Source organism: Melanostigma gelatinosum (genome assembly GCF_949748355.1).
Source record: "Melanostigma gelatinosum genome assembly, chromosome: 4".
NCBI classification, from domain to species: Eukaryota; Metazoa; Chordata; class Actinopteri; order Perciformes; family Zoarcidae; genus Melanostigma; species Melanostigma gelatinosum.
The window spans coordinates 11583182-11833292 of NC_136637.1; the positions used below are offsets into that span (position 1 = coordinate 11583182).

The 250111-nt window shown below is 40.6% G+C and overlaps 12 protein-coding genes across 15 annotated transcripts; 6 read left to right on the plus strand and 6 right to left on the minus strand.

The window, feature by feature from the left end:
• Positions 1–37984: 37984 nt before the first annotated feature.
• On the minus strand, positions 37985–42577 carry cist1 (colon, intestine and stomach enriched 1). Its single transcript, XM_079267912.1, has 4 exons — positions 42457–42577; positions 41097–41417; positions 39892–40043; positions 37985–38282 (listed from the first exon to the last, which is right to left on the minus strand). The coding sequence occupies exons 1-4, from the start codon at positions 42515–42517 to the stop codon at positions 38238–38240; spliced, it is 579 nt and encodes a 192-aa protein (XP_079124038.1). The 5' UTR covers positions 42518–42577; the 3' UTR covers positions 37985–38237.
• A 1220-nt stretch (positions 42578–43797) lies between these two features.
• On the minus strand, positions 43798–48274 carry mpv17l2 (MPV17 mitochondrial inner membrane protein like 2). Of its 2 annotated transcripts, XM_079267553.1 has the most exons (6): positions 48187–48274; positions 46640–46858; positions 46305–46466; positions 45279–45355; positions 44590–44718; positions 43798–44262 (listed from the first exon to the last, which is right to left on the minus strand). In XM_079267553.1, exons 2-6 carry the CDS (start codon positions 46827–46829, stop codon positions 44164–44166), a joined length of 657 nt encoding a protein of 218 aa, XP_079123679.1. In that variant the 5' UTR covers positions 46830–46858; positions 48187–48274; the 3' UTR covers positions 43798–44163. The 2 variants fall into 2 exon arrangements, with proteins under 2 accessions (XP_079123679.1, XP_079123680.1); XM_079267554.1 differs by lacking the exon at positions 48187–48274 and having other exon boundaries at positions 46640–47515.
• A 1797-nt stretch (positions 48275–50071) lies between these two features.
• On the plus strand, positions 50072–64354 carry rab3ab (RAB3A, member RAS oncogene family, b). The gene is made up of 5 exons (XM_079267728.1): positions 50072–50141; positions 58923–59147; positions 62291–62409; positions 63065–63189; positions 63429–64354. The coding sequence occupies exons 2-5, from the start codon at positions 58923–58925 to the stop codon at positions 63617–63619; spliced, it is 660 nt and encodes a 219-aa protein (XP_079123854.1). The 5' UTR covers positions 50072–50141; the 3' UTR covers positions 63620–64354.
• Positions 64355–68049: 3695 nt separating this feature from the next.
• LOC306776733 (transcription factor JunD-like) lies at positions 68050–70065 on the minus strand. Its single transcript, XM_079267542.1, has one exon. It carries the CDS (start codon positions 69913–69915, stop codon positions 69094–69096), a length of 822 nt encoding a protein of 273 aa, XP_079123668.1. The 5' UTR covers positions 69916–70065; the 3' UTR covers positions 68050–69093.
• A 16859-nt stretch (positions 70066–86924) lies between these two features.
• On the plus strand, positions 86925–130412 carry LOC306776043 (E3 ubiquitin-protein ligase rnf213-alpha-like). Its single transcript, XM_079266628.1, has 58 exons — positions 86925–87023; positions 87277–87482; positions 88496–88767; positions 88922–89178; positions 91214–91420; positions 91846–92035; positions 94023–94145; positions 94459–94648; positions 94906–95079; positions 96298–96450; positions 97155–97774; positions 98185–98344; positions 98430–98647; positions 99087–99224; positions 99456–99611; positions 99764–101045; positions 102335–102519; positions 102663–102818; positions 103167–106730; positions 107221–107351; positions 107583–107678; positions 107777–107898; positions 108170–108283; positions 108373–108422; positions 109315–109465; positions 109560–109695; positions 109922–110107; positions 110271–110389; positions 110501–110661; positions 111353–111556; positions 112003–112190; positions 112765–112885; positions 113093–113193; positions 113302–113481; positions 114042–114187; positions 115001–115103; positions 115344–115458; positions 116854–117061; positions 117152–117342; positions 117515–117637; positions 118274–118384; positions 119934–120176; positions 120435–120522; positions 120783–120817; positions 120932–121035; positions 121455–121599; positions 121841–122015; positions 122567–122655; positions 122971–123222; positions 123860–123989; positions 124202–124279; positions 124628–124808; positions 125418–125622; positions 126065–126142; positions 127098–127295; positions 127944–128033; positions 128308–128486; positions 129216–130412. Exons 1-58 carry the CDS (start codon positions 87010–87012, stop codon positions 129370–129372), a joined length of 13749 nt encoding a protein of 4582 aa, XP_079122754.1. The 5' UTR covers positions 86925–87009; the 3' UTR covers positions 129373–130412.
• A 599-nt stretch (positions 130413–131011) lies between these two features.
• On the minus strand, positions 131012–133834 carry lsm4 (LSM4 homolog, U6 small nuclear RNA and mRNA degradation associated). Its single transcript, XM_079267711.1, has 5 exons — positions 133726–133834; positions 133249–133290; positions 132801–132899; positions 132119–132344; positions 131012–131830 (listed from the first exon to the last, which is right to left on the minus strand). Exons 1-5 carry the CDS (start codon positions 133726–133728, stop codon positions 131709–131711), a joined length of 492 nt encoding a protein of 163 aa, XP_079123837.1. The 5' UTR covers positions 133729–133834; the 3' UTR covers positions 131012–131708.
• Positions 133835–134500: 666 nt separating this feature from the next.
• On the plus strand, positions 134501–141705 carry LOC306775976 (pyroglutamyl-peptidase 1-like). 2 transcript variants are annotated; one of them, XM_079266567.1, is made up of 5 exons: positions 134501–134625; positions 136229–136281; positions 137841–137957; positions 138359–138591; positions 139380–141705. In XM_079266567.1, the coding sequence occupies exons 1-5, from the start codon at positions 134592–134594 to the stop codon at positions 139573–139575; spliced, it is 633 nt and encodes a 210-aa protein (XP_079122693.1). In that variant the 5' UTR covers positions 134501–134591; the 3' UTR covers positions 139576–141705. The 2 variants fall into 2 exon arrangements, with proteins under 2 accessions (XP_079122693.1, XP_079122694.1); XM_079266568.1 differs by having other exon boundaries at positions 139465–141705.
• Positions 141706–143349: 1644 nt separating this feature from the next.
• Positions 143350–160284, plus strand: LOC306776894 (regulator of nonsense transcripts 1). 2 transcript variants are annotated; one of them, XM_079267783.1, is made up of 24 exons: positions 143350–143697; positions 144100–144239; positions 146370–146459; positions 146874–147041; positions 147902–148082; positions 148324–148485; positions 148878–148965; positions 149234–149332; positions 149712–149820; positions 150086–150245; positions 150480–150598; positions 150721–150885; positions 151457–151571; positions 151970–152113; positions 152785–152998; positions 153116–153233; positions 153840–153996; positions 154169–154311; positions 154545–154719; positions 154914–154995; positions 155155–155319; positions 156987–157207; positions 157332–157454; positions 157752–160284. In XM_079267783.1, exons 1-23 carry the CDS (start codon positions 143527–143529, stop codon positions 157449–157451), a joined length of 3306 nt encoding a protein of 1101 aa, XP_079123909.1. In that variant the 5' UTR covers positions 143350–143526; the 3' UTR covers positions 157452–157454; positions 157752–160284. The 2 variants fall into 2 exon arrangements, with proteins under 2 accessions (XP_079123909.1, XP_079123910.1); XM_079267784.1 differs by having other exon boundaries at positions 157864–160284.
• Positions 160285–160430: 146 nt separating this feature from the next.
• Positions 160431–165668, minus strand: ddx49 (DEAD (Asp-Glu-Ala-Asp) box polypeptide 49). The gene is made up of 13 exons (XM_079267785.1): positions 165447–165668; positions 165073–165196; positions 164698–164783; positions 164422–164543; positions 163852–164039; positions 162951–163091; positions 162585–162660; positions 162133–162209; positions 161881–161978; positions 161684–161758; positions 161047–161135; positions 160809–160880; positions 160431–160724 (listed from the first exon to the last, which is right to left on the minus strand). The coding sequence occupies exons 1-13, from the start codon at positions 165559–165561 to the stop codon at positions 160554–160556; spliced, it is 1434 nt and encodes a 477-aa protein (XP_079123911.1). The 5' UTR covers positions 165562–165668; the 3' UTR covers positions 160431–160553.
• A 3824-nt stretch (positions 165669–169492) lies between these two features.
• LOC306776805 (homer protein homolog 3-like) lies at positions 169493–206161 on the plus strand. Its single transcript, XM_079267652.1, has 9 exons — positions 169493–169512; positions 179877–180033; positions 180279–180410; positions 181070–181177; positions 187976–188112; positions 192004–192160; positions 198913–199023; positions 200345–200425; positions 202130–206161. The coding sequence occupies exons 1-9, from the start codon at positions 169508–169510 to the stop codon at positions 202313–202315; spliced, it is 1074 nt and encodes a 357-aa protein (XP_079123778.1). The 5' UTR covers positions 169493–169507; the 3' UTR covers positions 202316–206161.
• Positions 206162–206297: 136 nt separating this feature from the next.
• Positions 206298–208886, minus strand: uba52 (ubiquitin A-52 residue ribosomal protein fusion product 1). Its single transcript, XM_079267651.1, has 5 exons — positions 208842–208886; positions 208278–208389; positions 207147–207233; positions 206859–206961; positions 206298–206450 (listed from the first exon to the last, which is right to left on the minus strand). The coding sequence occupies exons 2-5, from the start codon at positions 208378–208380 to the stop codon at positions 206357–206359; spliced, it is 387 nt and encodes a 128-aa protein (XP_079123777.1). The 5' UTR covers positions 208381–208389; positions 208842–208886; the 3' UTR covers positions 206298–206356.
• Positions 208887–222129: 13243 nt separating this feature from the next.
• arrdc2 (arrestin domain containing 2) lies at positions 222130–227389 on the plus strand. Its single transcript, XM_079267996.1, has 7 exons — positions 222130–222520; positions 223929–224146; positions 224251–224353; positions 224454–224710; positions 224836–224998; positions 225536–225696; positions 225945–227389. Exons 1-7 carry the CDS (start codon positions 222247–222249, stop codon positions 225996–225998), a joined length of 1230 nt encoding a protein of 409 aa, XP_079124122.1. The 5' UTR covers positions 222130–222246; the 3' UTR covers positions 225999–227389.
• The last annotated feature ends 22722 nt before the right edge of the window (positions 227390–250111 follow it).

Genomic DNA, 250111 nt, shown 5'->3' on the forward strand with positions numbered 1-250111 from the left:
CAGCGTCGAGCAATTGCTTTCGTAAATAAATGTCAACATCAAATTCAGTCTTTCCATTGTGAAGATTTATCCAAAGTATTACCTTATAATGTTTCCTTAAAAGCAATTTCATTACTGGTGGCATTTTAAAAAATCTGAACATTATTGAGCATTTTCGTGAAATGGAGGGACTCGCGCAAACATTTTGAGAAACTCAATTTGAGTAAAGGGTGCCCCTTAAAGTTGGAACACTACATTATATAAACTAGTGCACATCAATACACACACACACACACACACACACACACACACACACACACACACACACACAAACTCCTCTCTTTCATACAAGTACAAGAAAGCATGCAGTGGTGCACGCATACACTTGTTCCTTATAACGGAACCTGGCTGAAAATTTGATGAGAAGATGTACAGTGTACCAAAATACTTCTTACATAACTACATAGAATAGCAATGTCCACTTACAGTGCTAATCAGGGGTGTAACGGTACATCAACCTGTATTAATGTATAGATTTAATCATAAATGACGGCCTGTTGCTACTCTAAAAAGATGTCCTCCAGCTCCCGCCGGCAGGGTTTTCTTATGCTCTTCAGAAGTCACAGCAAACAATATGCAACACCCAATATGAGGTTTCATTAACATTAACCTAGGGTGACAACAATTATCGTATTACAGTCATGAGGTTCAGGATATCTACTGTAATCCAATGTGATGAAATCAGTATGAAAAAAAGAAATTACTTTCCGGCTTCCCAACCTTGTCTGTGGCTGTCAACCACAAGCCCACGTGTCTCTACTTAAGATGTAAATCTTTAAAAACAGATATAAGATAAAAACAAATATATCATTACATTTTTTTGTTCATCTTTTAAAGGCTGCACGAATAAAAAAAAGATTGACACTGAAGTAAATAGTGCTTTGTTGGGGACTACTGTGAGCCACAATTTTGCAGTGGTTCATTTAGGTAGCACAGGTTACAGAGTGAAGAGAGATGTAGAGCAAAGATAAACAAGTCCAGATGGAATAACTGAGCCCCAGCCAGCTCCAGGGAGAAGAAGGGCCAGGAACATGAAGAGGCTCATTCTGGACTACTTCCTCTGGAAAAGGTCGAGAGCTGGGATCAAAGCCAGCATCCGATCCTGTAGAGGCTCTCAGCAGGCTCTCAGCACATTCCTGCTGAATACATGACTAATACAGATGATATCGCCCCATTGATATCAGTCTGTGTCTATGTTCAAATATGTCATCTTTGCATTAATGGCTGGTTGTGGAGCACCAATTAAGCCTCGTTTTGGTAACTGACATACGTCTTGTGCTGAAGAAATTTAAATGAAGGATTTGTCAATGATAAATTAGGACAATTGCTGCTTAAGATTGACGTCATGACTCATTCATCATATTTTGCCGTCGACGTTCAGTGTTGAGCGGCAAATGATGATGCTAAAGATAATAAAATGCCAACAAAAAAGTGAATATGTCAGAAAACCGTCAGTACAGCAGTGATCTACACAAAACCTCTCAATCGCCTTGCAATATTTCCTAATGAAGGTTGAGTGTGCTCTGAGGACAAACAAACAAACAAACATGGTCACATTATACTATTCGGGCTGTCGCCTCATTGAAAATAATTTTAAAAAGAAAAAACGTAAGCACAGCGGTTGTGGCCTGCCAGCTTGTATTGCGATAGTCCTATACTATACTATGATACTACCATGAGTAATCCATAGGTCGTCTAACAGCACTTTTACATGTGAGTTTGTAAAGCAACATGAGACTCAGACCCAGAGGACAAAATGGACAAGAGGACAAATTATCTACAGCGTATGCCCAAACCGAAAGTGCACGTGGAAAGGTTTTATGATGAGGGGAAGAGTTCATGTCACTTATGATAATATACACAAAATACAGACATCGTGCATGGAAAAAAGGCACCATGATCCAAAGTCAAGACTTGCTGCTGCAATTGACTGTTCCATCATTTAAAAAAAAAGCTCCAACTGTTGCCGAAGAAAGCCTAAACCTGCTCCATCAGCAACACCAACCCCAACAAATAAGGCGGCAAAGAAAGTTGCCGCCTCTAGAATTGAAAAATATAAAACAGGCTGGCTTGTTGGTGAAGAGGTGAATAAGACAACCTCCCTCTGTGAAGCATGCAGAGCTGCCCAACCCCAACATGGCTAAAAGGACAGCTAAAAGCTAATCACGACTTTGGAAGGAAGCGAACAGGTGAAACAGCATTCAGCTCACAGTAACCAAACAGTTAGCAAGCCAACATTGATGTTACAGCCTACATGTGGGTCATGCCGCCTGGATGGAACGATCAGTGCGGTGACCAACGATCAGGTCCCAAATCTAGAGAAGAGCTGAAACACAATTAGTCGACTAATCGGTATGTTGATTGACAGAAAATTTAGAAAATCAATTAATCATTTAAGTGATTTTAAAGCTAAAATCACAGAAAAGGCTGTTTTCAGCCTCTCGAATATGGAAAAATTTGCCGACTGTCAACTAGAAAAAGACTCAACCATCAAATGTTTCATCACGCAGCATCAGTTCCAAGTGTCTGTGAGGATCTACTGCATCTCCTAGGCAACTGGGAGCTCCTCAGCAAACAGTATGTAATTCAAACAGGACGTCTGCTGAGGCTGTCAAGACTCGGCGACCTTGCATGCTCCAGGTGCTGCAGCCACAATTAAACACTGCAGAAGATAATAAACCAAGTGAAAAAGAAAGTTATGAAGGGAAAGAAATGTAAAATGTTAATATTGTTAATGTAGAAATCATGTCATTGATTATATAATTATCCGCAAATACAACCACTACATATACGACATTTTGTCTTGTCCGATACAATGAAATGCTACAAGATGGCAAATGGACTTGGACATGACATACAGCACCCTTCTTGTCTTCCGACCACTCAGAGCGCTTTCACTACTTGTAGAAATTCACCCATTCACGAACACATACACCGATGGAAGAGGCTGCTATGCAAGGCCCCAACCTGCCCAGCAGGATCTAATCTAAATGCTCATTCACTCACGCAAACACACTGATGGTACAGCCTTGAGGACTATGTTGCTCAAGGACTGGAGGAGCCATGGTCAACCTAAGATCTTCCTGTGAGTGGAAGATTCGCTCCACCCTCAGAGCCGCCCACCAGCCTATAGTTCTGTTGCTGTCAATAAGACTGTGATCTGTGTCAGCCTGCCTTTTCTAAAAAGGTGTTGTATTGCTGCTCCTCTGTTTTTCATGATCAATCTAGATATCCATCTGTGAATTGCTGATAGCAGATCATCTTCCCACCACGACCTTTTTAGTTCCACTCAGCTGACCAGCAGCACGGGGCTCCACAAAAACACATCTCCTGGTGAGCAAAGAAAGGCAGGCCTGCACTGACAAAACCTCTTAATCAATAATGTTCTGAACAGGGATCCAGTGGCACAGCAGGCATAGTTTAATATTTGTGTGGGCATTTGTGAAGATTTCAAATATATATATTTATAGTATAATTGATTGGTGTTGTTGTCTAGCCTCCTGTCCTGTCATCAATCAATACATAATAAAATTGAAATTGAAAATAAAGAATTTCAAAGTAAGATGAGTTATGGGCCTTTTAATGTTTGTTCATTTTAACTGTCAGATATTATCAATGTTTGTTAAACCGTCATTTTGCAAAAGTGGCCCCCGTGCAAAGCAAGTTGAGTATCCCCGGCCTACAGCTTGTAACAAAGTCAAATGTTAAGCATGAACTGGGCTTTGTTAAGATAAAGCCACTTTTAGTCAATATTTCTTCCAACTTCAATTGAAAAGAGTGAGCACGTTTGATTTGCTGTACTTGTATCAGCATTGAGAGCACTTTGGGGAATTAGCTTTATTTAGAAACTGCATATGTTCCTGACTGCTGGGAGGTGGAATGTTTCACCACCGGATAGTGAGGAAAGTAGCAGCAAAATGTGTTACTAAAGCTGAGGAGCGTACACATGTCCAATCTGCTTCGGTTAGCATCCCAGGACACTGCACTTCATTTACACTTCGTGTTTGCCTGACAGGTGGTCATCCTTCAAGTTATCTGGGAAAGTTTTCAAGGGATCGCATCATGGCACATGTAGAAATCTAACATGTAGAGTAGGCAGGACAAAATATCAGAAGAAATATATGTTTGACAAACTTATAGTATATCTGAGCTTCTTCAATCCTCATGAAGTAGTTGTGAAGATGAGAGAACAGCAGGGCGGGTCGGTCTAAATCCGAGGTAAGTCCAAGTGAACACAAAAACAAGATATGTAACATTGGAGCTGCCGATATCCATCAACAAAGGAAATCAAAATAATGCCGAGTAAATGACTGAGGCAGCATCCTTTGAGCGCGCTGTGCTGGTGTCTTGTCTGTCTAACTCATTGTCTCAGTCATGTGAGATGTTTTCGATCGATCAAATTTCACCTTTCATTATATTTTCAGTGTCAACACTCTATTCACTGAACAATGTAATGTGCTATCTGTATTATTTACAGCAAATGGACTCCAGTAAAGCGTAAGCATCCATTCACAAGACGCCGCAGAGGAACAAAGGGGAACACATGGAAGAGAATAACTTTTGACAGTGATGTTGACAATGTTTCGAACATCTTTTTCCCCATTCTGTAAAAAGACCCTGAGTGAGACAATAAGGCTTACTGTCACTAAAAGATTAGAACATTAGGGGCTTCTCAGCCTTCCGGGAAATTAATTTGTACTCCATTAGCAATTTATCTCCCAAGAAACACCATGAAATGTGGTGGCTATTTTTCTTCACTTGACATCTGTAACATTAACAGGAAATCTATATCAATCTCATTAGTTGATTGGTATAAAACGAGTTCATGAGCGTTGTCAAACCATTACAGAGGCACTGGAAACATTGCAGGGAAGATTGTGCATTAGTAGAAAGACTTTCCTTCATCTTACTTGGCTACCAAACTTGACTACACTTTGCTTCTGAGAGGGAAGTCGATATATTCAGTTGACTAAGTTTTCATTTTAAGTATCTTTTTTTTTACAAAACTTTAATTTAGCATGAAGTTAAAGTTGCTTTAATTGCCAAAATCTTAAGTCAAATTCGTCCAGTTCATGAAACATATTGTAATCACAAAACCTCTGTTCAGAAAACAAACCAACTGTGTTTGTGTTGCTTTGATACTTTGATAATAAAACGTAAGTGAGATTGACCCAGCTGGTTTTCAGCACATCTAATCCAACAGCATTGATATTTGCATATTAACAAGAATCATATGAATGTCATTTTCATTCTTCACTTGCTATAAATTTAAACGTTTCATGTTGAAATTCCAGCCAATCGGACACGTCTACTGTAATAGCTTTTGCATTGTTCATCACTGGGATGAACAGATGATAAAATTGATGAGGAACATTTATAATGTTAAAACAGTCTAATAAGTATTCACCAATAAAATGTCAAGTTAACTTACAAATCCATGTTACTGCAGCGAATACCAGACCTGATATTTAACATTTCCAGCACTCTCCAGTACAACTCATCGTTAACAAGGAGCAGAACCACAGCTTGTGCCACAACACCTGCTACTGTTTGCTCATCATGTGATAGATATTCAGCCATGGATTCAACATACCAGCTGTTGGCACTCCAGTTAACCATTTCCCAGGCCGTTGCCGCTACTTAACATGCTGCATGCTGACATGGCTAGATGGAAAGCATCCAGTGTTTTTCAGGCTTTGGGGTTTGAACAAATGTCAGGAGTTCACCGAAAGGAGGATTCTGGAGTTAAGTCTAGTCCCATGTAGTTCAGTGTTAAAAAAAAAAAAATTCTGTCAGCTTGATGTGGTGTTCCCGGATCCACTGAATGTCGGAGTGTTTCATGCGGATTTCAGCTGCTGCTGGGTTTAAGGACAAAGAAGAGCGGGAAAGATGTGGTTAGTAAGATCATTGGAAATTTGTCTGAAATCAAATATTTTAAAATGATTGTAAGATTTAAAGTTCTTGATTGGTGTGGAATATCTTCCTCATAAACCTAACATTCATATCCGATGAGCACATTTTAAATATACAACTTTAAATCAGACGCTACTCGTGTTTAGAGTTGCTATCCAAGTATGAGCTGACAAGAAATTAGGGATTGGACGTAACATGATTGCTAGCATACGTAACAGCAAAATAAGCTCACTAATGCAAAAGAAAGATTAGATTAGTTCTCACCTAAATCATAAGAACTAAACACTGTCACAACCTCAGCCATCTTCGGTGACTCCAGCTTTCTCCGATTAGCTGGTAAGACAAGTTGCAGTAATTTATGTTGCACTTCATGCCTGCTATGCTGTTTGTACTTCATACTAAGCGCAGCGTTAGTCAGATCTGAAACTGTATTATGCTCTTGAGTTTCACAGTCTTCTTCTCTGTGTATAGGAGGATTCCCAGTGGTCTCCATATGTCAGACCAGATTTTCTTGCCCAATGCAACTTTAATTCTGTTAGGAATAAATGAAAACACAAATTATTACTTTAATCAATTATAACAATATCTTGAGGCAAAGAGTGTCCGTTTGATGGCTGTTAGTGCAAAGCCAACATCACAGGCCTACTGTGTTCTGTACCACCTAACACATACTGCAACATAGACCTTAGTTGTGCTACATTAAGCATTTTAAAACAAATAATTGAGTCCAGCCAGTTATAATCAGAGGCATTAATACATTGATCTTAAAATGGCAGTCTGGTTGAACGTGCCCTGTTTGGTCATCCATCAGCAATCTATTACTTTAACCACTTAGCCTTGCCAGACTATCGCAGGGCCAACATATAGAGAAGCTCACTTTCACACCTATGGGCGATTTAGAGTCATCAATAAATCTAAGATCTGTCTGGAGAAAATAAACAAGGGAAAACGGATGTGCACATTAAGATAATACAAACCTCAGTGAACATCATGTAATGTGATTCTTTGTTTGTTTCGTTGAACCATTTTACCCCCGGAAGTGCTCCTTGAGAAGCACTCATGGCTCGTTGACTCCAGGATGGAAAGAAGATTTTGGTTGTAACGATAGTGCATCCAGCAGCAACAGTGAACCGCAGTCAATGAGCTACGGCCTGTAGAGGCCCGCTGCACACATGTTCGAATCAGTGAGCGCTATTGCCTCTTTATATGATATAGGTTTAAATGTTGAACATGTTCGTTTGACACATATGCAACGCTGATTACCGTAATATGCGTGGTATTTGTTATGACATCATCATCAGCTTGTGCCAGCAAATCATCTGGAAAACGAGGAGGCAGAGCACCGTATAGTCAAAATTCATACTGTCGGGCAAATTCATACCAGTGTACTTTCTATACCTTTTATATTTTCCACCCACAGATGAAAGCCATTTATCGTCTCCACCACGACCTCTTTTGTGTCTGAAAATGTAACTGAAGGAGACAACTGTTTCCCTGCAAGATGGCCAGGCCTTCCTGCTTGAACAGGAAAATGAATACCATTCTCTGCTTGTGTCAGAGTAATCTGCACAGAGATGCCCCTCGACTCAACACGCCAACAGATCTGCATCGATGTGATGAATCACAGCCGTTATGCCTTCTGCCGCCTGCTTGCTCTTGGAATGGATCTGTTTTCCTGGCGTCTCATGTTAAGAGTCAAACTAAAGCAATCACACATTCATTGTTTCTGTGTGAGGCGGAGAGAAGGGGGTAAAGGTGAAGATGAGCAAGCTGTTGCCAACAAGCAGGTGAAGTGGAGAAAATAGCTGCATTTGAATAAATTGCAGATGTGGCTCACAGTACCAGATGTTGCGGTCAGTGTACAGAATGTTGTTCTTTTTGCGCATTGTATGGTCTTCTTTCTGTATGCTCTGTACACTGTAGACCAGGCATGGGCAAACTACGGCCCGCGGGCCGGATACGGCCCGTTGGGCCTTTTAATCCGGCCCGTCAGATATTGGTACAAAATTGCCCAAACTACAATAAAGACTAGGGCTGGGCAGTATACCGGCTTTTTTATTTCCGGTATGATATGAATTCTTCACACACCATTATAGCGGTGTATAGCCGAAACAACTGCTGTCTGCTTTCAACAGGCAGCTAAATGTATTCTTTGCCGCTGTCAGCGCTAGTTGTCTTATATGTATTGAGAGGGAACTCTAGTCATGGTCATAACTTTATAACACAACAATTAACAACCCACAACTAACGCTCTTTAACAGAGAAACACCACAGCACACAACAGTCTGTGACACATAAACAATTTGTAACACTAATAATTGTACATTTATAAAATTTCACCGCCGAACTGCATGCTGGGTACAGCTCGCTCGCGAGCCTGCTTGCTTGCTAGCACAACAGTCTGCTAACAGCTGTGAGAGGCTCCGTCGCTCCAGTAACGTTACATTAAAGAACAGAACAGAGCGATGCAGGATGAACAAAGACAGACCGGAGATGCACCGATAGAGTTTGACACATATGCAACGCTGATTACTGTAATATGCGTGGTATTTGTTATAAATGTACGCTGGTGCAAAGAGGGTGATAACAAGCTGTACATAACAAGCTGTACAGGGAGGGGACCCAGGGTAATGTAGGCGCAGGAAACGGGAAGAGACGGAAGACACGCCACACAAACAGCTGTTCACCGCTCGTCACGATCCTGCAGACCAGTGATTCTCAACTGGTGGTTCGTCGCGGACCCGTTTTCAGTGGCCTTTGCTTTATGCAGCGGAGTTATTCACGCTCCTTTCCAGCATTTACGGCACTTGTTCAGCTGTGCAGGAATAACACAGACCAATGCGTTGTAAATCACGTCACGTGATGCAGTTTAACCAATAAAATAAGGGTATTCTGATACGTTCCCTGACTCCAGTGAGATGCACCCACACCGTGACACAGGGGGGAGAGACAAGGAAAGACATCACAGAGCAGTGCTCTGACAATGTTAGATGTGATACTCAAATATTTGTATGATCCTTCAAAGAATCAAACTGCTAAAAATACCACAGTCATTAACCTGTACACTAAACACTCTGTGTCAAAAATGACTGCTTAAGTAAGTGCATGATAAAATATGCATTTGTGCAACAAAAAAAAATACCGTGTAAGATCCCAGTTCACTGATGAACACCTCAGATCTGTTCTGAGAATTGCCACAACCAAACTGACACCAAACGTTGACGCACTGGTTAAAAAGGGTGACCAACAGCACTGTTCCCACTGAAATTAAATGCAAGTTACTTTTTAGGTCATGGCTTTCACTTGTAATTTATATTAGTTCACACAAACACTCCATTCATCTGCTACTGGCCCGGCCCGTCTGTCAAATTTTAAAACTCAATGTGGCCCCCGAGCCAAAAAGTTTGCCCACCCCTGCTGTAGACTGTATAGAGTTGACTGTTTGTAGGCACCCAACAAATGTTTTATTATTCATCTTTTTGTCATTATGTAAATGCTTTGTCACTAACATAACCATGAGTCAAATGTTCAATGTCTATATACTGCCCAGTTTATAGGGGTATAGATATGCAGCAGACGTCTTCCTGGGTCTACCCAGTTCCTTGTAACTGAGGAGGTTGATAAAAATCCTAATTATCTAATCAGGTCAGATTAGATCACTATCTGTTGTAGCAGCTCTCTGTGTGGGTATCCAAGCTTTTTGAAGTGAGAAAGAGAGAAATATGAGGTGTGGCAAAAATGAAAGGTAAAGCTACTCATATTGAGCAAGGCTGCCTGGTGATGTATGTACTGTATATATGGGAGGCATAGCTAATGGTGCTAGAAAATGACGTGATCACGGTCTGCGTGTCGTGTGTGATTTGTGTAACTTGGCAGGTGCGGCGAGAGCGTGATCAAAGCTCGATTGTCACATGTCTAGGGATTATACAAAAGGGCCAATTTGTTTTTAGATGTCTTAGGAACAGGAGGTCTTAAAAAGCTACATTTGAGTACATTCTTTGCAGCCAAATTAAATTGTTTCCAAGACATTCAATCTTCAGTTCATTATAATGCATTCAATCCTTGACTTACAGGGCTTGTATAAAGGAAATTAAGTAGACCATGAATATAAGATATGGGTTTACGGTTATTACAATTCCTCCACATTGTGGAAGTTGGTTTATGCCGTTTTGCCGGTAACTCTCGTCGTCCTTTTGGTTGTTCACAGTATATTTTGTTTGTAAGCCCTCTGGCGTTTTGGAGAAGAATGCAACAAACAGCGCTTCGAGCACAAACATCCTTGTGCATGCTCGGAGCTCGCGAGCCATCTGCGGAGGCTCAATTTGTTATTTTGGTGGCTCTGACTTCAGGAACTGCTGGGTTTTTGCACAGGTGTGTGTCATCTGAGAGCTCCCTCTAGGTCGACAAGACAAACACATTAACAAGGGCAAAGTGTAATTTCCTTCTATCCTACCACTTAAAGGAGCAGTAAAACAAATGAAACAGGACTCTGTATTTTAGCCTCTGACAAGAGTAAGGTCACTGCAAGGAGAGAGACACCAATCTATTATATTCACTGAGCATTGTTTGGTAATTCATCAAGGTTTACCGAGAGCAACGGAGTTCATTCTTTTCTGATCTGTTGTACCTTCACTAAATCAGTAGACATTGGATATACTTGGACAAGAAGTGCTTTACTCATCTCTTGTAGTGCTCCATCACCAAGCTAAGTGTTGCTGCCAGATGGATCAGAAACCCTATTTGCTGTTGTGATTGTTTGCCACTCAGAAATACATGGCACGTCACACCACAACCCACAACACTGCAGATAAGGGGGGGAGGGGGGAATATCCATTGTCTTTTTCCAAATAATAACAATGAACTCGGTTAAGATTAGATCATCCTGTGTCCATTACACAAGAGAAAGTCCTTTCCATTTCTACAAACTACAGTTTAGGTTTGATTAGCCAACATGTACTTATTAATCCCCTATAATAACCTTAGACCCATCCTTTTGATTTAGAAGCAGCGGATGCCACAGTACAGCACCAAGGACCAGCTCCAGTGTAAAGGAAATAACAGGAATATTTCTAAAACCCAACACGTGTGTCTTTTGTTATGAAATGACAGGGATAGCATGCAGTCATCACAGTGACTAAGATTGAACCGCCTGCTTGTGCCATTTGGATACCGTTCACTTTCTCTCTTGTAAGTGGGATGCCACTGGAGAGATAACACATTAATAAGATAAGACATTAGTGACATTACAGATGGTGTCTCATTCTTTTTGTTTTTCATTTCCTGTTTATTTGGCATTAAAGGCATTCATAATTAATTGTCACAGGCTGTCGAGGACAAATTCCACTGTCAAGATTTCTTTAAGGGTCAAGAATGAATCTCCATGCTTAAGTCCCACGACAGCCAATCGAAAACAAAATAACAATTTGTTATGTTATCCATTGGCATACAGTCTGAAACATCTAAAACTGATTCCTATGACCCAGCTCAGACAAATATGAATTCAAACCCGCCCGACCTCTAGGTCGACAAATGATAATGCTAACTTTGCTAACCATTAGCTAACTACAACCCATTTGTTAACGATATCCTTCTCATCTGGTTATTAGTAAAAGTAGTAAGAAAAATAAAAAAAGGTACTGATCTGTAAATTTACTTCACAGCAAAATAACTTTTAGGCTGAGTACAGGTGACTCACTTTTTGCAAACTCTTCAAGCACTCTGATGCTTGACCGGGCCCTTAGTATGTATTTGATCAGATTGTCCATACAATATCAAATACAGTTGCCTCTCTTTGCTTCAAAAGTAATCATTAAGAGGGAGAGTCTGCACACAGCATTTGTGGGTTAATAATATAAGAGTCATGTTTCTACTTAGCGTGGGTTTTCTCCGGCTTCCTCCCACAGCCCAAAGGCATGCGGTGACTAATTAACGACTCTAAATTGCCAATAAGTGTGAATGTGAGCGTATATGGTTGTATGTCTCTACGTGTCTCTGCGATATAGTCTGGTGACCTGCTCAGGGTGCCCAATTTCAGCTGGGATCGACTCCAGCCTCAGAATGGGATAAGCGTTTATGGATAATGGATGGATGGATGTTTCTAATGACATTTACAATGTACAGCTATAATTTCGTTTTCAATTTTAACTTGTGTTGATGGTTTATATCAGAGCTACACCCATGTTTAGGTCGATGAGTGTCAGTGACAAATGTATTACATTAAAGTGTAACGGCTTTAGAGCCCATTAAACATCGCATCCTGAGTGAAATCAACAAACAAGTTTATCGATGCGGGCAACAACAGCAGTTTCCAAGAAACGCCTGACCTGTTTCTGCCACGGGCATCTTGTCTGCCTGGGAAATGAGTAAACAGTGTCACTTCTGCACAAGTCTGACTACCAGCCAGAGGCAAATGCACAGACAGCAAGAAGACAACAGGCATTTATTAAATGAATGTGCCTTTACTGCACAGCTGTGTGTCTCGTTTCAAACACGTTTATTATGTTTGTCAGGCTGAAAGTTCTCCTAAATAAATAAATCATAGAAGGCTCAGTGCAAGATGCAGTGTTTGTAAAAAAAAATGTAGAGAAGGAAATGCACATTCATCATTTGTCACATTACATAAACTATGAACTCATGTTGAGAGGGTCCAAACTAAATGTCTGATCATCAAACGAAAACGTTGGTGTTTACTTCACTACTTGACCAATGGCTTCAACAACTGAAAGCAGTGATCCAGGGTTCTCATTGAAATGTGAATGGAGGAAACTTATAAGGCTTTTTTTAAAGAAATAGTTCAACATTCAAAAAAGATGCTGATTGGCATTCTTTTCAAAAGTTAAATGAGAAGATTGATACCAGTTTTCTCGATGACGGTTATCCATCTGCCCAGTGCTTCTGTGCAGTCAGTGATCTGTTCTTTATGCAATCTACTGATTCTAAATGGGCCCTTGGATATTAGTTCAGTCACCACCTCGGCCAAAGCCAGCTGAGCAGAGACAAACTGAACACATGTTTTTGGGACGTCTATGCCTCAAAAAGCTGAAAGACAGAAACTATTGTGGGCGCAGTGTCCACTGTTTAAGGATTTCATCTCATCTGTGTCTTTCTTATCATACTCTTAGATGCCAGCAAACCAACAACCCAGCAGGAAGGAGAAACAAAGTCTCTGCTGAGCTCTGTTCTCAAGAGGATGAATTACATTTACGCCGCATCATGAGTCTGTTTAAAGGAACAAAATGGCCATTACATTTCATTTGGGCTGCAACTAATGACTACTTTGATAATTATTCTCTTGATTATTACTTTATCATTTATTAATCGGATAAGAAGCTATATATCATATAAATATATTGTATATATATATATATATATATCAGTTCTTATTTTCGCTTAAACCTCTATATTCTGACTTAGCATGAATATTATAAAAGCTACTTGCGACAACAATATGACCCCTTTCCAAAAAGAAGTAATGGTGAACAGTTTTTCAGCTTGTTTTCAACCTGTCATTTGTTTGAAAGCGGTCTCCACAGCGTCTCCATAGACCACTCTGATCATCTTTGGCTGACAGCGTGGACGACGGGTACAGGCTGCTTTGTCAACTTTCTTTTTAAAAAAACATAATGACAACAAATCAATGTCCAGGCCAGTGGACACTCAGTCATCTTTTACAATCACGCCTCTGTTTTAGACCGACTGTATGTACCCGACTGCTTGGATACTCAACAAAAGCATCGTCAGGGCAGGGTGAAGTGCGATAACTGTGATGACACTGGCTGTTCTAAGAGACTAAAGGAAAGTAAACATATAATCTAGCAATGTAGACAGGACGGGAAAACTGCATAATCATAGCTCCAACACAATCTTTATATTTTTAGATCAAAAAAGCCCTCTGTACTGATTATTAAACCAGGGATTTGATTAGACATATAAAAATAGTCTGAAACTTTGTTCATAATGTTGACATTCAAATTCTAAAGTAACATTTGAATGCTGCTCGCCTTGTTTTTTTCCTTTTTGTTTAAACATGGTATTTATGCACAGTTGCAGATAAAATTAGGCCACATCATATTATTATTGGGCTATTATACTATTTGTAGAATTAGATCTCAGTGGTGGCTGCGTAGGAGTGATACACATGTCGAATCGCGGGTTGGGCACTTTCGGATTTGTGTTCGGGTAAGTTTACTGGAAAATGATGGGAGGCGAATGAAGCAGCATTCCGAGTAAGTTATTTATAACTTACAGAACGTCTGTGTAAATGTGACCGGCACTTCATTTTAGGTTGCAACTTCACGAACTTACAAAAGGAAGGTCTAAAAAGAGAACTGACTTTTCTTTTACCCATTCTGTGACAAACCTTAGTTGTGAGGTCCAGGGACAGTACATACAATTAGGTTGGGCTAATCCACCCTTACTTATGGAATATTTCTTTCTGGGGCGCTTATTTTTCCACACAAATTTAGAAATGAATCCGTGAATTGATTTAAATAGCTTCAGGGGAATACAGGTAGCTGTTTTGGATACAATAATCCAGGAAAGACTCATTTTAATAATTGTGATCTGGCCTGATGAAGACACTGGTTAATTTAATGTTCTCTGAAAGTCTAATCTGGTTCGGTAACTATGGGTAAAAAAAAATGTAATTTAGTTAAATCAGTGAGCTCAGACTGACAGAAAATGCCACGATATTTAAATCCATTATTAACCATCTTAAAAGACAAATATTCAGAAACATGCATCCTGCGGCTCTTTGTGGTAAAGCTAGGAACACATCAAACACACAAAATACATCAATAATCTTGATCACAGCTGGTATAGATCTGGATGGATCATTCATAAATAAAAGCAAGTCATCTGCGTATATTGACATGTTATGTTTGTTTGAATGCGTGTTGTTCTATAACCAGAGCTAAAAGTAAACAGGGGACAGACCTCCTCTGTGCCATTAACAGATACGGCACCATGTGAAAAACAATCAATAAAAATATCACCAGAGTAAAATTGATTTAGTGTTCTGAATAAGTACTTCCATTTCCTCTGTCATATGCTTTTCTGCATCCAATGTAATTACTACCGCACTGTTCTTGTTATACCCTACATACTGCATGATGCCCAACAATCTTCATTTATTTGAATGAGACTGGCTGTTTCAAACAAAACCAGCTTGATCAGTGGCTTCTAACTTGGGCAGCACTGCATAAAGCGTTTTGCCAAAATATTGGCTTAAATCTGCACTTAGAATTGATGAGAAAGGCCTCCAGAATAACTTTACAAACGTTCTCGGTTGGTCACACTAGCACATCATTGAATAAAATATTTTTTCCCTGTGGTGTCATAAACTCATATATCTATTTTTGCTTTGCCCAGACTTTAAATTGTGATTCAAGTGGGAAAAAAAACATGTTCATAACTACTAGACCAAAATCATTTTCAAAAAACTAAAATATTCAAATGATATACTTTCTTTTTCATGAAACCATTCTCGTTCCACGAAAAAATAAATAACAGAAGACTGAGCCATCACAAATGGCAATTGTCTGAGGGTTACACACACATGGGAACTAAATTGGCAGAATCCATCAGCGGCCTTCAATTTCACTCGACAATCTCATCACAGCAGTCCCAGTGGCGTTAAATGGTCTCTATTAAGTATTACAACTCGATAAAAGCAACATGCACACTGCACAACTGACATCTACAGGGCAACTCATGCAGCTAAATGCATTAAACACATACCGCATTACCTTTCATTAATCCTCCCTCAGTGATCTGCTAATACGACATGCCTTTGTGTGTTTTGTTGTTATGAAATTGGTTAGATAGCATTCAGTTTTTCTGTCTCGATAGCTGCCTTACCTCCCCCCACTCTGATAACATGGGGAAGCCTTTATGTAATTATCCCTGGAAAACAGATGGGCTCCATAGCGACTGGTGTATTTCTTTCACCATCCAGGCGTAAGAAGGGCTTTCAAAGCAGGCCGTTCCTGTTTCAAGTTGACCATTAGTCCAGATGACACTTTACTTTCTCACTACTCGCGGCCTGGGAGAGCAGCCACTTGGATTTCATGACCACACTGCAGACGTAACAACGGGAGCATGTCGCGTAGCTGAAAGACCACCAGGTCATTCCCTTTAAGAGCCGACATGGCTCCATCACCAGTAGCGTGTTGTATACTTGAGCAAGACAAAGCATCGCTATCTGATAATTCATTGTGATTCAGCCAGGAGAGGAGCCTCAGCCTACACCAATGCCTGAGAGGCAATTCCCTTTGTAGTGTGCATCTGCCCTGTCGGTTTTGCTGGCTCAATGTGTGACATTTATGAACCGGCAGTGTTCCCCAGGTGCACATGTAACATACAGAAATGGAAGTAAAAATTATGAAAATCTGCTGAGGTATACAAAGACAGGTTGTTTAACATATTTCTTAACATAGTGTCAAAAGAACTAGCTGCTGCTTGAAAACTGAACTCCCTAAATCTATTATATGAGTTCCATTGGGTAGATAAAATAAATAGAACTTCCTTGTTCTCTTTGCTTGAATTGCACAACTAGCTTCATTTCCAACAGCGAAAAATGGCACCCCAAAGGATATTATAGACACTTACAGTGATTTGGCTGACTCAGATATGCAGCCATATTTATTTAAGCAAGAGTATACAAAGAAAAGCAGCGGAGAGAGGACGAGGCGGCTGCTGCACTATAGCAAAGTCTAAGTTTCTTTAGATTTTATCCCTCAAAACCAGTTCTCGCTTCATAGTTTATGGCTTGTTGCATCGCGGAGTCCACTGAACTTCAAAGTTCACTGAGCAACTTAAAGATACCATTTAATTTGAAAAAGAACACACAGATTGACAATTAGTGATTAGACCATATTTCATTAAAAATAAATCTGAACTGTTGTTGTTGTATTATATTCCCATTAGAGTCGTGGCAGTGTTATTGCACAGCTAACTTGGATCTTTATCCTCAAACGGTGACAAAACACACACATACTGCAGCTTCTCACTGCCAGACTCTCACTCTCTCTGTAAGTGCTTGTATATTCGTCTATTTATTATGATTTAATGATTTGATTTAATACATGAAATCTGAGGTCTGATACATATCAAATCGATGGGGCTGCATTGAAAACTGTCAAAATAGATTTTCAGTGAAAATGACTGCTCCAATTCACAGTTTTAAACAGATCTGATTTATCTCAACTGCGAGAGGCAAAAGCAAGTGTCATATCCTGTGTGAGAAAAACGAAACATTTATCTGATCTGATTCTAAATATTCTCATTGCAGTCAAAACTAGCAATTAAGACCATAAACTTGTGTTTATAATGTTTAGTGAGGTAATGAATCAAGTGAGAAAGAGGACTTCCATACAATCGGAATTCTTCCGCATTGGCTTCACTTTTTAGAACCGGAGATTACCGCCTGTACAAAACAAATGTGAATGCTTATACCAATGTACACCATATTGTAGAATATTGACCCGTGTCAAGACAAAAAAAAAAACTCTTAATTTCACAATCGGTACAAGAAAGCTTAAAGTGAAAATGTGTGAAAGGCTTCTAAGGTAAGACGAGCCGCCGCATTGCTTGTTAACAGTAAAGTGTGTCTGGACGCTGGTCTGAACTATCGATGGTTATCATGCCTGCTCAACTCAGCCAATCTTGATTCATTTTCTTTTGAATTCAAGCGGTTCTCCTTCTATCTCATAGGAACAACAGACATTGTTCAAATGTGGAGGGTCAGTGTTTGCCACGAACACGCTGTACTGTTGAACACATAAACATGATGATGCAATGTGAGGCTAGGCTGCATGTGTTTCCTTAAAATCTTGGAAATAAACCAATTCAAAACTACCATGGCAATAAACCTCCAAGATTTATGTCACTGTAATAAAATATTCATTGTATTGTTTTCTCATTTTCTTTCTATTTTCTGTTTTTCGAAATCCTCAATCCCAAAAGCAAGGCCGCTTTGTCAAATTAATAACTGTAAAATAATACAAACGCAACGGGAGGCACAAACACCAGCAAACAACTCCATCATCCCTTAAAGTGCATGGAGTCCCTCTGCAGGAGAGACTCACCAAGTCACGATGTGTTATTTCATGGGCTTTTAATCTGAAAACACCTGCCAGAGCCATGACTTAACAACCTTGGTATGGCCTTCTTTATTTGTTTTATCTGATTAATTCAATTAAAATAACTAATATTCTTTTATTGCATGCTTTCTGAACTTTGCAATAACAGGTGCTTTCATAATTTCATCCCCAAGGACACAGGTTATTGGGTGCAATTCATTCATCAACAGCCACCACAATGTCCGCTGAAAGGGCGATTTGGAGCGTGAGCAAACTGACTGAGTGGACAGGCTCCAAGACGTCACTGGAAATCAGTGTTTCTTCAATATCACAGAGACCTTTACAGGTCCGTCAATGGAAACTCTACTGTGCAGACGTGCAATATGCATAAACATTGATCTCCGTTACAAATTTTAGTAAACATCCTAAAGTTTCATCAGACACCAAATTGGGTAATCCATAGAAGATTTAAAAAAAGATTTAAAAAAATGCATCTATAAATTACTGGTGGATTAGTTCAGTTATAAAATAATATTGATTTCATTAAGACATTCAACATAACGTGACAAGCAGAAGCTCAGACAGACACAGAATATAGCCTATGATGTCAACAGGTTTGTTCTTTGACTTGTGGAAGCTATACATTTAAGGAAAATATTAACAACAGATACTGGTTGAGAAAAAAAGATTGCTGACAGTCAAAGATTTATATCAATTTATAGTGTGTATACTGAAAGAGAGAAACTCTAATGATCTAATTTGTTGCGTTTCCAGAGTCAACACAGAAAAACAGGGCAGAAAAAAAATCTATTTATTGATTTAATATCTTCTAGAAATGACTTTTGTGAAGCACTCAGAAACCTGATTCGTTCATGACTGTGTTACAGCCCCGCAGCTATTTTAACAATCAGAGCTTCACTAACCCCCTGACATTCATCTGTTTATGTCAGCAGGGTTAATACAAGGTGTTTGTGGAGAGCTACACAGAGGAGGCAGAGGCTTTCTGCATCGCAACAGCCAGCAGAGCCTGATGGCCCATGGCTCCATCTATTGACTATGAATACCAATAACATTAATCACAGCACTATAGACATATGTGTCATCTCAGGAGGGAAAGTAGATTGGAAATGTTTGGTGGTAATTTATACAGTTTTCTCTGTGGGGATTAGTACAAATGAAGTACAAATCCTGAATAACTTTTGAAACCATGAATTTAAAAAAACAGCTTAATTGCTTCTGTGGGTTATCAAGCAGACTTAAGAAATAGCTATTTGTCATTCTTATGACACTTTGACATAACCTTGGTTTAACGTTATGTTTTAATCTAAATTATCAAATGAATGCAGCCTTCTTTCAGACTCAATATGTCACGATATGAAATTAAAATGGGAGCAGTGAGCTTCACTAACATTAGATAACGTCAATTCAGCAAATTGAAACGTTACGGAGTTACAAATGTCAGTCACCAATCATTGCGCAGTTGATCCGTTAACGTTAGTCCGTTCGAAGTTTTGGGACTTTTTCTCCATATGTCTATGTTAGGCATAAAGTCACATATGTATCTCCAGAAAGCGGACTTAAAGCGAACAATTAAGCCAATTTAAAATGTGACAAGCAGACTCTTCAGAGGGGAAATTGGTTACCGTTTCTGAGGGGAGGGCCAGGACATGCGGGGTTTCCTCAGCCCGGGTCGCAGCTTCTCCAGGGTCCGGTTGCGACACAGGTAGCGCTCGGTGTCCGAGTTGAAGCGCTGTTTGATCCGTATGTGAGTCCTGGGTTGCCTCCACAGATGTTTGGGCGGCTTGGCGAGCCCTGCTCCCTCTCTGCTCAGCGTGGTAACATTACACTCCATTTTTCTACTTTCGTTTGTTTTCCTTTTCTTTTCTTTTAAACGAGTCTTTGAATGGAGTTCGGAGAATGGTGAAAGGCGTAGAGAAACGGGCTGTCTGCGAGTTTGAGCGGGGAAACCCTGCGCTTCACACCGTTAAAGGACAGAGAGCTGCGCGCGGCATGGTGCTGCGCTGCTGTCCACGACCCGGAGTGCTGAAACCACTCTCAGCCACTCAGTCAATATTCTCTCATTCGCTCTCTCTCTCTCTCTCTCGCTCCCTCGCTCTCTCTCACTCCCTCTCTCGCTCTCTTTATCTTTCCTTTTATAGTCCGATCTATTGCTCACCATCTTTATCTTTCAGTCAGTTTTTTTATCCTGCTCTTTCAATCCGTTTCTCTGTAACTGTTAAACTGATAATCGTCAGTATTCAGCAAATCACAGGAACATGTATATACAGTATTTCCTCTGCAACCCGTTTGTATTGTACTTCTTCTGGTAGAGCAACACTTTGTGGTGAAACATTGATCAATCAGTCTGCTGATATAAAATTGACGGACAAACATTTTGGTAATCGACTTATCTTTCAAGTTATGAATAATACAGAGTTCTAGTTTCCTAACTATTTGCTGCTTCTCTTTGGTTTCTGCTCTGGGCGAGTCAATTCAATATACATTTCTTCATCACAATAACCCACTTGGATCAATACAGTCCAGAGTAAATCAACTGAAAACAAACAGTTTGACAATCAATACTAGTGTCCAGATAAAATTTTATTATCAAAAAACTGTAGTTGTGTTTGTTGCTTTCTAAACCTAATAAAAATAGATTTCAGATATGACAGCTTTTCTCAACCACTGGGCCAGGACCCACTGGTGGGCTGCTGATTTACTGCCAAATGGTTGGATTCAATTTAAAAAACAATTTTGGTAATCGGAACAAATATTTTTTATATCTAAATGTGCTCAAGAATTTCCATCAAGTATAACAAAACATAGCAATTCAAACAAAGCACTTCAATGACAAGTTTGAACATCACCTCGCCATGTTAACTTTCGCAGACCATGATAGCTACATTTTTTATTGGGAAGGAACTATGAGATGCAAATTAGTTATTGTAGTATTTATTGATTTAGGGCATTTTTGATTTAAGATTTTGTTAACATTTGGTCATCATTAGATTTAGTTTATTGTCCAGTACTGCTTGTTTAATTGGCTGAAGTATTTTTTATGTGATGGGTAGCCTACAGTACTTCCAATACTTGCTGGAAGCTCTGGCTTCATGCCATGACTTAAAAAATATTCATATTTATTGGCATGACAGAAAAAGCAACATAGGTCGTCACCAAGCTTTGTGTTCATTAGCCCGAAGGACAAATATGGGCTACATAGCAAATGAGCTGTTTAGTCAAAATAGGTTTTCACTCTCACAAAAAAAACATTATGTTCCCCCCTCGATCAAACCTGTATCTGTGAGAGCACACAGATACATGGGGTTTCTAAATGTTAAGCATAAAGATTGTAAACTTTCAAATAAAAGAAAAGACGAATGCAGAGATAGGGAAAGACACACACACACACACACACACACACACACACATATATATAGACAACCTTTCACCGACAGACCTCTTCCTGTTGCTGCAATTACCAGGTATTTTGAAAAGGGTAGAGCAATTTCATTATCCCCTGAAACCACATCTAACCCATCTTTGTGTGCGTCACTGTCACTCTTCAGTTGTCCAGACAGAAACCTTGCTGTTTCCACAGTATCCACCTGGACTGAAACCAAACACTGAGATACAAAAAAGGGAAACAGAGCTAATGAGCAGAGGCAACTCTGCCCGCTTACTTTAGAGAGAGAAAGAGAGAAAGGACAAAGAAAGAAAGTATGAAAGAAAGAGGGCCTCTAGTCAGAAAAAAAAGAGTAATTACTGGATTTTTCATGGCTTTTGAAAAAGCATCAAGCAAATGTCCTGTCCTGGTCACTGTTGAGCTGGATGCCTATCATTTGCCATGGTGACGCAGGCCAACAGATGTTCCAAATCAAAATAGAACACACCAGAACAACAACTCCTGAGATGAAGAACCAAAACAACCAAGCGCCCATCTTTGTCATAAAAAATACTCCATGAACATCAACAGGCAGCATTTTTAAATCTCTCAAAACATGTTGGATTGGCACCAATCACCAGTATTACAAAAACACAAGAACCAACAGCAAGAGCACTTCCATATGTGCGGTATGTACAGCCCTCCAACCTGCACAATGAAAGAAAACTCATAAAAACACAGCAATGCAAAGCCGGAGGAGCAGCTTTCATTCTTTTTAATAGAAAGAAAGAAGCGTGTGTGTGTGTGTGTGTGTGTACCACCGACATTTGCTCATCTCTGACCAGTGCTCGTCTGTACAGCACTTCCAGCCGGTCCAGAGGCAGACCGAGTGTTGCAGACGGCCGCCGGTGGTCATACGGGTGCTCCTGGCAGGAGTGTCTCCTCCACAGAGGAGGCAGCTGCAGGGGCCCAGAGAAATGCCGCCGCACCGCCTGGTGCACTGCAGGCAGAGACTCCTGACGACCCTGCACCCCGAGAGGAAGGAAGAGACAACACGAGTGTAAAAAACATCAGTGACATCGACGCAAAAGACAGCGAGACATTTTGATTTCATAACATCCTGTACAGTATGAATATAGTAGAAACTACTTTGACAGTTTCCGAACTAAAACAAATGGTTATGACACAAAAATGCAATAAATCCTGCAAATGGCATACATCAAGCTCTGATGAACTGTCTGAAAAAGCAGGAACTGGACATTAGGCACATTCTGAGTTGATGCAGCAGATAATGCCACTGTGAGCTTTGGGAAACACCACCCTGTTCACCACTTATTGAGCAGCGCCAACAATCTCATTCTGGAAGCTAATTGCACACCTGCAAGCACGCCTGCGACCAGCTGTCAGTGGATATTGAGTCTGTTGTTGTAGAGAGCTACATCATGTCATGTAAGGAAAAGACCGCTTGAATCAGTCAAAAGCAGCAAAAACATATCCATGGAATAATAGCAGTGGTGAGTTACGAGGCCTCTCTCGTCCTCTTTTGCTTTTGTTGTTGTTTTTTTGCTCTAAAAGGTCCAAAGAGTAATTTCTTTGATCATTTATTGAGAGGTTTATTCACATAAACGTACACAATACGTAAATAATGATAAAGCTACATACTAATGGCATATACACATTTGCCTTTCCAATTTAGTCATAAATGAATATACACTGCATATTTTCACGACATCATACCACACTGCCTTGACACCATGCACCTCCCCCCCAGTTATATTTTACAACATACTGCACAGTATATCATTATAGATGTGTTTGATACAATATAGACGCACAATGTACCCACCAAGTATGCTGTGCACTTCAAGGAAACAAATGACTCAGTATTCATGAATAAAACATCAGAGTTGAGACAACAGAGTTGAGACTTTAATGTCTCAGTGAAATTATGAAATATCATCTAATTAGTTACAATTACCATATGTTTGCAAAGAATCGCTGTTGATGAACAAATATATTATGTACGACTTCTAGTTCAAATGAGAATCAGAAGAGTCCTGCCATAACAAACTAAATGCTGGAATAATTTAGCTGTCTCAATTTTAAACAGTTTTAACAAATAACTCAACAATGAACGTGTACATGTATTAGTCCAGAGATGTGTGGCCAAACCGGCCCTGTGGGTATTGCAGGCGTAGCACAAACACTTTTCACATCTGACACGAAGCAAGTAGTTTGTTTGTCTCCTTCCCTGGTCATTAAATTGGCTGTTTTTGCATGTTCCCCTGCAAATCCATTTAATGTCCTTCGATGCACCCTAACTGCAGATTGCAGTGGTGAAAGACAGCAACTGGAGAGACAGCAACTTTGTCCGGTTGACAAACATCACCATGGCAAATCCAGTGTGAGTGTGTGTGTGCGTGCGTGTATGTATGTATGTATGTATGTATGTATGTATGTATGTACGTGTGTGTGTATGTATGTATGTGTGTGTGAGTGTGTGTGTGTGTATGTATGTATGTATGTATGTATGTATGTATGTATGTGTGTGTATGTATGTATGTATGTATGTATGTATGTATGTATGTATGTATGTATGTATGTGTGTGTGTATGTATGTATGTATGTATGTATGTATGTATGTATGTATGTATGTATGTATGTATGTGTGTATGTATGTATGTATGTATGTATGTATGTATGTATGTATGTATGTATGTATGTATGTGTGTATGTATGTATGTATGTATGTATGTGTGTATGTATGTATGTATGTATGTATGTGTGTGTAAACAGTACATCACCAAGATTACTTCTCATTAAAAAGTGTCAAATGAGATTAAGGTGGCCCCAAAAAGCCATGTTTATTTTGGCCCCAGCAGCTCAAAGCCTTTGTTTTTATGTCAGTAGTGCTTCACTAGAGTGCGCAGGGCTGTTATCTGGTGAGAGGTGTTCAGAGAGAGGTGATAAATATTGATCTGCCATCAAGGAGCTGCAACCTCTAGTCTAATATCCCTGCTCGGTGCCGTCAGGCACCAAAAAACAAAACATCTGACAGGCCTGCCTCCACCTCAAGCTACAATACACACAGGTCATCTCAGACAGTCTTTGTCTCCGTTGCTATTGGATATCAATACAACTTGGTCCTGTGGATAGAAAGATTTTGAAAGATCTGGTTGTCTCTTTGGTTATTTTGTTCTCGTCAGTATAAACTAAGGATTTTAGCCTGTGTAATTAAAGCTACACAAACTTGGAGCTGAAGCATCTAAAGGTTGTGTGCTTGAAATGAAGTAGTTCGTGCTACCTGTTCTCTGATATTGTTGGCAATTAAAAGGGTTTACATCCGTATAATATTGTTTAGATATGGGAATAACGGCACACATTTGTAAACAGTCTCTCCTGGAAAACATTCATAGTGTTGCGCTTAGTTGTTCACATGAAAAGTGATTGAAAAAGTTGTGTAAAGAATGTAAAAAATCTGAACAAGAAAGAGAAGAACAAACCCTGCTTACTTTCCCACGTCCACACAGCTAGCCAATTTCGGCGTGAAGTGGGTGTAAATGTCAAATTCTCAACTTTGACATATAAATTGTCTGACAGATGTGACCTCAGTCTGGCAGGGTTTTTTAGGGGTCCTTGAGTTAGGATTGTTTTGTCAGGAGCTGTTTCAAAAGCGAAGCTCATCTTTTAAGCCCACGTGGACAACAAAGCACTCACAATAATGGACAGTTTGAACAGCCACACTTTCATGTGCTTCCATGTGATACGAGCAAAAGCTCCAGAATAAAAATGGACCTTGAGTTGTGGCCAAGAATGAACGAGCTTCATCAGCAAGTTGAACAGAGGCTCAAAAGTCCTTCTCAGCAACAGTGTTGCTTTCTTTACTCTCTTTCTGCTGCTATACTTCAAAGTAATTTTATTTAATCTAATATAAACTTCAATTGGGAAATGTTCGCAAAAAATAGTGTTGGTGTCCAAAGAATCAACTCGCACTCGGAGAATTCCCTTCTTACACTGCAGTGCGCTCACATGCAGTCAGGAAACACAGTTACTAAGTGAACTCAAGTCATGCAAACCATCGTAAAACATGCAACCAGTCAGAAATGAAACTTCTCTCTTACAACACAACCTTATTTTGGGATTATTACTTCCTTTTTTTGTGTGCTGGTGTCTGAGAGCTGAACACAGTTCTTCGTGTGGCTGAATTAACCAGTCAAATGTTCAGCAGTGGAAATGCACGTATTTATCGAGAGCGTTTATCTGCTTTGTGTTAGTTTCAGTGTTAGTATGACTTCAGATGGAGTTATATGAATACGGGGATGTTTCGATGCATGTTCACCATCTTCTTTTTCATTCAGTCAGCTATAATCTCCCTGTCTGAAGTCTTTGGTTTTTTTACAACTTTACAAGTCGAAAATCAGGTCTCTCTAATCCTCTACAGCAGAGGTCTTCAACAGGGGGTCCGTGAAATCTTTGGTTAATTAGACAATTAAAAAAAATAATAATAATGATAATTCTCCAAACATGAATCTGTCCATTATTTTAACAGTTCAGTATTGTATGAAAGATAACAGGTATCTTTATGCATGGCAGTGGTACTAATAGGCCATCACTCATTTTTCATGAAAAGAGAGTGGTGGTGTTTAAAAAACCAAAGTGCCCGCAACCAGGTTACGGTCTGATATTTTTAAACACCACCACTGTCTTTTCTACTAAACTTGTTGTGATAAAGAAAGATCTTTCATTCTGGTTTTTATTTTCCGACTCACTAACTTTATATTTTTGTCAGAACAAGGTCACCACCAGGATACCATCACCACCGGATCAACATTAGTTTTCTCTGTATTGCAGCGCACTGCTGTCTCGCAAACACCTTGACATTTAGCAGGTTTGACATTTTCACCCAACAACAACACAATATGTATTCCTATTTGCTTCAACATGTTGTTTTTGGTTGTTTCTTATCTGAGCGTTAAATTCCTCCAGCCAATCAGCAGCAGAGAGGAAACAGCTGGTTGTCTTATCACCTGGCTGATCTCCTGGCATGCCACACACAGGAAGTGAGAATGAGATGGAGGTAGTGACGCTGGTGTGTGATCACAAGGGACAGCAGGTGTCCTGCCACTAAAGAAACGAGCTGATGGGACTTGTCCTTCGCCACACTTCTCCATTATTCAAGAGTGTTTCAACGCTTATGACTCACACTCTCTCCCAAAGTGCCTGTCGTATATTTTGGATAGTGTGGCAGGAGACAGTTGGAATCAAACCCCAAACCTCAACTGCATTAGTGTTCAAGTCACGGACTAGTGGCTCATCGCAGCTCAGATGTTTCACATGCCAATAACATCAACACAACAAGAAAGCAACTACGGTACTAAAACCTTAAACTGAGATGGGGACAATTGTAGAAATGAAACCTGCTTAGCATAAATGTTTTAGCATTGTCATTGTGAGCATGCTAGCATGCTGACATTAAGAAGTAGCCTCACAATGCTGCTAGCATGGCTATTGTTAATATACTGTATGCACAACTGAACTAATATATTAAATACATCTGATAATTCCTGGTGTGCGATGGACTTTCTCTATTTATAATGAAAATACTGTCCGCTGCTTCACAACTTAGTCACCAAGCTTAACAACTGACTACTAGTTTTAGATTTGGACATTTTTCAGCGCTAATTGGCAGATCTGTTTTAAATAGCTATGGAGGCCTTTTCCATTGCTAGGAAAGAATAGTAAAGGAAGATAAAGATATCACTGTTGTACGGATACAACCTGGAGTACACTTCCACATCACTGCTGGAAGTCAAAAAAACAAGACGTGCACTAAGTAACTTTAAGGTATTAAGAAACATGAGATCAAGGTAATTACCTCCGTTCAATGCACTGTTCAATGCATCGTCATGTGGAAACACAGTGCTGTCATTATCTCATCACAGGTCCTACAGTATGCACAGATATCAAATGTATTTTTTTTTATAAATATGAAGCTAGCATACCAAGAGCCTCCGCTTGTAAGTAACATTTTCTGTCTGAGCTTGGACGGTTTGTTGTTTTTCTTCTACTATTTCTATTATGCTCTTTGTAATCCAAGTCCAACAGTAGAAGGTCTACATTCTGCTGCAGAAAATATCGTTTTAGTTCAGTGGTAGCTTCTCTAGCAATAAATAAAATGTCTCTCCATTACGATCGTTTGTTTTATTTTTCATCTTGGATTTATGATCTGATGAAGCTTGCTCTCTGCTGATTCTGTCTCTCAGGCTTTTAATCAATTTTTTGTGAATGCGTTGATTAGCCTGTTGTGTAAATGTCTCAATTGCCCTCAACTGCAATTAATTAAAGATCCTTGTGATTTGCCAGTAGCTGAAGCCTGCCTGCTCCCTACACGGTAGTTTTTCTCCTAGAATCAGACGACTTTATCAACATAAAAAAGGAAAGCTAGCACTGTGGAGGTTTAAAGTCCTCCGTAGTTATTAGTGTGTATGATGAGGGCTAACGGTGTAGCTCCGACATCTTTACCAACATGAAACCAAAACATATCCAAAGTTTAACGCCACAAGGATCCCACAATCACCTGCGCTCCTATCTGCCCTGCACAGCATATACACCCATATATTCCCATGCATAAAACACAGGTATACTACGCTTACAGATAAAGACAATGCATATTGAGTGTTAACACCGTGAGGATATAATCAAAGAGCCTTTCATGGACATCCTAAAAACCAATCAAAGCCACTGCTGTTTTCTTAATTGGAAAAATTAATATGAATTCATCCTAATGGGGAGAGGAGCGTCGCTAGATATGCCTTCCCAATGAGCGAGTGATGCGTGATGTGTGAGCATAACAGCACACAACCAGAAGAAGTCTGTTCCTCTGGTACAGAACCGAAAACATTCACCTGTATGTACAATGACACCCGGGGTGCAAAGAGTATGATTAGCGTCGCTCTATAAATAGAGCCAGTCAACCTCTCTCTGTAGGCGTGCGTGTGCATGATTAACTCTGCGGGCAGACAGAAGCAGAATGTTTCATGGAAGATGGAAGTTCTGCACTCAAAAACGTGTCTTCTAGAGCAGCCATGGGTAAAGCTGTGGGGGTTTAAGGTTACATGTGTCAGTTCACTTTCCTAACCTTGTCTGTGATAGTAAATATAAAAGGCTGAGACAGAGTAACGTTGCTGCATCCAACCAGAAAACACCAGTCGGAAACAAGAAAAATAAAGCCCAATGGTTACTTTCTGCTAAGCATTTTATTATCCTTCCAACCTTAATTATATGATTGTATGATCAAGATTTAGATATTTTGTGGTCAATGTTCATCACATTTTTGATACACTTCAGAGCTTCGTTGATATAATAAGTCACAGATTCAGAATGGTCTTGACCAGTAGTTCTCTAACAAAGGAAAACATCTTCTTGAAGACATGAGTGGTTGCATTTGCTCTGCAGCTCAGACAACAAGGCACTGACACTGAGGCCATGTCCACAGAGAGGGAATTAGTTTAGCTTTCTTATTATTATATAAGAATAGATATTATATATTCTTATTTAAGCTATGAGGTTTACAGCCAACGCGTGAAACACAAACTTTATAACAGCCTCCATTCAATAATTCAATTATCGAATAATTCTTGACCATTGATTTTGATGGAAACTCCTGTTGGTAATTTAACAGGAATTCAAACATACTACTATAATATTTGGTACTTCTATGGTAAAAGTTATTTAAGATTCAGATTACATTCATCATTACCAATATGCCCTTGAAAATGCATTTACCAATAAAATATTTTAAGCTTTATTCCGTGAAAGAAAATAATTAAAAGCCATTTTAAAATGCCTCTAACTTTTAAACAACTGACGAGGCTCTGACTATAGGTCATGATCAGACACGCCTCGTGAGTGTGCATGTGTAGGTTTGTCCATGAGTCTTTATTAACTGCACAGAAAGCCCTGAAGTAAAGATAAAACTTTTATGGCCGTGAGGTAATCAAAGTCCAAAGCCAGTCATCATTAGACAGAGAGACACGATGTGACGCACAGCGCCAGAGTCAGACTGAGGTTCAAATCTTACGTAGGACTTTTCACAAGGCGGGTAGGAGGGGAGTGTGTGTGTGTGTGTGTGTGTGTGTAAGAGGGCAAGCCATGAGCCTTATTTACCTCAAGCCAAGACATGGATGCTTGTTGTTTGTTGCAGCTGAAACAAAGAAAAAAAGAGGTGGTTTCATAATGACATTCATTACTCTTTGTAATCTAGTTTTGTCAGAGGACATTACTACAAGTGGATCACCACAAAGTATTCTCATAAAACAATGACAAATCAATCGACTATTACTTCACCATTTGTAGAGATTTCTGGCATTCAAAAGTAATTTTCCTGCCCAAACCATAATCACTTTAAACCTTTACTTTGGTTTCATGAATCAAATGAATAACAAGACAAATAGAAAACAAGTAGCATTAGAAGTAAGAATGAAGGTCTCCAATACATATGAAGAAGAAAAACTGAACATCAATGAGATTCCCATCTATAAAGTATTCATGTGACTCATCAACACCACCTGATACCATGTGCTCAGTGATGGCGGATGGATCTATGGGTAGCCACGGGCATCACGAAGGCTAATGAGCCTTTCTCTCCAGCCATAAAAAAAACATGATAAAGCACTTTTATTACATTGATGAGCTGATTTGTTTATTTTCAAGTCACGCACACACAATGCTCAGCCCACAAGATGCAGTGGCAAAACAAAGTTTAACACAATAAACAGAAATCATTACAATAACTCGAGAGCAGGGACCGAACATGGTGTCTTGGAGTTCAACGCCAAATTAAAAAAAGGAGGATACTCATAAGCGCTTCATATGAGGGACAATACATCATAAAATGGTAAATTGACAGCACTGGTATCGTGCTTTTGGTCTGGGATCAGTGCAAAGTGGTTTAAAATAGCTTATATATTAAGGTCTGTCAACCATTAAGGTCTCTGAGGAACCTGGTGAGTTTACAATTCATTTTATAAATTTAATTTAATGTGTGTATGTGTGTGTGTGTGTGTATATATATATATATATATATATATATATATATATAAATATGTATTTATTTACAAACAATATAATAATGGAACCAAATAAATAACATACATCATTTTTGGTGTCAACTTTTTCTGGCAAAAGAAAGACTTGACCTCAGTTCTTCTAATCCTAGCTATGGCCCTACTCATGTTCTCACACACGCACGCACACACACACACACACACACACACACTTCACTCATCAAAAGGGCTCTCATTACACAATTCCACTCTGGAGTCCAAATTTGACTTTATTGCCATTAGTAACCTACAGTAGCTCCAGGGGAACACGATGTGAGGAGTTGAAACACAGATTTGTCCGTTTCATCAGTTTTATGTCCTGCCGTTAAGTCAATGAAAGTCATGAATTATTAAACTTCCCTTTGGGCCATAATAGTCCATTCACTTTTTATTTTTGTACAAATATAAAACATAAGATGGAATCCTTCCACTACACTTAGAATCCCAAACTGTCAACTTTATCAAGTTATCAGACATTCATTGTAAAAGAGAAGCTTCTCCAAATTTGCACTACACTTCTTTCCAATGTCTTTTAATGTGTATACCAATAAATTGACATTTGCATAATTTCTCATCAGGCTGTATTGTGTTGCTAAATTTGGAGGACTTGTTGGATAAATCACACTTTCATTAAAATAATTATGATCAGTTTTGGTCAAAACTGTTTTTAAGAGATGTTGATTCAACTTCATAGTCTTTTTGGAGACTGTAATTATGGTGGTTTTAGACTGAAATGTGTGTCTAATGTTTTGTCTGCGCCCATTTACATCAATGAGGACTGTTTTCATTTAATTGAGCTCTACTGAGACGAGCCTGTAGACTAAAAACCTGCTAATTAATAGGTGTGAACTGTGAAAATAGAAAACAGGCTTGTGTACCTGTGCACAATATATCTTATTCTACATTACCTTTGTCAGATTTATAAAACAGACCCATACATACATTCAACTTTGGGATTAAGAGGGCATATTTCTGCCTTTCTGTGCCTGACTTCCGGTCTCAGGTTTTGTCGTTCCTAAACAGAAATAGTATTGAGTTTCCTTTTTGCGATCTGTGACCTTACTTCCATCGGCAGCTGCTAAAGCCTTCCGTCTCAGAGTGTATTGGCAGGTTTATTAGTTTTTATCAAAGGCGGTGTCACATTGTTGTTATTTCCTTGACAAACATAGATGCCTTTGCTACTCATCACTCTCCTGCTGCTTTAAGAAAACATGCATGTCTCTATGGAAAAGCCAACAGTATACAGGAGCTGCTGTTTACATTCTGGAGGCAGATCCCAGCCTGCACATTCAAGGTTTTTCATATTTGAAATGTGGAATTACCCATTTAATGTAAAAAAAGGATGTTTACATGCACAATCTTATTAAAGTGACAGGAAAGTACAGAGGCAGTATGTGACAGACAAACTGCTTTCGGGCCACAACAACATCATAGAGACTCCTCTATCACATCTACACAGTTTCAAGTTATAGTATATCCAAGATTCATACGCTTCAGAGCTTCACTGTCTTATAAGCACAATTTTACCTCCACCAAGGACATTTTGTGTTCATTTACAGATTGCAATTAAGCCCAGTATGACATTCTTATTACAGATATAAACGCAGATCCAGGTTTTTGGTCAATTTTTGGGAAATATTTTGCTATTTTGTCAAACACATGTTTCTCATTTTTGTCTATCCCTCCATTTATCATAAAATCTATCCATCTATCTATCTATCTATAAATAATAAAATCAATGATGACTGAATTCCACTTAACTGCTTTTTAGTTCCCAGTATTGGGCATGCTGACTCACTGTCATGGTTTACTGGGACACTTGATTAGAAAAGAGCCATTGTTACTGGTGTTAAAAGAAAAACTGAGCTTCTCCTACTTTGGAGTGTTTTTTTCCGTGTTGTATTCCCAATTCAAAATTAACTTTTAACGATATGTTACAATCACATAGGTTTATGTTATGTCCACTCGTTTTAAATTATTCCCATTTTGCTTCTGACGAGTCATGTTTTGACGGTCAGTTTGGCGGACGGGTCTGAATGTTGTGAGTCTCGGTCACTGTTGCGATGGAAAAGAGGCCAGTCAGAGGCGCGAATCAGTGCGGTAGCACATTTAAAGCACTTCATTGTCCAACTTGTGCACAGAACAGGTGCCGTAGTCGCAGAATAAATCCAAAATGAAATGTATTTAAGCTGCAGATTGTGTTTTCAGTTTTCTGAACACGGTTATCTTTGGCTTCTGCATCCCAATAGCAGCGCACGAAACAGTAGTTTAAGCTCTGTGATGGAATTTCTTGCCAAAATGAGTGATAGTTAAATTCAAAGTCTACCATCAACTTCTTATAAACGAACCACACATTTTAGTTGTTAATCTTTTGGACCGATGATTCAACCCGGATAGTTTCATGCCGATACGAGTCAAAGAAATACTCCAACTGTGAGTCACGTAACTGTGTGTATGGGACAAATGAATGGGACTTTTACTTCAAAGAATCGCACCGCCCACTTTGCAACTCTATGACAAGTCAAAATGCCTGCTGTGAAAAAGGCCGACTATTTCTAACATGAATCCTTCCTCGTGTTTAAGTCTTTTGAAACCAGCTGTATTTCTTTGTAAATGTATTTTGCCTCCTTTGCTTTCAGGCTCTAGTGGACCAGGAAACCCTCCGGCCCCTTTAATCTCCACTGCAGACCTTTTTTGATGGTTTCCCCAGTGTCAAGATGCCTTTTGGCAGCGTCAGCTACAGTGCAGCTATATTTTTGATACATTATGGTCAGTTTCTTTGTCAGGCGACCTTTCACTTCTCAGAGTAATGACAGCCAGCGAGCCTCCTCTTTGTCCTGAGGATGAAGAGGATGCTTTCGAGTACTCCACCAAGGAGCCATCATCAATGTAGTCAGGGATTTCTCTGCAATGACAACTTATAACATCTATTTCAGGGCCTAATTGGTAAGCTTTTAGATACTAAAGAGTCTCCTAATTAGTGCTTCATTGAAGGCAGGCGCATTAGGAAGGTCAACCAATTCAGTCTTGATGATAAAACATGCAAACAGAATCCAGTTGAAAGGGAAATATACAAGATGTTGTCTGCTATAGCTGTTTACAGTCACACAAATCTGGCTTATTTTCTGGGTTTTGATTCAAAAGCATTTCTCTGCTCACTAAGGTGTGTTCAGTACTAATATGTCACATGATAGAGCAGGGACTCTAAAAGTGAAAATGCTTGTGATTTAACCATTTTTAAAACAATGACTGGCAGCATGATATATTACACAGAGGATAACCTCCTGGCACAGCAGAGTCTGTAATGATTAACCATCTCAACAGTGGTGTCCTTGTCTTAAATTCTACAATCAACCATCATAAAGTTAACACCCAAGGCGTCTTGTGATGCCGTCGTTGTTGTGGTGACGCACGATAGATGTAAGCTGATACAGACCGCTAATAGTCTGAGCAACGTTCAAGAGCGTCACTACGAAACCAGATATCTACAGAGGAAACATGTGATTCACAACGTTCACCTCATCCCACACACGACTATGGATTATTATTGTATTTTATTCATATTCATTTGATCAATTACCATCATTATTATAGATATTCACCTCTTCAGTACCTTTTTAATCCCTTGAGACTAGATAGTGTCTTTCAGAGTCCGTACAGCTGCCTCAGTTTTGAAGCTAGAGTTTAGATATTATCTCACGCTAGCTTGACGGGAAGAGGGCTAGAGCATTGTCTCGAGTGGTAAAGTATTGTTAAATTTAGCACCAAATGTGTGTAACAGACGGGAAATGGTATCAACAGCGAAATTGAGCCTTATGAGACAAAATACAGCATGGGGATGGCCATCATATTCTTCCATAATATTTTTTTATCCCCTTTTACACTGTCACAATTGAATATAATTAATTCATTAATTTGTCATTTGTATTTCTGATTTATAACAACTTCACATACACTACTGAACTGCATTTCAAATGAATCTCCAGGTTCCCAGCTTTCAGATGATAGATACATCCACCATGTGGCCTATACTGTTGACCTGCTATCTTCCCCTAAAGATCCCATGTCCCCCCCTAAAAAAGACAAAACAGGTCTAAGGTTTCTCAGCGTTAATAGGACATGAAAGAAATAATTCAACATTTTCTTGCCGAATACTTAGAAAAAAAACTGCTTCCTGCCAACAAATATTCCACATAAAACCACAACTTGATCTTTTTACACTTCAATTTTTGAAAGGACATATAACGTGTACCAATGGGTGTGTGTGTGTGTGTATATATATATATATATATATATATATATATATATATATATATATATATATATATATATATATATAGACTACAGAGAGAGATGTCTGACCTCCACTGTAGCTAAATATCTTTGTACTTCACGCCCTCATTACACAGGAGGAGCTTAGCTAAACCCACATGTTGGTTTCCAGCTCAGAGTGACTCAGCCCAACATTTAAAAATAGTAATTTTACTCAACAGAAAAAATACTGCTGCTGTGACAAACTTCAAAACTGACAAACGAAGTATTTTTAGTCACCTATCAATAAAAGCCCAGGGTTTGTCTTTTGCTTCTCACCAGTGATTTCTGAGGAAGCAAAAAAGACAAATGCTCTTTTGCTCTCAAATAACCAGTGAGTCATGCAGACAGACAAAAGAAGATTTGGGCATGGGCTCTGCACATGTTTGCAGATAAAACAGCCTCAGATGGTGATGGATGATAAGAGCAGGAGGAGGCGGCTCAGCACGACATCTAATGGGCACAAACAGTACAGTCATGCCTGGTTTTCTGTGTTTATTGTTGAATTGATGACACTGAAGAATTCCCAAAGGTTCCTACGTCACAGAAACAGGTCTGACAGAATGGTTTTAAACTCTGTGCAAAATTACACAACTGCTCTGTAAGTGTGAAGAAAGCAGGTGCAGTGAAAAACAGTCAGTCTTAGTCACTGCATAACTTTCAGGCTGAAACTGGTCTGACAATAACGCCTCAAACATCTGACAGGGAACGCCAAAAACGGCAGACATTTAAAAAAGAGATGAGCAATTTAAAAAAAGATTATAAATTGAATTTAAGAAAAGTTCAAGCAAACAGAAATCAAACTTTCCTCTCCTCTTATTTTTCCTCATGTGGCTGGTTTGAATCCACAGGCTGATTTGAGCAAAGCACTAAACAAATGGACCATACAGTACTTTGATAGCAGTTTAAAAAAAACAAGTATGTGCAATATTTAGATTAAATCAATAAAACGTGACAAATAAAGAAGGTTAAAATGAATGTATCCCAACCAGAGGATGAATAAGAATAAACACAAGTGAAGAGACAAAGAGTATTCTTGTGACCTTCCCGTTCTGTAAATGTGTGTGAGAGATATAATTAAAAAAAAAAATGATGTACAACTTTCAAACAGCAAGAGAGACTCTGTATAAGTGTGTGTGTGTGTGTGTGTGTGTGTGTGTGTGTGTGTGTGTGTGTGTGTGTGTGTGTGTGTGTGTGTGTGTGTGTGTGTGTGTGTGTGTTATAGAGGCAGAATGAAGGAAGCAGATATGGAGGAAGGAAGGAGATAAAGACAGGAGGAGGGATGCATAAATATTTTGGGGAAATGCATTCCATGTTGGTTTTGCTCATGAAGCTGAATTATTCCAACCGTTCGACAGACACAGTCCATGCTTACAGAACATTACAATACAACCCAACACAACTGTGACTGGGAACTACGAGGCCTACCACTGAATATATGCTCCACAGATCTCATTATCACACTATAGAGGCACATAAATAGACAAACGCACAAAGAAATAGTTCATGTTTTTGCAGGAATATCATTGGAATATTAAAGAAATAGACTGTATAGCAATACAAACACACTATTAAATATAATGAATGTATTATAATACATAGGGATGAGATAATGAGATAATACATTCATTAAGATCATATAAGTGTATAATCACTCAAAGGTTCAACAGACACGCCTTATGTCCCTATAGGGATACTCCAAGATAAGATACAAGACTCACAGGGAAATCCGTCATTTTTCAGAATCTTCGTTTCCGAAGTACAAACTGTAAATCATTCAACTACTTTTTCATTGACAACAAGTGTATATTGAAGTATCCGCTGCCTCTCTGACCGATTCTACCATCATATCACAGTTTTGAAGTTTAATGTTGAAGATGAATATCCACTCACCGCACTCACCGGCCGTGTTTTCTCGCGGGCGTTTTGCTTGCAGGTGAATGCCAATGGCCCTGAGGTGTCGGTCAGGTTATGCTGCAGCGGTCATCCCTCTTTTCCATTTTTATTGCAGCAGTTTAGTGAGTTAGACTTCAAACTCTGCAACATGCAGCGCTGCGTGCTCTGCCGTGACTGTGACGTCGACGCCCTGGATCACATGACAGGAAGTGCAGCAGCCGAACGTAAACAACTTTACTAGACTAGCCACGAGGTCTGCTGTGGTGGCTTTCTAACCATTTTACTGGCATCAAAATGCAGAATGAGCGGATATAATTGGGAGAGGAACATTTTAATGTTTCTAATTAAGTTATATGTTAAATATGCATTTAACCAGAAGTCTATTTATTTACATCATCTCTTTTTACAGGAGGGATGGCAACATTGGCAGATTAAAGATATAGATAGACTTTACAATTGAAAGTGGGTAATAAAAGAAATATATATATTTTTAAATAGAACAATTAAAAAAAGATGTTTCTGCCATTGTCAGTCTTCAGGTCTTATGTGAAATAATGTCCAGTCCGTCCAGTAGGCTATGCATCTAATCTCTGCTTTTGTGTCTAATTTAATCAAATGGACTCTGAAGCTCCCTCACACTCACAGATGTTACTCAGATGTCTGTTCATCAGATTAAAGATATCAGGCAAAAAAGCGTTGGGCCAGTATAAATCAGACGTCGTCTACTTCTACTTTCTCTTTTTTTTGTGGAGAAGTGTCTCAGCAGTTTTACTTACAGACGATATCACTTTCCGACGACCTTTATCTGTGGAGTCTGTATCATCTCTCGAGAGAGAGAAACTTGAATTGATGTTGAAATGTGGTTGAAAAGACGAATGGCAGGGTGCTATGTGGTTCTGAGTCAGGGATTACAACAGCCAGTGATATTGAAAAGCAAAAAACTGTAATGTGTTTTTGGAATATTGCTTTTATTTCATTGAAAAAAAATCCAGACTATGTGCTTTACATCTGTCTGGCAGCAAGTGTGTGTAATGCACATGGAAGAGGCAGGGTTATATCATCATGATCCAATTTCAAATACTCTTTTCACATTGGAAATAGATTTTCCTGTGCACTGTTCAAGATACGAATCCCTAAATCATCATGGAGACTTAAAATGTAGTTGCTGTATTCGTATAATGTAATTTGTTACATGTAAGAGTGCAATTATGAATCGAAGGTGCTTACGAAGATATACATCCGCAGAAATGAAGGAGGAGTTGTTGCAATGGTTGACTCAGCTTCAATCACCAGAATAAAAAGCAGCAACCAAGAAGGTCAGAGGTCAAAGATGAGGCATAAATACTCCCCTGTCATTGACAAAAGTGCTTTGTAAAGTCATAAGAGCCTGAGAGAAAATCATAAACATGTTTTTTTCTTGTGTGGACAAGTCTTTTTTTCTATCCAGAATCATCAGAGTTGTACAGCAGACGGACTCCTCCTGCATTTCAGCATCCGATGAAGTGTCCTCTGTCATTTTGAGTGCTTGGCGAACGGAGAAGCCTCGTTCATGTTGCTCTAGCGAGATGAAAGGAAACAGCAGGAGTTAAAAGGAGCTAAACTATTTATTACAACCTGCAACCAGAGGAGTTAGAATGCCTTTATTGGATATCTGGTGTTGCAAACCTTCTTTACAAACTGAGCAATACGGCTCAAGGAATCTGCATCGCTGTGTGCTGCTTTACATAAAGATGTATCTTATTTTATTTTGAGCTGTTTTTTTGTTGGACCCATACGTTGTCCTGTACGTGCTGCTGTGTATCTTCACATGCGGTACACATTGTTCTACTCCGACGTCATGAAAGCGATAGCCTACAGCGGCTTTGCTCAAGTGCAAATAAAGATTTAGAGATAGCTGGCGACAGTAGTTTTACCCTAAAGTGTTTTTCTATCCGTTTTTCACACGGTGGAGACCTGATGCTTTGGTCACACTTTCACCTGATATGACACCCGAAGACTGCAGGAGAAGAAGAAGATGAAGACACATGGAGGGTGAATAGGTTTTTTAATGACAGCTCTTACACACTGCCAGAGTTCACAGGTCAATTCCCTGTGGCGCAAGACATTGTACTGCCACCAGTGACACTTTGTTCATGTTCATGTTTTAATCATATAAACAATCTCATGCGAGTATTTCCCCCTGCTGGTGGAAAGACCAGAATCTCAATCTTTGTCTCAAACTATTTATTTCTTAGCTTCCATCTTCGCTTGGAGTTGAATTGTGCATGTCTCATCTAAATGTGGTTACAATTGCACAAAATGCGTTAATATAAAAGAAGACTCTGAGCCGACAGGCATTCTGGCCGCTCTGTGAAGCTGTTCACAATGACAGTGCTAAAAGTGCTGATGTTTAGCCGGTGCAACATTTACCATGTTTACCATCTTGTAGTGGTGTGGTAGCTTGCTAACATCTTACTAAAATTAGAGGCGCCTGTCTTTGTGTGTATGTGTATGTCCCTCGAGTTTCTCAACAACCGTTCATCCGATCGACTTCACTGAGCAGGTTGCTGAAGACCAAATGAAGTGCAGTGTGGAGTACAAGCTCTTGAGATCTACGGGACATATTTATTAGTAGTGCGTTATGTACACATTGTGTGGTGCATGGAGAGGGGACCCCTATCAATTGTTCCACCGCCAAACGGCATGCTGGGTATAGATTGCTCGATGTTCGTGTCAGCTTTTGCAACCAAATGACACGTGTATTCTAGCATTGCTGGGAGATGCAACTATGTCACGTATTGCTCAGGACTCAAGTAAGCACCGTTTGCATTTAACACACACGTGTGTTTTGAGGTCTTTGGCCATTAATCACAGAATTGGACAGATTTAAGTTTTTCTAATCGTCCAATGGTGGCTATAGATGAAAAGTGAAGGCACTACCAAAGACATGATAATGAATCCTCTGGAAACTATGAAGTACATTACAAAATTGAATTCAATAGGTGTTGAAATATGTCAGTCCGGACCAACCAACCAACCAACCATACCGATACGCTGCTGAGCATGACAAAAAAACAAATAAATAGCTTCTTTTAATCTCATCCAAATGTGATTACATTGAAGTAATTAAAAGCAGTTTTACAAGTAAAATCAGTTGAAACATCAGGTTCCTTTGCTTCTAACTCACCATCGGCACATCTTCAAGCCTCTCAAAGTTGTTCTCCGATGATCTACATTTCATGATGGTAAACAACAGCAGAGTGACAAAGGCGAAACTGAAGACGCAAATGATGGCCACGAGGGCAGGATCTGTGGTCACGACCAACTCCTCTGGAAGACCTGAAGGTGAAACAAGCCACAAACCTACTGTATTAACTACTCAACACACTGGATACACTTGTCTGTCTCAGTCAGAAAAGAAACTGTTGAAAAGGACTCAACTCTTAATTTGCCAGCAGAAAGCCCTCAAAGTGAAAAATGTATGAGTCAACAGTGAATTTACAAAAATAATTCATTCAAAAATGACATTTACCTTTTGTCAGATCTGTGATCAGACAAATATTTAATCTTCTTCATAAGTATCTTTTATTTTATTCCCTAATACCCCGGCATGTCTGAAGGCCATGTCCTCTATCCGCTGTAGTGAATGACTTAGTCGAATTAAGTGTCCTGGAATCAGTCTACTGCTAACCAAACCAGCCACTACTAGCTGTGTGATGCTAATGTGTTGCCATTACAACATTCTTAGTGGATGTTTATTGGGTTTTGGGCTAACTGTTATGTATTTTACTGTTTTTAATTTTACTGTTGCTTTCTTATAGGGACTTCATTTGTATCTTTGACTACTTGTTTCTTCTTTGCATGAGTGAAAATGAGTGAAAATGTAGCTTAACTAGTTTGACAGTATACAACTGATATGTTGTTGTTGTTGGTTGTCACACTGAATGACATCATTTTTCTTTGCAGCCCAACTGGTATGGTGTACAGCACTTGTTGTAATCTCTGTTACTTTTCTTGTTACTGCACTCATTCATTTTTACATTACCTTGGGTACAACTAACTTTTGTTTTGTTTTTTAATTTTACTGATTTGTAATCACTATCATTTCATTTATTGAAGATCTTCTGTCCCCTAGTGGCCATACATGTATCAATGCAGCTTTAAAGTAAATTAAGTCATTTGCGGCCTGTTATTATACCGCTGAATAGAACTCCACGAGCTTGAGAACTGATGTCTTCCTCAGCAAAAGGACCATGTCTGAATGAATGAAAAAGTTGCAGTTTTTTTATGTTTGATCATGTGTAGAGGTGTAGATTTAGAGGTGTAATCATTGATCTCTGATTCATAATACAGAATAAACCATGAAACATTCAGCTCTAATTGTAGTCTGACCTGTGCTGGTTATGTCCACAGTGGTGGTTGCAGTGATGGTTGCAGTGATGGTTGCAGTGATGGTTGCAGTGATGGTTGTTGATTCTGATGCTGATGGGAGTGTCGATTCATGGGAAACTGTGTCTTTGGATGACTGGTTGGTCCTTGTAATCTGAGGAGAAGTGACACTCAAATGTGTTTCCTCTGTCCTGTTGGGTGTTTGTGGTGAAGACGAGGGCGGTGGGGATGATGACACATTGTTGTTCTTTGCAGCCAAACCGGTGTGGTGTGCAGCACTTGTGGTTATCTCTGTTACCTGTTTGGCTTTAATATAAGTGGTGCCTGCAAAGGAACAAACATCTCTGTGATGATGCACAACATTTGCACCTGATGTCATAGGCCAGTCTGTTGGCTTTTTCATGGTTGATAAACAAACTGATATTTTGAACTTCAAGCAGAGGTGTAGTTGAAAAGTATCTGCCCTATGCACAGGAGGGGACTACCTGCTCTCTGGATTACTTTCATTGGATGACACAGCATGCATAAACACAGTACTGCACTTGGACTCACCCAAGTTTTCTCCCACGTGCACTGCACCCTCCCACACAATTTATTGACCCACCTGTGACCCACAAACAGACATTTCAAAGTCACCAGGATTGTTGATGCAGTTCCAACCACAGGAACAGGCGTAATACCGATGGTAATATCGATGGCATTGTGTTCACACACCCTTGAAATCAAGACTATGTTTGCTCCACAAAAAAGTCAAGACACTCAGGACAGGTCGCCAGACTATGACAAACCTTCACGCTCACCTTCACACCTACAGGCAATTTAGAAACCTCAATCGACCTGAAGATCCTGATATTTTCATTTGAATTATACATGTGGAAGTCAAGCGTTTCTGCTTCAAGCGCCACTGAACCTCCAACCATGAGGCATATGCTTGCAGCCAATAGCAAAATTCAATTGCAATAGCCAGGTTACAACCAGGAGGGGGAAGTCACTATGCAAATTTGTTCCACAATATGTAGAATTCAAATTCTCTAATGATGTCAAATTTGGACCTGAACCCATCAACAACACTGACCCATATTGATGTTCAGCAGAAAAAAAGGTTTGGGGATTTAGTTACTCTTTAAATGTATTTCTGTATATCTAGTAGCACAACTAATTAGTAAGCCATGCTAAGTACAATGTTAGTACAATAATCATAGATATACAAAATTATTTACAAAACGAATACAACCTGCTTCTCGCCCCAGGAAGTTTCCTGATTGCATCACTTTGCATCTTTACACGATTTCAAGATAATTTTAATTATTCAACATCTCAAACATCAATTTAATAACAGGTCGAATGTGAGATGTCGACTTACCTTCAGAAACAGCCACTGCAAACAGGGACACCAGCACAGTGAGGTGCATGGCTGCAGGCATGTTAAGAAATAAAGATAAAGGCCGAGGGTTACGGCATACTAACACAGACACACACCTATACACACAGTTTACATCCTTGACAGCAGGATGTCGGCTCCCTGAGGAGTGCTTTCAACGCTGGGTTGGGGCATATCAACTCCCTCAGGTTGGTGAATCAATGTTTGAACAATGATCTGTATTTATAGTGACGTATACCTACTGTTGACGCTCTAATCTATGGACAGAGCAGGCACCTTCTGAAGAAATAGTGGTGTGAATGCTGGATGTTGAAAATCTGATGCTAAACTCGACCGATGGCTTTAAAGGTGCAACGTGCTGTATGGTCCGTGTAGGTTCCGATAGCTTGTTTATTGGATTAAATAATCTCAAACCATTCTCTAAAAATGTAGCTGTCCTTTTGTATTAATAGTTATTTAATGACATTTCACCCTGACATTACTTGTGTTTATTTCTCGAATGTAGGCTACATTCAAATCAACTACTATGATCCCGACATGGTTACATGTTTAAAATCGTCATGTAATATGGTTTTTTTCCTTTAATTCTCTCGTGTGAAATGTGAAAACTATCCAGGGAGAAAAGTTTATACTTTGTGTACCGTCACCGCTGTAGAATATTGTGAAATTATTTTAAACGATACTAAATGTTTTTTTGCAACATCGGATTGACAGAAATACTTCGTGGAACTATTCAATAACACACAAACTCTAAGTTACAATGAATGTCAGTGTTCAGATTTTTCCTGTTTATTAATGTAAAGAATATCAAAGAGGAATAAAAGTTATTAATTTAAATATAAATGTATGAATCAGAATAAACTTGACATTGACAGCAAGAAGTGAGAAGAACTGAACCTCCTCCATATGTAAAAGAAAAAAAACAGTTTGGAAGGCTTCAGTTTTTAGACAGCATTTTTTATATTTAGATATTAATGAATAAAATAGCAGCTGGAGACATACAGGTGGTATATCAGGTCACATATAAAACAAAAGTATAAAACTTCTGCCGTTTAAAAATAAAAGTAATTTCTTCAGTCTGTCTTCAATCAAGTAGCTGATGATTTAGTTTGATTCAAAAAATAAAACATGTGATATTAAATAATTATACCGTAATAGATGTTCTTTAAGCACATAATCATAATCATGCATTTCTTTCATAAATACCTCAAAGGGATAAACTGAAGACAATCTTATTTGGCATCAAAACAGAACGGATCTACACATTAAGGCAAAGTTTATACAAGTTAATGTTAGAGATAAAAACATAGCAGCTGTTTCACATCAATTCAGATTTTTTTTATTTTATACCAGAAACAGCAAAAAAATGAAAGGAATGCCACTCTGTGGATATTGGACAGTTTAAATTGTGTAGTTTCACACTAAAAAGTGCACTAACTAACTTACGGTACATTTAAATGCTTTGGGGAAGGTTGTGTTAAAGGCAGCAGTTAGTGATGCAGATGTGATAAAGAGAAAAGCGCTATCATCAGAGATATACGCATGAGAGCCAGTGAAACAACTTCTCATCCCTGAATGTTCCTCCACGAGTGCACGTTTCAGATACAAATATACAGACGCACTATAAAAACAGCAAAATGTTCTTCTGCCGCCAATGAACGACTTCACACTTGAGCATGAACTCCGTGTCTAAGCTTCCTCCTCCAGAGGTTTGGTCGATGGGAGAGCTTCCTGCTGAACATCCACAGCACTGCTGTCTGAAAGCTGCTCAGTGGGTTGGCTGTCATCCTGTCACACACAAACCAACACACACATCAATGTTATCAATATCACTTCAAATTACTGAGCAAGTAGAAAACTCGGACAGACACAATGAACAATACGAGCAGAGAAATGGAGGAGATGAGTTTTGATATATACTGTGTGTTTATTGTTCTTTACTAACTGTTCTTTATTCGTGGCAACTTTTACCGTAGTATTCATTAAGACAAAAACATAAAAACTAAAGATGTAAAATGGTAATTTTATAAGTAAAAAAACCTCTTAATCAAGAACTGTGAAAACTAGCCAGAATTTAGCAGAATTTCCATTGAATCTCCTGTGTGGCCGACTTACTCTGTGTTTGAGGTAGGAAAGGTAGACATCCCACCCTACGGTGACAAAGTTCATGTACACAACACGGAATTTGGGTGAGAGGAAGTAAAAGTTGATCATCTGAGCGGGAGGCCAAACACAACAGTCCGCCTGCAGGCAAGAACACAGATGAGCATTAACAAAACTGGACTGATTACACAAAGTAAACACGGTAAAAACGTGTCTTTCAGCAGGCAACCAAGATATCTGCTTTCACAAACCAGACAGAGGAAACCGTCAGTGAGCTTCCTCAAAGAAAATATTAAACATTGAGAAAAAAGAAGTCTCATAAGCCATTAATAAAGTTAGCAATGTGGTGATCACAAAGGATTGCTACATGTCAACAATACTGATGACATTTCAATGAGTCAGTAGTAACACAAAGAACAAGACCAGGAAGAATAAGACACCTCGTATACGACTGGACCGTCTATGGTCAATGTGCTAAATCGTGGTCAAATAGGCCCTTTTCACAGCAGCTATTTCAACATGTCATGCTGCTGGGTGTTCATGATTTGTGCGTAGGCTGAAGCAGTTCCAAATGTGTTTGCCGAGTACAAATAATTTCGGTAAGAAAACATTGACGATCCCAATTTGCCTATTGTGAGAAAATGATCATTGATCGGCTGCTCCAGATCTACAGGTGAGACCCTGACTCAAGGTGTACTTGCCTTATAAAATTCCCAGAACTTGCTCGTGAAATCGTTCCATCCTTCGGATAACGTGTGTCCCTCCATGAGACCCATACCTGCAATAAACAGAGTCGTCTGTCAGGGCCCTGTTTCAGAAAGCAGGTTTAGTGAAGACTGAGTAAGTCAACACCGAGATGAGGGAAACTCTGGGTTTTCAGTTTCAGAAAGACGGGAGACTTTAACTCTGGGTCTGTCTCGCTAGCAGGTTCTCTTTAACAAACCCTGAGTTTCTCTCGGTCTCCTCCCTCTTTAATGTTAATCCTGGTCAGATATTGTTTCTTTGGCCCTCACGTTCAAATATTACACAGAGTAGAGTTACCTTCGGCTCAAAATCGGAAGTGTTTTTGTACATATAAAAATAGAACGCTGTGACTTTGAACAGTGTCAGTGATGGAGGCTGCCTGTCGTTTACCTGTCGCCACGGTAAATCGTGGAATCGGAGCTCCATTAATGTTGGCCTTTTTCATTCGCAGGGCACAAGCTTAACTCAGAGTGACCAAACACAGAGTTAATTGAACAAACTCTAACCGGCTGTTCTGGAACCGAAAACTTCCCATCTCAGGGTTAGTCAAGTCAGAGCTCAGGGGTAGGCTCAGAGTTTGTTAAACCTGCTTTCTGAAACGGGGCCCAGATGTGTAAAATCTAACTTCAGATCAGGTCAGAGCCTGAAGGAACTCTTATAGAACATTCATGGTTGAAATCCAAACTGCTTATCACAGAAGACCTTTAAACTCCATCCACCTCCGATATTGTCTTTTGTCTTAACTCATCCAAATCTGTAAGTAAACTCTCACGCACGTACATAAACGCATTTAGCCCATGAAGAACAATGGGCAGGGAGTGTCTTGCTTAATCCATACAGACAGTAAAAGTGTCTTTTGTCATACCGCCTCCCTGTCTTTAAGAACGACCTTTGACTCTGTACACTCTTTCATGTGTGTATGTTCACTAAGGAAAGAAGGAGACGGGCTGCGTTGTGCGAACAAACTATGAAATCCTTCTCACCTATAAAATACCACATCCCCAAAAACGGAGAGGCGACCACCTGGTCCACCAGAACCTTCTTGCACACGGTTTTCAGAGCTTTTCCCACGAACACTCCATCCAGCCAGATGTACCAGTATTGCAGCACAGGACCTAAGGAGCAGCCCACCGTAAACATGCAACCTTTCAGGGGGAGAGAGTCAAGAGAAAATGAGAGCATTAATGGCCATGAGTTAGTCATTCAAAATATAACACATTGCACAGATGTTCTCCAAAATACGACATTTGATTCTTTATTAATAGATGGAGATTTGAGTATACTGGCTGAGAGAGCTCCTCTTTTCTCTGTATCTCACCTGTTCTCCTCCAGTCTCGTACTCTGCCCGGCTTTTTCAAGTTCTCCCGGGTCTGCTGCACGATGTCTCCCAGTGCCAACAGTACTCCTCCGCTCAGGGTGTTTGTGAGCAGCAGGGTTCGGCCCTGGAACAGCGGCCGCCAGTTGAACTGCATCCGGACGAGAAACTGTTTGCCCATCCGAGGAAGCATGACGGCGGAGAAATTCACGTTACTGTCATCTGTGGGAGAAAGAGGACAATGATGGCCAAACTCCTATCAGGATGCTGCACCTCCAACACAGACGGCGAAAAACAAAAGCACAAAACAGATTAACAGTGATGTTACGTGCTCTGCCGAGATTTAAGAGCGCGCGTCGAGTAATTAAGTAATCGAGCGCGTTTTCAGTGAGGTTTGTATCGCTTTGAAGAAATGCGTTTAGGAATTATAATTCATGAATAAAAACAAATAAAGGCTCGCCCAACATCACTTTCCCAGTTACTGGCCTCTGCCCAGGGACAGTGTGTACATTATAGTGGCATCTCATGGTTTGTTGCAGATTCCTGTCCCCCTGTCATGCTGCCATGGTGTCATGCTGTCCACTTTGTCTCAGCCAGCAGAAAAGTTTACCAAAACAAATCTTTTGGCTGATCGTGTGCTTGTGTTAACATAGCGGAGGTGGACAAATGAATTAGGTTTTACTTTCGTTAACATGTCCATGGTTGTAGCACAGCAGCCTATACAACACAACACATTACATGGTTGAGAAATCTGTAATAGATCTGCCTTGTTTCACTCTTCGGCCACCAGGCAGTTTTGTGTTGCACACGAAGCCTCGAGAAATGAACCATTTTGCGAACAAATTGGCTGAAATGCTTCATGAAGCTTTAACTCGACATCACAACAAGAAGAAGACACCTCACAGTCATATTATATCATCACAACAATGCGTTTCTGTATGAAGTAAATCTCACCATCTCTGAGTCCCACATAGACTTGATCAATAACGTTACAGATGAACTAACGCGAATGAATGAAACATGTCTTTCTACTGGTTGTTTTAGGTCTCCTACTGTGTTCAGTGACCCTGTCTTTTAGTACATATAACGTTACTTTGTTGCATGGACTGTTTATCGGGTTAGTCAACTTATCTGTATTACACGGGATGAGAGTATTTATATTTACGCTTATAGTATTATCTGCAGATTACATAGACGGAAACTTTTGAGACAGTTGAGAGGTTCAAAGGTCACTGAAACTAGCTTAACTGTTAGCTAGCAGCTCATTCTACCCCGGATTAAACACTCAGCTGTCATAACTATGTAACGTTAGTCGTACACAACCGTTTAACGTTACCTGACTGTACAACACCAGCGCTGACATTGACTCTAAATGTGCAAACTCCAATGTCACAATGATCTCTCTGCTCCTCGTTGAACGCCAAATGAAACGGTCTAACATGTGAGAGTCGGTGTTGCGTCGAAGTCTATCTCCCTTCTTACGAATTTCCCCATTAACGTTAACCTGACCATAGCCACTTAAATGTGCAAACACGTCAACACATCCTCACCTGAACCCGAACCGCGGAACTCTCTTCATACACCCAGGTGAGAAACACTAGTGCAAGTGCAACAACCCCCTGGCACGTGAGCTGTTCATGTTGTAGCCGTAGAACTGGACACTTCTCATGTTAGAGCGCCACCTGCTGGTTTGGAGGACCAATTAATCACAACAGAACGCCATAACGTATACAGATCACTGTTTCACTCACTATGACCAATGTTTTCTCTTCCTTTACAACACAAGATACAATATTCTGTCAGATGTTCACGGTTTGCTATTGCTATTTTTACCATATATATGTACACAAATAAATATGTATAAACAACCGTAAGGGTGGTACTCTGGAAGACATGATCAGGTTATTATAATGATATAATGATAATCATGATCTATATTATAAACACGTATAGTATGAAACTGACAATGTCGAAGCACATTGCATTTATTTAAATCTTTATCTGCATATTATTTAAATAAGAATCAAGGCTGTAAACATGTAATAAGTCAAAGATTGATTTACACACATTTGTTGCACTCACAAGACAATTAGCCCACTATCGCAAAATACAGCAGCCTATATCACAAATTACTGTAGTATATCTGCCTGTTTACACTCTTTGGCTACTACAGTAGTACTAGACCAAACTTATGACATTTTTGAAATTTTCATGACCAAAAACAAATTCCATTTTTTTGATAGAAGTATAATACTTCTTCAGAATAAGCCAATCAACTTCTTGTTTTGTTTCGGCGGACAACACATTGCTGGGAAATATGGATAAAAGCTATCACCATTTATATCTTTGAGATGTGTAATTATTGTTTACATTACAATTGTTTGTATCTTATTTCAGGCCTTCCAATTCATTATGCTTTCTCCCCAATGTATTATGATTGATCATAGCAAACAAATTGATGTTAACCTTGTCTCAGAGGAATCTTTAGCAGACTAACATCACAAAAAACAACAATTACTATAAGTATCCTATTCTTAATAAATGTGCTTACGACTGAGACAACTGTGTATTTATTATATTTGTCATGTTGCTTTACAGATGAACTTTATAGTGGTCATATTCATCTTTATAGATAGTTTGTAGGACGTTATGAGTTAAGCATAAGAGTATGGTATTCCTTATCATATTATGTTTCTGCAGTGGTATTTGTTACAATGACCATCATGAACATTGTCTGATAATAGGTGGACATGGCAGCAGTGGTTACCTCCTAATCAATAATTCAGTCTCTCCAGCAGAGCTCATCAATAATAAATGACAGGTGGGCCATATTTGAATGTTTCAGGACAGTTGTTACGCCGCGGCTCTGGATTCCTCAGACAGACTGTCAATCTTAATCGTGGTCCCGCCCACCTGTCATTCATTTTACCGTTGTTTCTGGCTGAGAAAAGATTGCGGAGTTACAGAAAGACCGGAAATAATTGTTTCTTTCAAAGTAATTTCGAGTTTTATAGTTGGATTTCTCGCGTTCAGGTAGAGAACACAAGCTCATTACACTCGGGAGGACACAGGAGTCCGGGTCTGTGTGGTCTGAAGAATACAAAGTAAACACCTGGTGGTGTGGCGTTAGAGATAATTGTCAGCATCTCTGCTTGAGGCTGACGTTTGCAGCGAGAAGCAACTTTCGCCACTACTAACGTTAGCTAGCAAAACACATCCGCTGACGTTGACGTTATACCTATGAAGTAAAACTGCCAATTGAAATAATACATTTGAAAAGATGTATTGGGATTTTCCTTTTGTTTTATTTTGTTAAAGCATCTACTTTTCATCATAATTGTCGCATTTATTTTCAGCAATTAAATGGGCAGTTTTTGTTTTTTACGGCCTTTATTCTGGAATCTGTAGCCGGATGTTGTGTTGCACAGACTTTCTGACTTGACAGTGGTGGTGTTTCTGCGGGTCCTGGACGAGGTGGATAGCAGCCGGATATAAATCTATAAAGGTGAGATTTCTGTCTCTATTAATGTATTGCATTGACAAACATGTACTATTTAAATCTAAAGTATCCTTCATGTATTGTTCATGAGCGTTTATGTTCGAATATCTGTGAAATTATTTCAGATTAAAGAACCTTTGACATATACGATGCTCGCTTTAGAGCAGCTGTTTTCATTGTGAAAACCATAAACCCGTCGTAGATGCATGTAATGCATATTTATTCGTGTAATCTGTTGGGATGGATCTGAAGGGTGCTATTTGCTTAGTGGATCTCTGGTGTGCCCAGGGGCCTGTCCTGCAGGAAAAGGCGTTCCACACCGTCCAATGGTTTAAATCCGGAAAATGTCTTAATGTGGAGGAACAATATTTGTATTCGATCACCTCCAGTTTATTGATTAATAGCGCAAACAAGGAGAGAGTCATCATATATAATTTATGTCCTGCAATTATCTGTAATTTTTCGAATAATATTTCAGCGATTATTATCATGAGATAATACTCACCATTAGTCCGAATATGAGGGTTACCTAATATTATTTGAGTTTTATAAATTAAACGTTGAGCCTTATGGAGGACTGTTGTGTGTCTGTGGTAGGGTGAAACATTTTGTCCTAAACCAATCAGATCTCGGCTAGTGCCAAAATATGGTGTGTGTGTGTGTGTGTGTGTGTGTGTGTGTGTGTGTGTGTGTGTGTGTGTGTGTGTGTGTGTGTGTGTGTGTGTGTGTGTGTGTGTGTGTGTGTGTGTGTGTGCTCCTCACACTGCAACAGCTCATTTCATTACAGAAGGAATGAAAACCGAGAATCCGGCTATAATTTGCCTCCCATATTCAAACTAAACATCTTAACTGCATTGGGTGCATGCCTACATAGTTGTATTCCTACTGCACATATACAGAAGGAAAATATACAACATGTAAAGGCTCCCAGTTCCTTGGGCTGCATGAACGGATATTGACAGCATGTACAGAAACATTTGTTTTTGAGTCTATAGATGAAAGTATGTGTGTGTGTGTTAAGGACAGAGACAGACAGAATATGTACATATTGGCCTTCATCCACTAAAATAAGACTACAATAAACCTCCATACTCCATAACAGTGCTTCTCATATACCGTCCTCCGAAACCAAACCCATCTTTTCTACCTGAGATAAGTGATCTGCTTACCTCACTCTGCACTATGTCAACTAACATTGTCATTGTTGGTGATTTAAATATCCATGTCGACAACCCCTCCTGTCAAATTGCAGCAGATTTTCTGAGTATGCTTGAGTGTCTTGGCCTGCAGCAGCATGTTGAGGTTCCCACTCACACCAAGGGACATACTCTGGATCTGGTTATCACTGACTCTGCTTCCATCAGTAACCTGCAGGTTTATGATCTCGGTGTGTCCGACCACAAGGTGGTCTCAATGGCCTTGACTTTTGTGCTGCCTACTATTAGACCTAAACGTCAAATGTCTTTCCGGAACTGGAAAAACATTGACTCAGCCACAATGACCACGGATCTCCAGCTCATCACCTGCCCAGCCTCTGCATCTATGGATGAATTAGTGGAACACTATAATACATCCCTGAGCAGTGTTTTTGATCTCCATGCCCCTGTCAAGTCACGTGAGGTAATTTTCTCACGCTCCGCTCCATGGTTCACACATGAGCTGCGGAAAATAAAAACAGCTGGGCGTGTTCTGGAACGACGCTGCAGACACTCTGGGCTCACTGTCCACAAACAGGCTTTCCGTGAGCATCAAAGGGCCTACTCCAAATCCCTTAAAGATGCTCACAGTACTATTCCAGCTTAATCAATAAAAACCCTGGCAACTCTAAACAGCTTTTTTCAACCATAAACCATCTCCTGAAACCACAACCATCCTCTTCAACTGAGGCTACAGAGGCGCAATGCAACAGCTTCATTGACTCTTTCAGATCCAAGGTAAACAACATTCGCTCTCTGATGTCCAGCTCTCCATCTTTGCTTCCCTCTGATACCAACACCTTATCTGCGAGTGTGCTGTCTCCTCTACATCTTGCTGAGGTTCAGGAGAGCCATGTTGAGGAAATCCTCAGAAAAATGAAACCCTGTACCTGTACCCTGGACCCCATTCCTACTGCTCTGCTCAAATCACAAATCCCCACTCTCAGTCCGTTGATCACCAAAGTTGTTAACCTTTCCCTTCAGTCTGGCTGTGTCCCACCTGCACTCAAGGTTGCTGTCATCCGTCCCCTTCTCAAGAAGCCCACCCTGGACCCAGAGGTTCTAGCCAACTACAGGCCTATCTCCAACCTCGCCTTCCTGTCCAAAGTGTTAGAGAAGGTAGTTGCTTCTCAACTTCAGGACCACCTCAAACACAACAACTTGTCTGAAAAATTTCAGTCAGGATTTCGTTCAGCCCACAGCACTGAAACAGCTTTGCTCAGAGTGACGAATGACCTGCTGATGACAGCCGATGCAGGATCACCCTCACTCCTCATCCTCCTGGACCTGACTGCTGCATTTGACACAGTGGATCACACTATCCTCCTACAGCGCCTCCATACCACCATTGGACTATCAGACTCTGCACTCAAGTGGTTTCAGTCCTACCTTTCAGGCAGAACTGAATATGTGTCACTGGGAAGATACAAGTCCAGACTGCTCCCTGTCTCCTGTGGTGTTCCGCAAGGGTCGGTCCTCGGCCCCATCCTCTTCATTATTTACATGCTCCCCCTCGGTCGTGTCATCAGCAGACATAGGATGTCTTTCCACTGTTATGCTGATGATACACAGCTCTACATCAAAACTGCCCCAAGCCCCTCTGCAGCCATGTCATGTCTCACCTCCTGTCTTGGGGAGATGAAGGCGTGGATGAGCAACAACTTTCTCCTGTTAAACAGTAGCAAAACCGAAGCCCTCCTTGTTGGCACTCCACACCAGGTTCAGTCATCCTCCATAACTCATCTCACCTTCGACGGTCAGGTCATCCCCCTCGCCTCCACAGTCACTAATCTGGGAGTTAGGTTTGACCCTCACCTGTCCTTTAATGACCATATAAAACACCTGTGCAAAACCTCGTTTTATCATCTCAAAACATCTCCAAACTCCGCCCCACTTTAACCCTGTCAGATGCAGAGAAGCTCGTCCACGCCTTTATATCCTCAAGACTGGACTACTGCAACGCACTATTCACTGGGATCACTGCCAAGAACATCCAGAAGCTGCAATACATCCAAAACAGCGCTGCCAGGATCCTGATGAGAGTCCGGAAGTATGAGCACATAACACCCATTCTGCACTCCCTACACTGGCTCCCTGTCTCATTCCGGATTGACTACAAAGTCCTACTACTCACACATAAATGCATAAATGGACATGCACCTCCCTACCTACAAGATCTCATCACTCCCCAAATCTCCACCCGCACCCTCAGATCATCAAACAGCTCGCTCCTCCGGGTCCCCAGCACCAAGCTCCGCACCATGGGCGACCGGGCCTTTGGCTCGGCAGCTCCACGCCGATGGAACAGTCTCCCTGACCACCGAAGGGCAACACAGACACTGGTCTCTTTTAAGACTGGCCTAAAAACCTTTTTATTCAGGAAAGCCTTTCTGACCTAAGTCACTGTCAGTTATTTCTTTTGTGTTTCTGTTCATTCACTGGTTTTTATTTTTTTATTATTGTTTTTTTTATGTTTTAACTATGCTTTTACTTTGTTTTTACTATGTACTGGCTCTGTGGCACTCTGAGATTTAAAAAAAAAAAATGAAAAGTGCATTACAAATAAAATACATTATTATTGTTATTATTACAACTCTTCCGTCAGTTTTAATTTAACCTCCAAGGATCCCAAAGTTTCACGTGTTTGAAATAGTCTGAATGTGAGCCGACAGTCTGCAGTTCACATCTGCACTTCCTCTGCTGACAGTAAAGTTACCGGCGGTGAGGGTCTTGTGAAACACACATCCATGTTGCCTGTAACAAACACTGCTACAGTACCAACCGCAATCAGATTCATATGTTGGGTCCATATCTTTTATGACATTTTTAGATATGAGTCAGTCTGTCAGAGACATGAATCTCGTCTGACCACTGCTGCAGAAAAACAGACTAAATCTTCAGAGTTGTTAAATTAAGATGTTTCTTACCTTGAAGAACGGTTACCACTGAACTAATTGGTTTCAGTGGAGAATTTCACAGTCAGATCAGATGATAGTCTAAGCTTCAAAAGGTTTAGAAGAAGTGTTTATTCTAAACTGACTGATCAGACCTTGGCTTGGATGTCTATTTCAAAGTTGACTTTTTGACTAATGTGCTAAAACTGCAACATCGCTGACTCAGCTAAAAAAACAAACATGTCAATGGAAAGCACATGGGCTGAAATATCTGCTGAGCTGACTAGACACTTTGGTGCAACCGTAACATGAGCGGATACATTTTTAATAAGGCCGGCCAAAGAGGAAATCGAACACCAAAGCCCGACTGTGATCAAGTGTGATCTCACTTCCAGTAGGTTTGTTTTAGTCAGAGCCAGAGAAAACGTCTTTGTCACATTTTAAGATGTAACTTGTTTTTGGTTCAAAGTGACAAATGGACCTCTTGTGTATTTTAGTCAAGTGTTAACGTTCTGTATTGTTTTATTTTTGTAAAATCTTTCTCGGTAGCATTTTGACCAGATGTGTCGAAAGGTGTGCAATGGAAACAGACTTTTAGTGAATAAATCGTGACATACAAATATGGCTTATGTGTCGCTGAGGCTTCAGCTGAAGAGATGGAAAATGGCAGCAGATGAAAACACCTGAGTTCAGCGATGAGGAGACACATTAACACATGAAAGAAACAAAAATACCACATTTCCATAGAATTGTTTCATATTGTTTTTGTTCTTTTGAGATTTGATTGGAACTTTTGCAATGGTTCAATGGCACCTGCCTCGTGAATTAGCACGACCAACTGTTTATCTAGATGCCCTCAACTCCTGATACTAGTGTAAAGGTAGGGGATGGAAACACAAATGTGTGTGTGTGTGCGTGTGTGTGTCTTCATGGTCCTGGAAACACCAACGGTAGCGGTAGACGACCACAAGCTTTCGAGTACCTTGCCGGGTTTGTATATGTCTGTGGATACAACGCAAACCGTGCTAGATGCAGTCATGAAACTCTACAGGTGTGTAGTTGAGATCAAAATGAAGGCAGAGTTTGAAGATGGGTGTGGTCCGAGCAAGGGCGCTGTAATTAAGGGGGTAGGAGGTGAGGAAGATGCCACTGGCCCCCACACTTAGCACCCCTGGTCCGATTGCTGATCATGTGACGTTAGTCTGTCCGTGTGTCGTCCTTTGAGCACTGTGGGATCAATGACGTGCGTGATGGCAGTCTATCCATGTGGATCAGTTCATCCAGTGCAAACCCTACGTCTCCTTCAGCTTTTGTGTTTGTTCACATTTCCATTATGCTCGGTGAGTCACACTGCAGTTGGCTTCACTGCAGCGCACCGAGACTCTCATTTTCCGTCGACTTGATTGGAGGACAATCAAGTTCAGCGGAGTTGAAACGCTGAGTCACAGCTAATTTGAAGTTGTTCACAGATACCGTCGTAAGAACTGTGGCTTGCTGTATATTTCTGAGATGGAGACACATTTAGATGAATATAAACAAAGGCTGTCTAATAATATGAATGCATTGTGCTGAACATGGTCATCAAACTGTGCCAATTATTTCTGATGGTGTTGTACTGAGACACACTGCTCATCATTTCAAGCACTTTTGGACTTAATTCTATGTAGTATGCATCGTGGAGGGTTTTTAGAATGACACTGACGTACAAATATGCAACTTTAGAATAAAGCATTTCTTCTCACAGTCTCTCTCCTCCAGTAGCTTGGCAGTCTATGGGTTATTTGAAAAAATAAATACTGTGTTGTTTTGTTTGCAGAAAACACAGAAGCTAAACGCATGTGTTTTTTTCACTGATAAATCAGTGCAGCTATTCATTAAAATTCAAGCACTAACACATCTGGCAACTTGCACTTTTAGTACTCGTATTAGTACAAATAATTGATTAAAGTTTATTTCAGGCCCATTTTGTCGGATGAGTTCTCTTATTTGGTATTCTGGATTGAAACTCCTACTCAAATCTATGCAGTAGGAATTATTGACGTCACAATCGAAGCTGAACTTGTCATCAACCAGATAGAAATCGACACCTTCGCTGCTGCTGCTGCGTTTTTTAGATGGTCTCAATTATTTGCACAAATTAGACCAGAAATGATTGAAACATGTTTTGTGTGATTTCTGGTTTCTTTATTCTTTTTGACTTAGAGTTGTGTTGCGTGTAGCAGGTTCGGTAATGGCTTTAAACTGACATCTCTAACCTCTTTGCATAAAAAAATCAGGTATGTTGAGGGAGGGTCGGTGCTTCTTCATTATTTAACAAGGATCTCTGTGTTCCTTCATGTAAACCGATCGGCCGGATCTCTGAGGAGGGTGCAGTTGTTTTGTTTGTGCTTTATTCCCCGTGAGTTCTCGTGTTCCACTGGGGCCGAGTGGAGATAACAGTCTAAATATAGAGCAGGGTGCCACGACTTTGAGGCCTGTGGGCTCGACTCATTGTGCTCTCAAGAGTCGACGAGGTTTCCTGAATCCTTGTAGCCCACTGGTAGCTATAGCGTGGTTGCATCCCAGCAAATGTTGCAAGTCTCAGTCATAGTATGCCTCTCTTGATGGGGTTGTGTTGCCTGATCCTGTTGTCTGCTACTGCCCGATGCTTGTGTGCTCGTCGGTATGTCTTCATGTAATGCTTGTTGTGACTGTATGCCAGTCGTGGTTGTGTTGGAAATGTTTGGATGTGTTTTGCTGTCGTTATAACTTTTGGATTAACTTCATTTAGCCCCAATCCCCCTTCACTCAAGAAGCTTTGCCAGGCCGCCATTGTAAATAAAGTCTTGTTCTTATGACTAGCCTGGTTAAATAAAGGTTTTAACTCCCAGGTTGTATGTTAACATCATTGGTGTAGATATCAGGCTATACTTCTCAAGTCTGTAACTTCAGCTGTAAGCATTCGACTCCTGCCATGAAGGAGCCATCAACGTTTGTCAGACCTGACCCTAAAATAGTCCTCTTATTATCACAGTAATGGATGCTGTAGACACAGAGCTGTTGAAGTCCAGCTCTGTCTACAAACTGACTTCATCTTGCTGCTGCTTGTGCAATGAATTATTCCTTCCACATCTCCAGCTGATTGTGACGAATCGAGCCAATCGCCTCCAACCTTTCTGCAAAATTAAGAAAAGTCAGATGGGCCTTCTGTTTCCCCCTGCCATCGCAATGTGCTGCTTTGATTAATTACCATGAAGAAAATGTTTCATCCTGACTAGTTAATCACAGTTGCACTGAGTCTAGCAGATGCTGACAGAACCTCGTCTTTTGTCTGAACTCTCTGTGAGCTTTTCTGTGTGACAAATCACCTCTGCTGCTTTTTTAAGGGTTTCTTGGGTTTCATTTTAAAGTGTGTCTTTGCCAATGACTTTAAAGGAGACGGTCATTCATTCAGATATGGCCGATTACTAAACTATGCAATCAATAACAACTAACGCATCTGCATCCAAATCAGCAACAGTCCTGCATCATCTTGCCGATTACTTTCTCAATTAAAAGATTCATTGTTTTGTTTATTCAAATATGTTGTTTTACCAACAGTTCAAAACCCAAATATATTTAGTTGACTGTCATTAATGGCACAGAGAAGCAGCACATCTGCTGAAAGCTGAAACTTTCAAACATTTTGACTTTTTCTTTGCTTAAAGAATCATTGAAACGACTAATCAATGATCAAACTTGTTGACTAATCGACTTATCGTTGCACCTCTACTCTGCATTTTCTCATTATCTTCATCATGGATGAAGTTTTCCTTTCAGCTTCATCAGGTCAGCTAACTCGCCTTTCTATCTAAACATTCGTACTGCATGCTGGAATTTTCATTCACACCTCCCTACAACCCACAGCATAGATTTAGTCTTATGGTGCCATCAAGTCTTTTACTCTGAAACTTGTATTATCGCTCTTGAAAGAGTGTTTTAGGAGTGGCTCAAACACAATATTTGAATTTGTTCATTCAGAATAGGTCACTCTCATCTATTTTTGAAAGTACTGGGTGCAAACTTGTCATGGGAGGTCCTGATCATCACTTACATGCACAAAGTACAACATACATACTGTACCCTTTCTGTTAAGTTAAATTCGTTAAATTAGTAGTTAAGATAAATTGTGCTTCGCAACTTTGTAGAAAGGTATTTGTATATAAGTGTTTTACAAGGACATTACAAACATCATAATCATGTATCAGCATGTGTGCTCCTCTTTGACTTGCTGATGAGGTCTAAAACATCATCATCCTTACCTTAAACGACATTATGCACCATTTTCGCTGCAATGCATTCAAACTTTTCAACGGCATTACACAGAAGTATTTACAATCTTTACAAGCCTTTTAGAACTATGATAAATCCTTAATATTGTGCAATTGAAATCAACGAGATGGATTACCTGTGTAATTCATCACGGCCTCCTCAATGTTTAAATAGCCCGTTATACCTGTGGCCCTCCGCCCAGGAAGGAATAATCTTACAGAGGACTTGTTCATGTGACTAATATATTCACTGCACAGACAGGAAAGTTAGCTTCAAGGTATGCTGGGTTAAAGAAAAGAAAACCTGCATTGTGTGGCCCTGTGCGGTACTTGCACCAATTGCTATGACCCATGTAGCGGCGGCCATTTGATTAAAGCTTTGTGTTTCTCCTTCCTCTCTGTCCACAGATGGCCTCAGCAACAGCGACCTACGGGCAGAAGGAGTCTTCGGACCAAAACTTTGACTATATGTTCAAGATCCTCATCATTGGCAACAGCAGTGTGGGCAAAACCTCCTTCTTGTTCCGCTACGCCGATGACTCCTACACACCGGCCTTTGTCAGTACGGTGGGCATTGACTTCAAGGTGAAGACCATCTACAGGAATGACAAGAGGATCAAATTACAGATCTGGGTAAGACTTCTGGAGACGTGTTGAGTTTCCTGGACGGGGAGTAAATGAAACTGAGATCTATAATTAACATGTCCATGAATTTGAGGCTGAAGCTGAATAAGTAAGTCCTATTGATTTTCTTCACTTTCCACCATTAAACCGTCACCTGCAGTTGGTCAACAGTGACCCAAGACCAGCTTCATTTTCACATTATGACCTTTGAGCCTCATAGTCTCAACTTATTTTCTTGTCTTTCTACATTTTAAGTGCTTTTGTCTTTTCTTTTCTTGCGTATTGCTAAGATGAATCAGTTTAATCGGAGTTTGAAGTTTTCGGAGGTCATACAGACACAGGTTATACAGACAGAAAGTGACCTCTTAAGTCCCCAGGCGTCAGTAAGCCTTAACCGCAGTGCATGTTAGATGGTTGAATGTCTGCAAACCCCTCTCTCTCTCTCACACCTTTACAGTGCTACACCCTGAATGATGTTCATGAAGGATTGTCCTTCAGTGCGCGCCGTTATTCTCATACAGTATTTAAACAATTTTGTCATTTTGTCCCTGTCAATGGCGGCAGGATTTTCACCCAGTTCAGAGTAGTTTGTTTGGAGCACAGCGGCACCAGCTCTACATCTGAAGGCAGATTCAAAAAGCAGGATTAGAAGGTGAGCTAGACAGTTGTGAGAAAGATGAGGCTTTTTCCTTGGGCTACTCCCTTGAACCTCTGAAACAATAACATAAATATTAGTCATGGTTTTTTAATAATGTCTAATAACTCTGTGAAACACTGGCCTGTGGTGCAGTTTTATTCAGCCAACTCCTCAGATCGCAGTAAACATACACAAGTCTGCATAACAACAGCATCCTCTCTGCAACCTGCTCATCCAGCTGACCCGTGGATGAGTAGAATCCTATGGAATTCAATGGAAGTAACAACCGAAACACTCAGGTAACATTGATGTGCCTTCAGGAACAAACAGGGCGGTGTTTGTTGCATCATAAATGTGTTGTTTCCGGAGGACTCAGCAGTAAACACAATCATAGAGCAGCGCACTGTTCCAGCATCACGTTGTAGACAGCATCGGCCAATCGGCCCCACTACTACACATCTCACCCGAGTAGTTATCCACCCCCCCCCCCTCCTTCCCTACACACATGTAAAATCCCGACCCCCACCTCTCAGCTATAGACTCCAGTCGAGTAAAAATGAAAATGGTCAATATACAGTATTCTGCATATAGATTTATTTCACAGTGTGCAGTTAATCCCATTTATATAGATTTATGCAGACACATGATGTGTACTTATATAGTTTGTCATCCACATTATCTCACTTGAAGCCTTATATATTTTCATTCATGCCACTATATTGCCGTACTGTCGATCCTACTGAAGACCCTTTCTTTTTTCATTGCACTGGAAGCTCTATGGCTACATGCATACTGTCAGTGTTCATAACTGTAGACAGATGTTGGGCTATAACTAACAATTTTATCATATCATATCAAATAAATGTTCAGTCTTTTCTTCAAAGGGTCTTGTTTTGTCCAACCAACAGTGTAAAACCCAAAGATAATGCGATTTATAATCATATAAAACAGAGAAAATCAGCACATTTTCACATTTAATAAGCTGAATAGAACAATTATTTGGCATTTTTGCTTGATAAATGACTAAAGTTTTTATTCATGTGAATTCTTGAGCATATTTAGATTTAAAAATAACTTGCTTTGTAATTTATTGATTTATATGTCCTACAGCCCAAATATTTATTTAAAAAAACTCTTGATTTTCCCTTTAAATCCTTTGATTAAAATGAAAGCATGAAAAAGGAGACTTCTTCATTTTATAAGCTGGTCGCTAAAATCTCAAATGTTCACCGCTTTATATTTGAATCAGGGCTCATGGCGAAGGGAACGATGAGTACTCCAATGCGTTCGTTATGTCACAGCACACAGTGCTGCCGACACTGACAAGCTGAGTGTCCGACAGCACATTGAGTGGAGGAGCAGGACGTAAACTGCTGCTGCAGAACATTACAACCAACAGTGTGGAAATGTCAGAGCTATACACTTCTCCGGGAAATAGATGTCATATAATATCATTCTGACCTGAGAATGGTTGTGTGTGACTGAGTAATTATGCCAATGAATACAAGAAAATACACAACAAGCTAAGAAGTGTATGTTTACAGTGTGTTTTGTTTTTGTGTGTATTTGTGCACACATCTATGGAATCTGTCAGAGGCTGCACTTTGTAGTCCATGTTGCTGTATGTGTGTGCAATTTAGATGCCCTAGAAAGTTTAATCACGGGTAGAAACTTGGTATGTATTTGCTGTATGAGTGGTGTGATGTGTCTATAATAATAATAGTAAAGACAGCAAACGCCTATTTAGCATTCTTAAGCAGTATACACACATTTGATGAATGGTTTATGACACAATAAAATGTAAGAGGTGTGAATTCTCATGAATGTGGAGGTAAACCAGTGTAGCTGGTTACTTTGCAGTACATGTCAGTCGCAGTCTTTTGCTCTGCTGATCTCTAAACTGACACCGACAGCCGAGTGATGCTGTTGGACCAGAAGCTGCTCGGTTGGGTGTCAGAAACACACCAGGCTTTAATTCCCTGAGCAATCATTAGGACTTAGCACTGACATTCAATCTCACCTGGGATTGTGGGGCAGGGTCATTGTTTAGCGAAGCTTTCAGCGAAAACAGAGACAAGAGGAGTTCTTGATGAAGATTTTAAAAACCACAAGAGGCCTTTTAATATGCTGGCTGTACTGAAGCACATGGGAACAATCTGTCAGCGTGACAGTTTGAATGTTTAGACTTTCTTTAGGCTCAAGTATTGTCATGTTTTGTTTTTGTTTTGTTGTTGTTTGTGCACTTAAAGTTTCATCCGGATAATAAATCTTTAATGCAGGACACAAGATTGGTGTTCACGACTCTAGCTAAGGATTAGCACGCTGTAAACCGATCAAGGATTGTGTCTTGAAACACAAGACCAGATAGTATTAAAAGGGTTAGTCAACTCTTGAATCTAGCTTGTGTGGATTACCTGCCAAAGTGGCTTTAGTCAAACCTGTCAGAGGTCACTGTGAAATGGATTCTGTGAGATTTAATAAAAGCTAACTGCTGCTGTTTCCCCCCCCCCCCCAGGACACGGCGGGGCAGGAGCGTTACCGCACTATCACCACGGCCTACTACAGAGGAGCCATGGGCTTCATCCTCATGTACGACATCACTAACGAGGAGTCCTTCAACGCTGTCCAGGACTGGTACGTGATTGGCTAAGAAAGGGGTGTCGCATGAAAAGAGTGTAAAGTGATACCATGCAGCTTTACCTGTGAGAGGGAGTGCTGCGTTGAGGATGGATCAAGTGGTATAGCCAGTCTGGAAGTACATAAAGAGATACGATAGATTGATGGACAGAGACATGATCCGTTTCAAGTCTTAGTTTTGTCTCCTCCCAGGACCTTGCCTGTGTGTCTTTTAATTTGAAGGAAAGCTTTATCTTGATTTCATTTTGACCCACTCTATTACAGTATGTAAAAAACTAGGTTTCATTTTCACTGCTTAATGCTAATAATGAAACCTGTATTCATATAGCACCTTGTGAAAACAATGTTACAACGTGCTTTACAATAAAAACATGTGTTATCAAGATACAAGCAAAATAAAAAAATTCAGGATCAGATTTTGCAACTATGTTCAATCACCGTGATCTAGAACTTTGTTTAAAGACGCCATGTTTGTTCTTCACTGTACACACACACACACACACACACACACACACACACACACACACACACACACACACACACACACACACACACACACACTGATGAGAAAACATCAGGACACATTCAGCCTGCAGTGTGGTCACAGGCTCTGAGTTTCCGCTCTGATTGCTGAAGGTGTGTTTGTTCCCAGGTCGACTCAGATTAAGACGTACTCGTGGGACAACGCCCAGGTGCTGCTGGTCGGGAACAAGTGCGACATGGAGGACGAGCGGGTGGTGGGCGGAGACAGAGGCCGGCAGCTGTCTGAACACCTCGGTGAGTTCATGGTGTACGCACACAAATACACACTTCTCTGCGACTCATTGTGAGGTAAACAAACCTAAAGTGACTCAATGGACAGGCGGAAAGGTTTGCCTGCTCGTGTTACTAGATGAAAAGTCAGGAGATCACCAGAGTCAACCATAAATTAAAAACATCTCTGCGCTACATCTCGAAGACGACCACATCCTCTATAAACCCCTCTGACCCTCTACCACACCCTGTTTCCTCTCCAGGTTTTCAGTTCTTCGAGGCCAGCGCCAAGGACAACATCAACGTGAAGCAGACCTTTGAGCGCCTGGTCGACATCATCTGTGAAAAGATGTCGGAGAGCCTGGACGCCGGAGATCCTGCTGTCACAGGGGCCAAACAGGGGCCCCAGCTGACAGAGCAGCCCGTTCCTCCTCACCAGGACTGTGCATGTTAAAGCTGACTACTTCACCCCCCAACCCTTTTTCTCCCTGTTGCTCTTTGTCCTCCTTCAGCTGGACCCCGGGGCCTCGGGTCAAATACTCCCATCGCCCTTTTCACTCACTTTCCTGCTTCTTTCTGTAACCTAGTAAGGATGATTGGCTGAGGGACACAGGAGCCAGGTTGAAAAGTGTCTGAAATGCTCTGAGATGGACCAGTGCTGAGCCGTGTTTGCGTCCGGTTTCTCCTCATTAAAGAGCTTAAAGATGTTTATTTTGATCAGTGCTGGTGTTGGTCTGATGCCAAACCAAGTTCAATCAAACCAGAGTGTTTCAGACCTGAAGGTTCCCGACCCGTCATTTGTTGTCTCCTTGTTCCTCAGTGTGGTTTTACAAGAAGGATTTGACGGCGTGCGTCCTCAGAGTGCCATTTGAATCCTTCCGATGTTTACAGTGCTTTGTTTCCTGTCAGTCAAATACCTTGATAAGATGTCAGCCTCGGATACGGTGACCAAGAAGGCCACAGAGGAGGTAATGTGGCAGGACTGATCCAGCTGAAATCTGCTCCAAACTAATGTGCTACGTTTCTTTTCGGGTTTAGGATAGGACAGAATCAAACATGCATGGATCTGTGTTTCACATGTTGTCTCACCTGGTATCTAAACATGGATATTACAGGTGTTAGCAAGTGTTTTGTTTTCATTATTCATCTGAGCCTTTTCATTTGGCCTTTTTATGTTTTTTTTAATTCTGGTGCCCCTTGTTTCAACACCGGGTGTGGAAAATATGAACAAGATAGAGCTGCTTAAAAGTAGCAAAACATTCAGAGACAGCTTTTATTTAATTATATTTATTTCAAATGTACATATAAATGTTGTGCAATATATATATATATGTGTATATATATATATATATATATATATATATATATATATATATATATATATATATATATATATATATATATATATATATATATATATGTGTGTATATATATATAAAATATATCTACAGGTATGCATTTCTTGAAATTAATTTAGAAAGGTATGAAGTTCTATGAGGATAGTATCAAATATAAGAGGTCTATGTTGTTGGGTTTGTTTGGATGATGTGTGGAATTTTTTTGTTTGAACCCTCGCAAGCTCCTCCGTGAGTCGTTTCATTTCCCTGTTGGTTTAGTCTCATGCTGACCTCCAGAGATGTCACAAAGTCCCCGCTGAGAAAATATCGTAAATTAAGTCTGAATTACAAGTTAGAAAATTACAGATATGTTTTTCATCCTCCAAATCCACTCAGTGGGATTTCCAGCCAATGTAAGGGTATCTGAAAGGCATTTTGGCAACAAAGTTGTGCAGTTGCGCTAGCGAACAATGCTGCATGTTGATGTTACAATATTTGACATCGGGCCGAGAAAATCTTGCAGGTGATGCTAAAGAAGTTGAAATGATGTGATCTTAACAGCAGACAATTGCTACATTATGGAATATAAACGTTTCCTGTAAAATTTCATCATTCTCTAAAACATGATGGAATGGGTTAGGAAGATGCAAACATGTTGGTCTGTTTGATGTATCAGGAGAGAATAGGATAACGTGTGACATACCACCAACACGCAGCCATTTAATGTTTCCTTGCTTAGCGACAAACAGCCCAACAGTAAGCAACTTCCTCAGAATCAGTATTGGAGTCTATTTTTCTGTGTGTAATGTACGGACAGCACTGTTTAACAAGCGTCAAACAGCTGGAGGCTGAAATGTTCACAGACCAGGTAGCTGAGTTTCTAACATTAGTTTCAAGTCAATGCAGGAATTGAATATTTTGTTCTGAGGTGTTCTTGGTTGCAACGGCATATTTCCACTAACAGCTGTTTAGTCTGCATTGCATCACATTGCTCCCCCTCCACCAAAAGCTGAACTTGTTTCAATACAGTTTCCAAAGTTAGAACTAGTCTGCTGTGTTCTCCTTCTTTTCACTTCACCAAAGATTGCTGTCGAACAAGCTCACTGTTTTTGTAGGACGCCACAATGAGCAGTGTGACAAAGTTTAAAACTGTAAAGAAAGGAGTGACGAGAGAGAGGATAGGTTGAGAGAGCAAAGCGCTGTAACAAAATCATTATGGCGGTCCAAAGCATCGACTTCATAAAGTCAGAGACTCAGACTGTGTGATCAAAGCAAATCTGATTCAGAAAGTATTTATCTTGAGAGTATACAAACGGCAAACAAATCTGAAATCACAGATGAGCCTCTGACTGTTACAGTCAGTATTGCTTATTATAAGAAGAGGAGTGATGATGACAAACCTGCGAGCTGGTTTTGATCCTGGCTGTATTTGACTTCTTATTGGTTGTGACTGTTTCTTTTCCGGTTAAAATCCAAACTGTTAAACTGTTCTCCTTTCTAATATCTTCCTCTCTATATAAACCAGTTCTGTAAATACTGTTTTTTTGAGTCAAATTTGTGGATTGTGTTGTATCGACTCAGGCTTGCAACAAAGAAAAAAAAAAAGACAGTTAAAACTTGAAGCCCCCCAAAAGAGCCATGTTGTACTGTATCTGCATTCATTACTATAGGCCTGCTTGTGAATGAATGTGTCACTCTGTTACAAAAGCAATACACACTACAGTATCGACACAAAAAGAGAAATGCCATCAAGCTTGGTAGAAGTTGCCGACTTTAGATCTTCTACCAGCACGCAGGAACATGTACTTTATTTGGCCTCGTGTCACTGCCTCTTCACACGCTCCTCGGTTTGGGCCATTAAGGTCAGAGAATATGCTGTGGATGTTTTTATCTGTACTTTGTGGTAAAACAATAAAAAGTTACTAACAAGCAGTTGATTCTCGAAAGATTTTGTTCCTTTACGGGTGAGATACTGTTACCTGCTCGTTCGAATGAAGTTAAAATCTCAAAATGAGGCGATGTCGATATCGATGCAAACTAACTGAAATCCGCATGAATGTTGTTTAACCCAAAACAGTAAAGTGGAGATCCAGATTTATTCGAAGTAATCAAATTACTTTGGTTTCGAGTCATCTAGGTTTAGCAGTAACATTCTCCTGTTGATGGCAAATGTTTGGATGCTTCTTGTCCCAATAGAGCCTCAAGATGTCACTGTTTCACTCTCTGTTGGCAGAAGATGCAGAAGGATATTGTGCAGCAAGAAGCAACCCGTCACAGTTGATGCTTGAAGGGAAAATGCAGACAGAAATGTACTCAAGTAAGTGTAAGTAAGTGTAAGTAAGTGATCCTAATGTTGCCGTTGACATCCTGGAGCTATTCAAGGTTCTTCAGGATATCACAAACATCACCAAGATGTCATTTAACCCATTCGTGCGGTCAACATCATTTGCAATTTCACATTTAACCAGCAGAGGGAGAAAGACACCAGGGTGACGATGTGATGTTGATTTCTACACACACACACACACACACACACACACACACACACACACACACACACACACACACACACACACACACACACACACACACACACACACACACACACACACACACACACACTTCCTAAATCCTGGTTATTATACAACACTGACTTCTCTAATTCATTCTCCATCAGAGGAGCAACTATAAATCAACTTCTAATCAAGATAATTTAAGTTGATCCAGGAAAAATGTATTGTACTGACTTTAAGTTGTCAATTATAGTGTCTGTCTTGTGTGGGCACTGCCATATAACCCACAATATCATTTATTATTGTTTCATTTAATATACTGTAACTAGGGGTGTAACGGTTCACACAATTCACGGTTCGGTACGTTTCGGTACAGTAGAAAACTATAAATGCCAGAGAAATGTACTTTATTTTAAAATATATGTATTCATTACAACCAACATCATAAAGTTATTCTTTGACTTTGAACAATGATGGAACTATACCTGAGTGACTCATCTTCTGGGGTGTCTTCTTAGCAACACAAGCATAAAAAACAAAAACTGCTCCTGAATGTTATAGTATTGTTACATCTTGTATTGTTACTTACATCTTGCTTACATCTTGTATTGTTACTTACATCTTGCAAAAGAGATTTTTAATCTCAATGGGACTACCTGGGGGACTACCTGGTTAAATAAAGGTTTTAAAAAAAAGAAAAGAGTACCGAACTGTGAGCCTCGTACCGAAAGGTTCAATACGAATACGCGTAATGTTCCACCCCTAACTGTAACATATAAGAAGGATTTCCATGTTATTCTCAAGAATAACGTGCAATGAAATACAAAACTGATTCTTCAGTCAATCCAGTAGTTGAATACCTTTATGAAACTCAACATAATCTTAAAATTAATGGTTACAGTATGTCTGTATTTGACAGCCTTGGACCTGAAGGCCTTTACTATCAACTTAAGTCAGTATGTTGCACATACTGACTTAGACTTATGATTTTACCAACATGCATGCAGAGTTTCGCCAACATGTAGGACACGGTGTTTATTGCCGAGCAGCATTTATTTCAGAACACAGTGGCAGAAATCCAAACAGCTGTAGGCTAGAGGTGACAGCAATAGTCAGTGCAACTAAAAGGTTACAACTATTCACATTAAAACAAGAACACATTGACATATTGACACATTGACACAGTAGAGTAAAAAAAAGATAAATACATGTGTTTGTAAAGAGTAAAGATTATAAACACTGAATAATTGCACCCTTTGACACCCAGCTGTGCAACATTCGAGTATGTAAACAACATGCAAATTGTTCCCCATAGAAATAAATGGTAAATGGACTATATGTAGACTATCTTTTACATATCAAATGTGGGTGTATGTGCATGTCCTCTTACAGTCACCTCCTCATATATTAAGTATATCTGTGTCATAAATAGGTATTATATTAATGTGCATGTAGAAATATTGTAAATATGTTTGGCCCATGGTTTGAGACACAGCTAGTCTGTAAACGTTTTTACATGGAAATAAATAGAATTACGTGCTTTCTGTCCATAAAGTTGAGCATTTCTCTCATCAGGAAAGCCCCAAATCCCATTGAACACAACACTGCAGTTCAATGCTGCCTTGTTCACCAGTACACATGTGGACGAGGTAGAACAGGATTTCATCAGACATAGTGAAAGGAAAACGCTCTTCATTTCGTCATAAATGCAATGAATCAATTAGCAATTATTTTTAAAATTCCATGATTAACTTTGATTGGAGGCGCCTGTGGAGCAATGTGGATCCTGGAAATTGCTTCACAAATTAAAATGTCGACATAATATGTCTGGTCGATCATATCATCACTCTATTGTCTTCAATTTTGCTCTTCCAGGTATTTTTTGTCTTTTGCCGATGCTCAAAATCATTTGAACACTCGCTCAATTCATGTACAATTAGGCCTGGCCTGGCGTGCATCCACTCCACTGGGAACAGCGCACATCTGGGCTCCGCTAAATACAGAAAAGCCCAACATCAACAAAGTCCATGAAGCTTATATGCTGGTCAGCAGCCCCAACTTCAGGTCTGCTTCTCCGACTAGTGCACTTGGACCTCGTGTGGCAGCACCTGACAGCCGCTGTTCACGTGGGTGAGGACTTTCTGTTTCAGCTGGGCCACTTGATCCCTCAGCAGGCCAGCCGTCGAGGCCAGGTCGGTGTTGTGGCTTTTCAGCGATTTGACCTTGTCCTCCAGCCTGGAGATCCGCTCCAGTTTGCGCATCCGACACTTGGAAGCTGCGATCCGGTTCCTGAGCCTCTTTCTCTCGGCTTTCACGCTGTCGTGGCAGTCAATGTCGATGGGAGACAGCGGAGGGCTCTCCCCGAAGCTCTGAACGTCGGGGACCGTCTGCGGCTCCTCCTTCAGCGGTTGGACCCGAGACAGCTCTGGCTGCGCCGGGGCTGCCCCTAAATGATGCGACAGAGGCGGCGGGAAGGGGACCGTGTCCGTGGAGTAGTTGACAGTGGTTTCCAGTGTCCCGCTACCGTAGCTGTTCAAGTTGGTGTACACCGGTAGATCCGGCTGTACGGAGACCGGGGCGATATTGACGCACAGCTCCAGGCTGCCGTTCGTCTGCCCGGCTCCGTTCAGCTGATTCTGCTTGTGTAAATCCTCCAACGCCTTCACGAAGCCCTCCGCAAACTCCTGCTCGTCCGTCACCGCCTTCGGGTAGAGGAACCGGGGGCTTGTCGGTGTCGTTGTGACCATCCCGTTGGACTGGGTGATCAGCCTCTCCAGCTCCGGGGAGGCCAGTTTGAGCAGCCCCAGGTCCGGGGAGCTGAGGATGCTCTCGGCGTCGCAGAGATGCGGCTTGAGGTTTGCGTCGTCCGCCAGGCTCAAGTTAATATCCTTCTTCATCATTATTTCCGTGAATAAAACCAATATGTCGCTCACAACGGCGCCTTACCCATAACGTCACAGGGAAAAACAGCAGTGGAAAAAATGACCTGTTTAATTAGAATATCTGATACTTTACTGAGCCCGTTATCGGTCCTCTCTTCTCGAGCAGGATCTGAGTGAACTGCACGCCTGCGCGCACCGCCTCGAGCTTTTTCTAGGCTGGCACGTTCCATTATGTCACATCAGCGCGCGCGCATTGGGGCAGAAATTACGTTCGCCAGACTTTTTATTTAAATAATGGGACAAACCGAGAAGAGAGGAGGAGACGTAGAGCAGTCTCACTCTTCTCTGCATTCTGGTACGGACAAACAGGAGACAGTGCCCATATAGGTATATTAATGTGTGGTATACACTACTGCATTACTCCTGATAAATCACTGTTATTAGCTTTATGAAAATATGATGGTTGGACATTACACTATGTCCATTCATAAGTTACAGGTTTTAGATTTCTACGACTGGAGTTTCTATTAATTTATTTGTTCATTTGTATATAGACCCTATATACAGTATACGAGTGTGTGTGTATATATATATTTATGAGTGTTAGGTTATCAAAGACTGCAGCTCCCACACTTAAAAAAACAACGAAAAACATCACAACAGACCTCTTTGGATTCCATTACAGAGTCTTTTTATTACAGAGAGGTACAATTGCATTTTGGTGAATCCAAAAAAGGAACTTTTCACCTTATTGTTATAGTCACGCCTGATTATTTTAGGAGCATCCATTTGAGGGGATATTATCTGCATTTGTAGTTGTAACTTCAGAAATGCAAAATAGTCAGTAAAATTATAGAGTCACTATATTATCATATAGACCTCTGCTCAGGCTGAAGTTGGTCGATGGTCATTAAGGTGTAAGCTGTCCCTGCCTTCGAGGTCCAACAGAGCAAAGGGAGTGAAGGAGACCTCAATCAATGAGTCTGTATGGTCAAACAGTCAAAGGCAACATAAGTGAAAACACCTGTGGGTATGTAGTGTGTAGGGGCTTTAAAACAAACAGTGGGTTATGGAATCCATGGTGTTGTTTTTCAGGAAGTCCATGAATGACCATTCAACAACTTTTCACAGTCCTTGGGTTTTTCCTATGTTGCACGTTATTGTTTTCCATTGAAATTAAGCTTGATTCTCCTTTTAACCACAAGCTGAGAGATTGTTTTTGTGTTTCCCCCAAAACACATCATTTGACATGGCGGTAACAAAATCTGACAACCTTTTATTTTTACCTTAAAAAACAACTGTTATGAAGTGTTCTATGACTCTCAATGTGTTAAAGTCACTGACAAACGACACATTGTGATGTTTAACTCAGGATTCAATCATGCTCAGTTATTTCTCCACAAAAACTGAGCATCTGCTGAGCAAGAGCATGAGACGTGCTTGAAAGGTCTGTGAAAAAATAACAATGGACCTTGTGTTAAGATTTCTTTTAACTGCATGAGTCATTCATTTTCTCAGTTGATGATCTTTGGTACCTGTTAGAGGAGAAATAAACTGTAAAATATTGTCAAACTAATATAATAAAGTCTGAAATGTTTAGCATTGGGATTCATGTCAAGAGGATGTCAAATGTGTACATATTGTAAAGCCCTCTGAGGCAAATTTGTAATTTGTGATTTTGGGCTATACAAAAATGAATTGAATTGAATTGAATGTTTTCATTATTTATTTATTTTGAAATTGCAGTTAGGCTAATTGCCTAACTGCATAATGGAAATATCAGCTTGCACAAGACATGAACAGATGTTGATGTCTCGCTAGAAAAGGCTTACTTCTGTTTTATTCCCTCAGCCAACACATCTGTTGTATTTCTGCACAACATAATTTAGAGAAGTTGAATCTGAAACTCCTCTGATTTCAACACTTTCTCCGGTCTCACACAACACATCCATCCTACGAAAAAGTCACATGATCATTTCAGTTTCCATTTGTGCGTTGTGATTTTCTATAATTTCCCTTTTTAAAATGTAATGTCCCAAGAGGTTCAATAATATTACCACTGTTTGTTTTCAGTGGATTTCTTCCATGGTGAACACTTCTCATAGTGGAAGCTCTGTTTGTCCAAGGTTGATACATTTGGTCATAGTTATCCAGACTATCCACTAATACACAGATTTCTCACTCCATATAAACATACCATACTTTTATTCACTGTATTGTGTACAAACACACTTCAAGTCCCAGTAAATGAATTGAATAGTTCCTTTAATATGCCATGTCTGTTTGGTTCCCTCCCTTTACATTTTCTTTAGTTTTTTTCTGAAAAAAACAGAGATGGGACCAAATAGTTGCCTTCATTACCAAACAGTGTTCTGTCAGCTCGTAAAGGGTTACACAGAGGAGGTATGTGCGTCACAGGTAGGCCCCATCGCTGCAAAGCTTTGTGTGGGTGGATCACATGGTGGACCCTGTGATGTCAGAGCTCTGAACATTGTAGCGGAAATGGAGGGGGGGGGGGGGGTAAACCAACAGAGGAGAGATATTTTTGTCTAAAAGCTGAGTATCAGTGTAGAGAGAGTGGGGGTGCTGAGCCTGCAGTCAAGGAAAGAAAAGGGCAGGCGGTAGCTGGAAAAGCATGTAACAGACAAACTCACACACACACACACACACACACACACACACACACACACACACACACACACTCACACACACACACACACACACACACACACACACACACACACACACACTGTCATTTCCCTTTCCCTTTAATCACCAGCACACAATGTGAGGAAAATACATTTACAAAGAGTTAAACACGACACATATTGTGTTTCTGGCCACTGAATTTCCAAGTGATTTGTTATTGTGTTGTGATGTAGTATTACATGTTGTTAATGCCAGATCAAATTATTTCCTCTCAATTAATTAAAATGTTATCGTCTGTCTTGTTATCAATGAGTAAAATCAAGGCACGGAAGCAGTGTATCTAGCCTTACTTTGGTTAAATCATGAAAATTTATTTTTAACCATAAAAAATCACGGTTGATCACAAACCGAATGTAATGAGCTGCTGTTGTTCATGAAGAATAAAACGAAACACTGTTACAGCTACTTTTCAAACGTATGGAAAGTGAGAGTTTGATACCTAAAAACAGAGTATCACTTCAAAGGTTATCGTAGAGTTGCAAGAGAAAGAGTTGAATTCCTCCACACTGTCAGCACTGACTTTATTAGATATGCAATGTTTTTCGGTCATGGACCTTTGTTATGTAAGCCAACAACATCTTTTTACTTGAATCAAAGACAGCAAAGACGAATCAATAGTTAATTAGTTGACAACACAGTGAAGAATTTCAGAGAGAGAAAAATGTGTTTCTTTTGAGTGTGCATGATATATGAAAAAATCAACTTCAACATGTAAAAATCCAATTTTGATTTCATTGGTGAGAATGCGTATACTCTAAAATATGTTACTACCAAAATTAAAAAGGGCATTACATGTAACCTGGTCTTTCATTTTCAAACTGGCAGACAATAACTGGAGCCGATCCCAGCTGACATTGGGCGAAGGCGGGCTACACCTGAACAGATTCAAAGACTATCGCAGGGCTGACATAGAAATTAGAAATAGAGACAGACAGACAACCATTCACGCTCACATCCACACCTACGGGCAATTTAGAGTCCTAAATTAACCTACGCTGCATGTCTTTAGACTGTGGGAGGAAGCCGGAGAGAACCCACGCTGACACAGGGAGAACATCCAAACTCCACTCATGCACATACTGCAAATTAAAAAAGAGAAGAAGAAAAAAACAACTCTTATTTTTAAATAGTCAATGTGCTAAAATATTAAAAGATACCTGTATGGTGCTGCATGGTCCTACAGAAGAAACTGTTCCCTCTCAATTCATTTAGGATTCCTGACATGATAAAGAGTTCCAGATGTAAACATTGGCCTTTTACATGATTTATAGTGTGTCATATGACAAGCTAAATGTTCTAAATTCTTCAAACACAGGTCAACATGAGCTGTATAGTACATTCAGGCCTCCAGCAATATTTGTCATCAGTGACTGTTGGTTAATGCTGCAAGTCAAGACAGAAAGTGATGAGCTGTCACTGTCAGGAATGCTTGGCATCGGTTGAGAACGTTTTGTGCTGTATTGAGCAACATGTGTTGAATTTCTATGAATTTCTTGTGACACTCCCAAAATAATTGTCACCGTTAATTAATGAATGTGTTAACGCGATAATAACGCGTTAACTTGCCCAGCACTAAAATATACATATCATCTTTATAATAATAAAGATGATGTATGTATTCTTAAAACAAGACAAAGCCTTAATGGCTTTAACATGCTACTACCCAACCTTCAAGTGTGGCTGGTCACAACATCAGAAAACACAAAGCAGCCTTAAAGAGACAGTTTACCCCAAAATCTAAATTACATATTTTTTCTCTTACCTGCATTGCTACTTAAGGTTGTTTTGATGTGAGTTGCATAGTTTCGGAGATATTGGCCATAGAGATGTTTGCCTTCTCTGCAACAGGACTATATGGCACTCGGCCTGTGGCGCTCAAGGCATCAAAAAATACATTTGAAAAACTCTTTTTCAAGAAAGACCCAACTGTCACTTTAATTAACATTCAGTCACCAAACGTGAATGGCTACATTTAAATTAAATTAAAGATCAGATTGTGTAATACCTCAAAAGTGTTCTGTGGGTCAATATATTGGCCTACATTTGGAGGGTGGGGTTAAACATATTTTCAGGATTCAATTTTCTGAGGGATACTTTTTTTTTCAGCACGCTTCAACAGTAAATAACGTAAATAAAAAGTATAGGTAGGCTACACATGTAATTGTCCTACTAACCTGCTCCACTGGGCCTGATGACGTAGTTTCTAAGTAGTTCCACGTTCATGGTTCACATAGCAACCCACAGAGAGAGAGAGAGAGAGTGTGTCTGCGTACTATTGGTTTGTTTAAAACACACTTGTGCCCACACACAAACACACACTGACAGTTTCACACACTTAACCACAAAACCTCACTAGGCCTACACCTCATGGTTAAACATGAGCTGTTGTAGAGAAACAGACAAAAGCATCAGAGATAGCCGATTTCATTCATATTTTTTTCCAGAACATGTCACACATGGAACAAACTGGATCATCATAGTGGAACATCACACACTAATGTTGCCCCATATTCACATATTTAAAGTCTTCACACTTTATCCGCTTCCTTACTGACTTACAATTCTGTATTTTGACTTAAGCTTGTTACTGAGAGTGTATACAATGCTTTAACAGCCTGCTTATCTAGCATACTTCTTTTTATTTTCTATATTTATTTGTTTTGTGATATGTAATATTTATGTGTTTAATCATATTCTGCAGCTCTAATAGTCAATCAATAATATTTCCCAGTAGAAAATGAGTGTGATAGTAAAAACAGAAGTGTTGACAAATGTGCTTCATCATCAATTGGAGGTTTCCATCCATTTTCCACCCTGACTGTGAAACATAAAAATGTAAATCACATTTAGTGGAAAGATTTTAGTGTCTCATGCCATTTTAATATCACCTTTGAGGCTGATTGTTTGGTTTTTAATGTTAAATGTTACCATAAAGACATTTCTCTGTAGTGAATTTGGGAGGACAACAGGTTGATCTGCCACATCCGAACAGAAACTCTGCTGCTGCTGGGAGGTAAGGTGGCTTAGTGGTTGATGCTAACACCCAACAGCAAGAGACACATTTTTTGTCTGTGTGTGTGGGTTTCCCCTGAATGCAGAGGTTTCCTCCCACAGTCCAAAGACATGCAAGTCACATGATTTGGTACGAGGTACAAGCTTAAGGGATCACCTAGTTTGCTGCTGTAGGCCTATATAATGTGCCAAAGTGATTGATCCTCAGACTACTATTACTCTAGGTTCATGTGAATTGTCTAGGTCAAGATTTACAAGATTGTATCTTCATGCTCTGTACCCATTAAGATATGTTATATATATATACATATATATATATCAACACATTTTAAGTTACATGTAGTTTTCTGTAGACTTAAAATCAAGTTATTGATATTTTTCTTAGAGATGGTCAGTCTGTGCTTCCTGATGTCATAGGGGTGAATACACTACGTTCATACAACATACTACTGACCTATGCAGTCGGTACTGTATTCTGCCTTAGTCAGTAGTATGCAGTTATTTTGCAGCATGCTATAGGCCAGGCTTTAACCTTTAAAGCACTGGACAAAAAAAAGACTGTAGATTGACTGTAAATGTAAAACATGACTCAGCAAAAGTTTCTCAAACTGCTTTTTTTAGTTAAAGCAACAAAACAGTGAAATGCTATCCCTACAAATATTAGTGTGGTAGTTTTAGTCCGTTTAAAACTAATATTAAAAAGGGTCATGCTGTCCTATAAGTATCTATCTTCCCTGTCAGAGTCTACTCTTTCCCTAACATCTTCTCTTGCCACTGCCTGCTGCTCTGTAGCTAGTCTGTGAGCGGAACTGGCCGTGAAACCTCAACTCCATATTGCATACTACATTTTGGTTAAATCAGTACAAACTGTATACTATACACTGTATAGTATACAGTTTTGAATACAGCCATAGACTGAACCAACCAGGAAAGAACCCAAAGACAGACAAAAGCAGGCAGACAGAATCAGTTAATTTATTTAATTAAGGAAAATATGGTCTGACAGGTAAAGAAGGCAGAAGCCATCCAAAGGCAGGGGAACCGGCAGGTAGCAATTTAAAGAATCCAAAGTCTCAGGTCACAGACAACAGGTTCAACGCGCTAGAAAGCTCATGGAAAAAAGGCACATGGCAACTTTGACAAACTGACAAGGAGTGTGTGGAAAAGGGCAGTTATAAACTGCAGGACTGATGAGGGAAAGTGGGAACAGGTGGTCGGGTATGTCAGGGGACCAGGGATGCGTTCAAAAAGTCATTTTTGCTTCGGAAGGTTCCTAACTGAGTAAAATGACCTGGAAGTACCGTATCTAAGTGGCCGCCATCATAAGAGCTGTTCGAAATCTTTAAATGCTAAGGAAAGGTGCTTCAATGCTTTCTTTCTGAGCTCCTTTAGCATAGGAAACACTAATCTTTCCTTTTACAAAGGAAAGAAGATAATGCTGCCCCACAATTCCTTGCAACATTTAAAGTGATGCACCATTCAGCCATCCGTGAAAACAAACAATATGCTTATCTCACACAGGTTTAACAATTATTTTCATACAGTCATAAACTAAAGGAATTCATGTTGATGAATGTGAATTGACAGCGACAATCTTTTCTTTTTCTTTTATATGTATTTATTTACTTCGAACATGTAACAAATACGTAAATTAGATTTCATGTGGTCATATTTTAGTTGTGCTTTTTGTAGTCCTTCTTTGTTGTAGTTTCGCCATGGCAGACCTACGTCATTGTCTCCAAGCTCCACGATTGTCTTTTCCTAACTTCTTATGAATTCTCCTTCACATCTTTCCTTGACCCCATGATGTTTTCCATAGAGCTCAAGGAAAAGTGGCTAGGAATAGACGTTAGGGGGTAATTTTTGGACTTTTCGACCGCAGGCCATGACTGACAAGAGAGTCTGAGGGCATCTAGTGGATGGTTTGAGGATGCCAGGTCTGGGAAGTGAGAGGAGAGACCATGGCCTGGGGCGAGTCTGCTGGGCGTGGAGAAAGGGTCAGAGAGCCAGAAAGTCCTCATGACACCTGTTCAGAAGCTCCAGATAATAGGGAACAAATGTGTCTGCCAGGTGTCTGTCACAGGTGCTATCACTAGCTAGCTAGCCATAGGAACCTCATAAGTACAATGACATTTTGGGGAATTTTAATCTCCCCATGTATGATCTCCTAGCACCACCCGCTCATTTCCAATTTCTGTTCACAAAAGCTTGATATGGTGGCTTGGGCCTGGGTTTTCCTGGCGTTCAATTCCACCTGCCTTTGTTTTACTATATTCAAAACAACTACGCACCAACAACTGATCACTAGCCAGTAGTTCTCAACGTTAGTTCGGTCATAGAATCTGCCTCTAACAGCTGTCTTTGCAGAAAACTACTCATCAAGACCACAATGTAACTGTTATTGGGAGAGTAAAGTGAAGTGTGATATGATATGATATTGCAGGGGATCAAGCTAAGCTCCAGCTTCATGAAAGTTGTTTTGGTAGTTCCAGTGCAAACACGCCCAGAGAGCTTTGCAGCTGAGTGCAGTTTGCCCTTTTGTGCATCTGATAGCAGTTATCTATGTGGCAAAGTATAAATGCACTTAAAGCATTTTGTGTTGGTTGCACAGGAGCACCAAGAAGCTATTTGCTTCTTGCTTCTTTGGTGCAAAGTTACAGCTGCATTTCACCGTTTGTGGGTCCTTCGAGACTTAAATGGTTCTTTTAATCTTATTTGTGCAGGTTTAGTGGCTGCAAAAGCTGCGCAGTCCTTTTGTGAATTTGTCTCTGAATCTTTGCTCCTTTGGTGACTGTGTTACCTCCATGTAAAGGATGAATACGTGTGTGTAATCTCCCTTTCATAATAATTACAGTATCACAGATTAAACAGCGCAAATATTAAAGATTTTTTAAAACCTTTACGAGAGCTACCATCTCAACTCAAGGGATAAAATGATGCCTTTGAAGGAAGAGAATTTCTGTGAGATGAATGGAGAGGGAGAGAGAAATGCTCAGCGTTGGGGAGAGATGTTTCTCCAGGCAGGCTGGGATTAGCTGCGGTTCCATAAATATGTTGGGCAGCGTGGTATACTCTGTGCCCAGTGGTAAAAATAGGCCTTCTTCCTGAGGGAAATGATGACGTGTGCAGCCTGCCTGCATCATCAGCCCCAAGTCGGCTTCATCTTCATACTGAAAGAGGCAGAGAGACAGAGTGTGGGTGGAGCATCAGTGATCACCATGGCAACACATGCAGAGTGACGCAGGTAAAGGGAATAGAGAGGAGGAGAGGTAGTGATTGGCTGCCGGCTGCAGTGGTTTGTGCCTGTGTGTGTGGAAGAGATGTTTGGGTGGTAAAGAAGAGGAGGAGGACTCAATAGCCCACTGAGATCAGCTCCCACACTCCCAACGCAGATACACACAAACACACACACACACACACACACACAGTCAAAGCCTGTTAGCACGGTGTTCAATTCAGCCTAGCAATAAGATGATATGATTTAGCACGTTCCTTTAGCACTGACTTCAGAGGCAGTGGAAAACAGTGATATTTTCCTCCCTCACAAATGCCATCTTGGATATTATGCATGCATTTTGGAAGAAAAATATTCCTTGCATTCCCCGCACATGAACTCAATGCATCCTGCTCTTTCAGTTCAGTGCCATTAAAATAGACCTTTTGGCAATTCAGCTGCTTTGGCAAAGCCTTCGTGAAGCCTCCTGAATTGAATTAAATTCCAAAGGTTGCTCTGTCCTATCGTCTTTTTCTTTGCTGCAGTTACTTCCAGTTGTCTGTTGTATCTCTCCAAGTCACCTTTTACAACCCGTCCTTTTTTGTTTTATTTTAAAGAATGATGGATGCTACTGCACATTCATACAGATTGGGTGAAGTTGTTTCATCTTGTCTTACAATGAAAATGTCATCCTGCAATCTAGTATTGTAAATACAAATCCATTACAGAAATGATAACGTTGATGGCATATCTTGGAGTGGTAAAACGCTTCCTATCAACATTTATTCCTTTCTACGGTGACTTTTGTAGCAAAAGCTGGTCGTAGAGCATGAGATACAAACGGGGACCCAATCATAAATGGAAACGACGGAAAGTGTTTTCATTCATGATAAAGTTGCAGTTTTACAACATTTCACTGCATGGATGAAAGTAAACAACATGGATTTGTCACGATTAGGCTTTGCCTTCTGTGTTCTTTGTGTCTGTGTGTAGCTCCACACCCTCCTCACTCTCATCAGCCACTCCCTCATCATCAGCCTACTCCCTTCACCTGTTCACTCACCTGCCTCTGATCAAGACACTACATAGACTCCTGCCTCTCAGACACACATTGCCAGATCAATTGTCATGTCAACCTGCCCGTTTGGCTCATCCTGCTCCTGGTTTTCCAGTCTCCCTGCCCTGCCGGATCTTTCGCCTCGTCCTTGGATTCCTTGCCTTGTCCCTATAAGATTCCTGTCGTGTTGTTGGCTCATTAAAACCAGTTTCACTCTGCTTCTGGTTATGTCTGCATTTAAGTCCTCCACCACACCCGTGACAGGATTTCAGTTATAAAACAACAGTAATTAAATTACTTGACCCATTGACCCATTATTATGGGTCAATAAAAAAAGAGGAAAGGGAAATACCATAACTACCACTATTACTTTTCTTACTCAACTATTGTGTTTTAGATAAATGAATATTGCCACCTAGTGGTTACCAAGGAGGATGTCTGTGTGTGTTAGTGCTGGAGGTTGCTGAACATGTCACTGAACATGGTTAGCAAGCAATATAGTGATATGATAGTATTGATTACGTTTCCATATGTTTCCATACTTACAGATAATTTGCTGTGAAGATATGATCATAGTTCATCGAAGGATCTTTAATCACTGTAGTTCAGGATAACTGATCTTACAGTCTGCTGTAAAAAGATGATTTATATATAATGTGTGCATGAATTATATTAAAGGTATATATAGGGCTGCAACAATTAGTTGATCAAAAGAAAATAGATCCGCAATTATTTTGATGATCAATTAATAGTTTTAGGAATAGAGAGCTATAACTATTCACTAGTTCCAGCTTCTTAAAAGTGAAGCTGGTTTTCTGTGTCATATGAGAGTAAATGAAATATCTATTGTAGTTGGACAAAACAAGCAATTTAAAGGTTTCACTTTGGATTCTCGGAAATGGTGATGATTTTAGCCATGAGTTTGGCAGAAAAAAGCGGAAGCAGCCACACCTCTTACTGTAAATCAAAAGAGAAAGTAAATGCATTTTATATAACATCAGTTATCAGCTCAGATGTTCAGATTCAACCATGGAAGGAAGAAGAGCAACAAGGTAGGTTATCTGAACAAGTTCATCCATTGTGCTAACCTAACAATAATCCATTAAATTATGATGACTAGAATATTCAAGTACTGGGTCTGTAATAATAACTATGAGGTTAGTTATACTGACAGCTATTTTGTAATAACTTTGCTTTGTATTACTTACTGTGCTATAATACGTTTTCTTTATTCATTTATTATAGAATTAGGCTCGACTGTTTGCTTCCTGTTGAATTTTAAGATGCTTTCTCAGATCATAGTGTTCTAGTTGAATGACAAAAGACAGACAGAGCAGAAGAAGGAAATGAGAGAAAAGCTGTTACGTATCAAGGACACTACACAGAAAGACCTGAATTTTATATATGGTATTTTATTATATTAACATACCTTTAAGCAACCTGTTACATTGGTCTCCATACAGTCTCTAATTGACTTTTATTTCGGGAAATAATTTAAATCAGTGGGTATCGACTTTTCTGAAAGAATTATACTTCTAATGCTCAACAACTGTCGAAAACGACTGTTTGTGGTGTAACGGATCACTGGTCGATCCGGTTCGGATTCTCTTTTTCTTTACAGTTTAATCATCATAGTGTGTAATACAGTTTTGCTGCTGCTGTTCCTTTTCAAGTAACACGTCCCCGAATATCAATGCAGAGTTGCAGCGAACAGATATAAAGCAGTAGTGTGTTCACGTGAACGGAGCTGTTAAAAGTATTTAATGGTGAAAGTCAAGGCAAGCGGAGCGGAGGAACTTGAGAAGCCCCCCGACGTCATTTATGTGGCAAGTTTGGGAGCATTTTGTCTTCCCTATAACGTATAATGACGGGATAAGGGCGGTGGACAAACCCGTTACGGTATAGGCGTTATTTAAAGATCGGGCATGTCCACACATAGAAGAGCCACCATCTCAGTCTGTGGGGACACTCCGGTGTGGAAAACAAAGGATTTCGAAATCTGGTTAAAATGCTTGAGCCAAACTACGAAATCCCCTCACGCACCCACTTCAGTATGGAGATCGTTCCAGGCCTCTATGAAAAGGAAAATACTGTGTCAGCTCACTCATCAACGCGGAGTGGAGATTCATAGTCGGTGCTGCAGACACGCCCCCTCTGTGAGAGTCACACTGACACATCTGGTGCTACCCTTTCCCCACACAATATTCTCATCTTTATGAAAATAAATATCTTAAATATTGTGGGTTTCATGTAAAAAGTAATTTGCTTTCAGTGTTCTTGAAGTTCTTTAATTAATAAATGGAAAGCAAAGGTATATTTGTCTCCTCCCCTTTTCTTTGCTGATCCGAAAAATGATCTGAACTGTGACTCAATAACCTTGATCCGAACCGAACCATGAGGTTTGTGATCCGTTGCACCCCTATTTGCTTCCTATTGCATTTTAAGATGCTTTCTCCGATCATTTAGTGTAGTTGAATGACATAAGACAGACAGAGTGGAAGAAGGAAGTGAGAGAACATGTAACAAGGACACACAGAAAGACCTGAATCCGATAGTAGTTTTATATATGGTATTTTATATTTTATTATATTGACATACCTTTAAGCAACCTGTGACATTGGTCTCTATACATTCTCTAATTAACTTTTATTTTGGGAAATAATTTAAATCATTGGGTGTAGACTTTTCTGAAAGAATGCTTCTAATGCTCAACAACTATCGAAATGTTTCCCCCAATTTTCTTGTCTTTCTGAACAGGTAAATCATGTTTTGCCCTGAATGTGGAAATCAAGTGGAAAGCTCATATAAATTCTGTCCTCACTGTGGCTTCAAATTATTTGTCTTGACTCAAAACAGGACCCAAGGTAAGTTTCCCACCTTACAATGTTTTTCTTATGACTTGAAGTTACTTGGTGAAATATATATTCATGCAGGATTGTTAATTGCATAATTTTGCTTGCATTAACATATCCATCGAATGTTTTTATTAGATAACTGTTAAGCTGTATCATTGTTAAATCACTTCTTGATGTCACACAATTAGTTTTCTTGTGGTTAATAAAAAACGTTTCTATTGTGAAAGCTGTAGGTTGACTTAACCAGAACGAAAAATAAATAATGGGTCGCTACACTCAGTAGTCTGCTTCAACAAGTATTGTGTTTTTCACAGCAAAAAACTATGTTTTTGTGCTGTACTTAGAATATAATGAAGTATGATTATCTGGTAGCTGAAATTCCAAGTTGAAGTACGTAATTTATTGTACTGTTACCGTAAAACACTAAAACTTACATATTAACTTTGGTTAGCTACGTATATCTAACTAATATTTCACCTGACATTGATTGTTACCCAGATGTGGCCTCGTCAGCACATCAACCCTCAGACGCTGCTGAGGAGGAGAACCAAAAGGAAGGTCAAGACCAGGTTCCAAAAGATGTTAAAGAAGGACAAGAAAACCTTGCCCAGATAAAGGTGAAAAAGCCAAGAACACAGTGATATAATATTCATGATCATTGTACGTGTATTAATCCATGTATTTAACCAACAACAGAAAAAAAGAAAGAAATCAAAACAGAAAAAGAATCCTTGCAGTGCTCTTTCAAATTCACAAGCAACCTTTACTCCCTCTTGTTTAAGCTGAAACTAGTCTGCTAGTTTACAGCGACATTATCAAGAGCAAACAGGGTCTTAACAACCTGAACAGATTTTTGGTATGGCAGCAATGTGTTTACAATCCAATGGAAAATGACTTTCAAGATAATGCAATCTAGTATAACAACACCACCAGCAGCAACAATCTCATAAAGTCATAAACTTATATTTGAACTAGAACTAAATCATACGTTTTGTCAAGGTGCAAAATCCAAACGCAAAAAACACAGCGCCAGTAAAGCGTTCAGTTATGTAACTCTGTGACAAATACATTGCATTTCCAATAGCTCCTTGGTAATAAAGCCTTCACCTAGTTCCATGTTGGTAGGCTTTTAGTGTGAAGCAGCAGCCGTTGGAGGTATGTTTTGTCAGCATTAAAAAGTAAAAATGAATTTGGCTATCACCTGAAACGAACAAGAATGAAAGTAAACTTTACTGAGAGATGAACAAACAGGCTTTTAATACCGGTGTTTTCTCTATAGTCACCAACACAGCTACAGTCAGTCAGTTATACACAAGATGCCCCTTTGGCTTTATGGAGGCCCGGTGTGGCTCCGCTACAGCTGGTGAACCCCTGCTGTGAAGCTGCAGTGGAAATGCATGTGTTCATAGCTTAGCGCCGTATGGCACAATTAAAGTTGGCAATACCGGGATGCTAAGCTAACTATTTTGACTCTTCTCAGGGGCAGCCGGCTAGTGATGACCAAGAGGCAGCCAGAGATGGCGCTACACCACAGGACCCATCAGACAACGCTGCCAGTCCAGCCGCACTGGAAAGAGCCTCATCCCCCAACCTCACTACCAGGAAGACACAAGTCTCAGAGACTTGTAAGGAGGAAGGGAGGCCTTCTGCTACAGCTCCTGAAAGTAACTCGCAACCATGCAGTGAGGTGGCACCTGAAACAAACCTGTGTGATTACACGACACCACCCTCCTCTACACCTGCCAGTGATAATCTGACAGAGCAACAAACAGAGGCCCCACCAGACAGTAGTACAGAGGACAGACAAATACCTGTGCAAATACCTGCTGACAAGCTAAGTGACATTCATTCTGGGCCGTTGTCCAACTCGGTGTCATCTCTAACATCGCCTAAAGAAACCGGCTCCACTGCACCTGAATCCTCTGAGCAAACACCTCAAGACTGTGATATGGTGGCACAGCAGTCCGTCTCTGAACAAGATAAAGAGAAGACAATCTTTCATGAGACACAAAATGTCTCTGGGAGGCCAAATGAAAAGGTAAATCACACCAACAGAGAGCAGCATACATTCACTAAACAAACTGACAGGAAAGAAGACCAAGCAGCCCGAGATGAGACATGTTGTTACACAGATGACCCAAATACCGAAAAAAACTGAGTATTCTGCTGATCCATGTTCAGTAACAAAGGAAACTTTCCAAAACACTGAGGTAGTTATCAGTCAGAGTTTTAACCCTCAAACTGACTCATACCCTGAATCTTTGGCTTGTAACAAATGACAAATAACTTTCAATATAATGCAATCTAGTACAACAACACCAGCAGCAGCGTCAATCTCAGTCATAAACTTATAGTTGAATTAATCAAAAACTGATCATACGTTTTGTCAAGGTAGAATTGAGCTGTGGTGTTGGGTTGGCTGCAGTGGAAATGCATGTGTTCATAGCTTAACGCCGTATGGCACAATTAAACTGGTTAATACCGGGATGCTAAGCTAACTATTTTGACTCTTCTCAGGAGCAGCCGGCTAGCAATGACCAAGAGGCAGCCAGAGATGGCGCTACACCACAGGACCCATCAGACAACGCTGCCAGTCCAGCCGCACTGGAAAAAAGAGCCTCATCCCCCAACCAGACACTCTCAGTGCACATACCTGCTGAAAAGACAAGTGACATTCATTCTGGGCCGTTGTCCAACTCTGTGTCATCTCTATCATCGCCTAAAGAAACCGGCTCCACTGCACCTGAATCCTCTGAGCAAACACCTCAAGACTGGGTTATGGTGGCAAAGCAGTCCGTCTCTGAACAAGATAAAGAGAAGACAATCTTTCATGAGACACAAAATCTCTCTGGGAGGCCAAATGAAAAGGTAAATCACACCAACACAGAGCAGCATACATTCACTAAACAAACTGGCAGGAAAGAAGACCAAGCAGCCCGAGATGAGACATGTTGTTACACAGATGACCCAAATACCGAAAAAAACTGAGTACTCTGCTGATCCATGTTCAGTAACAAAGGAAACTTTTCCAGTAAAGTGTTCACTTGTGTAACTCTGTGACAAATACGTTGCATTTCCAATAGCTCCTTGGTAATAAAGCCTTCACCTAGTTGCCTGTTGGTAGGCTTTTAATGTGAAGCAGTAGCAGCTGGAGGTATGTTTTGTCGGCATTAAAAAGTTAACGCCTGAATGAAATTAAACTTTACTGAAAAATGAACAAAGAGGCTTTTAATACCGGTGTTTTCTCTGATAATCACCAACACAGCTACACACTCGTTGATCCAGTCAATTAAACACAAGATGCCCCTCAGTCAAACTGACTCATACCCTGAATCTTTGGCTTATGACAAAAGACCTGTTTCTCCTTTCCTTCAATTTTTACACAAATATTAAATGGTTGTAATAACATTTTAGAATTTAGTATTGACAGTTGTGCAATGATTTCTATTAGCCTGACATTAAAACCATGACGTTTTGGATATAATCATACATATGTGTTAAAACAAATTTACCGATGTTTTCCAGAATTGAAGTGGGTAATATTTCTATGTCCAAGTCTTTATTTAATTGTAAAGACAATAAGATTTGACTTTCACATGTAAAATGTGTGAATTGACAGGTATATTATACAGTTGATTCTTGGCAATCGGATTATCTGGTAATTAGATTCCCATAGCACATCAGGAACTTTATGTTTTATCTGTATATATTGTACAATATATGTGGTAATGGTAGAATCATCTGATCAGGGAGTTGTTTACTCTTCAACGTTCTATTTTTCTCACAGGCTGTTGACACCAAATCAAAAGAGAAAACAAACACACGCCTGGCAGCGATACAGGAACAGCAGCCAGGCAACAGAGATGTAGATGTCTCCAGTTCACCAAAACATTCCAGCCCTCTCATTCAGTATATCTCTGAAACATCCACTCAAGTTCAAGCACAACAAACGTAAGTTTAAAAGACATTTTAGATTTTTCTACTGTAATCTACTGTATATTTGAAGTATGTAATGTTCTCAGCAAAGCATCTTATCTGCTATCTGTTACAACATATTTTATATTGTTATTATTGATTTAACAAAGAAAACAAGAAGTTAACTTTTATCTACTTGATATTTCTTTTTTAGTTTTCCAAGCAGTGAAGATATGCCTGTGTACTTCCATGCTGTCACTTCCAAAGATTTTCATTTGGACCCAGAAAAGGATCAGGTTTTCTTAAGGTCTGAAAGAATATTCGGACATTGGGATGCACCGGGCCTGAAAATGTCCTTCTCTAGGTATGACTTCTTTTAAAAACATGTTCTTCACAATTATACCAGAACAGCTGTTTTGTCAATTCTCCACTAAAAACCAAGGAAACAATAAAATCAGATTGTGATTGTTTCTTGTAATGTATTTTTAGTTAGTTTTAGCTTTCTTCACCAACTCGCAGCATAGTGGTTATTATCCGCCTGATTGTTTGCTTTGGAATTATGGATTTGTCACATCTTTGCCGGTCCCATCACTAATTATAATTGCTGTGTTTCACAGGTCTCTAGGGGACAAGAGTTACCTTGTTGACGGGCAAGTTATGATTCACAGGAACGTAATCCATGAGAGTATACCCTACAAATACGTCATTTTCAAGCACATTGAAAATGACTTCAAGGGCATGTATGAGACGATCTACCAGAAAGATGGAAATCAATTTGTCAACAGGTGCCTGAAAATCAAAGAGGACTTTTTAACACATGAAGGTAATCTAGATTCACTTCTTTTGATAAATCAGCCGGCTAGATCTTGGCAATTTTTAGCTTGTTATAGACATATTGGTATTGGCATACATTTTTACCGATTATTAGCAAGAAATTGCAGTACATGAAAACCTCAAAAGATACACTTTAGGTCATTTATAAATAGTTTCAGATTGTCCATCGCAGAACACTGACCAGTGTATTGTAGGTCAGCCAGGTGGGTGGACGCTAAGATCTAGGACAGCTGCTTACCTACGAACAGCAAAGACACACGTGCGTGTAATGCTAGAAAGAAGGATATCGATTGTCAGATGGGCTGTTCGGGTACGGAGTAACCTATATTTGTCTGTCTCTCTGTATCCAATCAGCTGTAGAGTAGTTTGTCTGCTATAATGTATTGTATGTCAATTATTTTTCTGAGTAAGATCCGCATCTGATTTTTATTCAAGGTCAGACGTCCAGAGCAGTTGGCTATAACAAAATAACGTCATATTGTATTGTATTGATAACACAAGTAAAGATGGGTAGAATTTTATGTTATGTTGCACGCTGTTGAATGCAAAGGGAAACGCTCAAAATGTATTTCTGTTAGAGACAGCTATGTCAAGGAATTGACCATTCATTGTCATACAGTTTGATTTGGTTAAGGCTCTGTTTATTGAGGGAGCTCTCACAGAATTTAAGCAGCAATTAGTATTCTGCAGGGAGAAATAATCCCCTCTTTTATAAACACGTGCACATTAACATTAGATGTTAGTATAATCAACAATACCAAAAGGTTATCACATGAACTGCCTGAACAAATGCAATGCTTCATTTCTACACATGGTTTGGCATGTCTAGATATGCACACAGTTCTCTGGGAAGAAGACTGATCACAGAGTCCAAATGTGTGTTGGTTGTAAATTGTCCAAGAAACTCAACTATAGAGGTTAAGGGAAATCATCCAAAACGAAACACACAAAGTAACATTTCAATTTCCCTAATATTTCATGTTGCTCTCTTGGACGTTCAAGGGGAGTGGCACCAGTATGATGATGTGATCCAACCAGAGCTGAAGAAGAAATTCGGGTCTTGGAATTCTTCAATTGAAAACATTGTTTTGAAAAGGAGAGACCAAGCTGGCAGGGTGATGCTGAGTATCATCTTTGACCTTCCTACAACTTGGAATAAACCAAATTTGGACAACTTCTTTTTACTGCTACAACAGTTCTTTTATACGTACAGCAATCCTGTACTTCATGATGGCACAGAAAGGCCGTGGGGATTACCATACAATCGTGAACAGGTAAAGCTCAAGGGTTTTATTTTTGAATAGCACTGGGTCCCATAAAAACGGAGACAAAGTGAATTCACAGAATTGTTTTCAGCAAGAATTAACATCAGTGTAAGTAAGTATAAGACGTTGGTTGATTGATACCTTCTTCCTTTACCTTATCTAGGTGAAGAACCTGCTTAAACGTTTTCTGGAGGAAAACATCATTCACAACCCCAGAAAGCAGAAAGGAACAACGAAATCCATTGTATCACCTTTGCGTGCAGGAGTTGTCAGTTTGCTGATTTACAACCAGTATCTGAAAGACGACATGACAGATCAACTATCCAGTCTATGTGATCTTCTTCGCCTGCCTAAGAAACCACAACACCATTTCCTTGATTTCTGGAAAGACTTTGCAAGCCCTTTGTCAGATAAAAAGAGGTAACTGATATTTGATTTAAGTTAGCATAAAACAAAAAACAATTGTGACTTATACATCATTATCACAATGATAGTAAAGGTTATAGAATAAATAATAACCAACATACAAAAGCAAACAGGAAATAATAAAAAGTAAATGCTACCAAAACACCCTCAAATTTAAGTTTAAATAGAAGACAATCGTAACTGTCAGCATGAGCACTTAATAGGGCTGTATTCATTTGCCTGGAAATAGTCAGAGGACCCTGCCAGTTGATCTCATACAAGATCAAAGATTTAACAGCTTCAAGTTTATTGATTCATTTATTTATGAAGAGTTTGTCACAAACAGGACTTAACAGAAAATAACTAAAACAACAGGAATAGAAAGAAAAAATGAACTAGTCACTATAATTCACTATAAAGAGTGACAATGGTCACACTAACCCACATTATGCACAAATAACTTTTTTTTCTTCTTCTTTCCCCTATCAGTTGACACTCCTCTGTGTTTTGTCCCCCATGAATGGAGCTTATTGGTCTCCACAGTGAACACATTTAAACATGTGTCTTGCATTGTAGTGTGAATGGAGATGATGCGACGTTTCACAAAAACTGGCTTGTGTAAACACATCCAATGCACCGAGTCATTGGATGGCCTTCTGTGTGAATGTATGGCCTTCTGTGTGAACTTACAAAAGCCATACATTTCATGTATTTTCAATAATTATTTTGGCATCTCCCATCAAAGAAGCATTGTTTGGTCAATATAGCCAAATGCGAGCTGTAACTCCTTTACTTTTACCATTCTTGCACCCTGAGAACCATGTAAAGTATGTCATTGGACTTCGAAAAGAGTTGAAAGAGTCTATCACACAGACTATTCCGCAGTCCACAAACCCAAAAGTCATCTTAGTTTTTGCAACCAGTAAGCCGAAGTGACCATATTTGGACTGCAGAGGAGTGATGTAGTGACGTCGTATACGGCTTAAGTAGCGGTAGCGACGTACCTATCACAAGGTTGCCCAGCCCTAAAGTATACCCTGTTATATCGTCTATTTTACTCTAAATGGGATCATAATTCACTAAATGGACATCATGATGTATTGAAGAAGACTTGAAACTAGCGATTGAGACAATAAACTCATGTCTACCATGTTTACTCAGGTAATAAATCAGGTGAGAAGTAGGGTCATTTTCTCATAGACAGCCATAGAGTCAGACTTCTTTTTGCAATCAGAGGAGCCTCCTGATGGCCAGTAGAGAGAAAGCAAGTTGAAGACACTTCAGCATTGGCTTCACTTTTCAGAACAGGAGGTTGCTGCCTGGTCTATCTATCCTGCAACACTCTTTAATAGGTGATGGCAGTAATGTATCGTTTCACTGCTTTCCAAGAGCAGTCATTAAATCAAAAGTATAGGAAGAAGAGAAGATGTTTTGCTATTGTTTTGGCTCTTCAGTGTAGATGTTCAACTTTTAGAAAACAATTTAAAATCTGTCAAAATAGGTTAACTCCTCAAACTGTGGACTCCATTATTTTTCATAACAGTGCAGCCAAACACAAAGCCTGTGTGGATTGGCTCTCATAACGGGTCAGGTGGGTGTGGGTGTTAAAAAGCCTTTTCTTGCCCGTTGCGAACTGTGGATAAATATATTATTCAGTGCCTTTTTACTAGGCATCAACCTCGCGTGTACACACGTAGTGTCAGAAAAAGAGACTTGATTAAAAGCTTCAGTTTAGGTCACGAGACAAGGCAGAGAAGGAGCTGTGCAGATGCACAGATTAAAATGAGGATGTTTTGGTGGATGTGGCCCCCTACTTCCGGTGCTCATGTCTAAAATGCAGATCTTAAAACAGTTGTCCATATCTAACATAGTACAGAGAAGAAACAAAACCTAAGGATGGCTATAATTATATCCTGAGTAATTATATATTTTATTATTATTATTTTTTTTTTTCATTTGAATTTTTAAAATTATAGTCTGCTTTCCAAATATTACTTCTTTCCCCACTGTTAACATAACGATACTAAACACTGACTTCTCGACTCTACAGTGTTGCAGATGCTGTTGAGATACTTTGCAACAAGGCCAGGCAACACCAAATTGAGAAGTGGGTCTTGGTCATTCCTCTGATTCACCTACTGAGAGGAGACAGCAAGCCATTTGAACCAGTTCCACCTGTCTCAAATCCACAGTTTGACTCCTGCTCAGGCTTGATGGGGAGCAAAGGAACATATTTCAACAGGGACAATTATGCAAGGTATGTAAGTGTTTTTCTCCTGTAAAGACTTGAGCACATGCACACAATATTTTTGAAAACCATTTGACAAGTCTTCAAACAAAAACTCCTCAAAAACAATTAAGCATATCAGTGGAACGAAATAACAGTAAAAGGGTGTTACAGTATTTTACATTTAATTCCCAGGTTTTCCAAACCAGTGGTTGATGTTTTATCCTAGTAGTGCATTACTTTGTAATGTGAGGTTGCAAGGCAACCAGTAGAGACCCAAGAAAGTTCAGGAATGTGCAAAAATCTGGTAATAGTTGTATTTTTGATGACAATGTTGAAATTGAGTTAACTGCATTGTTTGTTGGTTTCCACCTCACTCCTGGGATATCTTGCATTTTCATTTATTTTTTTACCTCACCTCCTCATCACCATAATCAACTCTGACTTTAACTTAGGGGTGTCTGGATCATGAAAGAACATGCATACCTGACGGACATTGATCGTCTTCTTGTGCACTCTTGGATGTCTCTGGTGCCTGTGGATTATCTAACAAGCTTCATGTCCACTGTGAAAGTGGAGCTTCTAGACATTCTTCATTACATGCAGTTCAGTATCAAATCTGGATTAACTCACTCCAACTACAAGGTATGTATCCTTAAAGTAGCTAAAATATAATATTGTTATCACAATATATCAGAAGACTGTGGAAACAACGTGACAATGTGACCTAAAGAGTATTATTACCTGAGTATGCAGCTCCTCTTCCCTTTATGGAACAAGTTTCAGCTCATTGTATAGCTGCCCGATATGCAACTGTACTGTTTGGTTCACTCTCACCGCTCACATAGACATAGTGTTGTTCTCAGCCGGAGCAGGCAGTTGTTTACAGTCAAAAATCTCTAAGAACTCACTGTACAAGACCTGCTCATTACCAAACAGCAGATAGACACAGTTAGCGACTAGCAGGTGAACACAGATGAGCATTTAGAAGCTAAAGAGACAGATATTTCCCTTAGGAGTTGGTAGACTCCAACAACAGATCTAAATGAGAGTGAATACTGGACCTATATTCATCAAGTGGCCAGAGATACAACTCCAAATAAATGATCAAGTTGCTCATAACTGCTGGATGAGTACAAAAGAAAATATTTGCTAACAAGTTCACCACATCACTTTACAAGGTGATAATCTGCCAGTGTTATGTTCACAACCCTTATACAGTCTATGTTCACAACTTGTTTCTGCTGCCTCCAAGGGGCCCAATCTGTTATTGCAGGTTTAAACCAATTGCTTGAATGACTTCATCACTATTTCAAACTGCATATGACGATGTACTGTTATTCGGTTTATAGGCTTTGGAAGAATTGGCATGTTATCTCATCGACAGAGAAAGCCATCGCAGTAAAAGGTAAAATAAAACCTGTACCTCAATATCATATACAGTATCTCTACAGTCATTTCAGTATCTATATTGTTAGCAAACGTAATGCAAACACAACAATAATCAAATGTTTTTTTCCCATAGCTTTGATGACAAATATAAAGAGTGTTGCCTGAAAACTGCAGTAAGGCTTCTTGGCTCTATTTGCCATCACACAACAGATCCAGGCCTCTCTGATGTTCCTGTTTGCTTCCTTGATTTGGTGTGTCTGATTGCCAATGCATGCAATCGCACTGATTCCCAGGTGAGACTCACCTGTCAGACTTTTGGACAGGCCACACTCTTAAGTCTCCATAACAAGCCACAGTCTAGAATTGAAATGCCTCGAGCAGTTTACCACAACCGCTTTATTTTTTCTTGTTTTGTCTACGTATAGAGGGGGAAAAAAATCAACTCAATGTAGATGACTAAATATGGTTATTGAGTTAATTGTTCTTTTTCCTCTACCAAACATTTGTCAAGTTTTGGAATATGTATCAACACTTGTTTCACTTGTTGTGTTATTTGTGATGTTTTTCATTAAACGCAAGGTACACAGCAAAATAAAAATACAGAAAAGCTAAGACTTAATGTTTAATGCAAGCAGTGCAATTCTAGATAAAAAGTGGACTGTGTTAAATTGTATTTTTTTTACTGAAAGAAGAGAAGTTTTCAATGTAAAAGTAATTTAGAAAAATAGAGATATCTAAAGTAACTTAATAACTGCTATTACAGTCAAGAGACAGAAGTCAAGAGTCAATCTTGGAAACATTGGAAACAATGAGAAAATGGCGGAGAAATACCTTCAGCAACAAACTGCTTAATGATTGTGATCGTACGCAGTTTTCTGTTCTCCATGAAATCAAGGTAAGCAGAAACGAATGGCAGTAATGTATGTGTTGTTCTCTGTTATGGGTTTACATTCAAATTGTAATTTCTTTCTAATGTGATGGATTAAAGTTGTCTGTAGTATTTCAGCTGAGCTGATCTATCAAAATACATGACCTTCTTTCTAGGTATGGAACAAGTTAGTCTCAGTATCCTTCAATCACCAGGAACATACCTCACAATGGAGAGCCTCCTTCCTGCAGGATTTTGAAGGAAAATTGAAACAAGTAAGCCTGGATTTGTGAAATTTGTGATTTCTGGTATTTACATGTTTTTACATGTGCATTTGAGAAACTAAACTGAAGATGCTTGCTTGTGTGCTAGGAACTTCCAGAGGATCAAATTGGAATGTACTCTAACAAGATGGAAGAACTGAGCAGGACAAGTCCATTGTTGTGCAACACAATGGAGAAATGTGCAGTGGAGGCGATTGCAGCTATTTGTCAGGTTTGATCTGTGTTGATTTGTGTTATTCAAGTATTGAATAAGCAGTTAATAAATGCTTTGTAATATAATATAATGTAAATGTCATTGCTTATGAAATTATTTTTTAGTTTTTATTCATAAACAATTGTACTCGTATGAAGCAGAGAACAATGGTAAATCATTGAAGGTGTTAAAACAATTATTTAGCAACTTATAATTATTGTTACAAGGCTTTGATTATGAATACCTGTAATTAAAGACTCCCACAGACACTTAACATTGTAGAGGTTAAAAAAAGATTCTCCCGCACTGAATGTACATTTTTTCTGCTTAGAATAAATCTGGCAGAGCTGCTTCAGCTCTACTTGAGAAACATGATATCACAAAGTTTGGGAAGCTGATGTCTGCTCTTGTGCTGAACACATGGCCCACTGATGCGAGTGGAGCTTACATTGAAGGCGAGGACTTCATATTTGAGTTCCTCTTAAATTCACCCATGGCCAAAACCTTTTTCCAAATGACAGGTAAATACTTAATTGTTCCTGATAATGCTATGAGAATGACTGGGAATCTGCGCTTCATTTATTTCTAAAGATTACTCTTTTAAAAAGTGTGTGAAAGTAATGCCTTAAGAAAGAAAGGGAAGGCTGGCTGTCATTGGGTTATTTTTGGCTCATTTCACATCAGTATATTAAATTATTGTTTAATTGTCAAATGTTTTTTGTTTACATAATCCACAGTAAAATGTGTTGTAGTTTATGTTTGCACGCTTGTTTTCCAGGTGCAAGAGGAAGACTGATTGACAAATTGTCAGATGAAGTGCAAATCAGGATGACTTTGGCCAGTTCGGCATTCAAATCTGTGTCAGAGAAGTTCTTCAGTGGAGAGATCCAGATGAAAACTTTAAACCAAATCCTCCAGGAAGAACGTGAATTTGTTGACTTGCTGAAGATTGGTGAGTTGGAATATCTTTTTATTTCTGCTACTCTTTCTTCTCAACTTCTTCTTCCTCTGACTTCTCTTGCTTCCCCTTTTTTAACTTCTTTTTCTACTTCCTCTTTCTCTAGATTGTGTATGTATAAACCGTGCTGTGTGGACATAATAAAATAATGCTGCCCAAATTACAACAAAGCACATTTTCCCACCTACTCTTGGTATCTTATAATGCTCAGTGGAGCATATTAAAATCTGTTTCAACAAAACGATCATGACTACATACCCAATGGTGTGTTTGGATGATCTTGGTTTTTAGTAGATTTTAACTGATACTTTTAAGTAGTGGTTTCCAAGCTGTTTGACCAAAAAAAACAGCGAGATTGAAGAAAAGTCAGAAAAATCAATGCAACTCAGTGCAGCATAACTTTTCTCTCTCTTTCCATACTCCATCCCTGATCTCACAAATCCTCAGATTTATCTTAGCTTTAAAGCGGTAAAAAAAACACACACAAAAAAACAGGGTGAACAGGCTGTTGCTGCTGTGGGTTTACTAAAAGACAATACCCAACCCAGCAACAGCCTGTTTACCCGGCTGCCGTCTGGCAAGCGGTACAGCAGTCCGCTGCAGGACCACCACCCTACAGAGCACAGGCTGCATGATAGATAATAGTTTTTGTTTTGTTTTTTCTTGTGTAGCATATTTGGTCTACAACTCACATTTCAATGTGAAGCCATGTGTTGTAGAATGACAACAAGGCAAAACGTATAACATTATATAGCATCCCTGTCATGTTATGGGTGGGCATTATGACCTAAAATTTATATTACAGTTTTTATGTTTTTTTGGGGTCAGAGTATTATATCATGGCAGACAAATAAAAGGGATACTCCACTCAAGACATGATTCTTAAAATTTTGACAATTATTTGCAATGTAATGCCGTGTTCACACCAAACGCTCGTGTCATTCGCGCCGCCGGTCTCGCCGGGGACTATTTGTGTTAATTTGCGTGAATCGCGCTGGACGCGCAGGAGAGGGGGCGCGGATTATCGCCCTGAAAGCCGTTCAACTGTCCACAGTGTTGCCAATTTGGCGACTTTCTCTCGGCGTATTCTCTGCAGTTATTGCATGTATAGGTATTGAGCTATTTCTGCTTACTACGTGTTGTGGAAGTGAGCTTCACAGTTGAGAGTCTACTTTTGTGTTTGTGTTCATCTATATGTTTATGTTCCTCTAGATGCCCTCTGTGATGATGGTCGTTGTAAAGATGACAAAAACATGAGAGAATTTCTGAGACGAAGAAGAGAGGAAGCAGAAGCTGTCCATAGTGAGAAGGAGCTGGTCATGGGTCTTCTACAAATCTGTGAGGATCTTCCACAACATGTCAAAGGTAGGCAGGGCTGGCCCACTGAGATGAGGGATGAGGCTAAGCTGTTCATAGTGACAGGTAGTATATTCTGTGTAGAAAGTCACCTGGTCTAGTATCAAATCAAAATATGCCAGCTATACGCTGTGGAACCAGCACCCACAATGGGAGTGGGAGTGAAAAGTTTTCTGGTTGTCCATAGTGAACTTTGTATTGAAACACAAGGTGTGTTTACTTTCCAGAAGTAAATTGTTCTGTTTCTTTCTCGTTTCATAAATACAGACAATTGTTAGCAGTTCATTATTTGTCAGCTGTACCCTTTACGACGTAAACATGTGAGGCGACATGATGTGATGCGGTCAATTTTGTCAGCGCTTGCTCGTTGAGGTCGGCAAAAGAATTCTGTAGTCTTTCTCAGTAGTTCTGTGAAACAATGAACAAGGCTACCAATAGACTCACCTAACTTGACAGTAAGGAAGTTGTTTGAACCAGGTGCTGCTTTTTATATAATCATTCCTTTGCAGGGGCTTCTAGCCCTCAGTGCAACAAAGCGAGGAGTTCAGTTGATCTGACAGAGCTTTAGAATCAAGTCGCTGCTCCTTTACATTGAAAGGGACCTGTGAAGTGGTTCCAATCTTGGATTATGATATTGTTGGAGTAAGGTCTGAGAGGACAATTGAAGGACCCGTTCATCTCTACATTCTTAATAATACATTTTTATTCCACAGTTGACTTCAAGGGGTTGGACAAAAAACTTGATCAGAACACTGAGATGATGAAATTGAATGAATTCATGAAGGTTCACACTCTTGAAGGACAGACCGCTCCTACAATTGGGCAGGTCACTTATTTCAACCTTTGTGATGTCACCCGTCAAATGGCTTCAGAATTGCATGCCATTAAGGACAGTGCAATTTTCAAAATGTGCTGGAAGAACCAAGTGGAAGAGCTGTCAGGAGACCAGCCTGATACAGATGAGACTGAACATTTTGATGGAGATGAAGAAATCTACACTCTCGACCTGGTTTACAGCAAAGTATTCCAGAGCTGCTACAGCCGGTATAGAGGACTTTATGATGGTCTGAAGAGTGGGGAGGTGTTACTTGAAGAAATAGACAACATCTTTAAGGACTACAAAGGAAAGTACAAAGACTTGCAGAAAGATTTAGACATCATGTGCAGAACAAATCCATCGGATAACAGAAAATGGATCACAGGAAGGATTAGGCAGATTCAACTGTACCATGATCTTCATCTTGCAATGGAATCTGCAAAAATCATCATGAGTATCAGGAACACAATATGCCCGGAAGGAGACTTTAGAGTACTGGAGAAATTGCTGCAAATGGTATGTTTCCGAACTATTTCAAGTTGAGAAGAGCACATCTTTCCTTAAAAAATGTCTTTTAAAAAAGCACCAGTCCTTACCTGTAAGATATTAACAGCAGACCTACTAACATGGCATTATTCATGAGGGAAAATATCTTCTGAATCTAGATGCACATCATTATAGTCACATCAGAGTATACTACTGTTAATATGTAACTCACCATTCCACTTTCTACATTTATTGTTCTGTAGATTGAAATTTTAAATGGAAATTGAAATAGTACCCATACAGTAGCCTTCCTGTAGAAATAAACATCTTTGTCAAATTGTGTTTCATTGAGCCATCTTCACTGGAATCATGAATCATACACTCGACGAATTCACAAGATACATTTTTTATTACATTTATGTAAAATATATTTTTTTCAGAATCAACCTGACTTCAAGAACAACAGCCTGAATTGCATAGATAATACCATCATGACGACCAAAAAGATACTGATGGACATTACGAATGAGCGCAGTGAATGTCTTCAGATACTCAGTTGCAGCCAAACATTTGTCCTGTGGGTTAAAGAAGCACTTAAAGGTACTGTAAATACAATTTTTGTTACAATGTGTAACACAAAAAACACAACATTTGTTTCTCATCTTAAGGAAATTTGTAATTGCAGATATCAATGAGCTGAAAGTTTTTGTTGACCTGGCATCAATCTCTGCTGGAGAAAATGACCTGGATGTGGATCGAGTGGCCTGTTTCCATGATGCTGTTCTTGGCTACTCATCCATTTTGTATGGACTGAAGCCGGACTCTGATTTTGAAGCCTTCAAAGACTCATTGTCAAAATTGTGGAAGGCACTTGAAAATGACAGGAATATCCCCAAAAAGCTGGTGAGACTCCACCCTTTATGTTGCCACCATACAGTAGCTAAACTGCCTCTGCTATCTAACAACAAGCAATAAAAAAACCTAAGTTCACATATTGTCTAAACCAAAGTATTTGAAAGTGAAAACTAAGATCTATTTATCATCAAATTTAAGTAATGAAATAACCGCCATGTTATAAGATAAACTAAAAACATCTTTGTTTTGTTGTTTTTTGTCCAGCTTTACATTTGACATTTTACACAAATCTTTGGGGAAAATGTCTATTCTCTGAGGGAAGCAGGCTACCTAGTTTGCTATGCATGCCATGTCCTTTCATATCCAAGTTCATAAAATAAATAAATGATTACTATTATACTAGCCATTTATAGACAACAAAAAAATTAGTATTTTTGTTTACTTCAGAAATACATTCCGATTATTTTGGTTTGGTGTCTGATTTCAGCGGGATACAGCACGCCACCTGGATTGGTTGAAGACTGTTAAGGAAAGTCATGGATCTGTTGAATTATCATCCCTGTCCCTGGCTACATCCATCAATGAGAAAGGGATGTACACCATCAAGGCCCAAAACCAGAAAAAGGTACACTAAATGGACTACCGGTACCTAAATTCTACACAATAATTTTACAAAATAACATGACAACATTGATGTAATGATCAGATCATTACATTTTTAGTATAATTTTGGACAGAGACGTAATCATTTTTAGCAGTAGTAATGTTTATATATATCAAAACAAAATTAAATTGTGCAAGTGATGTGAAATAAACACTAATGTAGTCAATATCATATTGATGTTTCCTATTATAGCTCTCTTTAGAGACTTCTCTTATGCTGCAAATTTCGGAGGGACCTGAGCAAAACGTGACATGCACATATGAGGACCTGAAAGAGTTGCAAAATAAGCTCATGCTCATGTCAGGACGAGGGGAACAAAATCAGAGTGAAGTGGAACACTTTGCTGAGGTATTGTATATCAATTGTATATTTTTGTAACTTTTAATAAGAGATTTGTAATTTAACTCTGCTTTCCTGTCAATTAATGGAATGTTTAAAATAATGAATGCATGTTCTTTTTTACATTGCCTCTAATCTCACTTTATCTTCTTCATATGTAGGTGTTTGACAATGTCCAAAGACTTGCCAAAGCATTTGTAGACCTTTATGCTGCAGGGAACCCACTCTTCAGGTGTTGGGATGCTAAGATTTATTGCAAAAGTCAGAGTGACCCATGTATCATTATGGATATCAACTTTTGCAAGACCCTGCATCGCATCCAAGTATGTGGAAGTCTAGTTGAACAACTAACAGCACTATCCAAGAAGATGGAGTTGTTTCTTGATGACTGGCGAAACTTCATGGACAAACAGAGATCTGATCACTACTACTTAAACTACTTCACAGCAGAACAAATATTCTACCTGTGCAGTGTTGTGACTCCAAAAAACGTAAATGTAGAAATAGAGGACAAAGCTTTGATGATGCTCTCTTTCATCAAACCAAGCTGCACAACATCCGATGTCTGGAGCACATGGGGAAGGTTTCACAACCAATTTGAGCCTGGCAAAAGGATTCGTGAAGGTACTCACTTTCAAAGTCACTTTCTTCACCAGGAAGACAACGATATGTCTTCAGTCAATGTAAGTCATTTTACAGCGAATGAGCCTGCAGACACGGCAGACCAGACTGTTGGTTTGAAAGAACTGGAAGAGTTGTGGAATGGCTACATGAAGAATGAGGGAATATTTTTCCATGACCTTTTGGACATAAGGAGTTTAGGGGGTCTGTTGAAAATGATGACTTTCACAGAAAACCAAAGCAAAGACGAATGGGAAGAACCGGTGCTCTCTGAGACAAAAGACGATTCATTCAGAAGACAACTCCCAAAAGGCCTCAAACCAGACCAACCGAATCTCATAATCTGCCCACATGATGAGGTCCTGACTTCAAGTATCTGCTTGTACATGACCAGCGACTACGAGCCACTGCCGAGTTATGATGAGGTTCTCTTGTGTACCCCTGCCACATCTTATGAGCAAGTAGAGCTTTTCTTGAGGAGAGTTCTAACACCAGGGGACATTGGCCAGAAGATTTACACAATGCTTTGGGCAGACCAATTAACCTATGACGTAAGCTGTGCAATGGAGAAGTGTTTTCAGAAACTGCGTTCGCTATTTAAACAAGATTGCAGGCTAGTGATCTTTTGCAGCTCTGACAGGGAGCACACTTACATTCCTACGGCTTTCAGCCAGTTCAAAAGAGACTTTGTGCCACAAGAGTCATTGGAAAGGATCCAGAAGTACTTGTCCATGCATTACACCGTCCCCTCCGATTCCAAGAATGCTTTGTTCAAAGGCGGCCATTCTGTTGGCATTGTTGCTTCCCGACGTGCAGGAGTAGGTGAGTACTACTTGTACAGGGGGTTTACTTCTTATAATACTAATTTACTCTTTGTGCCAGTATTATGTAAGGGAATTATTAAGATTGATCAAACAAAACCAACTTAAGATATAATAGCAATTTCTATGGTAATGCATTATACAGTACATATTGAGAATCTGAACTTGATCTGAACTATACAGGCATGTAAACTTGTCACCTTTCAGCAAAATTCACTGCATTGAAAACTGCGGTTTGTCAACGTTGCTTCACCGTTGTAGGGTATTTGATTTTGATTTATTTGATTATCCAGATGTGTCGATTACTGAGATGAGGAAAAACAGACTGGAACCAAATCCTTATCCCCGCCACTATTAAGCAGTCTTTAGATCCAAAAGGGCCCTCAAGTCCCATCTGTTCGCCAAGGCTTTCGGCCCCTAGTTTACTTGTTCTGTTTTTCTGACTGTTTGTCTAAACTGTTTTTGTCTAAACTGTTACTCTTGTAAAGCGGCCTTGGGTCCCCTGAAAGGCGCTATATAAATTAAAGTTATTATTATTATTATTATTAAAAGCAGAATGGGTTGAAACAATTCCAGAAGTAATAGTCATTTACATTTGCACATAGCCACGGTCAAACTAACTTTAGTGAAACTCCTGTGTACTCCTAGTACACACTTTCATTTTTTTAATTATTTTATGCATTTAAGTATTTTCAATTTCATAGCAAAAGAGATACTTTTCAGTTTTATAACTTATTGTGACTCATTAACTTTTGAGAAATATTGGTGCATTGTGATACACAATTTTCCTTGTTTTTCTAATGAAAATTGTTGACCAAAGTTGACAGTGCAAAGAATTTTAACTTTAACCCTCTCGTGGGTTTGCATCTTTGTCACATTTTTCCCCCCTGAAGAGTTTGCATACCTGACAATGAGTAACGTCAAAATCTTTGCGTCTATATGCAGTCCCATTGCTGCCTATATATTAATATATTATGCTTCAATTCCACAAGTCTTAATTTATGCATTTGGCAAAGTTGTCTGCTGGATATCACTATAATTCACAGTTCTTTTGTCACATTTTGGGTTTGGTGATCATGGAGACATTAAAAATGGATGTTATATGAGCAATCTTACAGTTCATTGTTGGAGCAGTTCTCATATTGAACAATGCATTATTTTAGATTATGCATTTGTTTACAATGTCATTGAGACATGCAGCACAATTAGTTAAACTGTGTCACTGTATTCTCAATCATTACTGATGCAATAATGTCAGGCAATTGATGTATGGTTATTCCACCATTTTAGGCAAGTCATTGTATGTCCGAAGATTGTATGAAAAGCTGGAGGGAAGTGTTGAACAAGGAACTGCATTTAAGAAGTGCATCCGACTAACTGAACATGAGGTTGATGACCACAAGATTCTCCAGTCTTTGTATGACACACCAAAACAAAAAGATCTCATGGTGTTTCACTTTGACGTCACATCATCAGTAAGCAATGTTTGACTGTATAACCATTATAATGAAAGTTCGTTGTTTTTTTAAATGTTTTTCTCAGAGAATCTGCAAGTCAAAAATGTATTTATGTAAAACCATTCAGCTTTTTTTCTAATAATGCATATTATAATACCCAGGTGCAGAAAGGCTTGAATGAATTCCTTTACAAGCTTTTATTTTTGCGCTACCTGATGGATTCAGATGGGCGGATGTGGCACAGCAGCCAGAAACACTTGTACATCATCGAGTTACTGGAATCCACAAATCATCAGCCGAGATATGATCCCGGATCTGTAAGTTGAGATTTACTATTTGTGCGTTGTTCATCTTATGAAATCATACTACACCATTTTATGGGTGTCCTTTCATTGATAACAGATTCTCAAATAACTAAATTTGCATGCGTTCTATGCAATGTAGATACATAAAACCACATCCTCGAAAGATTTTCTTTTGCAGGCAGGACAATGATAATTGTCTAAATATGGTATGGCGGTAATGGCATCTACTGCAATTAGTAGCTAGTAGGCGAGTAAGGCATAACTTTTTCGTGAAATAATTGTTCTCAATATCTTTGAATGAGGGGATAGGCTTGCTTTATTGATTGATTATAAACTTCATGTTTATTTGTTTATTTTCAGGGACGAAAGGAAAACTTTGCATTTTCGGACGTTTTCCCAAAGGTGTTTTGTCGTCCACCGAAGGAGGTTATGGCTTTGAAAATGAGGGGAGAGATAAATACTGAGATGGAGAGTGATGACCCCCTCATGGATGATGAATGTTTCAGGAGTGAAGCTTATCAAAGACCATACCAGTACCTTACACGTTTTTACAACAATGACTGTCTTGACAACTTCACTTACCAGCGCATTGAAGGGACTCATGCAGAGTGTCTTCAGATATTCTTGATCCACTGTGGCATAATAGATCCATCATGGGCAGAGCTACGTAACTTTGTCTGGTTCCTTAATCTTCAGTTGCAAGACTGTGAGAATTCAGACTTCTGCAAATGTGAGTTTGTTGGAGACACTCTTCGTGGGTTCAAAAACTTTGTGGTTGAGTTCATGATCTTGATGTCCAAAGACTTTGCAACCCCGTCACTATGCATCACTGACCAGAGCCCAGGGGGGCAACAAATTGACATCAGTGGGGTTAACGAAAGAGACTTAGCCCCATTCCTCATTAGAAAAAGGTGGGAATCAGAGCCACATCCATACATCTTTTTTAATGATGACCACATCTCCATGACATTCATTGGGTTTCACCTGGAGCTCAATAACCAGAGAGGGGTTGATGCAATAAATCCCTTGACACGAGAAGTGATAAAGAAAAACATCATGACTCGAGAGCTGTACGCTGGCTTAAGACAACAGAGAGTCCCTTTTGATCAAGACTTTGATCAACTTCCTCGAGCTGACAAGATTGAGCTTCTGTGCAGTGTGCTTGGCATCAAGTGGCCAACAGATCCTGATGAAACATATGAACTGACCACCGATAATATTCTCAAAATTATGGCAATCCATATGCGATTTAGGTGTGGCATCCCAGTCATCATAATGGGTGAAACAGGATGCGGTAAGACGAGGCTCATCAAGTTTATGTGTGAACTGAGAAGGTGTGGAGCAGTGGCCGAAAACATGAAACTTGTCAAAGTTCATGGAGGGACTACATCAGAAATGATATATGAGAAAGTGAAGCAAGCAGAACATCTTTCAAGGACCAATACAGAGAATCATGGATTCGACTCAGTTCTTTTCTTTGATGAGGCAAACACCACAGAAGCCATCAGCAGCATCAAGGAGATCATTTGTGATAACTCTGTGCAGGGACAACAACTTGGCTCGCAAACAGGACTACAGATTGTTGCTGCATGCAACCCCTACAGGAAGCATACAGACAACATGATTGAAAGGCTAGAGGCATCTGGATTGGGCTACCGGGTCAGGGCTGAGGAGACTGAAGACAGACTTGGCTCCATCCCTCTCCGCCAGCTTGTGTATCGTGTTCATCTGCTACCGCCCAGCATGATTCCTCTTGTTTGGGACTTTGGCCAGCTAAATGACTCAACAGAGCAAATGTACATTGAACAAATAGTGCAAAGACAGGCAAAGGACAACTCGATTGAGAAGCGTTATATTCCAACTATAACTCAGGTGTTGACGTCTTCACAAAAGTTCATGAGGGAGAGGAAAGATGAATGCAGCTTTGTCAGTTTAAGGGATGTTGAACGTTGCATGCACCTGTTTGTGTGGTTCCACAAAAATCACCCCATGTTTGCTGTGGAACTGAGAGCATTCCTTCAAGAGCAATGTCAGAGGAAAAAAAACACAAAGAAGTTTTCACCTGCCCAAGACAGAGTAATCTGGTCACTCTTGATGGCCACTGGAGTGTGCTATCAGTCCTGCTTGGAGGACAAAAAGCAATATCAGAGAACTATCACACAGCTGCTTCCTTATGAATACAACAGAGAAATCCAACTCATGCAGGACCTCCTACTCAACGGTGTACCCATGGGTGAGACAATAGCCAGAAATGAAGCTCTGAAAGAAAACTTCTTCATGATGGTGATCTGTGTTGAGCTAAGAATTCCCTTGTTTATTGTTGGGAAACCAGGGAGCTCCAAATCACTGTCCAGAACCCTAATTGCAGATGCGATGCAGGGCCCTGCATCACATTCTGAACTCTACAAGAGGCTGAAGCAGATACATCTGGTATCCTTCCAGTGCAGCCCTCATTCAACTCCTGAAGGAATCATCACCACATTCAAACAGTGTGCTCGCTTTCAGGAAAGCAAAAACTTGGATGAATACATCTCAGTAGTCGTTCTTGACGAGATTGGATTGGCTGAAGATTCCCCAAAAATGCCACTCAAAACATTGCACCCATTACTGGAAGAGGGCTGTGTCGATGATGAGCCACAACCTCATAAAAGGGTTGGGTTCATTGGAATTTCCAACTGGGCACTGGACCCTGCCAAGATGAATCGCGGAATATTTGTGTCGCGTGGAGATCCAAACAAGCAAGAGCTCATCAAAAGTGCTAAAGGGATATGCTCATCTGAAGAAAAGGTTCTTGAAAAGATCAAACACCTCTTTGGTCCTTTTGCAAAAGCATATATGACAGTATGCGAAGAAGGCAGGGGGTTTTTTGGTCTGCGGGATTTCTACAGTCTGATAAAGATGATATTTTCATTCACTAAAATCAGTAATAAGAGTCCCACCGCAGATGAAATCACTGAAGCAGTCCTGAGAAACTTCAGTGGAAAAGATGATGTGGATGTGACGAGCATATTCAACAAAGAACTCAGAGATACCTTTGTCAATGCCAGCATCACCACCATTAAGTTGGTCGAGCAAAGTATCTCCCCAGCTCGCCAAATGGATGAAAGTCGTTACCTTTTAATCCTCACCAAAAACTATGCAGCTCTTCAGATTCTACAACAGATATTCTTCCGTCAACAAATCCATCCAGTGATCATCTTTGGGTCTAGTTTCCCAAAGGATCAGGAGTACACGCAGATTTGTAGGAACATCAATCGTGTCAAGGTTTGCATGGAGACCGGACAGACAGTTGTGCTTCTGAACCTCCAGAATCTGTATGAAAGTCTGTATGATGCTCTCAACCAATACTATGTGACCCTCGGGGGTCAAAAGTATGTTGATCTTGGATTAGGAACACATCGTGTGAAATGCAGAGTCCACGAAAACTTCAGGCTCATTGTCATTGAAGAGAAAGAGGTGGTCTACAAGCAGTTTCCAATCCCACTGATCAACAGATTGGAGAAACACTACCTTGACATCAACACTGTTCTCATAAATGAGAAGAAGGACATTGCGAGACAACTACAGAAATGGGTTGATGATTTTGTCTCCTTAAGTGGTCAGCCCACCATGAAAAAGCAATATGTTCCAAGTGATGTCTTCATCGGCTACCACTCAGACACATGCTCCTCTGTGGTCCTGCAAGTAACAGAGAATCAAAGTGATGAAACAGATGCTCAGACCATCCTGAACAAAGCCAAAGACATTCTGCTCAACTGTGCCACTCCAGACTCGGTTGTTCGTTTGGACAAATCCAGACTGCCTGATGATGAAAGAGAACATCTAATGAAACAATATGTTAAAGAAGAGATGCACAGTTCATTGGGAGACTACATTGTCTATCACACACAGCAGTTGGAACAGTCCCACTTCTTCTTCACTGAGGTATTATTTTACTAATCTATCACATGTGATTGGACAAATTCCCCCCTAAAACATTGTAGCACTTTTAACTGCAATTGGAAATATGTCATTTCTCAGTTTAAAAGTCTTGTATAATTATCATGCCATCGCTATCCAAACTTAAACTTTTGTTAAGTTAGCTTTAGATCGTTTCCATGTTTGAATATCTCATGTGAGGTAAAAATAGCAGATTAAAATTTATTTCAGGTTTTACATTTAGTGCCAGTTCCTGTTTCATATTGGTAGTTGTTGAAATTTGAAGGTGTATTACATTGATACATGAAAAACTATCTAAAATACAAAAAAGGTTGTAAACAATATTATTAACTTGTGGCACGCATGATAAATCACTGATGACACATAACAATGTAACAGTACTAGGGGTGTAACTTAGGCCTCTTCCGTTAGCAATAGCCAATGAGAAATTGGTTGCATAATATTTTGTAAATCTTAGTTGTTGTTTTTTTTAAAGGTCACAACATTCTCCAGGCTGCTGACTGCAGCAGACACTCAACAACTGCAGATTGTGATCAAGCTTGATGATATCAAACTGCTATCACTGCAACAGTTTGACACAGAATACTCCTTTCTCAAAAAAATCAGGTGTGTAAATACAGTGTAAAGATCATGTCACGTCTGCTTAGATGTTCATTTGAATATAACTAAATGATAGCCTTTTTCCACACCCTTGCGCTTATTGGTTTATGACTCTTTTTCTTTAATTATAAAACTGAAATGCTTTCCATTATACTGAGTAGATATATGGGCCTGGATACAACTAACAAGTGATCACTGTCTATTCAAACGTAATTCATACCTATGTTCTGGTACTAGGGAATTTCTTGGATCAACACCTGCAGACAAAGTGCTCATTATCCAAACAGACTATGATGAAGACTCCCGAAGGAGGAATATTCTTTCCTCAGCCAAGTGAGTCTGAAGATCAGCACGTATTGCTTTCTTTTACATTGTTTTCTAACATTATCACTAAAGCTCACGTACTTATGCTTAATGCATTGATTTCTCAGGTATTCCTGCATCAATGAAATAAACAAGGGGGCCACTACTGGCAACACAAAGACATTTGTGTACTTTGTCACCAAACTTCCTCGAATCGAGGGTGGGACCTCCTATGTTGGGTTTCAAGGCGGTTAGTCCTGCTGTTACACGCACACACAACATGAGTTGCAAATTGGTCTGTTTCATGTCAGCGACTCTGTCACAATATGCAACAACAACAACAAAAGTAATTCATATGAATTCATAGCACCTGATACATAAAAATGTAGTCCAAAGTGTTACACATTAAGAGTAACAACAATGAACAAATTCAACAATCGAGCAGATCATTTAAATAACTGTTAAAACTTACATATTGTGTTTGCATTATGATGATTTTTTTTAATTTAAAAACATTTCAGGTCCTTGGAGGTCTGTTCACATTGATGACCTCAGAAGATCAAAAGAGTTTGTGTCTGATGTTCACTCCCTGAAAAATCTGCGCATAAGTGAACTTTTTGAAGATCCACCTGAGGGTAATTCATCAAAAATCGTATTCCTCTTAAGGATATTATATATTTTAAATAAGTGAATAAATTAACCTAGAATTGTCTTTCTTTTCAAGCCATGCAGACAGAAGACCACACCGGTGTGACACAGAAAGAGGACTCCACTGTAAGTGTAATTTACCACCCATAATCACAAACCTGGAAGAAGGTCCTCCATAAGCAAATACAATTTACTTATCTCTGATGCATGGTTAAGTACAAACTAACTGTTGAAGTTTGCCATCACATTTCTTTTACTTTTGTTATCTACTTGCATTATGTTTAACTGGTGAGGCATGACATAACCAGCATAACAAGTAATGCAACAGACGTCGGAATCAAACACAAAGGGCCAATGACTGATGTAGAAGATATTATACAGTTCAGGGATTCTATTCCAGTGACAGTGCGACCCTCGGGTGATACAACATTAACAGCACTTGTTATTATCTCCCGTTCCGTGGCTTAAGCAGGTCCCTTAATTCCTCTATTGAAGCTGTTAAAAAGTAAAGATTTTCCTTTATTGTTCTCTGAAAAGCAGGACTAAAATCCCAAATCTTGTAAAGTTCTTTTTTTTAATTCTTTGGTGCCTTGTTCATGAATGAACACTTCCGGACATATGGGGCAGGACGCGTGGCCTTATATGGTACAATTGGGGTAATAGATTTGCTAATTTACAATTGTTACATACAGGTAGCATTTGTCATGTTTACTCTGGTCATTTAAACAGTTAATTGAAGTTGGGAGCGTTTGTTAAATCTGACGTGGCGCACTCCTACGAGCTGACCAAACATAGAAAAGTAAGAGAAAGTCAAGATGAGAATACAAAGATGTTCTTGTGTGAAGGCTTGTTGTGAGGAGACACACTGACTCAGACATGAAAATGGGAAGCATCTATCCACAGCCAAGTCGATTTGGCATGGAAATCGTGTCTTCACCATGATTTCATGACTCAGTCACTTTTTTCAGATGTTGGGCTGCTGTTGTTAATTATTTTATTTTTTTAATGTTTTTTGGAGGTTTCGAGAGATTTGTTTGACATATCAGAACTGATAAGGAGCTGTGTGCAGAGTGCAGTGAGCATGCTCAGAGATGCAGCAGACAGTGGAGAACTCAGCACTAAGAGAGTTGAGAGCCTGCTCACACTCCTGGATGAAAGTCAGACACAAGGTTAGAAAATGCTGGCTTATTTTTTTCTATCAGGCCTTTGTTCTACACATCTACTGTACAGTGAAAATGCATCTTACTGACTTTTGTTTTCAAGGTGTGTTTGCAAACATTGTGAGGAAGCGTCTCTACTCGCTCTTAGAGGACTATGAGGCTAACATCCACAATCCAAAAAGCTGGGTTCTTACAGAAGCATCAAATGTCAATGCTCTTCAAGAGGGGGGAACGTTCCTGTAGGTCTCTCCTTTACATCCCTCTCCATAGCACTCTATGTGACCTTTTTCTTTGCTGTATTTGCATACAGTAATTTATTCATAACTTATTGAAATCCGTGTAAAATGTAAAATTTTCAGCTTAGCAAGCGTTGTAGCTATTTGTAAGCATTGTAACTACAATTTGTAATACAAACGCAGATGTCCAGTTGACTTTAAAAGAAAATCATGTCAATATTTCTTACAGACACACACTGTGGAGGAAAATACAAGCAGTTGTCACTCCACATCTAGCTAACTTGGTTTCAGTCATTGACCGAGATTGCAATGTGGACCTTCTGCTGAATGAGTGTGCTGACATCAGGAACCTATGGCTTGAGATATTTGGGAGCAAAGAGATGCTCCATGTACCTTATGTGAGGGTGGAAAGCGAGTGAGTATCTCTTGGCTGTATGTTCATAATATCTATTCAGCACAAATACGTCCATTTGAGATGGATTTAGATGTTATTCTGGCTCGAACATCAATAATGTGATTCCTCTGTCTTGCAAAATCACATTCATAATATTTGCCTGTGGCCTCTCCTCCAGCTCCAGTGTCTTGATGGTACAAAGCCATAGCACAGGTGGCAACACCATGCATTGCCGCATGCCCTTCAGCTGGTGGATCAAAGACTTCCTGGATGGGCTCATGATGCACACATCCAGACATGAAAGTAAATATCTTACCACATAGGTGACATATCCAAATGCCTTCTGTCCTTCAGTTGCTGTACTTTGAAAGTGCTACTTTAACCCTGACTTATCAATGGCATTCTTCTTTGCAGCACATTCACCTCATCATTTCCAAGAGTTGTTCTTGAACACTCCACTTGGCAGTTACTTGGATAAAAATGTGGATAAAAAAATGAGGAAAGAATTTTTCGAAAGGTACCTGCAGGATTTTGTTTCCATGACAATGAAAGTGTCTTCAGATGAAGAATTGCAGGTGAGGGTACATACATTGTGTGTCCACAGTGACTTTGTCAATAAGCTGCCATACCACTAATCTCCCTTCCTCAATGTCATGGAAAATGTAGCATAGATTAAATAAAACCATTTTTGACAAAGAGTCAGCTAAAACAGAACATTATAAGCTCTAGAAAGACGGTATTTGTATTAATCAGGGGGAAAACAATCAAGGAAACTAAGGTATACATTAACAAGGAATTTATTGAGAAATTAAACTCTCGAACACTTTGTACAAACAACAACTGAACATTGAATTAGAAATACTACGTCAAACACTAAACTCACATACAAAGACATTCTCTCTCCAAGAAGGAGTAACTTTGCAGAAAGTAGCATAATGCTAGTAACACGCAGGCCAAAGCCTGCCACTGCATCGTCTGTGGCTCTCTCCAGCTCCTTTATATAGAGCAGATAGAAAACACACGTCACCATGGCACGCAAACAGACGGTTAAATTCAAGTTTGATTAAAGAAATTAAGAAAATACCGTCCACTATTTGTTTGCATTACAACGATCAGATATTTACGGGCATTAATGATGGCCTACTTACTGCATTTTTTATTAAGGTTGTCAACTTACCTCAATGGGATTCCTCATTAATATTGCTGGAGTTCAAAACAAATGCTGAGTTATTAATTAATTAATCTACTTGTACATTTACTCCTTAGCTCTTGTGTCACTCACTGGCCAGCTGTATCGATGAAGTACAAAGACGGAAAAGAGATGAAGATGAGCTTTCTCTTCCTCACATCCACATCGCCTACCATTTCTACCAAAGTCGTCTTCAGAACCTCTCACGGATGATGTCTCTTCAGCCTAATGTTGTTTCTCTTTTGGGAAGAAACAAGCACATTATAAATTGTCCAGAGATGGTAAATGCATTTCTAAATTTCAGTCTTCTCAGACTGCAAATTATTACCCAACCTGCAAACTTGAGGCCTGTACTCCTACATTCTGAACATGGATGTTGTCTACCCCTAAACAAAGTCAATCATGCAAAGTGTTATGATGTCACAGAGAGGCTTAGAGTTTAAAAATAAAAATGTCAATGATCGTCTGATAGGGTGTTGTGCAGGGTACACCATACATATATGGTGGAAAGTAGACTACCTTTCAAAATTCACTAGAGTTGTAACAATACATTGAAACTGCATTAACAAAAATACAAACAGAGAAAACCCAATATTGACCCCTACAATTCTGTAATCTTTAAGATTCTTTTATTTGGATATTTTCTATATTATTAGGCACTATTCATATATTTTTTACATTTTTCAAAAATACTGAATCACTTCCAAACTATTGTTCTGTCCTGTAGATTTTGGATGTCCATGCAGCCAAGGCATGTGTTGAATGCCTGGAGTCTGCTCATTTGGATACTGATGCTCTATGCCAGTCCTGGTTGAAGCAGGTGAAGAGGCTGCAAGCCTCTTTGGAGTTGATTTGCTCTCAACATAATGCCAAACACTATGGAGAGCGATGCAAAGAAAGACTCAACGATGTCAGGTAAGATGCTGATGCACTGGATTCTGTCTGGATGCTCTGGTTTCCTCCTACGGTCACAAGCAGGTTATTGGACTTGAACCCCAAATTGCCCAAAAGTGTGACTTTTTTTTTGTCTCCCATATGTCCCTTTGATAGACTGGTGCAAATACCCAGGCCCATAATGCAGAGTTTGCTAGAATAAGCTCTACTCTCTCATCTCCATGAGCTGTTTAGAAACTGGATGGATGCATGTCTTACATAGTGATAAAATACGAAAGTCAAATTGTTTGTTTAATTTGTGACAGCTTTTATAATGAGAGCGACCCACTATGACAGAAATAATGAGTGCTCATGCTAAAGTCACAAGAATTTATGAACGTTTTATTAAATTCAATATGAAACTTATTAAGCTGCAGGGATATCGGACAGTGGTAGTGTCTCACATTGCAAAGGCCATGCTTTTAATCAAGTGCTTACCATCTCTGCTAACCAATTTCCTGGGGAAGCCGTGCACCGATGTAAAATACTGTTATGGAGGATGGTGAATCTGTATATCAACAAATTAACTGTGACTTTGGTCTGTAATACTTTAAAGTAATGGCTGGAAGCGCATCTACATCCTCTCATTGTTTGTGGAACACATGCTGTTGGGTTTCCATAATGACGAGAATCAGCTCAGAACACTGGTGCTGAACCACATTCAAACCTTAAGCAAGGTGAGTACATTTGTATTGACTAATAAATTCTAAAAAATATAAGCGTGGCCTGCATCCAATGTGATAGGGGCTCTTTTTTGTAACCCAACTACCTTTAGGTGAGTTTTGTTGTATTTTGATGTATTTTAAAACACTTTCAGCCAACTGAAAAATCACCATTATGTCCATTAACTTCTTTATGTCCAATGTTTTTCACCTATTTCTAAGGTTCTAGAGGAAAATGCTGATGTAAAATCAATGAAGGCTTTTCAAGCAGTGATTAAAGTACTAAAGTCCTGTAAGCAGGGGGCAAGTGAACAGATGTTCAGGTAAGTGCTTATTCATTTGACGGTTAAGTTATTTGTAATGACAGAATGACGAAGTTATTTCGCTACCCTCTTGTGTATCTGATTGCTATTAGTTTCATTTTCATAAAGGTTTGGACTTCAGTGTGCGGTGTGCATGAGGGAGCCCCAGGACCCTGTACTGCTCCCATGCCATCACATCTACTGCTCAACATGCATCAGGGCAAGCCTTGATGCAGGACAGATGTCCTGCCCACATTGCAGACAACCGTTACCAAATGATTTTCAGCCACATGTCTCTGAAGATATCATGTGAGATTTTTTTTTGACATGTCATGTACCATTTAACATGTGTACAAATCCAAAAGTGAAACTGTCTTCTCATGATCCAGAATCATTTCCAGAATAGCCATTGCAGAGCACATAGGGTTGGACTGTTAACGTGATGTAAGCTATTATGAACTTGATTCTTGGCCTTTACTTACTGCACCTGAAAATAAAATGCTACAAAAAGGATATCTGGGAAATGAACGGCAACAGGGTGTCCTGTAAGAACTTCACCAGAGATGTCTGACTTAACTATCCAGTAACGTGTGTTGAGATATCAGCTGAATGACAAGCTGAATATGAAGTTGAGCCGTCTGCCATAAAAGATGTGCACACTCATTCACTGAGTAGTGTGACAGATCAGATTTTCGTATCGTGCATACACTTATCCCGTATGTTTATATGAACAGTGGAATACAAACTCAGGCAGGAAAAGTGACCTGGCAGAGTAATATTTGGGGAGTTGGCCAAGTGAAAAACTTCTGATAAACACTGATAACAATTAATTCTTTTTTATGTTGCATTTGATTTTTGTGAATTTGCAGGATTTCTATTCAGAAAAATGCAGAATTCAGGCGGCGTTGCAATGGTTTCTTCATTGATCTGCTCTCCACTGTGTGCTTCAAGGACAACACGCCACCAGAAACACATGTCATCACCCACCTGTTGTCCTACCTGATGGTTGAGACAGGTACCACAACTTCAAACAAATGATCAGTTTCCTCTCTGTTTTCTTCAACTTCTTTTCTCATGAACCTGGATTTGTTTGACACTGTATGTGAAAGCTTTTATCATTTTGTACGTAATTTACGATTATTGGGCACCATTAAAGCTATAGTAAACAATTTATTTTAGAAGCATTTATATTTGTTGACATTTTTATGAGCGAACTAATATCACAGGTTCAGGCAAGCGGATCAACAATCGTCAAAGCAGCGGTCAGAGTAAATAACTAATCTTGCAGAGACATGCTTGCGATAGTCCACCCTCTCTTTCCCTCTCTCTGTCTCTCTCTTTCTCAAACACACACACATCACAAGCCCTGACTCTCGAGTCCGCTCATTTCTGTGCTAGTCTCAGACCTCAGTCCTGACAGTTACTATGTACATTATGCTGTAATGCTTAATTTGGGTTTGGGTGGTTGATAAACACAGACGGGTAGGGTGGTGCGGATTGGCTATGGGTCGGAGAGTTGCGGGTATTAAAGAACACCGACCCATGCATCACTAAAAAGTAGAGAAAAATGTCCTAACACGAACATGCTCAGCCTGAAAGCTGAGAGTACCAACAATAGCCACGTTTGTTGTTTGTTTGTTTATTCTGATATTGTTAGGTTATATTGTCTTACATGTGAATGAGCCATACGGTAGTTTGATATAGTTAGCAAGGACAGCGATGTATATTTGACAAAAAACTAATTTATCTTTTTTTTCATTTCCTTTATCCCCACTTTTTTATATGTTGTTAGTTACTAATATTTACTTTAAATCATCTTTCAAACCAGAACATGAACAGATTCACACCAAAGATCTGTCGCCATTTGACGAGTCCCCAGATAGGAACCCAGTCGTGCGATCTGTGATCCTCAAGCTGCTTCTGAAGTTCAGGTAGGCAAACTAAATGTGTCACTGTAATGTTAAACTTCAATATCCACATTGATATGATGAGCTATCATAGTAGATGTAAATGTCAGCTCTGTCAATAACACTGCAGAGGTGTTTGACAGCATTGCTGCTGTAACTATATGGAAGGATTTGGTTGAGAGAAAATATTTAAGCTCCTCTGCTTCACCTTGCAAAGCTTTTCTGCATTATACCAATTTGATGATGAACTCAACTGTGTTTCAGTTTTGATGAAGTCCAGGAATATTTGCAGCAACATTTGTCATCTATTGAAGAAAGCAGATTTGTGGCTGAGGGGGACAAAGCCGAGCTGTACGCCTTGTTCATAAACTGCTTGGAGGTAAAACATATTTTAAACAAATATATAACAGTCCTGTGTAATCATGTTTAATAAAGTAAAAATGTACCAATAAAAGATGGAAAGAAGATTTCACTGAAGATTATATATAATACAATGAGATAGTTATGAAGCAGCCCAAAAACGGTTTTGCTGCGAGAGTCTATAAATGTAAGCTCCCAAAGCCAATTCTTTTTTTCTAGTAGCTAAAGAGCTGTTAGAAAGAAAGTGTAATGTGTAAAATGTAATGTGTAATGTCTTGCTTGCTTTTCTAGCAGGACATTTGTTATTATGACACAGTGTTTAGGTGCCAGATGGGCCAACTGTTTGTGTGGTAATAAAACGACGAGTGAGGTCAGATGTTGGAACCTAATGTGATTTCAATCAGGAGAGACTTGTTTTATAATTTAACAATGATTTATTATACAAGCTTCAAATATGCAAAGTGCAAAGTCTTTGGCGATTGGACTCCATCCTGAAGTACTATCACCGAGGGTAGGGATACAGAGGTCCAATAGGCCTCATCCCCCCTGGAGTCCAGACACTGGTGGTGGTGATGACAGGAGTTGTTGCCACCTGATGATGAATCAGGAGCCTGACTGTGATGCTGACTGGAGGCGACTGGGGTGGAGGCGGGTCGCATCTGCTTAACGCTGAAATGACAACTGACAGCAGCAGAGAGGAGAACACTTTAAAGTTTGACAGCAACGATCTGATTGGCTTAAGCAACCTGTGTGCCGAATCTGGTTGGTTGCTTAACAGTGCACGCCCCCAATCAGCTGATAGAGTAATTACAAGGAGAGGAGAGACAGCGATCACAAGCGAATGACTTCCTGACTGAACTTGCGCATGAGCTACATTTCTGTCTGTGCAGGTTTATGTGCAGTGTCAGGGTAGTGTAAGTCTACAGGAGGTGCTTTATTTAGGCTCATTGTTTACAGCAGGACAGTTACCTTCCAGCAGAGGTCAGCAATTAGCGTTGACCATGGGCCATTTTCTTCAGCATTGTGGTACAGGTGTTGTGGAAATTTAGGTCTGCATGTCTCCAATGTTTTGTTGTTTTAAAAAATAATAATTTAAGAATAAATATGTATTGATATATCGATTGAGCTCCACATGAGGCTGCTGTTTTAGAATTGACATGATAATCTTAAAAAACATGCAAAAGATTTGATGTGAGCTGTGAAAATGAGATATTCTGCTCTGTCAGGGGGGCAGATACTTTTGGGCTGGATTTGGACCATGGGGCGCTATTTGGCTACCACTGCCCTACAGGACAGAAAGGGTTATGGAGGAGTTTGGATGGCAGCTGTACCACAAACTTGTGTCTCAGTTTCTGTTTATTGCTGATACAAGTCAATTGGAGTGACAGTAAGCTTTAACATCCTTTCTTTGCAGGACTCCATGTGGGAGAAAATACCTCAGGAAAGCGACCCAGCAAAAGAGCTCAAGCTATTTTACAATGATGAAACACAATTCCTGCGCTGCATTTTGGCTGGAGTCCCTTCTGTTCAAGCAACAGTATCTATTCAACATCTGCAGCAGATCGCACGGTTGCGTCTGTCCCTCACCATGGCTGCCCAGCTTATCAGTGATAATCTGTCTGGTAAGAGATAACGTCACCAATGTTAACAGTTTGCATTGGTTAGCAATTCTTTAAAAAATTGGAATATATTGAAATATGTTGCTGTTGCAGACAACAATGTCCCAGATGGAGCAGAAGAATTCCTGAACATGGTGATTAAGTTCTGTGAGGACAGTGGGAATGATTGGTACCGCGTTTACCTGATCCGCAAGCTCAGCGAATGGCAGGGTGTTGAGTCCGTCCAGACGCTGGTGAAACAACCAAAGTTCCGCTGGCTTTTTCCAACAGAGATCCATCAGCAGGTACACCACCATTCATAAGTAAATCTACTGTTAAAAAATAAACCATGGAGTCAAATGTATTCCAGTTATTGGACTATCTCTGAACCAGGAAGCCAACTGGACATCTCAAATCCATCTAACATTTGGATTATTATTATTTTTGTTCCTCTAATTCCTTTCGTGATGTGACCAGAATGAAGATGGAGGCCAGATGGACCAGTATCTTGTGTGTGGAGAAGAATACAAGGCGGTGAGGGATGCAGTTGCCAGGGCAGTTGTGGGCGGTGATGTCGAGCAGATAGAAGACGTCTGCGAGGTATTTCAATTTAAATAACAAACTCTTTTATTTTCAACCTTCAAACTGTAGGGGTCGTTTATTTGAAATATGTATCTTTTAATCTATAAGATGCATATAATGCATGGCATGATTTTTGAATTATTTAGCCTTTTTACTATTAAATCAAATATACTTTACATCACAGGTAATCATTTCCATCAATCAAACACTGCTGCTGTGTATAAGGAGAGTTTCTTTACTCTGTTTTTACCATTCAAGACATTCACGTTTTTTGGGCAATACACTAGCAGAGTCCTGGAGTTTGGTCCAGTTGTGTAATGAACTGCTCTTAAAATGCATTACCATGCAACGATGTTATGTTGACCAAAAAACAAGTTGAGTGACTTGATGTTCACTGTGATGGACTGCACAAATGTTCACACTGTACGATAAAGATTGGAAATCAATGGCTGCCTGGAATGGAGCAAATATAGATCTACAAGTCGAAACAAAATAGTTAAAGAGCTAAAACTTGCAAACACATTGGTTTGTTCCTTGAGAACTGTTTTCTTACCATAGTTGGTACTGGAACCAAATGCCCATTCAGTCTGAATCGAAGCTGCTCACTATTTACTATCACTATTCACTATCTTTGTTTGTTTTCCATTGATTTAGAAATGCACCGCGCCACCAAGGAAACGAACACTGTTCCTCCTGCTGGCGCTTTTCCGAGAGGTTACTACTCTGTACAGATCTGAAAATACAGGTCTTCATCCGACTCCTGAGGTATGAAGAGTTATAAGATACACCTGATGTAGAAACGGAACAATATATTACACATCTTAGACCGTAGGACACAGCCAAGAGTTGAACCGCTTTCCTCATTCAGGAAAACATGGCACAGATTTTGATTGTTTACTGGATTAGATTCTTTATTTACAAATTGAATATGTGACTACGAGTAAAGACCAATCAGGGATCGAGTAATCCCTAATGAAAGGTACTGCTTCATTTAAAAGCATGTCGATCATGGAAAGTCAAGAATTCAAGGATCATTTATTGTCATTATGTAACACAGGGTTGCACAACGAAATGAAGTCTAGTCAATGAATGCTACACAAGAAAAGCATGACAGAACAAAAAAACTAGACAAGTGCATTTTTTTATTTGCGTGAGGAGGAATGTAAACAGCAGCAACAAAAACACTATTCTCTGGGCAGATAATATGGCCGGCATCTTAACATAAAAAAATTCAACATCAGTGAAAACTTGTCCATCAACGTTGACCATGTTAGAGCACCAATCATCATTGATGTAAACTAAATACACAGTCCACCTCCTCTCATCCCTCCGGAGTTCTGCTCTCTGTCCGCCCATCAAGCTAGCACAGCTTGATCCGCAATGGAGCAGCCACGATGGAGCCAGGTCTTTGTGAAGATACAGTGACAGATTTCCTGTTGCTAGTCTAATGTCATCCATTTTATTTCCCTGTGACCGGATATTAGCCAGGAGCAGTCTGGGTAGTGAAATAGCCTTAGATCCAAGCTAGGCTAGCTTAGCGTCCATCTCGGCTCCCCTCTCTCTCCTCCTGGAGTGGTCGACTCCATTTTCTGTGGCATTTGGCCCAGCTGGTTTGGCTGGGGTGTCGGAGGATGTGAGCAGTGATCTTCTCAAGGTCCGCTGCACTTCATCCAATCCCCACGCTTGCTTCTCTGATGATGATGAGTGTATCTCTGACATAATGCAAAATGTGCTCCAGTAATAAAGACAAAAAGACAACAAATTTAAACTAAAATGTTTGTGGGAGCTACTGGCTGTGCTAGTAAATCTAAAATAATCTAATCTAAGCCACAGCAAACTCATTTAACTTGAACAGCCTGCCTGCACATCGGGGGAATTTGTCAGTTAAAAATATGACGCAGTTAGAAAAATGAACTTTTTTTTTTAAAAACAAATGATTTATACCCATGAGCATCCCTGATGAACAGCATTATTGTTGCCAGACATTTAAACTCCAGGGCCGCATCAGACAAACAACAGTTTTCACAAGCTGAGGAGTACCTCGCTGATTTTAATGTGGACTTCCCCTTTAACAACAAAACTATCAAGATGTCACAAAAATGTAAATAATATACGAATCTGGAAGTAAAACAATGAAATAACTGTTCATTGAAAACATCTGCTCCATGATGCACAAATGTACATTGTTTTGACCAATTTTTTATCTCAACTTTGCAGAGTACTTCATCTGATCTTTTGTTATCAAATGTTTTATAATGGTGGTATTAACGTCTTGCTTATTAACTCTGTATGGCTTCTAATATCTCCCCGCTAGCGATGTCAAGCATTTGGAGAGCTCATCCAGGGCTCAAGGTATTTACATCAAAGAAAAGTAAGGGATTTTGCCTCAGCCTTGGTTCACAACAAGTTGGGAGCCCTGGCCGCGACCCCCGATCATACCATTGTGGACAACAATATCATCGAGCTAGCCATCCATCTGGCAGCTGTGGTGCTCACTGGGACTCACCTCCTGGTGATGCCGCTCAAGCACCTTGGTCTGTCTCCTGAAAATATGCAGGTAAACATGTGGCTGCATTTCTAGATCCTTGCAACAACTCTTCCTAGTGTCAAATGACAGAAGGCTGTCAATTTTACTCCTTTAAGGTGCCTTACACATCGTCTAGTGTTGGGAGTGTTTCTGAACTTGAGTGGATGGGGATTTTTATTCCAAGACCAATTGTTGTAACAGAACAGTTCAAAGGAAACACCCTTTAAATCACTCATAGCTTCAATAACAACTGATTATTACTTTCATGTCATTCTTTTAATCTAACAGGCGGCATTTATACCCACAATGCCTGATGACATGCTAGCTGTTGCCCAGGCAGCCATACAACAAGATTATGGGACGCTCACTTGGTATAGTAAGTACTAATCATTCATACACAAACCACAATTTTTATTTAATTTTTGCAGCTTGGTGTTCTCAAATAATTTCTTGAATAAATAATTCTATAATAGATGTCAGAAAGTCTTCGGATATTCTGTGTTGCTCTGGGTTTGCATCATCATACTGAAGGCTAAAGTAGTCACATAAACCGTATATTATTTAGTTTAGTTTATCTTCTGTCTCAATAATTCTGGTAATTTAAGTGTGTTTTAATTGTTTGATTGTTTTTCACAGTGTGTTCAAATAATCATCCATGCTTTGTTGATGAGGTAAGCTATTTTAATGCAGTTCCCATTCATTTATTGCACAGTGATTACAGACATGAAATGATAAAATCGTACAGTAGATAAAAACATTATCTGATCTGCTATGTTCCTCTGCAGTGTGGCCTGCCCATGCAGAGAGGCCGATGTCTGGAGTGTGGCCAGGAGGTTGGAGGAGACAATCATGCAGCCGTGTCTGGATTCAGACGAATTCAGCTGCAGCAGTGAGTGTCAAACAGGATTTTTGTCATTTAAAAGAAACATGGCCTCAAAGACAAACTTTCAGTTTTGTTGTATAGTTGTTAAAGTACTGGCAAAGTACATGCAAATCCTAAAATGTAACGTTTTTAAATTCAAATGGAATGTTTTGGCGAACACAAGATACATAACTACCCCACAAAAAATAAGTATCAATCAGTATTTTGATATTGATGATTTTTAAGTTGACAAAATATCTAGAATTTCCCCAGCTGCCAACATTTCCAGTGTTGTGTTATTACTCCAGACTACAACAATACTTCTTACATTGATTTCCTTTATTTAACCATTTTTGAATGTAGTTGCAATACCAAATCATGTCCAGTTAGATTTAAACAACTCCCACGGACTACTAACTGACTGATGCTGTAATCTGTTGTTTTAGGGATTGCACAAAGCCTGGCCACATCCTAGGAGACCCTGCGCAGAGAAACAACCCAGACACCAAAAACATGTCTCTGTGTCCCTTCACTCTGGTCAGGCTGGTCACACATTTGGCCATGTTGCTGGGAGCCTCCGAGAAGTCCGAGGTGAGCAGATGAAGATGTACTCTCAAACTGAGAGGTCACTCTGCAAATGTGCATCAGCAGTCCCTGTGTAGTAGCACTTTATGAGCTTTAGGTAACTTTGTTGGATTGTAATTGCCAACATTATTGACATTGTGTGTACCGGTATCTGAGATAATGATCTATCTGCAAAATAGATATAAAAACTTTGCCTGATCATTTTTTATCTGACAAAGACGTAACGCCCAACTTTCTGTTCCTTCAGTTTGTCCAACACATCATCCAGCCGCCTGTGGAGGATGTTCATTTGTTTCTCAGACTGCACATAAAACAAGATCTGGATCAGCTGTCACAGGCACTGGGAAGAGGAGCTGACGACACCGTTACAACGGTCCACTTGGTGCTCAGATCCCTGCAAGAGCTGGTGCAGGCCAGTCCATGTAAGCCCTCCACCAGTCACTCACTGGAATTGTTTGTCAGCTTCTATTACCACATCTCGTGTCTAAATTATGAAAAGATGAGTCGCACCCAACACCGTGTGCTTGACGACTTAAGACACACAGTTCTTAATGTTCCTATCTGTTTCAACAGAGTTCTATAAACTCTTAACGATAAAGCAATAGTGCTGTTTGAACATTTTCTCAGTCATATAATAAGTCTCTTATTCATCTTACCAATTCACCATCTGAGGCATTCTTGCTTGTTCAGTAACTCCAGGATTTTTGTCAGTCCTCCAAAATATGTACATATTTTGTTAAACAGGTTATGGAGGACACAAGAACACATTCAGAAATACTGATACTGTCTCCTGAACAAACCGACACAAATCTTTGAATTTTGAAAATATGTAGGATGTGCATAGAAAACTGTATTTGTATGAAAGGATTGTAATATTTCTGAAAGTTTCTGTTCATGTTTACATATTTTAAGGGGTTGATAATAGAGCAGTATGTAATCTATTTTACAAAATTTCTTGTTTAACTTCGACTAGCTGGGATTGATCCTTACCTAACAACCAAAGCGTCCAGAAACACCTGGGAAACTACTGTGGCTGCAGATATTATGACGCCTCAGTTGAGGGTATGACTTTTTACCATTTTATATTGTCCTTTTCCTCATATGGTGACGATGAAGCTTGTATATTTGAAAATGGGCAGTTTGACTCGTACATATGATGTATGGCCATGTATCTACTCAGTCACCAATGTCAATATGAGAATAATTTTATTCTAAGCTCATTTTATTATAATTATCTAATTATTATGTTTAATATTAATAAACTGCTTCTCTTCATATTCTCATATGTATCGTATAATGTTTGTTTTTTGCTCAATACACATTTTTCCATTGCTGCATTAAACTCTCCTTCAACTACAACCAATATTGTGTGTCTAGGATCTTGATCAACTCCTGCAAGAAGCAAAGGGCAGCATCAGGACCGACTCCCGCGTATCCTCCAACTTCATCATGAGGGCGGCCTTGGGTGACGATTGTACCTTCCTGACGTCGCTGCCGCAGGGCTCTCAGGTCCACAGCTCGGAGGTGTGGAGCTGCAGGGAGAGGTTATCGTTGCTCAGCCTCACACACATTGTAGAGCAGTATGACCAAAAGGAGGAGCTGCCTCTTCTCTGGAGGTTCCTGCAGAAGGTGAATGTCTGTGAGACGTAAAGCCTTGTGACAAAATTGAATTGAATTGAAAATGGATTTGAATTCACCTTTCTATCCAACAGTTTGGTCCAGAGCAAGAAATCTTAACAACTACTTGCCAGATTGTTGTGAAATTTGTTATAGATACCGGTACTCATTTCCAAAGGATGATTCGTAATTTCATTTTTGACCTCCTGGCCTTTGATTTAGGGCCACCAGTAATTCAAAGTTTCCACTTCAACACAACGTTAAAATCGAATTAGTGGATTCATTTTAGTAACTTCATCAGATGATGAACTTGATACACTCTTCTTATTACCACGTCCCATCCTATGCTCTTCCACCACCATCGGGATACATTTGACATTTTTATCCCCATTACTCAATTTGTTCCCCAAAAAAGTAATGAACAATACATGTATCTATTTTATCATCTGTTTGGAGCGGAGAATTGTCCTTATTTTCCCAGTTATGTTTCAAAGCAAAGAAAATCTAAATCTAAAATAAAAAATGACTCTTTCATCTCAACAACAAAAATGGACCAGAGATGTATTATAGTCATTTATCTTAAAACTTCTGCATATGCAGCATATGGTTATGAGGCGTGATTATCATCAGTTTCATTTGTGTTCTCCAGGAGAGAGACTTTCGGCAGATTAAACTCCTTCCAGACATCTTAATCCTGCAGAAACGCTTGGTGAGAAAGTTCCAGAACGCAACGGACCAGATAGTGGGCTCCATTGGAGAGTTCATTGAGAAGCAAACAGGTACAGTTTCAATATCTCTTAGCGATGACTACACTTAAGCCTCCTTTGTTCTCAAAATGTTAACATTCAATTGATCGAAGACTATACTGGACCTTAAGGCATGGGCTACGGGACAGGAAACGGATGACATTTTAACATTTATTTTCTCTTTTCCTCGTTCCATTTGTAGTCATACAAACTGTGTAATTATTTTTAAACAATTCTTGTTTCAGATATGAGGATGTGGTATGAGAAACACATTGACACCTTCCTGAAAACATGGAATCTGCTCAGAGTGTCCGTAACCAGCAGTAAGTAAAGCACTTTTTGTCTCCTTAAAGATTTACAGATGGGGGCTGTCACAGGAGTGCATTTACATCTTTCCTTGTACTCTCCTTTATTTTGTTATATTTTCTGTTTCACGTGTCTAGTAAACATTTAAGCAGAGTTGTGTTGTTTGCATTTACACTGTAATTATTGTAACTCCATTGTCAGAGCTTTGATACTCATCAATTAGTAAAATGCATCGAGTCAATAGTTGGCTCACTTTCCGTGTTGTGATTTTGCCCACACACCACGAACTTCACTGGTTTCAAAGTGATATCTTTGGAAAATAGCCATAAATAAGGAATCATTTATATGTCCTTTACAACTTACAGATGAGTTGAAGATCCCAGATGAATTTTGCAGTGAGGATTTGAACTTGAACAGCGACCTGCAGTACCTCCTGCCCCGGCGGCAGGGTCCAGGCCTGTGTTCCACAGGGCTGGTCAGCTACTTGGTGGCGCTACAAAACGAGCTGGTGAACGCTGTGGACAGGCACACCGGAGACAACAGCAGGTACAAAACGGCTAGAAAAGAGAAGAAGATAATGTTTCAGTTTGATGCTAAATGCTGTTTTAACAACTCTGTAATAATTGCAGCAAGCAAAACCTCTTTCAGTGCTATGGACATCGATGTTTTGCACGGGGTAGTTGTGCTTCCTGTTCATATTTGCCATTAAAAGGTCCCTTTTTATTGTACTTTCAATGCAAGTGATGAAATCCACAACCTAGTTATGTGTAAAAGCATGTTCCAAAGAGAGTTTGACAGATCTTCGGCCTATCTTTGAAAAGCTTGTCCTTGAAAAGGCCTAATGTGAATTTGATAACAGCACTACAAACTCAACACCAAAATGCACATGCAGACTTTTCAAATGACTGTAGTGAACAAACTAAACATGCACAGCATAATGACCGTCTATCTTTGTTGACTGATAAATGTATGATTTTTTTTTTAGTAGCACCAAGAAAAATATATTACGAACAAGCAATTTAAACATGTTTGCTGAAAACAAAACTTGTTTTCTGTATTCCAGAAGTCTAGAACAACTTTTAAACATAAATAGTTTGGAAAAATAAATGTCACTCCAGTACAAAAAAGTTCATATTTACGTTGTGATGTCTGCAGCAGTTACAAGGTGACTGTGGCAGAGCTAACGGAGCAGCATGTCATACGCTATGAGCTGGAGAAGGACCTGCTTCCTCTGGTTTTATCCAACTGCCAGTACAGTTTGGAACGTGGCCATGAGACGATATCACAATATGACTTGCCCAGGATCCAGCAGCAGATCCTCACCCGCTTCCTGCAGGGAAAACCACTCATCACCCGCACAGTGAGTCCACACAGTCTGGATGGGTTCAAGAAAATGACAAGAACCATAAATGGACACACACAAGCATTACCAGCCATTTACAGTCTATTGTTGCCTGGATTGTGCACCACCTTGGCGAGGAACAGACTCCATCATGCCTTATGCTACACAGAGTGATGCATATACTCCTGGAATAGTGATATTATGTCAGGCTACAACAACCCAAAACAAGAGAGAACAGACATATGTTTGTTTGACTTGGTTTGTTCTTAGTTGTCATATCATTTTTTACTTGTAAGCAAACCTAGATGGTGTTTTTGTGTTGTTATTTTATCAACCAAGACATTTTCACCAAGCAAATTGCAACTGTATTGTCATTGTATCTGCTCTGTGTTGCATTACTTGTGTTAATGTGTTATCTCTCTGCTTTACTGTACTCACCTTATTTTATGCTTTGTTTTAGGGAATTCCTACTCTGGTCAACACACAAGAGAGAGACTATGAAACCATTTTCAAAGCTGTTAAAGGAAAAGTGCATCAGGTAAATTATTGACGACATATAACATTATACCATGGGATTTTCCTTAAATGTACTTCATCTTACCTAGTCAAACACACAAATATATAATACATGTTTAAGAAAAGACATCTACTAGGGCTGAAATTTAAGACAATTTAGATTAACAATTAAGCTATTTGGTTATTTTGTGTCAATAAAGCATCAGAAAATAGTAAAATTGTCAGACGTTACCATCGGGGTATTCTGATCAGTAATTGGGGGAATTCTGTTGTGAGGGGGGGGAACCCCGAGGACACAAAATCAAATCATTGCGCTCCACACACTATAGGAACAAAACTGTTAGATTTCTCATTCAAAGTTGCTATGTGTAGCATCTGCTAAGATCTGAAAAATCTTTTAGTGAGGGACCTGCCTTTGAAGAAACAGAACAAAGAAATAGTTCAACTACAAAAAGAAACTACCACTGTGGTAGATATACTGTGGAGTTGAAGAGTCGATGGGAGGCAGCTGTGCAGACTGGACAAGTGAGGGGAATGAGCCGTAATCAGGAGGAAGCCGCGAGAGTGCCAGGAAGGAAACAACGCCGACAACACATACAAACAGAAACGGAAAGAGGGAAACACAGTGAAAAACAGAAAATATAAGGGCAGCAAATCCTCTCATGTGACAAGCTGAAACCAGAGACTCGTTGAATCTGTATGAGGTTACAGTTACATGCTGGATGTTTATTTTTGACATCAACATTAAAACAATCACTCTTTCAAAGTGCTGCTTGGTTGTAATTGAACTGGTAAAAAAAACACCCAAATGCTATGAATCATTTTATTACATTGTGGATGAACATTTCGTTAAATGTTATCTCATATAGTTCATATATAGATAGTTAAACATTCAGTTAATTTGTTCGATGAAACTTGACAGTGGTGATGTACATAATATGGCTTCAGGCTTCATTCATACTTTGTTGTTCCTTCAGGACTCTCTGTCCTCCCTGACCCGGAACGCCTTGTCCAGAGAGCTGGACTGCTTCAACGATGTGTGTGAGGCGCTCAAGATCACGGAGCTGCTCCTGGGTTTCCTCTCAATGACTGGCGGTGATCCCATGATGTCGTTGATCACTTACCTCCAGGACATCCTGAAGATGGCCAACCACATCGATCGTCACATATTGCAGGTCAATACATATTTAGCATCTTTGTCAGGAGTGATTGTTAAGGTTTCCTAAAGCTGAAGGGCAGTTATTTTATGTCAGTGTAAACTGGCCCCATCACTGACACTGTGAGCACATTAGGGAGGGATCTCTCATTGGCCAATAGAAACAGGAGGACTGTCGACAGCAAGCAAAACCCAAAAAAAAAAGACTGATGAAAAATTGTGAAGCTATCCTTTGATGCATCATAGCTAGTTTTGGGTTGTAAGTAAAGTAATTAATAACCAACAGTACAGTTGGACAAAAGAGCTCTAAAAACAAACGTAATACATCATTTCACTCTTACTTGCAATGTAAGTCCACGAACCTAAACAATTACAAACACTAGAGGCAATGGGCACCATGTCATGTAGTTCCCATCTACAAAAAAATAAAGACATTTTAAATGATATATTAATTGCCGTTAATTAAATAATATCAATTGTGCAAATAAACAAAATGAATCTACCATATAAAGCTTCCCAAAAATAAATCTCATCTTAATTATATCCTCAAAACCTGAAACCTAAAAAAGATACATTTTAGGCGTAAGTTTATTTTTTTGAATCCCAGTTGTTGTTGCTTTCAGACTGCATGTAACAGACTCTTTGCTCTGCTGCGTTGTCTCCTCAGGCTCTGGGCAGATGCAACCTCAGACACTGTGTTTCTCTGTGGCAACTCCTCTCCTCCCTCAAATCTGAAAGCATGCTGCGTCTCAAGAGGGTAAGTGTTGCTTTTGCAGCATTTTTGGAGCTGGTTAAATGTAAAACACGAGCACTGAATAGAAAGTCACTGAAATAAAGTTGTGCTATTATGTCCCATCAAAATATGTCAGTGCACTACACCTGTTTGTCTAAGTAATATGTTCAGTTATTTATTTATTCATTCTTTCTTTTGGCTTATTTCACTGTATACTTCAAAACAAAACATTTCACTTGGACTATGCACTGTGATTTAACATAAATATAAAATACCTTGTCCGTGTTTCTATAAAAAGGAGCCCTTTTCTGGGTATCCAGCCGAGTACCTGATACCGCTGACGGAGGAGGAAAAGACTGAGCTGAAAGGCTTCGTGTCGAGGGGAAACGTGGACCAATGGCTGCTTGGGATGCACGAGTTCCTCCTGTTGAGTCTGGGCCGCCTCAGGGCCGCCGACGACTACAAGCCATCCTGGAGGTAAACCTGTTGAACAAAGTATTTTCTTGTTAATGCAATTGTTTCCCCCAAAAGCCCTGAAAATAGATGTGGATTAAAAAGTGTGGCACTTTAAGTGAGCACACTTTGTGAAACGTCCACCCACCCCGGGCATATTGCCAGAGATAGCATCCTGTGAAACATGCATTCATAAATTAAAGAGACAAGGGCCTCAAAGGTGGTCATCACTTACTCATTAAAGCCAGTTGAACATGTAATTAAGTTATTGGGGACTTATAGACTTCCAATAATCATTTTAACTCGAGGGGGAATGGTGTTTTAATCATTCTCATTATTTTTGTTCATTTAATGTTGATAAACTTGGACTGCTTTGTCATGAAGCTATAAAACAGAGAAAACCTTTGAATTTTGTGTAATGTGTTTTCTGTGGTTGGCGCCTGTCAATCACAACCAGTCAACAGCAAATGTACAGCAATCAAAAACTTAAAGGAATGCAGGTCAATTAAAAAAATGATCCTGAATAAATGCTGGACTGGGAGGTTTTAAGGACGGATTGTTACGGTTAAGGATGTCCGATTGGTCATGGGATAGGAAGCACATGCGTCAAGTGTCACTCTGGGCCATCCACTCTAGCTTCAGCCATCACACTGGTGCTGAACTTTAATGTTGACATGCAATTGCTCTAATTTTCTGTTTTTATCTTTCCTGTATGCAAACATGGTGCTTATCATCCACACTTCTTTTTCTCAGTGTAAAAGAGACGGTGTGTGCCTACATGGACCGTAAAGAAGCGGAGGTGCCTTCTTACGTGGAAGACAAGTTTCCTGAACATCTGCTACTGTCCAAGATTGTGGAGACCTGGAAATGTGCTGTCACAGCCAAACAGGACTGGATGATGGAGGGATGAACCGGACAACTTCAGAGTGATTTCATTTGATCAGGTTAATTGCTGATCTCAAAGCGAAAGATTTCGATTCGATTTTACTTCTTTACTTGTTACTGTTTTTACAATTTTTTCTGTGACAATAATATATAAAAGATTTTTAAAAAATGACCTTAAGGCTTTTGAAAACAATGAAGCATACCAGCACTGATTGCTGTGTGTTAACATGATCCAGCTGCTCATTTACTGCCTTTTGTCCCTATATTAGCAATCATTTGAAGAATTACTGTCTGAGTCTCATGGTAAATAAATGTCAGGACCGACTCAGGAAAATGTTGTAAGACTTTGACAAGCACATAATGTGCAACTGTTTTATATTATCAGTTTCAGAATTACTCTTTACATTTTACTATTGACCACCAGAATATGAAAATTAGGGCAGGGAATCTGTATGGTGTACAATAAACTAGTACAGAAAAAATTAAACTCCACATTTTATATATATTTTTTTCCTACCCATTTAAACATATATAGCTGATGGTTTGTGTGTAATTGATTGGAGAGTGTTTGATGATTTATCTGGTTTATGTTTGCTTGCTTAGTCGCCTCATGTTTGTGGTTATAGACTCTAGAAAATCATGATCGTAGTGTGTGTGATGTCACCCATGAGTGACGACAGGGATGTTTGGAAGCCTGCATATGGATGCACTCTTCACTGATATTATCCAGTTTCAAAAAAATCGAAATCAGGAAATGGGATTCAAACATCTCCGAGCTCTTTAAGTCTTTAAAATTGTGTTAACGAAACAACTTATTTGCTTTATTCTGAAATGTCAAGTAATATATGTGTTATAAGGTTACAGATCCCACAGTGACGTCCAAAATCATCTTACATACTGGCCGACGGCCATGAACCCAGAAGTATCTGATTTTATGTAAAACTGTGAAAAGCAAGTCACTTTTTGAAATTGTAAATCTGAAAGCAGTAAATGTTCATACTTTTCAAATGATTATTTAATTTGTAAATTATTTCATGTTACCAATCAATAAATCAATATACACGTGTCGCGTGAGACATCACACTTTTGTTTTGAGAGTAAACATGTTTTTTTGGCATATATTTTGATCACTAATTTAAATGAATGCTGCTTTTAATTCTGATCTGATCCAAGTAAGAAACATTTGATCTGTGGGTGCAGTCTTAACATAATCGTCTATTGTGTAATCAATGAGATTAGGATTTGTAAGTAGTGCACTAGTAATGTAACATTTTAGTGTTTTTCAAAACTTTCAAGAAATTGACTATGCTACAAAAAAAGTTAAATGAGCTTGGTCTTGGTCCCATTCAAGATATGAACTCTTTTGTAACAAAGAACAGCAGGGACTTCACATTTGCTGTCAATTGAGGGGCAACATTTGGAACTTTTCCATGAGATTTCAACTTTAGTCCTTATTATACAGCCTCGTGTCAATGTAAACAATTACACATTCCAGTTCTACTGTCTTATTCACTGAAAACACAATTAGCTAATCCTGGCTTTAAATCAAGAATTATAATCTTGATATTAATTTAAAGGACACACTTGTCCAAGGGAAGTGAATGAGTGAAGCAGCATTCAGATTGTTTTGACTAACAGAACAAATAGACAAGAACACTTCTAAATAAATATGACCGCTTTAACAAAAGTTGTTTTATTCTCATGTAAATAATTTACATCACATCTTTTTTTTGCAAAAATAAAATGAAACCGAACCAACAAGACACACATTTGACTTTTTCCATTTCCTAACGAATGCTTTAACAAAAGTGTTCATTTTCAGGGACTGAATTCCCGTTCCCCCCAACTGCCATCCTACTGGTCCACCTGCCATGATCGGACCAAACGGCACAGCAGACAAACTACAGAACGTCGCGAACAACACAAAAATAAAGAGCAAGTTAAAAAAATATCGGCGCAACAGAAATTGGGGCTGGGCAAATTTCTTTACCGTGAAATCTACACCCAAGGAGACAAGTTGACCAAAAATGAAAACCTCATTCCAGTGTACCAACTGTTTCTTACGATACAAAATGTTCTTGCAAAGTTGTAATAACACACTATCAATGGATACTAAAGACGGACTCTGTCAGCTGTGACTGACACACTGGTGTATGGTCATACTAAAAAAAGGTTGATACCAACTTACAGATGCTAAAAAAACAAAATTCAGTGCAAAAGCACAGCTTCTCTTAACATCTCCCGTTGTGATTTCTGCGATGGTCAGACAGGACAAGCATCACAGCAGAAGGAGAGTTAATTGTATCTTCCATGTACTGAAGGAGAAATCGCTCTGTGTTGTTGAAGGTGTAATGTTGTCCATCAGTGCTGATTTTTCATTCCCTGTGGTTTGCCCGGTTTCTTATCCTGCTGCTGCAGCTGCAGCTGCTGCTGCTGGCCCCGACTGGGACCGGTCATTCCTCTGCCGCGACCGCCAAACAGACCTGCAGAGAGAAATGTAAAGAGAAACGTAAATTTTTGTCAACTGAGAGAATTATTGTTCGACCAATTCAGGAACAGAGATAGTAGCACACTAAAGACACAAAATGTAATTCTTGAGCTATCTTACAGCAGTTTTGAGTAAAACCCATGATGCTCCTGAGAGAGTGTGGACTTTATAATAGCAGAGAAATTTGGAAACAACCAAAAACAGTCATGCCAATACTCCTATTAAGACAGAAGGTATAAATAAAAACGCATCTGCAGCAGCTTGTCCAATTGTTTCCATTTACCTCGGCCGGCTCCTCCTCCTCCTCTTCCTCCTCCTCCTCCTCCTCCTCCTCCTCCTCCTCCTCCTCCTTTGCCCTGCTGTTTGTTCTGCTGGGGGCCTCCACGTCCACGGCCCTTGGACACCACCTCCTCCTTCACCATGTCGATGATCTCATCGGGGATTCGCAGGTACTTGATGGTGCTTCCTCTGATGTAGCACTCGGGCATCCTCCAGAACTTATCTCCATCCTGTTAAGAGTGGAGTGGGGGTGTCAGTGCAATCATGTCGTCGCTTTTTGACAACAAATAAGTTGCGTTTGGTAAAAAGGGCAGGGACAGCAAGCTTCAGCATACACCTTTTTGGCCTGTGGAAGATCTATGCTAGGTTGTATTGTTTTCCAATGTACTATTTTGATGGGAGTGATTGCCATTTTTTGTTGTCTTTCTTATTTACTTACAGGCCAAAAAAACTTTAACGTGTACTTTGGAGCAACTGTTAAAGGCCTCTGATTATTGGCCACAAACACTTGGTTTCATGCCTGTTACATTTTCAGAGGGATGCACCTCATCGACGGCAGACTCAGCAGACAACACTGACACCTACAGCGAACTCTACATGTAAACACTAGAGTGTACTTTTCCTTCCCTACAGAAAGTGACAGTGACTAGTGACAGCACAGAAGTGAGACCAGAGCTCAGCTTTACCCTTGAGGTGCAAATGACTTCTCTCAGGTTGATGTTCATCCAGTTGTCACAGCTCACCAGGTGGCCGTTGTACGTCTCTCCGTTCTTCAGCTCCACCAGCTGAGGAGAAAAAGGACACACAAAAACAGCCAGCTGCTTTAGAGCCTTGACGACACAATACAGGAGTTCAGGGAACAAATTCAGGTTAGGTTATAAAAAAAAAATCTGAAATCCCTTAGTGCACCATTAAACCCATTATTACAAAATGGAAAGAATATGGCACCACAACAAACCTGCCAAGAGAGGAACAATGCTTGTGAAAAAGCAAGGAAGCCATTAGTCAAGATGGGCAATAAAGAGACCAAAAGTAACCCTGAAGGAGCTGCAACGACTAAAGTAAATATGACAAGTTGCTGCTCCATCTACAATGCTAACATCAACTCCTTGAAAGAGTTCAGTGTCTCCTCACCATAGGGTGGTTCTGGGCAGTCTTCAGCAGAGATAGTGGAAGCTGCAAAATGACAGAAAAACAGGTCACACTCATGAATCCACCTGCCATGAACAGTATTTAGTTACCTGAGTAAACAACATATCGGGACTCACGTTAGTTTCCCCCCCTTCATACATTCCTACTATAAGTTGTACGATACATTGGACAACCCATTGTTCACCCCGGCGTGCTTTTAACGAAAGGGCAGCTGTTACTAGCAGCTTCTAGTGGTATGTGTTTTCAGAAAACGTTTCTCTTACAGTATGTAACGTTATTCATAGCGTCAGGCTAACATACGTTTACTACAGTAACGTTAGCTACTTTAACTTAGCTTCATGTAGCTAGCCCAGCGCCACAGTGCTGCTAACACAGTTAGCTTTAGCTACGTAGCAAGCGCGCTACTGGACATATATTAACTATAATCGTTTCATCTGAACACCGCAGTTAAATACGTACCATTGTGAAAGTATATATTTCGGATTTTGTGTCTCGCTCGCTGTCTTGGCCTTCTCTGACACGATTTGGATTTTAGCTTCTATTCTTCTTCGTCTTCTGCTAATGAGCTTCCGGCTCTGCGGTGTGTCATCATGGCTGTAATATACGACGCTGCCCTCCACAGGCACGAAGCAGTCAGTGCGACATGTTGCCATTAGCTTATATTTAGGTAGACCCTTCAAAATACAGTATTTGTTTATTTTTATTATCATGACATAAAAGCTAAAGTTATTAACTGACACTTCATTTTGTGCTCCAGAAATAATAAACACCCGAGCAAGCATAAATGAGGGATATTTTTACCCAATACTGTGGACTCAAAATACTAGGGTAGTGATTCAGGGAGGGATTTTTTTTTATTTACAGTTAAACTATTTTCATTTTCTGACGAATTAAAAAAAATATATGTGGAAATCCTGTAAGAGTGGTAAAACACATGCTTTGAAGCTTCAACTGAGTTGTTGTTAAAAATTTCTGTTGTTGTCTTTCTGTAATTTTCTCAGACTATATAACATATTATTTATTTCTAAATAATTGTATAATTTCGTCTACATGTCATTCAGTGTGTAGTTCGTTGGATTTAGTGGTTTATTTGTTTATTTTGCATTCACTGCACACCTTGTATATTTGTTCATTTCGTCACCTCGGCGTCCCATCGCTAACGTGATGACGTCACGTATCACGCAGCGAGCAGGGCCGCTTGTTATTTGTGTGTGGCAGACGGAGCCTTCAGCTGTGGAGGGTACTGGCTCTCTTTACGGTCCTGGCTAAAAAATAAAGACCGGAAAAAAAGAAAAGGCGACGAAACCTCTGCAACAGGACGGGATATGGATAACAGTAAACGGACTGTGGTCGTTACAGGTTGGTCTTCTTTTTTTGTTTTGTTTTTGCCGCCATTTGTTGTGTCGTCTTTGTCGGTAAACTGAACATTAACGTTAGGTGTGAAGTGGAGGAAAAGTTGTGCAGATGACAGCTGCTAACGTTAATGGCGTCAGGCTCTCACTGCTTCACTCCGCTGGATGTGTACACAGTTGAAACGTGTTGCTTACAGTTTTAACAATCGCGTAGTATCAGTGGTATTCAAGTATGTTTCTATATTTACATTATAACCGCTACTGACGAGCATGGGGAAATGATATTTGTGTTGTTTACTGTCTTTCTTCAAAGGCCTCATCAAACAAAAATAAGCTCGACATGTTCAACTAAGCGTGAATACATAACGTTATACACCAACATCATCCAGCAGACGTGTAATGCTGGTAGAATCTCTATTGTGTAAATCTTTGTGAAACGCGTTAATGATAGAAATGTGTCCGTGATTCATAGAGACAATAGTCAAATCAAAGTTCTCTCAAACAGTTTATGGTTCATATCAGCACGATATCAAAGATATAACTATCACGTTGATATTTGTAATCGACAGACATGAGCAATCATACAACTATTACCTTTTACTCTAATATTTAGTATTTAGTAGGATTCATGAGTATCTCAGGGAGGTATTTTGTTGTGATCGTGTTTCCCTTTTCAACGTTTCTGACAAAGAGTGTCTGAGTGTTTCTTCTGCATGGCTTTGTATTATGACACGAAGGTCTGTCATGGAAGCTGCCTTGAATGTTTCATTTTAGGAAAAAACACTTTGCGTCCCTATTTAATTAATTAAATAAATAAAATAAAAACAAGATTGATTGTAACTTCACTTCCAGCCACTTAAAACTAGTATTCTCTAATCGAACAAACTACAGTGTTGAACACTGGATCTGGGGAGGATAACAGAAGCAGTGACTTTTCAGACACAAAGGGGTGCAGGAGCATGCAGTCCCGGCTGATAGGAGCTGTGTCGATTGCCTGGGAACAGCGCCTTCACAATAGCGAGCTGGCTGGCAGCTGCCGGCCCCTCGCTCTGCTCCTTTTCAGCAGCCTGTCAGACAGACTGATCCCCCTCCACCCAACCCCCAGGGACCCACTGACCCTTGTGAGGGTGGTGGAAGGGGATCAGGTATAGATCCCTACATAAACAAGCCTGAGTGAATATCCATAGGCTGCTGCTGTGATTTTATAGGTCGTATAGAGTGATGCATGGAGCGACTTTTAGTGATGGGGAGTGATTTTAATTTGGTAAGTCAAGGACAGCAGCATGCTGCACTACTGTATGGTGTTTGTTTTTCTGAAAATCTAGTATTTTGAAAGTTTCAGTTCTGTGTACTGTTAATGGTTTACATTCAGTATCTGTTTTTCCAGAATTAAATGTATTACTTTGTTATTTTTACGAGTAAATATGTCAAAGGGATCCCACCAGAAATACAGTTTCACTTATATATTTGTTGAAAGAACAAACGTGGTTCATTTCTGTTTGTGGAAATGCATATTCATGTCCTCATGTGTAGAAGCCAAACGGACTGCATATGTCGTTAACATAATGTAAATGCGGGACAGCAACCAAAATAATGAACATGTTTTTCAGGTTTTGGGCCATTTGGTGAGCACACGGTCAACGCCAGCTGGGTAGCAGTACAGGTGTGTTTTCCCCGCTGTTTTAATGCACATGTATTTATTATATCTGTGGTGTTAGCATGAGCAGGATCGTCGATTTAAAACTATTGTAACTCCCTATTTAGCCTTTCTCAATGTAGTAAAACAAGGCTAAACAAGTCCATAAGCTTTTCCAAAATGCTTTATATTTATTCTGGACAAAAAAAACATCACTGTTGATCACCTCTTAAATATGGCACACTGATAAACGCTTACCATGTTTTTAGCCACGACTTAAATAGTCTTCATGTTAAATGTTAGTAAATGCAATAAAATAAGAGCAAGAGTGACTTTTTCTAATTTAACTTCTCACGTTGAGCCTGTTTTTGTGGCGTTAACATGATGCTCTGATAGTTACCGGCCGGCTTCACGCGGGGCTGCAGTGTGTCGGACGCTCTCTCTGTGTCCTGCTGGGGAAGCTGCATGTGGGGGGATGACGGTGGTTGTCAGGGTGTCTAGACGGACTTGATAAGGATATTAAAAGGCAAACAAAAGGCCGCTTTGTGGCGGGGTCACAGACGTGGTCAAACAAGCCTCTTTTCAATACAAGTGGGGGTCAGTGTCCGGGGCTCCTTGTCCTGCAGGGGACTGGGGGAGGTGTCTGTCCGCTGGCTGTGAATTTGACAATTTATGATACTATTAATATTTACGATTGCATTTTTTTGTTTCTTGCTTTTCTCATAGAATTTATGACGATTGTTTAGTTTTGGAGTTCCGTTTTTTTTATAAGATAAGTGTGAAATAATGCTATTTGGAAAGGACAACAAAAATTAAAGACACCTTTCCTCTAAGAAAACGCCTACCTAAATCGCCTAAATCGACCTGCTTGAAGTTAAACAACGTTTCACAGAAACATTTGGCCAATGATCATTAGCATTGGTTCTGGTTTTTTACGAATCAGAATTTGCCTTAGTGCTTATGTGCATAGCGAAAAACAAGTACTGCTAAAGTCAAGAACTATGAATTTAAAATAGAAATTTATAATGAAATAAATTGTGTAAAATATATCTGTTTTTAAAATAAAAAGAGCTGTACTGTGTGAAAACTGTAACGGGTCAGGTTTAAAGCGAAGGCTTAACGTTAATGCAGCGTGGGGCGGGATAAGAGTCTGTCTGTGAGGGCCTTGTTTAATTTAAGGCCAGCTGCAGTCTGGAAGAAATACGCACATTCTCACTGGATTTCTCTGAATTTTGATCATTTTTTTGTGATTAAAAGTATTGTTTTAAACTTAAGATAATACATCTTTTGCTGGAGACTCTTAAGCTGACAACAGGCACATCTATGGACGGAATAGGCAAAGGGAGCAATGAGCAGCGTTTATTTATTAAATTAATAGAGTTGCAGACGTGAAAAGGATTAAATAAAAGTTGCTATTCTACCAAAAAGGATTACCGGTACATTTTGTTCATCAAGGTTATCTTCAGTTTCATAACTTGCGTGTTATCTAAGCTCAAGGGTCCACCTTCTAGCTTTACTCATAGTCACCATCTATTTTAAGATGCAGGAAAGTATTTTAGGTTTTATGTTTTCGTTTGTCCCGACAGGAACTGAAGAAGCTCGGACTGGGCGGTGAAGTGAACTTGCATGTATCCGAGGTTCCTGTAGAGTACCAGACAGTCCAGAGTTTGGTTCCTTCATTATGGAAGAAGTATCATCCACTGGTAAGAAGAAAACGTGCTGTGACCGCTCCACTTTATTCCACTTTTAAGGGTGGAATACAGGAACTCTTGTCTGCCTCAGTTCCAGGTTATGATTCTATTTACAGGCTTCCGGTCTTGTGTAAAGGGAAATGTAAGTTATAATTGGATCTGCTCGGCCTTGAGAACAATCAGATGACAACAATACATGCGATACATTACTAGCTTCAGTGTGGCTCTGATGCTAGCTTATTAAAAAATGTGAACACTGCTACTTAAATCTGTGTTTTGTGTCAAATCAAAGTGCAATTTTAATCTTTTTTCAGACACTTATGGTTCAAACAAATGGAGAGCTGCCAGAGATGTGTCATAATATTGATATTAAATCTGACTTGTGTTTTTATTGATTCCTTTGTTTGTACCAGTTGGTAGTTCATGTTGGAGTCTCGGGTATGGCCACCACCGTCACGTTGGAGAAGTGTGGCAGAAATCACGGCTACAAGGGCCTCGACAACAGCAGCTTCTGTCCTGATTCACAGTGTTGCATTGTGGGAGGCCCGGACTGTATCAACTCAGTTATTGACATGGAATCAGTCTGTAAGAGAGTGACGGCCTCGGGGCTGGGAGTAACTGTGTCGGTCTCCAAAGACGCTGGAAGGTAACTATTAACTTCACTTTTTACATTTAGAACCAGCCTTTTTGTTTTGTCTCCCACCTCTTGATCACATGCTTTACCTGCTGAGGGACAGAGACATGATGACGCAGTCACCTCACAAATCAGCCGTACGTGATATTTACTATCTGCATAATTAGGTATAGTTAGTTTGACAGTCAATGTGAAACTGTGTGCAACAAAGTCTGGAGTAAAGGTAGGAAGGTAGTAACAAAACAACTATAAATCAAAACTTAACTTTCTAACTTTCATGAAGGGAGGGTTTGAGCTAGGTGTACCTTTGACAATCTGGCAACTGAGTGTGACTTTGGCATTTCTATACTAGGTTTTCTTGTAACTTCAAGACAACTTGGAAGTCAAAGATTTCCAACCTCCTCGTAGAAAAAGTACAATAGAACGCCCTCGAGTTCCTACTTGTAACATCAGGGCAAATACATCTACTCCGACTCCACAAAGAAGTAGTAGTATGACGCCACACAACAATGGAAGTGCACATTATAGTAAACCATCAACTAAAGGGCGACATAGCGTACATTTGCATCAATGTAATTAAAGTAATACATTTAGTCGTACATAGTAAGCCTGTTCTGCTTGTAACTTGATGTCAAAATAGTACGCCAACGTGCTAGCTGGTTATGGTAAACAGTCTCTGAAAGTTATCTTCTCTGCATACTGCTATATGGCCTTCGTGTGCGTTCATGTGTGCAGCCGATCTATGTTGATGGTATGCAGAGACTTGCAGTCATTTGATGCTGTGCTTTCTTGCCTAACAGGTATTTATGTGATTTCACGTACTACACGTCTCTGTACCTGAGCCGTGGTCGCTCTGCCTTCGTTCATGTGCCTCCTCTTGAAAAGCCTTATAGCGGGGAAGACCTGGGCCGTGCGCTGCAGGCCATCATCCAGCAGATGCTTCAGCTTCTGGACCAGGCTGAAGAGAAAATCCACTGCCAGCAGCACTTCCACTAAGTGACCTCCAGATGCCAACCAGCCTCTCCAGCCCTCAACACACAAGAGAAATTGCACTTAACCACCAGTAGCCAAACTTTCTTTCCTTTTTTATTGTTGTCCTCATTTGGACAAAATGAAAACTTCAGAGTATCACATGTCTCAAGCGTTTGTTTCTCTTTGTTTTAGGTTTTTTGCTTCATGTTTTTGTAGCCCTGACTCAGTTATGTTTTAACGTCTCCCGATGGCGAGAAGATAAAATGGGAGTCTCAAGCCTAACTGTGCTGTTTCACACTTGATGTTGAATTGTTTCTTGAGTCCTTTTTCTTTATAAGAAGTTGTAATTTTGCCTTCTTTTACAAAGGTTATTTAAATCAGGGAACGGGTTGGTTCCAGCTCATATTTCCCCCAATTTTGTCGGCCCAATTCTGACAAAAACAACACAAATCCACCCACTGAGGTCTGGCCCCCAGGCTGTGAAATGTTATTTTACAGATCTCAAGTTCAGTCCTTTAGATGTAGGGAATTGTATTATGGATCATTATTTGAGAAAATATCACAGAAATCTTAATACTGAATAAAACTGTTTCCTCTGAGTGAGCTGTGTTTTGAAGTTGTGTACTACACAGAATATAGTAGTACATATTTTCTCTCTTGTTCATTTTATATACGAGTTACTCTTTAGAATACCTGCAATTTAATCAAACTTTTTAAAAGGTTTGCATCATTTAAGGATTAAACTTGCAAAATCCCAAGTTTTTCTTTTTTTGTGCAGGTTCTTTGTGTGTTTTAAATTCATTGATAAAAACAAAACTTTCTGTTGTTCCCTTCATTGAATCACATATATGTGCCTAATTTTATCTGAGGATTTGATTTGATGAAGTTGGACTGTCTGTTCAGTCAGAGTTGGGCCTGGAATTTTATTTCTGTAGCACTTTCTTCATTTTGTTTTTGAATTTTTACTTAATCTGGAGTATAAACAGCAATTGTAGCCATGTGAATGCTTCCATTAAATATTTTTATTTTAGTCACTTTAAATATGTAGCTTTTCAGACACACATTCATTTTTAAAAAATCTTTTTTGCCCCACACAAATGATAGTGATGCATGTGAGGTATCCTGCTTCATAGGTGAGTTTTGCTTTGTTTTCCTGAGCTTGGGTTTGTTCTGACCTCTTAAACAAGCTCCAGCAGATTCAAACAATGTGTTTGTAATGGTGCTTCTCCCAGTTGTAAATGTTCTGTTTTATGACGTTTTTATTGGATTGTCCTTGGTTTGTCTTTGGCTGCTGAGTCGTCACAACAGCCCATGTCACCCGACAGCGCTTCAGTCCGTCGTAATTTAAATTTTAGCTTTGAATGGCGTGCATTCTGCTTCAGCATCCCGTGTTTACCCAGAAAAAGTAGTTGTCGTAAACTGTCTTGGATATTCTTAGGTAACTAACACTGGTGTCATGGCCTTTCATTGAGTTTTTAATCAGTTAAGCAATTTGCTAGTGAGTTTGAGTAAATTGGTATTATTCTTTAGCAGTGTGTGTCTTTTTAATTACTATTCAGTCCCATGGTTTGTACCACAAAGTAGCACCCTGGAGCACTGAACTGAACTGCTTCTCAGACCAAATTTGTTTTGTCTTTTGTGATTCAACTTAAGTCTTGGGTTTAAAAACCTCTAACGCACCTGTTGAAATGTCAGGCAGGTTTTAGTTCTGCGTTTACCGGTGCTGATATTTTATTGTGGGTGCTGAGAAGTGAACGGGATGTGGAGGAGCTGCCCCTAAAATGTCTACTCGCAAAAGTGAAAGCCTCAACTTTACACATGAGGTGACCTCTGACCCTGTGCCTTGATGTTGTTTATGCGTGTTTATGAAAAGGCCTTAAAAATACTCAGCGGGTCTGTTCAAAGATATATTACTGATGCGGTCCAGTCAGATGTGTGGCTACCTCAAAAATATTGAATATTGTTTTCCTTTTATCTCGGTTTGTGCTCTGTTGTACAATAATATTATGGCTCTGTGATTTATCGTGAGTTTCTCTGTTTCGGGAGAATCCTCTGAAAGGTGTCTTCTGCTTCTGACATTAACAAAGCACTGTTACAGTATAAGTAACATTGGCTTTTAAAAGGAACAGCTTTGAAATAAAGAGAGTTAAAGCATTACAAGTAACATCTTTGTCTTTATTATTACAACTCCTTTTGCCACTCCTTAGTTAAACTTGTTAAAAGCATTAAGTTAGTAGAGTTGGCACAAAAGGCCTATCACAGACGTGACTTTGAAGCACCGCTGTGTCAATAGTTGGCCTGACATCGACTGTCGTAGATATGAAGTATTGCCTGTACATCAATACTGTGCTGTTTTAGCACTTGTGCAAAAGTGAACATACTGTAACTGTTCAGGAGTAAGAGAAAACAATAAAGCTGTCAGCTCCCAGTTATAGCACATCACAGGGGCTTTAACAACAGCTTGTTTACACTATTCAATGCTCTTTTTTCAATTCCACACATAATTTAGAGATTTTGGTATTGATGCCATTGTAAAGTTCTGTTTACTTTGCTATTGTTGCGGTGTAATAATGACTGGCTGGATCATCCTGCTCGCTTAGTAATTCAGCCTTCTGGTGAATACATACTGAAAACATGGTTAGATTTTGACACACATATGGGCTTAGCAATATTATTCTTCACAGTGAATACTGTAGAAACATTTCTAAAATACCAATAAAAGTGGTGCATCTAGTAGGCTATAGATCACGTTTTGTGTGGGGTTTAACATATGTTGAGGCTGTGGGTGATTTTGTCGCAATAAATATCTATTTTCAAAGAGGGGATACTTAGAACAGTTGTATGTCAGTATCCAATAGGTATTTCTCAGTGTTGGAAGCAGTACTCAGATATGTTACTCAAGTAAGAGTAGCAATACAACAGCATAGAAATACTCAAAGTAATAAAGTCATGCATTCAAAATACAAAACACAAGTATTCCTATCCAAGGGCAGACGGCGTTGAATGCTGTGCAAACTGTAAAGCCCCCTGAGGCATATTTGGGATTTATAAATTTATAATAAAAATATACTGAGAGTATCAGTAGTGAAAGTACTCATTATGGCACATTTCAGAATAATACATGTTGATGCACTCTAATGTTGCAGCTGGTAAAGGTGGGGGTTAATCTTAACAGATGCATATACTGCCTGGTTACTTAATCTATAGCAATACATCGTCATTTATTTGTTGATTATATTTTGTGTCAATAATCTGAACCTGCAAAGTAACAACAGCTTTCAGATAAATGTAGTGGCGTTAAGAGTAAACAAATATTTGCCTCCAAAATGTAGCTAGTGGAGTAGAAATAGATAGACAGATAGATACTTTATTAAATGTGTTCGCTACAGCAGCTTTATGATACAGGTAAGCAATCCAAGTAACAGAGTAAAAAAAAAATATATACAATATATACAATGAAAATAGAATAATATTAAATTAACGAACTAAACAGTAGTGCAACGATTTTCTTTAACCAACAACAAACAACAGTGTAACGGTATAAAGTAGCATAACAGAGAAATACTCAAAATAAAGTACAGGTACCTCAGATGTCTACTGTAGTAGAGTAGTTGAGTAAATTGGACTTAGTTACTTCCATAGACTGTATAATGTATTTCCACATTTGCCCAATAGAGGTGCACGCTTGTGTTTTGATACCCGTGAATCAGGTCGGAGTGAGAGCTCTGTCCCCATTGATGATCTCATGGTAGCCTGGCCTACAGTGAACGTCACACGTTGAGCGGCGTAGCCAAGTTCGTCACCGTCGCTGTTGGACCTGCTGAAGCTTTCGAGGTTCGGATCGGTTCCATTTTTGTTTTGGTTGAAATCCACAGTCCGAGCGTCAGCCTGTAAACCAGTTTTCGATAAACAAGCACCGCGGGGATTTTGTTCATCTTCAGACGAACACCGGAAACCGCTCAGTAAAGCCTCGAGATGAGTGTGGAGGCGTACGGGCCGAGCTCCCAGACCCTCACCTTCCTAGACACCGAGGAAACGGAGTTGCTCGGAGCGGACACCCAGGGCTCTGAGTACGACTTCACCGACTTCACCCTTCCCAGCCAGACGCAGACTCAAGGCCAGACCCAGAGCCAGCTGGACAGCCAGGTCTGAGGCTTTCACTTTTACAGGAAGGCACATTAAAGCGCAGTTTACCGACGTTAGCTGCGGTTAGCTAGGTTAGCTCATGCTGCATGCTAGCCCGTCACTATTGGATCTAGCGTCAGCTTCATGTTAGCTAGCTGGAACCGCCAACTCGCTGCTAGCTAGCAAGTCCGTTTGTTAAACTCCTAAAGTAATGTTAGGTGTCGCAGCACGTTTGTTTTTTTACTGCTCGATGCAAACCAGACACGCATGCGTCACTTTAACGACCAAAGATAAGCGTTAAGAGCATTGACAGTCTGTCAACGTATAACTAGTTAGCTGTCTTTTTCCGCGCTGCGTCTCCTAGCCGCTAGCTGCTAGTCGTTAGCATTCAGTTTGTTTGGTAACGCTTCTGTTGTGCTACAGGTAAACGGTCCTGATGAGGGTCTTCTCAATGGGGGAGTTGAGGACTCGGCCAAAACCAGCCAGCTGTTGGCCGAGCTCAACTTTGAGGAGGATGAAGAAGACACGTACTACACCAAAGACCTGCCTCTGCACGCATGCAGGTACACAGACAGGAACCATGCCTTGATGTCGGTAGATCACAGAGGAAATGATTATAGTATATTCGTGTTTTCTTGTTGATTGATCCGTACTGTATTCATTGTGTAGTCCCTGATCTTGCACACTACATGCAGGGCATACAGAACCCAACATTCATTATTCTCACCAACAGGTACAACACAGTATACTGTCAAACTTTACGAGTACCGGCAGTACTCATTTAAGACTTTTCACATATCACTAATAAAACACACCAGCCAGCTATGGAGTGGTCTCACCGACGTCACGATCTCCTTAGTTACGAGGTCGGTCGGCCATGTTGGAGTACATACAGATCCTACATGGCGGCGCGTAAACAAGGAACTGCGGCGAAAATACCATACTTTGAATCACTGGATAGTGCATCAAAGGTTCGCTACCTGGCCAAATTGAAGGTTATTGGTAACTTGGATCCCTATACGATGAGTGCAGATCGTTTCAGTGCCGATCCTACTTATCTTCCATCGGTAAACTACACCAACATCTACACGTATCTCGTGAACACCCCCAGTGCATACACAAAAGACGAGCTGGAGTGCTACAAAGGGCTCGACGCTTATAATCAGTTTGTCAGTGGATGGGTCCGAGACGTCAAAGCAACGGTCGTCGGGAATTCTCATCTCGTCATTGGGAGGGTAAATATATACAGATCTGGTCAAATATTTAGCAATATTCAATGTTTACTCAGCGCAAACAGACACGTGTGTTTGTTTACATTGTACATGCACGTCATTGTGTGCGTGTGTGTAGGAATTCACTTTCAACTAACTCCTAACTTCATCCCCCCCCCACACATATATATATATATATACATACATATATATATGATCCGACGTTAAACTCATATCAAGCAATGCTGAGGCTGCATCTCTGTGTTTCGCCTGTTGTACGCGCTCGACACGTCTCTGGCACCGACTGCTGTCACGGGCCGATGAAGCTTCGGTAACCTTCTCATGTAAAAGTTTAATTTATATTTCCTTTATTAAATACTGTTCACAAACGAATTTGTAAATAAAATCACTGACCACTTATAAAGTGATCCGCACATACTCTAGTGTACGCCAAATTCCATTCCTTTATATCTCGAGAGATGCGTGACAGCCATTTCTCGCGACGTCGCTTGGATAGCTCCTTCGTGTCATTTCCTTGATGTGTAATGACCGCTGGCAAACGAAAGAATGATTTCTTGTCTCTATCAGCTCTGCTGCCACAACCAAAGACAGCACAAAAGTTCACCACCGATAGGTTATGCGACTCAGCCGTGCATGCCAGTGGCTTTGTGTGTACTCCAACATGGCCGACAGCTAAACTGTGACGTCACACGAGACCACTCCATAGTGACGTTTTTTCTAATTGTTATTATAATTACAATGCTGCTGCCCATTCTATTTAACTTAACTGACAATTATACACAACTTCCATAATTTACGTTCCTGTAAGCATTAAAAAAGTAGACTAAATATACAGTTGCATGTGGAAAATGGTTTCACTGTATATGTCATTGAGAAATGATCTTAAGAAAAAGGAGGGTAGAATTATATTATTGTGGTTATAATTTGATTGTGTGTGTCGGATGAAGTTCCTGAACAGATCTAGGTTAGGAGCGTTTGTCTCAGGAAAGCTGGAGTTTCCAGGCACAAATATGTTTTTAAGATAACGCATACATCATTTGTTGTTGACAAACGATTGACTTTTAGAAATTCCAATTGGCAATCCTTAAGATTTCATTCCTACTCGAATGAAAAATATTAAATTGTGTTCAGAGGTTTCATAATTGTGTCCTTAGTTCCATTTGTTGTGTATACAATGTAAATTAAAATGTCAAGATTACCATTTTAACTGTTTTTAAGAGTCCTGTGTGTCGAGAGAATTTCCTGTCTAAACATTTTATTGAAAAATATTTATTTTTTTTAAACTCATATTACATGTTAGATACAACATGCTAACTCCTCTGACACTGTTATTTAAATAATTCCTCCTTTTGTAAAGTTAGCATGGCCTTTCTTTTGGCGAGGCATGATGTGTACTCGTGCCTTTTTGACTAAACACTGATGTCACTCAGATGTGGTTTTGATACATTGTTGTTTTTGCAGCTACTGCGGTATTCACGATCCAGCATGTGTGGTGTACTGCAATACCAGCAAGAAGTGGTTCTGTAATGGACGTGGCAACACATCTGGCAGGTGTGTATCCTCCTCATTTTCACCTGATTACCTCAAGTATAAGCACCAGAACATGAAGCTACTTAAATGTAAACACTCACAACGCTGCAATAAATGTGGGTTATTCTACTATTCTCACCATTGCAATCATCTAGACTTTTGCCACACAGATGATGCTGAATGTGTGTAAAGAGAGTTCTGTATAATGTAGTGACTGTCAGCGGTTGACCTAATCAAGCAGGCAACGCAATAAGGAGCATAACATTGTTTGGTTGAAACCGAAGTAGTCTATTATGTCTGTCCGGATTTTGTGCTGTGGGTCAATATGTGTTGTTATGCAAACTATCAATATATTTCTGCAGCAATGCTACCAGGACAAGTGTCACAGATCAACGTGTTTCTGATCATTTAACTCTCTCTCTCTCTGAAATCCAGTCACATTGTGAACCACTTGGTGAGAGCCAAATGCAAGGAAGTGACGCTGCATAAAGATGGGCCGCTGGGCGAGACGGTGCTGGAGTGTTACAACTGTGGCTGTCGCAACGTCTTCCTCCTGGGCTTCATCCCGGCGAAGGCCGATTCCGTGGTGGTGCTGCTCTGCAGGTAAGTGCGTGCTGGGTGGCGGCTTTAAACAGACACACCGTCTTGTAAGCAGTGTTCCTACTGGACAAATCCAGTCAAGAGTGTCCTTCAGGAAAGCATTGACAGTTATTTTACGCTGCGCTGCAGCGCAAGCTAGCTATATATGCAAATCCTTTCTTTGAAACTGGAAGTTTGTTCAGGTTTCAGCTGTTGTGTTGTCATCGGGTTGTCAGGCATCCTGATGCCCAGGAAACAGATGCAGAGTCTCTGAAATGCCTGAATAGTCAGCCAGGTGATAAAAATAACTAAATCATTAGGGATAGACTATTAAAAACTTAAATATGCCTATGAAGTCAAGAACATAATCTAAATAAATGTTTTTATTTAGACATAAAGCTAGCCCTGCTCCAAAACAGCTGTTGAGTAAATTATCTCCATTAAGATAAAACTAATAATAATTTAAAAACACTTTTCTTTTATGTTTTCATCGGTACAAACTATGTAATGGTGACACTGTTTCTACCTCAAACATATCTTTGGCATCTTGCTTGCACTGAATAATATCACAACTATTCAACAACCTGTTAGATTCCCCCAAAATGTGACTTGACTGTCAGAAGTGAGAGATCAGCTATTTAGTCTGCAGCTGTTGTTTGGGGAACTCCCTGCTGATCTCCATAGACCTTCATCTAGTGCCTCCTGCTCTGTGGAAGCTACTTAACCTTCTCTGTGGTCATGCAGATAGAAGTACTTTGAGGAATCAACTTAAGGCAGGAAAACAAATAGCATCTTATTTTTTTCATCCTTTGCAACAGTTAAATTACTGTCAAATTCCACACACGCTAAGTTTCTCTCTGTATGAACCTTGTATGTCCATGCAGGCAACCCTGTGCCAGCCAGAGTAGCCTGAAGGACATCAACTGGGATAGCTCGCAGTGGCAACCACTGATCCAGGACCGCTGCTTCCTCTCCTGGCTGGTGAAGATCCCATCTGAGCAGGAGCAGCTTCGGGCCCGTCAGATTACCGCCCAGCAGATCAACAAGTTGGAGGAGCTCTGGAAGGTATAAAGCTGACGGGCTGGGGATGCTTTGTTCAGAGCGATGCTGACCGGATGGTTGTAAACTTTAAGTTCTTCAGCACAGGCTAAAGGTTTGTAAGTGACAGATGCTTACAGGGGCTGGTATCCACCTTTGGCATAGCAGTTTTGAAAGGGATCTGCCACTATACAGTGGAATAAGACTTGGTGATAGGATGTTGGATGTACTTTGGATTGGCGGTTGCCTTGACTTTGCTTCCCCTCAGGACAACCCCACTGCCACCCTGGAAGACCTGGAGAAACCTGGAGTGGACGAGGAGCCCCAGCATGTGCTGCTACGCTATGAGGATGCCTACCAGTACCAAAACATCTTTGGCCCTTTGGTCAAACTGGAGGCTGACTACGACAAGAAGCTTAAGGAGTCCCAGGTACCCGAACTGTACTTCTGAGAAGGAAACTTTGTAACTCGGTGACTGGTGTTCTTCTTCCTTGAATGTCCATGGTGGTTTATATGTCGTACAGTTCAGGTGACAAAAAAACCCAGTCTTCAATTATATAGTTTCAAGTATACTTTTAGGGTTTTATTCTTATTCTGCGATCGCACTGGACGCCTAAATATGAAGCACATCATGATGCTTTTCCTCTTCTGCAGCTATGATTCAGACCACATGGAGTCTTTGGTATGAGGCATCTTGCTGCAGCTCTGTTTTTTAAGCAGTGGTCTCTGGTGTTGCAGAAATAATGCCAGGGTGATGTAACCTTATGCCTTTTAACCTGTTTAATACATTTTATATTTATGTTTTGTTTTTTCCTTCTGCAGACTCAAGACAATATAACAGTCAGGTGGGACCTGGGGCTGAATAAAAAGCGGATTGCGTATTTCACTCTGCCCAAGACGGACTCAGGTGGTAATTTGCTGCGTTTGACTTCCTCCCAGTGGTTCTGTGGTACAGATAGAGCCCCTCCCCATCAGTCCTGAGAATTGCACGCAGTCTCCCCAAACCTTGCATCGTTTGGTGGCATGTGTGCTTGGTTTTGTTTTTGCAATGTTTTTTTTGTGTGCGTGCACGGTACTGTATCATTTGGTTTATGAACATAGCCCATCCTCCACAGTTTATTCGTAGGGCATTTTGAGCATAGCAGTGTGTCTAACTTGTGTCCTTGTATCAATCCCAGATATGCGGCTGATGCAAGGTGATGAGATCTGCTTGCGGTACAAGGGAGACCTGGCCCCTCTGTGGAAAGGCATCGGTCACGTCATCAAAGTCCCTGACAGTATCCTTCACACTGTTGGCAGTTGCACATGTATCCATTTGTCATTATATTGTCTCCTTCAAGAGTCTTCAGTCATAGAATACACACTGGTCTCTCCTCATCTTCCACCGCATTCAGTGTGAACCCAAAACCAAGATAGGCTCATTATACAGGCACAGAGTCCACGTGGCAATGTATAGATTTAAAGGGATAGTTCTGGTGTTTTTTAGTGGGGTTGTGTTCGATACTTATCCATCGTCGGTGTGTTACTGAAACAGTGAAACTTCAGTTTCCTGTTGAAAAATGTTCTAATTATAGCGCACACAAATCTGTTTTAACTATAAAACTAGACTGGTAGAGACAACATAATGTTTACTTCCTTAACAGCCTGTGTTTAAAGACTATGGGGATGAAATTGCCATCGAGCTGCGTAGCAGTGTTGGAGCACCTGTGGAAATCCCCCACAACTTCCAGGTTGATTTTGTGTGGAAGTCCACGTCCTTTGACAGGTAGGCCCAAATTTATACCAACAAATCCCTAATTGTTGTTCATCACAGCTCATTGTATTGCTCCACATTATAGTATGTTGTTTTCCCCTCCCATAAACAGTGCACAGAACTAAGTTGTTTGCACTGTTTACAGGAGATACTTTTGTGTAAATACGCCTTGTCGATCATTTCTAAAGTAGAGATGTCTGTCCTTACCAAGGGGGTGAATTTGGTCAGAGGTTCAAAGATGAAGAAGTGACGATGACTCACATTTGTATTGATGCAGGATGCAGAGCGCCCTGAAGACTTTTGCGGTGGACGAGACCTCCGTGTCTGGTTATATTTACCACAAACTGCTGGGCCACGAGGTAGAGGATGTCACCATTAAGTGCCAGCTGCCAAAGCGCTTCACTGCCCAGGGCCTGCCCGACCTCAATCACTCACAGGTCAGACCTCACTGTGGCGCATCTTCTTATTTTGTCATTTATTTTCTCCAAGATTTAACAGCGGGGGAAAACGAGTTGAGTTGTCCAGTTTACTGTGATTTATCACATACATCAGTGTATCAATACATCTCAGCTATTTTTAATAGGTTTGAAAAACAAAGAAAGCATGTGACTTCGTAGGACAAGCATTCTTTCAAGTGGGCAAGAAACCCCTCTATTTTGTTACTTGTTCAGGTGTACGCTGTGAAGACGGTGCTGCAGAGGCCTCTGAGTCTGATCCAAGGACCTCCGGGCACCGGGAAGACTGTCACCTCTGCCACCATCGTCTACCACTTGTCCCGACAAGGCAACGGGTAAAAATATTTAGTTTTTTTCATAAATACTTACAGAAATCTGTTATGTTATTATTTTTGTTATTCCACCAACTGTATTTCACATAGTTTTAACTCTCTATGTTGTGCGTGTCTGGTTGCAGACCAGTTCTGGTGTGTGCCCCCAGTAACATTGCCGTGGATCAGTTGACGGAGAAGATTGACAAGACTGGACTAAAGGTAGTCAGGCTTTGTGCTAAGAGTCGGGAGGCCATCGAGTCACCGGTGTCCTTCCTGGCTCTGCACAACCAGATCAGCAACATGGACAGGTCAGTGGCTCGCAGGGAACTTGACTCTGGACTGAAAAGTTATTGATACTTGAATTCTGCTTTGTACAAACACTAGTCACACCAGAGGCTCTCCATAGTCACGTTTACCTCAAACTTCACCAAGTTCTCTTACTCTCTAGTCCAGATTCCTGCTACTTTTGTTGTGTATTGTCTCATTGACACATGAGGTCTGTATCAGGAAGCGAGTTCAACATACCCAGGTTATCTTTTGGTTATCTGGCTTAACTCACCGTAACAACCGAGATCACGCTGAACGGTCCCACGAAGCGTTTCTCAATCTGGTTTTGAGCGTGTTCACATAAAGGGGTCGTGTTTGCAGCATATGCACAAGTCTGCTGTCAGCAGAGGAGCGCATTTTTACAAATAACGAGAAAATTATAATATCGGACAAATACGTGAAAGTTTAACACGTAATTCGGGATGAAAGTAACACGATTTAAACTCTCAAATTACTTTTAAGACTCGTGCCCTAGTTCACAGATTAGTTTAGTCGTGTACAACTCTAGAGTGTGTTTTCTGTAGTAATCCTGATGTGTCTTGGTCTCCCTAGTATGCCGGAGCTTCAGAAACTACAGCAGCTGAAGGATGAGACCGGTGAGCTGTCATCTGCTGATGAGAAGCGCTACAGGGCTCTGAAACGCACAGCTGAGAGGGAGCTGCTCATGGTGAGCAGCTTTAAAGTGTTGAACCGAAATAGCTCAAAGTTGAAACTTGGCTTACAAAAAAGCCCCGTTACAAGTTTTGAGGCACTTCTGATGCAACAAGTACTTTCTGCCAAGCATTTTCAAACTGATTATTATTCTGTATTTACAATATTCTGTGTAGTCGCAGATGCTAAATGTCACTGCATGCTGTGGTATGTGCAATGTGTGACAATAAAAGTAGATTTATCTTTCCACCAAATGGTCCAATAAGAATACACTTACAGTTCCACACTTATATCTCCATATAGAAACAATTCCATCTGACAGAAGGACATGTTGTCGTCATAACAACAGTGGAAGACTCTCTCCTGGCTCACTCTTCTGTTTGGTGGTTCTAAATTGTCATCTTTGTTGTCCAGAATGCTGACGTTATCTGTTGTACCTGCGTCGGGGCTGGAGATCCTCGTCTGGCCAAGATGCAGTTCCGCTCCATCCTGATTGATGAAAGCACCCAGGCCACTGAGCCGGAGTGTATGGTGCCTGTGGTGCTTGGAGCCAAGCAGGTAGGCCAGCATGCACACAGCTTAACACCAACTAATCTCCACCTACTACAGCAGGATAACTCTAGAAGTCCGTAAAACCTAATGTGACCCAGCAATTATCTCTTTGCTAAGTCCCGCCTCTTGAATGCAGACCGGCCAATCGTAGCGTAGCTTCAGCCAGCTCTGACGAGGGTAGGAAAAGTATCCGCCTCTGCCCCGTAGGCTCTCGTGCAATTGTTTTCAGTTTGACATCATGGATATATCTTTCAAATGCATATTGTAGACTCTTCTGACTGCTTCTTTCAGAGATTACTCTTTGTTTTACCAATAATAAGATAATATTTCTTCAAGGAGGGCAGTTGGTGATAATGTGGGCTTCATGGTAGCCCTGACAGTTTGATAGAGTAGCACTGGGAACTTGAAGGTTTTCTGTTGAAATTAGGGGATTCAAGCAGAAAGATAAAGTTGGGAATAATAATGAAAAGTAAGAAATAGAGAAGTGTCATAAAAACAGCATTTAGTGTCATTTTTAATCAATATCTCAACTTAATTCAATTTATGGCTAACAGTATGAATTAAATCTTGTCGGGTTAAGCAAAAGTATTTTCCCTGGACATCCAGGAACAAAAACGTCTCGCGTCATGCTGTTATATTAACTGTCAAACTTGTGTGACTCATCTTCCTCCTCCCAGCTCATTCTGGTGGGCGATCACTGCCAGCTGGGTCCTGTGGTGATGTGTAAGAAAGCAGCCAAGGCAGGTCTGTCCCAGTCCCTGTTTGAACGCTTGGTGGTTCTGGGGATCCGGCCAATCCGCCTGCAGGTCCAGTACCGCATGCACCCGGCTCTCAGTGCCTTCCCCTCCAACATCTTCTACGAGGGCTCCCTGCAGAATGGTGTCACTGCAGGTTTGTCAAGATTCAGCAGTTCATTATGTTGTTTGATGGAGGAGCAAAAAAACAACATTTACACTTTGGCTGCTACATTAGCAGGCTAAAAAAATGTAATTTTCATTTTCTCCTCAGCTGACCGCATCAAGAAAGGCTTTGACTTCCAGTGGCCGCAACCAGACAAGCCCATGTTCTTCTACGTGACTCAGGGTCAGGAGGAGATTGCCAGCTCTGGAACCTCCTACCTTAACAGGTAACGTTGCACATTTTCTTTGCCGAATTTACCTCAAAGCTCTAAATAATTCATAATATATGAAGTGCATTGACGACATTGGCTGGGAAAGTGTGATCTGAAGCCAAACACTGGGGGGTGCTCTCCTACAGCCGTCGCATCAAAACCAGGGTGGCTTAAATAGTTGCAATAACTTAATCGTGGAGAAAGCCCTCCGCTTGTCAGTCACGATCAACAGGAACGCTGAGCTCAACTCCACAGAACACAGACAAGAGATTTCCTTTAATCAGGATCACAATTTTTGTGAAATAATCTTCGATAATTCGTAAATGAACCTAGTTGAAGGGAGGCTGGAATTCCAAGGAAGCAAGACTAAACTGGTGCAGTTATGTGTTTAGCTCAGTATTTTATTCAATTTAATTAGTGCCTGAAAGTTGCATCAAACTCACCCAAACAAATATATGTTCATTTTATCTTTTACAACCTTTAGCAAGTAAAATAAGTGTGAAAGTTGAGGCACCATAGAAATGTTTGATTAAGCTACCATTAGTCTGCTCCCATTAACTTCAGATGCAACTTTCAGAAGACTGAGCAGCACCGTATTTATGTGATGCTGATGTTTTTAAGGACTGAGGCTGCAAACGTGGAGAAGATCACCACCAGGCTGCTGAAGGCTGGAGCCAAACCCGACCAGATCGGCATCATCACCCCGTATGAGGGTCAGCGGTCCTATCTGGTCCAGTACATGCAGTTCAGCGGCTCCCTGCACACCAAGCTCTATCAGGTAGCACACGCATCTGAGACACGCTCCTCATTAGAGCTGTGTCAAATTCAACTCCATTTCTACACTTTAACTGTCGTTGGTGAATTCTCTCTGTGGTGTTGAAGAACGTCCGTTCATCTGTGCGTACGACGCTATCTCCCCCTCATCCGGCTCTTGTTCCGTCCCATTGTAGCAAGTGGAAATTGCCAGCGTGGACGCCTTTCAGGGCAGAGAGAAGGACTTCATCATCCTTTCTTGTGTTCGTGCCAATGAGCACCAGGGAATCGGCTTTCTGAATGACCCACGTCGTCTCAACGTGGCGCTGACCAGAGCCAAGTAAAAACCTTCTTGATGATAACTATGGCACAGCACATCAGATATTGGGGAAAAAAAACATTTTATTTTATAGTCACTTGTTGCGATGTGAATACACATAGTACACAGCCTGTAATACTCTTGACAGTTAGATTAGACTTGTGTGTGTAAACAGAATACTTTAAAGAGTGTCGTTCAATACAAAATGTCCACCCCGTCCCTGAACAGCAGTCTTGTGTGTGCTCTGAATGAAGGTACGGTGTGATCATTGTGGGAAACCCCAAGGCCCTCTCCAAGCAGCCGCTGTGGAACAACCTGCTGAACAACTACAAGGAGCAGAAGGTCCTCGTGGAGGGTCCCCTGAACAACCTGAGGGAGAGCCTCATGCAGTTCAGCAAGCCCCGCAAACTGGTCAACACCATCAACCCTGTGAGTGGCGCAAACTGCTGTATGTGCACCCACACCATGCTGTGGGGCAAACATAATCACGAGCCAAGAGTCCATTTGAAGACATTTACTTGGACTCTTTTTAAAATATACATATATAATCTAAATAATTGTTCCTTGAAGCTCTAAATCTGTGAATTATGCAGCTGTATGAAATGGTGATCTGTTTTTTCCAGGGGGGACGTTTTATGAGCACTGCGATGTACGATGCCCGTGAGGCCCTCATCCCCGGCTCTGCTTACGACCGCAGCAATGCTGGTATTCATTTAATATGTATTTAGTATCTTATGGTTTGACTCAAGATAATAACAAGCTGCATTACAGTCCAGCAAAACAAGGCCTGCCTGGTCTTGTTTTCTTCGTTAAAAAAAACCCAACAACCTGATGTTGAGTGTTGTTGTGCACGCTCTCTTTCAGCCGGACGTCCGTCCAACATGTACTTTCAAACCCACGACCAGATCGGGATGATTGGGGCAGGCCCCAGTCATATGGCCGCTATGAATATTCCCATTCCCTTCAACCTGGTGATGCCACCAATGCCTCCGCCCAGCTACCTGGGTCAGACCAACGGCCCTGCTGCAGGTACAGTACAGCACTGAGATGGTCCACTGAGCCGTCACATAAAGTGAAAATAAGAACACTTTGGTCCAGTTCGTTGGAGTGAAAAAGTAATCGAGTCTCACTACAGTAGAATACCCCGTTATGCAAGGTTGATCAGGCTGTGGAGGGAAATGTGGACACCTTTTAATGTTTGAAAATAAGATTATCATGAAATGAACTGAGGTAAACTACAGGGTGGACTGATGTTACTTCTTCATGTGGTGCTATATGCTATGAACTTGATCAAAAGTAGACAATCCACAAGTAACGGGGACCAAATCACTTTCACTCCCTGTCTTTAATGTCCACCAGCAATAATCCCCAATATATCCCAAGCTTTACCTCCTCTTCCATCTAGTGCAGCGTTTCCCAAACTTTTTAGGCCGCGCACCCCCTTCTACATCCCGACCGGGTTCGCGCACCCCCCCCCCCCTTAATAAAAAAAAAAAAAAAGAAGCAACAGAGCCTTTTAAGCCTTCATAGCCGCATAAGAATCGGACCAATGAGTGAACAGTTTGCTCGCGCGTGGCATTTGTTTACAAGATTTAGTCCGCTGTTAAATGTTGCAGTGTGAACACAAACCGAACAAAGGAGCAACTGCAACAAAGCAAACGAACTGAAGGTGTGAAAACGCCCTGAAACACTGCAACAAAGTTTCAATATCTTTCAGTGACACAAGGCGTCACTTTTAAAGAGCAATACGGATGGCGAGCACACACGCACAGGCTCAGAGGCAGATTATCACATTTAATTTACAATTAATGAGCGACTAATGTAGCCAGGATGTCTTCGGACAAAGCATCGATGCGGCGCGACACAGTGTTGTTGGACACCGGGATCATGTCCAACTTTTTTGCTTCTTTCCCCCCAATCATACATTCCACCATCTCTCTGGCAGCTGGCAAGCTCACGTCTTCGGCGATTGTGTGCGGTAGCCCCTTTCTCGCTATTCTGTAACCAGATATGAAGCCCGTAGTGCGTCATTTATAGACCAACACATGAATGAGACTCCAGTTGTTTTTGGCTGTTTTGTAACTCCTCGAATTTCGATATTAAAATATGTAAGGGGCTTTTGACTTGCACTGGCATGCTTGGTGTTCAGGTGGCGACGTAAATAAGAGCTTCAGACTGTTAGCCAGAACCTCACTGCACACCACGCACTGTGGCTTTGGGCAATCTGCGTTGCCAATCTAAGTGAAGCCCAGACACAGATACTTTTCATCATATTTCCTCTTTTTTTCCCAGTCTGCGCCGTCTCATCTTCCTCTGACTCTGGCTCGATTTCTTCTCCCGGTCTCTCCCCAATAACGCACCTCTCCGTTCCCCTCGCCTCCGATTCCTCTCTCTCTCTCTCTGTCCCGCTCCTCTTTTACGACTGATAGCTTCAGATGTCCCACCTGACAGTTTTTAAATTAAAATTACATTTTTTTTTAATATTTAATATTATTACACCATCAGTCCGCCATTACACTTTTCCTCTCGCGCACCCCCTAGAGGCAGCTCGCGCACCCCCAGGGGTGCGCGCACCCCACTTTGGGAATCCCTGATCTAGTGTAAATACCATGTTATGACCTTAAAATTAAGCTTATTACAATGTTGCGTTTTTTACTCCGGTGCTGATCTTTTTTTGTTTTTCTTTACCCATCGAGGTCGTGGAGCTATGAAGGGTAAGCCTGGGCGTAGCGGGCGGCAGAGGGTCCGAGGATCGGCACACCAGGGAGCCAGTCAGGGCAACGGACCAAACAGCCAGGCCAGCCAGGACGGGGCCTCCCAGCCCTTCTCCCAGGGGCCGCTGACACAGGGCTACATCTCCATGAGCCAGCCCTCCCAGATGAGCCAGCCTGGCCTCTCCCAGCCGGAGCTGTCCCAGGTATCACGTCACTGCCACATATGATTGTGTGATTTTCAATGCCAACGACTGCCGCATATGATTAATTCTGAAGTTTGACTTCAAAATGTGTCTGCAATGATGTTTCTGTCCTCCTGGTCTCCAGGACAGCTACCTGGGCGATGAGTTCAAGTCCCAAATCGACGTGGCTTTGTCCCAGGACTCAACTTACCAGGGTGAACGTGCGTACCAGCATGGTGGGGTGACTGGACTGTCACAGTATTAAAGTGTAAGTACATAAAACGTGTCGTGACGCATATTTTTACTGAATCTAGGCCAATGACAATCGGGAGTAAAACCTTTTTTCCACTGTTAAACTGTAATTAATCAGCGGTTCACATGACTCACTTGTATTGTTCTATATCCAAAGTGCTCCCACGCTGCCGAATTAAGGCATTGAATTCCTTATTTCCTTCCACTGGAAGAGCTCAGGTCTCCGCTGACGGCAGTATTGCTCGTTTCTTTTGAGCCAAATCTAAAGTTCACGTTGTAGACAAAAGGTTATAAACCTGTTTGTGTCTTGCAGGTCACTTAAAGAAGGGATCTAGGCTTGACCTGAGCTTAGTTCATCAGCTTTTTAATCTGGGAAATAATAAAAACATAAAATGGATACCTGTTTTCCTCTGCTACAACCGAAGCACCACCGAGTGAAAGCGACGGGATAGCGAAACCAAACCAATGACCAGCGAGAGAAATGAGAGGGTAGGAGACGAGGAGGGCACGAGCAGACGGGCATGGCGATGGCGAGAGAGGCCGAGTGAACAAGCGAGAGGCAGGGACCGATGCCCGGGCAGAGTGAAGGAAGGGAGTCGAGAAGATGGCGGCGTGTGGTCGAGCTGCTGAGGGAAACGTAGGGGAGATCTCAACGGTCTCTCGAGGGAGTCCAAATGAGGAACAACTCCCAACAAAATAATTCAGCCAACCCCTTCAACCCACCGCCTCCAGGAAAGGAAGGATCTCATCTTCAGATGGAGGTCGAAGCTTTCTAGCTGAATTTGAAGAACTTGTTCTCCAAAACTTGCAGGGGGGACGATGACAGAACGCCATCGAACAGGAAACACAAAATCCTCATGCTAAAAGTCGGTTGGTTTCTTAACCTGTATCTCTTGAATTTGGTTTATCACGGGAGGAGAGCGGCCCAAAAAAACCCTCGGCAGCCTCCTGAAGGAAGCAGCAGTCGACACACCTTCTCGGAGAGGAAATAAAAACACGGTTTCTGTGCTTGAGTCTGAGATTAAAGAGCCTTGAATTGAACCTTTCATTTGCCTTGAGAACCACTGGCTCATTCACGAGGTCTTTAACGGGGTGGTTTCGACCACACGTCAGTGGCTGAGGGGCACCGGGATTTCAGACTGTTTTCCGAGGCATGACGCGCAAATCCCACCGATATCGTGACCGTCATGGGACAGTTTGTTCTTCTCTGAAGTACCTTTCTTATTACAGAGCACAAAGTTGCAAATAAGTCATTGAAACTATCAAAAACGACCAGCATTGAATATTCAACTCGATGTCATTTGATGTTTCAGCGGAGGCTTATCTTTATTTTAATCTTTTGGAAGCAGGGGTCATTGATGTCCTGCTGTGTACGCTTAGATTGGCAAACGCTTGAATGCTTTGCAGTGATTGATTATTCAGGGGATTGTGGACTCATCACACAACTCCCTGCTCGAGGTGAAAGAAACCAAACGAGAAGAGGATGGCGGTCGAGGCTTACAGGCGGTAGTGGCAATCAATCCACCAGAGGTGAGGAGTAGAAAAAGGAAGGTGGCTGAGGAAGAGAAGGATAGGAGAGTTTCCACGTCTGGAAAATGTCGAGGGAAACATGTGGCTTTAGGACTGTGAAGTCCCAATACGTGGCCACAAATTAGATGTTAACCCAGTGTCATTTCACACAGCATTTTGATTTTATGAATAATGTTCACGACACGCAATATAGCCACGCTGATGGCCGTGTTGTCCAGCCGCTCAACTCTCGAGACAATCAGGGTTTTGAAGAATTAAGGCTTTTACAAATGAGAAAAATATAGAATCTCAACATGACCAATGTGATCTGAAAGATCTTTGGTTCCTGTGGATGAAACTTCACTGAACCCCACTTAAACACAGTGAATATACCATCAGTACTGATTACATGATGGCCAGCAGATAAATGAAAAGTGAATGAGAAACCTGAATCAGTGCCTCTAACCAATCACCTTCAGATAAACAGCTGCAGCACAAGCATGAATGTAGTTAAAAATCAAACTACCAGCATAAACACACCTTCCAGACACCAGAGGGCTCAAGCAAACCCACAGAAAAGGACTTGATGTATTTTATTTTTTATATATAATATCGGGCCGAGTAGAGATGAGGTCAGTGAGTTTGCAGCTGGGCGGATGAAAAGACAACAGCAAAGCCACCTTCCTTCGATGTGGAGTAAAACGAAAGCTGGTAGAATTTATTTCTCCTTCTGTGGACTTTTGATTTGTGCTAAGCTGTTCTGCCTGCATTTATTCCTTGTAGATTTATGTGGATCCTAAACCCTTTCCCTGAAGAACTGTGTGAACCTGAACCTTCAGTTTGATCCAAACTTTGCTTTTGTCTGAGGATTCGCCGCTTTGTGTCACATTTTGTCCTGATCGGTGTTATTTAGCTATTTTGTGTAGTTTTACTAAAAAAAATCTGTTATTGTAGCAACTTGCTGACGTCAGGAAAGAGGCGGACGCCGTTTCCTGTCTTCACGAGTTTTGTATCGTCTCCTCGACCTCCGAGGGATTGTAGTTTTTTTAACTCTTCCAGGAAAGACGCTTTCTGAACACAGAATGTACTCCACTGTTTCTCATTTCAGCAGACATGTGACAATCATTTGTAAGTAGACGTTTCCATGTTTAATTGACTTGGTAATAGTTTGGTTTTGTTGACATTGTGCGAATCACTCTTTAGTGCGATGAATTAGTTTCCCATATAAACCCGTTCCACTGAAATCCTAACATGTTGTAGCTTTAAGGACCTGCTGCCGTAATATTATTGCTTTGGTGTTTTCTTTTACAACTTCTGAGCCACAATGAAATGCAACATCTGCAGTGATCATTGAAGATGTGATTCAGTTGTAAAGTGGTTGTTAAACATTTGCATCCACACCCTTCATTCTGTCAACATGCAGGGATCGAGCGCTTTCGTCACGTGATGGTGGCTCCTTGTTAAACTGAATCAATAAAGGCTGTCAATTTGAGAAGTTTTCATGGTGTGAAATTCAGATTCTAATTTAGTTGCAGATGCTCACACAAACAAAAACAAGGTGTTGTACAGTAATAACACTTAGTATATACATGGGTTACAGCGTGTTTCAGGCTGTTTTCTGTGCTGCCTTTTTCTTCTGTCTTCTCTGGGCCCGTTTGTTCTTCAGCTGTCCATGTTTCTGTTTCTCAACGCTCTCCTGGATTCTCTGTTTAAACATTTTCTTCTGGCTCCGGATCTTCTCCAGCTCGGCCTTCCTCTTAGCCTCCAGGTCTGGATCCTGAGGAAACGGCATGATCACAAATCAGCAGGCTACAAATCAGATCCTTGGACCGTTTTAGTTTGTACTCAGAATTTAACTTACCTTCCCCTCCAAGATCAGCTGTTTCCTCTTGTTGATTTCCTTTTTCTCATCAAAATCTGTTGCCTCGAGTTTCTACGACACAAAAACATGTTCGTGAGAAGATCTGGTACAAATAGTGTCCCGTCTGAAAACTGCATGACTGAGGACTTCAAGTCAAAGACAGGTCAATGTTGAACGATTCAACGAACACAAACTGTGGTGCACTAAACTACCAAGAGGCGACTGAATATGTCCGTACTATTTCACACTCCCGTCTGGTCACATTGACCTGGGTGAGGATCTTCAGGACTTCTTTCTCCACCACAGGATATTCCTTCAGCTTCGTCTCTGTGGGAACACAACAGACCAGATGACATTGAGACACATCACACTTTAACACACACTGGGATCCGGTACTTTCCGCTTCTTGGGGTTCCTGGTAGCTGGTTACAGCCAAGTAATTGTGTTGTGATCTGGTCCAGGACCTTAACACACTGTCTCAAAGGCTTCCTGTCACTTTCAGTTTTGTAATATAAGACAACTATAAATAATTAAACATTTACGTATGAGGAGCTACTTGCCATATTGATGATTTGGAAGTGAACGTGTTAACACGATTAGAAGAGCTGGATAAATAAAGAAGAACATGGGTATAAAAAGTCAGCAAGCTGTAAAATGCTGGTGATCTTTCACTAACCAACTATCTCCCCGTTAGGATCTTTTGTGAATGAACACTGGATTTTCTCCAAGCTTTATTTCCAGTAGAACAGATGTTCTCACTGCAGCCACAACTAAAAACGAGCTGGCAGTTATCTCTCGAGCTCTGAAATCACTTGTTCACTGCTCTTGTCCTGTTGACCACATTTTAATTCAGTCTTTACAAGCAGGCGACTTACTAATCTGTCCTTCGATGGAGTGGACCAGGTGGATGTCGTACTGCGTCACCAGAGTGATGGACACTCCATTCCTCCCTGCAGGGGAAGAAAACCTCGTCACGTATCGGCGGCATGTTTTAGACGTGAAATGGATGATGTTGGACGTTTCTGATTTGATCACAGTTAAGATTTACTAGGAAGTTGATTAAAAAGGTTACCTGCTCTCGCTGTTCGCCCGACTCTGTGGATGTAGATCTTGGGGAGGCCGGGGGTGTTGTGGTTGATGACGACCTGGACGGTTGGAATATCCAAACCCCTGTGAGTCAGAAAGAACAGGAGGGATGTCAAAACAAGTTGACTGTCTACATCTGAAACTGTGCGATAACTTGAGGAAGAGTTGACGGATATTGAACTTTTTAAAAGGTGTGAAAATGAAGACTGCCGTCGTCCCCGTCAGCGGAGCTGCTTACCTGGAAGCCACGTCTGTCGCAATCAGGATTTTGAAGACGCTGGCCTTGAACATGGCGAGGTTTGCAAATCGTTGTTTCTGGTGAAGATAGAGTTCATGCTTTAATCCCTTTACTATCACACAGGCTTTGTGCTCGCTGAACGTTTGTGTCCCTTTAATGAGACAAATGATTTTTACATCCAACACAAGCTTGTCAAGGAGCTCTGAGGATGGGCAATAATGAACACGTGACCAAGTTGAAGGAAATCTGTGCTCCCATCGTTCTCTCACACAAAGCAAAGTCAAATTCTTCGTCTGTGCAAATTGGGATACAGCCTCTCTGCTACTCGGTCAGTGATGAATCTAAAAACTACCGTCAGCAGGCCGCCGATACTAAAACTCACTCTTTCTCTGCGACCAGGCAGCTGCCAGCGTCACAGGATTAATGAAGTTAGGAAGTTGCACTAGTCTCACCTGTTTCATCATGGAGTGCAGGCAGATGGTTGGGAAGTTAAATTCCCGCAGCATCATGGTGAGGATTTGGCAGTTTCTGTGCAAGAGACAGCCAATTATTTCATGTCATGAACATGTGAACCGGACCAAATCTACAACAACATTTACATGCACAGAGAGGTTTCAATGACATAGAAAAATATAGTTTCGTCTTGTAAGCTGAATTTCTATCCACCTGCATGCTATAGGTAACGTACCAATCAGTCAAAAACTGCCGCCTCAGCAATCATCGTATAGTACGAGTTGAATCAACAGTATACTCTCTTTAGGGTAAGACTGTCTGGGCTTGCACTATAGAAGGTATTTCAATTATTCTGGGCTTCTTACTTGCACGTGTTGGTGAAGATCATGATGGACCAGTCGTCATGCTGGTCAGTAAACATCTGCATCAGGTGGACCAGGTAGGCGTCCTTCACCTTCTCTGGAGTGAGGATGTACCTCTGGTCCAGCTCCTCCACTGTTTTTGTCCTGTGAACAATAATATTTCAATGTTCCCTATAGATAGACTTTCTGTTGCCAGAGAGGTCAGAGGTCATAGTACAGAACAGAAACCCTGAAGCTGGTATTGATTCAGGGGAGGGGATTATAATATAACTTTGACGAGTGTAATGAGCCAATCAGAATGCCTTCATATCCATGAGCAGGGAACAAGTGGGAATCTGCTCCACAGCACTCAAAAGCCTTTGTTCATCAAAAGGTGAGAACAATGAAATCAAGCAGCGATATTGTTTTGTTCTGCACCCACTTTTATTACATTATCTGTTCACACTGGATACACTTGCATGAGTTCGTCGCTGCTTTCTGCACGTCTGAGCCCCGCAGAGGGTCTGAGCGTTGGTAAACCCAGCAGAACGCTCATTCAACCGCACTTAATTCCCATTATTTGCACGACTCTGCCTCACATCCAAAGGCATTTGTGCGAGAGACACATTTCAGTGATTAGTTGCACCTCAGATCAGATGACAGGCAAACTGATTTTCCGGGCCGGTGCTCCCGTTTTATAAATATCACGCAAGATTTCTCACAAAGAATGCGTCTGAAACGAGGCACCAAAACATCCACCGTTTTTAAGGAAAGGACCTGAAATACGTAGTTCTATACCAACAAATACACTGAATACACTTCTGCAAACAAAGATGAAAACATAGGTCAAAGTGAGACCCGTAACGCTCCGTGAATTTGCTAAATACTTCTAATAACAGCTGTTGAATGGCAGCAGGTTACTCACTCCGACGTGCTCTCCCAGAAGAAAGGTTTGTTCATGGCGATGTTCTTCAGCTCGTGCAGGGTGTCAGTGAGCGTGGCGCTGAACAGCAGCGTCTGCCGTTTAGCCGGTAAAATCCCCATGATCACCTCCAGGTCTTTGGTGAAGTCAGTACAGCCCTGCTCCAACAGCCGGTCCGCCTCATCCAAGATCTGACAAACACAAAAACCATGTTACAAACCATATGAAAAAGTATATACAAATCAATTTAAAGTGCTGACTTCAGCACAGGATTGAGTTGTAAACTTAAAAATACCTGTTAACTGAGCAATATTATGTTCATTAGCTGTTTAAAAGACAGCAATAAATGATATGTATGATAATCTGGGGTTCCATAGGGTCTAAAAATAAAAAAGCTCAGTATCTTATGAAGTGTATGAGGAAAAAGAAGCATTATCTTGCATACACAGACTTCTCTTTTGCATAATAATGTATTTATATCCGGGTATTCCTAACATAACCTAACAGATGTTAACTGTTTGAGAGCTGTAGCAGAGACAAGGCGTTGAAACCGACGGTCCTTCCTGAACTCACCAGAAACTGGATCTTGCTCATGCTGAAGGTGTTGGAGCTGCGGATGTGATCGGCCAGCCGTCCGGGCGTCGCTACGACCACATGTGGTTGGTTGGTCAGCTCCATGGCCTGAGTCACCATGTCTGTGAGAAACACAACAACAGCATCAGCACCGAGGAGAGGCTCAGATATAATGTAACAGTAACTAGCAGCAGATGTTCATTTAACTTTCTGCAGCAGCAGCAGCGCACCGACGGGGCTTTAGAACTCAATCAGACGCTCGTAATCAATGATTACCCATTCCACCGACGACGATGCAGTCTTTCAGACCCAGCGGCTTCCCCAGCACTCGAAACTGCTCCGCAATCTGATAGGCGAGCTCCCTGCATGACATCAAACATGCAACAACATCAAAGCTATTCATCTTAACTTGAGGCTTATTTTTAGGTCTGACATGCCAAGGACTTGATAATTATGATGGTTCAGCTTATTTTGAAGCTAACCTGTGTGTACCACTTGTGTTTTAGGTCACAAAACATTTCATCTTAATCAACATCTGGAAATGACACAGCCTGACATGACCAGTCGTGAAAAGGAAGAAGAACCATTAAATAAACAAGTATATGGAGCTTTTCTTTAATAACAGAGTTCCCATAACAGCCCAGCACTGACCTGGTAGGAGTGAGCACCAAGCAGAAGATGCCATACGGGTCCTCGGACAGTTTCTGCACCACTGGAAGCACAAAGGCTGCTGTCTTCCCACTTCCGGTCTTAGCACAGCCCATACAGTCCCGACCTGGGAGGAGAAGCACCGTCATTCATCTGCTCTAAAGTCTGGTTTAATGACTTACCTTGTGGTAACTTCAGACGATTAAACTCAAAGTATTATAATACTTTCCTCATCATGGGAGCTGTCTCAAACTGACACTTTATTGTTGCTTTGCTGATCTACAAACTCACACACCTTGAAGATCATCACTTTATGACATAACATTACAGGTAGATGTGATGTGTTTAACCTGATGAGTGAACGGAGGCGGTCTTACCTTCTAGTATAGCAGGCATGCAGTGTTCCTGGACAGGAGTGGGTTTGTTGATTCCCAGCTGTTTACACTGTTTAACCAGCCAGTCCGCGAGACCCAGCGACGAGAAGTCCGACATGTCTAATTTACCTCGTCCTCTGGTGATAGATGAATAGTTCCGTGTCCCTAATTTCACAAAATGTTAGCTGAAATACTCTATTTAAACGTACAGTGAAACATCCTCGTGTGTGACACCGACAGTCGCAGTATGATTACGTAACAGTAAGTATTTGTCTTCTTCTCCAAGTTGCGGCAGACTGGAGGTAGCGCATGCGCGGTGATGCCCTCTGCTGGTCACATGTCGGATGAAACGAGTATTTTGTTGGCCCTGCAGACATTTTGAACGTGATGTCAACCAAAGTTTTACTTTAATCATATATTTTGAAAGGCTGACCCCACCTTTATTCATCAATCAATTAGCTCCTTTTAACTTGAACTTGTAACTATGTTAGGTTAGTATTTAAATAAGGTCACATAGTACATCCTACACGATAGTCCTTTGTATGTCCAGGCCTAATATGTTTTACATCAGTAAAAGTAGCAAAACCAAAGTGTAGTAATATTCTGCATAATTTACTTTTTGTTCGGTTTTGAATGATGTGAATCTGAGTAACTTGTAAATAACGTTCATCAAAAAAATGTAGTGGAGTACAACATTTTCCTCTGAAATGTAGGAGTATACGTATACAAAAGTAAAAAGTAATTAGTGAGTTGTATGGGAGTTATGTACCTCAAACTTGTACTAAAGCACAGTACCTGAGGGAATGTACTTTCTACCACTGGTCTGGTCTTGTAGAGCCCTAACACCTCACCTTCAAGCAAACGGTGAATATGAATATGCACCCTGACGACATGTGGCGTATTTAAGCCGAGTTAGTTTTGGGGCGGGCTCGGGATTACAGGATATGTTGTGCCTTGTCATTTCAATATAAGTTGATATTGTAATTTAGTGCTGGATATCCATAAACAATCGTGCAATTAATGAAATGACCACACAACATTCACTAGGTGTTGCTTTTTGGCACTTGTCAGCTTTGCCCAGTTGGTGATCTAGCCTTGTACGACACATTTACACCTCCACAGTTCTCTCCCTCTGATCTGGTTCAGCTTGTCCTGCCCTTCAGTGCTGCAGCACCATAGGAGGCAAAACCCACAGCTTTGATAAATGCACCTGCTTATCTGCTCCTGTCCTTTCGCTGTGATCTTTTGTTCAGTGCACAAAATGAATTGTTGTTATTTGTGATACAGAAAATATGGGAACATATTTGAGGAAAAGCAATTGACACTGTCTTCTATTCTGTTACACCCATGTGTATTAGCCTATTAAACTGTTCAGTTGGTAGAGATTGTATTTATTTCTTATCATTGTATTATTTCCCAAACGAAAAAAAGCCCAAACATGTCAGTGATCTTTATTCAGCAATTATCAAGAGTTGGCTAATGTTTGTTGTGGGCTTAGCCTCCTGGTCTGGATGGATGTTAACCCTGAACTATCAGCATAATTAGTTTTCACTGACCGTCTGTTCTTTCCTGCTGATATCACTGATTTGTCCCCCTGGCTGATCTGAAATAATGAGGCTTGAAGCACCGTCTGATTTTCATGAAGCTTATTTGAACCCATTGGTCTGACATTCAGGAATTACTGAAGGAGGATTGCACTCACAAGCTTTTTTTTCGAGACCAATTGCAAAGGAGCTTCCTTAACTTTTTTAACCATTTAAGATTTGATTCTCTGTCCAGACTATATTTCCAGTGTAGATGATGTCGTGTTTGCCACATCATGTCGGCCTTTGTCTTTCTGTCCAACCTGCAACGGTGAGCACTGCGAAGACACTGTGAGTTTGATTCAGCCGCTGCTTGACTTGGACAAAGAGAGAAACATTTTTCCAACAAGTCCCATCTGTGTGTGCCAGAGGTGATTACTACCCTTTGTGTTAAAGGCAGAGGCCTGGAGGTTCAGCTCCGTCCTGCCCAAAGCGTCCAGCTGTGTTGCAAACTGCCTCGGGCCGGCTGAGAAGTGTCTCTCTAAATGAGCATGAAGGTTGCTTGCATGTGAGGCAGAAATCTGATGTTCCCTGATGCCTCCCTGCAGCGCAGAGCAGCAGTCAGCTGCATCTCTGTAACAGGCCACTGAGCATCACAATTAGTGCACAGGAGCTGCCCCCATGGCTCTTCCACTACATTTGATGCTCCACTTTCTCATGTTCACCCTGTATACATGCGGTAAGTAGTTTATTTTGAATCAGGGGTGAGTTCAAACCAAGGCCTGTATGAATTAATGAGGTGAAGTGCAGCCTTTTCTCTGCGTGACTGCAGTGATTAACAGTTTTTAGGGAAAGTTGTGGAGCTTTAACAAGAAGTAAGTGGATGACATGTTGACAATTAGCAGCTCAATGGAAGTTTTACATTCTCAAAATTGCACTTTACAATAACTTGAACTATAATTGTCACGATACATTATGTCATTTTTATATCTTTATTCTATATTTAATGTATTTGGGGTCAATTGATATATTCCATACGATGTCAAAATGTACAGGATTTTGTATTTTATATGTGCATGTGTGTGTTTATGCTTATTTATGTTTCTGACTATAACATGTCAGATCAAGTCAGATTTGTAAAGAAGTTCAAACCTATATGCAGCCTATTAATAAAATGGTGAATTAGATTTCATAAATCTTATGAAATTGAATCAGTGAACTGAGAAAAGACATATGCAAATCATTTTATAAACTATATATACTGCTATATATGCTGGAACAATCAAATTGTATTCCCATAAGGACTTTCGGTGTACATCACTTTGGTTGTGAGCGTATTTAATTTTAACGTTTTGATTTGGTTTGATGTTCTGTGTGATATTTTAACGATCCTATTTGTGGAGTTTTTCTACAGTTTTGTTGACAGAAATACATCTGCTATCCTTAGTATTATGGGATTTTCAGTGAGATGAACACATGACTGCAGTCATTTGATGACATAATCATTGCTATGAAATATGCTCCCCTGCCTAATGAATAAAATCATTAAACTAATGCATACTATTTCCGTAGGGACTGAATGTAAATGTAGCACAATTCAATTTAATGTAGCTTTGTGGCAGATGTCCAGTCATATGTTTTTTTCTTGTCCTATCAACAGCAATATATTTATTTTGCTGTTGATTTATTAGATTGTATTCATCATAGTATGTGATAGGATCACAATATAGCTCTTTATAAACAGATTCATATGGAAGAGTATCTGATTTAACGTGAGATCAACACAGTCAGTGGGTGCAGAATTGTACATCTGACTGATTATTTGCTGAGGCTTTTATTTTAAACAACCATTTGGATTCTGTTCTTCCACCAGTAATTTCAAATGCTTCAAGCTTTTATTACGCTGCACCTCATAAATACGCACCGAGGGGCTTTTAAGACATCCGCAGGCCATTTTCACATGTAGCCTACTATTTCACATTCTGACATTTAAGTGGAGAGTGGGGATAAGAGGCAGAGGGGCCGGGTTTGTAGTTCACTTGTGGCCATCAGATGGCGCTTAAGAGGCTCCACGGTCCCATTGAGAGAGTTGAATGGGATCCCAGTGTGATCTGGCACAGAGGCGGGAAGGGAGCGCAGCACAAGTCCTGGACGAGGTTTGAGCCAAAAGCACTCTGCTGCCCGACTTTTATCGACATTCCTCTGTCTGTCCGGCCTGCAGGACTGAGCCAAACGATTCACCGTGCGTAATTACGCATCGGGACGACACATCCGCGGTGTTTTCGGCGTGGAAACCCGCGGACAAAGGAAGACAGGCAGCCTGGAGTACAACTGACTTGAGAAGAGAGGAGTACAGTTGGAGAGGAAACAGGGGAGTCTGGAGTCGGAAGTGATTTGTCTTTCTTTTTTTTTCGGAAATGTAAATTGAGTCCAGGATTTCGGGGCGAAAGCTAATCCTTTTGGAAACCGAGGAGAAAAGGACAAAAAGTGGAGTGGTGGTGAGTGTAATTAGTCCTCAAACAGCATCCAGATCCTCGGAGCATGGGGTAAGTTAGACGTTTGTGTCTGAAATGTTCAGATCGCCCTGTCCTGCTGTCTGGAAGTGATTTGTTCAAATGGCGAACTGCTTAAAAAGTGAACTTCGCGGTGACTTCTGAGCTAAATAGCACATTTTCTCTCCTTTTTTAAGTCAATCGATCAGAATATTACCATCAGTTCACATCTGACACTGCGTTATTTTCTTTGTGTACATTCTGAAAGCCATTACCGAGAGAGGAATCCTTTATTTGTGAACCTGTGGGAAGTCTGATGTTTGTTTATACCAAAATAACGTGTGACCGTAAAGAGGTCAAATTTACATGCTGAAAGATCATGGCTGCATTAGATTTAACTCTGGCGGATACACAGAGAATTTAAAATGCATGATCAATCAGTTTATAGTCTTATGAAAAACCACATAACCAGCTTACTCATGCATACTGCAGTTCGCAAAAGGACTGTGATTTCCTGTTCTCTATTCCTCTACTATTTGTATCTCTCACACACACACACACTGGTGCTGCCACTGGATCGCTTCCAGGTCGATTGTTGTGCAGGGGCTCATGGGTGGGTTTGCTTTGGGAAGCTCTGGGTGTCAAGCTGTGCTCGGTCTCATTAGCTGTGTGTGTTGAATTATACATTCAGGCCTTCAGTTTGGTTCAGACACACCTGAACCCTCCTCGCATTACTATCCATGCTGTCAGCCTCCCCCCTCTAGGCCGGTCTAGTGACACTTTAATTGAGATGCTGTACTCAAATGGCTGAATGTGAATAGTATTAAAGCATCCTCGGTACACATTTCAATGCCTACATTGCTTGTAAAATGCGGTTTTATTATACTCTTATGGTGTATTTACTGACATGGTGGTGTTGAAAAATTAAAGTGGATTTATTGGGATTTCCAAATTCTTCAGACCTTTGAAACTGCACAGTGATGCAGCACAATGTTGGTGCTCACCTGCTTGTTTGCTACAAATCGGTTCCTGGATCCCTCAAAAGGCCATGAAGGCGTGTCCTTGGAATTTCCTTAAGATCAGGCTGAACCGATACGTCTCCTCAAATGAGACAAACGGAAGCCAATGGTGTGTTCAGGTGGCCCTCAACAACTTGTAAAGGAAAATTTCGAACGAACAAAGTGGTAGATGAAGCACGGGTGTGTATAGATGTACTTAAACACACGATGAATACTTTGCCACAGTGTTCCAGGTTACTGGGAATATCTCTGTCTGGTTCCATATTCCAAATGTACAGAGACTGAAGTACTTTAAGGTCAACTGTGACAACACACTGCTCTTTGCACCTGAGCACACATCTGTCAATGGGTCTCTGAGCAACCTGTAACTTCACTACACGGTCAATGTTTTCATAGCTAACCTCCCAGCTCCAATGCATTGACCCAGATACATATATTCCACATGTATGGGCATGGGACAGACCACGTGGTATCAGCACATAGTATATCTCTGTCAGACTGGCACTACCTGCTCCGTAACATCTGCAGTCCAGTGTGTTATTGCTGACAGTAGCCTCGCCACAAACATCTGATCTGATGGCTTGTGTTTGATGCTCATACGCTGTCAGAATGTGGGCCGCAGATCAACTCTGTATAACTGCTCTGTGGTGAGTTCAAGCACCTGGTCCAAATGAAAGTCATGGCAAGGACCCCTGGAGGAAGTTATGGATGTAGTCGCAGGGCCACCATGCACACTGAGACAGGAACCTGCACGACCCTTTGACAGATGGAGGCAGCATGCACCAGGAAGCGAGCACCGGGAGCAGGAGACTTTTGATTAACAGCCACTTCTGGTCCATAAACATAATGAGTGTGAGTAGGTGCATAAGTGCTCTCATGCTATCTACAGTTTGTCTTAAAGTACTTAACCATGTCACCTTACCCGTGAGCGCTGTACAAAAGGGAATATCTAATTTGAAGGCGAGACGGTCTTTATTTAACAGGGATGTTATATTTTTCTGTAACAAGCCTCTGACAGCGTTCATTATTTACAGCATTCTGAGTTAAAGAGGTGCACAAAATAAACACTTGCAATTGATTACGGCATGCTAAGGGCAGCGAATGATTTATCAGAGGTGTCCTCTACATTTGTCCAAGCTGCGTTTCTCCGTCACATTTGAGGAGCCTCTGGATCGAGACCACCTTGTCGACCCATTAAGAGCTACTCGCGATATTTGTATCGTTTGTTTTGTCAATGAATCAGGTTATTTTCTCTTAACCGATTATTCACCGATTAAGCACATTTGACCTACACTGAATTGTTTCTAACCTCAGTCTAGATGAGGTGTAGCTGCACCGTGTTCAAAGATGTTATTGTTGGTTTAGCACTTGGTATCAGAAGCCTCTTCATGAGGACTTCACTGAATAAACAGGTATTTCTACTATGTAACGTGGATCCTCTTTCCTCTTGCAGGAGTTGTCTGTGAGCTGTAAAATGTTCCCGGTACATCGAGAGAGGTACAAAAACACACGCCGTCTCTGTGTTGTGGCTCTGCATGACAGGGATGGGCGATAAACTCAAGTTTAGTTTTTGATCTCCTCCTAAATGATACTAAATGATCAGATGACTGTTGTTGGTACCTTCCATCAGCAAAAAGCTGTCTGGAGTACTCATTCATAATTCATGACTTAGTGTGACTATAGATATTATTTGGCTAAAAAAAACAAGGTCATTTGAATTACAGTAAAATTTCAGTACAAGGCAACTTTTAATGGAAAAGTGAACATTAAATCATGAAATTGAGTATAAGCCAACACAAAATGCTCTGTTGTATATTTAAGAATACAACATCAGTGCCGGTACTTGTACTGTTGATACTTTGGGGATCAATCCGCCCATCCCTTCTTCATCAAACATTCTTTTGCTACTGAACAAAAGCCGCCCTCATCACGTCACTGTAATGTCTCTCTCTCCTCGGTACCGGATACTGTGAACTGTAGGATCTGATTCACCCGGGGGAGGTTTCATGCTTGTCATGATGTGCAGATGTTTTCAGCACGCTCTCCTCCTCTTGCTGTCATTGTCTGTTGTCTCTTTCATCGTATCGTCTCCTGTCAGTCGCTCCATTGCAGCTCCACTGTTGAATTCTTAAAACCTTTGTAACAGTGCATTGTATGAGCGGTTCTTGAGCACAAGTCCAAACACAGGCATATTTTGGCACTGCACTAGTTGAGATAAGAGGGCCATGGGCACAGATGATCACTAAATTTGGGTTTTAGAGGGAACATAATCGGTTAATCTTCAGCCATAACTCCATAAAAGCTGTTCAGTGTTTGCGCCTTCCCACTGGCCAAGGAGAAACCAGCTGCTCTGTGGGGAGAAGAGCTTCTTAATTGCTGTTTTAGAGACCTTTGCAATCGCACGAATAATCATCTCGGATTAACTCTCTTTCTGTTCACTTCATTTCACTGTGTTTTATTGGCATGAAAGTAATGATAGTGGCGCTGCGTGATCGAGATGAAAGAACGTCTCGTTTTCTCTGTCTCTTGTGGCGTTCGAGAGCCTCTTAAACTGTGGGAGACCAGCCTTTCCAAAGAGTCAGCCGGTTTCAATTATAAACAAAAGTATTTAATACTTCTGAAGCTAAAACAGTCGCATAGTGAAGTACATTATTTACAGTTACATCGAATATGACCCGCTCACCCCGAAAGCGTTACACCCACACAGTGGAACCGGAGCAAGAGGCCGGAAGTTCTTTCTCCCCCGCCTTACATAGTTCGAAAAACATCCCATAATGTTCCTATTGGCTAAATCCAGCTGGCTCCTCCTTCTCGCAGGACCCTCGCACGGGCATGACCTGTAATTGCCTGTCTAGAAATCGATCTGTCCCGTACTATTCTAAATACATTCAATGACTGTCTTTTATGGCGTAACACTTCTATCATAAACATTCTATATAAAGATAAGGATTTGCAACTTTTGGCAAAAACTTCACAAGTGTCACAAACATAGATATAACGTTGCTACAAATACGAAGATACACTTCTAACTACAAATCACTTCTAACTACAAATTCTAAAACGGTTCTACAATTATGAATCTACTAATTATGTATTCCAAAACACTTCCAATTATGAATTATGAAACAATTCTATTATAATTTCTTAAAACACACTTCTAAACCTATATTTCCTACACTCTCCCTGACCTTCGTGTCCTGAATATAGAAAACACTTCAGCTCTGCGTCGCCTTGTCAGCGTGAGAGCGCAGTAAGTTATCAGTCAGAACAGTTCACCTTCAGAGAATTGAAGTGTTGTGCTGTCTCAAAACAGAACCAGAGTTCACATGTCTGGTGTTTTGCCAGGTAAAGGCTTGTGATTGTGCAGTGTAAAAGTAGTTTGGTAAGGTGCTCGACATCTTCTGAAAAACTGACAACCATAATCCTTGTTTTACTTTTTGACGAAGCTTACTAGTGTGACAACATTTGGCAGCATATATGTTGGGCCGTGGTTTGTGATGCAGATATGGTAACTTGTTGGACGGCTTCAGTTTAAGTTGGCGTTTACCCTCGCTGGTGCTATTTCGGTATGTGTTGTGGCGTGTCATGTTGCTGGACTGGACCAGACACTTTCGCTGGCTCAGGAATGTGGACACGAGGGTGTACTCTCAGAGGTCGGAGGAAGCAGACTCATAAAGGAGAAATGCTTTTAAGAGTTACAAAGAGAAACTGTCTAAAAGAAGAAAGAAAAAAATTATTCATCTGTATGGATGTGGAGCTGAGAAAAAAAGTCTCTCCAGGATTGCTGTTTGTTTGGGTCGGTCCGACCATTTCATGTCTTCGTTTATGTAACCTCAAAATTCCTCTGAATGCTTCATGCCAATTAATTTATCATGAGGGTGGAGTGTAGCTGACGGCCCCAGGGCTGTGTCTACTCCGCTATCTGGGGCCATTGCTGTGTGCTTTTAAGGGGACGGGTAGTGGATTAAAGAACACCCATCAGCTCAGATTGACATAACCAATCCATGATGTACTGATTCGTACATCTATGCCCTGTGAAAACGAGTCTCACCACACACATTTCTGTGTGTGTGCGCTGTGGAATATCCACTTGCACGTGACACGTGTTTGTGTGTGTGTGTCTCTGCACATACCATTGTGTTTTGTGTGTGTGTGTGTGTGTTAGAGTCTTGCCACGCACCTGAAGCGTTGAGAAGAAGATCTGTAGAAACGATCAGAGCGAACCGACATTCCAGTTTTATGTTCGCCAAAAAAGTACCTTCAATAGTCAGTGTGAGTGCATTTTGGATCTAGAAAATGACCAGGGAGTCATGTGAGACACAGATTAATCACACAGATTAACCATCATAGTGTGAAAAAAAGTTGCGTTGAAGATATGCGATCTGGAGATCTGCATTAATGCCTTCTAGTCAGCGATCCTTGATAAGCTACATTGTGAACAACAAATCCATGTTGAAATCGGCAGGAGGAGAGCTCGTTAAAGTTGACAGCTTATAAAACATAATTAAAACTGCAGATTGATGATGCAGTTTAACGTTAACCATCACAGTGTGAAATAAAGTTTGAGAGCTTTCTCTCCTGTGTCCCCCAGGTAGAACCGGTCGGCCTTTTCTGTCTGCGCCACTCTGGCCCTGAATACAAATATTACAAATCCCGAGGAGCACCAGCTCCTCTTCTTGTTCTTTTAGTTTCTCTGACAAAACCAGCTCTCGGGTAACTTACTCACATTGGTTTCAGCACATCTCTAGTTTCGGCAATATTACCGTTAAAAATGAAGATCATCATTTTCTAAACGTTTTGTCATAAGAGCTGTTATTTGCATTATAGAGAACGTAGAAATTAGAGAGAAAATTATTTTGATAATTGACGAATCATTCAAGTTATTTGACGGCGAACATTACTTATGCCTAGTCCCAGCAAATCAGCTGAGAGGATTCATTGCTTTTCTTCTGTTTGGTGTGATGTTATCAACTAAATACCTTGAGTTGTGGAGCGCTGGTTGGCCTCCAGGAAATTGTGAGCGTCATTTTTTTGTTATTTTCTGACAATCTATCAACCAAACAATTGACATTTAAATAAAATAATTGTTTATTTGACCTGGAATAGATTGACAATAATTGATCCAGATGACCCCTCACTGGATTCAGGCCTCTGACTCACATCAGGAGGCGGGTACCCGCTGACTGATGTGTGAAGATTTACTGTATCCTACAGTTACAAATACTACACTTGAATACAATGTACAGGTACTGTTCCTTGTTTATTTCAATTCTACTTTAACTCCATATCAGAGTGATGTCGTTTCTGCTTTGTCACATTTATGAGTGCTGAAATCACAAGTTACTTTGCAGATTAAGATTTTAAACAAATACATTTAAAACCAAAGTAAATATGATTCATTGTTTTCTATTAATTAAATAAAATAGCTTACTGTACATTGTAATGTTAAATAATGAGGCCTGAGTAAGATCTCACAGATAGAAACATTGTCTTTTGTGAAGAAAAAGAGGAAAACAATATTATGGAGTTTAACAGACCACCATTGTGCCCTGATGTTATGTATTTATGGTCGTCTGACCGCTTAACTGAACAGCTCTTCAGGTTGTCAGATATGAGTAGCTGTCTCCTTCTAGCCATGCAGGCTTTTACTCCCACAGCATCTGATTTGATTAAGGACCACACAGTTCCATGTTAATTGCATCAGGTGTGTGTAAAGTACCGACGTCACTCCTTTTTACTACTCCGCAGTATGTTAGACGAGTCTTCAGCGGCCGTCTAGCTGCTGGGGAGTGATTGCTCACCCTCACCTCAGGAGGAGTTTAATCCAGTTTGAATCTGCTCATATCATCAAACCTCGACGTGACGCATCCTGTCTGAGCTGATTATCTCAACGGGCTGTTCACAGAGCAGCATGGAGACGGGCCAAATGAATGATGCTACATTCATGTCTGTTTGATCTGCTGTGATGGCTCGGGGCTGATGAGCAGTCAGTCATTATTCATTAGTCCTTGTTAAAGCTGGAGTGTGGGACTTTTACATATAATTGAGTGTCCACTACATTCAAGCCCTTGCCAAACGAATTCACATCGTGCTGATTAAGCCTATCGCCGCCAGTGAAAGCGCTTTGTGTTTCGCAGGACTCCGGCGTTGTGGTATCTGGTGACTGTGGTGACTGTCTTGCTCTTGCGCACGCTCACCACATCTCCCAGAAGTGCTGTCTTCCTGTGCAAGTTGTTTTACTTTAATCCTTCTTCTGAACGCAGAGTGTCCTTTTTTTATTTTATTTTTTCAAAATCTGGCGCATCCACTCTGGAAATGTTCCTTGGACGCTCTTTTATGTTTTTCTGTCATGGCCTCTGCCATATTCCTCGCTGCTGCTCTGTCGCTAACGGGTCTCTTATTTGGTAGTTACTCTCGCTGCCAGAGGGGGGAAACACAAGTTATGCACTCCAGCTTTAAGATGAGAAGATGATCAAATAGAAACCCTGCCAGAAGCTCCTTTACTTTGATGTCAAGTCTTATTATTTTTGGCTTTATTGGCTTATTGCTTTAAGCGTCCTGGTTGTCAGCCACGCAGCCACACGATTAGTGTTATTGAGCATGATTAAGTACATTCATGGTACCGTTGATCTGCTTGATTCGTGTCTGATGTTTTGAGAAAGTGAGATAAGTGTGCAGGTTTACCACAAACCTCATCATACCTGAAAAGCTTTATTACAACATCCTTTGTTTTTCTTTCTTAACCTTGTGAATGATGTCTGGTTCTCTCACAGTCTCTTTACTGTTAGCCACAACATATTTCCATGTGACAAATTGCTGCTAAAAAGGACGCGCTCAAGGACAATTGCACAGTGGCAGTTAAAGGCGATCGAGATAATTAACTCGTACACTGAAATGCTCAAGCTGAAAGATTTGATGCAGTGATTAAATGCTTGGAAGCAACAGCCATGTTGCCTCAGTGATGCCCTGTCTGCATCCACACAAAGATCCAAACATGGTTCCAGATTGAATTCTTAGGTTTGCACAGCACTTCTTGTGGGCATAATTGGACAGCGGTTACGGGTAGAAATAATCTCAGGGGCTGAGTTAAAAGCTGATTCATAACTCGATTGCTAAAGTAGTGATTTTTTATGTTGTTGATTTCACCTTTCCTGCTAAATATATCAAATATAAACTGTGAAAAAATGCCATAGAAAGAGCTCACATGGCTAAAAGCAACTTTCTACAGTTTGCAGCACTGAACTCAACGAAGTAGGAACAGGCTAAATGCAGTCAGTCAGAGACATAACGAGTCAAGCTAGTTCACGACTAGCTTCCTAGTCTTTCAAGATCAATAATTCAATGACAGTGAATAAATGAAAAATAATTAATGTCATAATAAAAACTGTCACGTTTACCAGAGTTTGTTAACGTTCACTTTTTAGATGATATGCACACAAAATTCTCATCTGTTGAGGTTTTTATTTTGAATATTTAAATTTTTTAAGAAATGTTTGTGTGCTCTGATTGAACAAAAACTATCTATCATAGAAATACCATTTATGTGGCAGCAAACAACAACACTTATCTAACTTCTGTGAGGGTAGTTATCAGAATATTTGAACTAAAACAAAACCAATAAATCTAATTCTAAGAGCCAAGTGTATCAAAAAGTAGAGACTTAATAGTTTGCTCTTCTTGTCGGCCTTTTTTTTCCAGTGACTTCATGTTGTTCAGTCTCCTTAGACCCACATTTGTATCATCAATCAGTCATATTTATTCTGTCTCTTGCCTCTGTCATCCTGGACCTGACTGACACCACAATCTGCTTCCTTGGCTGCTATTGTCAATTGTAGTTTCAGTAATCTGTGTTGAAACAATAACGATTGTTTGTATGCAAATTGAAAGTAATTCCAACCAAACCCAGTGGGAACAATGCTTCATATAGACGGTGCTGACCGATATAAATGGTTCTTTCTCTTGCTGACACAAAGAACAGAGCCTCCTCCCCACACGCATTACCCTCATTAATGCCAGTACATAATTGACTTGCAATGGGAACGGCCCATTGCATACATTGACATTGTGCAAACTCTATTAACGATGTAATGTTGCATGAATTCGCCAAAGTGCCCGCGTAGACCCTCATCATCCTGTGAGCCTCTATCCACTGTTACTCATCACAGCGAGTGTACGCCTCTTCAAAGGGAGCAGAATGGCTCATTGGACTGCTAGCGGTTAGCAAATCTTCAGCTTCATTACACCAGGAGAACATCAATGACCTCAAGGTTCCTGACAATACTGTTAGGAAATTAAATGTATTATTTTTGTCCCTATTTATAGCTTCATCATTGTACACTCGGTGCCAAACGAGTCATTGGTTCACACTCAAACAGATGAACAAGATGATGATTAGATGGATTTTATCGATAGTAGTACTCTTATCGGTTCTACTTATCGGTTCGGTTCCTTAGCGATACTCTTATCGGTTCTTTTTTGTGAGAAGAAGACGATTCATAAAGAATCAACATTGCTTCATTATTCTTGTATGTATACAAATAGTATTTCTTGAGCAGCAATACAAGACGTTCCAAAATCTTTAAAATACATTCGCAGCTAAACAATTAGCTTATTGATTAGCTTTCATTCATTAGACTATTCTTATTGGCAAACTCCGTATGGCATCGCTAATGTTACCTGCTGTGGACGAAGATGGTCTGCTGCATTTCTGCAGATTTATGTTACGCTTGTTTGGCAAATGTTTTGATACATTTATGGTTTTACCTCCATAAGTTGAGCCAGAGTCGATGTGTGTGTCAGAGAGTAAACGCCGACTCTGCGCAAACACGGGCACAGAGGCCGAGAGAGGAGGTTTGCGAGTCAATACTCCAGGTTTTTACTCATTTGAAACCGGTTCCCGTTTAGAACCGGGTTTGGGGGGCATCCCTAATAATGATTATATATTGTATAGCTACTTTCAATATTGGTTACAGATGTTTTTGGCTTTGATCACTGTACCAATCATGGGTTTCCTGTGTGATATTTCCATTGTCCAAGTATGTTGGAATGCATAGCTCATAAGGATAACTTAGTAATTTAATTTGTATTATTGTTGCCTTTAATTATTTCATAAAGCAGCACTTAAAAGCTTAATATAAGTACTAGATACAAAAACTGGTCTGTTTCCTCAGAACACTTTAGTTATTTCTGTGTTTTGCGAATAACAAATCAACTTTAAAAACAACAAAACAAGTTTCAGTTAACACAAACACCCCATTATCTTTATAGAGAAGTCTCCAGCTGGGAGATTACTACTGGTCCAATGCCGGCAGGTGCTCATGGGACAATAATACACACTAATGTAAAACAGCACCACTGAATACAAGTGAATATGTTCTGTTGTGTTTTTCTTTTATAAAGGGAGCAGCCCATCTTCAGCGCCAGAGCTCATGTCTTCCAGATCGACCCGGCCACAAAACGCAACTGGCTGCCAGCCAGCAAACACGCTGTCACGGTGTCCTTTTTCTACGATGCCAGCCGCAGCGTATACCGCATCATCAGCGTTGGTGGGACCAAGGTGGGGGCCCACCACACACATGACTGCACAGATCCACGTGTATAAATGCTGCTTCATACGTTCACATCACACATTTTGTTATTTGGTTTTAGGTCAAGACAGTTAACTCACTGTTAACAAGTGTAACTCACTTGTTAACAGTGAGTTACTATATATATATATATACCGTGTATTTCTGTGGAGGATCATTTACCTACTTTAGTGTTCATGTTATTCATTACTTATTTTATTCTTTGTGGTGTCAGGCCATCATCAACAGCACCATCACCCCCAACATGACCTTCACCAAAACCTCCCAAAAGTTTGGCCAGTGGGCAGACAGCAGGGCCAACACCGTCTATGGCCTGGGCTTCTCCACAGAGCAGCAGCTGCAGCAGGTAAACATCTGTCTCACACACACACCTCGACAACATTAAAATACAATACTCACAGGAGTTTTTAATTTATTCAATACTACACACAGAGGGTTAGGTGGAAAAAGAGGGACTATGGAGCAGGAGAGTACAGTGATGTGATGATCAAGGCCCCATTTCCCCCATTTTTGATTCATCTTAACACGTATTTTATTCTGTCAGTGTCTGATTACACAGAGACACAAAACACCTCAACAACACAACACTATGATACAGGATTTCACACACTTCTTCCCATGCTATTTAATGTTATATTAATTTTATTAATCTGCAATACTTGCATATATTTTAGTTTATTTTTGATATTTATATATGTTTATATATAGAGCTACTAAATAATACATTGGGAAAGATAATTACATGTTGAAATTACAAAGAACAAAAAGGGGTCAGAGGTCCAGCACCTGAACAAATATTCTGGTAACTCCAGATTGAAGCTGGATGATGCATACGCCAGGCACGAAGTCAAGATATTTTATTCAGTTTTTTAATGAAGTTCTCATGTAAAAGTACCAACTGAAGACTTAAAACAGTGATGTAAGGATGTAGACATGGTGCATTTTGGGGATTAAGGTTGTTTTAGCAGACAGGGTGTAACTTCTGTCTTCTGTGTCCACCTGCAGTTTGCAGAGCAGTTTAAGGAGGTGAAGGAGGCGGCCCGTCTGGCCAGAGAGAAATCTCAGGAGAGGTTTGAACTGGCCAACCCTGCGCTTAACTTTGCAGCTCCACAGGTAAAGCACTGATCTACTTAAATGTTTTCTTAGTTAGTGTGGCTGATTATATCATTCCCCAGGTAGAAAATGGAAGCTCCATATTCTCAAATATGCTGTCAGATCTGTGTAGTGAATAATAAGGGGAAATTCACATCGTAATAAATGTATTTTGCTATGCTGACTTATAACAATAAATCACCTCAACAAAGCTTTTCTATTCGCTGATCTGAAAATATCCACAAAAGACAAAAGTGGGAACTATTTTCTTCTGAAAGGAAATGTTGAAAACTGTAGACATGGCCTTTAATAAGGATGGAAAACAAGTTCAGGATGGTGAAGGGACGTGATGGTTTCTGTGACTCCCAGGCTAATACGCCAGAACCGAGCAGTAATACGCCAATGAAGTTGGTGGCTTTGTTTCTATTTTAAACGTGTACCGAATCACGAGGGATTGGATATAACCCCATCTGGCTGCTCAGTTATTCTCCCATTGGTTAACTCCATCAAAAGATTTCGTGCATGGCAAATGGAGATGAGCGGCAGAAAGGGACGCCGGGGCTGAAGGTGTTTGGAGGGGCAGTAATGGCTGGGACTGAAAGAGCTGAATGAGCGATCAGGAAAATGGAGTTGGAGAAAGGGAGGAGAGCTGAATCATCTATAGTTGAAGGGAATCTGGCTGCTGCTGAAAGGACAATGGCTGGCTTTTATCCTGCCAGCATCCATGATTTCTTGGTGGACTTTATAACTCTGAGGTTCAGTTTGAGAAGTGAAAGTTTGCCAGCGGTGGAAACTTTTCATCCTTCACCTTTTTCTCGCACCTTTTACAAGCCGCCTTGTAGTGACGGTACAGGTAGATCACAAGACAGTTTGCTTTCGACATTTACAAAACCAAAAATAACAACTAGCACACACTCTGTTTGGGAGGCAGTGCTTTAATTGTACAAACATGGCTAACTTTTGAGAAGCTTAGGAGCTGCTATACTGGTCATGTTTTGCAGTTAGTTCTGCCAAGTATTAGCATTAAGAGTGTGTTTGGTTGTTGTAGTGACGTGAACTTGAGTGGGTGTGTGTTGGGGTGTAGTCCTAACAAAGAGCCACTCAGCAGGTCACGCTGCCAACCGCAACCTCAGCTCTGAGACACTCGGATGTCGGCTGATTCAAAGGTCCTTTGTGCTGCCTGCTTTTAATGAGTCTTATTTTGTTTACTATTAACCCTTCAGATCAGATTAAGGGTCAGTTTGCTAATCGCTCAGTGTATTTGACATTGATTGGTTACTTTCTTTTTGATCTAACAGCCTATCTTTAACTTTTTACACTGGGAGTTAATGACAACAGCTTAGTTTGAGATCTGTTTGTAAATTTATGAAAAGAGAAAATTGGGGACTTTGTAGTCACATGGAACGCGTCTTAACCACCAGGAAGCTCCTATAAATTGGATTTCGTAACACTTTTTAAATCAACATTGTTACCAAGTCCTTTATAGTGTAAAAAGTACGAATGGAAGTATAACAGTAAAAAACAGAAGAAAAGTGGAGAAAACTAAATAGGTAATGAATAAAAAAAGGTAGAACAATTGTAAAACGCAGCTTTCTTCATAAAACTGTAACCAATCGATTAAGAAGGAAATGATCCTGTTTCATACATGTGTTGTATGACGATATTGCAATTCTTCCCATGTGCAAAATTAATTTCTCGCTTCTACATATCTCTTCTATGGCAGGGAAGAGTTGCTGTAGGATGTAACGGTATATGCAGTACTGTGAAACCCTAGTGTTCCTGTGTAGGAACAAGAATGGAAAACGATTAATGAATAAAAATGCAGTGAGGAAATGAAACATGAAAACGCTGAATTCAGGCCCTCGGTGTGATTTGCAGAGTCAAACGGCACAAATAGAGGTCAGGGTCAGCAAGCAGAGGGGTTACGGCATGTTACCATGGCAACCAGGTGACGAAACTCACAGAGCACTGCGACACACACGCGCACACACACACACACACAGACAATAACATTACTTGGATAAAGCTGCAAGGTCAGACACAAGCAGACGAGCAGCTGTATTTCTAGAACACAGCAGTCTTTGATTTGGTGTCGGGCAGTAAACACAGAGGCGTTGTCGTGGTTATTATCCCATCCGCCGACTCACCGCTGCACGTCGTAAAACACCAGAGTGCTGACTCTCTGAAGCTGTGTAATATGGAAGTAATAGCCCGTCAAAGTTGTTATGGAGTGCGAGTACACGAGGTTGTTGTACGTATGAACTACAGCAAAGTATTGATTGCAGCTCTAATGTCAGTTGAAGGCTCCATTAAGGATGATGTGGCTTTCATTTACCAGACTGTGTACTGTTTAAAGATCTCCACAAACACCAGAACAAAGATATTAAAAATAACTAATTTGTGTAGAAGTTGCAAAGTTTACCAAAGAAAATAGCTTGAGTTAAATGTTCGTGAATAGAACAAAAATCCAAAGTGTCTCTTGCTACCAAATGTCAGTCAAAAGTCAGGAGTTAGAGGAAGAAAATGTAATAATATGCAGATAAATATGCAAACCTTACATCACGATAAACTGATGACCCGACAGAAAATGTTTATACGCCGGAGGGGAGCTGCAGTATTTTGTCTTGTTTTATTTTCCTCTGCTGTATCTGTAGGTTTTGCGTCACACTTAGCTGGTCAGTAACCATCCACCCTATTGCAGAGGTGTATTTGTGCAGCCTCGAGCTTTACAGAGCACATTTTCTGCCTCTGATATGTGGATGGCAGCAGGGGATCAGCATGCAGTAAAGCTTCAGCTTTCAGGCGTATTTGCAGAGCTCAGAGATGAGATGGAGGAGGAGATGGTGTAGTTGAGTGAGATGAAGAAGAAGAGTGGTAAACAGAGCAATATAGAGCGCATTGTAGAACTGACAAGTACGAAGACGCAAAACATGCTTATGCCATGAAATTGTATTTATGGAATATATACTTTTTTTTTTATTATAATCTTGTATTATGCACCTTTGATGATATTATATTTCATTTCTGGCAATATATCCACCCTAAATGCTACACACTACAAAAAATAAATAAACTAAGCCTAAACATGGACAATTCCAGGATCATTATGTCATGTATGAACAAATTATTGAAACAATATTCGTCTTATATTCAGTTAATAGAGTTGAATAACATCCAGTTTAAAGTCACTTCAAATAAACACAATGGGAACTTGACATGTGGTGTTAATGATCTCATCTCACAGGGCTTGTCAGACAAAACAAAGTGGGATGAAATGAATAAATGTCAAGAGTGCAGAAGAGATAAGATCTCTGCCCATAAATCCTCTGAACAGCAGTGTAAACACAGCAGAACACAGAAGCTGGTTCCCTCATCTGACAGCTAACAGCTGTCATTTGTTTGCGCCTGCTGATTGGAGCTTTTTTCCTCTGCTGTCTCCGGCAGTACATGGAGGCTGAGAGGCAAACCGAAATGCCAGTTATCAATATTTTAAACCACAGACTTGGCATTAAAACAGGCTAAAAAAAGTATGTGTGTTTTGGGCCGTGTCTGTTGTTTAGTCGGCAGGGCAGGTGCTTCAAGGGAAACGTAAGCACGTACCTCTGATGCATGGACACATGAATAAATAAATCGGGTGTGTGTCTCAGTGAAAACGGAGGCTTCATAAAGCTAAAGGAGCAAATGCACTGAGGCTCAGATAAATAAGTAAACAGCATAGATGTACTTCAGATGAACAGTGGTGCAGAGACATCAGCTCTCAGGAAAGCCGTTGAATATTCAAGTATCTGGGATTTCCATCGATTTCAAAGCAAGCCTCCCCAAACCCCAAAGCAACTTAAAAGTAACTTTGGGGTTGTTTTAAATACAACACAAACAACCACATTTACTTTGCAGATAGTGTTCATGTGGATGTTTTGATGATTAGATAAAGATTATTTGATGGCCATCTTTTTTCTGTCTCTATCGATGATACTAAGCTCATTTACTGCTCTCTTCCCAGAGATCACATGTCACTCAAACATCAGGGATGGAACTGTGACCTCTTCTTCTTATTTCAATACAGTTGGGTTTTTTGTTTTGTTCAGCCTTCAGTTGCAGTTACTGCTCCTCCTCATGACTCTTCTTCTTTTGTTCTCTCCAAACAAACCAGAAATAAAAATGAATCAATACCTGTGCAGAAACAAAGATCAAAAAAACATTTACCAAGTTGAACACTTGGTAAATGGTAAAGCGTTCATGAACTGGGCATCACTATAAGTATTGTCAAAATAATGGCATGGTTTTATTTATCTATGATCTACTTTTTTTTCCCATTTCTCCTCATCTGGCACTTCCCTCTCCCTTCCCCCGATGCATCATGGGACATCTCTATCCCTCAGCTCTCCCAGGTGCGTAAAAACACACACTCCAGCCAACAATCCAAAAACAATACAAAGACAACCATCTTTTGTCTAAGGAACTGCTGTGTTCCTAGTCATGCGTCTCAGCGTTGCATGGACTATCATGCTCAATAATTCATCTGGAGTCTGATCAAAGTTGACTTCAGAGCAAATTTAGCTTCAGAGCACAGCTGGTGTTTGCTACAAAAGAGCAAAAGGTTTGGCAACCACGGCACAACATGTAATTTAGTCTGCACAGTCTATCGGAAATGTACAGAATATGGCAACATTAAGATTAATTCATCCGAATTCACGGTACTTCCCCAAAATTGAGACGATCCAGACGGCAGACTTCAATGATAACCTCGAATATCCCCCGAGAACAGACAGCACGCAGAATTGTCCTTTTTAAAAGCGAAAATTCCTTTGAACTCTGCCTCATTAGTCTTTGGTCGCAGGCTTGTGCTCTTGAGTGTCTGCCTTGTTTCCACTCAGCCTGTTAGCAAACAACATACGGAAAAACTGCTTTAAATTTGTAATCCCATTTATGACTTAAACATGATCCACCGTATGAATTATTCAGAGATACGCACAGCCGATCCGTTGGCTTTGGGGCCGGACTGGAGTTGTCTTGACTTTGATTTTTCCCGTTCTCGGGTTCCTTCCTCTGGACACTTTGGTCGGCTTAGTGTTTTATTTCCATATTCATCCACGAGGTCGGACAGAGAGCTGCTCAGCTATAGATAATATACCATCGTCCTCGGGGGAATACACTCAGGCTTGTTCAACTTAATAATACAAGCTTTTTCTAGAATAAGTGCAGGGTTGTACTGCTTCAGTGAGGCACTCGGTCATTGACGAGTTCAGGTTTAGGTTGCCACACAGAAAGGAGAATGACTCTGGATAAAGGAATGTGCCCAAGTTAATTCATCTGCATGCTTTTAAAAAAAGGAGACTTTCTTTCACTGTTTGCTTTCAGTCTTATAGCCCACAGCCACAACTGAGGAACATGGTTCACAAAACTGTGTGAAAGGAAGCTTGATCCCATTTCTGGGCAGCAGAGAAGGAAAATATCAAAGCAGATTGGTTAGACTTGACTGTGCCAGGCTGGAGTCAAGCTATCCGCATGCTGTAGTGTATGTCATGTTCAAAGTCTCTTTTTGACATGAGAGGAACATCAATTATTACTCTTCTTGTACTGTATCACCATTCAGTTTATTTAACTTTCATTTCATACTGTAGGCTACTCCTAATGAAGTAAAAGAAAACACTACTGTAAGATATAGCGGTTTACTTTATTTTTTAATTTATAAATCTCCCAGGGACAAAATATATTCCCAAATAACTTGATGTCCAAATGGAACAACCCGAGCTGATAACAAGGAACAAGTTGAATCTTCTTGTTGTATCATGGCTGCGGATCCATTCAGTGTCGAACTAAAGGCCACATGTGTGATATGTTACTGTGAGACACCAACTGTACTGACTGGAGCCCTAATCTCTGCTCCAAAGCACAGACTTCTAGCTTTCAAGATAACTGCATCAGTTAATATTAACTAGCAAGTACTAGATAGTATTAGTATTGGTGATATTATTACGGTTCTAGTTGGTTGTAGTGGCATCAAACGACAACAAAAAACAGTCAGATGGAACACTATTAAATTATTAAGTTCCCAGCAATGTCTGTTTTTTACAATTTGCTCAACATCTGTTGTACACATTGGATGCACAGATGTACACATGACAGCAGGATCACCAGCATGTACATATCATCTGTTTACACAAACACCTTATGTTGAGTCCAATCAGATCTCTAAAGTTGTATGACGAGAAGGCAGCTGGGCTCCACATGTGGCTGCTCACTCTGCATGGAACCTGTTTACAGGGACCCAGATGGGACATACCAGGCACACTGACCGGTTGAGCTCTGTGCTGTCACGCTGCTGAGTCTTGTCCGTTTTGTTCTGATGCCGGGTCTGAGTGTTGAGACAGTGATGGGCCCTTTCACCAGCTCCAAGCTGAACCACTGAGCCAAAATGGAATGAATTGTGCTCAATCTTGTGTCGACAGTGTAACATCCACAATCAATGATCTTTCTTTATGGGCATTTTATCACATTGGAACATTTAATGTCATTTGGAACATCCATTGTGAATAAAATAATGTGTTGCAGACTAAATACTCGCTAAGTGCTCTTGTTCTCTAAACGGGCACTTTCTCTTAAAGGACTCTGGTCTCACAAAAGGAAAACTACAGAGTAATTGATTAGGATTTACATTTTAATCCCAAACAGCTATATGACACGTCATTTTTTGCTCAAATGTTTAACACTTACAGAAAATGTTCTAGAACAGAATGAAACTGATGTTGCGTTAACAGAGCTGCTGCTGATTTTAATGTCACATTTGGAGCTCATGTCCTGATTGTGTTGTTGTGCCAGGAGTTGTCGGAGGAGCGTCATTCTCCGCCGCTGCTCGCAGTCAACGGGCCCGGCGAGGAAAGGCTGTTCCGCAGCAAGAGTGCTGAAGTGGAGCTGACGGTGGAGAAGGAGAGGGTCAAAAAGATGTTGTCTGAAGGGTAATAACAATGTTTTTTGTTTTTTTTTCACTTGCCTCTGTGAGCACCAGGCTGATTGTCTGGAGAAAAGAAAGCTCAATGGTTTTATTTACTTAAAGACCAGCCCTGATAAGCCCTCCTCTTAAGACACTTTTTACACTTCAGTGAAGTCTCACACTGTTCAGTTCAGTCTTCAGTTTGGGTTTGTTAGTCTTTATGTAGCTTTGTTTTTTATTAACATAATAAGTGTTGTAGCAGTGGTGTAAGAAGTGCTCGGATCCTTTACTTAAGTAAAAGTAAATTCATCATAGTAAAAAAAAATACCCGAGTAGAGTATCATATCCTATCATGTAGGGATGCACCGATACCATTGTTGGGATACTGACACAGACTCGTAAAATTGTGCCAGAAACACTGATAATACTTTAAAAAACATTCACCAGTGTATTTTTCAGACAAAGTACTAACCTTGTATTTGATTTAGGATACTTGTTTTACAACACTGGCAGGAAGACGAGAACAAGAGAAACGGAGAAAGAGGAGCATCGTGCAGTGGAATTGTTTTAGCCGGAGCTTCTGATGTTTATGAAAGGATATTAACCGCAATCTACAAAAAATAACAAACAAAACACAGATATAAAGTACACAGCAGCAGATGTGAGTGAGTGGGAGTACTGGAATGGAAATGCGTTCGAGTTTAGAAAGTTTAACACTGAGGTTGTGATCCCACTGCTTGAGCAGATGGAAATGCCCAGAGCACTTTGTTGAGCTCTGTACAGTAGATAAAATTTACTCCAACTGCTAAAAACCTGTCTCCTCAGCAAGTACAAGCCATTAAAATGCAAAGCGTTTAAGGAGTGCATATAATAATAATGATACATTTCATTTGTATAGCACTTTAAAAGGTACTCAAGGGGCAGCAATGGAAAAGGCCCTGTCCCCACAGGTCCATGCTTGGACAGAGTATATGGGGGGGTAAGGAGGTTGGCATCGGCGGATCTGAGGTTGCGGGTGGGAGCGTGTCGATGCAGGAGGTCCGATAGGTATGAAGGGGCAAGGGTGTGAAGGGCTTTGTATGTGATGAGGAGAATCTTGAACTGGATGCTTTGCTGTATGGGGAGCCAGTGGAGCTTTTGAAGGACTGGGGTGATGTGGTCTCTGGTGCGGGAGTGGAGAGCAGACGGGCAGCAGAGTTCTGGATGTATTGTAGTTTGTTGGTGATTTTGGTGGGTGAGCCGTACAGGATGCTGTTGCAGTAGTCCAGTCGAGAGGTGATGAAGGCGAGGATGAGCGTCTCAGCGGCTGAGGAGGAGAGGAAGAGGCGGAGACGGGCGATGTTTTTGAGATGTGATTGACGTGGCGTTCAAAGGAGAGGGTTTGATCAAAAATGATACGTAGGTTACGGACATGTGTGGAAGCAGGGACAGTGGTGCCATCGATACAGAGGGAGAAGTTGTGGCGGGATTTGTTTAGTGATTTGGGGCCGATGATGAGGAATTCAGAATTGTTGCTGTTGAGTTTGAGAAAGTTTGCTTGCATCCAGATTTGGTGGAGATGTAGAGCTGGGTGTTGTCAGCATAGCAGTGGAAATGGAGACCATTTCTTGTATGATGTCTTGTATGATGTCGCCAAGGGGGAGCAGGTAGAGGATGAAGAGGAGGGGGCCGAGTACCGAACCTTGGGGGACACCTTGAGAGACTGGGGCTGAGTCAGACTTGAATTTATTGATGCTAATGAACTGTTCACGGTCGGAGACGTATGATTTGAACCTGGAGACGGCTGTGCCAGTAAAGTGGAGGGAGGAGACGGGAGAGGAGGATGGAGTGGTTGATGGTGTCAAAGGCTGCACTGAGGTCGAGTAGTAGCAGGTTGTCGAGGTAGTGGTCATCAGAGGAGAGGAGGTCGTTGGTCACTTTGATCAGGGCAGTTTCTGTGCTGGGATGAGATCCGAATCCGGATTTAAAGGGCATATTTCAACAACACAAATGTTTATAAAATGTTAATCTGCATCACAATTCCTTTTTCAGAATTGTTTCAAGTTATTTTATGAGTTCATGAGAAAACGGCAATTTTGTTTTTTCTCTGTCCCATGGCTCAACTTTTCACCAAATTTCACGGACCGCTGTTGACAGGTTTCTGAGACGGCCTTCTCATAAACAAAGCAATAAACATGACCTCATTGGTAAAGGGAATACATTTTGTAGAGACAGCACTTTATTCTACATCAAAACATACCATTATCCACCCAGAGAGACCAGCTTGTACCCACACTACAACTGAGGGGTTTCTCTCTGAAATGAGAGCTGCTATTTGGAAATAAAAGTGACTCATACCGTAACTAACAGCAGAAAATGAAAACTATTTTGTAAACTGGAAACATTTGTGTCTCAGTTCGTTGAGGCTGCAGCAGAGAGTAGCATCACATTCCCACTCCCTGAGACTGTGTAGATTCTGTAGATTAAAGCGGCTATGATTGTTGTGATTAACCTACAGAGAATTAACACCTGAATCTGCAGCTCCCCTCTGCTTTACAGAGCTTTATAACATCTTCAACTCATTGTAGAGCTGTGCGGCTACAACTTTTGGTACATCAGGCAGCTGTTAAAACTCACACTTGATCAGCACCAACCAGCAGACAGACACAGTTAGCCACGAGCTGGAACATTCAGCAGCTAAAGAGACAGATATTTCCCTCAGGGGTTTAAATGGTGTTGCTATGTCAATGTTGTGTTCATAACTCGTTTCTGCTGCCTCCAAGTGGCTAAAGAAAATCACTTATTGCAGGCTAAAAGTTGAGTTTCGCACTTGGACAGATAAGGAAGGACTCGCAAGAGAAATGACACGCGCTCTACTCACTCTAATGACTCACCAGTGTAAGATTGTGCCTCTTTCTCCTCAGTTTTTCTTTCACAGCATCACTTTTTTTCTCCTGTTGCTATGGTGAGTAGTTTTATGGATGCCAAGCTGTTAGTTTGGTCGTCATGGTGGGAAATCTCTGGTTTATTAAATATCCCCACAGGATCCTGACCTTTACACGGGACCCGATCCGTCTGTCCAACATGCTGAGCAGCGTTCAGTTTTTCTGCTCCACATATCTGGAACAAAGTCCCAGAAAGCTGCAGGTCTGCTGAGACCCTCAGCTCATTTAAATCAAGATTGAAGACCTTTCTGTTTGCTGCTGCCTTTAATTGAACCACGTTCAATTAATATATGAATCAATTTCCTGCATTTCTGCATTTTACTACTGCATTTTATTTCTTACACTGTTTTTTAATTGTTTTTGAAATCTCCTTTTCTTTTGCCTTATGTTTTGATGCTTTTAATGGTTTTATGTGAAGCACTTTGAATTATGTGCTGTACAAATAAACTTGCCTTGATAATAGATAATGCATCACTCGTGTTGCTTTATTTCTTCTGTAGCCCGGGTAACCCTGTGCAGGATTGCATTGTAAGACACCTCTCAAGACAAAAGAGAGATAGAATATTTGAGTAATAATAATCAAATGAATTGGGGGGGAAAAGGTAATACAAAAGTCTGATGTAAGGGTACGAGTCAGTTGATGCTAAAAGAGACGTTTTTAATCTGGTTCTGTCTCAGACTTGTCTGAAAACATTAAAATAAATGGCGTATGGCTCCCTAAAATAAAATAAATGTCGCGTCATATTCCTCCAAACAGCTGGTGCAGCATGGTATAAATGTTTCACTTCATTACCTCATTATATTCTGCATTTTCTTCACCAGCAGTGCTTCTCTCTGACAGCATCATGTGTTTAATGCTGCAGTAATCAATATTTTCTAATTTAACAACAGATCAAATGACTGTGAAATGCTAAATGGGTGTTTTTTTTAAAGAAAATAAATAATTCCGACATTAAGTTAAGTCTCTGTCTGTTTTTGTGACTTCCCCTCAGGTCCATGTGTGAGATAAACCTGGAGGCTGAGCTCTTCACCCTGCAGGACAGTAACTCCAAGCTGGTGGAAGCGCTGCAAGAAGCCAACAGCGGCGTGGAGCAGTGGAAGAAACAGCTAGCTGAATACCAGGAGGAGACCGATCGCCTCAGAGACCAGGTGACAAATGAACACCTCATAATACAAAATCCCTGCAGCTGATAACAATATAGTGCATCTGACTCTTTGCTAAATTCACAAAACCAGCCTGAAATAGAAGCAAACAGAAGCTGGCCAGTGCTACGCTATGATTGGCCAGTCTGCTTTCAAGGGGCGGGACCTAGCGAAGGGACATTTATTGGTCAAGGATGACGCTGTTAAAGTGTTGCTGATCCAATTCATTTCTGAGGCTGGAGTTTGTGTCTTTTCTATGTCCTCTAGAGTTTATTCTTGCATCATCCCATAATTCGTAGTGGTTGCAACTGGTGCACCGCTAGCAGTTCAGTTTGCAATAAGCCATCTAAATTATAATGTACAACAAGCTGTCCCAGTTATGAGGATAATACTTTTTTCAATTGGGGACACTTCAAAGTGTATCATCAAACCACATCAAAAGGAAAAAAACAGGCCTTAATTCAATTGTTTATAATGTGCTTGACCCATTGGAGCTTACTTTCAGGTTGCCACCTTTTTTTTTCTCTTCAAGGCTTTTTGCATTTTATGCATTTTTGCAATCGGATTTGAGGGCCTTGACTCGCGTACTTATCAATATTATTACCAGAACTGGAACTGTGTTTTCACCTGAAAGTTGATCAGAAACAAGTATTTTCTGTTGTTTTGTTTTGGTGTAGCAGGAGGTCCAACAGTCAGCGCTTTAGTTTCCAAAGCATCATAAGGTAATTCAAAGATGGCAACTTGCATAAAACAGGATAGTCCACTCCAATAAACCTGGATAGACTTCCTGTTTCATTACACTGTGCTGAGTCGAGGGTTTACATATCAGTGCTGCATTATGTGATGCTCTGCTTTCTATCAATCCACTTCACACCCAAAGGATAAAATACTTTTGTCACAACCCCATCTTGTGTTTAGGGCATCTACAACCGCTGCCGATATTATAAACTTAATACATAAAGGAAACTCTGTTAATTATCATATACAGTATGCATTACTGAGGGAATTATAGACTAGATATGCGATAGATTAACTTCACTTTGCATTACCAACCATTCAAAATTTAGACCAAACCATCTAACTCTTATGTGTATGCATATGGTTTAAAATGGCAGATGTGGTCTATTTAAATCAAAGAAGAAATACTGCGTATGTTTTTGTTCAATGAAACATTTTCTCACGATGTGACCACTCGTATAGAAACTGGATAGATATTATGCAGATATTTTTTATTCAGACATCTATAACTATCACACTGAAATCCCCACACAGACTTGGTCTCTTCCGAACTGCAGATGCATTTTTCATCCAGCACCCCCCCCCCCCCCCCTTTCTTGGGATATTTCTGTTGACAGGCTCCCGTGATCATCGCAGGGCCAGAACGCAGGCATTTCATATTTAATTGAGAGAGAGAAAATCATGCTTAACAAGTCTTCTTCAATGCGACAGAATTAAGTGCTGCTGCAACCGGTCTGCAATGAAACTATAACCACCAGTGACAGAAAACTGGCCCTTTTATTTTCAGCCCACGTTGTGGATTCATCTATCTCTGAGAGTCCAGGTGAAGGTTGGTTACCCCCCCCCCCCCGACCCCCCGAACACACACAGCTACACACACTCTGCAGCAAAGTCAACCAGGTTGCAGGAAGTAGAGCAGGCCCCCAGGGTTTGGCAATAGGGTGTTGAGGGGGGACAGTGATGTGGGTTTTTTTTTGGTGGGGGGGTTTACAGGACACCCTATACGGCCCACCCTCTCCCCCCCCCCCCCCCCCCCCCCCCGTTCTGCCCCATTTAGAGAAAGAAGATAAATCATCGTCTGTGCAGAAGAAGAGAGGTTGGCTGGCTTTTTCTTCCTTGTCACACTCTGATTCAGCTGTGTTTGTGTTCACCCACAGCAGGAAGGTTTATTTTATGGATAGACTCTGAGGGGACTCTGAGGGATTTTTTTGGCAACTGTGATTCTTGGATGTAAATCAAATTTCTAGACGCTGAACTAAATTAATTCCATAGATAAACATTTTGTTTACTTTCCAACTGTCTAAATATAGTGAGCTCAGAGAGAGCATGCCTCCATCACAGCGGCACAATTATAATTGTGTTGTATAGTTTAGTTCAACCAATATTTGAGCCAGGACAAAAGGTAGGTAGTCGTAGCAGTGGGTGATGAGAATTAAATCCTCAATCACACGATCTGTGACTTTATATCACAATATTCGTATTACGACATGATTAATTGTCTGATAAATCTATAGAGAAATTATTGTTGGAAACATTACCAGACAAGAGTCTAATCCAGCATGTTACACTCATCAATGTGATTCATAACATTTGGTGCAAAATCCTTTATCGTCATGAAGCAGTCTCATTAATCTGTAACTTTGCCTGCAATTATCTAATGCAGTGATTTTCAACCGGTGTGCCGCGGCACACTAGTGTGCCGCGAGAGATCGTCAGGTGTGCCGTGGGAAATTTTCTAATATCACCTAATTAACCATTGTCGGGTGTCTGTGCTGTAATAAAGTGTCGCAGATAATGTAATACTCTTCTATGGCAGTGGGTGGCAGCAGAGGGATTTAAATACCTGTAAAGACAATAGAGTTAGTGCTGCGCGACACGTGACAGTGACAGTTTGGGATCAAAGCAAGACGAGCAAGTGACAGTGATGAAAAAAAAAAAAAAAAAAGGTGACAGTGATGGAGAAGTTTTTGAGAAGGGAAAATGCAAATGCCGAACAGGGCCCTGGACAAAATTCTGACCCAGATGAAGGCCCAAGTATGAGTGGTCGACAAAAGAAAAAAGACAAGACGGTGAGCTCGAGGCAATACAGCGAAAGCTATCTTTCATTTGGATTTACGTTCACCGGGGATGCTACGGCACCGAGTCCGCTGTGCTTGGTGTGTGGTGAGAAGCTATCCAATAGCGCCATGGTGCCAAGCAAGCTTAAACGCCATCTCCAAACGAAACACCCTTCCGTTCAAAACAAGTCGATGGACTATTTTGTACGCTTACGTACAAACAATGAGAAACAGGCAACTGTTTTGAGAAAAACCACAAAGGTAAACGAGAGAGCCCTCAAAGCTAGCTACCTTGTTGCTGAACTCGTAGCTAAAACAAAAAAGTCCCACACCGTGGCAGAAACATTAATACTGCCAGCTTGTAAAGCCATTGTGAATGAGATGCTCGGCCCTGACGCGGCCAAAGAGATCGCTAAAGTGCCTCTCTCAGATAACACAATTGCCAGACGTATTGATGACATGTCTGCGGACATAGAAACTGTTGTTTTGGAAAAGATGCGCATCAGTAAGAAATTTGCCTTGCAACTTGATGAGTCGACGGATATTAGTGGACATTGTCAGCTCTTGGCCAACGTGCGTTTTGTGGATGGAGAAGCCATTAGAGAAAACTTCCTATTTTGCAAGGCACTGCCAGAAAAATCAACAGGAGATGAAATATTTCGGGTCACGTCGGAATATCTTGACAAAAGCGGGCTTACGTGGGAAAACTGCACAGGTGTCTGCACTGATGGAGCCGCAGCGATGGTCGGGCGCATCAAAGGCTTCGTAAGTAGGGTCAAAGAAAGAAACCCAGCTGTTACTGTTACGCACTGTTTTTTGCACCGTGAGGCCCTCGTTGCAAAGACCTTACCAGCAGATCTAGGTCCTGTGTTGGATGATGTTGTGCGCTTAGTGAACTTTGTGAAGACGCGACCTTTGAAATCTCGCTTATTTGCGTCTCTGTGTGAGGAAATGGGAGCGGAACATAAAGTGTTATTGCTCCACACGGAGGTCCGGTGGCTGTCGCGCGGCAAAGTGCTGGCCCGTGTGTATGAGCTCCGAGAGGAACTTAAAGTGTTTCTGACAGACGAGAGGCCCGATTTCTCAAAGCTGCTTGCAAGTGATCAGTGGTGTGCAAAGCTGGCATACCTGGCTGATATATTTCATCATCTGAATGAACTGAACACACGGATGCAAGGCCGAAATGAAAACCTGCTTACAAGCACTGACAAAATGAACGGATTCCGTTTAAAGGTGCAGCTCTGGCAACAACATGTGCAGCGTGGCAACCTTGAGATGTTCCCACTCACCGAGAAACTGCAGGATGGCAACACTGCTGCAATGTGCGAGGTGATTGGCAAACATTTGAAAACTCTGGAGGAGAAGTTGTCATTTTATTTCTCTTCAGCCTTCACAGAATGCCTTGACTGGGTTAGGGACCCATACAGCTCAGCATCCGTTGCTGGAAAGGACATGACTTTAAAGGAGCAAGAGGAACTCATTGAACTGAAACAAGATCGTGGTTTAAAGCTAAACTTTGCTGATCTTCCTTTGGACAGTTTTTGGTTAGCTGTTGCCAAGGAGTTCCCCATTCTGGCCAACAAAGCTATTTTGACATTGCTCCCGTTTTCAACCACATATCTGTGTGAGCTGAGCTTCTCAAGCTTGACAGCGATAAAAACTAAAAACAGAGAGAGACTGAGAGCTGTTGAGGAAGAGCTTCGTGTGTGTCTTTCTACCATTCCTGCCAGGATATCCATGTTGTGTTCATCGAAACAGGCCCAGGTTTCACACTAAGTGAGTACAAATACATTTAGAAACTATATTATTAACTATATGTATTATATGTACTGTGTTAGTGTCTTTTTGTGTCATTTTGGTTGGTGGTGTGCCCCAGGATTTTGTAAATGTAAAAAGTGTGCCGCGGCTCAAAAAAGGTTGAAAATCACTGATCTAATGCAACCAGATATATTAAAGGAAAACTGCAACTAACAATTATTTTCATTATCAACTCATCTGCAGATAGATTTATTTTTAAATTAATTTGGTTAAAGCTTATCAACAAATCCTGTTACTTCCAACTGTAAACACTTGGGACTTAATTAGATTGTTGTCTTAATGGGATTACTGCTGAAGCATGCAAAAATGATAGTGTTTTTTTTTGAAGGCCCAGTGGGAATTGAACCCCTAACCAAGGCGGTGTCAGTGCCTTACTGTTGAGCTAGTAGATAAACAGTGAGACACAAAAAAACTGTCACACCCGGCCTTTGGCTTTTCCATTAATATGTTGAATGCAGGGAAGTGGGTTAGATTGGGAAAAGTAATTTTCCCAATTTTATTTTAAAAAGTCTCCAAAGCGAGAGAGTTCATCCCTGTGACCACTGGCAGTGAAGCTTTTTTTTTCTTTCCCACAGAAGCATCGTGTGTGTGTGTGTGTGTGTGTGTGTGTGTGTGTGTGTGTGTGTGTGTGTGTGTGTGTGTGTGTGTGTGTGTGTGTGTGTGTGTGTGTGTGTGTGTGTGTGTGTGTGTGTGTGTGTGTGTGTGTGTGTGTGTGTGTGTGTGTGCGCGTGCGCGCGCGCGCGCGCGGAGATTCAAGATAGATGAGAGAAGGAATGAATCATCGTGTATGTAGATGGGTATGTGTGTGGGCGATTACCCTCTGTTGGTTTTCCTCATTTCCATCAGTAGTGATCATCAAAGTATTTGTATATTTGCGTTTGACTATATTATTGTATTTCTACGTTACTGCCTCATGTAAACAAACGTTTTAATGGCTGATTTCCATGTTTTTCTGCTGGAGGTGAAGGGTCATGTGGTGTTCTCTGGATTAATAACATGACACCACACATTAGGTTAATGCACGCCTTTCGTTGGATAACTGCTATGATGAGACGCTCGTACATCATTCTCCTCATTACAATGGGTTTCTGTTTACCCGTTTCTTTTTACCGACACCAAGCACTTTCTCATGTTCGTCCATCGGCAGATTATTGACAATCTGATTCCATATTCCCATGAAACCTGGACTGATCGGCTTCAGATGAAAATAATTCGATAAGATTATGAAGCTAAAGTCTTTCCAACTCCTGAAGTGATTTTTTTTTTCAGGATCAATTTAAAACTAATTCATTGTGAAAACACCTCTGTGCTTCTGTTGAACAGCAAGATGGAGTCGTCTAGCGTCTTTGAAATTCATGGTTTCGATATGTCTGCTGCTGACTTTCATCAATCAGGCTCCAAATGAGAACTATGTTGTTTACAAAGGATACTTATTTTTTTACAACATTTCTATTTATTTTTTGATTTAACATCAATTTTATGTTTTGTGCAGTGTTATATTTAATATGACCTGTGTGCTCTGCTGTCTGCTGGTTCAAATGTACCTCCTCCACAGACCATAGTTCTCCATGACTTCTAAAGGGGTTTAAGCCAAAATTCTGAATATTGCACTCGTCCTTACCAGCCCCAAGGCCCTTAATAACGTAGCTCCCTCCTACCTCCAGGATCTTTTCTCCAGTCCACCCTCCCTTGTTGCCTCAGGTCCCGTGGTACAGAACCTGGCATTACGGGGCCTCTTCAGTTACTGCTGCCTTTCTCTGGATTTCTTCTCTAAAAATCAAGCTGTTTCAAAATGCCTTCCCTTCCCAACTCCAAAAAACCCTCGTTGTAATGTTATTAAATATATTTCAACTCTAACCACGTTCAAACTGAACATTTTCAGCAGTTCTTGGATGGATTGCCATGAAATTTTATACAGACATGTTTGGCTCCAAGAGAATGAATCCCACTTACTTTGGCGACCCCCTGACTTTTTCTCTATCACCACCACAAGGTTGACGTCTGTGGTTTTGAGGACAATATTTTTATTTGATGGATTGAAGTGCAGCCTCACAGAGCTGCTAGCATGACTGTAAACTCTTGTTGGCTTGTAAAATGTGTTTTTGTTATGTTAAGTACGGGTTATTAATGAGTTGTGTGTTCCAGGTGTCGGAGCTCGAGGCCCAGCTGGGGCATCCTGCTGCTGGTCAGGCTGCTAGAGAGGAGCTGAGTCAATCAGTGGAAGAGCTGGAAGCCCTGCTGAGTGCCAAAGATCAGGCAAGACACCAGTTCAGTCCATCCATGACACACTCTCCAAATCCATTTACCATCCTAAAGAGAACCTCAGTGTGAAAAGCCAGCTGATTCAAACAACACTTTCAGTTTGTGAATATAGAGTCTCAATCTCCAGCTGAGGTTCATTTATGCTGGAAAACAAACCCTGAAAACATGTCGAGCCGGCGTTTGGTTTGTCCGCTTGCGGTATAACAAATCCTGCTCTGGTGAAGACATGACCCGCCCTACTCTGCCTCTGACTGGCTTACCCTGATATTCATACTCTAATCTCACTCCTCATGCCTAACTGAATCAATCAAACCAACGAAGGCAACGAGTAGGGTGGGTCATGCCTTCGCCAAAGCAGGATCGGTAATTTAGCTGGCCGCTCCGCGCTGCTGTAGAAACATGGCGACGCAACATAGCAGACTCATACTAAGGTATCGCAAACACAGCAATTCATTTTCAGGTGATTATACACGAAAGAAAACACACTTGTTTATATTATATTCCATTTCTGCCAATAGATCCCCCTGAATGCTACACACCAGCCCTTTAAGGCTCTGACTGAGATCTTTCTGCTTCAGTAATCTTGTTTTTATCTCAGCCAAGAGGCAATTACTCAACAAACTGTTGAGAAGAGAATGTGCTTCGGGGGTTTTACTTCTGCCCTTCTAGTGTCTATTTATGTTAGATCCTTAATTTATCTTCACGGCACTGTAATTGTTTTTGTGGATTCATTAGTTTGGTCGGACGAAGAGCTTTTATAAAATACCACAGCATCACAGGATTGAGACCAGATGAGACACGATGCAGATGTCCAGAGCTGCTAACTACATCTCAAGTGAAATCAGGGTTTCTGACTCACTTTCATAACTGTTTCCAAGCTTGGCTTTAATATGAGTTTTTATGATGCCAAAGTATCAGCTTGTGAATATTTTGAGCCAAGTCAATGACCATCAAATGCATGCTGGGCACGCTCAGCCAAAGCCCATTTGCTCTGGATAAATAAAACGGATATCAAAGTGAATTATTCCTTGAAAGCCACTCGCTGCTGGTTATGCTGATGAGTTTTGGCAACCGGATTCGTGCAAGGTCACAGTGGTTTCCATGGGGGCTGAATCACCCTCCTCCCTGGAAACATCAAGGTGTCACACAACTTATCACCAACCTGATAAATGACTCTTTTTAGAGCCACATGAAATATTTTGGTGCAAAACACAAGACAAATGTCCCGCGATCTGACAAACGCGGATGGTGGATGTGTTGGGAAAGCGGTGTGAACGGGGTGTTGTGACAGTTCGCAATTACTGTTTTTTTTCAGGAAATTCACAATCTACAGAGCAGGAAAACGGATGTGGGTGAGCTGGAGAAGGAGAGAGAGGAGGCCGTAGAGAGACTCCAGGTAAGATGACAAGTGTGTTGTTGCCTTCCGTAAAACATCATGTTGCAGTCAACGTCGCTGTACTTGTGTTGCTGGGAATTGTCACACACTGTATTTGAAAATTAGCTGTTGAAGCTTTGAGTGGTAAGCTTTTCTTTGTATCATCCTTGAGGAGAAAAACTGAACCGCTGTGTGTCTTGAGAAGTTACCAACACTTGAAAGACAGACTTTTAGCAGACCTTTGATTTTCAAGGCACTTATAAAACATGATGAATGGGACTGGTTGGTGGCACTGCTGCACAAATTGGCTCTTCTCACCTACATTGTCGTTGTTACCTAACTTAGTAGAGCTTGTATTATCATGTCAGGACAGTAGGAATGACTTCATTGACAGAAAGAGAGATGAAAACATTTCATCTTCACTTTGTCACCAGAAGAAGTCACCAGTTCAGTCTTGAAATGATTTTTGTCCTCTACCAGTATACACGCTGTTTTGCAGATTTCTACTCTGCAGAAATGTTCATGGTGTTTTTTGTCTTTACTATGTTACATTTATTTTTTGCATTTTCCCATCATGTTGTGGTCTCAGTCCATTTGATATCTGTTGTCTAAAAGCTTTCTTGTAGTAAGAAACAGAAGTGTTGCCGAGTGCTGTTTTCTGTTGTTCTCCAAACCAAACAGAGGCACAAAGCTGACTAATGGAAAATCAAAGCGCTGATACTGTACCTATAACGGAGACAGCGCAGTTCAGACCTGCAGCAGAGAATCCGTACAGGAGAACTGAGGACTTCAAGGAGAAAAGACGTCGTATTGAGCCTCCATGCTAATGCAGGAGATTGTACCTGATGCATATTGCACAGCCTTAATTAGGTCCTTCATCATTTTTAGTAGTGGTGTCAGTTGTGAATTATGTATATTCATATTTGACCTGTTCTGTCCTTGTGGTCATTCCATACTCTATTCATGGGTGCATTTGGCAGAGAAAATGATCTCATGAAGCACAAAATTGCACATTTAAATTTGTGGTATAAACAGTATAAACCGGTGGGGGGGGGGGGGGGGGGGGGGTGCTATGCTTTCGTAACGGGCACGGCACTGTCAGCTTTAACCGCCTTATGTGAGCAGTGCGGAGCATCGACCGTAAGCTAACCAGTGGGGAACGCTCACATGCATTTAAATATACTAAAAGGCATGTACGACTGCGCTGGCGATGTAAACAAAGCATGGAAGCTCCAATAACAATGTGCATAGAGGGAGAGCGATTTCATTCTCTGCTCAGAAATTTTAATGTACAGAAATACACAAATACTGAATACAGAAAGAATAAAGGCATGTAGACATGCACTGGGATAAATTGTACGAATTATTATTATTATTATTATTATTGCAGATATAAACATTTGTGTAAAAACAAAAGTACTTGTGATCCATCTTTCTTGCCCAACTTTAGCAATGTAAAGCAAATGTTTATTATTGTCAGCCCTCTAGCCCACTTAATAATCGGGACATATTTATGGATATAGCAAAAAATAGGCTTACTTTCTTTACCAGAGCGATTAACATTACTCCTCCGCAAGGTGTATTCCACAAACAAATTCATTATAAACATTTAAAAGCACAGGATGCTTATGTTATGTCACAAAAGTACAAAGAAAGCATACAATTTGGACACCAGCACATGCGAAAAAGATGAGAAAACTTTATTTACAGTTAATGTGTCCGTAGGATCTGGAGAGACAAAACGGAGACTTGGAGGAACGGGTCCAGAGTGCTGAAAAGACGCTGGCGTCGAACCAGGAGGAGCAGAACCAGGCGGCGGGCGAGGTCCGACGCGTCATCGACGTCCTTGACGTTAAAATCTGCGACCTGAACGACTTGAGACAGAGCCTGGCAAAACTCATCGACAAATAGCCACAGCGGTGGTTGGGCTGCATCTCCACAGTCAGGACTGGTTCCACCCATGTGGCCTTGATTTGTGTTTTACTGGTTCATCAGCAGAGCAACAATCAAAGCAATATGTAAGAAACGCACTGGTGTTTACCTTCATGGATCTCGGTTTTTAAGATCCGTGCAGGTAAACAGCAGGTATGACAAATCTCTTTAAGGTGTTCTGTGCAAAATAAAAAGTCACATCAACACTGCAACCGTGGTATGCTTATCATAAACAGTTGACAGTGTGATCTAACTGGCTACTACTTGTTTTTCCATATCATAGTTCCCAGCAGCTGCATGTCCTTCAGCACCCTGAAGAGGATGATATGATATTTGCAACAAGTTTTTACTCTGTTCACCGTCTGCCATCACTGATAGTAAGGCCATAGTAATCCAGTGTATTTTGTCAAAGTTTTACCAGGTGGTTTACAATTTAAAATGCTGAGTCGTGGCTGCTGGAAGCTGTTGGTCTTTTCAGTGATGGACTCGATTGTTTATGGTAGTATAACTGATGTCTCAAAAGGACTGAAGTAATGAAAAAAGGCCCTTTTTAAAGAGCCACCAAACTGATTTTAAGCTTGCTATTTTGCAAAAGTAGTCACTTCCAACAAGTATCAAAGGATTGTCTACTTGCTGGTGTATTTTGTGTAATGTACATTTATTTAATACAAAGCTGGCAATCCCTTTGTATTAGAATTTTCTCTGACTGAATTAAGAAGCAATAGTGGCAGTAAAACTAAAAGAATCAAAAGAAAATGGCCCAGCGTTGTTCTGTTCTGCAGAGCTCGAGGTCTCAACCATGAGCACAGACGGTAAAACTGCAGTCCTGTAACAGCAGGACACGCATCAGGACTTCAGATGGTTGTAAAATAAAGTTTAACGGACACTTTTTACTCGCATACTAAACATAAATATTTGATCATAATTCTCGACATTTGGTTCACAGAAACAACAAAGTGGCAGTTTGTTTTGTTCACTGCAGTTTTGGCAAAAGACTTTGACACATTACACAGCCGGAGGCCTACACATAATAGTCCTGTATGAATAAGCCTTTTACATATGCATTTTCTCATTATTGGTAGATCTCAGAAGTCAACTAGGAAAAATGAAGACTAGCTATAGCTGTAAAATGTCTGCTTTCACACAATAACAACCATGAGTTCATGTTCATGTGACACCCTTCCTGTAATACTGTGGAGATGCACCCAGTAGGAGTTTTGTCAGTATAAGGACACACTGAGGCAAAGACCCTGATTAAAGTCGGCTCCAGTTCACCATCAGCAGCCTGGGCTGGTCTAACGCCAGCCAGAACATCAACGAACTCAGAGACGCAACAACCTGCTCCCATTCTGGCCTCTGAGGATCTTCAGCGTACAACCGTTTTTGTTCATGTTTTATGAGGACTGCTCTTTTTGCACCACTTTATTCTATTATTCATGTTCATCGATGGGTTACTCAGTCAGGATGGGAAATCAGAGATGGCTACCAGCTGAATTTCTGCTAAATTCCAGCTGCAGGTGGTAGGTTTGTCCCTTCCACCAGGCCACTTTGACAGGTAGATCAGCGTTTGAAGGAAAGGTCCAGATGTGTCACTGTGGCCTGTGGACAGACGCTGCGTTCTCCCTGTTGAGTTGAACCTGAGATTGCACTTGATTGTTTGTGCCAAGTTTGATTTTGTTTACATGTGTCGGTGTTCACAAAAGGTTCCAGTTCTACTTTTTCTGTGTCGCTCAACACTATCATTTACCACAATAGTGATAATAACCCTAGAGAGGCTCAGTGGAGCCGCAGAGCATAGATCACTATGAGAGCACTGCATGAGCTCTGCAGAAGCCCTGTACCTACCAAGGAATGTGAAGCGCTGCGTGTGTGCACAATATTTTGCAGCGTGCAACCAGAGATTGCTAGAGTTCAAAAACACAACTGCAGTAGTTTAGTTCATAGGTACTTAATTGACTTGCTTGTCGGCTTTATGTGACCTTCTGATGCACAGTAGCTGTCGGTCTTTGCTTCTCGCCCCCCGATGAGTTGAATTCTTCATATGACGGTAGTAAAGGTTCAAATAATGTGCGATATTTAGCCGATGATGCAGTAACTGCCAGAATCATACTAAAATGTCAAAATGTGATTTAAGCAGGTCATAACAATGTACTAGACACCGTGTATTACCAGCAAATATTACTTTGTATGGGTAGTACCATTTTCAACTGATGGTGTATTTATAACCACAATTTATATTCTAGCTTAAGTTCATTTGTCTGTCTTACAAGATAATACAGAAAAGTATCACCTCTACAGTCCAACAAGGCTAATACAGTAATGACAGTTAATGTTGCTATTGATCACATTAAGAGTATATTGTTCAGTCAATTAAGATTGACATTTCATCATTCTGACAAGTTACTACACTAACTGGGAGTTCTGACCAGCTGCTACATGCAAGCTTCACTGAATTAGCAATAATGTTTCCAGCAGCGATGCCTGTTCATGGTTATAAGTGGTTTGTAAGTGATGAGACCTCTGCAAAGCCTGTACCCATCCATTTTAACAGAAGGGTTTTTGTCACAACCGTTTTTGGCTTCACCAGATTATGACAGATTGCTACCAGCCTTTCATCGAGCATGAAGAAAATGTGGAGGCTATCGGCTCCTTAGTTGTCAGAAACACTTTGCTTCACAACAGCCTTATTCCAGTGTTTCATTAACGCACAACTGTAAATACAGTGGTTCCTGTATACACAGAAAAGAGAGTAACTTAAAAGGGTGTAACACCACATGTAAGTGTTTAAGGTACACAATATGATCAGCTGCGTTGCCATTTTTAACACCGTGAATTCGATATTCATTATGTATTTACAACAGGTTTGAGGAGAAATCCACCTTATTTTTGAGACTATAGGGTCCTGTTGGTGTGGTACATTTATTGCCGTTTATTGCCGTTAATTTAAACAATATGTAGCAACAGGTCCGTAAATAGTCTAAACGATAAGGTGGATTTTGAATATTCCTCCTTACACTAGAATAAGGCCTTTTTTAAACATCTGTTACAAGAGAATGCAGTACCAAAGATGCACTGTCATGCGAAAGCCACAACTGGAATTAAACTTCATGATGCTGAAGTTCATCTCAATCAAATTTCTTTTTAACATTTCAAATATCTCATTTAGTCGTGGTTAGTTTCGTTGAAATATTGGTAAACTGGAATGGTGTTGTCAGTTCAAGGCGACTATTTTGTCGTTTCACAAGTAACTGAATTAGAGCAGGCGTTTGTATGGTATTTGACATTGTGAAATAAGTTCCATATATTTGTATAGAACTGTTTAACATTAAAACTCAATCATGCAATGTCACGGCTGTGGTCTTTGTGATGGAAGGGCAAGAAACTCATGCTGGTTTTGTCTTCAGTATTCTTAGTTTGCATCCTACACATACAATTTAATATAGTTCCTTAAATTATATTTCAGTTGCCAGGAGGTGGCAGGTATGATGCCGATTAAGGCCAGGTGTTGAACATTTGTAGGCACAGACGGTACCTTTGTTCATTTACTGCCAGCTACTTGAAATGTGTTAGGCTGTATCGTTAACGATGCAGTTCGGTCGTGTGATATTGTGTATACAGGCTGAAACAACCAGCATGTGCTGATGTGGTTACCAAATTCTAATGAAAGTGGAGAACACTCCCAATCGGCAATGTGCCAGTCATGTTTTGGAGAGCAAGAAGCAGGTTAACTGAATTACCCTGATAACTCAGTGAACAGGCTTCTGACATAAATTACTTGCCAAATTCTTCTCATTATCTTTTGTTTTCGTTAGCAAACAGTGACTAGAGTTCATTTGGTCTGCTTACTTTTTCCTCACAGTTAAAATTACCTGCACAGCCTCAATCATGTATTGCACACATTAATTCAAATTAAACCAACAATTCACCATTTCCTCCTGCCACTGATACAAGTCAGACAGGATCATTTTCTTACATTTATTTAAACGCAAAATGGCAGAGAATCCATTTCAGCCAAAATGTCTACTTCAGCTTCTTCTTGGGGCGAAGATTGTTGGTGTGTCCGCACTTCTTCTTGCGGCAGTTGACAGCACGGGGGTGCAGACGGGCATAGCACCTGCAAACCAAGTGGTCAGGGGACAACTATGAGTGTCTCCTGAACCAAATTGAAACACCAAAAATATGTTTCTGGTGCTCAGAAATTTAAGAATACGTGTGCCCAAAGACAAACTATTACACAACAATTTCTAAATTTAAGGGCAGGTATTTGAGATTGGCCAACATCTTAAGTCAGTAAAACAGAGCCTAAACTGACCGCCCATGTTTTCACAATTTAACCAAAACACCCTGCTACCAAATTACAGTACACTTCCATTTTACTTTAAATCCATGTAGCCAATTACTTTAATTCTGTGAAATACTTTTTTTTACCCACTTGTGGTGCCATTACTTCACAGTAAATCACAGCAGTATTGTACGCACTTGAAGTTAAAGAATAGACTGCTTGGTGATTTTCAAGACTTACTTGCGGCAGATCATCTTGTCACAGTTGTATTTCTGGGCCAGCTGTCTGAGAGAAGGCTCAATGATGCCACCACGCAGACGCAGAACCAGATGCAGAGTAGATTCTGGTGGGCAATTCAAAAATGTCAATCTCAAGCTCAGTCACAGGCACAAAAGAAAACCTTTTCAACTAGGGCATTTCACAATAACCAGGTGCATTGTAAGAGCTTCCAGTTCTGGGGATTTGGGTTTTGACCAACGTATTGCTTATCTAAGGTTCACTGTGACTGATTGACACAGCAGCTGTTACCTTTCTGGATGTTGTAGTCAGACAGTGTGCGTCCATCCTCAAGCTGTTTGCCAGCGAAGATCAGACGCTGCTGATCAGGGGGAATTCCTGCAAACACAACACTTATCAACCAAGCTGTATTCACAATTTGATCATGAACATTCAATAACAAAAGGCAGAGATGCCAAGTTCCTTAAATTAAATTAAGTAGCATGACGATCTGAATGCAGGGCCTGCAACAGAGTAACGTCACACCTTTCGTCCTAATCTACCAGCATGCTCTAAATTAACTTATTAATACTTCAATTTACACACATTGTTCTATCACACTTTGCAAAAATAGTAAACCCGAAGGTAAGAATGGGCTTTCAAAGACATGTTTGTAAACTCAAAGAGTAGCGGCAAGTGTCTAACGTAAAGATGGCCTGCCTCGGTCGGCGCTAGCTGCTATTGGCCTGTCTCAAACAATTCCGTCGTGACGCCCTTTCCGGTCATTACGCTGTCATTTTCTTCGGCGATCGCCAACCAAACGTAAATAATATTAATTCATACATATCAAATAATCTATGTGTCAAATTTCATGAATATATATGGACGTTTATATGTCTAAATACTATAGGAAAGTGACTTTGATGAGAGAAAGCAGAAAGAACGCTCGGGCGACGCTAAAACAGCTCAAACGGAAATTAAGGAGCTTTTATTGCATCATTTGGAGTTGTTTAAGCGTGATATATTATTGTGAAGGACAGAACTACGGTCCCGGATGTGTTGACAGCATTGATGGTAATTTTTGCGACCCTGGAACAAGCGAATATCCCCGAAAAACCAGCAGCAGCCAGTGTTTACAACGAGGATAGAAGTCCCCACGGATTAGGCCAATAGCAGTGCACGGCTAATTCAGCGGTGTTAGCATCGTTTTAACGACTCTGGTAAAGGCAAAGCTAACTGTAATAATTACAACAATATTTCGTTTGAAAGGTACGAAGTTTAACTTCAGTTTAACACCATTAAATCAACTGAAAACATTACACGATTATTTGTATCAACATTGTAAGTGAATTGTATTGAAACATTAGCTAAAAACTGTCCGGTTTGGGGTACAACTCCGTATTGTCCAAGACTTGTTCAGACGGAAGTTAAGTGACTGCTTACCTTCCTTGTCCTGGATCTTTGCCTTGACATTTTCGATAGTGTCGCTGGGCTCAACCTCAAGGGTGATGGTCTTCCCCGTCAACGTCTTCACGAAGATCTGCATGTTTGCAGGCTGCGATAGAGGGAAAACTGCCGTTAGCTCCGAGTCTAGACGTTCAACATGACGTTAGCTAACTGGCTAACCACGAAACTGTGCGCATCTTTCACACCAAGTCAGCGACACACAGACCTGTCATTCACATTCATTAGGAACAAAATGGCAACGCAGTCACTTTTTTAAACTATAATAATCGTGAGAGATTACGCTAGCCTTTGATCAGCATCTACCGATGTGTTAGCTAATGTTAGCAGCAGAGTGGACTTGACGCGAGGCCTCGCCACATGCGCACCGTTAGCGTGGCGCTTAGTCACCGTTTTCTCTATTTTCTGCCTTCGAACCGGACCCACAGTACTCAGTACACATTTGCTGTCGATATACGACGACTAATATATTGTCTTAAACGCATTCAACCACTCAAATGTCACTATATCGATAAATAAGTATTGGACAAAACGTGTACCCACCCGGCCGCTAGCTGAGCCTAAACGAAAAGAGAGCGGAAAAGGCTGACGCTGAGAGACGTCACTTCCTCTCTGAGTGATTCCCTGGGAATAAAATCATGCGAGTGCATGTTCAATTTTGACAAACGGATACCAAATGTATTATTCAGAAGCATTACAACTTATTTAGCCACATTTCGTTTAGAAAATGGTCCAGAAACAAATATTAAAATATTGCTCTTCTTATTCGATTTTTGAACATATATTCCCAAATTGTATTCTACAAAAATAGACGGAGGCGAAATCGAGCAGAATGATTCACTTTAAAAGCTGACAGTTATTTAAAACAACGCATACGTGTCTCGTTAAACAGCTTAAAGATTGAGAAGCGGTGTTTAGTTGAATTTTAAGGGCCTAAACTCATTTGCCCTTTATTTTTGAGAGTTTAGTGTGTTAGGGATTCAGTCCAGTATGTGTAGGCTACGTGGCTGGACATGACTGCTCTAAAATTAAGTTTGACTGACATCTACTGTTGTCGTGTTGAACCACGTTGTGAACGTGGACAAAACTGCATAATGTGTCAATTTGCAATACAGAGTCGTTTCAATAAATGCTAAATTAAATTACATAACATTTTGTGTAACTTTGTTGTCTATAAATATATTTTCATAATGTGAATGTTATATCCCAACAAAGCCAGTCTAAAAACCAGGAACATTTTATTATTTTCTGACAGTGAGGATTTATTTTTGTGATCTTGTTGTGGAATAAAATGTTAATTTTGTGTGTGTCCAGTCCACTTATTGCACGTAGCCAGGTAACAGGACACCATGGCAAGCATTTGTGTCTCTGCAGCAGCAGCAACAGTATCAACATCATTATGTTCCACAGCACAGAGGTTTCCATGGTGAGGCATTGTGCCATTTTTCACCTGCTGCATGATAGATAGCTTAACCAACGAGTTACAGTAATTTAAGGGGGATACTGGTATCTAATATAACTGCAGTGGTTTAAAAAACCTGATGCCAGCTCGTCCTGTAGGCAAAGACTTCCTCCCGTCTACAAACATCCCGTTTCTGGACAGGAACAATCCAGTTGCATTTTTAACACGTTTCAAGGAGGACTTCCAGGAGGACTTCCAGGAGGACTTCCAGGAGGACTTCCAGGAGGACTTCCAGGAGGACTTCCAGGAGGACTTCCAGGAGGACTTCCAGTCCTTGTCTTCCAAGAAGGCTGAGCCTTTTCGAGTGCCCACCCCAGTTCAGGCGGACCACAAGGACTTGAGGTAGAACAAGGAGTAGCAACTCACAGAGGCGATAGTGTCCTACCAACATCACCCATTGCCACAGCTCACTCGTACTGGACTGCGCTTTACACCAACTTCAAGATGCAAACAGACCCCGGAGAGGTGGCTTTCCTCACCACACCGTCCCAGAAATTAGGGCCCCAGCCCTTCCAGACCCCTCCCACTCCCATGCGACAAACAGAGGCCAACAAGAAGATCCCGCATTTGGAAAAACTCCCAGAAAGCACCTACGAAGCCTCCTTCACCCCACACCGCCACTGTCCTGTTGGAAAAGCCAGGCCTAAAAATCTAGGTTTGTGACAATTACATTTAATTCTGATTATATCTGCACTTCTAGAAGAAAAGGTTAATTCAGTGCTAAGCCATAAATGATTGTACAACATCATTGACTTGAATCAATCAGCAGAATGTAATTTTACATTTTTGTCTCTGTAGTAGAGGGTTTTCCCTCATTAAAATGGGACAGGCACTGTCCCAGTTATGTCTCCCACTACAACACCACCTTCCAGGGAGCCTGGGGCACAGCGGCTAAACCTGTCGAACAGCAGGTAACACAGCAGTAGATGTTGGGCATGAGCTATCATGATCAAAGAAGGTTTTTTAATCCAACCAGACACTCCATGGCTTGAATGAAAACCTGCAGACTCTCGAGGGAAACTGTTGCCATACGACTTATACGTTCATTTTCCCAATAGTGTCCAGTCCACTTAGCACTGGAAGCCATTTCAACTTCTGCTTGAGCTCAGATGTAATGCAGAATCCTGCCTGAGCTGAGCTGCAGACACATTCGCACATCTTTATTTAAAACATCATCACCTCTGAGGCTAAAAACTGCACCAAAAGCTCTCGATTTACTCAAGTTCTGTACTTAAGTATATATTTGCCATTTTGTCTGACTTCAGAGACAGACTGAGGTCAAACCAGAAGGCAGACTGAGGTGTTGAACACTCAGCACACTGTGTGTATGCTAAGGCAAGATACACTATGACCTGGACCAGGGGTCTCAAACTCATTTTCACTCCGGGCCACATCAGCATCATGGTCGCCCACAAAGGGCCGGTTGTAAATGTCACCACTCGTAACATATTGTTAAATAACTCTCTGCAGTCACAGTTTAAAGTAGTCTTCAATGTACTCACAATACATTTCCATGTTAAATGTACAGTAACCAGCCAAAGAGCTGCTTCTATGACTGTTTAAGTATCTCATCATTTTGACTTTCAATCTCATACTTTTGACTTTCAATCTCATACTTTTGACTTTCTATCTCATAATTTCGACTATGGGGATATTTTTATTATCAAGTCTAACTTTTTTTGCTGGCGGATTCGCGGGCCAGATAAAATGACGTAGCGGGCCGGGAGTTTGAGACCCCTGACCTGGACACTATGTACCAGCACTATCAGCTTGGAGTAGACCCAAGCGGGACAAGGGTATAACCAGCTCAAAACCCACCTTTTTAGGCTGCCGTTTGAGTAAAATGTAAACCCATGTCCTAGACCTGCTCTTAAAATATGTTTTACATTTTTATTTTATTTTTTATTTTATTTTTTATTTTTCTCTGTGTATGTAATGTATTGACCCTAGGGTCACATTGTGTTTTTTATGCTTTTAAATGTCTGCTCTGTTAAGCACTTTGTGATGTTATGTCTGTGAAAAGCGCTATATAAATAAAATGCATTCATTCATTCATTGACCTTTTTATGCTTTCCATGAAATGGGTGTTATTAGCTCAAACCTTGACTGTTATTCACATTGTCTTTCTTCAGCACTGCTCAGTGGTTCTGGGTGATCCTGTGAAGATTGTAGAGAGAGAGACAACCCACGCTGCGTCATTCAGCTGGCCCGCTGCCTGCAGGTCTGCAGCCGTTCTGCCTCACTGGAAAAACTCCCGTCACATCACTCAGTTCACATCCTATACAAAGAGTCGTCAAACTGTCGAAAAAACAATGGCTATAGGGCCTGGTGTCATCCTTCAGATCTCTGTTCAGACCTCTCTTGGTTTCACTGCATGATTTGATGTGCTGCCAGCGGTTTGAGGCATCTTGCATGCTAAAATTGATTCGTGATTGAATCAAAAGCCTCAAAAACAACTTTTTCAGAATTAGAATTGTCAGTCTTTTAAAGCTCACATTAACTGGTGTTGAGTTTATCCCCACACAAATATAATAAAAGCATTATCTGATATGGTTTTTTGATACAGGCCACCTGTGGTGACGGAGCGTTTGAAGCTCAACCTCAAACATTACTCTAAGAACTCATGGTCAACAACATCCAGAGAAGACCTTTGCTACCGCAAGCTGGGTGAGTGTTTTCTGTGTTAATCCCTCAGTTTTCATTCTTGCAAACTGACGATTCAGATCTATTACTTTAATTTCCCATGGTGAAGACGTCTTGATTGCATTAAGTAACGACACAAGCTGCTTTGAGACTTCAAAATACTAATAGGTCCCCAAATGGGCAAATGTTTTAAATGCATTTGAACTCGCGTTGGTACTGTTCACTATATGCGAGTAAACTGTTCAAAGCAGATATTGTTTTGTGCTAACAGTAATGAACAGTGTTCATTAGGTGAAGGCTGTGTGTGACTGTACAATGCCCTTACATTTTCACTATTTGTAAATTTGTCTTAAGTACATTCAAACTAAGATGACACAATATTGAGCTACATATGAAAGGCTACTTTATTAATCCATCTTAGTTATCCTGCCTGGATTTGGTTTATATCCAAGCAGATCCAGTCGTTTTGATCAAAACGGACCACCATATCAGTTCCTTACCCAAGGGGGACACTGATAAGAAGCGCAACAAAGAGAGGATGTCGATCACCACCAACAGAATCTCCTTCCCTGATGTGAGATAAGAGATCTTTTGCACAGTTATTTCTTTCTGTAATAGTAACAGTGTTGATACATACATTGCTTTAAAGTTTAAACATAAAAGTGAACATATTTCACTTTAGTTTAATTTATCATCCTCCTAGCAGAACCACTCAGAGTGTTCAGTGTGTTTGCCCGGGGCTGACCTGATGACCAAGAGCCATGTACAGTTCGGCTCACACTGTCTGTCGAGCCTGTACTACTCAACCACGGCCAAAGAAGACTACTGCAAACAGGACGGAGAGCGGGCCACACCAGCTGTCCAGCTGTCCAGCAACATGAGTGGACCAGGTGATGGATCGGTTGTGTTTGTGTCTTTAAAGAGAGATGCATGTAGACATTAACTGTGTTTAATCTGTTTGGCAGAACACAAGTTGAACTCCAGCACCACCGAGACTGATTACCTCCCTTTGAAGACCCGCCGACAGACACCTTGTCTGTAGCAGAGGGTGAGAGATCCCAAAATGAAGTCAGAAATGCCCCGACTCACCTGTGTAATTGTAATAGTAGCAGTAGCAGCAGTGGTAGTTGTTGTCATAGTAGTGGCCAAATAGTAGTTGTAAATAATAATATGATAATAGAATAAAACTGGAATGAGTCCTAAAACCTGATAATGAGTTAGCATTTATGCACTTCCATTTCCCTCTTCTCAAAGGCAATGGGGTTATTTAAGGAAAAACATATTTAAACGTTTTGTTTTACGATATGAAAGACGTCAATAATAATCCCACTCATGAATTTTTAAGCTTTTACATGTCTAAAAAAAGGCTGTTGCTTACAAGTGGCTAAATGAGACAACAAAACGTCATCACACCGAACACCAGTCAACCTTTAGCTTAGTGATGTGGTTCGTTTTCATCTAACGTTAGCTTTTTACTTCTGGTGATTGCATACTTCAAAAATCATGAGAGTTGTGTTCATTTATAAAGATTATCTTGTAAGTATCATAAAGTTTTGTTGGTCACAGAGCTTATTTTGGCTGGTATTTCTCATCACTGTATAATAATATGATGTTGTCTGCCTCTTTTTCTGTTAGAGCAACAGCAGGTTTCCTCTGGTTCATCAGCACTTCAGCGCCACCCACAGGGAAGACAGCCAAACCTCTGATCTTGCAGCGTCCTGGCAACAACCAGTTTTGCACTTATTTTGTCATAAAGTGACTGAGAACAAACACTGGGTCACTATCTCTTGTGTTCTTGCTCAACTCCTGATAAAAAATATAAAGTAAAATGTGTTTTGAATATGGAGCATATTCCACATATTTGACATGCTCTGGATTTTTTCCCTCTGAGTTTGTGTTTCTGAAAACGTAGCTGAGACTTTTTGTCAGTTAGTAGTAATAAACTCAACAACTCAATCCTTCTCAAATGGGCACGTACTTACAAACTGCTGTTGTACAAACTACAACACACCAACAAACAACATGCAGTTCAACATTAAAGGTCACCCATAATGTAACACTAAGACTAAGTTGTGCTCAAATGGCAGCAGTTTTGAATTTGCATACAAATATACTGTTTTCTCACCATGAACCTTTCTTAATAATATGCAAAGAAATCATATTATTGGTTACATTCGGCCTCATCATGTGACTGGTTGTTGGGCCTCAAAGTCAATTGAGAAATCCAATGAGAAACAAGGAGTAACAGAGACAGAATATTAGTAATTTCAAGTCATTTTCTTACATTTCCCAGAATTCTCTTCACCAACCCCAACAACAGAGGTGTGGTGTTGTTATATTCTATTCACATGAAGAACTTTAACCTACATTTCAAGCACACATCAACTAAAGCCACTCTGTCAAATCATCCCCCAGTGTTGTGTTTTTCACTGAACTGCATAATGATAATCTTATTTTGCTGATAAATGAATTACTATTTACGGCACCAAGAACAGTACAGTGTGACAATATGTCACAGTGTGACATATTAAAGCAGTGTGCAAGTTCAACTTTAGCAGTTAGGTGGCTTAAACATAAACCTCAGACTCCCCTGTCATATTTAGGCCAGGAAGGGAAATAGCCTCGGACTTGACCTGCTTACCCTGTTTACACTGGCAATGCAAACTGCTACGAAGGTTAGCGCACCCTCCTTCAAGCATGATTGACCACAAACCTCTGTCAAAACAATCTATGCTGTTGTAGGAATAACACAGTCTTGACCCTAAGATGCAGGCTCTGCTGATAAAAAAAAAAGTTGGCAGGCAAACTGAATCTGGAGTTCATTAACCTGGTGAAAGGCAGCAGTCCAGGTATGGGCTGGAATGCCAGCTGGCCAGCAAGCTCAGGTACAAGATGTACAGCTGCAAGGACACTCCAGAATAGATTAGACAGCTCCTGTTTACTTTTGCCTGTTCTACCAAGAATCATGCCAAATACAGATTGATTTTCAGCGAGATATGTTAATTTAAGGCTATGGCATGTATGAAAAAAACATACAATAGTGTACATATTTCATGTTTTGTGCACCCGGTTATTTAAAAACACTAATGGCTGAGCAGATTGTTTCTGGATCACACTTATGACCTTACACATTTGAACATTTGACCACAAGTCATGCAGAATTATTATCTAAATCAGCACTGTAGCATATTACAGTGATAACATCTGATAAGAAATGCCTGAAAGGATGTTTATCTCTTACTGAATTCTCCAGTGTTTAGATTTTTTCGCCATTTGAAATGTTATTTTGAATTGGTTTACTCCTGAAAAAGTTTGCAAATTAAAAAGTTTTGCAAAGACAACAGCTTTAGTGATATACTGTCATAAACATGAGACATAGTGATCATGTGAGAGACTTTAAATACTGAGGCAAATTATCAAAAAACAAAATAGAGGCACCATGTTTTATTAAGGTTGTTCAGATGCCCTTTAAAATATATTTTATATCAGTCCACATTTTTTTAAAATCTTTTAAAAAAAAAAATTTAAATCTTTTTCTTAGGATTTTTTCTAACAGATTAAATCTTTTCCAAGTATCTCATCACAGACTAGTTGTATATTCTGTACTTTATTTCTGTATTTTTTATAATCGAGAAGGAGAAAATATGATTTAACCGTTTTTAACTGAAAAAGACACACTGCCTTCAACATAAAAGCCTACGATCAATTTTGTCTTTACATCGGTACTTTCGACAACATATTTCTTCAGTGGCGCACTTTTTTGATATTCTGCTCACACACAGATCTCCACGTAAACGATATTAAAAAAGAAAGGGTGAAATCATAGACTGTATATATGGGTGAAATAAAGTAAACACGCTTTAAATGTGAAAGGTATAGCCGGCAAAAATGCCCTCGTTGTACCGTGCAGTCATTCCGAGGTGTCCCCCTCCTTTAGAGGGCTCTCTCTCTCCTCAGTGTTAAAGTGGGCGGACGTGACTCGCGTGTGCTCTTCATCATTGGTGTGAAACAGAGAGCTGCTGTGTTTCTGGGCGGTGAAACGTGTCTCGTGTATAAAGGCTGGGCTTTAATTAATTGAACCACCAGACGGAGTGAACGCTCGCAGTCTGGCTTTTCCGCACCGTAAACCTCGTCTTTTGAGAGGACCACTCCGTCTCCCCAGACCTGCCGGTGAGTTTTTAAAAGAAATTTAAACGTCAGCTCGACGCTCACAACAGTATTCATAAAACGTGGTCACGGCTCTCAACGCTGATTGGCTGAGACCCGCTTTCATCCGTTTAGAAACATTCAGAATAATCCATAGACTGTATAAATAACACACCGAAAATGCAAATGTTATTACACTTAATAGTTGTCACAGAACTAAGAATCATGTCGGTTATTATTACAATATTATTTACATATTGTTGACTGAAAGTAGATTTTCAGGTATTTACCTTATATGCTCTCATACGGAATTTGTTACAATAATTGGCAAATGGTTTTACTTTCCTTAAGTATTGGTGACGTGATCAATTGTGTCTGCATATTAAAGAGGTTATTATAAACTGTAATACTCTAGTAACCATTTTGTTAGTTAGTTCAACATCACAACCAAAGAGAAAACTGTAACACTTTGATATGTTATATTATTGCACATTTCTAAAACGTGTTCAAAAACAATTAGCAGTCTACACAGCAGTAGCTACTTGAAGAGTCTGGCTCTGGCATGTCTGGGACTCTAAGCAGAACCACCCAACCCCACGGTAAACATAACATCCCTGAAAGAAAACAGCAAAAATGATCAATATGTTCCATTTTATGGGAAGTGCACATTTAAAATCAGTCACAAAACATTACATACTATTATTTTAAAAAATCAATACAGGACTTCACATGTATAATGTGCTTGGTCTGTGGTCCCCTGGTGTCCACAGGAGCCCTAAATGCTTCATGTCTCCAGCTGGTTTTGGCTATTTGCCATGTGTTTTGTACAGCACCTGAATACCACACACACCTGTACAAACATTTCTGTACACCATGAGTATTTGTTGGTGTCTCTGCCTTGTCAAACTGCTGAACTATCTTCACTTTTAGGAATGGCGTTGAACTCCATTAAGTCTTTTAAGCTGGAGCTGGATGGTCCAGCTGATGCAGCGTTCACCGGAGGGGAGGTGGTGTCCGGCCAGGTGGTCCTGGAGCTCCGGAGGGACACCAGGGTGCAGTCAATGAAGGTGCAGGGGAGAGGGGTGGCCACAGCCCACTGGCTGGAGAGCCGTGGCATGAGCTACGACTACAGCTCCAAGATCACGTACTTCAGGAAGCGACAGCATCTGATCCGAGGTCAGTGGATGGTGTTATAATGCCCTGTATGGTTAATATTCTCTGGGTTTATCTATTTATAAATGGAACCCAGGTGAATTACAGCTGCTGGTGAGGTTGCGTCTAACGACACATTGTTTTGCATATACAATGTTGTTCATTTTTCAACACTGACCTTGTTAGATATACATTAGCAAAATAAAAGCATTTAATAGTGCAATATCCATTGAAAATGGAGAACAGTGCCTTCAGTTCTACAAAATTGGGGCATTTTATATATAATTTGTGCTGACATTGTTGTAATTTTTTTCCGCTACTGTAGTGGTGTAACATTATGGTAAGATATCATCCATCACTGTAGCTTTGCTCTGATATACATAGTAACTGTACATCAGCATGTATTGCAGCTGGTTGATGTAAAAGTTCTCTCTCTAGCCTGACTAATGTGGTACAAAACTGCTGATTTGCTCTTTAACGTGCCAGCTGGTAGCCACTGTGTCTTGTAGTCGCTGCAGTTTGCAAAATAAAGCCACCTGGGCCAAATGTGTTGCATCCAAACCCGGGAGAGAAGTCGACACTGGCTCGTCCAGATACATCTGCCAGATAATCTAAGCCTAACATTAAACACAAATCAATTATTGCTGAGTCCAAACAAACTGGTTTACTGATTGCTGTTTTGTTCAGGACATAACGCTGTAAAGTGTCAATTTCCCTCAGTGTGGGGGAGACAGGCAGAGTAGCTGAGTAAATAAACTGTAGACAGCGGTTAATGTTTCATTCAATGCTTTGTAAACAGTTTAGTTGGTGTGACTCCCCAGTCTAGTTGGACAGGTAAATACTGTATGAATGGACGCTAGTCATGGAGTCTCAGATAAGAGCAGAATTAGTATTGTTGCTGCGTTTGCAGAATACACAAATAAGTGGAAATGAGTTGTAGTTAGTAACCGATGTGTGTGTGCACTGTGGTTTAAGGTGCAATTGGCAGGTTTCCTATGTTGATAGCTAGCCCACATCTCAGCCTAAATCATTCTCTGTGACCACAAAAAGGAAACTCATCTAAGCAACTAACAACATGTTATTGTATTCATTACTTAGTATGAAATATTAAACATGGCAGTTGTTACCAGAGCTGAAATTACTATTTTCTGACTGCTACCTTTCTCAGACCAGCTTGAAAAAAACAAAAACATTAACTTGATAATGATGAAGGGATGCAGAAAAGAAAGCAAAAAAAAAAAATCTGTAAAAAGCAAATGTTTGGTGTTTTTATTAACCGTTCATTAATAATTGGATCAATTGATTCTGTAAAGCAGCTGGTTAACAAACAAGAACTGATAGAATTACATAAAGCCACTGAAAATACCCCAAATAACTCTGATAATATGTATTAAATAGATTTATAAGATATTTAATACATATATGTTCACTAAACTATGTATACATTTAAATAAAACCACATACAAAAATCTAAACAAAATGGTACAGAAATATGCTTCTGTTATTATGAAAGAATAAAATGTTGAAATCACAAGTATTCTTTTTGCTTCTTCACCCTTCACCCAGAATAGCTGCCAAATCCATGTAACTGATTCATAAATGCACCGTACTCTTCTGTCAAATGACATACAATTTTGTTTTCTGGATTGTGGACAATTACTACCAGTAGAGAGGCTCAGGTGCTGTCAGTACGTGAGTGGTTTGACCTGTAAATGTCTCTCAGACCGACATTCTGTGTAGTCCAATGCTATCTGCAGAATCTGTCCAAGAAATAACAAACGCTTCAGCCTCCTCGTATACAACATACATCCTCTCAGGAACAGCATCGGTTTTATCGACCTTAGTATGTTTGCATGTGCAAGCCGTCGGGCAAAGCAGTAAATATAACTGTTGTGTTTGATTCTGTTTACTCGGGACAAGAAGTGCGGAGAAAGGGAAAGACAGACGGGGAAGGGGCGGGAGCTGTTTAAAAAAAATGCAGGATGCATCGTCAGGGCAATAACGAAAACAACACGTGGCTCCCCTCGACCCCGTCCTCCTCCACCTCGCAGCCTGCTGCTGCAGCTGCTCTCCATACATTTTACACTGTGGTGTTAGTTTCATTTAATCTGTTTTTAGCTTTTCATAAACAATCTTTTTAAAGCTGATTTGTTTTTCCCTTATAAAGTTGGGAATGTATCCGAGAGTCCGTCCAGTTTTCAGTTTGGTTGTGTTTTTAGGAGTTGTTTCAGTTTTTTAGGATTTGGAAATCAAAAAAAAGAAAGTTGTTTCTCATGCAAACACCAGTGAAGAATAAAACGTCCTCAAGCCCCTCTTTGCTCTCAAGTATAAAGTGATTTAATATTTGATCTACAATGTTGTGCACTCAGCAGCCCTTTGGGTAAACCAAGAGAAACTCATGGGGATGAACATGTTTACTTCAGCCTGCAGCGGTGGTAACCTGCTGACAGGATGATTGGGGTGATCATACTGAGCGGGAGCGTTTATCAGGCTCATCATTCTGTGCATAGAGGCCCACACGTTCACGGCCACGTTATTCGGGCCGCGGCAGGGAGACCTGGTAGAGCTAGGCTGCTGCTCCTGGTCACCAGCAGGTGGTGTGCTGGGCTATATTTCACTGCAGGACACAACCTCCTGCATGTACTATATGCAAAAAACTCCCAAATGGGACAGTTCTGAGTATGATAATATGAGTTCTGCTGCTGATTCCACTTTTTTTTTTTTTTTGGACGAAGAAACTGATTATACCCAAGGAAAGATGCAAGAAACCTACTTCTACTTTTATATGAACCGGGAAGGAGTAATTTAACAGTGAGCGGATACTCAGTTGGAAAACCCTCCAGAGGCCTAACTTTATTATTCTGTGAGCATCATGTACAACTTTTCCCAGATTCACACACATCTCCAGTCCAGTTCAGGCGCCGTAAAAACATCCTGGTAGTCCTGCAGCTGTGCACTCTGCCTCCACATCGCCAGTTGGTGGCACTGAAGAGCTAACTTCTTACTACCTGGGAACAAAGGAGTAAACAACTTTGTTTTTCTGAAACCAGACTTTATTTTTGTTCTGTTTTGAATTGAATGAAAAGAGTAACGCTGTTTAAAATTAAGTTGAATTGACTGCAGCAGAGTTTGAAATCCATTCTGCTCCGATTCGGTTTTGTTTGCCAATGTTGGAAGTTAATTTGATGTGTTAGGAAAAGGCTGCACATGTGCTATATAAGTTCATGCAAGTGGCCTAGTTTGTTACAAGTTTTTGTTTTTCGGGGACTTCTCTGTGTGGTATCCCTTTATTATTGGGGGTAGTACAACTGCAGTAGTTTTTCATAAGGGGATTTGGTGGCATAAGTTGTATGCATAAGTTGTGGTTTTCATTTGTTCCCGGGCTGTGAAACAGTATGTTTTAAAGCAACATGGAATAAGTGGAGTAAACAACTTTTGGTACAGGGTGAAACTATTTTTCTCTGAGCTGTACAGGGCGGATCTCTGCCAGACGGAGGCATGTTCAGTCAGTCTGTTTTCTTCTACGAACCTGTAACCATCAATCACTAGCAGGCCCTGTTTTCCTCTCTGCTCCCTCCACACCCAGTCTGCATGTTTATTATGCTGCCTTCAGGTTCGGTCCGGAAATATGAGGATAAGTGTTGCACACAAGTTACCGAACTAAGTTGTAAGTAGGACAGAGGAAGAAGGAGTTTTACTTGACACCGAAGTTGTCAAGATGTGATTCTCAAGTGGGTAGTTGTCAGCCAACCCTGAGGCCGTAAATGTGTTTGTTTTGTCATTACAGTTGTAATTTTGGTATCGTTGACATCACAAGGTTGTTTTGTCCGGACATGTCTAATACTTTGTTTCTGTTGTCGCCACCAAGAGGACAGCCTGTTGATATCTTATGATGTAGTCTTTAGTCTGTGGTTGACATACAGGAACAAAGGTGATAGTTGATGGTTGATCGGTAAATGAAGGAAAACACGTTTTTTGCCCTTATGAAATCTTTGTTATAATGCTTAAAACAAAACAAAAACCCACCAAAAGTCTAATTTTGTAACAGTAGTGGTCTTGACCTGGATGCACAGTCTGCTTTTCAGCTGCAGCAGCTGACTTCACTCAACCCCCTCCCCGGTGTTTGAAAGTGTTTTATTATTGAAAACAGCTGCTGCAGTGTTTGTTCAAAGGTCTTCTACTTTTACTTGTTCTAAACTTTCCAGACACGTTTTGTTGTTTATTTTGACCGAATAAAGTAGCCCAATGTCTTATTCACAAGTGCAGCACTGAGACGTCGGTGCCATGAAGGAGCACCTGAAGGCAGCATCAGCCGTCAACCCTCTCTCGAGGCCTTGCATAATGCCTTAGGAAATCCCGCCCACTTTCTTCGACTGCAAATAAGGCTGCAGGCAGAAGGTGCTCTTCAGTTTGAGGTTTAACCAAGTTAATAAACGTCATCTGCAGTTTGAGGATCCACTTCAGAAAACTTTAACATACTGCGGAGCGAGAATAAAGGATTCACTTACTTTGCGTTGGAGAGGACTTGCACAACCTGAAACAAAAATGATTTTCGACAAGTTGAAAAAGTTTGACATCGTCTTCGACTCTCCGGAGGTGGACAGTGCCCCGGTGTTCAGCAGCGGGGACGTGGTGTCCGGCCGGGTGGTGCTGGACCTGTCCGCGGAGAGTCGGCTGGACTCCCTGAAGCTCCACGCGGAGGGATTCGCTAAAGTGCACTGGACCGAGTCCCGGTCCGCCGGCTCCAGCACCGCATACACCCAGAACTACAGCGACGAGGTGGAGTACTTGAACCGGAGAGAGGTGCTGCTGCAGGCAGGTCAGTCCGCTCTGCAGGCGCTGTGATGGGGGAGACCACATGAGGGGGCATCCTGTCTGTAAACTAATGATTGAAACAGTAGTGAAAGTGGTTATTTGGATGGGGACACTGGGTTGTTTGTCTGAAAACTGGCAATAGTGTTGTTTCATAATTTAGTAAGAGAGTTAAACGGATCATGCGCTTTTTTTCTGGTTGTATTGACGTCTAGTGCAGTCAAATTGTAACATGTTTTGTAAGTGAGTTTTTGTCTCACATCTGAGATTGTTTTGTCTGCTTTGGACTTGATACATAAACAAGAATAGATCCCCAATACTTTTCGAATGACGTCAAACGTGACTTTAAAAACATCACTTTATAAGGAGCCTTTTGAGAGATGATTTCTTTGTTGTGAGAAAAAATATGTTTCAACAGCTGTCTTTGCACTCATTGTAAAAAAATAATAGTCCTGCCATCAGACTTTTCCTCATTCGAAGAAGCTTCAGAGTTGTTTTTCTCCACAGAGATGTGAGAGAGCCTCAGCTTTCTGCCTTCATTCATCGAGCACAGAGCTGTTTAGCTCTAAAATGTAGACAGGAAATTCACAGACAGGGCTTCGTCAGTTGTATGTTTCATTGCAATGTTTAGTCTTACTGCTTGATTTGGTATTTCATTTTTAAAACTTTTATTTTAGTGACTTTTTTTTGGCTGGTGTGAGAAAGCTAATAACAGCCCACTTGGCTCATTAAGAGTATTACACATTGACAGTATTGTTACTTTAATCAAGAAGGAGCTTCCAGCTAACAAAGGGACACTAAACACAGTCTGTTGAACGCACACGCGTGTTCCTGGACCTGTGCAGCAAGAGAGAGAGAGAAAAAACAGAGCAGTTGAGACGGGCTATATTATACAGCTTGAGGAAAACATGTTCTCAGTCAGCACAATGGAGGAGGAACCGCCCCTCTGAGCAAGCACAGAAGCCATGTTATTGCAGAGAAAGACATTTCTATTTCAACAAGTCATCTTTAAAGATCTGTTCCTACTCTCTCACAAAGTCAACTCTATATCCGTAGATTTCTAAAGAAACAATGTTTAGTTTTTTACTAGTTGTGTATCAGCTCTTCTTTTCCTTCATCAGATTAATTACTTTACTGTCATGCATACGTGTAGAATGTGACTCGACCTCACACACAATCAGATCGATCCCAGTCAAGATTAGGGAACTTTTATTTTTTTATTGCGCCGTATTGGTTGTTTATCTCAGTGTTGTAATTCTGTATGCACACTTTATGACACAAACGGGGAGAAACAGGAATTAAAGTTACACTCACTGACCTGTACTCTTGAAATCAAATGACAAGCCAGAGGCAAAACAACAAGTGAATGAACTGTTAACTTTAATTTCCGTCGCTTTTCTTTCTCCTCTCCTCAGATAATGGCGAAGTAACCGTCCTCCCTGCAGGCAGACATGAATTTCCATTTAGCTTCCAGCTGCCGGAGGAGACGCTGGTCACCTCCTTCGAGGGGAAACACGGCAGCATCCGTTACTGGGTCAAAGTGAAGCTACACAGGCCGTGGGCCACCGTCAGGAAGATCAAAAAGGAGTTTACAGTTATCGAGCCCATTGACATCAACACACCGACCTTGCTGGTGAGCATCTCAGCCCTCACATTTCATCATTGTGTCACCACACTCCTCATTGTTTTCTGGGTGTTTTTGAGGCACTTACCTTTCTTTGATTTCATCATTCCCAGGCGCCACAGGCTGGCGCGAAGGACAAGATGGCACGGGCATGGTACCGCAACTTTGGAGAGGTGTCTATAACTGCAAAGATCGACCGCAAAGGCTACACACCAGGTGAGGAGCTAGCACCTAAAACAACTCTCTCTAAAAACGCAGACTTTTTAGGCCAGATTAGAAGTGTCTGCTATTTCTAACATACTTCCCTTCTCCCCAGGTGAGGTGATACCTGTCTTCGCGGAGTTCGACAACTCTACCTCCAGATCAGTTGTGCCCAAAGCCTACATCACTCAGACACAGACGTTCATTGCCCGCGGCACCATGAAGCAGAAGCGCGCGGTGGTGGGCACCCTGTGCGGTGATATTGTGGGGGCCAGATCCAGGGAGACATGGCACGGTCGCGCCATCAAGATCCCACCCATGGGTCCGTCCATCCTGCAGTGCCGCATCATCAAAGTGGAGTACATGCTCAAGGTGCGCTCAGTCAAAAGCTGCTTTATTTTATAGGAATTCAAACGCTATATTCCCTCTTTTCATGCATGCTGCTGCTTTACGTTACACAGATTTCACTAAAAGTGTTCCTCTTTTCCTTCCATTAGATTTGTGTTGATGTTCCTGGGACGTCTAAGCTGTGTCTGGAGCTGCCACTGGTCATAGGCACCATCCCCCTCCATCCCTTCGGCAGCCGGACCTCCAGCGTCAGCAGCCAATACAGCGTCAACCTGGAGTGGCTGCGCATGGCCATCCCCGAGCAGCCTGAGCGTAAGTGTCCTTTAACACCGCAGTGACTGACAGACAGAGATGTGTAGGACACAAGCAAATCAGTAGCAAATGTGACAATTGTTTTCTTGATTGTTCTTGTTTTTAAAGCAAACATAGGATTGTGGAAAGTCTTTTCAGGCTAGGCAGATTAACACGTGACCCTCAGAGTGAGCAAAGCAGTACAGACTCATTATTGTCTTTTTCACCATTTATATAATCTGTAGCGATTAATGTTCAAGGATGTTTGCACTCAAGCGCCTGCAAAATAGCAAAACAAATGAATGAAGAAAACGGTCTGCATACTGACTTTTATGATCACTGACTGCCAAAATCAGATGCCAACGTGCATAAACGAAGGTTTCCATTCAGCAAAGATTAATGTTGGATGAAATCGCTGTTTGTTCGTGCAAAAGGCAGCAAATGCTAAGTGGGTTTGTCAGAGTTTTAACTACAGTGATGACTCAGCAGCTTAATGTTTGGACCTGTACTGTTCTGTTGAGTCAGACCAGAGGACTTATACCGCCTTTTCCCCTGCAGCTCCTCCAGACTACAGCTCCGTAGTGACAGAGGAGGAGGCCGAGCAGCGTAACAATGCGGTGGCCCCGCAACCCGCCGACGATCTGAGTGGGATCCTGGAGCGCCCCCTCATGGCATTCCTTCAAGAGTTTCGCTTCCGACCTCCGCCAATGTACAGCGAGGTGAGTCACCAAATGCTGGAAACGACACCTACCCAAGTATTTTTGAGGAGACGAATAGAACATCGCCAACTTCCTTCCTGTCAAAGGCACTCTTGAGCTCACAGCTGAATTGTATAACTGTAGCTACATGAAAACAAATCTGTGGGTGTAGGCTGAATGATGGTTTGATCGGACAAAGGCTGAATTATCTGCTTACTTAACCGTCATCTCATGTTTGTTTTTTTTTTCTTTTCTTTTGCTGCCTACAGGTTGACCCCAACCCTGAGCCCTTAAACATGCGACGTCGCTGCATGACGTGTTGAACCATGAGCCCCGCCTGAGAGTCAAGCAACTTTACTTAAAGAAACAAATCAAGAGATTGTCTTCTCCTGGATTACTTCTCTCCAATAAATGGCAGCTGATTCCACAGAGCGTTGTGGACAGGGACTGCAGCGCCACGGAGAGTTCATGAGACGGAGCTCACAGGAACTGGATGTCAGTGGAGAAGCCGCCACCAGTCCATGAAGAAAAGTGCACTCTTTCCTGTTCTGTTACGGGAAAGTAGCTTCTCCACATCAGTTCCTGTTCCACAAGTGATTTATTTGGCTCCTTTTTATGAAGTGAGTTACAAATGTCTCACAATCAAAGATTCACTCGTGTGATGTGAATTCTGATATTTAAGGAGTTTAGGACATATTGGGGGTGAAAGGTCACTTGATATTTGTTAGGTGGAGAGTTGGAGTTGCACCTAGTGCTAAAAAAAAAAAAGAAGCACTCTGGAGAAGTGACATCTTTAGAAGCACGTTGTCGTGATTGACTAGCGTAAGAAGGTGCAATCTTAACTTTCCAACTCTTCTTGTCCTGACAACACAGTCGATTTGAACAACCTACATTGCTATGCATTGTGTGACGCAGCAGTGTGCCTGCGATGATTTCTACTATTGGTTAAGCACATACTGTATCTGAAGGTGTGATGGTGGCGCAGACAAGTCAAGTAATCAGATGTAAATGTATTTTATGCATGCCAGTCACAATATGTTGAAGGGAATAATACACATGCTATAATTATCTGCAGCTGAAGATTGCGTGAGAGTTCCATGGAGTCGTTCTCTCATGGAGATAAATCGAGCTGAATGTATTCTGCAAAAACTCTGACCAAAAATGGTTGCGTTGTACGTGGATGGATTCCGAGAGGTGTGTTAATGCCAGGCTTAAGGCACTGAAGATAGACGGCATATTGTTAGCTGTCAGACAGCTGTGATGGTTGATTCTAGCACAGCGATGAAATAGGATGAACATTTGGGGTATAAAGCCAGGCCCTTAGATTAGCTCTCCCAGCTGCTAAACAAAAGGAGGAGGAGATGGGAGACCTCTGGGCCACGTGGTCTATAGCTTTTGATGAGAGCCAGATGCCTCTGTGCTGTGGGGCGCTTTGTGACGCTCCACCAGAACACAGTGCTCAGCAGTCAAGTCGAGCCTTGAGCTGGAGACGCCGCTGAAGTGTATGGACAAAGAACATTCCAAAAAACTCGAGGATTATGTTTTCTCCTCAACTTCCAAAAAGACTGAGAGTGTGTGAAAGAAGACTTCCAGGTCAGCTGTGCGACCTAGGTGGCATGCACTGAAAAAAAACAAATATATATTTTTTAGACAAATTGTAGATTCACAATCTTGCCAAAGTTTTGTAATCTTTTTTTTCTAATAAAAGAAATTGTCTTCAGTGTTTTGTTCCAACTCTGACTCATTATGCTAGCTTATTATCTTGTTATGTTGCGTGCCAGAGGAGGTACATCATGTTCAACAATGAGTCAAAACAATATCATTGCCAAGGGTGGGGTCAGGGAATCAAGCTACAATGACAATACTTACAGACCAGTTTAGCACATGACAGCTCTAACATCGAGCACTTGCGTAATCCTTTCTGGCTTCATCTCACCACTCGATCTGTCACATTGAGTTCAATGTGAATTTCATTTAGTGTCCTCTTGTACAGTTTGTACTTTGTTTACATGGATATTCAACAGGGATCCCAGTTGTTTTTTGCCACATGTAAACACATAAAACATAGGGCGTAGCATGCAGCTCAGTTGAGTACACTAAGTTATAAACAGGCCCAAAGGTCAAGCTGAAGACATTCTCTGGGGTTTATTCGGTGAATCGTCTTAAAGGAGAAGGACAGAGGGATGTTCAGTACAGTGCGGTATTCACTGTATTCAAAAACAGGAACTTTGGAGTTTGTATGCTGAACATCGCCACATGAACACAGTTTGATCACAGCCATTAGTAGGAATCAGATCTTAGTGTTTTGCTTTAATGACAGACTCCACAGAAGGGAGGAAGGATTGAACAGGGGCACTCTGATGGGGGTTTTGTTTTGTTTCTAGGCCTGCAGCTAGAGAGCTTCACCCACCAAAGTAACAGCATTAAAACACTCCATAAACCTGTAACGAGTGCAGAATCTCATCTTTTAAATGTTATTTAAGTCTTTACACCAACTAGAAACTGAGTTTATTGATATATTTGAATTATTAATTGACACAGTTGGGTACAAAACTGCCATAAATTACCGACTTGACATGGCTACAGACCTTCAATACAAACAATAAAGCATTTGAATGTTGACTTTGAAAACTTAAGCCGTAACACGAACATTATCCGAATTAGCTTTCCTTTTTACGACGTTTGGCTACTTAAACAAACCCTAATCCTCTTAATCTGACCAAAGTGAAACTGAACACCCAGGCGTCCCTGAGGTCTTCCCGGTGGTCACTGCAGTGACCTGACAGTGACCCCGTGTGGTTTGTATGAAGGGACTTTTCCACCGAGGGAACAGACGTGACGACGGCAGTGTTCAAGAAGTTTCATTCACACGGCATCGTGTAACATCCACCGCGTTCCTGTCATCCTCATGTGATGTTTTAAATTGTTAGTCAAAATGAGTAATTCAACCTTTGAAATGTTTTTGTTGCTTCAGTTTCTTTTTAATTGGTGTGTGAAATCACAGCTCAAATATTCTGTTGGTATAAACAGTGCTGTTTAAAATGTGTGGTTTACTTCTTTTTCGATTACTCATTTACTTCTGCTGTGTATCTGAACCAACCGTCTTCTTACGTCACTTTGATTTGAGTTACATTTGATGTGAACCTCCAAAGCAAATCACAAACTAAGGGGCTAATGAAACTAACGAATGAAAAACAAAACCGCAGACAGCATATTCAAAATTGTTACTATCAGTTCTTACTCACTCTTGTTTTCACATGTTTTTTTCTGGGTTGCATCCTGGTATTTGCTGCATTGACTAAATGTATATATGAAGATCATTAAGTTTCACTTGATATATCACACAATTATAATTGTCAGAGACTTCACTTATCTATTACACTGAAAAGAAAGAGTTACTTGTCATCAGCGGTGACATGTAACTAAGTACATTTACTCATGTACTGTACACATATAAGGTACTTGTACTTTATATGAGAATAATCTTTACATGCCTCCTATTACTCCACAACTGCTAGCAGTGATAGGTTGTTTATAAGTAATAGTGAGTTCCAGAGGCTGTGTGTTGATAAAAGGCCGTCAATGAGAGGAGGTGCGTGCGCATCCACTTGAGTCAATTGACAGGCTCAGCTGTGCGGCTTCCTCAGGAGGACAGAACTTTGCGATTTCCAGGTCATTAACTTTTGTGGAAGACCAGAACTGTCGTACTTCGCGGATCCATCCACCAAGAACGTAGACTGTATATAGGCCAAGACGGAGCTCGCCGCTCATGAGAGCAGACACCGGAGTCAGAGGCCTTACCTGATGGACTGCTAACTCGGTAAACTAACCCACCTCACTAACTAACATTCTACATGGGCCCCTTCGCATTTACTGCTGAGATGTTTTTTGTAAAGTAGTAACAGATTGGCAATGAAAAGTTATTACGATGCTTTGTCATAGATAAAACTACCCAACTGTACAGACAATTAGGTGAATTGATTCGTTGATCAATTACTCAGTTGACTGAAAACCATTTGAGATAATGAACTATTCTATCAATTGCTCAAGTCATTTTTCATGCTGAAAAGGCAAATAATTCTTGGTTCCATCTTCCACCAGTTTCTTGTAATTATTTTGGTAATTTTATGAGACAAGCAATGAGGGTCGCTCTGGGTAATTGTGATGGGCATTTCTTAATATTTTCTGTTTTACGAACTAAATAATTAAATCTATTAATTGATAAAGTTATCAGCAGATTAATCCATAATGAAAATAATCATTAGTTGCAGTCGGATACAAAATAGTTAAAATTTTGCTCCTCCTCAACCAATTAAAAGTGCAAAATGCTGCTCACACATTAAAGCTTGAGTGGTGATCATCTATAAATGCAATAGTCACATGGGACATTTATTCATTGAGCACTTCTACCATTGATGCTTAATGTACATTTTCATGATTATGCTGTCATAATTTTACTAAAAGGTTTTATAGTCTTTTACTTTGAAGTGTTTGGGAAGAGGGTTTAGCTGGTCGTTGTGGAAGACAATGTATACTGTACGCACTCAGCAGACAGTATCTGTTGCACCTACAGCACATCATGGGACTCCTTGTGGTGTTTTTGAGGATCTAATGAGAGAGGGTATAAGAAACAAGAAAAGTTGTGATTTGGGGGTTTAAAAAATATACTTGCACTTGTCTAACTTGTATTTAATCACTGTGCATTCATTTAATACTTGTGCACGTGTGCTGGCAAGGGATTGTGTGAGTCATTATTGAAATTGAAATTGAAATTGAAATTGAACTTGAAATGTATTTATAGAGTGCTTTTCACAGACATAACATCACAAAGTGCTTAACAGAGCAGAAAGTTAAAAGCATAAAAAACACAATGTGACCCTAGGGTCAATCAATTACATACACAGAGAAAAAAAACAAAAAAAACAATTTAAAACATATTTTAAGAGCAGGTCTAGGACATGGGTTTACTTTTACACAAACGCCAGCCTAAACAGGTGAGTTTTGAGCTGTTTTTTAAAAGTATTCACAGTGTCTGCGAGGCGCAGAGTGGCAGGCAGAGCATTCCAGAGCCTCGGGGCCACTGCCTCAAAGGCTCGGTCACCACGGGTCTTAAATCGTGTGCGTGGGACTGACAGAAGACCTAGAGCGTTTGACCTGAGAGTGCGGGCCGGTGAATAGGGGTGAAGTAGATCAGCTACATAAGTAGGAGCCTGACCGTGAAGTAGAGAATTTTGAAGTGTATCCTAGATGCTACAGGGAGCCAGTGGAGAGATCTGAGTACGGGGGTGATGTGAGACCGTCGAGCGTTTTGGATGACCTGCAGACGGTTAAGAGCAGATACACTGAGTGATGTGAAAAGTGAGTTGCAGTAGTCACTATGAGTCATTATGAGCTGCTGTTGTCCTGACATTGCTGCTCAACGCCCTGGTTGATCACACCACCAGACACATTTGCATAACTCGCTCATGGTAATTTCCAACCCCGCCCTCTCAGTCACAACTGGTGGCACCAGCCGACTAATTTGCTCATACTACCTCACCTCACCTTACTAACTCACCTCACCTTGGCGGGCCAATCGGCAGTCAGGATCCAACATACCTTCCATGTAATTGTAGAGCACATTAAATCTGAGGGAGGATGATGTATGCTGAATCAGCATTCCAACAATAACAGTAAAAACAAGATTTAGAGAGCATACATTTCTTTTCCTTTTTTTTTAGCATATTCCATGTTATAAGGCCCTTATGATGCTTTATGAACATTTTTTTAAGTTGCCCTTGGATGCTCTTGTATCTATTAATACGTTGTTTTTTTGCACCATGTCTGCAGTCCACTTGGTGTTACGTTGTAATAATGCGCTGTATAGGTACATTGGTTTGAGACACTGTGGTTGGTCAGTCAGCAGACCAAGAACTCTCACCTCTTTCAGCCCTTCTTGTTACTGATCTGTCTAACTATGTAAACCGTCAGATCTGTGATGTGTTGGTAGCATCAGTCAGTCTCATCAGGATGCATTTGGCGCCATTGTTACCCGTTTCTTTTGTAAATATAACTGAAAAGAAAATATACCCAATCAGGACACTTCTGAGCAAAGAAAACTCGTCAAGGTTGCCATGAGGAAGTCAGTCGCTCTGATGTTTCTCTTCCTTCATATGTTTAAAATCAGTATCGCCTCACATTCCGAACAGACTACAACAACACCAGAGGGGAACGGTGGCAGACAAACCAAAACAAGCCAGTTGTTGCTTTTTGCAAAAAGTTGCTTTTCCCTCCAGTGGCCAGGCGTCTGAAAGGAAGGACGTATCACCGGGTTGTCTTGGAGGACGTCATGAGGACGTCATGAGGCTTTGTTCTGTGCTGTGTTGAAAGGGGACTGCAGGGAGTTTTGTTGGGAGTTTATGTGTGCAGAAGCGTCCGTGGTCCTTGTGTTTTGTCTTTAGGGCCAAAGGGTTGTTTTCAGTCTCTGCTCTGTCTTTGCATGTCCAGGGCCCCGTGCCACGTAAGTGGTTCAGCAAAGTCGATCAAATGTGCTATTAGCCAGCTTACATGAACGAGATGATTGATGTCAGGCTATCTCTGTTCCTGCAAGGCTGATCCTCTCAAACAGTCTCGTTAATTCGAACCAGACGATCGGGATCAGGATGATTGCGCGTGCTCGTCCCACTTCAAAAGGGGGAAGCGTCGATCACCGAAACCATGATCTTCTAACAGTACAATGTTAAATAAAGTCAAAGAAAGAGCCTCTTTTTACTCCGCTGACGAGCAGGAGATGATCATGAACGCATATGAGGATTTCAAGACCGGAATCACGGCAAAATATAACAAAGCCACCGCTGCGAGGGCGAGACAGGAAGCACGGCAACATATCACAGACGAGTTAAATGCGTAGGTGTTTGGAAAATGTATCAGCTAATTGTAATGCCTCATCACCCCAACCAATCAGATGATATGTCTTTAATGTGCTGCTGGCAGTAGACTTCATGGAATGCATCATCCAATGAGATCTTACAGCGAAAATAATTATCTCAACTCTTTCAGAATAAGTAGATAAAAACAAGCCCAAAGAGGATCTAATTGATACTCATTAATATGAGGATATATGTACTGTATGCCCTTATGTATCATGTAGCCTACTATATATGTGTATATACATGTATGTGTAGATTACCATATAGAACTAGTTTGAATATGTGTGTGAGAATCTGTTTATGGGCGGATCAGTATGCATGTGTGTATTATTCATAATCAGACATTCAATCAATTGAAGCAGTGAAAAGAAATAGTGTGTGATTCTCTCTATTCTTATCATGAGTCCACCTTAATCATGTTCTACAATAATGATGTGCTGGTGTACTAATAACACTGTCATATCATTATGAGTGCTTTAACCTCCATGTATGCAACCAGCCATCAAGAGGACATGGGAGCAAGTACACACTCAGCACACACACAATTCAGAATGGTAGTCAATACAATATGTGCCATAATGTAATGAACACATCCATGCCTGCCATTTTTTCCGGGGGAGTGACCAGTTTATCCAGCTACCTTCACTTAGCCTGCGCTGGAGCAGGTTCAAGCTTTTGGATGTGTTGCCATGGTGATTTTTCCGAACTTGCTTCGTGGAACCGAAAAAGCCTGATCTACGTCATCTTATCCTGAAAAGTATCCGGCTAACTAAGTTAGACACGTACGCGGCACGGGGCCCTGAAGTTGTTCCACTGCATAACACTGTCGAAAACAAAGCAGGCTTTGCTGTCTAGATGTAGCATATTACATTTTGTATGCAATGTACAACATCAATGTTCTCACGATGTTCTTATGAACTCAAATCAACAAGACTAAGACTCTTCTGGCCATGTGACACCCACATGCAGCTCAGCCCTGCTTGGACTTACAGGGGCTGTGGCATCAAGACGTCAGCGCGAGTTCAGATCAACGCCTTGTTGATGGGGTTGGCGGAGGAGGGGGCGGGGGGATCGGCTTGCAGCTCCCCTCCCTTTTCAAGGCTTCATGGAAATCAGTGTAACTTCAGAGGGGTCACAGAACAGACAGCAGGGAACGGCACGCCAAGCTGCTCCCCAGATTATTCTGGAAGGGGAAAAATACCAAGTAGGAACAAACAACATCCCCAAACAACATGCAAGAAGAGCAGCTTTGTTTATATCTGCTCCTCCCACGCTTGTGATTCAGGGTTCCACTAAATCTACTTGTTGCTTTGTGTTATGATCTGTCTCTCTTTGTTTCTGGGCTCTGAGGCGCTCTTTGTTTGTAAATGTTCCTCAATACAATGGAGGCTCTACACAGAGCCCAAAATGCATGATGTGATGGGTTTTTACAAATAAATCAATCTTTAGTGTCTTTTAGGTGCCATCACCACAAGCCACAACTTGATTTAATTAGACATTAAAAGCAAAAGGTGACTATCTCAGAGCCTAAAATCTTTCAAATCAACACCTTCAAAGAACCAAACACTGATATTTGGTGCAGGTATTGTTTCTTAGTTCAGCATGTGAGCCAGACTGTGTATTTTAGACTCTGCACGACAGTGTTTTTGACAGTGAATTACTGCAGCCCTGCTGCTCCCTCTATGATGGAGACATTTCTATTTAGTTCTGGTGTACAGTTGTCATAGGGCAGGATGCATTTATTAGAAATTGGACTGAGATTCAGGACTATACCTCTTTTAGGATCAATTTACAGACATACCGTGACAAATGAGATAACACTGTAGTGCACTATAGCTCATCAGAATCTATGCGACGTATTTTAGATATTGTAATAATTTGTCACTATATAGTAAAACATTGCTGTCCTGTGAAAAACATGTCTCCAAAAGAACTTGTAATGATTTCAGAAAAGCTGCCCTGTTTTCAGCTGATGATTTCATCTTCAGATAATAGTGTTTTTAAATGTAAAATAGATTTTCTGCTTAAGAAGTAAGAGCTTTTTCTCAATGCATAAAGGAACACTTAATCATTCAGTTTATCTGAAAAGTTCACAATCACCAAATGCTGCATGCTGTTGAAGATGCTTGGTTTTTAACTGGACAGCATCATCAATTGAAAAGTGGGATACACTGTAGGTTGAATCAAAACACTCTTAAAATTCAAACTAACTCATTATCTGGCTTCCAGTCCGGCTCTTGTCAGCAGCATCAATGACCTAAGTGCAGTTGTAGTCGGCTCTTATTGCGGTCACATGCTGCAACACAGTGAACCGGTCAGATGGTTCAAATGTGTTCCCTCTGTGTTATATATGCGTAGAAGGCATATGCAAGTAATTTCCCCTCCCATGTGAAGGTGCATGTGGCTGGGCTGTTTTGTTGGTAGACCTGGCTGCCTGCCAGTGCTGCAAGGAGAAACTCTCTCCTCCATAATGTGACAAACATGAAAGCAGCGTTCAGGAATGTATTTTTCTTGGAAGGAGAGCATTAGCACATAGCTCTCTCAGAGCTGCAGAGCAGGAAAACAATGGCAGGGTAAGCTGATGAGACGAGGACGTTTTCACTCAAATGACGTGTTACCCAATCGCCTTGCTTTTCTAGGGCCGGGAGAGCACTATGTCCCACGAACGCAAAAACAAGTCAGATGTGAATTCTTAAAGCAGGAACGGGGGGCGTGGCAGAACTCTGTCAGATATCCGGTATATGTTGAAATGTATATAAGAAATAGGAGACTTCAGATAAACTCTGGCCTCTAACAGCAGCGACTCCTTTGCAGTTTTTTCTCAAAAGTGGAGCTGCTCGTCTTCCTGTCGCCACATGTTTCACAGTTACTTTCACATTTTGTTTAAGATTTAAGAGCATGATAGCTAAACACTATTAGCGCAACAGTATTTATAATCCCATTAGAGTCAAGTGTCAAATCTTCTGACACTAAACAGCAGCTGAAACACTTGACAACTAATCACATTTACACTTCTGTATCAAGCTGGCCTCCCTCTTAAAGGGAGGGGAGAAGTTCGTTTTCACACACCATGGACTGGACGTGTCATCTCAGTCATGTGGAAGAAGATAATTAACTGAAATCGGCCCGACGACTGTAATGTCATCCTCTGTTTCTGTGCCAGCTGCTGTTCTGGGTTGTTGAGACTGGTCTGATTCTTTTGAATGTGACCTTCGAGTATTGTGGGGAGGATCAGCTGTAGGATCAGCGCTGGTGGACACAATAAAGGAGATAGTTTTACTGGTAGACACCCTTTTAATCCATATGTAGACATCAATGAAAAACAGGAAAGACGACGCAAGGGAGCGAGAATGCTGGAGCTTTATTTGATCGATACTTTGTCATTGGCCCTGTTGATTAGGTAGATGTATAGATACTGCAGGTACAGGGCTCTATCAACAGCAACCGATCAGAGATCTTTCATAGGGAGCCATAGACGGGACCGTGGCACTGGTTGTTCAAAGGATAGCATCACACGTTTTCACATTTCAAACAGCTGTTGCGTGCTATAGTCATTGCTCCGGCTCACACCGGCTGTTCGGAGATATGCACACATTTTGTAATTTGTGCAAAAATGCATTCAAAAATGTTCTTGAAGATAATGTTAGAAATATCAAGTGATTATCCACCAAAGTTGTTCATTGTGTATCTAATGCAGGCTGCTGAAGCCTCATAAACTTCAGGTAAACCTTGAAAAAAAAGAAGGAATTCAATTTTAGCTTATTCTCATTCCCAGAGGACCAAATAGCAACATTTTGTCCCGCCCCCCGGCGTCTGATACAACGCACAACCCTTTAGCGTCTGTATGAGACGCACCTGGCTTTCAGGTAACTAAGATGTAAACCAATCACGTCAATATTACACACTCTGAGGAACTGATCCGCGAGTGTAGTGATGTAATATAAAGACCGAAACACATAGTGCTGGTGGGAGTGGAGGATGGATGGGACAAACGATCACAGCACTTTCACCCAGTAGATGATTGCGTCCCGTGCAAAGCCAGCAGCTCGTTAGTGTCTTTGTTTTCACAACTTTAAATTTCACCTCACAATTTATATATTCAAATATTTATATTGTCTGCTATGGCTGCAGTTACGTCAATGTGGAGTCAGAAATTCTGAAAAAGACGGTGGATATTTGTAAACAAACACCCCCCTTCAGATTTACCGTCCCTCTCGCTCCCACTGCCTCTCTTTATAAGTCCACGGCCTCATCCCTGACCTGTGTGGCTCGGTCTGAGACACTTTGTCGTTTCTCATTTACAGAGCCAGGGCCATGTAGAACACAGGACCTTTTTTTTCAGAGGACCATGAGGAGAAATTCGCTGAATTTGACAAAAAGTGTATTGGATCGGAATCACTGCTTGTCTTATTTTGGAAGGAAACTCTCCCTGTGTACTCACACATTGAGCTGCATACCTCCAGTCTTGCCTCAGGGTGCTTTGTGTCCCATATGTTGAGGGGAACATGCTCAACAGGTCTTTAAGATAGGATATACTTTATTGTCCCGCAGCGACATTTGTCTTGTGCTCCGAGCCGCTGCATAACACAACACACTTGCCAACAACGTCAACTGCCAACTGATGATTTGAATACTTCTTCCACCAAAGTTTTAGTATGCAACTTTATTGGCTTGACCTTTTCTTTGTTTGTCTTCAAGTCTGCAATTGTATTTGTTCAAGTCATTTCTCCCTTTTTATTTTAGTCACTATGTCTTATTGAAAACACTTTGAATTACCCTGTGAATTAAAATGTTATCTACAAATGAAGTTGCTTTTCTTGTAGGCAGAAACTTAAGCATATCTATCTAAGCTGTCCTTCCCATCTATTCACTTTAATCCCTAAAATCCTGTTCTTTATTTCTCTCTCCTCTGATCTTTCCCTGAACTTCTTTCTCATATCTGTTTTTGGGGGCTTTCATGCCTCTGCAGTGTTTTTTGTGTAGTTTGATTTACTTTAAGAGTCTTTTTATGACCACAATGATAAATGGAGCTAGTCACTAACTTATAAATTATGTTATGTACTGTAAATGTTCAGGAAAAATCTATTTAAAAGTTTGAACACAATTTCATGGGGACATGGCTGAAGTTGCATATAGAATAAGACAATAAGGAACATTGGTCCCAGTATTGACCCATGAAGCATTCCACAATTCAGGGTAGACGTGGTCCTAAATTTGTCGAATGCATGGTAGATAAACAACTTTTAGTGCTGTAGCTTATTTTTCAGAGTGCTTTGATCAAGTCAAAGAATAGGTGCTGTAATGCAGTAGCTAATTGGGATCCAAAGGAACCAACGAACCGCCACATGTGGTAAAGAGTGTGACTGATCACAGCCCAAACATTTCCAGGGTATAGCTCAGGCCTGTAAACTCTGACTCGCTTTGTTAGTTTATTTAATTTCAATGCAGCCGATTGCACAGAACAGCTTTTAAAGTCCTCCAGTTTTTATATACTCTGTCTGCAAAAAAATTGTAATGTTGGACTGCAGTTTGATAATACAGTAATAAAATACCTTTCATGGTGTCCTGCCCTTTGCACTAATTTAATGTTAGCTTAATGTAACTGTTGCGTAACTATTACTGTACACTACCTAGAATCCATTTTCACTGAACTTGGTTTTTATGTGCACTATCTCAGGTGCTTTCCTCCTTGTAGGAGGCGTGCAGGTTATAAACTCTGCTTTGCAGAGCAATAAAGTTGACTGGTGTGTGAAATTGAAACAGCCTGTGGAGGGAGTAGACAACAAAGACTGAGATAAAGAAAAAGAAGACAAAGGATTGAAATGGTCCCTGTATCACTGTCCATGCCCCGAAGTCAAATATATCTAATGTTTTTTTTTTCATTTCCAAACCACAGACACTATTTGTCGTCTTTGAGTGAGCAGAGAACGTGCATGGTGTGACCTGACTCTCATTGGCAGCTTCTGAGTTGAACAGGATAAAGGCCTTGTTTGCTGTACATTTTGTCCTTTTCTGTAACCACAGATTGTCTTCACAAGAGGAAGTTAACACATGCTTCACAAACTTTACCATATCCGCTTTAAATGACGGTGTCATGTGGTGGTGTGCCGAGCAGGATTTAGCTGCTGTTGTAGCAAATATTATCCTGCAAACAAAGTAAACTAAGATGGTAAATATTATACTTATAACACACAGGCCATTGTAAGAACTGTTAAACCAGATGTATCTGTCCCACACCAGACAGAAGACAATGTTAGAAACTAGCTGGTGAACATGAACTACATTTAATAGCTAGAGAGTCGGATATTTCCATCAGGAGTCGGTGGACACCAAAACAGAGCTAAAAGGGAATGAATATCGACTTACGTTGGCTAATGTTGCTCTGCGTCTGATGGAGGAATAAACCAGCAACTGTTTCCGCATTCATTGGCTTTTACACTTTGTTTAAGCCAAACTATCAGCAACAATCACAACAGGGTAATACAAATCGGCTAATAAAAGTTTTTTTTGATGCCTTTTCCGACAAATATCCCTGCTGATAATAAAGCAAAACGTGATATTGAAGCAAACCGCCTTCAGTATACTTGTAATCATTGTAATCATTTGGAGTCTGATTAATCACAGCTTGTCATCCTTGTGAAACTAAATAATATGATAAATCCGGGGTCAACAAGCTCATGCAGTGCTGCAAAGGGAGGTGCGGCTTGAAATAAGCAGATTTGTGTTATTTAAAGCATCTTGAACTAAACTGCACTTTGTGTGGATGAGAGTGCACAGGTCCAGCCCTAACAGAAACTCTACATGCATCTACTCCAGGTCTCAATTTAATATTGATATTTTAGTTGATTTGATAATATCTTCTATAACTGGTCAAGCCCTAATATTTTTACACATTGTTTTTTTTTTTTTTTCTTTTGGCACGTGCTGATTTCCTCGAGTAACACACCCTCAGACTTTCGGAGAGTGGGAGTGACTTTGTGGAACTATGGCCTGTTTGCCACGACAGAGGGGGATTAAACAGAGAATAACCTCCTTCCCTCCTCATGACCAGAACCTGGTGGACCCCCGCCACCACTCTCTTTCCCTTTCCAGCCCTCCACCGCCTCCCCAGCCACTGACTCACAGCAAAGTGCTACTTCAGAGGAAGTCCTGCTGCTCCCGTGTCGAAGGGCAACAAAACAGGCTCTTTTCTCAGCTGGTGAGCGTGCGGAGATGCTCACATCTCTCTCTCCCTCTCTCTCCCTCCCTCTCAACTCCCTCTCTGTTTGTTTTTCATTGAAAGGAAAGACGAAACCTGTTGCGTTTGTTTTCTCCCTCTCTTGGCCAAGTGCCTGCTTTTAAAGCCCAGGTGTTGACGAACAAAGGAGTCATCTTTCAAAAAAATATGAGGTGTGGATCGTTGGGGGAGGAGGAGAGAGGCGGATAACACGGCTGGATTTTGACATCTCTGTCATCTTTGGATGTTTTCGTCTTTCAAACTGGTTGGACAGTCTTTCAGCTGCCAGTCAAACAGTCAAATAAACAGTCAAATAAACATTGCTCTTAGTTCATGTAATCACGGCAGTTTGTTTTTCCACACTCCTCTAGACAGTTAACGTTTTAAATACTAAGACAGGAACATTTCTCGCCTACTGAGTCATCTGAAAGGAGCTCGATCCTCAAAGGTCACCAGGAACACTGTCTGCATAGCATTTGAGAAAACAAGATGGAAACCACTTTTGCGTGGATGAGCGGGTCGTCTTCCAGTTGGTAGATCGCTGGTCTGATCCCCGGCTCCTCTAGTCTGCATGTCGAAGTGTCCTTGGCGCTGTACCATTAGTGTATGAATGTGTGTGTAGTGTACAGCGCTGTGAGTGGTGGGAAGACTAGAAAGGCACGATATAAATGCAAGTTAATTTACTATTTACCAAAACGTTTCTCCCACAACAGACTTCTTCTTGTTCTACATTGACAGTTTATAGTAAAATAACTTACTTGTTGTTGTTGTGCTGGCGTTGTTGTTGTTGTAGTGACCAACTTCACTGTTGCAACTGACAATACCAATGACATTAGTTTATGTACATTAACACTTTTTTAAGAAGAATTGTGTTCATTTTTGTTTGCGACACCCCACGTACATCGGGTCGGGCCATTATTGTGCTAATATTGTGTCGCCTGATCTCACATTAAGACATTTCCGGATCCAGTTTAGCATCTAAAACATCTAAACAATGTGTACGGGGGGAGTCACCCTTTCATTTCAGCCAGACATGTGATATTACTGTCATGCCCTGTACTAATAGCAATAGTCTCTAAAAGTTATCAGAAAAAAAAGCTACTTTTTTTTTTTTTAATTAGTGTTTTAAATTCTTGCACTCTATTTTTTAGACTGAAGAAAATGTACAGAAACTACAAAAACACTGGTGCTGTTCTTTCAGTTGAGGACTCCCACTGCTACAACTGTCACAGCACATCTGTGTCCTTGGCAGTCTGGATATTCTGCTCTGGAAAGAAGAAACTCAGTGGGGAACATTTTGGGGAAATGGAACAGGGAAAACAGATTCAACCCCTGATTTACCCTCCTGACACCCATTGGCCAGAACCCCATGGGAAACCCCAGAGCCCCCTCCTCCGCTCTGCTCCTGAAGCCAAAAACCCAGCTGGAGAGTGATAAGGTCACTCAGCTGGTTTAATCCCCGGTCCAGGTCACATAAACACTCAACACTGGGAAAACAACCAAGTTGACGTAGATGTTATGAGGGTTGTTACGAAGCCGAATTTACTGCAGAGCTAGCTGTATAAAAACTTTATTTCGCTGTATATAAACCTAATTTCGAGGAGACGGGATTGTCTATACAAGTGTGAAGCGCATACATTTTATTGAGGTTTTGTCACGAGTTTGTTTTCTATGTTTGTCTGTACCTGTTGGTATACATGGCTGGCTGTAAGTTTCCTTTCTGAACACCATTCAACCAAAGCTTTTCTTTGGTTGAATGCAGTGGTTTCATAGAGTTGCAGCATTCCATCTGTCCTGAATTACACTGTGACGCACCTCGCTTGTTATCTTTCCCGTCAAACGTGCAGCAGCACTTACCATGCACAGACCTCTGCAAAACAACTGCGAGGAATTATGTAAGAAGTCTCTGGTCACGCAATACTATAACACAGGACAGAATAATAATGTACTTATGGTGGAAGGAAAGGTAGAGAAGAAGGAAGGAAGTGGTGAAAATGAAAAATAGATTGTGAAAGCAAAAAGAAAAAGCACAGAGAGTATGAAACTAATTAATGAATTCATAGTTCAGTCTTTTGGGAAGAGGTAAAATATATATTATGAGCTATATGTAAAAACCCCAAATAAACTAAGTATTAATGAAGAGAAATTGAAGAAAAATAGAAGAAGCAGCGGAGGCAAGTTTCTTTTTATTTGTATTTTCTTTTTTCTTATCAGGTGTTCTGTCAGTTTGAGTATGCGTGTCGTGATGAAAGCGAGATTGGGTGATGCCATCTATTGGACTGAAACGCGATGAGGACTTCCTGTACCTGGAACCAGTGAAGTGCAGGGAATGCCTAAACAGAAGGCCTATTGTCAGTCATATCTGATCTAAAATCAGCAAAAAATGTCAACCGGATAAAAACAACAGACTGGCCCCTGAAAGAATGGAGGTATAAAGACCGACTCGGTGACCTGCAATGAGCCCACAAAGTGCCCGACTGTTGAGCTCTGACAGGTGGACTAACTGCCTGTAAACAAAACCACTTAGTTAGGGTGCTGCATGATCAAATCCTGCAGAGCAACATTACATAAAACAAAGAAACATGATAATCAAGGCATGAATATGAAAACACATCAGAAATCTGATCAGCCACTACAGTAATCAGGGAAGCATTTCGCCCTATTAACGCTAAAATCACAATTCATAAAATGGACATGTAACTTCGAGTCCCGTACTAAAGTGACGCTGAACATCTGTATTGATTGACATGACATCTATTTAACAAAAACATTTCAGTTGAAATTCTTACACAAACATTGGTATAAAGCCACACAGGTTTCGATCAATTTTCACATTTTATTTAATTTCTTTCCATATTATGTCTCTAAATCTAGCATGGAAAGCTGCAGGCACAGACTTCAATCACCAAAACAAATGAGTTGAATGAAGAACCTCAAACTAAAGTTGCAACAATGAAAAATATTCCACCGGAAACATGAGCATGAAATCGTTACGGCACACCTTAGAAGATTGGTTCTCACCTCTGTCTTTCACTTTTCACACCACTTTAAAATCTCAGTTGTAATTCCACCAAGTGCAGTCTGCACAGTTTGTTCACATTCATGAGGAAGTCGCACACAAAGAAGTCACATTAAAGTGTGATGTGATGGTGATTGCACTGTTATCCAAAGATTTTAGGTGACATAGACTTCTCCTGCACCTGATGTAAGTCAATTTGTGTTATTCCATAATATACTAAAAACACACACTGATGCATTTTGTAATGTGCAAACATTTACGCACGAACAAGCACCAAATGAATAAGTGATACATCAGCATGTGTACAGTGGAACACAAAGAAATACAGCAGACGCAGTGCCAACCGCTCTTTAAATACCAGGCATGTATAGATCTACACCCACAGGCTTCCCCTGTGCAGCACCAGCTGCGTTGAGGCTCCTAACGTTAAGTGTGATAACATGTGGAGGATGTGTTTGCCTATTGCTGTGTGCGTGTGTGGGCGGCCTTTCTGCAAGTTGTTGCTTGTTTGGACTGGTGTGTGTCTGTATTTATTTATGCGTCTGTTAGCTGTGCTTGGCTGACATACACACACTCTATTACTGTTGTTCAGTCTGCTTGTCGGTGTGCGTGTAGAAAGCTGCCAGTTTGAATCCCAGGGCAGTGTGAGCAGTACACAAGGATTAGTTGTTATGTGAGTGAAAAAAGGAATGATTTAGAACACAAATTAGAAAATATGTACATAAATACATTTATAAATGTAAACTGAATAAAAGTACCGGTACAAGCATTGTACTGTCTCGATCTAGCTAAACGCAAAACAATCCTAAAGGTGTGTATCCAGGGAGTTTGAATGTGTTGAGAGTGCATAGCTCAGCAGAAATTATTCTTAAATACAACAAACCAAAGTTGCTTTCAAATGACACTTGCCTGCTGCAGTCAGCAACTTGAAACAACTCTGACCTTTGACCCCTTTACTGCAAACTGCCTGTGATATTTGTTATCAAGAAGTGATTCTACCTTTGACCTCATTAGAAACCAGTCAAAAAAGCAACAAGTGGCTGAAATGTAAAAGTTGAATTTGTTATGTGTCGTTAAATTGTAATATATTTAGTTTCTATTCAAGAGACGTTCTGTCTAAATTGCCTTACAGAGACTCGATGCATGTATCTGATTTACATTTTGCGTCATTTAAAAAATAGCAATTTCACATACAGTACGTGTTTCTCTCGGACTCTCCTACTCTCACACGCTCACTTTCACTCTTCGCCACATCTCACATTACTGCCAAAAGCTCATATTGCTCATATTGTCTATTTTAATTGTGCTGTTATGCAATTTGTATTTAGCACAAATTAGAAACAATATTTCTCTTTTATTTGTTTTGTGTCCCTTATTATTTTGTTTATCTTATTATCATATATTAGTTATGTTACACTCCTCAAGGTTCTCTGTCAAAATTCAGTTTTAATTATTAAAACATATCACAAAGGAGAAAGTAATGTGTGTTTTCACCAGACGGACATGTTCAAACAAAATACAGAGTTGCAGAACTCTGGAAAGCACTGGGCAAACTCAGCATCAGCCTCCACAACAAAGAGGAAGTGAAACTAAAAACTGTGGGTGTGTGTTTCTGAGGCCACAGACAGCTGGGAACATTGGGCCCCGCCCACCGCTCTACTCTCATTGGCTGTGCTGTTGTCAAGCACATTTAATAAGAAAACAAGTTGCTGTTCGGCCAATCAAGACGGAGATAGAATTTCCCCTGACATGCCACATTGTGTCTTATCTGTGGTGACATCACATGGCCCTTTAAACGGTAGACCACAGAGTTTAAATGGCTCGATGAGTCAAAACACACCGAGGAAAACAAAAAGGTTTCAGACCTGCATGTGTTCAGAGGTTTGGTTTATGGTTGTCCTACTTACAGACTATTGGAAAAGTTTATGAGAATGGAAACCTTGTGGCCCGTTTGACCACAATGTATTGTGTATTCCACATATATTTTCAAATGTATACGTTTGTCAAAGGTGCTTTGTGTGCTTTGTGTGTGTTTATCGGCTGTTTACGACACGCAATGATTCGTGGGATTCACAGCTGGAGAGGGTGTAATGGGAAAATATGTCATAGTATCATGTGAAGTTTTAAAGAATGTAAGTACTAAAAGTGCAGAGACAAAACAGTAGTTTCAGTCGAATATTTTAATTAGTTTTATATCCAGGTGTCTTGTTATCTGTTATCTTGTACACTGTTTCTTTCGTGGTAAGACGGAGACACAGAGAGGCCTTGACTAACAGACATCCTTTGTCAGAAATACTTTTACTTCCTTTGTGACTCATTATCTGAAGTTGTAAAGGCGTGAACCTTTGCATGCATAAATAATGTTCAACATTGCATTTCGTCGAAGAAGGTTTCACGCAGTCTACTGAATACGTGGTTGCTGTGCTTTCTTCCCTCTTGCGCAAGAGAATTAATGGAAAAAGACAACTTTGAATCTTCTGATTACTTCATAATTCATTTGAGAACATAAACTCTCTCCTCCCGATTAACCTAGACATTTTCCACCACACGGGCAAATGAAAGTTCAGTTGGATTGTTATGAAAAAGTGGAAAAGAGTTTGGACTCCCATAAAACACAGCCTAGCACTAGCTCTGAAGCACCATAAGCATACTTAACAATACTTACTTATAAGTATGCTTAATCATTAATATGAAGTTATGTTAGCTCTCATTAGGTTTATTTTTCCTATTTGTTGTATATTATATCTAATTATTCAAGAGCCAAATTAGACAATTTTGTGTTTATTGTGCTTGTTGAATAGTGGTTGTGGAATCCACTGTAACTTCCATTTAACCATTTTCAGATTAGTTGGTCTTGTTTTAATTCACCATGAGGAAGAGGTCAACGTGTTTGGATCTTTTGGAATCAGTTTAGTGAGTGTGGACACTTTCCCCCCCAACTTTTGTGTTAAATAAAAACAAAAAATGACCCTTTTTATTAGCAATGCCCAAGCTAGAAACCATGCTCTGCATGTAAACAATCCTAATTATTTGGTAGCAGTTGGCAGCCATTGTGCGGTTTCTCAGGGACAATTTGAGGTCAGTTTCTTGGACAAGGACAATGGCAGGAGAATCCCAAATACCCAACATGCTTTTGGTAAATATGCAGAGAACATGCAATCTCTACATAGAAAAGAGAAGGACTGAGAAATGAGTTATGAGGCGACACTGCTAAACACTAAGCCATTGTGGAAAAATAAGTACTATAAACAGACAAGCAATGGTTTCCAGCATCTGTCTCATACCAGTTGAACCACATTTCCTATAATCAGTGTTTGCGGGAAGTGGAATCCAGGTGAGAGGGCAGATAGTTTGTTTAGGGCCTTGCCCAGAGGAAACCCTGGGACATCCAGCTACTGGGTGAGAGGTTACAGTCAAGTGGGTGGCTGACCAGCAAGACAAACTCTGCACCCGCTATTTGTTTATATCTATTCTGGTAAAAGCTGATCCATGGAAATCATTATTATAACAGTAACATTCATTGATCCTTTTGTCAAATTTGTTTTTTTACGGCTTTAGGAAAGTTTGCAGGATGTCTCAATTTTAAGTTAAGTTTAAGTGCAACCTTGCATTTAGACCAATTAATGTATGTCATTGTCATCTGCTGGCACTTATCTGTGTCCATAGTATCAGGATTTGGGTATTTTGTTATCCCAACATGTTAATGCTTAGAGCCACACTTAAACGATTGTCAAGATGGGAGAAGTGATGTGGCTCTGGAGCGATTGGTTGAATCTGAAACTGTTAATCAAGCAAAATGAGCGTGCACCTGGTGAAATAAGTACAATGTAACCTTTTGAACTGGTTGTTGCAAGTTCTCTCAGCCAACCATGCACCCCCATGCTGCTGGCAGACGCACACTCCGAAACACACGAACCCACTGTGTTGTGATGCACGTTGCGCATGGTGAGAGGAGAAAAGTGTTTCCTGTTTCCTGTGCTCCTCGGAGCATGTGACTGACTACCCACCACCGCCTCAACACTGTAGACCTCTTTACTGTCCCTGAAAACATGCAGCCATCTGCTCTTTGTTTTTCTCTGTTAGTTTGCACTTTACCGATCCTTGAGAGGAAAGTTTGCTCTATTTGTTCTGTCTGTCTGTCTGTTTGTCTGCTTGTGTGACTGTACTACAGCACAATACAAATGAATGGGAATTGATGTGTGTGAGACGAAAATATTGATTTACTGATTACTGTTACTAATGAGTCAGATAAAAGATTTTTGGTATTATTCGTATTTGCGTTGCAAAAGTTTTGCTTTGGGAAAATGTCAAAAAAGCTGGCCTGCTATAAACAGCATTAGTGTTCATCAAAGTTCATCAAATTAAAATAAAATATTTTTGTTTCAAGATTGGTACTTTGGACACTTTTGTATGTACTTGTACCTTACATACTTTGGTATGTAATATATCATTGATATAAAGATCTGCACCAAACTGTTCATTCCAGCATACATATACGGAAAAAGGTTAATAGCAGCCACCTTATTTACTGACACTGGGAACTAAATATCCTCTTGAGTTGAAAAGAATTTGGTGATTAAAAATATCTTTTACTACATCTCAATATCATGTCCTACAAATATGGTCGAACTTGACCTCCTGCACACTCACTTACAGTTAAAGATGCTTTAACAAAAAGTAAACAACAAAACTAGTTGAAGTACACACACATGTGGAAAACATGTTAATTCACTTTTAATAAAGAGTGGGTTAGGCTTGTGCGGATACCTTTTAAAGTCCAGGGAATGCTGCATGTATATTTACAGTGTGACAGCATCTGTGCTAATTTGAGGAAGTTTCTCACATTTTCCCTTTTAAACTCCAGAAAAGGAGTCAAGCTAAAAGAGTGTCCTTGAACGAGTGGGGAAATGACTGGGAAGTTGTCAAACCAAAATACCTCACAGCTCCCCAACAACAGGAAAAGGCCTTTTAAACTTGGACCATGTGGAAGTTTGAGTCTGTTCCACAGCGAGGAGGCTGCTTTGTACAGTCGACACGCTGCAATAAGAAATCTACCAAGACTGGTTTACAATTAAAAGGAATTTAATCCCACTGATGCAAGTACAGTATTTACAGTGAAGTACACTATTTCCATGAAATATTAAATCAATAAAACCCCGTTTGCAAAAAACTCAACTCAGCTCCTCAGGTATAAAACCCGTCGTCCTCTGAGAGCCATCACGTGAGAGAGAAAAAGACTTGAAATTAAACCACCCACATCCGTTCGAAACGCCTCCTCTTCCGTTTATCCCGATTCCTATTGGCTAACTCCAGGAGTGTATTCGCCTGTCTGCCTTTCTGTCCCTGAGTTTACCAACACATTCAATGACCGTCAGTTATTGCTTAATCCCTTCTATGATAATCCTTCAGTATAAACGTTAAACTTCTGCAACTTGGCAGAAGCTTCATGTCTTTTAGCTACTAATCCTAAAACACTTCATGCTTATTTTAATTATGCATTTCCAAAACCCTTATGATTATGACTAATTATGAATTCTTAATTATGAATCATTGAACACTTTTATTATAGCTACTAAACACAGTTCTATGCTCAAATTTCTTACAACCACTCGGGCTAAACTTTGAGTTTTCTCTCGGAGAAACACATTCTGGCAATGTGGCTTAAATCACTTTACTGCAATTAACAGATGTAGTTGCATTCACCAGACTTGCATCTAAACAACATAAGTTACAACCCCACTAAAGATGGTTCATTAACAGGAGAGAAAAGATAACACTGTATTTTTATGGCAATGTTTAATTATTTTCCAGGAAGAGCTCATCTTGTCCATCTTAACAGAGAAATCTGATTTCTTTTTTTTTCCATCCAGTTTTAAAAGCTTATACATCCTAGCACTGTGCAGCTAGAGATAGTTGGAGTTCAGATTCATTGTGTGTGTGTGTGTGTGTGTGTGTGTGTGTGTGTGTGTGTGTGTGTGTCCTCTCTGTGAGTACCAGTGAGTTTTGTACCTCCAAAGTGAGAACATTTTTGTGAACTGAGCGTATTTTGGGGAGTCTTTTCCAGTCTGTTATAGTATAAAGACTTGGGTTTCTTAAAAATTTGTTTAGAAATGGTTTAAGAGATTACAATTAGGATTTAATTCAAATCAAAACTTGAAATTTCAAAATTAAAATGCTTGGGTAATGCATGAGATGGTGATGTTGGAACTATTTTTAAATGCTGTTTGTATCATGTTAAGGGTCTGAGACATCAAACTTCTAATCAAAAACTTGAAAGCTCTTTTGGCACAAATACACTGTTGTGCATCCTAGGTTAGGGAATGATGTGAAGTTCAGGGTCAGACATCAGAGGGAAAACGGACAATAGCTGGCCATCCTTACTAACTAATCTGTGTGTGTGTGTGTGTGTGTGCGCGCGTGCGCGTGCGCGCACATATGGGAGGAATAAGTCAGAGGAAGGAGGAGGCGGGGTTCGATGGAGCTCTCAGCACTGGCTCACGCCGGTTTGCGCTGCTTCTCACTGGCCCAGCCCCACAGTGAGGTTAGCGGAGAGGCGGGTGGCTTTAGGGTGGGGAGGTGGTGTGGAGAGGGGGGTCATTTTGCGCCGTCACTTCCATTTGGAGCCGACATGCCCAGCAGATATCTGTATAGAGAACGCATGCCGTGGCCGTCGCCTCTCCCTGTGTGAGGAATCTCGGCTAAGATAGGCATGTCATACGCATACTGGTTCATGCATCACCCTATAGAGTGATGCATAGTATAGACACACACATACAGACACAACTGAGGCATATAACGACAGCTCTCAAGTGCACACACATGCCCTGCACAGTTATTGTCACCATGTGGTCATTTTTAATGATTTCCCGTTTTTTGTTTAGATTTGAACATTCACATGACAAAGAAACAGAAGCGAAAGTTAAAGGATTGTGACTTCTGATGAGTCAAAAGAAGTAACCGCAAACATTTTCACAATATAACACATTCTGCATAGACGAGACGTTGTTCCCTTTTTCCAAATTACCCAACTTGCCCCGTTCCAGACTTTTTCACATGGTATGTGCGAGCGTGCAGCAGATGTATGTAATCGATAAACAATGGAATGAGACGGTGATTATTTACACAAGCTTCCCTAAGAAGCTCAACATATAGCGGCTCTGTGTTTCATGCGCGCTTGTTGCAATGAGCTGCACCGACTGAGAGACGGGTCACTTGCACAGCTGTTCAACTCAAACACCAGCAGCAGCAGAGTCACTGCTGAGCAGAGTCACTACATTGTGCTACAAAAGGAAA

Excerpts from the sequence above, each read along its gene's own strand:
- cist1 (XM_079267912.1), bottom strand. The coding sequence starts at position 42,517 with ATGCCTGCAGCCATGCACCTCACTGTGCTGGTGTCCCTGTTTGCAGTG. Across the intron at positions 41,418-42,456 it reads TGCAGTGGCTGTTTCTGAAG|GCACCACTTATATTAAAGCC; the intron begins GTAAGTCGACAT and ends GTTCCTTTGCAG. Across the intron at positions 38,283-39,891 it reads GGCTTGAAGATGTGCCGATG|AGCAACATGAACGAGGCTTC; the intron begins GTGAGTTAGAAG and ends TCATCTCGCTAG.
- mpv17l2 (XM_079267553.1), bottom strand. The coding sequence starts at position 46,829 with ATGCTTCCTCGGATGGGCAAACAGTTTCTCGTCCGGATGCAGTTCAAC. Across the intron at positions 46,467-46,639 it reads ACGAGACTGGAGGAGAACAG|GTTGCATGTTTACGGTGGGC; the intron begins GTGAGATACAGA and ends TCCCCCTGAAAG. Across the intron at positions 44,263-44,589 it reads TTTCCTACCTCAAACACAGA|GATGACAGCCAACCCACTGA; the intron begins GTAAGTCGGCCA and ends TGTGTGTGACAG.
- rab3ab (XM_079267728.1), top strand. The coding sequence starts at position 58,923 with ATGGCCTCAGCAACAGCGACCTACGGGCAGAAGGAGTCTTCGGACCAA. Across the intron at positions 59,148-62,290 it reads GGATCAAATTACAGATCTGG|GACACGGCGGGGCAGGAGCG; the intron begins GTAAGACTTCTG and ends CCCCCCCCCCAG. Across the intron at positions 63,190-63,428 it reads GCAGCTGTCTGAACACCTCG|GTTTTCAGTTCTTCGAGGCC; the intron begins GTGAGTTCATGG and ends TTTCCTCTCCAG.
- LOC306776733 (XM_079267542.1), bottom strand. The coding sequence starts at position 69,915 with ATGATGAAGAAGGATATTAACTTGAGCCTGGCGGACGACGCAAACCTC.
- LOC306776043 (XM_079266628.1), top strand. Across the intron at positions 122,016-122,566 it reads GCTGGTGCAGGCCAGTCCAT|CTGGGATTGATCCTTACCTA; the intron begins GTAAGCCCTCCA and ends AACTTCGACTAG. Across the intron at positions 126,143-127,097 it reads TTAAAGGAAAAGTGCATCAG|GACTCTCTGTCCTCCCTGAC; the intron begins GTAAATTATTGA and ends TTGTTCCTTCAG.
- lsm4 (XM_079267711.1), bottom strand. Across the intron at positions 132,900-133,248 it reads CTGCCCAGAACCACCCTATG|CTGGTGGAGCTGAAGAACGG; the intron begins GTGAGGAGACAC and ends TTTTCTCCTCAG. Across the intron at positions 132,345-132,800 it reads AAGTCATTTGCACCTCAAGG|GATGGAGATAAGTTCTGGAG; the intron begins GTAAAGCTGAGC and ends CACTCTTAACAG.
- LOC306775976 (XM_079266567.1), top strand. The coding sequence starts at position 134,592 with ATGGATAACAGTAAACGGACTGTGGTCGTTACAG. Across the intron at positions 134,626-136,228 it reads ACGGACTGTGGTCGTTACAG|GTTTTGGGCCATTTGGTGAG; the intron begins GTTGGTCTTCTT and ends CATGTTTTTCAG. Across the intron at positions 137,958-138,358 it reads GGAAGAAGTATCATCCACTG|TTGGTAGTTCATGTTGGAGT; the intron begins GTAAGAAGAAAA and ends TGTTTGTACCAG.
- LOC306776894 (XM_079267783.1), top strand. The coding sequence starts at position 143,527 with ATGAGTGTGGAGGCGTACGGGCCGAGCTCCCAGACCCTCACCTTCCTA. Across the intron at positions 148,486-148,877 it reads AGAAGCTTAAGGAGTCCCAG|ACTCAAGACAATATAACAGT; the intron begins GTACCCGAACTG and ends TTCCTTCTGCAG. Across the intron at positions 154,312-154,544 it reads GTGGCGCTGACCAGAGCCAA|GTACGGTGTGATCATTGTGG; the intron begins GTAAAAACCTTC and ends CTCTGAATGAAG.
- ddx49 (XM_079267785.1), bottom strand. The coding sequence starts at position 165,561 with ATGTCGGACTTCTCGTCGCTGGGTCTCGCGGACTGGCTGGTTAAACAG. Across the intron at positions 164,040-164,421 it reads TGAGCAAGATCCAGTTTCTG|ATCTTGGATGAGGCGGACCG; the intron begins GTGAGTTCAGGA and ends TGTGTTTGTCAG. Across the intron at positions 161,979-162,132 it reads GCGACAGACGTGGCTTCCAG|GGGTTTGGATATTCCAACCG; the intron begins GTAAGCAGCTCC and ends TCTGACTCACAG.
- LOC306776805 (XM_079267652.1), top strand. Across the intron at positions 180,411-181,069 it reads CAGAGCAGCAGCTGCAGCAG|TTTGCAGAGCAGTTTAAGGA; the intron begins GTAAACATCTGT and ends GTCCACCTGCAG. Across the intron at positions 192,161-198,912 it reads CCGATCGCCTCAGAGACCAG|GTGTCGGAGCTCGAGGCCCA; the intron begins GTGACAAATGAA and ends TGTGTGTTCCAG.
- uba52 (XM_079267651.1), bottom strand. The coding sequence starts at position 208,380 with ATGCAGATCTTCGTGAAGACGTTGACGGGGAAGACCATCACCCTTGAG. Across the intron at positions 206,962-207,146 it reads TGACTACAACATCCAGAAAG|AATCTACTCTGCATCTGGTT; the intron begins GTAACAGCTGCT and ends ATTGCCCACCAG. Across the intron at positions 206,451-206,858 it reads GACAAGATGATCTGCCGCAA|GTGCTATGCCCGTCTGCACC; the intron begins GTAAGTCTTGAA and ends CTTGGTTTGCAG.
- arrdc2 (XM_079267996.1), top strand. The coding sequence starts at position 222,247 with ATGATTTTCGACAAGTTGAAAAAGTTTGACATCGTCTTCGACTCTCCG. Across the intron at positions 224,354-224,453 it reads CCGCAAAGGCTACACACCAG|GTGAGGTGATACCTGTCTTC; the intron begins GTGAGGAGCTAG and ends CCTTCTCCCCAG. Across the intron at positions 224,999-225,535 it reads CATCCCCGAGCAGCCTGAGC|CTCCTCCAGACTACAGCTCC; the intron begins GTAAGTGTCCTT and ends TTTCCCCTGCAG.